General features: G+C 45.6%; 1 protein-coding gene across 2 annotated transcripts; it reads right to left on the reverse strand.

The window, feature by feature from the left end:
* Positions 1–4,959: 4,959 nt before the first annotated feature.
* On the reverse strand, positions 4,960–199,331 carry TOM1L1 (target of myb1 like 1 membrane trafficking protein). Of its 2 annotated transcripts, none has more exons than XM_040330746.1 (15): positions 198,877–199,331; positions 56,258–56,342; positions 52,169–52,247; positions 48,765–48,914; positions 47,183–47,317; positions 35,491–35,571; positions 32,172–32,288; positions 29,602–29,735; positions 27,597–27,657; positions 24,394–24,553; positions 14,221–14,317; positions 12,173–12,233; positions 10,224–10,467; positions 8,169–8,250; positions 4,960–5,430 (listed from the first exon to the last, which is right to left on the reverse strand). In XM_040330746.1, exons 2-15 carry the CDS (start codon positions 56,293–56,295, stop codon positions 5,370–5,372), a joined length of 1,500 nt encoding a protein of 499 aa, XP_040186680.1. In that variant the 5' UTR covers positions 56,296–56,342; positions 198,877–199,331; the 3' UTR covers positions 4,960–5,369. The 2 variants fall into 2 exon arrangements, with proteins under 2 accessions (XP_040186680.1, XP_040186679.1); XM_040330745.1 differs by lacking the exon at positions 198,877–199,331 and adding an exon at positions 82,265–82,549.
* Positions 199,332–288,358: the final 89,027 nt, after the last annotated feature.

Raw genomic sequence — 288,358 nt, forward strand, 5'->3', positions numbered from 1 at the left:
CCCCTCCTCCTGGTGATCGGAGCAAAGCTGGTGGATGACCCGTCTGTGTCTGTTCCGTTTATGCAGAGAGAGCCCTACTCTGTCCATTTACACCCGACTACCCTTCAGAGTCGATCCGCCTAGACAGAAGAGAATGGATCCTCTTTCATTTTTTTTTTATTAGTGGACTGGATTGGACCCAAAGGCCGGAATGTGTACAACAATTTAACCACTTAAGACCCGGACCTTTAGGCAGCTAAAGAACCTGGCCAGTTTTTGCGATTCGGCACTGCGTCGCTTTAACTGACAATTGCGCGGTCGTGCGACGTGGCTCCCAAACAAAATTGGCGTCCTTTTTTTTCCCCACAAATAGAGCTTTCTTTTGGTGGTATTTGATCACCTCTGCGGTTTTTATTTTCTGCGCTATAAACAAAAATAGAGCGACAGTTTTGAAAAAAATGCAATATTTTTTACTTTTTGCTATAATAAATATCCCCCAAAAATATATAAAAAAAAGTTTTTTACTCAGTTTAGGCCGATTCGTATTCTTCTATTTGTTAAAAAAAAAATCGCAATAAGCGTTTATCGATTGGTTTGCGCAAAATTTATAGCATTTACAAAATAGGGGATAGTTTTGTTGCATTTTTATATATATATATTTTTTTAACTACTAATGGCGGCGATCAGCGATTTTTTTTCATGACCGACATTATGGCGGACACTTCTGACACATTTTTGGGACCATTGTCATTTTCACAGCAAAAAATGCATTTAAAATGCATTGTTTACTGTGAAAATGACAATTGCAGTTTGGGCGTTAACCACAAGGGGGCGCTGAAGGGGTTAAGTGTGACCTCATCTCTGTTTCTAAATGTAGGGGGGTGTGGCTGTAGGTGTGACGTCATTGATTGTGTTTTCCTATAAAAGGGATGACACGATCAATGACGGCGCCACAGTGAAGAACGGGGAAGCCGTGTTTACACACAACTCTCTCCGTTCTTCAGCTCCGGGGACCGATCGATGGACTCCAGCGGCGATCGGGTCCGCGGGTCCCGCAGCCATGGAGCTTCAGACCGGGTCGCGTACATGCCCAGCCGTGCCATTCTACCAATGTATATCGGCGTGAAGGGGTCCTTAAGTGGTTAAAGTGCCAGGGGCCTCAAACTGGTGGCCCTCCAGCTGTTGCAAAGCTACAAGTCCCATCATGCCTCTGGGGAGTCATGCTTGTAACTGTCAGCCTTGCAATGCCTCATGGGACTTGTAGTTTCGCAACAGCTGGAGGGCCAACCAGTTTGAGACCCACCTGTCCATAGGAATGCATGGATTTTCCGATCAGGTTTGCCTGGAAAAACTGCCAGGTGGACCTGATCTGATCGGCCGTGGGAAAAGGGACCTTAGAAAGTCAACCAATTAAAATGAAACTGAATCCAAAAAGTGAAAATTGAGTAGTGGTAACATTGGCCAGCCCCCTACATCATTGCTGGACACAGTGTTAACGTAGGTGCTGCCTGATGGAACCACAGAACCCTGTATAGGACCAGGCATCCGAAATCCCTGGAAGTGTCGGATGCTGAGGACACTTATTGGGTCTCCAGCCTAATGCCGCGTACACACGATCATTTTTCGGCATGAAAAAAAAACGCTGTTTTAAAAAAATGTCATTTAAAATGATGGTGTGTGGGCTTCACATCATTTTTCGGCTTCTGAAAAACGTCAATTTTTTTTTCCGAACATGCTGCATTTTTTAACAACGTTTTAAACGATGTCGTTTTTCGGGTTGTAAAAAATGATCGTGTGTGGGCTAAAACGACGTTAAAAACCCGCGCATGCTCAGAAGCAAGTTATGGGACTACCGTTCATAATGGAGTTAGCACATTCATCACGCTGTAACAGACAGAAAAGCGCAAATCGTCTTTTACTAACACGGAATCGGCTAAAGCAGCCCAAAGGGTGGCGCCATCCGCATGGAACTTCCCCTTTATAGTGCCGTCGTACGTCACCGCGCTTTGCTAGAGCATTTTAAAAAAAACTATGGTGTGTAGGCAAGGTCGTTTTAATGATGTTGGAAAAACGTATTTTCTACATGCGGAAAAACGTCAGTCTTTTCCATGCCGAAAAACGATCGTGTGTACGCGGCATAAGATGCAAAAATTTGAAAGTGGCAATAAAATGTCTTTATTTATTACATGGAGGATCATAGCCATAACATAATTCCACACCACCACGTGTCACACGTGGGGGCTTACTAGAGAACAATGACCCCCCCCCCCCCCCCAAGTGAAGACAACACCTATCGAAGGCTCCACTGCTTTTCAGAAATATCCAACTTGTAAGTGTACACAGAGAAAATGTTGAATTTATTTATTACAGGTATTTATATAGTGCCAACAATTTACGCAGCGCTTTACATATATATTGTGAATTCACATCAGTCCCTGCCCTCAAGGAGCTTACAGTCTAAAGTCCCTAACTCACATTCATACATGCAATTTAGCTGGAGCAAATTACCCTGCAAGCTTGTCTTTGGAGTGTGGAAGGAAACCCATACAGTCACAGGGAAAGGTTGTCCCATGGTTGAGAGTCCAACTGACAACCCTAGTCCACCTAAGACCATTTTGAAAAAAAAAAGTTTAAGTTGCTCGTGTTTGTAAAGTAGAAATTTAGCTGAAACAGTCCTAATCCCAATCGGCAGTGTGCGTCGTCGTGATGTCAGCGTGTCTGGCTCCTGCCTACGCGTTTCGTCAGGATAGGATGTCATATTCTGCTCTATGCAATGATATTCCACAAAAACTTTGCTTTCCTCCTCTTCTTCTTCTTCTAATTACCTCCAGGATCTTAGGCTCTGCCTCTTCATGTGCTGAGCCGAGCTTGTGCGTACCTAGACGTACACAGCAGTGGTAAGCAACTCCAATGGCTCTGTTGCCTTCAGTTTCTCCTGTAAAAGCAGGAATGGAACGGTGCTGGAGACCGTGGTGGAGAGCTTGCCAAGTAAGTGTTTAGGGACAGAGGGAAGTAGGGCAGGTAGTGGGGCATTTGTTATGTTAATGCAGAGAATGCATTAACGTAAAAAAACATAGGGCTAGATTCAAGTACAATTGCGCTTTTTTTTTACGGAGGCGCAGGGCAACGTTTTTGCACTGCGCCCCTGCAAATTTACTGCGCTGCCCTTGATTCACGGAGCAGTAGCTCCGTAAATTGCGTGGGCGCGCTGGCAAAATGGCCGGCGTAAGCGCGCGCAATTTAAATGATCCCGTAAGGGGCGGGAATCATTTAAATTAGCCGATCGTAGAGCGCATGCTCCGTCGGGAAACTTTCCCGACGTGCATTGCGGCAAATGACGTCGCAAGGACGTCATTTGCTTCAAAGTGAACGTGAATGGCGTCCAGCGCCATTCACGAATCACTTACGCAAACTACGTAAATTTGAAATTTCGCGACACGGGAACGACGGGTATAAGTAACATTGGCTGCCCCTGCAGGGGCAGCCCTACGCGAAAATCGCCGTATGGAAACGACGTAAACTGCGTACGCAGGGCTCGCGTAACGGTGTGAATCGGCGTTCGTATGCAATTTGCATACTATACGCTGAGCACAACGGGAACGCCACCTAGCGGCCATCGGAAGAGTGCAGCCTAAGATATGCGGGCTTAAGAGCCTTAGGCCGCGCATATTTTAGGCTGCAGTTGGCGTAACGAGGTTCCTGAATCAGGAGCATTCGTTACGCCGGAGCAAGTAAGCAATTGCGCTGTGTAACTATGGTTACACAGGCGCAATTGCTTCTTGAATCCAGGCCACAGACTTTAGTGCTACTTTACATTCCCTCAACAACCTCGCCAGTGAGGCCCTATTCCATTCCAGGCCCTACAACAGCTGTGTGGGCTGCTATGGCCATAATTACCCTATTAAATTCGATGAATGTTCAACATTGCAAAAAAAAAATAAAAAATGTTTTATTGAAGGCAAAGATTTACCCTCACTTCCTCTACTGCTGACAGCTGGGACAGGAAATTGGGAAAAATCTAATTTAGGGGCCAGACCCCCTGAAGCTGTGGTCCATTGCATTGGCTGCCAATACACAGAAATGGACCTAAAAACTTACATGGCCCTGAAACGCATGGCTTGTAGGTCATTTTGCATTACAGCTTAGGTGTATTGGCCACTACTCTCATTACCCGCCATGGTTAAGTGTCTATTGCAGGGATATGCAATTAGCGGACCTCCAGCTGTTGCAGAACTATAAGTCCCATCAGGCATAGCAAGACTCTGACAGCCACGAGCATGACACCCAGAGGCAGAGGCATGATGGGACTTGTAGTTTTGCAACAGCTGGAGGTCCACTAATTGCATATCCCTGGTCTATTGTATTTTACCATGCATTACCACGGTACACAAGTCTGGACAGGCCTTCAGGAAGTCTAACCATTTCAGCTTCTTCTAAAATAAGCAAAAAAAAAAAAAGTTTTGGCTAGATATACCATACAACATAATAATTACAGTTGAACCTCGGATTACGAGCATAATCCGTTCCAGGAGTATGCTCGTAATCCAAAGTACTCGCATATCAAAGCGAGTTTTCCCATTGAAGTCAATGGAAATGAAAATAATTAGTTCCGCATTGACTTCAATGGGATGCAATACCAAATGTGGCCAGAGGTGGGGGGGGTGCCAGAGAGTGCCGAAAAGGCCCAAGGACACTTTGCTTGTTTCCTGCGCCCCCGTACCTCAGGCCAAATGCGGTACTGAAGGCCAATGTTCGGCTTTTCTCGGCTCCTGCTCCCGTACCTCAGGCCAAATGCGGTACTGCAGGCCTATTTTCAGCTTTGCTCAGCTTCTGTGCCCCCGTACCCCAGGCCAAATTAGGTACTGCAGGCCTATTTTCAGCTTTGTGCGGCTTCTGCGCCCCCATACCCCAGGCCAAATTAGGTACTGCAGGCCTATTTAGCTTGAATCCTGCGAGTCAAAACTCGCAAACCGAGTCAGAATTTTTTTTTAAAAGTTGCTTGCAAATCAAAACGCTCTCAAACCAAGTTTCTCTTAAACCGAGGTTCCACTGTACTGGAAGACAATTCCACAAATAGAAAGGTGTCGCCTCCTCTCATAAATAATGCTGAATCGGTCACCCCATAACCGAAATGTAGGACTGCTCTGGCGCCATATGCGGGGTAAACAGGTGTAAGAGCGTAACTGGTTATAAATTATCCGTGTTGACTGATGCCTCCTGAGATAAGGCTGAGATTACCCTATAGAAAGACACAACTGGCTGTCTAATGCAAGTCTGTGCATCAAACTATCAGACTGGGAATGCTGATCAGACATCTATATTCAGGGGCTCCTTCAGAGATCTCTCCCAGAAAACGAAGATTGGGTCCCCCAATATTGTTAGTAGAATTTCTAGCAGCTAGAGGCGTGTTTAGCCTTCCATAATGTCGTGTCGATTTCTTCATATACGACCCTGGAATAGAAAGGAAAGCTTTTTAGCTACTGGAAGTAGTGACATACCCAGTATCTTCGTGTATGGAGATGCTAGTAGCTTAGACATGTGCAGAACAGAAAAATGTCTTTTGTTTCGGATAGATTCATTATGTTACTAATTTAGTTTCATGGATTTAATTCGGAATTCATTTAGTTTCCTTTATTCGTTTTCTAACAAATTCCAAATTTTCGAAACAATTCGAGTTGTGTGTGAATAATAGCTGGTTGTTAAGGAGCGGGCTGGGAAGCCGGCCGCCATGTCTTTACCAACTGGTGACTCAGCTGTCAGCGGGCTTCCCCGCTGGCATGACATGTAAACAGAATTGAGGGACTGTCCAGCACGGAAGCTTGGGAGGAAGTGGAGAATCGTATAAGTTAAAGTGCAAAAACTCCTATCCTAGACTAAAGGAGCAATTAAGCCTTGCAATGCAGGTGCAGCCAACAGCAAGGGATCATTTAACATTTCCAATAGTTGGGATTTAAATAAAGGCTAGCAAAGGAAAAGGATTGGCCCCAGGGCTACCATCAGGAGGGACAGCTCATACACATGTAGGGGGCCGGGCAGACAGCTCATACACATGTAGGGGGCCGGGCAGACAGCTCATACACATGTAGGGGGCCAGGTGGAAGGCCCCAACCAACGAGTTGTTGCCTGGCGCTCCACTACCATTGATCCCATCCCCTCCCACCACCATCAATGCTGGCAGTGATCCCATCACCATCAATGCTGGCAGTGATCCCCTCCCATCACCATCAATGCTGGCAGTGATCCCCTCCCACCACCATCAATGCTGGCAGTGATCCCCTCCCACCACCATCAATGCTGGCAGTGATCCCCTCCCATCACCATCAATGCTGGCAGTGATCCCCTCCCATCACCATCAAGGCTGGCAGTGATCCCCTCCCACCACCATCAATGCTGGCAGTGATCCCCTCCCACCACCATCAATGCTGGCAGTGATCCCCTCCCACCACCATCAATGCTGGCAGTGATCCCCTCCCACCACCATCAATGTTGGCAGTGATCCCCTCCCACCACCATCAATGCTGGCAGTGATCCCCTCCCACCACCATCACCACTGCAACTGATCCCATCCCCTCCCACCACCATCAATGCTGGCAGTGATCCCATCCCCTTCCACCACCATCACCACTGGCAGTGATCCCCTCCCACCACCTTCAATACTGGCAGTGATCCCATCCCCTACCACCACCATCACCGCTGGCAGTGATCCCATCCCACCACCATCACCACTGGCAGTGATCCCATCCCACCACCATCACCACTGGCAGTGATCCCATCCCACCACCATCACTACTGGCAGTGATCCCATCCCACCACCATCACCGCTGGCAGTGATCCCATCCCACCACCATCACCGCTGGCAGTGATCCCATCCCATCACCATCAATGCTGGAAGTGATCCCCTCCCATCACCATCAATGCTGGCAGTGATCCCCTCCCACCACCATCAATGCTGGAAGTGATCCCCTCTCACCACCATCAATGCTGGCAGTGATCCCCTCCCACCACCATCAATGCTGGCAGTAATCCCCTCCCACCACCATCACCACTGCAACTGATCCCATCCCCTCCCACCACCATCAATGCTGGCAGTGATCCCATCCCCTCCATCACCACTGGCAGTGATCCCATCCCCTTCCACCACCATCACCACTGGCAGTGATCCCCTCCCACCACCTTCAATACTGGCAGTGATCCCATCCCCTACCACCACCATCACCGCTGGCAGTGATCCCATCCCCCCACCATCAATGCTGGCAGTGATCCCCTCCCATCACCATCAATGCTGGCAGTGATCCCCTCCCACCACCATCAATGCTGGCAGTGATCCCCTCCCACCACCATCAATGCTGGCAGTGATCCCCTCCCACCACCATCAATGCTGGCAGTGATCCCCTCCCACCACCATCAATGCTGGCAGTGATCCCCTCCCACCACCATCAATGCTGGCAGTGATCCCCTCCCACCACCATCAATGCTGGCAGTGATCCCATCCCCTTCCACCACCACTGGCAGTGATCCTGTGAGCATCATGAAGAACAAGGAACACACCAGGCAGGTCCGAGATACTGTTGTGGAGAAGTTTAAAGCCAGATTTGGATACAAAAAGATTTCCCAAGCTTTAAACATCCCAAGGAGCTCTGTGCAAGCGATAATATTGAAATGGAAGGAGTATCAGACCACTGCAAATCTACGAAGACCTGGCCGTCCCTCTAACCTTTCATCTCATACAAGGAGAAGACTGATCAGAGATGCAGCCAAGTGGCCCATGATCACTCTGGATGAACTGCAGAGATCTACAGCTGAGGTGGGAGACTCTGTCCATAGGACAACAATCAGTCCCTGTATACTGCACAAATCTGGCCTTTATGGAAGAGTGGCAAGAAGAAAGCCATTTCTTAAAGATATCCATAAAAAGTGTCGTTTAAAGTTGTTAATAAATTTGTAAACATTTCAAACAAACTTCTTTCACATTGTCATTATGAGGTATTGTATGTAGAATTTTGAGGAAAATAATGAATTTAATCCATTTTGGAATAAGGCTGTAACATAACAAATTGTGGAAAAAGTGAAGCGCTGTGAATACTTTCCGGATGCGCTCTATAAGGGATCCCAATCCCTGCCAAGGTTTATATTAATATCAGTATTCTCACAAAGTACAGAACATTCACACTGCTGGGTCTCCTACTTACTCAGTGCCGTTGGCGTTGCTCTCAGCAAGAGGATCAAACTCCAGGAGCTCATAGTAATTTGGCAGATTGTTATTGGAATCATCTAAAAATAAAGATATTACAAATGAATAATCATTATAATAAAACTCTTCCCCAATATTTTGAGTCGTGAGATGATTAGTTAAAGGGGTTGTAAAGGTACAATATTTTTTCCCCCTGAAGTCTGCACCGGGGGGGGGGGGGGGGGGGGGGGGGTGTATGCGTTCCGGGGTGGCATGTCATGGCATGTTTTTTGGGCTGGGCGGTGGGGTTGTGTGGTGGTGGTAAGCTCACTTGCTGCCCATCAATGACCACTAAATGTACCTACCTGACACACTGACCTACCTGACCTCACCTACCTGACATACACTGACTTCACCTACCTCACATACATAGACCTACCTGACATACACTGACCTCACCTTCCTGATATACATACACTCACCTACCTGACATACATGGACCTTCCTGACATACATACACTGACCTCACCTACCTGACATACATAGACCTACCTGACATACACTGACCTCACCTACCTGACATACATAGACCTACCTGACATACACAGACCTACCTGACATACACTGACCTCACCTACCTGACATACATGGACCTTCCTGACATACATACACTGACCTCACCTACCTGACATACATAGACCTACCTGACATACATACACTGACCTCACCTACCTGACATACATAGACCTACCTGACATACACTGACCTCACCTACCTGGCATACATAGACCTACCTGACATACACTGACCTCACCTACCTGACATACATGGACCTTCCTGACATACATACACTGACCTCACCTACCTGACATACATAGACCTACCTGACATACACTGACCTCACCTACCTGACATACATAGACCTACCTGACATACACAGACCTACCTGACATACACTGACCTCACCTACCTGACATACATAGACCTACCTGACATACACTGACCTCACCTACCTGACATACATGGACCTTCCTGACATACATACACTGACCTCACCTACCTGACATACATAGACCTACCTGACATACACTGACCTCACCTACCTGACATACATGGACCTTCCTGACATACATACACTGACCTCACCTACCTGACATACATAGACCTACCTGACATACACTGACCTCACCTACCTGGCATACATAGACCTACCTGACATACACTGACCTCACCTACCTGACATACATAGACCTACCTGACATACACTGACCTCACCTACCTGACATACATGGACCTTCCTGACATACATACACTGACCTCACCTACCTGACATACATAGACCTACCTGACATACATACACTGACCTCACCTACCTGACATACATGTGCAAGTGTACTGCTCGCCGGCGCCATCGTGTGCCTCTCATCCTGGCAGCGCACCCATCATGTGTCAAGGCATTACACCGCAGGCAGGCAGCCAGAAAGGAGGAGAGGAGAGCCGCCCGCCCGACCCGGGATCTTACAGTGATGTGGCTCGGCGCGGTGGCATTGCAATTGCCACCTTCTGGAGCCTGCGGCGCCTATGATGGACGTCACATGTCCCGTGGTCCCGGCATTGGACCTGTGGCACGTCCATCATAGGCGCTGCAGGCTCAGGAAAGGCGGGACTTGCAATATCACTCGGCGCCGTCCGTAATCATAGCGGTCCCCGTTCGGTGGCGGACGGCGGCGCTCGCGGCTGACAATTTGATGCTGCATTCCTGACACACTGGGCGTTTTTTAGGGACCCATTCGGGGCTCCAGCCCCCCTAGACACACCTTCCCGACGCCCCTGATCCTGACTCTCCTGTAGTCCAAGGGAGGGGGGCGAGCACGACACTCCACACCTGGGAGAAAGCCTTGCATTACTGTGTGGAGTTACAGACAGAGGAACAGGAAGTGAGGATTTCTCAGAAGAAATAAGGACATTTAAAAGCAAAAATGGAATAAATGAGGTAAGTGAAGGAGGACTGCACTAAGGTAAAGGAAGCTATTTAGGGAAAAAAATTGTACCTTTACAACCCCTATAAACCTACCTGGTGTGGATGTCGTCTTGTTTGAGGACTCCTTCGGTAGAGGAAGAACGGTGGGGCTCAGCGTTGGGACAGACGGGATCAGGGGGTGCTGTTGTGTCGGTAGGATGGGGGTTTGCATGGGAACTGTCGGCAGGAAAGGTGTTGAGAACTGTGCCGGTGGAAGGAAATATGTTGGAGGCGGGTATGGGGGGAGAAATGGAGTTGTATTTTGGGCTGCTGGGAAAGGAACTGTAGGTGGCAGAAACTGAAATAAAAAAAAAAAAAATTGAAAAAAAAATTGAATTAAAAATAAATAAATCTGTTTCTTTGGAAAAATAAACATAATTATAATAACAGCAAAGGAAATTCCAAAAGCCAATATAAAGGAATAGTGGTAAAAGAAAAACACTTGTGGGTTTAACCAATCTAGTTTTTTTTTTTGGACAATGCTCCTTTAAGGGGGCGTGGCAAGGGGTGTGTCCTATGCCTGCATACTTTTGCTGATAGGTGTCCCTCATTCCCATCTCAAAAAGTTGAGAGGTGTGTTACTACACCCCTAAGTGTTAGCTGTGGGTTACCATCAGTGCAGGAACTCCCCCTTTCTGAGTCACCCCATTTCTCCTCCCCCTACCCACCTCCGAGGACCATTCCTTGGCTCCACCCCTGCCCATCTTTCTGTACTGCCCTTTATAGAGAATACAGAACCAAGCATCATTTTTTGGTGCCAAGTAATTTGTATAAAAATATGTTAATAATAACAAGAAAAGCAGTAAAATAGATCCCTTGCAGCCAGCAACACCAATAGAACCTTCAACAACAATAGATCTCCCTACAACAATATGGCCCAGATTCTCGTAGATGGGCGTAAAACTGCGGCGGCATAACGTATTTCATTTATGTTACGCCGCCGCAAGTTTTACAGGCAAGTGCTTTATTCACAAAGCACTTGCCTGTAAAGTTGCGGCGGCGTAGCGTAAATCACCCGGCGCAAGCCCGCCTAATTCAAATGAGCCGGGTAGGGGGCGTATAGCATTTAAATTAAGCGCGTTCCCGCGCCGAACGTAATGCGCCTGCGCCATCCCTAAAATTTCTCGACGTGCATTGCGCTAAATGACGTCGCAAGGACGTCATTGGTTTCGACGTGAACGTAAATGGCGTCCAGTCCCATTCACGGACGACTTACGCAAACGACGTAAATTTTTAAATTTCGACGCGGGAACGACGGCCATACTTAACATTGGTTGCCCCTCATATAGCAGGGGCAACTTTACACGTCGCAAACCTAATGTAAACGTCTTAACTTCACTGCGTCGACCGCGCGTACGTTCGGGAATTCGCGTATTTTGCTAATTTGCATACTCGACGGGGAAAACGACGGAGGCGACACCTAGCGGCAAAAAAAAAAAACATTGCATTTAAGATCCGACAGCGTAAGAGCCTTACGCCTGTCGGATCTAATGGATATCTATGCGTAACTGATTCTAAGAATCAGTCGCATAGATACGAAAGCCCAGATTAGGATTTACGACGGCGTACATGGCGTTGCAAAAATAGCAAATCCCCCAGCAAAAATAGACCTCCAGTAACAATAGACTCCCCAGCAACAATTGACCCCCGGCAGTAACAACAGATATCCCCACAGCCAGCTTTAAGAGACCCCCCATCAGCCAGCAACTATAGACCCCTCCCTCAACAGTAGATCTCTCCCAGTAACAACTACCCCCCCCAGCAACATAAGACCCACCCCCACCAACAATAGATCTCCTACCAGTAACAACAGACTTCCTCAGCAACAATAGACCCTCCCAATGCTAAAAAAGACCCCCCCCGAAGATCCCCCAGCAGCCAGCATCAGCAGACCCTTCAGCACACCCCAGCACCCCTTGCACACATTTAGTCCTGGAGGTGCCGGAACTGCGTTCCCCCGCGTTCCTGCTGAAAAAAAAGCCCTGGTTATCATACTAACTTACATTGTCATATAGAGGCCTGGGAGGAAGCGCTGGCAACTGATTCTGTGCGCCAAATGAAAACCTGTTGAATAAAATAGACAAAAGGGCATTAATAATATATTTTGCCACAGATCTCTATATCTAACATCAGGCTGTATACAGTCACACGGCCTTTTAACCACTTCAATACCAGGCACTTACACCCCCTTCCTGCCCAAGCCAATTGTCAGCTTTCTGCGCTGTCGCTGTTTAAATGACAATTGCGCGGTCATTCTACACTGCACCCAAACAGAGCTTTCTTTTGGTGGTATTTGATCACCTCTGCAGTTTTTATTTTTTGCTATACAAATAAAAAAAGACTGAAAATCTGTACAAAAATAAAAGTTTTTATTTTTTTCTGTTATAAAATGTTGTAAATAAGTAAGTTTTCTCTAATGAAAATAGCGCCTATGGCAAGCACTGAAATTGCGCCCCTGTCAAAACATTTGAAACCCATCTTTCAGATAACCTTAACAAAACTACAAGTCAAGCTCTTTATTCTTTCAATTAACAAATTATGGATTGGCACTGATGAGCTGCACTAATGGGCACTGATATGCAGCACTGATGGGCACCGATTTGTGGAATTTATGGGCACTGATGAGGCAGCACTGATGAGCAGCACTGATGGGCACTGTTTTAAGGCACTTATGGGCACTGATAAGGCAGCACTGATGAGGCAACACTAACACTGATAGGCGGCACTAATAAGCTGCACTGATGGGCCCTAATAGGTGACACTGGCACTGACAGGCAGGGATGGACTGGCCATTGGGACTACAGGGAGTTTCCCGGTGGGCCTCTGGCTCAGTGGGCCGGCTTCAGTGACAGCGGACCGCTGCCCCCCCTCCGCTCCTTTGTCTCTCCCTTCCCGCAGCGCTCACCGTCTCTCCCTTCCCGCAGCGCTCACCGTCTCTCCCTTCCCGCAGCGCTCACCGTCTCTCCCTTCCCGCAGCGCTCACCGTCTCTCCCTCCCCGCAGCGCTCACCTGGGGGGAACAGAGAAGCAGGGGAAGGACCAGAGGAGCACAGGGGGAGGGGACAGACAGCTGACTCAACAGCTTTGGCCTGGGAGTTTCTCACTTCTTTCTAATCTTGTCCCATAAGGGGGGGGGGGGGGCACCGAACTGATTCTTTGCCCCGGGTGAAATAATGTCTATCTTCCCCACTGGTACTGCCTATAAGAGTACCAGTACCAGCCGTTCTACTCTAATAAAGTAGAATGACTAGTGAAGGGGGAGAGGGGGCTTGGGTGGCCAGGGGGGGTGCTGGAGTTGTCCGGCAGCCATGGGAGAGACCTGTCAAAGTGGGCCAGTCTGGATGAAGTCCAGGGCCAACTTTTTGTCCCAGTCCAGCCCTGCTGACAGGTGGCGCTGATGAGCTGATAATTGTGTGTAAAATCTCTGTATTGGGCCGATATTATGGTAGGGGCCTGGAGCTCCAATAGCCCCTACGTTAATCCGGCCCTGGGAAGAAGAGACCCTGGTAAGTCAGTGCCTTGCTGCCCAGCCATTCACGACCACCCCCTTCATATGGCGCCCATGGCACTTGCCATATGTGCCATACCCTGGATACGCCACCGATGATGGGCACGGATAAGGCAGCACTGACGGGCACTGATAAGGCGGCTCCGATGAGGGGGCGCCAATGAGGTGGCACTGACGGGACGAAATATATATATATCATAAATGAGGCCTAAAAAACACAGCACCAAAAAAGGCACTGCAAATGTGCCAAAAACGCGTTACCCATGCATCAGGTGAAAACAAAGATGAAAAGCCTAAAAAAAAAAAAAAAACTAATGCAGCCCCCACGTCTAATGGGTTCAATGACATGGTGATCACCCCTCCTCTCTTTCACATCCAATGATTGGTGAGTTGCAATATAACATATTTTTCATTTTGGGTTAAATTTTGCTTTAAATTGTTGGCGCTATATAAATCCCTGTAATAATAATAATCTGTGATGCAGCATGAGTCATATGTCAAAGTGACCAGTAGATGGGGGTATTGCTCTATACAGTTCACTTACGGAGTATTTACAGCCTCCCTCAGCTCCAACAGGTCCCCCTGTGGATAGAGGAAAATATTCTGGTTCTGCTGCTGAGGTTGCTGCGCGCTCCGCGAATCTGAAAAGTGAAAATGAACCAGCAATAAATACAATACATAAGGCCTATGTTCCAATATAAGAGAACCTGTCATTATGAAGACCAGTGTAGACTTATGTGCCATGCCCAATACACACAGGCCCGGATTCACGTAGAATGGCGTATCTTTGTGCGGGCGTAACGTATCCTATTTACGTTACGCCTCCGCAACTTTTACAGGCAAGTGCCGTATTCTCAAACGAAAGTTGTGGCGGCGTAAATAGGCCGGCGTAAGTCCGCCTAATTCAAATGTGGTAGATGTGGGCGTGTGTTATGTAAATTTTATGTGACCCTGCGTAAATGACGCTTTTTACGAACGGCGCATGCGCCGTCCGTGAAAGTATCCCAGTGCGCATGCTCCAAATTAACCCGCAAGAAGCCAATGCTTTTCGACGCGAACGTAAATGACGCCCAGCCCTATTCGCGAACAACTTACGCAAACGACGTAAAATTTTTAAAATTTGACGCGGGAACAACGTCCATACTTAACATTGGTACACCTCATATAGCAGGGGTAACTTTACGCCGGGAAAAGCCTAATGTAAACGGCGTATCTGTACTGCATCGGCTGGGCGTACGTTCGTGAATTTGCGTATCTAGCTGATTTACATATTTCTAGGCGTAAATCAGCGTACACGCCCCTAGCGGCCAGCGTAAATATGCAGTTAAGATACGACGGCGTAAGAGACTTACGCCGGTCGGATCTAATACAAATCTATGCGTAACTGATTCTTGGACTCAGACGGCTCGGACTCAGAGTTACGACGGCGTATCTGGAGATACGCCGGCGTAACTCGTTTGAGAATCCGGGCCACAATGCACATTTTGGGAACATTTTAGATCTGTTCTTATTGGTCACTAAGGGCCCGATTCACAAAAGAGATACGACGGCGTATCTCCTGATACGCCGTCGTATCTCTGAGATACGATTGTCGTATCTATACGCCTGATTCATAGAATCAGGTTACGCATAGATAGCCCTAAGATCCGACAGGTGTAAGTGACTTACACTGTCGGATCTTAGGCTGCAATTCTAGGCCGGCCGCTAGGTGGCGATTCCATTGCGGTCGGCGTAGAATATGCAAATGACTAGTTACGCCGATTCACGAACGTCCGCTTTGCCCGTCGCTGTAAATTTACGTTGTTTCCGTAGAGATACGCCGCGTAAAACTAAAGCTGCCCTCTAGGTGGTCTAGCCAATGTTAAGTATGGCCGTTGTTCCCGCGTCGAAATTTGAAATTTCACGTCGTTTGCGTAAGTCGTCCGTGAATGGCGCTGGACGCCATTTACGTTAACGTCGAAACCAATGACGTCCTTGCGACGTCATTAAGCGCAATGCACGTCGGGAAATTTTAGGGACGGAGCATGCGCAGTACGTTCGGCGCGGGAACGCGCCTAATTTAAATGGTCCCCGCCCCATTTGAATTAGGCGGGCTTGCGCCGGGCGGATTTACGCTACGCCGCCGCAAGTTTACAGGCAAGTGCTTTGTGAATCAAGCACTTACGCTGAAAACTTGCGGCGGTGTAACATAAATGTAATACGTTACGCCGCCGCAGCGTAGGGTGATTCTACGTGAATCTGGCCCTAAGATACTCTGCACTTCATGGATAAATGAACTTAAAAACAGTTAAAATCCATATGGGACTTTTTTTGTTCGTTCATTTGCTTATTTTATTTTAATTATGATTATATTAATCATTTTTTTTGTTTGTTTTTTTAAATAGTGTTTTACTTATTTTTTTTATTTAATTGTTTTTATTACATTTATGCCCCTTTAAACTTACATTTCCTTGTTCATTTTATTATTATTTTATTTTTATTTATTTATTTTTAACAAAGGAGTCTGTCTATTGACAGCAATCATTAATCTATGATCAGTAATGTACACAAGTTAATAAGCCCTGTTCACATATTGCATAGAGGAAATGGGGAAATTATATTTCCCTGTCTAATTATTATTATTATTTATTTTTATTTTACTTAAGAAGGAGTTACAAATTTATTTGACAGCAAACATTAGGGAAATTATATTTCCCTGTTTGTGTTATTATTATTATTATTATTATTATTCTTTTACTGAAGAAGGAGTCTGCCTATTGACCGCAATCATTAATTTATGATCAGTGATGTTCACATATTGCATAACAGAAATGGAAAAATTAAATTTCCCTGTTTAATTATTATTATTATTATTATTATTTTTTATTTTGCTTAGGAAGGAGTTACACATTTCATTGACCGTAAACATTAGAGAAATTACATTTCCCTGCTGGTTTAATTATTTTTTTATTTAATTAATTTTTTTTTTTTTTTTTTTACTGAAGAAGGAGTTGCAAATGTTATTGATAGTAAACATTAGAGAAATTACATTTCCCTGTTTGTTTAATTTTTTTATTTTATTTATATATATATATATATATATATTTTTTTTTACTGAAGGAGTTACATATTTTATTGACAGCAATTGTTAATGTATGATCAGTGATGTACACAAGTTAAGCCCTGTTCACATATTGCATAGCAGAAATGAGTGTTCCCGCTACGCAATTTTCAAAGTGTGATTCTCATGAGATTCTTCATGCCACATAGGGCAGATCATTCACTTGAATGGGCTGCCCTATGCGCGTTTGTTGCCCCGAAAAATAAGCTTCTGCTCCTTTTTTGGGTGACAAGCTTCACAAGATTTTTAATAGCGCAGTGCGTCACGATTGCCGTGCAACAATCGCGGCTGCTTCACATCACGTTTGGGGAGCCATTGAAGGATAATAGCAACATCCCATGACCACTAATGTAAGGAGCATTCTTCCCACTGACCACCAATGTAAGGGACATTCTTCCCACTGATCACCAATGTAAGGGACATTCTTCCCACTGATCACCAATGTAAGGGACATTCTTCCCACTGATCACCAATGTAAGGATCATTCTTCCCACTGACCACCAATGTAAGGGACATTCTTCTCACTGATCACCAATGTAAGGAACATTCTTCTCACTGATCACCAATGTAAGGATCATTCTTCCCACTGACCACCAATGTAAGGGACATTCTTCCCACTGATCACCAATGTAAGGGGCATTCTTCCCACTGATCACCAATGTAAGGAACATTCTTCCCACTGATCACCAATGTAAGGGACATTCTTCCCACTGATCACCAATGTAAGGGACATTCTTCCCACTGATCACCAATGTAAGGAACATTCTTCCCACTGATCACCAATGTAAGGAACATTCTTCCCACTGATCACCAATGTAAGGGACATTCTCCTCACTGATCACCAATGTAAGGGACATTCTTCCCACTGATCACCAATGTAAGGAACATTCTTCCCACTGATCACCAATGTAAGGAACATTCTTCCCACTGACCACCAATGTAAGGAACATTCTTCTCACTGATCACCAATGTAAGGAACATTCTTCTCACTGATCACCAATGTAAGGGACATTCTTCCCACTGATCACCAATGTAAGGAACATTCTTCTCACTGATCACCAATGTAAGGGACATTCTTCCCACTGACCACCAATGTAAGGGACATTCTTCCCTCTGATCACCAATGTAAGGGGCATTCTTCCCACTGACCACCAATGTAAGGGACATTCTTCTCACTGATCACCAATGTAAGGAACATTCTTCCCACTGATCACCAATGTAAGGGACATTCTTCCCACTGATCACCAATGTAAGGGACATTCTTCCCACTGATCACCAATGTAAGGGACATTCTTCCCACTGATCACCAATGTAAGGAACATTCTTCCCACTGATCACCAATGTAAGGGACATTCTTCCCACTGATCACCAATGTAAGGGACATTCTTCCCACTGATCACCAATGTAAGGGACATTCTTCCCACTGATCACCAATGTAAGGGACATTCTTCCCACTGATCACCAATGTAAGGAACATTCTTCCCACTGACCACCAATGTAAGGGACATTCTTCCCACTGATCACCAATGTAAGGGACATTCTTCCCACTGATCACCAATGTAAGGGACATTCTTCTCACTGATCACCAATGTAAGGAACATTCTTCTCACTGATCACCAATGTAAGGAACATTCTTCCCACTGATCACCAATGTAAGGGACATTCTTCCCACTGATCACCAATGTAAGGAACATTCTTCTCACTGATCACCAATGTAAGGAACATTCTTCCCACTGATCACCAATGTAAGGGACATTCTTCCCACTGATCACCAATGTAAGGGACATTCTTCCCACTGACCACCATATAGTTGCCATTCTTTCCTGAGAATTGAGAAAGTGAGAGCGGTACCTATCAAAAAAAGATACCTGCTCCCTGTACACGAAAAAAAAAAAAAAAGTATGAGAGTCCGGGGGGCGGGGACGAGGAATAATGTCATAGTGTGGTGGGTGGGATGTATGGAGAATGATGCTCATCTTATCGCGGACTTTCTTTCATGGTCATTCCCCACAATGAAATGATATGAGAACATGACAATAAGGACATGCATTCGGATCACATATATGTGTACAATGTGTAATTTAATGAACAAATGGACTTGTATAAAAAGAAAACAATTTGATTCCACGTGTTGCCCCGGTAACCAATTCCAGGGTCAGGCACGGAAAAACCCGGCGCTGACATGGACTAAATCGTGAAGTAGCTTGGTAATAATTAAACAGCTCATCGTGGTTGCCATACCAACGGCTATTAATCCACCTTGTCAATTTGGGCCTACCTGTGTACAGTAATAAAAGGTCTATTCAGTCTCTGTGTGTAATGGCCGAATATATTCCATAATATGTAGGGGGGTTTAACCCCTTGATGTATACCAGGAGCTACAAAGAAATCCTTCTATCTTTGGGACGTGACAATGAAGTGACACTAAATGATATCTGTATTCTCCAAAAATAATCCATACACATCCACTACTTAAAGGGTTGTAAAGCTTCGTGTTTTTCCACCTTAATACTTACCTGAGCCCTCAAAAGTCCTGCGTCGTGAACGCGCTGGCTACTCGCCCCTGTCTTCTCAGCTGTTCTTGGCTCTTCGTTGGAGATTGATAGCAGCGCAGCCATTGGCTCCCGCTGCTGTCAATCTAATCAATGACGCGGCGCACCGGGGGGGGGGGGGCGGAGCTGAGTGATACACTTGGTGGCTATAGCCGCCGACTGTATCAAGGGAGCACACCCGCAAGCTAACGTGTTGTACGTCACCGCGCTTTGCTCGAGCATTTTTTTTTCACGATAGTGTGTAGGCAAGGCAGGCTTGAGAAGAATCTCGTCGAGAAAAACGTTTTTTTTTCCATGACATGAAAAACGGTCATGTGTACGCGGCATAAGACTTGACAGGCTGTAAAGCGGCGACGGGCAGAGAGTCGCTGATTGCCGCCATTGCTAGTAAAAAAAAATATGTCCCCGGATTTCATTTAAAAAATCTGGTCACCTTTCTTTAACCACTTAACACCCGCCCGCCGTCAAATGCTCTATTGTTCTGACAGGACGCCATACGACGTCCTGTCATTTAAAGCCTCTAGGGCGCGCGAGCACGCACCCGTCGCGTCACTGGGAACACAGTGCGCGTGCCCGGCGGCCGCGATGGCCACCGGGCACCGGCGATTGCCCAGTAACTGAGCAGGGATGTGGAGCTCTGTGTGTAAACACAGAGCTCAACGTCCTGTTAGGGAGAGAGGAGACCGATCTGTGTCCCTTGTACATAGGGACACAGCATCGGTCACCTCCCCCTACAGTTAGAACACACAATAGGCTACACATTTAACCCCTTCCCCGCCCCCTAGTGGTTAACCCCTTCCCTGCCAGTCACATTTATACAGTCTACCATTGTCTACCATTTTATACCGCTGTTTTTAAGGTATTTTATATTTATGTGTCTCCTGTTTTTTTGATATTATGTTAAAAATAAACTGATTTATATATTTTACCCTTACTACAATTCCTTTCTAATTTTTCTCATCTAGTACCGATATAGTCCCTTTGCCCCTTATTTGTTCTTGGTCTTTTTGGGCCTCTGGGGTCCCATTAACTTGCTCTATTCAAAAATGTCTTAATGGGAGTTGGCTTTGTACAATGCTGGAACAATGAAGGGCCTTTCCCATACTGTGGCTACAAGGCTCAATGTTACCAACCAAAAAAGCACTAAACCAAATTAATCTGTCTAGCTGTATGCATTAAAAACAGAGGTTTAGTTGCATGTATTTGCAAATACCTGTAGTAAGCTGCAGGCCAACGTCAAGGCACGCTGTGTGCTGCAGTCCTAACTATGAATTTTAAAGTCTCCTAAAAAGGAGCACATGTGTGCTAATCAATAGATAGGGGGCAGGTGATCTCCATATGCCTCATCCAAAGTCCCAACCCTACCCCCCCTTTTTTACACTATCCAGGGATGGAGATGCATTTCAGGAGTGGAATAAAGTGCCTCCACAGATCTACCACCGACAGTTAATTATGCATTTTCATTTTTTGACTAGCTGACCCAGTTTGATGTGGTCAGCCTTTAGTTTGGTGGTATTTTGGTTTGGTAGGCATGTTTGGTTCCACTCCTGCATTTCTTTTGTTTTTCTAGTGCTTTTTTTTGCCAGACCAACTATAGGTAGGGGCGGGATTAGGAGATCACCTGCCTCCTATCTATTGATTAGCATGCCTGTGCTCCTTTTTAGGAGACTTTAAAATTCATAGTTAGGACTGCAGCACACAGAGTGCCTTGACGTTGGCCTGCAGCTTACTACAGGTATTTGCAAATGCATGCAACTAAACCTCTGTTTTTAATGCATACAGCTAGACAGATTAATTTGGTTTAGTGCTTTTTTGGTTGGTAACTTTGAGCCTGGCTATTATGGAAAAAAAATTAAATTCCATACAGGGCGGGATTCCAGACAAGGCCAACAAGGCCAGGCCTCGGGGCGGCAGTGGGTGCAGGGGCGGCACTGTGGCTGAGAGGAGAGGACACTTTCACTTTAATTTCGGGAGCTCTCCCCTGTCATGTCACGGATGGTGAGAGGGGAGAAAACTTGGGGAAGAGGAGGTGAGCACCCCCCCCCCCCGCTTCTCAATGCAATTTTTAGCAGCAGCACCCCCCCCCTCTCAATGTCAGCACCCCCCCCACGCTTCTCAGTGTCCTGCCAAAAAAGTCCCCCGGCAGATAATGTCCTCCCTGTACTGCTGGGGCGGCATTGAAGGACCCGGCCTTGGGGTGGCAAAGGGAGTAAATCCGGGCCAGATTCCATATATATATATATATATATATATATATATATATATATATATATATATATATATATATATATATATATTTAATCGCATACTGCCAAAAACGCATCTCATTTAAAGTCCCAAAACCTCCCCCCCTTTTATCCATTTACAGGGATGGAGGCCTGTGGTAGTTCCTATCGTATGCCTCATCTAAAGTCCCAACCCTATCCCCCCCTTTTTTGACCATAGAGTTCCTTGCCCCTGTCCGGAGCTTTGCGCCCTGGGGATTTATGGATTGAGACCCTTCCTCTTCAGAGGATGGACCATTTACTACTGTATATCCTTGTGCACTTTCTTCATGTTCTGTGATTTTTTTGGTTTACAGGCAAGAAATCTCGTCTTCCATATGCCTTTAAACCTCTGAAATGTCTTGTTTGCAAAAGTCTAAACCTTGTCCTCTTATCTAATTTACTTTTTGACCCTCCTTAGTCTTGCTTTTGCCATACACATTCAACAGAAACTCGCAGAAGTGACCAATGACTTAAAACAGAGCCTAATTACTGGATCCATGAACAGATATGACTTACAGTCCCATGACAATGACAACACCGGGCCTGCTTTTTTAATCCCCAAGCCCAAGTTCAAAATCCTTCCAGCTCACTGCCGAGGATCTGCACGCTCCTAAGAAGTGGGTGAAACTGAAATAAATGTCAGTATTGATTTTTCTTTCCAAAGTTTTACCCCTGGACTTTGTTTATCAAGTAGATACACGCACAGGAGAAGATGGAGAGCCAGTCAGCACGTTGCACAGTGAAAGATAGATGTGTGCATTTACATTAAGGTCATTCTGCTTCGGCGCTCATTCAGATAGATCGATAGCGGTGCGCGCGGCTAAGGGAATACACACACAGGACATCATGAAGAATTTCAACGGTCCTGATGCATTTTTCATTAAAGTGGAATACTAGCTTATATCAGCTTGATGCTAAACAATACCAAGGTGATGAAAGTGGCGTTTTGCATTGCGTAAGCTGTTAAGCATATGAAGCCGTTGACAGAGACTAGATGAATTACACACCAAGGACCCGTTTGTCATTGTTCCCTTCTGCCTTGAAGTCATCCACTTCTACCCCTCACCATAAGCTTTACGAATGATGTAAAAGTCACCATAGCGCCGACAGTACTGATATATTGCACATTTGTGAAAGATAAAATTGCAAGGTTTCTGCCCAAAAACTTTAAACAAAGGGTCCTTACTGCCTGCTCACCAACATACAGCTGTATCCTGCAGGGAGTGAAATCTTCAGCTATAAAAAAAGTTTAGAGCAGATTGGATATATCTACTGTATAGGTAAAAAGGTTCAAAATCGCCATGGGATTAGAATTTTAGCTAGAATACAAAAAAAGGCAATAGCATCAAATTTCGTATGCACATTAGGCCATGATGTACAAATTTAGGAACACAAGTCTTCCGATTCACGTTCTTTGATTGGCAGCTGGCTCTTGCTTAGATTATAGTCTATTAGGTAGATTCAGGTAGATTGGAATATCTTTAGGGCGGCGTAGACTAGCCTGTTTAGGCTACACCGCCGTAAATTAGCTAGGCTAGTAGTGATTTTCAATCTATTTACCTGCTAATCTATGGCGGCGTAGCCTCAAACGAGCGGGCGTAAGGGCGCCTAATTCAAATGACTTGGAGGGGGGCGTGTATCATGGTAATGAGGCTTGACTTCACGTTTTTTGTCACTGCGCATGCGCCAGGCGACTACATTTCCCAGTGCGCATTGCGGCTAAGTACGCCGTACGGGCCTATTGATTTCGACATGGACGTAAACAACGTAAATCCCGATTCGCAGACGACTTACGCAAACGACGTAAAAATTTCGAATTTCGCGGCGGGAACGGCGGCCATACTTAACATTACTATTCCACTAGAGCATAGCTCTAACTTTAGGCGGCCTATCTCTTTCGTAAACGGCGTAAAAGTACTGCGTCGGCCTGGCGTTCGTTCGTGAATCGGCGTATCCCCTCATTTACATAATCTACGCCGGCCGCAATGGAAGCGCCATTTAGCGGCCATCAGCAACATTGCAATCTAAGATAGGACGGCGCAAGCCGTCGTATCTTAGATATGTTTACGTGTATCTCTGTTAGAGAATACACTTAAACATAGGTCGGTGCAGATTCAGAGTTAGGTCGGCTTATCTGTAGATAAGCCGGCCTAACTCTTTCTGAACCTACCTATATGTCTAAGGGTAATTGAATAAACCTGCCTGTTACTGTACACCATCTATCTACTAAGGCAGAACTGTTCAGTAGATGTAGGAGTCAGGGACGTCGGGAGGGGGTGGCTAAAGCCCCGAATGTGCCCCCGAAAAGCCCAGAGTCTCATAATAGCAGGGCTCCATTGTTAGCCCCTAGTGAGCGACGAGCGCCGGGACCGATCTGATCCCGAGTGCTGCTGAATGTGGCCGAGTTAGGCCGAGGGAGGCAGAGTGAGGCCGAGTCCTGCTGACTCGCCGAGTGCCATATTAGGTCCCGCCTTCTAGAGGCAGCACAACGCCTATGATGGACGTCCCACTGGTCCAATGCCACATCCCGGCTCGACGCTCGGACGTGCGGCTCTCCTCCAGGCTCCAGAGCAGCTCCTCGGCTCTCATACCCTCCAGGCTCCTCGGCTCTCATACCCTCCAGGCTCCTTGGCTCTCCTACCCTCCAGGCTCCTCGGCTCTCCTCCCCTTTAGGCTACTCGGCTCTCCTCCTCTGACGGAATGACTGACTGCAACTTTAAGTGACCCTCAGCCTTCAAAAGGTTGGGCACCCTGATCTAATTCAACCATAAAATAATAATAAATAAACCATTATTTACCTAAATTGTGAACAGGTTGTGGAGCGATGGCTGGCACAGGAGCACTGGCAGTGGCAGTAGGTGGTGGATATCCATTCATAGAGTTGTGGGCACTGGGCAAGGGGTCAAGGTTCAGTTCAACCAACTCACTTGAAGGAGCTGACGGCTGATTGCTGTCGAACTGAAATGGAAAAAAAGTTTTGGTAAAATAACCTTTGAGAAATGTCTAGGTTTCCCCATTTCACTTAGTACAATTCAACATTGTATTTTGAAAAAACATAAAATAAAAAACAGTATACAGTGGATATAAAAAGTTTACACACCCCTGTTAAAATGTCAGGTTTCCGTGATGTACCTTTTCCACCTTTTTAATGTGACCTCTAAACTCTACAACTCAGTTGAGCAACAAACTGAAATCTTTCAGGTGGAGGGAAATAAAAATAAAAAATAAAAATAATCATTGGGCTAGATTCAGCATTGATTTACGCCGGCGTATCTAAAGATACGCCACAAAAATTCAAAGCTGCGCTGGCGTATCTTCTTTCTGTATTCAGAAAGCAAGATACGCCGACATTAGCCTAAGATCTGACTGGCATAAGTCTCTTACGCCGTCGTATATTAGGGTGCATATTTACGCTGGCCGCTAGGTGGCGCTTCCGCCGTTTTCGACGTAGAATATGCAAATGACCTAGATACGCCGATTCACTAATTTACGTACGCCCGGCGCTATTTTTTTACGTCGTTTACGTTCGGCTTTTTCGGCGTAAGGTTGCTCCTGCTATTATGGGGCGTACGCAATGTTAAGTATGGACGTCGTTCCCGCGCCGAATTTTGAATTTTTTACGTCGTTTGCGTAAGTCGTTCGCGAATAGGGCTGGATGTAATTTACGTTCACGTCGAAACCAATGACGTCCTTGCGGCGTACTTTGGAGCAATGCACACTGGGAAATTCCACGGACGGCGCATGCGCCGTTCGGGAAAAACGTCAATCACGTCGGGTCACCACCTATTTCCATAAAACACGCCCCCCTCATACTCATTTGAATTAGGTGCGCTTACGCCGGCCCCATTTACGCTACCCTGCCGGAACTTACAGAGCAAATGCTTTGTGAATACTGCACTTGCCCGTGTAAGTTGCGTAAATAACATACGCTACGCCCGCACAAACTTACGGCGGGCTACTTGAATCTAGCCCATTGTCTTTTTGACCCCAGATCTCATATTTAAGAGGATCGGTCATGCTTTGTTCTATTACAATGGATGTAATAGCAAAAAAAATAGCCCTAGACCTTCTCTGTAACTCAAAAACATGCAACCTGTAGAATTTTTTAAACGTCGCCTATGGAGATTTATAAAGGTAAAAGTTTGTCGCCATTCCACGAGCGGACGCAACTTTGAAGTGTGACATGTTGGGTATCAATTTACTCGGCGCAACATTATCTTTCACATTATAAAAAAAATTGGGCTGACTTTACTGTTGCCTTTTTAATTAAAAAACGTGAATTTTTTCCAAAAAAAAGTGCGCTTGTAAGACCGCTGCGCAAATACAGTGTGGCAGAAAGTATTGCAACAAATGCTATTTTATTCTCTAGGGTGTTAGAAAAAAATATATATAATGTTTGGGGTTCTAAGTGATTTCATTTTTAATATAATTTAGAATTTAATATATAATATAATTTAATATAATTTTCTAGCAAAAAAAAAAAAATGTAACTTGTTAACACCAAACCTCAGAAAGAGACTCGGTCCTTAAGTGGTTAACATAGTGTTGCCATGGCTACAAGAAAGAGATATGGCCCAGATTCACAAAGCACTTACGCTGACGTATAACAAGTTACGCCGACGTAAGTGCAAATGTGCGCCGTCATATGTGTGCGCCAGACATGCGCCTAAAAACAGGCTACACCCCACCGACGTAGCTTGCACATGCCGGCGTAGGGTGGGCGCACATTTAGGCTGGGCGCATGGTGCCGCTCCCATTGATTAGCCATTCAAACATGCAAATGAGGGAAATACGGCGATTCACGAACGTGCATGTGCCCGGCGCATGCTATGCGAGATGCGCGTAAGTTGTACGTCCGGCATAAAGTTATTCCCCATAAAGGAGGTGTAACCCGGCAACAGACATGCTCAGGTCTGCACCAGGGAACACAAGCCGGCGTAGTGTGCGTTGGACGCGTGTCTGGCTGGGCGTACGTTATGTTCACAGCGTACGCGGTGATCCGGCGTAGCTTGGGCAGTTTGTGCCGGCGTGGTTGTAAGCAGGCGTAGGGTAGTGTGCGGTGCATGCGTCCACATCACGGCGCATGCGCAGTTCGTGATACATACCTGTCTGGCGCTCGGCCCATCATTTGCATGGAGTCACGCCCACTTCCACCTACGCCGGCCTGCGCCTTAGAAACCCACGCCACGCTGGCGTAGCGTTGGGAGCACTGGCTTGCTGAATGCAATGCTTGCCTCTCCTCGCTACGCTGGTGTGGCGTACGGTGTTTGCGCTACGGCGGCGTAATGTGCGCCCACCTCTCTGTGAATGGGGGGCGTGTTTTATATTAATGTATGATGACCTGACGTGATTGACGTTTTTTACGAACGGCACATATCCCAGTGTGCATTGCTCCCAAGTACGCCGCAACGACGTATTGGTTTTCGACGTGAACGTAAATTACGTCCAGCCCTATTCGCGAACGACTTACGCAAACGACGTAAAAAATTCAAAAATCAAAGCGGGAACGACGTCCATACTTAACATTGCATGCGCCTCATAGAAGCAGGAGCAACGTTACGCCGAAAAAGCCTTACGCAAACGACGTAAAAAAATACCGCCAGGCGCACGTACATTTGTGAATCGGCGTATCTAGGTCATTCGCATATTCTACGCAGAAAACGACGGAAGCGCCACCTAGCGGCCAGCTTAAATGTACACCCTAAGATACGACGGCGTAAGAGACTTACGCCACTCGTATCTTAGCCTAATTTGAGCGTATCTGGTCCAGAATATGCTTAAATTTACGACGGCGTAAATTCAGAGTTACGACGGCGTATCGACTGATACGTCAGAGTAACTCTTACTGAATCTAGCCCTATATATTTATAGTTTTCTCTTTTTTTTTTGATTGAATGTTTTTCTCTAAATAATTGTGAGAATTAAGAAATCTGTCATTAGTTCTGAGCCAAACGCCCGTATTGTCTTGTCCTGAATGGATCTTTGTTATGCGTCATCTTACCGTCGCCGTACCGTCCTGTTTTATGTCATTTCTTGACTGGCTGGTTCTAGTGCGAGAAAATCTGAGAAGAGAACACCATCAAAGTGAATATTACTGAAGGAATACGACTCCTACGCCAAGCTAGAACGTGATGGATTTATCATAACAGAGTGTTGCCAGGGTATATATAATTAGAAAGGGCATCATGTTAAAAAAAGCCATAAGACCATAATACCTAGAAGCAGTTCTTCAACCACTTAAATACTGGGCACTTTGGGCCAGATTCACGTAGAATTGCGGCGGCGTAACGTATCGTATATACGTTACACCGCCGCAAGTTTTCATCGCAAGTGCCTGATTCACCAAGCACTTGCGTGAAAACTTACGCCGGCGGCCTCCGGCGCAAGCCCACGTAATTCAAAGGGGCGTGTGCCATTTAAATTAGGCGCGCTCCCGCGCCAGACCTACTGCGCATGCTCCGTTTTGAAATTCCCGCCGTGCTTTGCGCGAAGTGACGTCATTTTTTCGAACGGCAACGTGCATAGCGTACGTTCGTATTGCCGGACGTCTTACGCAAGAAATTTTTTTGAAATTCGACGCGGGAACGACGGCCATACTTTAACATGGGCTGTGTAAAGTTAGGGCAGGTAAAACGACGACTAACTTTGCGACGGGAAACTAGACTAGCAACGACGTAACGAACGCGAAAAACCATTGTGGATCGCCGTAAAACCTCATTTGCATACCCGACGCTGGAATACGACGCGAACTACACCCAGCGGCGGCCGTGGTACTGCATCCTAAGATCCGACGGTGTAAGACAATTACACCTGTCGGATCTAAGGGTTATCTATGCGTAACTGGTTCTATGAATCAGCCGCAAAGATATTCTGAGAGATACGACGGCGTTTCAGAGAAACGCCGTCGTATCTCTTCTGTGAATCTGGCCCTTTACCCCCTTCCTGCCTAGGCCAATTTTTCAGCTTTCAGCACTGTCATACTTTGACAATTGCGTGGTCATGCAATTACATTTTTATAATTTTTTTTTCACACAAATAAAGCTTTCTTTTGGTGGTATTTAAATCGCCACTGTTGCTAAAAAAGGAAAAATACCCCCCAAAAAAACAAAAAACAATGGCCCGGATTCAGATACAAGATACGACGGCGTATCTCTGAGTCCGCCCGTCGTATCTATGCGCCTGATTCAGAGAATCAGTTACGCATAGATTTCCCTAAGATCCGACTGGCGTAAGTGTCTTACACCCTCGTATCTTAGACTGCATATTTACGCTGGCCCGCTAGGTGGCGCTTCCGTATAGTTACGCGAGGAATATGCTAATTAGGTATTTACGCCGATTCAGAAACGTACGTCTGCCCGGGGCATTTTTTTACGTCGTTTACGTTAGGCTTTTTTCGGCGTATAGTTACCCCTGCTATATGAGGTGTAGGTAATGTAAGGTATGGACGTCGTTCCCGCGCCGAGTTTTGAAAATGTTATGTCGTTTGCGCAAGTCGTTCGCGAATAGGGCTGGACATCATTTACGTTCACGTCGAATCCAATACGTCCTTGTGGCGTACTTTGGAGCAATGCACACTGGGATATTTCACGGATGGCGCATGCGCCGTTCAGAAAAAACTTAAAATACGCGGGGTCAAGTGAAATTTAAATATAACACGCCCACAACATCCCCATTTAAATTAGGCGGGCTTACGCCGCCACACATACGTTACGCCGCCATAACTAAGGGCGCAAGTTCTTTCTGCATACGGAAACTTGCGCCCAAAGTTACTACCGTATCGCAGGCTTCCAGCGGACATGTTTCTTAGCATGCCAAGAAACATTTGTCCGCTGGAAACCTGTCCGGTCCGCCGGACAATTGTCCGGTCGGCCGTACACACGACCGAACATGTCCGCTGAAACTGGTCAACCGGTTTCAGCGGACATGTTCGGTCGTGTGTACGGGGCCTTAAACTTAAAATTTCCATAAAAAACATAATTTCAGAACTTTTCACATTTGCGAATTACCTGTTGTATCTCAGGAATAGATTGTTCAGGTCGTCGTTGACTTGCACCAGCTCAATGATGACATCATCGTTTTGTACGGTTTCCACAAGCTTTAGGATCCGGGCTTGCATTTCTTGGCACGCTTTCTGCAGCTCCTATCAAAAAAAGTCACAATAACAATCAGCCTTTTAATGAGCGACACGATACGCACTGGGGGTGCCTTTGTTGGAGAATGTCGCCGGTTACAGTGTTGATGTGAATTGACAATGGTGTGGGCCGGAGTCTCTGCTGACAAGGCAGGTAGTGTAAATAGGATCTCAGGGTATGAATTCTGTGCGGCATTGTCATCTGTAGGGCCTCCGGGTACAGCGAGGAAACGGCGTAAGAGCTGAGAAAGCAGTAAAATGAGCATTGATTTAAAAGGCCTCCCTGAGCAGGCAGGAGTTAGTGGAGGGTTCTGTTTTAATAAGACAGAATGAATTCGGTATTGTTACAGGGAAGTCGCTGGAGATAAGCAAAGCGTGTCACCGAAGGATAAAGAAAACAGAGAGGAATGAGGGAAAGAGACAGACTGAGAAGGAGAGAGGGACAGAAAAAAAGAGGAAAGTAGAACAAAAAAAAGAGGAAAATAGAACAAAAAAAAGAGGAAAATAAAACAAAAGAAAGAGGAAACTAGAACATAAAAAAATATATAAAAATAGAACATATAAAAAGCGGAAAATAGAACAAAAAAAAAGAGAAAGTAGAACAAAAAAAAAAAATAGAACAACACTACATATGGTCTACTGTGCCCAGATTGCACCCCCTAAAGAGTACCTGTCATCTAGTACCTGTCATCATGAGTACCTGCCACCAGAGTACCTGCCACCAGAGTACCCCCCACCTCACCAGAGTACCTGCCACCTCACCAGAGTACCCGCCACCTGCCACCAGAGTACCCACCACCAGTTTACCTGCCACCAGAGTACCCTTCACCAGAGTACCCGCCACCAGTCCAGCGGCAGTACCTGTCCATCAGGAGTATCTGCCACCAGAGTACCCACCACCAGAGTACCTGCCACCTCACCAGAGTACCCGCCACCAGAGTACCCACCACCAGTCCATTAGGAGTACCTGTCCATCAGGAGTACCTGCCACCAGAGTACCTGCCACCAGAGTACCCGCCACCAGAGTACCCGCCACCAGAGTACCCGCCACCTCACCAGAGTACACGCCACCTCACCAGAGTACCTGTCCATCAGGAGTACCTGCCACCAGAGTACCCGCCACCAGTCCATCAGGAGTACCTGTCCATCAGGAGTACCTGCCACCCAGAGTACCCGCCACCTCACCAGAGTACCCACCACCTCACCAGAGTATACGCCACCTCACCAGAGTATACGCCACCTCACCAGAGTATACGCCACCTCACCAGAGTATACGCCACCAGAGTACGTGCCACCAGAGTACGTGCCACCAGAGTACCCGCCACCTCACGAGAGTACCCGCCACCTCACGAGAGTACCCGCCACCAGAGTACCTGCCACCTCACCAGAGTACCCGCCACCAGAGTACCCGCCACCAGAGTACCTGCCACCTCATAAGAGTACCCGCCACCAGAGTACCCGCCACCAGACCATTAGGAGTACCTGTCTATCAGGAGTACTTGCCACCAGAGTACCTGCCACCTCACCAGAGTACCCGCCACCTCACCAGAGAACCCATGTGGTACACATGTGGTATCACTATACTCAGGAGGAGTAGCAGAATGTATTTTGGGGTGTCATTGCAAGTATGCATGTGCTGTGTGAGAGAAATCACTTGTTATTATGACAATTTTGTGCAAAAAAAAAAAAAAATTACAACTTCAAAAAACTCACCATGCCTCTTACTAAATACCTTGGAATGTCTGCTTTCCAAAAAGGGGTACTTTGGGGGGTATTTGTGCTTTCCTGGCTTGTTAGGGTCTCAAGAAATGAGATAGGCCTTCAGTACATCAGGTGTGATCATATGTGATAATTTTTCAATGATTTGCACCATAGCTTGTAGACACTATAACATCCACAGAGACCAAATAATATATACTTATTTTGGTTATTGGTTGACTTATTTGCAAAATTTTACAATAGAAACTGAAAAAAAAATTGAAAACCCAGCGGTGAATACCACCAAAAGAAAGCCCTGTTTGTGAGAAAAAAATTATAAAAATTTGGTTTGGGTACAGTGTAGCATGACTGAGTAATTGTCATTCAAGGTGTAAGAGCGCTGAAAGCTAACAATTGGTCTGGTAAGGAAGGGTGTATAAAAGCCCCGTATTGAAGTGGTTAATGCTGCAAAGGGTGGGCCAACTCAATTTTTTCGAACCCTATGGACTAAGACTGGGATGCCATTAAAGTTCATGTGCGTATAAAGGCAGGCGTCCCAATACCTTTGACAATATAGTGTATGTGCAACATGTGTGCTTTAAAGCCCACTCTCATTGCTGCCGCATATATATGTTGCCTGGGCAGCAAGTGGTTGGATGAAAGTTTTTTTTCTTGAGTTTAGCTTTAATCGATTAATTATATCACCATAGTATGAGATTCCCCAATACTGTATATAACAGTACTAACCTGTAAGAGCTCCATGTCTTCTTGTACTTCAGTTCCTGGGCTGTTCTCCAACAATATGGCGGACATGACCTTCATATTCATCCTCACCACGTCCAGCTCACTGTAGAGCTTTCCAATCTGGTAAACATATCATAACATCATGTACAGTTATATGTAAGGAGATAAGACAAAGAGGAGGGGTAGGGTTAAATGGAATGGATTTATTGTCATCTGTGTCCTCGCTGGGGAGATTCATTTTATTTCTTGGTGACCACCGTCACCACCACCAATTCTGGGGACCACTGTCACCACCACCATTTCTGGGGACCACTGTCACCACCACCATTTCTAGGGACCACTGTCACCACCACCATTTCTGGTGACCACTATCACCACCACCATTTCTGGTGACCACTGTCACCACCACCATTTCTGGTGACCACTGTCACCACCACCATTTCTGGTGACCACTGTCACCACCACCATTTCTGGTGACCACTGTCACCACCACCATTTCTTGGTGACCACTGTCACCACCACCATTTCTTGGTGACCACTGTCACCACCACCATTTCTTGGTGACCACTGTCACCACCACCATTTCTGGTGACCACTGTCACCACCACCATTTCTGGGGACCACTGTCACCACCACCATTTCTGGTGACCACTGTCACTAGTTTTATTTCTTGGTGACCACCACCATTTCTGGTGACCACTGTCACCACCACCATTTCTGGTGACCACTGTCACCACCACCATTTCTGGTGACCACTGTCACCACCACCATTTCTGGTGACCACTGTCACCACCACCATTTCTGGTGACCACTGTCACCACCACCATTTCTGGTGACCACTGTCACCACCACCATTTCTTGGTGACCACTGTCACCACCACCATTTCTTGGTGACCACTGTCACCACCACCATTTCTGGGGACCACTGTCACCACCACCATTTCTGGGGACCACTGTCACCACCACCATTTCTGGGGACCACTGTCACCACCACCATTTCTGGGGACCACTGTCACCACCACCATTTCTGGGGACCACTGTCACCACCACCATTTCTGGGGACCACTGTCACCACCACCATTTCTGGTGACCACTGTCACCACCACCATTTCTTGGGGACCACTGTCACCACCACTATTTCTGGTGACCAATGTCACCACCACCATTTCTGGGGACCACTGTCACCACCACCATTTCTGGGGACCACTGTCACCACCACCATTTCTGGGGATCACTGTCACCACCACCATTTCTGGGGACCACTGTCACCACCACCATTTCTTGGGGACCACTGTCACCACCACTATTTCTGGTGACCAATGTCACCACCACCATTTCTGGGGACCACTGTCACCACCACCATTTCTGGGGACCAATGTCACCACCACCATTTCTGGGGATCACTGTCACCACCACCATTTCTGGGGACCACTGTCACCATTGTAATGGATGGGCTGAAAATCCCACCACCCTGAATCACACAGGAAGGTGAATAGGGTTCCTGTAAGATTTGGGTGTTGACTGACCCTAAATGGGACAAGGCTACCTCCTTTTCCAATCATACAGATATGAACGGATGGAAACGAATGCCATCTGTTTACGTCTTTTCTGTTTATGTTCGTTTTGGGGAAAGAAACATTTTTCCAACAAAATAGTGGCTGTACACAGACACCGACTTCCAGTTGCATCAATGTGAACGAAATGAGTAAAAGATAGCTTCAGCTCCCATCCTCCTCGGACGCGTTTCGTCCTTTTTGGGGCTTAATCAATGATTGGTTTTTGTAACAACTAAGGCCTCATGCACACAGGACGTCAAAAACACCTGTGCTTACAGGATCTTAGATCACATGCTCTTCTGGAGAGAGCCTTTGTGGTGTTACACTTGTTGTGGGAATGTATGTAGTTAAGGAGGAACTGCAGTCTGCTCACATAATTTGTAATAAAAACATCTTTGCCATTCTGAAGCTTCCCTCCAACCACTTGTTATATTATTTTATATATACTGTGATTCTGTACTTGCCAAATATGCTGCAGAAATCTCCCTCCACTGAGTCTGGCTGCAGCCATTTTAACTGTGGGCAGCTGAAGCTGCTGCCTGTTCACTTCCTGGATTTACACAGACACACAGAGACACACCTCCAGATCTGCAGTTCTCATTGGCCCTCTTATAACTCACCCTCCTCCCTGGCCAACTCTCACGAGAGAGAGAGAGAGAGAGAGAGAGAGAGAGAGAGAGAGAGAGAGAGAGCTGTGCATGATGTCATAAGCCTAGGCTAATGACCAGACAAGAAACAGGAAGTGGACTGTATAAGGTATTTACTGGCAGAAAAAAATGTTTTACTATCCTAAGTTAAAACAACAACAAGGGCAGAAGATTTAATAGATGGAAAGATGAAAAAATTACTGAAGTTCCGCTTTTATTTCCTAGCCATTGATTATTTTGCTTCTGTATAATTAGCTAATATACTGCCATCTTGTGGTTATTTTTCTGTCTTATTATCTGTGTCGCCTCCCATTCTTGTGATGTATTTCCTGTTCCTTTACACTGTCTTGTGGGGGATAAAGATGGCCACTTGTCTCAAGGACACATGCTAATCTGCTCGCATTTGGGAACACATTACAGCAGGGATATGCAAGTCCCATCATGCCTCTGCCTCTGGGTGTCATGCTTGTGGCTGTCAGAGTCTTGCTATGCCTCATGGGACTTGTAGTTCTGCAACAGCTGGAGGTCCGCTAATTGCATATGCCTGCATTACAGTAAAACGCTGTTTATGAACGTTTCGCAATTCGAGCTGTTTTTTTAAATGACTCGATTTGCGAACGTTGTCTCACAAGATAAGCCGGATTCAAGCCTCTGGGGTGTGCAGTACCGCATTTGGCCAGAAGTGCAGGGGGCGCCAGTGATGCTCGGAGACACTCAAAAACACTCCATTACCGAGTGTCTCTGAGCGTTTATAAGTGTCTCAGAGTGTCTGAGCATTTCCAAGTGTCTCCGGCGCCCCCCCCACCTCTGGCCACATGCGGTATCGCATAAACTAGCAGTGACACTGGAACAAATTATCTGAGTTTCCATTGATTGCTATAGAGAAACTCGCTTTGATAAACGAGTGCTTTGGATTACAAGCATTCTTCTAGAACAAATTATACTCGGAATCCAAGGTACTACTGTATTATGTTTTGACCTAAAAATACCATATTTTCATTCATCTGCCACATCTTGTTGTCTGCTATATCTGCTTCAATAAAGATCTTCGCTGATGAGAAAAATGTTTTTGTGTGTGTTCAGTCTTGACTTTGTTTTATACCCCTTATTGTACTGTACCTGCTCTGGTGTTAGTTGTTGTGTTGATACATCTGGACAAGTTTTGCTGGTGGGGGTATCAGATGCCCGACTTGTATTAGTCTACAAAAATACAAAACACACACATAGTAAAACATTACGGGGCAGATCCTCAAAGAAATTACGCCGGCGTATCTCTTGATACGCCGGCGTAATTTCAAATTTTGCGTGTCGTATCTTTGTTTTGTTATCCACAAAACAAGATACGACGGCATCTGTGTTAGATCCGACAGGCGTACGCCTTAGTACACCGTCGGATCTTAAATGCAATTTTCCGGCGGCCGCTAGGTGGCGTTTCCGCGTCGAGTATGCAAATTAGCTATTTCAGACGATCCACGAACGTACACGCGGCCGTCGCATTTTTTTACGTCGTTTCCGTTCGGCTTTTTCCGGCGTATAGTTAAAGCTGCTATCTGGTGGCGTACTCAATGTTAAGTATGGCCGTCGTTCCCGCGTATAATTTTGAAAATTTTACGTCGTTTGCGTAAGTCGTCCGTAAATGGGGCTGGACGCCATTTACGTTCACATCGAAAACAATGACGTCCTTGCGACGTCATTTGGAGCAATGCACCATGGGAGTTTTGAAGGACGGGGCATGCGCAGTTCGTTCGGCTCGGGGACGTGCTTCATTTAAATGAAACACGCCCCCTACTCGCCGCATTTGAATTCCACGCCCTTACGCCGCAAGAGATACGCTACGCCGCCGTAACTTACGGCGCAAATTCTTTCAGGATTCAAAGGATAGCAAAGTAAGTTACAGCGGCGTAGCAGATCTCACATCTGCGCCGGGCGCAGTGTAGGTATGTGGATCTGCCCCTACAGCTTCACAATCTAGCCCAGGGGTCTCCAAACTTTTCTTACAAAGGGCCACTTTTTTTGTCCTTCAGACTTTAGGAGGGCCGGATTGTGGCCAAAAGGGGCAGAAAATTTCACAAACCCAGCATCGGTGAGAATAAATAGGGCCTCAGGGTTGGTGGTCAAATGGAGGAGGAGTATTCCCCCTAATAGTAGAAGGAATAGTATCCCATCATTGGTATCCGTGGAAGATATAGTGCCCCATTGTTGGTGTCAGTGGGAGGAATAGTGCTTCATATCAGTGGAAGGAATTGTGCCCCAAGGGCCGGATTAAGGCTGGCAAAGGGCCACATCTGGCCCTCGGGCCGCAGTTTGGAGACCCCTGATCTAGCCAAAACATGGAGGGGCGATCAGAGATAATGGACTTGTATTAGTTGTTAACTGAAAACTGGGCAAGCAAACCCCCACCCAAACCCAAAGACCAATTCATTAAAGTGAATGTACATCCAACACTTTTATGGGTTTTGGATAGAATGCAAAAGGGTCAAAACCCCCTGTCAGTTTATTTTTGCTGCCTGTTTCCCCATTGGGGATATTTTTTTTCATATTCTGTTCCAGAGACGCAACAGGAAATGTAATAGCTGGATCAGAAGATTGGAGTCCCATGCCGGAATGTTGAATTCCCCATACACGTAGTAAACCTAATATTCAACGCATTTCTACTGTAAAATTTTGAGCCATCTATGGCTGGCTTTAGACACCAGAGCAGAAGCGTAGCTTGAAGCTTGTGGGCCCCCGATGCAAAAGTTGACCTGGCCCCTGGGCTGTTCTCACCCTGTGCTCCTCTCCATTCAGGAAATGGCTCACAGTTTGTCCCCAGCCAATGAGAATGGAGGGGTGTGGACAGGGCTGGACTGGGACAAAAATTTGGTCCTGGACTTCATCCAGACAGGCCCACTTTGACAGGTCTCTCCCATGGTGGCCGGACAACTCCCGCACCCTCCCCGGCCACCCAAGCCCCCTCTCCCCCTTTCACTAGCCACTAGCTGTTCTACTTTATTAGAGTAGAACGGCTGGTACTGGTACTCTTATAGGCAGTACCAGTGGGGAAGCTAGACATTATTTCACCCGGGGCAAAGAATCAGTTCGGTGCCCCCCCTTATGGGACAAGATTAGGCAGAAGTGAGATACTCCCAGGCCATAGCTGTTGAGTCAGCTGTCCCCTCCCCCATGCTCATCTGTTGCCCCCCTGCTCCTCTGTCGCTCCCCCTGCTCCTCTGGTCCTCCCCCTGCTCCTCTGGTCCCCCCCAGGTGAGCGCTGCAGGGAGGGAGAGGAGGTGAGCGCTGCGGGAAGGGAGAGACAAAGGAGCGGAGGGGGGTGGCGGTCCTCTGTCACTGAAGCCGGCCCACTGAGCCATCGGCCCACCGGGAAATTCCCTGTAGTCCCAATGGCCAGTCCATCCCTGGGTGTGGACCGTGGAAGGCAAAGCGGAAGCCCAGTACTGGAGCGTGGCTGTGGGGCCCTTGGGCAGATAGGAGCTGGACTTTGTGGAGGATATGATAATATGACAAGGAGGCTGCGAGGGCCCCCTGGTGCTAGGGGTGGGGTTGCAATTGTGACCCCTGCAACCCCTTATGCTACGCCCATGCACCAGAGCAAGCTTTATCATTAGAAGACTTTTTCTCACTTCCTGTTCCATTGACAGCTGTAACTTTCTACCCAGGTCACAGTGGCCAATGGGACAAATACAGGTAGGGAATCTAGCCAGTGGGGTAACAGACAGCAAATAACAAAAAAGTTTTGGCTTTAGATAAACTTTACTTAGTTTGTAGTGTATTTAATCAGCATATGTACAACCGTGTGCAAGAGAAATAATATGATCAAGCTTGTCTGTTCATGTCGTTGTAAAATAAACACTCGTAAATGTAATGCGTCTGAGCTACTGTTTCAGTTCCTTGGATTAATTCCTGTAGTAATAAAAATATGATGCTATCAAATATCGAGAGCTCATAAAAAATGTTCTTATACCGGTTTTAGTACTCTACGTTCCATGCAGTGGGGGACAAAACATGCAGGGGCCACTCTGTGGGAAGCCAGTTTGAGTCCCTCTTTGGCCCCCGGTACTGTTGCCCAACAAAGGTCCTTGTTCTGTGGTCATGGAGACACTTTTCCAATGTGTGTCCTCTGACCTGGGAGAGTCAATAGCCACAGAGCAGAGTCCACTTCCTCTCCTGTTCTTCTCTAGTGGAGGGCAGCCCTCTATGATGCAAAGAATGGCCAGTTTGGGCCCCCTTTACCCCCTGTACTCTTGCCCATCAAGGTCCTTGTTCTGTGGCCATGGAGACACTTTTCCAGTGTGTGTCCTCTGACCTGGGAGAGTCAATAGCCACAGAGCAGAGTCCACTTCCTCTTCTGTTCTTCTCCAGTGGAGGGCAGCCCTCAATGATGCAAAGGATGGCTAGTTATGGCCCCCTTTTAACCCCCGGTACTGTTGCCCAACAAAGGTCCTTGTTCTGTGGTCATGGAGACACTTTTCCAGTGTGTGTCCTCTGAACTTGGAGAGTCAATAGCCACAGAGCAGAGTCCACTTCCTCTTCTGTTCTTCTCCAGTGGTGGGCAGCCCTCAATCCTCAATGATGCACAAGATGGCGCTTCATAGAGTGATGTCAGCACTGATCTCTGCATTATTTTTCAGTGAGCAAGCCACTTTCAAACACTTGGCACGCTGACTAACCCCCAGCCAGAACGGCTTGGATGATGGGGGGCAAGCTTACTGAGGAGGAACAGGAAGTGACAAAGAAAAAAAAACATTTAGAAGGGAAATGGAAGGAAAAGGTAAGTGAACCAACAATGCACTAGCTTAAAAGGAACCTATATAGAAAAGAAGAAACAAACCCCTTTAAATACTGCCGTGATCCATGTTTATACCAGGTCTGAAAATGAAGCACTTTCACCAGAGAAATGTTTATGGGGAAAGTTTTACATAAATATTTAAAAAAAAAAAAAAAAAAAAAAAAGTTATTTGTTCAGAAGCGTTTCGTTTTTTTTTTATTTTTTTATTTTTTATTCTATTCCCCGTAACTTCATAAAGTGACACAAGAGAAAAATCTTTTCATTCTGCTAAAGTATCCACTTTAAAGAATTTACTTCTTCAAATCGCAGAGCACCCAGGAAGGAAAGTGCTTTAAAACATTTTATTTGGCTGTAAATCAGGAACTGCATGCGCAGAGGTACTCTGGGACTCGTACTAAAACCGCACAAGGCAAAAAAAACGATTTATATGAGTAAAAAGTAATACAAACGTGCAATAAATAAAATTAGGGCAAACTACACATGAGTTGCAATTACTGTACAAATAGCATCACAATCAAAGGCAGAAGAAATTAAGAAAAAAAACCACAATGGTAAAAACTAAAGTTAAGAAGATTTTAAAGGGCCCTGATCTCAACATCGGGTCTGTCTGGGATGACAGAGGGACAGAGGGATTTGAGGCAGCCGACATTCACAGAAGATCCGTAGTTAGGGCCAGATCCACAGCCGCCGAGCGCAACTTAACTTTTCAGAGTTAAGTTACACTGCCGCAAGTTAGGTGCCGATCCACAAAGCACTTACCTGGAAATTTGCGGCGGTGTAACTTAACTCCGTCTGGCGCAAGGCGTTCCTAATACAAATGGGCGATTCCCATTTAAACTAGGCGCGCTCCCGCGCCGGACGTACTGCGCATGCTCCGTCGGGTAACTTACCCGACGTGCATTGCGCTAACTGACGTCGCTCCAACGTCATTTTCTTAGACGTTAACGTAAATGGCGTCCAGCGCCATTCACGAACGTCTTACGCAAACGACGTAGAGTTGAAAATGTCGACGCGGGAACGACGGCCATACTTAATAGGGCTTAGTCAAATAGGACTCAGCCCTATTTTTACGCTGCGTAACTCGACGTAAACGACGTAGATTTAGCGCGGCGGGCCCGTCGGAACGTTCGTGGATCGCCGTAAGTGTTCATTTGCATATTCTAGGTCGGCCGCAATGGCCTCGCCACCTAGCGGCCGGCCTAGAATTGCATCCTTAAGATCCGACAGTGTAATTCAATTACACATGTCGGATCTTCTGCCGATCTATGGTAAACTGATTCTGTGGATCAGTTCCATAGATAGAAACAGGGATACGACGGCGTATCAGTAGATACGCCGGCGTATCCCTTTTGTGGATTACCCCCTTAGTTCTTAAAGATGTTTGGAACAACCTACCTGCCGAGTTCCTTCAAAAACCGTGTGGAAGTGTATCTAGAAGAACTGATGGTATATATAAATACACACATATATATATATATATATAATCATATATATATATATATATATATATATATATATATATATATATACATACACACACACACACACAGACATATACACACACACACACACACACACATATATTATATATATATATATATATATATATATATATATATATATATATATATATATATATATATATATATATATATATATATATATATACACACATGGCCCAGATTCTCAAAGGAGATACGACGGCGTATCTCTGAGTCTGAGCCGTCGTATCTATGCGCCCGATTCTTAGAATCAGTTACGCATAGATTTGTATTAGATCCGACCGACGTAAGTCTCTTACACCGTCGGATCTTAACTGCATATTTACGCTGGCCGCTAGGGGCGTGTACGCTGATTTACGCCTAGAAATATGTAAATCAGCTAGATACGCAAATTCACGAACGTACGCCGGGCCGACGCAGTACAGATACGCCGTTTACGTTAGGCTTTTCCCGGTGTAAAGTTACCCCTGCTATATGAGGCGTACATGCGGCGTACCAATGTTAAGTATGGACGTCGTTCCCGCGTCAAATTTTGAAAATTTTACGTCGTTTGCGTAAGTCGCTCGCGAATAGGGCTGGGCGTCATTTACGTTCACGTCGAAAGCATTGGCTTCTTGCGGGTTAATTCAGAGCATGCGCACTGGGATACTTTCACGGACGGCGTAAAAAGCGTCATTTACGCGGGGTCACATAAAATTAACATAACACGCCCACATCTACCACATTTGAATTAGGCGGGCTTACGCTGGCCTTTTTACGCTACGCCGCCGCAACTTTCGTTTTGAGAATACGGCACTTGCCTGTAAAAGTTGCGGAGGCGTAACGTAAATAGGATACGTTACGCCCGCACAAAGATACGCCGCTGTATCTGGGCCACATATAATATATATATATATATATTATACACATATACATATACATACACACTCACACACACTGTGTAATTTTTTCCCCAAGTCTGCTTTGCCGTATAGATATTGGCAGACACACAGAGGAGAATGTTAAGTCTCAACTACGATAAATTACTTACTGATCTAATTTTCTGCAGAAGGCTTCTACCATAAATATAGGTCTAGAAAGGTGAAGGATTTAATCCAGGAATGATTGCTGTGTGAAGATTGGGTCCTCCCAGACCGTGTTATGAGGACAGTCAATGTGCCAACAGCTGGGATTTTATTACTTTGGTGCCGAGGGCCAGTAGCTGCAATGAGCTCCACTATACAATACACAACGAGGGATCTCTTTACCCGCCGCCCACTCACTGTGATATACAGTTTTGTGGGAAATTCGCATTTGATGGCCTTAAAGGGATGTTCATTCCGGGCAACCGATATGCAATATTAAACACGTTCTTATAAGAGGCAGGAACCCGTGTGCAACATTAGGTGACAATAGTGGACCAGTGCAGGGGTGGACTGACAACTCATGGGGCCCCCCGGGCAATAGAAGATTATGGGGCCCCCGGGCTTACAGATGGCCACCACGCCAGGAGGCAGTGCAGAGGCGGGGCAGCTAAAATCTCAGGATTTTCACATCAAAAGCATGTCGGTTTCAGACATATCCGGGACAGATGTAAAAAAAAACAACAAATTTTTACATACTGTCCCTGGTTTTATTGAGCCTGGCAACCCTGATGGGGCCCCCTAGTGGCATGGGGCCCTCGGGAGCATTGAACTTCATTTTTCTCGGGTCGTCGTAGTGTTGTACATTACTGCGTTTTTGGCGGTGGGAATTTTGTGTGACGTGTGTATGCAACACAAGTTTGAGCCAACATTCCGGTTTTCTTGTCGGAATTTCCGATCGTGTGTACGCAGCATTACAGATGCCTACAATGGTTAATATCAGCAAAATAGAAATAAGCTTCATAGATCACTTCACTGAGACTTGCTATAAAATCGCGCCCATAGCGATCACATTCCATTGTGTTTTTAGTGTAAAAATAAGAGAAAACATTTGAGCACTTGCTAGAAGCAACGCCATTACATTTCCTTTGCGATAGTATTAGGAAATGAGAAACAATTATTTACAGGCGGACTGAAAGCTAAAATCGAAACCCTGGGCAGACACCTAAATACTCAGCTAAAATACAAATACAGTATCTCACAAAAGTCAGTACACCCCTCACAATTTTTTAATATTTTATTCTATCTTTTCATGTGACAACACTGAAGAAATGACACTTTGCTACAATGTTGTGTAGTGAGTGTACAGCTTGTATAACAGTGTAAATTTGATGTCCCCTCAAAATAACTCAACTCCATTTATTGCAAGGATAAGCACCCCATGATTTAGGCAAGTTGGGGGTGATTTGAGGATGGGGGTTGGGGGGATGTGACCATGTATATGGGCCAGGACCGATCCTAGTGTCACAGGCGCCTGGGTGCAGAAATATTTCTGGGGCCCCCGCATGGGCGTGGTCATTTTTTTTTTTTTTTAGTGTATTTTGTGCGTGTACTCGAGAGAGGAGCCGGACTGCAGGAGTTGGGAGTAGGCAGGCCTCCCCCAGAGGCAATGTGCCACCTTTCTCCATGCCCCGGGTGGCAATGGCGGGTGTGTGAGGGGGTCCTCCCACACAGCCCGCCCTACCTGCTCCGCTTTGAAGCCCAACGGGGCAGAGGGACTCCCTATAAGGGAGTGAGAGGATCTAGCCCACTCAACCAGCGCCGTTAGTCCTTTGCCTCTCTTTTTTAGAGACCGCGTGGTCAAAGTGCGTGTGTTAACCCAATTTAGAGTGCGTGTGTGGTGGTTTTTGTGGGAGGGGGGTGGGCGTACTAAGCGCAAGCTTACCTTGCATAGCACACCCACCGGGAGCCGGGCTGAGACCACCAAACTCAATTCACATGAAGCCGAGACCGGGATCCGAACCTCTAGCTGCAGAGGTGAATGGCTTGTCAGCGCAGTGCCAATCGCGTTGAGCCACCGCAGCTCCGTGGGGCGTGGTCATTTGATCAACTCCTCCCCTTGTGGCAAATGTGGCAATGACTCAACCACAGAGATGCTCCCCCACAAAGTTTTCATTACCCTGGGATCCTTACATGGTCTCTTAACAATAAAAAAAATACAGGAAGAGAAGCAGAGTACTTTATTGGGACCTGGAGGGGGGCCTCTCTGATGGACACAGAGAGGGCTTCTGTTAGAGAGTCTGTTAGAAAGAGCTCCCTGACATACTACAGACATGATACAGTAGATGGTCAGAGACTGCAGACATGATACAGTAGATGGTCAGAGACTGCAGACATAGTACAGGAGATGGTCAGAGACTGCAGACATAGTACAGGAGATGGTCAGAGACTGCAGACTTGGTACAGGAGATGGTCAGAGACTGCAGACATGGTACAGAAGATGATCAGAGACTGCAGACATAGTACAGGAGATGGTCAGAGCCTGCCGACATAATACAGGAGACGGTCAGAGACTTCAGACTTCGTACAGGAGACGGTCAGAGACTGCAGACATAATACAGGAGATGGTCAGAGACTGCAAACTTGGTACAGGAGATGGTCAGAGACTGCAGACATAATTCAGGAGATGGTCAGAGACTGCAGACTTGGTACAGGAGATGGTCAGAGACTGCAGACACAGTACAGGAGATGGTTCATTAGACCCCTTTAACATGGAGGCATTTTTCAGGCGCTTTAGTGTTAAAAATAGTGCCTGAAAAAAGCCTCATCTGCATTTCCAGTGTGAGAGCCCGAGTGCTTTCACACTTTCAGTTCTGGACGGACACAAACAAGGAGAGAAGGAAGGAGGGGAGAACTCTGGCACTTTGGCGCCCCCACCTCTGCAGGCGCCTGGGTGCAAAGCACCCTGTGCACCCTGCCTAGGATCGGCCCTGATATGGGCGGAACATGAAAAATGGTTCCAAGGGTGGACTATACCTTTAACACTGACTAGATGCCTAAAATATAATTCACATTTATGAATGGCAGAAAGGAGAAGTAAGAGAGCGAGCGCGCACTGCAATGTCTTTACATGCTGATGAATTACATAACATAAACAAAGCAGCTGGGCAAACAAGATAAACAGGATCTAATTACATCCGAGTACATAGCTATAATTAAGTGCTTCAATGAGCCTGAATTCAAAGAAACTTTTCGATAACCCCTGAAGTGAGAAGAATGCTGAGAATAAAATGTACTTCATGGGAAAAACAGAGTTCAGCATCCAGAAAATACTCCGTTTAAGGTGCCCGCAGACTTGGTGGATCGTTGTGTTTGCACAATCCATTAATAAAAGGTCCTCAGTAGCTTAAAGCCAAACTCCAGGCACAGTAGTACACAGATGCAAAATATACACTCACCGGCCACTTGCTAGGTTCACCCTGCGAGTCTCGGGTTGGACCCCCGTTTGCCTTTATTCTTCATGGCATAGATTCAACAAGGTGTTGGAAACATTCCTCAGAGATTTTGGTCCATAGTGACATAACATCACACAGTTGCTGCAGATTTGTCAGCTGCACACCCATGATGTCAGTCTTCCATCACATCCCAAAGGTCCTCTATTGGATGAGATCTGGTGAGTGTGGAGGCCATTGGAGTACGGAGACCTCATTGTCCAGTAGGGTGACCACGTGTCCCGGATTGCCCGGGACAGTCCCACATTTTGCAGTTCTGTCCCGGGCACCTTCATTCCAGGACAATACAGTGTCCCGGAATGAAACTGACACAGCCACCCGATGAGAGAGCGGGACTGGGAAGCCGGCGTCCCTAACAACTGATGAGTCTTCAGCTGTCAATGGGCTTTCCTGCTGACAGCTAAATAAAAATAAAGCTGCCAGTAATAAAAAAAAAAAAACACGGCGTGGGGTCCCCCTCCCCTAGTCCATTCCAGGTCCTTTGGGGGTTTTCAGATTCTGATAACCCCCCTGCCCGCATGCCACCACAACCACCAGCCAGGGTAAGATGGGGACGTGATGCTTTGGGGTGGGGGGGTAGATCCCGTGGGGGGGGGTCACTAGTTTTTTTTGGCTTTTTATTTTTTTCAATAGCCCGGGGCCAGCAATTGCAACCGTGAGTCAATTTAAATGTGATTTGATTCTTTTTTTTTTTTTTAGAAATGTGATTTTTGCTGCAGCATGTTCTATACATGGTACACATGCCCCACTTTACAGGCAAACTAAGGGGACCCCCCAGGCACTATATTTAGAGGAATTGTTCATTTTTATTGTTGCACTTTAAGCATAATTAGAATCACTGCTCCTGAAAATTTTTAAAATTGGCAAAGGAGGGGGGTGTCCCTGAATGGCAGTTTGGAAATGTGGTCACCCTATTGTCCAGTGGTGAGATGATTGGATCTTTGTGACATGGTGACATGGTGACATTATCCTGCTGGGAGGAGCCATCAGAAGATGGGGACACTGTAGTCATAAAGGGATGGACATGGTCACCAACAATACTCAGGTAGCACGTGGTATTTAAACGATGCTCCGTTGATACTAAGGGGCCCAACGTGTGCCAAGAAAATATCCCCCACACCATTACACCACCACCAGCCTGATCCGGTGACACTAGGCAGGATGGATCCATGATTCCATGTTGTTTACACCAAGGTCTGACCTGACCATCTGAATGTTGCAGCTGAAATCGAGACTCATCAGACCAGGTAACGTTTTTCCAGTCTTCTATTGTCCAATTTTGGTGATCCTGTGCCAATTGTAGCTTCTGTACTGTACTCCTGACAGTTTTTGAAATACTCAGACCAGCCTGTTTGGCACCAACAACCATGCCACTTGGTTATCTGCCTGCCCCTCCTTTCACATCAAGAGTCCTATGCTACCCCCCTCCCAACCCTTCACAGTCAGTGTTGCCAACAGTCAACTGTATTTTTAGGGACAGTTCGGAAAAATGGGCACATTTTTCCCCCATTCGTAAATGTCCATGGTTGCGGAAATGTGCCAGTAAAAATAGCCGAGACCAGTTTGGCTTGGAACTGTGCATGGAGAATGGAGGCAGGGGGTGATGGTGGCTGCGGTGGCACCGCAGAGGGAGATGGAGGCAGGGGGTGTTAGTGGCAGGGGGTGATTTGAGGCAGGGGGTGTTGGTGGCACCTCAGAGGGTGGGGGATGGAGACGGGGGTTGTTGGTGGCACCGCAGAAGGGGATGGAGGCAGGGGACGAGAGAGGCAGGGGGTGATTGGAGGCAGGGGGCCTGGGGGAGATTGAAGGCAGAGGTTTCTAGGACATTAAAAATGGTTGTGTGTACTTGGCATTACATAGCTGTATATTTACTATACAGCTAGAGAACTGACCACGCTGTGTTCTAATGCCTCGTGTGGTCAGTTTTTAATAGGAAAGCAGAGGGACTGGCAGGAACATCAGAGATATCACAAAGGTTGGATTTACAAATTCTTTAACAATAAAAAAGATGTATTTAATTTTAAATGGTAATTTTTATTTTTAGCATGAGCACCAATTGGGCTATGACTGTATGGTAGCTTTAAATGTCTCTCCCGTCAAAGGAAACACTATATACCTGTATATACTTCACTATAGATGTAACTAGTGGAATTCTTCATCTCTTCTTACCTTTTGTGACTGTCTAATTTCATCTTCAGTAGGCTCAAGGGAAGAAGGAAACTGAATCCCTTTCTTAATCAATTCTAAGTATAATTCTTTGACTTCAGTCTGATCTACGTTTGCGCGTGAGCCAGTGGACCATGTCTAGTGAGGGAAAGAATTGCACAATTTGTTGTTTATTAAGCTATGAAATCAAACAAGGCAATTTCCAGACAACTTCAAAATGCCAAAGAAAATACAGAATTATCAGGTCAAAAACAATCCAGGGTGGACATTCATGCATGTACAACCCAACGGTGCTCAGTGCCCGCTGGACAGTGGAGTGCCCCATGAACTTGGTGGCACCAATGGTGCTTGGTATTACTCTAACCCAGCATTTCTTACCCTTTTTTATTTTGTTAATTTGCCTACTAAAGTGCCACCAGGTCCAAATAACAGAAATCTCAAGTTAAGTGTTGGAATCCACCCTTATGATCCCCCACAGGGACTTCACCTTTCATGGATGGACTCTGACCCACCCCCTCCTTCCTCTATACTTTTCAATTGGCCTCCAAGTGCTATAGATAGCTTCACTGGAGGTAAGGATCTCTGGGGCAGGTAACCAGAGCTGGATTATATAAGTTGTGGTCTATATCTGCGCAACAAATTGATTAGGTTTTGGGGATCCTGGGACAATCGGAAGACAACATCAAGATAAGAGCAGACATTAGCCTGCAGCCTCTTCAAACTCCTCGAATTCCCCAGATCTTTCTCTTTTTACACATGGATCTCAGCCTGTACTTTGGACCTAGAACCTATTAAAAATGCAGCCGGGCCCACAAGTTTACTTGCCTAGACCTTACAAGGGACAAAAATAAGTAGAAACCCAAATTTCTAGGTCAGTGGTCTCTAGTTTGTGGCCCCGAATTCGGCCCTTTGCTTGCCTTTTTTTGGCCCTTGGTGTACTATTTCTCCCACTGATGCCAATGATGGGGCACAATGACACCAATAATGGGGCACCGACCCCCCCCATTAAAACTAATAATGGGGTATTGATCAATCCCATTGACGGCATGGCATATTCTACTCCCACCAGCCACACCCCAGCCCCCCTAAAGCTTGAAGGACAGTAAACTGGACCTATGCTTAGAAAGTTTGGCGAATCCTGTAAATCTAGACAAATCGCAATGCCAGTTTAACAACAGTTTTTAGTGACTGCTTGTTATGTGACCCGAATGTCTGAGTATTTGGGCTTCCAGAGACCCCTGTAATTGTACTTTCTCATTTGTTTGTTCAAATAATATTATGTCCCACCAGTGAGGACTTAAAAAAAAGTGAACTCCAGCTGCCATTTTGAAGAGGACCACAGCACAGAGGCCTTTTTTTTGGAAGAGGATGCTATTAGGCAATATGCCCAGTTCTCATGGAACAGAAACCAGGGGCTAATCATAGTTTTCCCCAAGGATTAAAGGTTTGAATAATACATTACCTGACACCATCAACATACAAAATAATTATGGCATTTAGGTTCCACATTTTTTGGAGACAACCATTCGTGAAAGGTCAATGTTCAGACATAAAGCCAATAATAAACTAATTGCAGACAGCTTACCATGATGAAGCGGAGAATTCTGTTTTGCATTTGGATGGGCAAGTTGTACTTTGGATTCAACAGTTTGACCAACACATCCTTAAGGAAGTCTTTTCGAAGCACCAAATTCTGGAAATTCGGGTTACAGTTCTGCATACACATCTCCAGCAGCTGGAGGGCAAATAAATAAAGATGACATTAGAATTTGAAAAAAAACAATAAAAATAGCATATCTAGATATTATTTTTGAAAACAGCTTAATGAAAACTTTGAAGCGTTTAAAGAGTAAGCCAACCTAAAACTTATATAGATGAAAACTGGATCACCCACTTGCAGGGGTGGTCAGTGCAGGTAAGTTCAGGAGGCTTGGAGTCCAGGGTTAATTGGAGGAGTTTCTTAGGCCCCGTACACACGACCGAGTTTCTCGGCAGAATTCAGCCAGAAACTCGATCGGAGCTGAATTCTGCAGAGAAACCCGGCGTGTGTACACTTTCGGCCGAGGAAGCCGACGAGTTTCTCGTCGAGCCAAATAGAGAACATGTTCTCTATTTTCTCGTTGTTCAATGAGGAAAGTTGGCTCGCCGAGATCCTAGGCGGCTTCACACAGAACTCGACGAGCAAAACGATGAGTTTTGCCCGTCGAGTTCCTCGGACATGTGTACGGGGCCTCTTACATGTAAAGTCATCCTTTAGGCCCAGTTGTGGTTTTTCAAATACTTTACTCTTCCTGTTCCCCATAAAGACTTGTGACACATCCAGCCTGATACTGTGGAGGATATATGTGTTTCGACATGCTGGTTTGGAATGAATGACCTCATTTAAAGTTGGTATTTCCTTACTGCCAACTTAAATTCAGGGTATTGCCACTTGTAAAACTATTACAGAGCAGTATTACATAAAGCAGGCTCAAATAAACAATTGTAAAGATAACATATCTACTTTTGAAGAGCCTTAAAGGGGTTGTAAAGGTTAATTTTTTTTTTAAAATAACAAACATACCATACTTACCTCCACTGTGCAATTAGTTTTGCACAATGTGCCCCCGATCCTCGTCTTCTGGGGTCCTTTGGCGGCTGTCTCGGCTCCTCCGCGCAAGAGTTAACCCCCCTCTGGGAAGCGATCTCCCAAGAGGGTTAGCTTGCAGGCGCGCTTCCCGGGTGATACAGTTGGCGGCTATGGCCCCCTGGCGCGCCACTTTATTGATTTGATTGACAGCAGCGGGAGCCAATGGCTGCGCTGCTATCAACCATCCAATGAAGAGCCGACGGGAGCTGGGGGAAAGCATTGCAGGATCGAGCCCACGGAGATTCGGGGCTCAAGTAAGTAAAACGGGGGCTCGGGGGGGCCTGGAGAGTGCAAGGTGTTTTTTCACCTTAATGCATAGGATGCATTAAGGTGAAAATACACAAAGCTTTACAACCCCTTTAATAAAGACAGGGGAAACTACTTTCGGACTAGTGTCCAAAGGTGTTCTGAGGGCCGAGATTAGATTCTTCTTTATGATACTCCTCCTTACACGCAAGGCCTCGTACACAAGACCGTTTTCCTCTGCAAAATCCATCAAGAAAATTGCTGGCAGAGCATTTTTGCCAAGAAAAACAGTCGTGTGTATGTTTTTTGTCGAGAACACTGTCGTGGATCTCGACGAGAAAAAAAGAGAACATGCTCTCTTTTTTCTCGTCGGGAGTCTCAATTTCCTCGTTGTGTTTCTCGTCGGGCTGGTTTACGACGAGAAACACGTTTGTGTGTATGCTTAGAAACCTGCGCATGCTCAGAATAAAGTATGAGACGGGAGCGCACCTTCGATAAAAGTAGCGTTCGTAATGGAGATAGCACATTCGTCACGCTGTAACAGACTGAAAAGCGTGAATTGTCCCTCACCTAACTTTTACTAACACGCGGTAACACGAGATTAGCAAAAGCAGCCCCAAGGGTGGCGCCAGTGAAATCGAACTTCCCCTTTATAGTGCCGTCGTACGTGTTGTACGTCACTGCGTTTGAGAACAACGAGATTTTGTCTTGACAATGTGTATGCAAGAAAAGCTTCACAAGATTCTCGTCAAGCCTGACAAGAACCTTGTCGAGGAAAACAACGTTTCTTTTACGACGAGATTCTCGGTCGTGTGTGTACGAGGCCTCAGTGTTAATACATGGCAAATACAATTCACAACAAGATCTAACTTAATTTCTATAAATCCTGCTATGATATGTGATCCCCATGGGGAATAGACAACAGGGTTGTTGCTATAACCTGGCACCCAAGACACATACCCTGGGTCTTCCACTGAGTGCCTTGGATCTTCTTTACAGTAATTGTTACTACCATCCCAAGAATAGTTCTACAGACAAATACTTTAATCTTTGCTCAACTTAGGTTGTGGGATTTTTTTGGGATCAGTGTTAATACATGGCAAATGCATTTCACAAGATCTAACTTCATTTTTATAAATGTTGCTATGATATGTGATCTCCATGGGGCACACAACAGGGTCTTTGCTATAACCTGGCACCCAAGACACATGCTCTGGGTCTTCCACTGAGTGCCTTGGATCTTCTTTACAGTAACTGTTACTACCATCCCAAAAATTATCCTGCAGACAAATACTTTGATCTTTGCTAAACTTTGGTTGTGGGATGTTTTTTTTTTTATCTGGTGCATCTATTCTAATCTCCATTAGAAACCTTGATTTTCCCAACCGTTCCGTAAAATTCTGTTGGGTAGACTTTAAATTGTTTTTGTTCTTCTGATGTAGACATCAACCCCACCAAATCTAATGCCGCGTACACACGATAATTTTTCGGCTTGTAAAAAACAAAGTTTTTCAGCCTCTAGAAAAAAATGACGTTTTTCCAACTTCATCATTAAAACGACGTTGCCTACACAAAAACGTTTTAAAAAAATGCTCTAGCAAAGCGCGGTGACGTACAACACATACGACTGAAGTTCCATGCGGATGACGCCACCCTCGGGGCTGCTTTAGCTGATTCCGTGTTAGTAAAAGACGATTCGTGCTTTTCTGTCTGTTACAGCGTGATAAATGTGCTTACTCCATTATGAATGGTAGTTTTACCAGAACGAGCGCTCCCGTCTCATAACTTGCTTCTGAGCATGCGCAGGTTTTTAACGTCGTTTTAGCCCAAACACGATCATTTTTTACAACCCCCGAAAAACGACATTGATTAAAACGTCGTTAAAAAATGCAGCATGCCCGAAAAAAAATTGTTGTTTTTCAGAAGCTGAAAAATTATGTGAAGCCCACACACCATCATTTTAAATGCCGGAAAATGATGTGTGTACGCGGCATTAGTCTTATACTACATGAAGAGCATGGGGGTTCGGTTGTGATGCCATCATTTGATTTTGCAGCGGCAGCAGAAGTTTGGTGAAAACTGTGAATTCTGTTGGGCAGATCTTATCTACTTACAGAAAGACATAGCTTTACTTCCTTCTGGTTGTAGTTCTTGGCAATTCTTTTCTTGAAAGCTTTAACTGCATCTTTTGGCCTGGAAAGAGAGACATTATGTTTTAATAAAGTGTATGTCACGGCAAAGCATGGTATGTGTACAGACCTGTCAGGCTATAATGTTAGGATTTGGGTGGGTGGCCGGGGAGCGGGTGCTAAACCATGGCCTTCACTTCTTGTCCCAAAACCAAAACAAAAGTGAGAAGAAATCCATCCAAAGTAAAGGGGATCAATGGATGTTACAAGGGTCATCAGACCTAGTGTCCCCATTGGAAGATTTCCCCTTCTATTCCTGTACTAGTGACAAGCCAAAATGTTGGATTCTCTTCACTTTAACCTCCCTGGCGGTATGATTCTGTCTGGAATTACGTACCAAAAGCGGTACAATTATTTTGCAAGGAAATTTGGCGTTTTATACTGTAGGCCTGCAATTCTTAGGAACAACTCACTTAAATCTGACCAAACAAGAGTCTAGTAGGCATCCCGGGTATGAATTAAAAAAAAAAAAAAATTATAATATAATAAATAATTATAAATAATTATAACAAATAATAATATAATTCTAATAAAAAATATTCAATAATGTAATCAACTCAAAATCACTGAAATTTGCTCAGTTGCAGAATTGTTGCTGTCATTTTTTTTTTTTATGACGAATTTCCCCACAAATCGCTATCGCACAATTCTGCAAGTGATTATAATTTATTATCGCTGTTTTCTAGCTGCTCTAAAACCATTTTTGACATAAAGGGACACTTTTGGTTGCTATGGACAATCTACAGTTTCCAGGCAGAAAGAACAGTTTTTATTATATAAAAGTACATGCAGGACACTGGGCAGACCACTAGGGACAAAGGGGTGTGTATTTTTTACATACAGTACTATAATCTATAAGATAACAGTATACTGTATGTAATGTGTTTGTTAACTTTTTTGAATTTGACGCCGTTCTCCGCCCGCGTGCGTCGTAGGGAACGGAGATTGGCGGCACAGGAGGACACTGTGTGAATCGAGCGAGGTCCCGCTCGCTCACACAGCGCGGTGGCATCGCTGGATCCAGGAACAAGGTAAGCCAGCGCGTGCTGCAGGCTCTGCATAGCTACCCCGAGCGTGACTCGGGGATACCGATTTCAGCCTAAAAAATCCACCCCGAGTCACGCTCGGGGATACCGCCAGGAGGATTAAGCCAGTTCAATACAAGAGAGGAGCCTGTACAACTGTGCAAGACTGAAGGAAAGGCTAGAGTTCAGCTTTTAAAAGTCTACAGTTTGAAAGAGAAGAACAGCTCCTGGACGTTTTGGTCTGTGATTTCCCCCTAGATTCCCATTTTATTTTTCATGTATCGAAATTTCGGTATTTACGCAGGACTATTCCACCGGTATTATCGTTTTAGGAGGCAGTTAGAGATGAACTTGTTTTTCTGCAATGTCTCATCGGATGGAGTGCAACGGAGTAGTAAAATATTTATAAAAGAAATAACAGCCATATTCTCCCATGTATAGCCGTGCCTTTATGTATTCCAGATGGCGATCTGAGCCCCGATCCTTCTCAGAGTGATTGACATTTAGAAGGCTCACAAGCTTTGAAAAGGTCTTCCATTGGGCCCATATCCCTCTGTCCCCCTTTCCTGCACAATTTTTATTGTAGATCTGATATTTTTCGACTTGTATAAATGTATTGTACTTTTAATCAACTCATAGTTTTTATATTACCCTTAATCTCCCTGGCGGTATGATTATGTCAGATTTTAGGTGCTGAAAGCGGTACCATTATTTTGCATGGAAATTTGGCGTTTTATATTGTACGCCTGTAATTCTTAGGCCCCATACACACGGGAGAATTTATCCGCGAATACGGTCCAGCGGACCGTTTCCACGGATAAATCCTCTCAAAGATATCCGCTGATTTCGATGGGATGGAGTGTACACACCATCCCATTGAAATCCGCGCGGAAATCCTCTGGCGATGACGTGTCGCGCCGTCGCCGCGATTATGACGCGGCGACGGGCGCGACGCTGTCATATAAGGAATTCCACGCATGCGTCAAATCATTACGACGCGTGCGGGGAATCCCTTTGGACGGATGGATCCGGTAAGTCTGTACAGACGAGCGGATCCATCCGTTGGAATGGATTCCAGCAGATGGATTCGTTGTGCAGCACAACAAATATTCGATCTGCTGGAATCCATTCCAGAGGAGATTTCTCCGCGGAAAGAGATCCGCTGGCGTGTACACACCATAGAATCTATCCGCAGAAACCCATTTGCTGGGATTTATCTGCGGATGGATTCTATCGTGTGTATGGGGCCTTAGGAATAACTCACTTAAATCTGTCCAAACAAGAGTCTAGCAGACATCCCGGGTATGATAAAGTTTGAAACACAAAATCATAAATTATAATATAATAAATAACTATAAATAATTATAACAAATAATAATAATAATAAAAATGTATCACTAATGTAATCAAATCAAAAACACTGAAAGATTACAGTATACGGTTTGTATTGTGTGTTTTTACTTTTTTGAATTTGGCGCCGAACTCCTCCCCCGTGCCTCGCAACATGGGATGCCCAGATAACAAACACGTCTTAGTAGAATAAAAGTAGTTGCGTCTAGATCTGACAGTCTCTTCCTCTGCACATCTGCTACAGCACAATACTTGAGATCACTTGCTTCACTTCACTGTCCAAATCTAGATTTCTGTAACATTAGCACATGGCTAGGCCTCTCTCTGAATAAGTCCTGGTATTTTCCTGAAAGCCCATTACAGGCAGGGGTCTGCAGTCCCCTCTGAGGTAACGACCATTTTAGTAGAGTAGAATAAATGCGCTATTTTATACTTGACGGACTACCGATCCCAGCATGTCCGATGCAAACCCTGCCAGCCCTCCTGGCTGCAGCAACTTGACTTCACAACAACCCCACAGTCTCTCCCTCTGGCTCCACATCCAACTCCTGGCATGTCTCTTCCAGAGCTTTCCACTGTGCATTTCACTCACCGACCCCGGCATGGATCCCTCCTGAAATTACTTACTCTAGACGTGCTTCCCAACTGTCCGCTTTCATGTTCCAGGACACCTCTCTATGACCGTGTATTGAGAGGCTCCATCCCAGCTCCCAAGCTCCTGAGCTCCCGGCCTGAGGTACACCCCCCCCTTCCCCAGAAAAGGGGTTCCCTCAGACCACGACAGTCTAACACTCAATCATTCAGTTCATCCACCCAAAAACTTCTGCCACAGCAGGCTGACCATGGGTATATGTAGGAGGCCTGCCAATCCCAGTTGGGGATTAGTCAGGGCTCCCACATGCACCCTATGTCTCTCCAGCTATCTGCCCTGCCCCTTTTCCAGAACCTTCTCCCTGGAAACAGAGGAGGCGCCCAAGAGCTGAAACACGTATCAGTCACCTGCTGTCACACTAAAACCACTCCCCTGCCCCAGATCAAAACAAACAGGCCTAGCTCACAGCATAGGCCTGCCTAAATTTACCTGCTCTGGCAGCTTACACACAAAAACCTACACTAGCACCTACCTACTTAAGGTTGAGAGTGCTACACTTAGTATTAATGAGAAGACTAGCGCCCCATAATTGGTGTCAGTGGGGAGGAATAGTGCCCTATCATTGGTATCAGTGGGAGGAATAGTGTTTCATCCTTGGTGTCAGTGAAAGAACTAGTGCTCCATTGTCAGTGGCAGGATCTATGCCCATTGTTGCTAATGGTGGAGGGATTAATGCCCCAAGGACCGGATAAAAGAAAGCACAGGGCCCCTAGGCCGCAGTTTGGAGACTACAGGTCTATAATGACTGTAGTAGTCAGTGATCACTTTTACGGATAAATAAATAGATGGGATAGGATATCTGGGCTAACCCTATTGCTTCTTTCTTGTAAAAGCAACATTGTCATTTTTTCCAACCCGGCCCACCAACCACCCTATATTGACAAAACAGCCAATCACATTCAAAAATGACAGCCAAAATGTGATTGATAGTTGTGGCAAGCACACACACCTTCTCTTTTCCTCCTGTCCACATTACTGCGCACTCACCCATCAACCGTAACGTTAATCCCATCACAGATGTTCATAAACTGGCCCCAGTCTTCTTCTTTGGTTCTTCCGGTTGTGTGTGTCTCTGAAAAGGAAACCACAAAGTTCATGGTAAGCAGTACATGAGAAAACATCAGGTCATCAAAGCAAAAATGGCTTCCCAACAGAAGTCAATGGATGGTCCTTTGATCATTACCGACCACCCAACCCACATTTTTGGACTTGGTGATTGTTGAAACATAACAACCAGAAACAACTGCTTGGTACAATCAGTAACACTTCTGGGCAAACATGACTATGGGGACTGGGGAATCAAGGAGATATAAGCCCTGTACACACGGCTAGGAATCCCGTCTGTTTGAAAATCATCAGCTTGCCTTGAAAAGTCGTGTATACACACGGCCACACAAAAGACCCGCCATTCTTTTGAATGGCAAGAACGCGGTGACGTCAAAGACTACAACGAGCCGGCTTAATTACGTACTATGCTACTGCGCATGCGTCGAATTGATGGGGCTACATGTGTGGCAAGTTTTTACCTGGTCCCCAAAGTCCGGGGAGATCAGGCGCAAAAAAAAAGGTGACTCGAGTATAAGCCGAGTGGGGCATTTTCAGCACACAAAAAATGTGCTGAAAAACTCGGATTATACTTGAGTATATACAGTAATCACTTTTTACATTTTTAATTTTAATTTATTTTGCCTTCATTAAACTTTTTTCCGTCACTGTCATTTTTCTAAATTGCATTTATTTTATATTTTTAACCACTTGAGATCCCGCCTATTGTAAAAAGACGGCCTTAAGGTGGCTCTCAATTCCTGGGAGGACGTCTTTAGACGTCCTCGGCTCCTCCGGCCACTGGGGGCCGTGCGCACCCCAGACACATCACTGAGATGCCGTTGCGCGTGCCTGGTGGCCGCGATGTCCGCCAGGCACCCGCGATCGGCGGTTAAACAGACAAGGGCGTGGATCTGTGTGTGTAAACACGCAGATCCACGTCCTGTCAGGGAGAGGAGACTGATGCTGTGTCCCTTGTACATAGAGACACAGATCGGTCACCTCCCCCAGTCAGTCAACCCCCCCACCGTTAGAAACACCATGCAGGGTACACAATTAACCCCTTCATCACCCTCTAGTGTTAACCCCTTCCCTGCCAGTCACATTTATACAGTAATCCATACCTCCCAACTGTCCCGTTGGGGTCCCGCGGACTAGACTAGGATCCCGGAAAACAGGGCCCGGGCGCGACATTCCGTGCCTCCATGTTTGCGTTCCACCTTCATGTTTGCGTTCCACCGCCATGTTTGGTGTCTGGTTCCCTGTGATTTTGCATATGGGGGTCCTGTGCGGCGTGGGGCTGGCCTGTCATTGATCGTCTAGAAGTCCCGCCTCCGCACATGACCACTATACGCCCAATTACAGTGCGACAGGAAATAGGGAGCGCGCTACAGTCGAATGGCGCAGGCGGGGTGCCGGGACAGAGGAAATACGGAGCAGGCTACAGTCGATTGGTGCAGGCGGGGTGTCTGGACAGAGGAATACGCACAGGTAAGAGAACCCCCCCCGCTCAACAACTTTGATCCCAGGCACCCCCCCCCGCTCAACAAGATGTCCCGCATTGGATTTTCTAAATGTTGGGAGGTATGCAGTAATCAGTGCATATTTATAGCACTAATCGCTGTATAAATGTGAATGGTCCCAAAAATGTGTCAAAAGTGTCCGCCATAAGGTCGCAGTCCCAATAAAAAAAAAAAAAAAATCGCAAATCGCCGCCATTACTAGTAAAAAAATAAAATAAAAAAATAATTCTGTCCCCTATTTTGTAGGCGCTATAACTTTTGCGCAAACCAGTCGCTTATTGCGATTTTTTTTTATTATAGCAAAAAGTAAAAAATAGTTTTTTTTTTTTAAATTGTTGCTCTTTTTTTGTTTATAGCGCAAAAAATAAAAACCGCAGAGGTGATCAAATACCTCCAAAAGAAAGCTCTACTTGTGGGGAGAAAAGGACGTCAATTTTGTTTGGAAGCCACGTCGTACGACCGCGCAATTGTCAGTTAAATCGACGCAGTGCCGGAAGCTGAAATTTCACCTGGGCAGGAGGGGGGTATATGTGCCCAGTAAGCAAGGGGTTAAATGACTGTGTTGGATTTGGTGGGTAGTCCTCCCCTGCATGGCTCCTTCTAGCTGCATCAATCAGACCTGCCATCTTCCTCCGGGAACACTCTGTTCCCTAATATTAGTTCACTGTGTGCCCTTTAAGGTGGAATTTCCTTTTTCTCAGCAACTTCCTAAACCTCAGCCGCAGCCACAACAAAATGCGTTCAAGAAACTTCAGGCTTAATCCCAGAAGAGAGTTCATTATTGCTTATTCGGAGCAAGAAACCAAAGTCTCAATTCACCCCTCAGCGCTGGAAATTCTAATTCTGGTCAAACACGACAGACAAAATGAAAGAAAGGAAATTTCATATCGATGTCCCAAAAAAACAACAATATAAAACTGGTCTTTGGATATTTGATTTACTGAGAGACACAAGACCAATAAAATGTGTGTTATTCCTTGCCTTCTGGTTTATTATGTGCGAATGACAAAGTCCCAAAACATAACACTGAGGATGTTACGTAAATGCAATAGACTCAATTCACAAAGCTTTAACACAAGGATAAGGCTCCCTGATTTAGCTTTATGACTGTCATTTTCAAATCTCATTGGACTTAGCCGAAAATCACTGTCACTTTTTGAAATAAGTATACTTATCCTGATGTGTTAGCTTTGTGAATAGAGTTGAATGGGGAACTTGTGAGTGAAGACAGAGCCCCCTTCTGTTGTGGGTGATTTCTGCTTGATGGTTGCTATTTTCCGTTACCTCGGAGCATATCATCTACCCTGGTGGACTTAAGACTAACTTCCTTTGCAAGAAATATTATCACCATAAGGATCATTTATTGCCAGATGTTTCTGTGTAAGAATCCAGGACTTACTATGCATGCACCAAGAGGAAATCCGTGCAAACTAAGCACCCGCCAAAGACGCCTCAGTGCGCCAACTCGCACCTGTGCAGAAGACCTGATAGAAAAAGGCAGGAAAATGCCCAGGAGGCACACAGGAAGTGACCTCAACCTGATAGAAAGAAGGCAGAACAATACACCGGAAGTGACCTCAACCTGATGGAAAAAAGGCGGGAAAATGCCCAGAAGGCACACAGGAAGTGACCTCAAACTTCCCTATACAGGGGTCCCCTAGTTACAAACATCCGACTTACAAACGACTCCTACTTACAAACGGAGGGAGACAACAGGAAGTGAGAGGAAATCTTCCCCTAGGATGGGAAATGGTCTCCTGTAAGGCCCCGTACACATGAGGGGATCGATCCTCTGGAATTGATCCGCGGACCGGTTTCAGCGGATAGATCCCCTGGTGTGTACGATCCAGCGGATATTTTTCCGCAGATTTTTTTCCCCGGGGATGGATTTCCAGCGGATCAAGATTTCTTAGCATGCTAAGAAATCTATCCGCTGGAATCCAGTCCAGCGGATTGATCCGCTGGTCTGTACAGACTCAGCGGATCAATCCGTCCGATTCCATCCCTCGCATGCGTCGTAATGATTCGACGCATGCGTGGAAGTCCTTATATGACAGCGTCGCGCACGTCGCCGCGTCATCATCGTGGCGACGGCGCGACACGTCACCGCGGAGGGAATTCCGCGTGGATTTTGATCTCATGGTTACTACAACCATGAGATCAAAATCCGCCAGAGGATTTATCCGCGAAAACGGTCCTCCGGACCGTTTCCGCGGATCGATCCTCTCGTGTGTATTAGGCCTTAGAGTTATTTTGGGAAAAGGGTGTCTCTACTGATGCTTTATCACCAAGGCTTGTTTCCACAACAACCCAAAATTGTCAAAATCCATTTTTCATTGGGACAGAAAGTGAGGTGAAATCTTCTGAACAGGGGCACAGACAGCAAAACAAATGTTACAGGGGTGTTAACCCTCCCCTATGCTACCCAAAAAGCTTAAAAAAATTTTTTTGTGTCGGAGCTACACTTAAAAAATTTACCTGTTCCTGTACTTGTACCTGTACCTGTTACAAACAGATTCAACTTGAGAACAAACCTACAGACCCTATCTTGTTTGTAACCCAGGGACCCCCTGTATAAGCCCAGCCCAGACACTGTGAAATTGCTGGATTATCTTCAGTCCCCCCTTGTTCCTGTGCTAGTGTGTGATCTGTCTGAACTTGTTGTGACCTCGAAACCTATTTGACTACTCTTAATTGCTGCTTGCCATTGACCTCGGATTTGTACCTTGACAATTCTACTTGTTTGCCCCTTTTGGAACCAGATTTGCCAGATTGGAACCGACCCTGACTTGGATCTCGCTCATTCTTCTACTGATTAACCCTTCTGCACTTCGTTGCCAGAGGGGACTTGACCTTGGCTCGGGTCTCGGACTAAGGCTTGCACGGTGCTTCGCACCCTTGCCAGCCGTGCCACTCGGTGTCCACCAAGTCTCTGTCTCCATCTCCAGAGGCTTCAAGGACCTGAGGTGCAAGGGAGGCCTCCCCACGACCTCAGGTACGTGGCCCTCGAGTCGTGACATTCCGTTTATCAGCACTTTGTTTTGTATCACCATTGTGTGTTAAAACTGTAAACACAAAGTGGATCCTGAAGAAGCCCATCTTGGGTGAAACACATCAATTCTACCATCCTTTGAACAAGTATTATGCTGGCTGTACAATATATCTGGTAGCAAACTCTTCATGTTTTTAGATACCTCTATTTTAATGATGAATAATAAATATTGTTGATTTTACTACCTCTGTTATATATGACTGTATGTGTTGTCTCTTTAGTTCTTGCCATGCCTAAATCACCCTTTTTCTACACACCTCCTTTCTGGGAGATCTGGGGAGACCTCAGTTCGTGCCACTATCCTGGTGTGTTAGCTTTGTACACCTGGCACACCCTGTGCGCACACCTGTGCATATGTCTAAAGGCATCAGAGAAAGTAAAAGGTCTACAATGTTTTCATTTTTTTGAGAGGCAAAGTGCTTCTAATCCAGCTGTGTGATCGACCACAGTGATTTAATATTACCAGATCTCGGTTGGTGCAGGGGGGGAGGGGTAATTGTGTATATTTGGTCGTGTGCGGTAATATTTGATGTTCACCGTCGATGTAAGAGCGAGTTCAGCAGGATGCGAGCTGGGAGTCCATCTGTGTTTCAGCGCTGTACTCTGCAATCTGTTTTGACAGTGACCCAAGATGAGGCAGTCCCCCGTGCACAGAGGAGTATACATTTACATGCTGCTCGGGGCTACAGCTAGATCTCCAGAGATATGACTTAACATCTATTGACTGGAGAATAATAAAAGAGACTTACTCAAACTGAAAGCTGCACAGGCTGGAAAAGGAGAAGGTGAAATGCCAGTAGATGGTTTAGACGTTTAGAACTTTCCTGGCAATAATGGTGAAATGAGTAGATCAAAATGAGGAGGTTTTACAGCAGACCCATCGTTAACCACTTGCTTACTGGGCACATAAACCTCCTTCGTGCCCAGGCGAAATTTCAGCTTTCGGCACTGCGTCGCTTTAACTGACATTTGCGCGGTCATGCGACGTGGCTCCCAAACAAAATCGACGTCCTTTTTTCCCCACAAATAGAGCTTTATTTTGGTGGTATTTGATCACCTCTGCGGCTTTTATTTTTTGCGCTATAAACAAAAAAAGAGCGACAATTTTGAAAAACGTATCGGACACTTTTGACACAAATTTGGGACCACACACATTTATACAGCGATCAGTGCTATAAAAATGCACTAATTACTGTATAAATGTGACTGGCAGGGAAGGGGTTAACACTAGGGGGTGAGGAAGGGGTTAAATGTGTATCCTGGGTGTGTTCTTACGGTGTGGGGGGAGGGGACTGACTGGGGGAGGTGACCGATGCTGTGTCCCTATGTACAAGAGACACAGATCGGTCTCCTCTCCTCTGACAGCACGTGGAGCTCTGTGTTTACACACAGAGCTCCACGTCCCTGCTGTGTTACCGACGATCGCGTGTACCCGGCGGACATCGCGGCCGCCAGGTACACGCAGCGGCTCTTCGGCGATGCGCCGGGACAGTGTTTACCCGCTGCTCGCCCCCCAGTGGCGCGCGCGGGTAAAGCACATAAAAGGACGTCTAAAGACGTCCACTCGGCACTTGAGAGCCGCACTGTGGACGTCTTTTGTCTATAGCGCGGGTCTCAAGTGGTTAAAGAGACCCTGGCCAGTCATTTCAACCCCTATCTTCCAATAAGATTATATGTAGGGATGCACCGATACCGATACCAAGCATTAGACCGAGTATCGGTACTTGGCCAAATGCTCCCGATACCGAAAAAACAATAATTCGCGGTGAGATTTGCATCAATACAAAATGAATGGGTATACGCTACGCCCTGAGATACGCTACGCCCGCCTAATTCTACCTGAATCTAGCCCATTGTGCGCTTTGAGGAAAATACATAAGTGCTTTCTTACATGAACGAGCTCAAACCCTTACCCTTGCTATCCAATAGAAAACCCAACACACTTTTCACCTACTGAAGGTATTTCCACAGATCATTTACATAGCATGTGGTTCCTTGTGTTGAGTAACACTTTGAAGTTCTACACATGCCATTGTCAGTGACCTCATCTGTTTTGCCTAACACAATGACACAGACATTCTGCTAAATATAGCAAATGCACAAACTGAGGTCAGGTTTGCTTAAAGAAACTTAAAAAAAAACTTTATCGGTGTAAAACAAACTATTGAGAACAGTGTTCTATTGCAGGGATTTTATGTTATTTTGTCAAAGGATTCCTGTGTCCTGTGCAGGCCCAGGTGGTACTTAGGGCTTCGACTTATGCCCAAGTGGATATTAAGCCCCACCCTTGTGCTAATACCACACCCCTGCCTTTTAAGGGCCAGTATTTCAACACGTAACAGAGGGTCTGGCACTTGACAGTTGAGAGTAGGTGGTGGGGCTTAGCTCTATGAGGCTGAATTCATGGGGCTTTGACTTATGCCCAAGATGAGATTAAGTCCCACCCCTTGTGCTAATACCCCACCCCTGCCTTCAGAACTTCAACAGTAGGTCGTAGGGCTCAAGGGGCTTGGCTTTGACTTTTGACCAAGTCGAAATTAAACCCAACCCTTCCATGTGCTAATGCCCCACCCCTGCTTTTTAGGAACCAAAACATCAACAGGTAGCAGTAGTAGATGATCTGGCACTTTACAGCTGAAAGAATGTGGTAGGGCTTAGGAGGGGGAAGGTCTCATGGGGCATTCACTTACACCCAAATTTAGATTCAACCCAAACACTCCTTGTGCTAAAGCCCCACCCCTGCCTATTAGAGGCCAGAACTTCAACAGGTAGCCGAGGGTCTGGCACTTGATAGTTGATGGTAGGTGGTAGGGCTTAGCTCTAGGAGGGGGGAGGTCTCATGGGGCATTCACTTATACCCAAATTTAGATAAAACCCAAACACTCCCTGTACTAAAGCCCCATCCTTGCCTTTTAGAAGCCAGAACTTCAACAGGTAGCAGTGGTAGAGGATCTGGCACTTGATAGTCGATAGTAGGTGGTGGGGCTTAGTTCTAGGAGGCAGAGGAGCAGAGAGGTCATAACTTTAGGTCAATTACATCCTGCACCTGGACTCCAAGGCGCTTCCACAAAGGGTCAATGGCCCGTCCATGCAGGGCGCAGGGGCACCGCCTCCCTAATCCATGCGTCCAGCCCCTAATCTACATGCAGGGCACTGGACACATGGATTTCTATGTTTTTTTTTTAAGCACATGATTAGAGCGTGAGGCACTAATTGGCTTAAAAAAAGGGTGGGCTCGGGGCGCAGAGCACCCCTTAGTTTGCCGACCCCTCAAAATATTGAGCACCAGCCGCCACTGGTCAACGGGATTAATTTCAAGATTAATACAGGTACTGCAATACTTTTTTAGAAACATTTTAGGCTTTGTCCTGCTTATGGTAAAGGAACACTTTTATAAATGTAGATTTTATGGCCTAGATTCACGTACGGCCGATCTACGTTGCACGGGCGTAGCATACCGTATTTACGCTACGCCACCGCGACTTAGAGAGGCAAGTGCTGTGTTCACAAAGCACTTGCCTCCTAAGTTACGGCGGCGTAGCGTAAATGGGCCGGCGTAAGCGCGCATAATTCAAAGTAGGCTGTAGGGGGCGTGTTGTATTTAAATGAGTCTTGACACCATGTAGATGCATGGCCGAACGAACGGCGCATGCTCAGTATCACGTTGTATTTACACCCAAAGATACGTCGGCTCAATGCCTGTGATGTGAACGTAATTTACGTAATTTACGCACAGCCCTATTCGCCTACGACTTACGCAAACGACGTAAAAAGATACGCTTGTTCCAACGTCCATACTTTGCATGGGATGCTCCACCTAGAGACCAGCTTTATCTTTACGCCGGCGTATCTCTAACGTAAACGGCGTAACTAATTGCGACGAGCGCACGTACGTTCGTGAATCGGCGTATCTAGTCATTTGCATATTCTATGCCGAACTCAACGGAAGCGCCACCTAGCGGCCAGCGTAAATATGCACCCCGAGATACGACGGCGTAGGAGACTTACGCCGCTTGTATCTTAGCCTAATTTAAAGCGGGGGTTCACCCTATCGACGAAAAAAAAAAAATAAAATTTATTTTACCATAAAATCAGGCATTGTAGCGCGAGCTACAGTATGCCTGTCCCGAATTTTTTACCCCCGTACTCACCTTGTTCTCGTAGATTGAAGATACCGGGGAATGGGCGTGCCTATGGAGACGGAGGATGATTGACGGCCGGCTCTGGCGCGTCACGCTTCTCCGGAAATAGCCGAAATAGGCTTGGTCTTCACGACGCGTGCGCATAGCCTGTGCGCAGGCGCCGTGAAGAGCCGAGACCTACTCCGGCTGTCTTCGGGGAGAGTGACGTGCCAGGGCCGGCCGTCAATCATCCTCCCTCTCCATAGGCACGCCCATTCCCCGCGGGAGCCGAAAAATACGATCTCCGATTACAAGGTGAGTCCGGGGTTAAAAAAATCGGGACAGGCATACTGTAGCTCGCGCTACAATGCCTGTCTCGATGGTAAAATGTGTCGGGGGGGGGTGAACTACCGCTTTAAGCGTATCTGGTTTCCAGAATACGCTTAAATTTACGACGGCGTAGATTCAGAGTTACGACGGCGTATCTACTGATACGCCGGCGTAACTGTACCTGAATCCACCTATATAAATATAAAGTCTTATAATGGAAGGTGCTGGGTCTCTGGATGTCTTTGCAGACGCATAAATTAAGTCTTTTTTAAAAAAAAAAAAGGCTTGTTTACACCAGCAGCTCTGCCCAACACAGTCCCAATGCAAGAATGAATGAGACAATTTGCCTTATGTCCTATGGCTTCAGTTCACACCAATCCACTGTGTTTGTGTGTGCTAAAAAACAAAAACAAAGAAAAAAACAGGACATGTTGTTTTTTCTGCGCAGTGTGTTCCAATGTGCTGTAACGCACAGCGACACGCAGCAGGGCCTTGGATTGTATAGAGGTTTAAATATACAAAAAGTAGAAAACAAGAAGCTGCAATGCAGTTTTATCAACATCCTAATGCCTAATCCATATGTACACAGCATACCTGGCTGCCATATAGTGAAACCAAGCTAAGCAAACCTTTATATTTAACATTCAAAGTTCTTGCCAGTAATTTTCATTCTATGCAATTTTTACCAGTACATATTTTTTTATATTTATTTGTAGCGCCTGGCTACTTTTATAGCAGGTGCTATTGTAAATTTAGAAGGGGGGGGTCAGAGAGTTAATTGTCTCTGACCATGTTAATTTGGCTAAATGTAAGGCCTCTGTTCCAGCTAGGGTGACCACATTTCCAAACTGCCATTCAGGGACACACTCTCTCTCTCACGTTCCCCAAAAAAAGATGAGCGGGGGGACGGGGGGAAATGTAGTCTCGGGGTTAATGGGGAATTTGGTGGTGGGTTATTTGTCAGGTGAATGTGCCACTTGCCACCAGATGCAGTGCCTCTTGCCGCCCATAGCCTGCCACCAGATGCAGTGCTGCTGTCACTCCCTCTGCATGAGCCACGTGCGTAGAAGGAAAGTGGCATCACTATCTGGAGAGTGAAGATCACACCAGTCCCTGCCGCTTGCCACTGGGTGCCAGAAAAGGAGGAGGTGCCGAGGTGGGTGGGGACAGCAGTGCTGCACTAGGCGCAGGCCTCGCTCCCGGTCTCACTGTCTGAGAGTAAATTGTCACTGGTTGCAAGACGCCAGGCAGCGCTGTCCCTAGCAACCAGTTCCGGAAATGTCGTTATTAGTTAGTAGGGGGGCGGCTGTGTCCTCTATTTCATTCTGGGACATTGTATTGTACCGGAATGAAGGTGCCCGGGACCAGGGACAGACATGCCAATTGCGGGACAGTCCCGGGCAATCCGGGACACGTGGGCACCCTAGGGACACCCCCCTTCCTAAAAATCAGCTTGTGCTGTCACGAATGACAGCACAGTGATTGGACACAAGAGGCAGGATTTATGATTTCTCCAATCACAAGCAGGGGTCGGGATTGTGCTCCTCCAGGCATTCCCGGCCAGGACAAGTACTGTCAGTCAGTAAAGCGGTGATGTGGTGGCCTTTTTTGGGGGCATCAGTTTGGCCCGGGGGGAGGGGTGTCTGTGTCAGTTTCATTCTGGGACACTGTATTGTCCTGGAATGAATGTGCCCGGAACAGACCTGCAAAATGCGGGACTGTCCCAGGCAATCCGGGACACGTGGTCACCCTATTTCCAGCCCTGGCTGTGCTGTGTGCCTATCCTCCTGTCTGGGGACTTCAGTCGCCCCCGGACAGTAGGGGGCAGCAGTAGATTCAGGGTCGTGTGGATGCTTCTCCTCGGCAGCCAATCAGGAGGGTTGATCGCCTCGCTGTGCATGCTGGGGAGGGGTATTTAAGGGGCAGACACCATCGTTGCCGCCCCACTTTGTAGAAAGTAGTAAAGGTGGCACACCAAGGATCAAAGAGTCAGTCAAGTTTTTAATTCAATAATTGAAAATCCATAGTGTTTCGGGGGTTCAGACACTCCTCCTTCAACATATCTTTTGGTAAGCAGCGCCATAAATATCTCTAATCATTCACTATAGTAAAACTTTGAGATCAAAGGGACCGCACACAATCGCATGTATTGATATGGAAAAGCAAGAAAACCATTTAGCATGTATGCCGCAACCTTGAATAGATTGAAGGGATGAGTCAGCTGTAAAATTACTTCTATTTGTGCCAGAAACATGTTCTACGTTAGCTATTCAAGAGTGATGAATGAAAAGTTGAACCTTTGGCACCTTTGCCAGTTTCTACAGGACCAAACCAGGACTCAATCCACGCAGGATCAAGCGTGAACTTAGGTTGCATAGTCCTAGTTAATTTTCTTTGGAAACAGCAGCAGATTCAGTAGAAAAGCCTGTCCCCTGCCAGTATGTTGTAGAAAAGTGGTCTCTGTGCAGAGGTCCAACCCCCTTCCGAGGTAGAACCAGAGTTCTCCCATCAGTAAGGAGCATGAGCTTTTATGGTTGCCCTGAAAGAAAAAAAAAAAATGTAAATAACATTTTTTTTTTTTACTTACCAGAAATTGCGGTTCCTAGTCCACGTCTTCATCCTCGCGTTGTCTTCTGGGGAATGGTGCGCGCTGCCTTCTAGGAACTGTGTGTATCCCAGAGAGCAGCCGCCCATTCATACAGCGCCGCGAGACTCGCGCATGCGCAGTATGAAACGGGCAGTGAAGCCGCAAGGCTCCACTGCCTGATTCCCTTAGTGAGCATGGCGGCACCGGGAGCTGCAACCAGGGCTGTCTTTTCGCATGGGCACGCTGGGAAGTGGCCCAGGGGCCCCACTCGCCTGGGGGGCCCCACCTGCCCAGCGACCCCAGCCAAGCATGACTGTAACTGAATAATGGCCGCCGGCTGTCCGAGTGTCCGCCCGCTTGAATGGCTCACTATGTCAGTCTCTAAGCCAGTAAGCGGGGCTAGCTCAGGTGACGTTGCACGACCGCCGCTCCCAGCAGGACCCACAGGTCAGTGGCCAGCAGGACCCACAGGTACGCAGCCAGCTCCCAGCAGCACCCACGGGTCAGTGGCCAGCAGGACCCACAGGTCCACAGCTTGAGCGCTGGCCACTGACCTGTGGGTCCTGGCAAAAAACAAAAGAACAAAAGCTGGACAGCCGCACTCCAAAATTTTCTTTAAAAGAGATGTCTTTATTTTCAACTGTGCATACAGTCACTGCAAGCCCACAAAAATCAGTATGGCCAACGTTTCGCACTGGCGTCAGTGCTTAGTCATGGCGGAGGGTCCTGCTGGCCACTAGCCTAGGGTGACCAAAAGTCCCCAGCACCCCCGAATTACAAATATCTCCCGCTTACACGGCATGGCCACTGTGTGCAGTCTATCATAGGAGCCCATCCAGGAGGTGCTCTGTGTAATCCGGTGGCGCTCGCCCCCCCCCCTTCTCGTGTGTGATTGTGTAGACAGGACCCCAGTGCACTGTATTGCCCGGGGGCTCTTAGGATTGCACTGGCTGCAACGATCGAGGGATCGACTTTGGGGGCCGACATCGTGGGTGCCTAGGACAGGTAAGTGTCCTTGTTAAAGGGGTCATTTCATTTATATCTATATTCGTGTTACAGGTCGTTCCACCCGCGATTTTTTTTTTTTTTTAAGTCAGCAGCAACAGTGGGCTAGATTCAGGAAAGAATTACGCCGGCGTATCCATAGATACGCCGCGTAATTCCAAAGCTGCGCCGGCGTATCTACTTTCTGTATTCAGAAAGCTAGATACGCCGACATTAGCCCAAGATACGACTGGCATAAGTCTCTTACGCCGTCGTATCTTAGGGTGCATTCTGACGTTGGCCGCTAGGGGCGCTTCCGTTGTTGTCGGCGTAGATTATGCAAATTAACTAGATACGCCAATTCACAAACGTACGTATGCCCGGTGCAATTTATTTACGTCGTTTACGTTAGGCTTTTTCGGCGTAAGGTTGTTCCTGCTATTAGGAGGCGCACGCAATGTTAAGTATGGACAACGTTCCTGCGTCGAAATTAGATTTTTTTTACGTTGTTTGCGTAAGTCGTTCGCGAATAGGGCTGGATGTAATTTGAGTTCACGTCGAAACCAATACGTTGTTGCGCCGTACTTGGAAGCAATGCACACTGGGATATGTACACGGATGGCGCATGCGCCGTCCGTACAAAACGTCAATCACGTCGGGTCATCCATTATTTACATAGAACACGCCCCCCTTCCACATTTGAATTACGCGGGCTTACGCCGGCCCCATTTACGCTACGCCGCCACAACTTACGGAGCAAGTGCTTCGTGAATACAGCACTTGCTCCTGTAAGTTACGGCGGCGTAGCGTAAATACGATACGCTGCGCCGCCGTATCAGTGCGCGCCCCTACCTGAATCTACCCCAGTGTTTGTAGCTGCGGATTAAAAAAAAACCCGCTTTAAAGAAATAAATATGCGCCTATAACACTTCCACTAACTGCCACTCTTAGCACATGCGATTCACCCGACGACCTGTAACAGGAATATAGATATAAATGAAATGACCCCTTAAATTACAGATGACTGACTCAGCCAATACTCTATCCGGCTCTGTAACATAAGATGGATTTTTTGCTGGTGATTTGCACTCCTCTCAAATAAATACAGACCAATAAATATGTTTAATGTCATCCATAACGGCTGCTCTAGTTTTCCTTTCCAGCTAAACGTCAGAGTTTTTATGACATTTCCCGATGTCATTCAGGGAATGAATAATGGGCCCAGTCTGAGACACAATAACCTTGAGAAGATAAATAGATCTCCTCTTTGGTGTATTAGAGGGTAACTCCACCTATGAGTAACTGTTCAGTGACAAAGGCAGTTTTCTCTAATATAATTGTTCTCCTTGATGTCATTGTTACAATCTAATTGTTCTCCTTGGAGGTCTCTGATGGAGATCCTCCATTTGCACCCACGGTACATGTAAAACAATGAAATAAAAATTGGGGTGTTCCGTTGGGGTTCTATTTCAAAACCATAAAATAAAATGTTCATGGTTTTTTTTCTCTCTACGTGACGGAATCATTTTATATGTTCTTTTGCTCCCCCTTTTTTCTTCCAAAATGCATAAACTGTGCTCGGTTTCTCAGATAATATCCTCAATATTATATCACACAGCGGCACTCAAAAACTATAAATAATAAAGCAAGGTGAAAATTATCTAAAAAATTGGATTTTTATAACGGCTTACTTGTAAAATCCTTTTCTTGGAGTATATCACGGGACACAGAGCAGCCATAGTAATTACTATGTGGGTTTATACGCCACCTATAGGTGAATGTACACTGGTATAATCAAAAGACAGGATGTCCCCCCTATATAACTCCTCCCATGCAGGGAGTACCTCAGTTTTTGTAGCAAAGCAATATACACACTATACACACTATATATATATATATATATATATATATATATATATATATATATATATATATATATATATATATATATATATATATATATATATATATATATATATATATATATACACACACATACATATACACACACACACACACACACACACACACACATACAGTATACCACACATTATATATATATATATATATATATATATATATATTAGTGACAGGAAGTCAGGTAAATCTGTGGGTGTTGTCACCGACGGGACATACATTTCTGCCTTGTTTAGACAATACACAGATTGTTATCAGGCGTCGGCTACAAACGTAGCTAGAGGAAGGCTAAAGGCCATTGAAAAGCTTCAGCTGTTTAGAATGAAGCAATCAAGGCCTTTATAAGTAGCCAGAGGATTGCCACTTTGTTGCTGCATCACTCCTAAGGCTGTGTGAGTAGGAGAGCAGTGCCAGAAAGTCTCCTGATGAGGTGAGGAGACCATTGACTTTTTCCTGTGTTATAAATATCAAAAGACTACTGTTTGTGCTGTATGACCAGCATTGTCTGCCCAGCGCTAGGCTGAGCCAGACTCCTTAGATAGGTTCCTGTGTGGAAGGTAGACGCCCAAAGTGGGTAGGATTTATTTTATGTTTGATTTTGTTTATGCTGTTTGGATGCTTGCAATTATTTTCCAGCAAGATGGAAAAATAAACAAAAACCTTTATTTTTCAACTGTCTTCAACTGCCAGTCTGTATAAAATCAGTGTGTGGAGAACCCAAGCAAGGGATCACACACCCCGCTACCGAGCTAACCCCTCACAATATATATATATATATATATATATATATATATATATATATATATATATATATATATATATATATATATATATATATATATATATATATATATATATATATATATATATACACACACACACACACACACACATATATATCTCCCAATAAAAGGGGAGGCACCTCTGTGTCCCGTGATGTACTCCAAGAAAATTATTTTACAGGTAAGCTGTTATAAAAATCCTGTTTTCTTTATCATACATCACTGGACACAGAGCAGCCATAGTAATTTCTATGTGGGATGTCCCAAAGCAATGCCTCTGAGGGGAGGGCGACACAAATAAAGGCAGGCCGCCATCAGGCGCGAGGACCTATACTGCTGCCTGCAGCACACTGCGCCCAAAGGCGGCATCCTCTTGCCATTTTACATCCACCGATCACTGCGAACTTTGTCATGACGGACCTTCAAGGACTGGGTCCCCTTTGTATATGGGGTCCTCTCCATTGGACCTGTATAGCACGCTGCCAGAGCAACCTTTGGTATAGTATATGTGACCAAGGAGCTGGATCCCAGGGCAGGGGCGGACTGACAACTCATGGGGCCCCCGGGCATACAGATGGCCACCAAGCCAGGAAGCAGTACAGAGGCGGGGCAGCTAAAATCTCTGGATTTTCACATCAAAAGCATGTCGGTTTTGGACATATTAGGGACAGATGTAAAACACAGATTTTTACATACTGTCCCTGGTTTTACTGAGCCTGGCAACCCTGATGGGGCCCCCTAGTGGCAGTGCCCGAGTGCCTCAATGGTCAGTCCGCCCCTGTCCCAGGGTCCGGCTCTCAAAAGAGGAGCATTACAGGCAGCAACCTTGTTCTTCTTCCTCGAGGCTTGGGTACCATTCACTTTGGCCCTTTTCGTCACTTTGAACGGATCCGATAGCATAGCCCCTTGATCCTGTCAAGTATCTTTTTGCGGAGCTTACTCTTAGCACATCATTAACCCGTGACCAACTCCTTAGACACTGGCGAAAAAACTGAGGTACTCCCTGTATGGGAGGGGTTATATAGGGGGGACTTCCTGTCTTGATTGTACCAGTGTCCATTCACCTATAGGTGGCGTATAACCCACATAGTAATTACTATGAACATGTTCTCTATTTTTCTCGTCGAGATTCTGGGCAGTTTTCTTGTCGAGAAACCTGAACCTCTGCCAGCAGTTTTCTTGCTGGTTCTTGCCGAGTAAACCGAGCGTGTGTACGAGGCTTATAGATAGAAACTTGGCTGATTCAGCAGGGACCAGCCAAATTTCACTCTTTCTACGGCTCTTCTGATTGGAGAGGAGCGATCAATGATTGCAATCAATCGGCTATAGCACTGATCAGTATATTCTGACAGTGTAGGAGTTCCGCAGTCTGAATACAATAACACATCTTGAATGGCTGGTCAAAAAAAAAAATCCATTTATGACCAGATTTACTTTACAACTGTACACAACCTTTGATTCTATCATCGCAGTAGTGCAGCCCTCCCTCTTCATGAGTAGGTACATGAGTAGGTATAGCACAATCTCTTTAAAAGGTTCTATTCAAAAGGAAGTCAATATGTGATTTCATGTCCTTTTCATGCAATGGAACATTTTGAACTATTGATAATGATCCGGTCAATGGAGTTGGCGGTAGATGACACGGCCTCTCCTGTCTCGTAACATCATGTCAGAGGTTAATTATTACCTCTTTCTGCTGTGTCATAGCAAAGCCTTCATTTACTGTGACAGGCCAGGGACCACTCATTCCTGAATGACATCAATTTGTCACGGCTGTAAAACTTGTGTTTTCTTTTGTTGGAAAATGTTTTAAAGCCTTTATTATAGGCAATGTTTTCTAGTTTTGTACAATGTGGAGAAGAGTTAAAATTTCTGTTGGTTTTATCTATTTCAGTGACCCCCCCTTTGACAATAGGCAAGTTGGTAGAGTGCTAGACCCAAATGTAGATAGGACTTGGAATCCAAATATTAGAGACAGCTCTCTGTCAACCAGAGTAACCAGGGCCGATCCTAGGCAGGGTGTATGGGGTGCTTTGCACCCAGGCGCCTGCAGAAGTGGGGGCACCGAAGTTGCAGGCGTCTCCCCTCCCTCCTCCTCTCCTTGTTTGTGTCCGTCCAGAACTAGTGTTCTGAGCATAGGTGTGTGTCTGTCCAGAACTGATGCGTCTCTGACCATCTCCTGTACTTTGTCTGTAGTCTCTGATAATCTCCTGTACTATGTCTGTAGTCTCTGACCGTCTCCTTTACCATGTCTGCAGTCTCAGACCGTCTCCTGTACTGTGTCTGCAGTCTGACCGTCTCCTGTACTGTGTCTGCAGTCTGACCGTCTCCTGTACTGTGTCTGCAGTCTCTGACCGTCTCCTGTACTGTGTCTGCAGTCTCTGACCATCTCCTTTACCATGTCTGCAGTCTCAGACCGTCTCCTGTACTGTGTCTGCAGTCTCTAACCATCTCCTTTACTATGTCTGTAGTCTCTGACTGTCTCCTGTACTGTGTCTGTAGTCTCTGACCATCTCCTGTACTGTGTCTGCCGTCTCTGACCATCTCCTGTACTGTGTCTGCAGTCTCTGACCATCTCCTGTATCATGTCTGTAGTATGTCTGGGGGCTCTTTTTAACAGACTCTCTAACAGAAGCCCTCTCTGTGTCTATCAGAGAGGCCCCCCTCCAGGTCCCAATAAAGTACTCTGCTTCTCTTCCTGTACTTTGTTTATTGTTAAGAGATCAGGGTAATAAAGACTTTGTGGGGGAGCATCTCTGTGGTTGAGTCATTGCCATAGAAACATTTGTAAAGGGGAGGTGTTAGTAAAATGACCACGCCCATGTGGGGGCGGCAGAAATATTTCTGCACCCAGGCGCCTGTGACCCTAGGATCGGCCCTGAGAGTAACCTTGTAGGTTCACATCGATGCGGCTGCGCTTGATGCATTTTTCAGGCACGTTTGGCAGTGTGTTTTTAAACTCTTGTTTTTTAGGCTTTTTTGCATGCAGTTTTCATGCATTTTACATTTTTTTCACTTTAAACACACTGGTCGCTAAGGAGGGGGGCGGGAAGCCGGCCGCACCAAGCTCAACAACCGATGAGTCATTACTGGGGTTCACCGCTGACAGCTGAATGTAAAGAAGAAGAAAAAATAATGCCGGCAAAAAAGTCACGAGAAAAACGGCACCCCTTTGGGTCTAGTATGGATTCGGAGGGGACCCCCCCCCCACATCAAAATGATTTAAAAAAATGGTGTGGGGTGCCCCCCACAATCCGTACCAGACACTTATCCGAGCATGCAGCCCAGCACCATACCAAAGCACCTTGCCCCCATGTTGATGGGGACAAGTGCCCCTTCGCGACAACCCTGGGTGGTGGTTGTCAGGTCTGCAAGGGGGGGGGGCTTATCAGAATCTGAAATCCCTCTTTAACAAGGGGGCCCCCAGATCCCAGACCCCCCCCCCCATGTGAATGGGTATAGGGTACATCGTAGACAGCCTTAGAAGAAAAGTGTCCTTTTTTTGTTTTTAGCGGGTAACCGGCGGCAGGGAAGCTCGTCGGAGAAGACAGCATGGGGCTTCTTTTTTTAATAAAGGATTTGCCAAATAGCGTCTCTTATATTTTTAATTTCACTGCTTTTTGGGTTGAATGGGTAAGGGTACGATGTGAGGAAAAGATGATCCGCACTCCGGTCGTTGCTCTTAAACAATTGACGTATTTATTGACAAGCCACAGTAGACAAACGCAAATAGGAAAGTTGACGCGTTTCAGCCTATAAGGCCTTAGTCATAACCACCTGATACCAATTCACATAGCACCCATACCCCATGTTGAGGGCATGAGGTCTGGTATGGTTTAGGAGAAGGGGGAGTGCTCGCTCATCTCCCCCTTTTCCTGACCTGCCAGGCTGCATGCTCGGATAAGGAGATAACTGGAGAGTGCAAAACATGGTGCAGCTCTTCATAGGAACCAATCGGCTTCCAGGTTTTTTTTCCTCAACGCTTAATTGGACAAGCTGAAGTTAGAAGCCAATTGGCTACCAAGCACAGCTGCATCAGAATTTTCACTCTTCCGTTTTAGTAAATAAACCCCAATGTGTTTTGGGGGCTCAAAACTCCCCTATCAGTGCTGAGAAACAAAATGCCATAAAGAAACCTAAAAAAAAAGAGATCTAAAAAAAGACATTTTAAAATGTCCTAATGTAAAACCCACCATGAAAAACATTTTTTGGAGCTTCTTTGGGTTGTTTGTCATGCATAGGGCAGCCCATTCAAATGAATAGGCTGCCCTATGCGCGGCAAGTGGAAATGCTACAAAACATGCAGAAAAAGCGGGAAAGTGATTACTCCATAGAGATAGGACAGATAGTGTCTTGGCCAAGATTGGAACCAGGGGCCCCAGTGCTGCAAGGCAGACGTGCTAATTATTAAGCCAATGTGCTGCCCAGCTTTACAAGGTTCACATATAACCACAGCTGCCAAAAGCTCTGTTTACAGCCAGTCCTTCTCACACCCATGGTTCCCTTATCTAGGATCAAAGCTCAAAAGGAAAATAGAGTACAAGTGTCCCTAATATTGCATGGTTTAGTAATTCATTTATAAGTGGTTTAAATCAGTCAAAGCAATAGAAACCAGAAGGATTGAAATCAGTCACAGCAATAGAAACCAGAAGGATTGAAATCAGTCACAGCAATAGAAACCAGAAGGATTGAAATCAGTCACAGCAATAGAAACCAGAAGGATTGAAATCAGTCACAGCAATAGAAACCAGAAGGATTGAAAACAGTCACAGCAATAGAAACCAGAAGGATTGAAAACAGTCACAGCAATAGAAACCAGAAGGATTGAAATCAGTCACAGCAATAGAAACCAGAAGGATTGAAATCAGTCACAGCAATAGAAACCAGAAGGATTGAAATCAGTCACAGCAATAGAAACCAGAAGGATTGAAATCAGTCACAGCAATAGAAACCAGAAGGATTGAAAACAGTCACAGCAATAGAAACCAGAAGGATTGAAAACAGTCACAGCAATAGAAACCAGAAGGATTGAAATCAGTCACAGGAATAGAAACCAAAATGTTCATATACAGTAACAAACAGCAGCAGACATTATGGAAACCAACACTGCCAGATACAACAGGTTACATCAAGAATGCATTAGGGGCCAGACCAGTCCAATGGAGGGGCAGGAGAGGCTTCCGCCTTGGGCACCAAAGCGGGGGGGGGGGGGATGAAACCCTCGCCCAGCCGTCAATTTGCTATAGGCCTGGGCAGAAAGTGTTAATAAAACACTGCATGTGAGCATTTAAATCGCTTAGTTTTCTGTGACTTTAGGTGACAGGGGGCCATATTCTTAAACAACTTACGCCGGTGTATCTACTGATACACCGGCGTAATTCGAAATTCCCGCTGGCGTATCATTGTTTTGTATTCACAAAACAATATACACCGGATTTAGGCTAGGATCCGACTAGTGTAAGTCACTTACACTGTCGGATCCTAAATGTAATTCTCCGCCGGCCGCTAGGTGGCGTTTACGTTCAGGTCTCATTTGTTTATGCAAATGAGCCTGATACGTCGATTCACGAACGAAATCGCGTCACGTAACCGTCGCTTACGTCGTTTGCGTAGGCGTAAGGTTACCCCCGCTATATGAGGGGTAACCTTACTCCAGTCCCACGTAGGCCATGTTAAGTATGGCGTCGGGTCCGCGTCGTGTTTTCCCGTCGGGTACGTCGTTTTACTAAGTCGTTCTTGAATACGACTTTACGTCAATGACGCACACGTCGGCGTCATTGACGTTTTACGCCGAGAACTGGAGCATGCGCACTGGGCTATTTTAAGCCCGGCGCATGCGCAGTTCGTTCGAATCGGGGGCGCGCTTAATTTAAATACAAGCCGCCCCCTTGGATTTATGCGGGGATACGCCGGGCCAAATACACTCCGCCGCCCCAAACTACGGAGCAAGTGTTTGGGGAATACAGCACTTGCTCCTGTAGGTTGGGGCGGCGTAGTGTAAATGGCTTACGCGCCGCCCGCCCGAGAATATGGCCCAGGGTCTCTTTAAACTCTGCACAGCCTGACTACAGGTGATGATCTTAGGTCCCTGTTTCCGCGTAGCGTTAGCATTTTATGGCCTTTCTTTGTGCTCTTTGTGTACACTCTGCTCTCCTGCACATTATTTGGTTATGATACAGGATTCTTTTATGATCCTTTGTTTCCTAGGCAGGGAATGGACAGTGTACACATGAAAACACTGGCTCTGGCATGATAGATAGGAGAATACCCAGAATTCCTATCAGTTACCTAACCGGAGCAAATACGAAGAGGAGGCAGAAGAGGCACAACAAGAACTTAAACTTATAGGGCCAGATTCACGTAGATCGGCGCATCTTTGTTCTGGCGTAGCACATCTCATATGCGCTACGCCGACGTATCCCAGAGAGGCAAGCTTAGTATTCGCAAAGCACTCGCTCCCTACGTTGCGCCAGCGTAACGTAAATCTTTTGGCGTAAGCCCGCGTAATTCAAAGTAGGTGGACGGTGGGCGTGATTCATTTAAATGAACCGTGACCCCATGCAAACGATGGTTCCGAACGAACAGCGCATACGCCGTACCGTGGATGCATCCCAGTGCGCATGCTCAGAATCACGTCGAAACAGACTAAGATACGTCGAATCACTGCCTACGTGACGTAAGCTACGCCTAGCCCTATTCATGTAGTCCTGCGTAAACGACGTAAAATTTGACAGCTGTTCCGTCGTCCATACCTTACGTAAACGGCGTATATTACAGCGACGGCCGCAAGTACGTTCGTGAATCGGCGTATCTCGGTCATTTGCATATTCGACGCGTAAATCAATGGAAGCGCCCCTTGCGGCCAGCGTAAATATGCGCCCAGGCTCCGACGGCGTAGGAAACTTACGTCGGTCGGATGAAGCCAAATTTCAGGCGTATCTTATATTAAGAATCAGGCGCATAGATACGACGGCGCATCCGTGCACTTACGCGGCGTATCAGTAGATACGTCGGCGTAAGCGCTTTGTGAATCCGGGCCAAAGTGATTGTAAAGGTTCAAATAAAAATAAAATAACAAACATGTCATACTTACCTCCGCTGTGCAGCTTTTTTTGCACAGAGTGGCCCCGATCCACGTCTTCTGGGGTCCCTCGGCGGCTGTCTGGGCCGCTTCTGATAACACCCTCACCCTTTCCCAGAGGGGGTTACTGTACCTCGCGGGCCCGCTCCCGATTCCAGCATTTGTGTCCATAGACAGGAATGCCGGACTCGACCCCGCCCCTGCATCATTGGATTTGATTGACAGCAGCGGGAGCCAATGGCTGCGCTGCTATCAATCTATCCAATAAACAGACGAGAAGACCAAGCCGAGATCAAGCGCATTTTCGACGCGGGACTTTCGAGGGCTCAGGTAAGTAAACGGGGGGGGGGGGGGGGGGCGGGCGTCAATTATCGGATGTTTTTTCACCTTAATGCATAGGATGCACTAAAGCGGAGCTCCACCCTAAAGACAGGTATTTGCACCCACTTCCGGCCCCACAGTCTGCGGGTAGACTGCGGGCAGGACGTCAGATCCCGTCCCCCCTGTTGTGTTCTGGGAAACACTCGGCTCCCAGAACACAGCGGGAACCAGCACAGTGCAGCGAGACTCGCGCATGCGCCGTAGGGAGCTGGGCAGTGAAGCCGGAGCGCTTCACTTCCTGGTTCCCTCACCGAGGATGGCGGTGGGGGCAGCAGAGTGACGAGCGATCACTCGTCCTCTGCTGCCGACGGCGCTGGACTCCAGGACAGGCAAGTGTAGCTGCTGGCTTTTAATATTTTTTTTTTTTTCAGCGAACATCCGCTTTAAGGTGAAAAAACGGGAACATTTTTGGTCCCGTTGTACCTCCTGTGGTCACACAGAACTCCACTTTTTGACCCAGAGCTTATGAGCCGGTTTGTGGTTAACCACATGACTTCAGAAAAGGAGTGGGGGGTGGGAATTAAAACATAGGGCCAGATTCTCAGAGACTTACGTTGGCGTATCAGTAGATACGCCGTCTTAAGTCCGAATCTGCGCCGTCGTATATTTAAGCGTATTCTGGAAACCAGATACGCTTAAATTTGGCTAAGATACGAGCGGCGTAAGTCTCCTATGCTGTCGTATCTTAGGGTGCATATTTACGCTGGCCGCTAGGTGGCGCTTCCGTTGTTTTCCGCGTTGAATATGCAAATGAGCAAGATACACTGATTCACGAACGTACATACGCCTGTCGCAATTAGTTACGCCGTTTACGCAAGACATACGCCAGCGTAAAGATAAAGCTGCTCCCTAAGTGGCGTAGCCCATGCAAAGTATGGACAGCGGAACAGGCGTAACTATTTACGTTGTTTGCGTAAGTCGTTTGCGAATAGGGCTGTGCGTAAGTTACGTTCACGTCGTAGGCAGTGTTCGACGTATCTTAGGCATTCTATCCGACGCATGCGCACTGGGATACGTCCACGGACGGCGCATGCGCCGTACGTTCAAAACGTCATTTACGTGGGGTCATGCCTTATTTGCATAAAACACGCCCACCTCTTTCCAATTTGAATTAGGCGCGCTTACGCCGGCACATTAACGATACGCCGCCGTAACTTAGGACGCAAGTGCTTTGTGAATACAGTACTTGCCTCTCTAAGTTGCGGCGGCGTAGCGTAAATACGATACGCTACGCCCGCCCACACTTACGCCGGGGTACGTGAATCTAGGCCATAATGCCTGTCTCCAGGCTAGTGCATGAGATATGTAAATAACCTGTCACTCACAGCAAGGGGGCGGATTTGACAAAGTTTTTCTGTTTTTGTCAAGATTTATCTCACTGAACAATAAAAGAGGATTGCTCAGAGCTGGATTAACCATGTGTGGCAAGACTGGGCACAGATGATAGGAAATCTTATACTCTACATTGTGACATAAAGAAAAAAAAAATTGGGGTTTACATCCACTTTAAGTAAAAAAAAAAAAAAAAAAAAAAAATAGATGTGTCAGATGACCTCACATCGGCACGCAGAGATGTACGCTTACGTGAATTTATTAAACGAAGAGAAAAATCTGCAAAGAAAAGGGCAAAGCAAAAATCCATTGAAAAGCAGAAAACAAAACTTTTCATGTATTTGGAAGAACATCAAATCAACACGACATCTTCCAGGCTCTAGAGAGCTACATAATTACTCTCAGAAAATCTACAATATATCTGCCATGTGATTCACAAAGAAAATCTTGGCACTTTTAAAAGCAAGTTTTTGATCAGTAGCGTAACAATAGCCGGTCCAAAACCAATTTAAACTGAAAATCTGATAGCATAAAAACCTCATACACGCGATCGCATTTCCATCGGACAAACCCGTGGCTGTGAAATAGAGGACACAGCCGCCCCCTACTAACTAATAACTACATTTCCGGAAATGGTTGCTAGGGCCGGCGCTGCCTGGCGTCTTGCAACCAGTGACAATTTACTCTCAGACAGTGAGGCCAGGAGCGAGGCCTGTGCCTAGTGCAGCACTGCTGTCCCCACCCACCTCGGCACCTCCTCCAGGAACCAATGGCAAGCGGCAGGGACTGGTGTGATCTTCACTCTCCAGATAGTGACGCCACTCCTTTCCTTCTACGCACGTGGCTCATGCAGAGGGAGTGACAGCAGCACTGCATCTGGTGGCAGGCTATGGGTGGCAAGAGGCACTGCAACTGGTGGCAGGCTATGGGTGGCAAGAGGCACTGCATCTGGTGGCAGGCTATGGGTGGCATTGCATCTGGTGGCAGGCTATGGGTGGCAAGAGGCACTGCACCTGGTGGCAGGCAATGGGTGGCATTGCATCTGGTGGCAGGCTATGGGTGGCAAGAGGCACTGCATCTGGTGGCAGGCTATGGGTGGCAAGAGGCACTGCATCTGGTGGCAGGCTATGGGTGGCAAGAGGCACTGCATCTGGTGGCAGGCTATGGGTGGCAAGCGGCACTGCATCTGGTGGCAGGCTATGGGTGGCAAGAGGCACTGCACCTGGTGGCAGGATATGGGTGGCAAGAGGCACTGCATCTGGTGGCAGGCTATGGGTGGCAAGAGGCACTGCATCTGGTGGCAGGATATGGGTGGCAAGAGGCATTGCATCTGGTGGCAGGCTATGGGTGGCAAGCGGCACTGCATCTGGTGGCAAGTGGCCCATTCACCTGACAAATAACCCACCACCAAATTCTCCATTAACCCCGAGACTACATTTCCCCCCCGCTTATCTACAGTTAGGCCGCCCCACCCCCCCGCTCAGGTACAGTTACGCCGGCGTATCAGTAGATACGCCGTCGTAACTCTGAATCTACGCCGTCGTAAATTTAAGCGTATTCTAGGAAACCAGATAAGCTTAAATTAGGCTAAGATACGAGCGGCGCAAGTCTCCTACGCCGTCGTATCTTAGGGTGCATATTTACGCTGGCCGCTAGGTGGCGCTTCCGTTGAGTTCGGAGTAGAATATGCAAATGACGCGCAATTGTCAGTTAAAGCGACGTAGTGCCGAATCGCAAAAACTGCCCGGGTCCTTTAGCTGCCTAAAGGTCCGGGTCTTAAGTGGTTAAAGGGGTACACTTAGGCTTAGCATTTTAATCTAGGGTTGACAGTATGCCAAGCTAACTCCTAGTATTGCTTACCTATGAGATGCCCCACATGGGTACTGAAAGGATCTTTCGCAGTCTTGGTGAAGGCCATGGTGGGGCTCTTGAGGTCATGAAATCCTCATCAGTTAAAGCTCACAGTGAAACTTGTGAATCCAGTGATTTCAGCGCGGTGTTTGCAGTCTCCAGGTGTGCGAAGGGTTGTGTGCGGAGTAGAGTTACCTGGCCTGGGAGGGGCGGAGGAGGATCTGGGAAGAGTCAGGAAGCAGCTCCAGGTAACACGCAAGGTGGACGGTGACTGTCACGTGTGCTGGCAGCAGCTACAGGGACGTCTGTAATCTTCTGAATAGAGAAAGGAGGTGGGAATGAGACAAAAAGCAAACACCGTCTTTGCATATGTTTATACTGTACTGGGACATAGAAGGAGTCGTTGTGGGTGGCTTCTTCCACATATGTAGCAGGAAGGCTGAAATACAGAGATTGTAACGATTGTAAAGATTCCCAGCATTCCGTTCCCGTTATATAATCCCATCCAGCTTCTACATAGAATATAGACATATAGCTGGATTCAGGTAGGGCGGCTCACTTTTGCGGCGGCGTAGCGTATCGCATATACGCTACGCCGCCGTAAGTCAGAGAGGCAAGTGCTTTATTCACAAAGCACTTGCCTCCTAAGTTACGGCGGCGTAGCGTAAATGGTCCGGCGTAAGCGCGCCTAATTCAAAAGAGGATGAGGGGGGGCGTGTTTTATGTAAATTACTCGTGACCCGACGTGATTGACGTTTTTTACGAACGGCCCATGCGCCGTCCGTGTACATATCCCAGTGTGAATTGCTTCAAAGTACGCCGCAAGGACGTATTGGTTTCGACGTGAACGTAAATGACGTCCAGCCCCATTCACGGACGACTTACGCAAACAACGTAAAATTTTCCAAATTTGACGCGGGAACGACGTCCATACTAAACATTGGCTAGGCCAGCTTTTTGTTCGACTAACTTTACGCCGGAAAAAGCCTTACTTAAAAGACGTAAAAAAATGCGCCGGGCACACGTACGTTTCTGAATCGGCGTATCTAGCTCTTTTGCATATTCTACGCCGAAATCAACGGAAGCGCCACATAGCGGCCAGTGTAAATATGCACCCTAAGATACGACTGCGTAGGAGACTTACGCCGCTCGTATCTTAGCCTAATTTAAGCGTATCTGCTTTCCAGAATACGCTTAAACTTGCGACGGCGTAGATTCAGAGTTACGACGGCGTATCTACCGATACGCCGGCGTAACTGTCTCTGAATCTGGCCAATATGGCTTAGGTAGCACGCAGGGTGTAACAGTTATTTATGGGGCTCCGAAGCTGAATTTTAATGGGTCTCGCCTGCAACTAGACATGTGCATTCGTTTTTTCCGTCCGAATGCATTTTCGTTCTAATTTCAGGGATTTTTGCATTCGCTTTAACCACTTAAGACCCGGACAATTATGCAGGTAAAGGACCTAGCCCCTTTTTGTGCGACATGGCTACCAAACAAAATTGGGGTCCTTTTTTCCCCACAAATAGAGATTTATTTTGGTGGTATTTGATCTCCTCTGCGTTTTTTATTTTTTGCGCTATAAACAAAACTAGAGCGACAATTTTGAAAAAAATGCAACATTTTTTACTTTTTGCTATAATAAATATCCCCCAAAAAAGATATAAAAAAACGTTTTTTTCCCTCAGTTTAGGCCGATACGTATTCTTCTACCTATTTTTGGTAAAAAAAAAAAAAAAAAAAAAAAAAATTGCAATAAGCGTTTATTGATTGGTTTACACAAAATTTATAGCGTCTACCAAATAGGGGATAGTTTTATTGCATTTTTATTAATATTTTTTTTTCTAGTAATGGCAGCGATGAGTGATTTTTATCGTGACTGCGGCATTATGGCGGACACTTCACACACTTTTGACACTATTTTGGGACCATTGTCATTTTTACAGCGAACAGTGCTATAAAAATGCTCTGGTTACTGTAAAAATGACACTGGCAGTGAAGGGGTTAACCAGGAGGGGGCGCTGTAGGGGTTAAGTGTGCCCTAAGGGAGTGTTCTTACTGTGGGGGGGCGTGGCTGGGCGTGTGATGTCACTGATCGTCGTTCTCTATGACAGGGAACAGACGATCAGTGACAGTCTCACTCGGAAGCACGGGGAGAGGTTTGTTTACACTTACCTCTACCCGTTCTTCCTCTCTGTGACCCGATCGCGGGACACCGGCGGCGATCGGGTCCGCGGTTCCCGCGGGGGCGGTCACGGAGCTGAGGACCGGAGCTGCGCAACCCACGGCTGGGCTCTTAGAGGGGATGTACATGTACGCCCTTGTGCCCAGCCGTGCCATTCTGCAGACGTATATCTGCGCGAGGCGGTCCTCAAGTGGTTAAGGAGAACCATTTTAAAGTTATGTAAAGTTAAAGTGTAATGCAAAGACAAAACAGTTTTCTACATTTTGGTTAAAATATGGAACCTTCTGTTAAAGTAAAACTTCAGACATTTTTTTGATTCTGTCACTAATACTTACCTCTCTTGCAGTACAGCAGTGGCCCGTCTATAAAGAGCGAAGGGGTGCCGCCCCCCCCAAATCTTCATACAGGGCACCATATGCACAGAGTTATACAAGTTTTTTTATTTGTTTTTTTGTGAATCACATGATCAGAGTCGGAGGCTTTAATTGGGTTAAAAAAGGGTGGGCACGGGGCGCAGAGCACTGCGCCCCGAGCCCACCCACTTATGACATTAGCGAATGTTGATTCGCTATTGTCTTCCTGCTTCTCCTCCTGGCCAATCAGGACAGGAAGCGGGTCCCAAGACCGGATTGGCCTGGAGGAGAAATGTCCGGATTGGCCGGGAGTAGATGCGGCCGAAGCCACCCGCGACATGGATGGGGTAAGTGTGAAGATGGTGAGTCGGCGGGCGAGTGGAAGCGGCCGGGTGGGGAGAAAGGTTTGTTTGCCACCCCCCCCCCCCCCAAAAATAAAGCACCAGCCGCCACTTCTGCAGTCTATCCAATAGCCAGATCACAACTCTGTCTATTTTTAATAATTTATCATTTTATTTAAACAAAAAAAACAACTGTCAGACTTTAAAGCACAGAGACACACAATTGTATAATAAAATATCAAATGTATATCAACAGTAAAATCATTTTGTATCAAATTCAAGACACTTGGAATAACAATTTGCCATGATATTGGTAAGCAATCATGTTAAGCACAGCAAATATCAATTCCAGACACAACACCTCGCTTTTCCCACTGATCAATTACTATTCTCATAAAGTATTGCAATATAAATCTCAGCAGTTCTGACTGTTACACACATCCGAGGGGGACATGCAAGGAAAATAAAAAACAGCATTTTAGCTTGCACATGATTGGATTATAAAATCAGCAGAACTTCCCCTCATTTCACATCGACCCCCCCAAGTGCACTTTCAGTGCAATTTCAAGTGCACTTTGCACTTGTAGTTTGCACTTGTAGTGCAAAGTGCATTTGCCTTTCGTGAATGACCCCCCCCCCCCCAGGGCCGATCCTAGGGTCACAGATGCCTGGGTTCAGAAATATTTCTGGCGCCCCCACATAGGCGTGGTCATCTTACTAACTCCTCCCCTTTACAAATGTTTCTATGGCTACGATTGATACACAGAGATGCTCCCCTAAGAAGTCTTCATTAGTGTCCCCCATCAGAGCCCCCCACAGCAGGTGTTCCCCATCAGAGCCCCCCACATCAGGTGTCCCCCATCAGAGCCCCCCCCCCCCCCACAGCAGGTGTCCCCATCAGAGCCCCCCACATCAGGTGTCCCCCATCAGAGCCCCCCACAGAAGGTGTCCCCCATCAGAGCCCCCCACATCAGGTGTCCCCCATCAGAGCCCCCCACATCAGGTGTCCCCATCAGAGCCCCCCACATCAGGTGTCCCCATCAGAGCCCCCCACATCAGGTGTCCCCATCAGAGCCCCCCACATCAGGTGTCCCCATCAGAGCCCCCCCACATCAGGTGTCCCCATAGATCAGTACTTGTCCAATAGATCCCTGTAGCTCGGGTGCGCTGGGAGCAGAAGCATATCAAAGGGGGGCGGGGCATACGTGGCATCTTTGGTTACTTGGAGGGTGGCACTCGGAGAGCATTTCTGGGAGTGCACGGGATGATTGGCAGCAGCTCCGGCCAACCCCAGAAGCCTCTCATCACACCGCCTATGGGAAAAGAGCCGACACACGCAGAGGGGGCGGGGCAGACAGGAGACTGCTCCATGCACACCGGACAGAATTAATTAGTGGAGCCTAGTGCCGGAACGTGTTCCAGAACTAGGCTCTGCTGTGGTTTCCAACCCGGATTCCGGGGACAGTGGGAGGTATGCGCTCTTGTCAGTTGCCAGCGGAGAGAGCAAGGGGGACGGGGAACCGCAGCACCCGTTACATGCGCTCCGCCTCTGGACACAAGGAGGAGGGAGGGGAGCACTTTGGAGCTTCAGCGCCCCCCCACCTCTGCAGCGCCTGTGTAAGGGCTTACCTTGGCTGGAGTCCATATTGCAGAGTTGTATGCTCACCCTTACAAATACACACAGCCCACGGTAACAAAGTAAGAAGCTACCTAGGCTGTGAGTCTGTGCACGGGGGCTTGATCCCTGGATTTGCCAAAGGATGGTCAAAGTTAAGCCGTGGTCAGGGATTCCAGAATTCAGAATACACGATAAACATAGCCAGGGTCAGAAGCCGGAGTCAGTCTTGTAGCTGAAACAAAGCACAGGAATACAGGAACCTAGGACAATCACAATGAACTGACAAATCCCTCAGAGTGGGGCAGTGTTTTATACCCTAGTGGATTGGGTAACCTGTCTCAGCTGGACCAGGGGAAACAGGTGCAGATTGCAAGGAGATCCAGAGAAAGGTGATCAGCACATCATTCAGAACCACCTTAGCTGGAAAGCAAGCAGAATACCAAACTGAGGAGTGGCTCAGAAGTAAAGAACCGAAGCAGCAACAGAGAGGTCCCCGGTTCAATACCACCCAGAGCCACTTGGGGCATGACCACGCCTCGCCGTCTGCTTGGGACGGTAATAACCGTGACAGCCTGGGTGCGGAGCGGAGCACCCTGCCTAGGATCGGCCCTGACCCCCCCTTTGTATACATTTCTACAAATGCAGCAAGCAAATCCAATAGAACTAAACTTACCTGGATTTTTCTTACCTTTGTGAATAAGTCCTTTATGATTCTTTTATTATACAGGGCCATTTTTTTTTCTGTAGCGCTTTTTTGTGAGGTCAGATGGCTTGATGTTCAGAAATTAGGCTTCTTGCACGCTTCGTCTGTCTAAGACTGCATTCACACCTGAGCGTCGGTCGTTCTGCGTTTTTTTCCGGCGTTTTGTCGCGCGTATTCATGCTTATTTGCGCGTTTGCATACAGCGTTGTCCGACGTTTTTGTACTTTGACGTTTTTTATTTTAGCCAATAGGAAAAACTATCATCTTTTCATCACTTGTTGCTATGTTGGTAGATTTTTTTAATCTTCTGCCTGGGCGACAAGTTCTATTGATTAAAGCGACGAAACGCCCGTAGCAAACGCCCGTTGTCGCGCAAGTCGCTTGAATCGAGCGTTTCCATTACTTTCTATGGGAAATGGAAACGCTCAAATACGCCCAAACCGCCCGATACGCGCGACAAAAAAGGGTCCGGAACTTTTTTTGGCTACAGGCGATGGGCGTCAGGCGCATCAGCGTTCAGATGTGAACCATCCCCATAGACTTTCATGTATTTTGGTCCCTCTGGCGTTTGTGAGCGTCGCGCTACAGGCGACAAAACGCCTAGGTGTGAATGGGCTCTAAATCATCATTGACTTAGTGGCCCGGATTCAAATAGAATGGTCTATCTATGGGCGGGCGTAACGTATCGCAGATACGGTACGCCGCTGTAACTTAGGGCGCAAGTTCTGTATGCAGAAACAACTTGCGCCCTTAGTTACGGCGGTGTAACGTATTTGGCCTGGCGTAAGCCCGCCTAATTCAAATGTGGACGATGTGGGCATGTTTTATGTATATTTTTTTTCACAAGAAAATGTTTTATGTATATTAACTGTGACCCCGCGTATTTGAAGTTTTTTACGAACGGCGCATGCGCCGTTCGTGAAAAAATCCCAGTGCGCATGCTCGAAATTACGCCGCAAGTCGTCATTGCTTTAGACGTGAACGTAACTTACGTACAGCCCTATTCGTGAACGACTTACGCAAATTTTTCAAAACTCGACGTGGGAACGACGTCCATACTTAACATTAGCAACGCCTCATATAGCAGGGGTAACTTTACGCCGAAAAAAGCCTAACGTAAACGACTTAAAAAAATGCGCCGGCCGGACGTACGTTTCTGAATCGGCGTATCTACCTAATTAGCATATTCACAGTGTAACTATATGGAAGCGCCACCTAGCGGCCAGCGTAAATATACAGCCTAAGATACGACGGTGTAAGACACTTACGCCGGTCGGATCTTAGGGAAATCTATGCGTAACCTGATTCTATGAATCAGTCGCATAGATACGACCCCGCAACTCAGAGTTACGACGGCGTATCCGGAGATACGCCATCGTATCTCCTTTCTGAATCCGGGCCAATGTATTTTATGAGTGTTCTTCTACCAAGTCGATACACAAGCTGATGCTTTTAGGTATGAGCATCCAGTACACCATAGCCGACACCAGGGGGCACTGTGATACCATCACTGCAATCCTCAGTGCATGCTGCCTTGGATTTTCTTTGCATTTCACTGGGACAGCTCAATTCGTCATTAAGAGGGGGACAAAAAAAATATGTTATAATTTGGCCTGGAATGTTCACGTGTTTTTCTGTGTACTAATCGACTCCAACATGTTTCAAGGCAGGCATTGAACCTCTTCAGAATAAACTGCGGCGGGTGAAGGTTCGTGGAGAGCTTAGGTTCAAATAATGGGACGCCGTTCTTGCCGTGGATGCTGCACGATTGAAATTCAACCTTCGGCACACATGTTTTTTTAAAGAGATTTATTCTTCCAGGCCTCCGCACAAACACAAGACAGCAAAGCCTAAACATTACATACATTACAATAAGTTGCAAATAAAAATGTCATTGATTGCGACAGAACTGGCGGCTTTTACAGTCTGAGTGCTACATCTTTCACGCCGGGTTCGCTGCGCCGCTGTGATGATAAATCAGCTTGACGTACCCACGGTTAACTCCTTCTTGGCCACAGGAATGGAAGAAAGGACTGGATTGAGGGCCTGATCGGCAAAGTGGTCAAGTCACCTTTGAGCAAGGCTTTGGTCATCAAGCTCATTGAGTCCTCGATGGGTTTTGGCAATGGGTTGGGTTTTGGGCTGGTGGATGATATACACCATTCATAAGATATGATAAGAGAAACCCTCATTCTTGAGATAGAACTGAAATCCAAAGAATTCATTTAATTAGAGGCTGTGGCCCAGATTCTGAAAGGACTTACGGCGGCGCAGCGCCATGTACGCCGTCGTAAGTCCTAATCCGACCCGTCGTATCTATGCGTCTGATTCTTAGAATCAGTTACGCATAGATATCCATTAGATCCGACAGGCGTAAGTCTCTTACGCCGTCGGATCTTAACTGCATATTTTTTTTGACCGCTAGGTGGCGCTTCCGTCTAATTCCGCGTCGAGTATGCAAATTAGCTAGATACGCGAATTCCCAAACGTACGCGCGGCCGACGCAGTAAAGTTACGACGTTTACGTTAGGCTTTTCCCGGCGTATAGTTGCCCCTGCTATATGAGGCGCAGCCAATGTTAAGTATGGCCGTCGTTCCCGCGTCGAAATTTGAAAAAGTTACGTCGTTTGCGTAAGTCGTTCGTGAATGGGGCTGGACGTCATTTACGTTCACGACGAAACCAATGACGTCCTTGCGGCGTACTTTGGAGCAATGCACACTGGGAAATTCCACGGACGGCGCATGCGCCGTTCCGCAAAAACGTCAATCGCGTCGGGTGACAGTAGTTTTACATAAAAAACGCCCCCCTGATCCAAATTTGAATAAAGCAGGCTTACGCCGGACGATTTACGCTACGCCGCCGCAACTTACGTGGAGCAAGTGCTTTGAGAATACAGCACTTGCCCGTGTAAGTTGCGGAGGCGTAACGTAAAGCGGATAAGTTACGCCCGCACAAAATTACGCCGCTGGACGAGAATCTGGGCCTGTGTGTCTGCCAAATACCTGTATGATGGAGAGCCCGAGATGATGATGGTGGCCTCCTACACAAATCCCATATGAAAGTTGGGACAGGGATTTCTAGGAAAATGGAAGGGTGCAGGTGCGAGTCAACTGGAACCACACACTTGAACTTGGGAGCGCTGGTGTCTGGTAAGCAGAAGCACAGCAATGAGGGCACTCTGTCTTCATCAAGACCAGTAGAGTCAGGTTTCAAACTTAATTTGGTAACAGTTGAGCAGGAGGCCCCAAATCAAGAGCAGGGTCAAGGTCAAAGATGAGCAGAGGTTGACAGTGGTGTCGGGAGGGGGGAGCTGGGGGGGCCGGAGTCCCGAATGGGTCCCCGAAAACCCCAGAATCTCGGCCATTTATAAAACAATTATTAGCACCGAGTCCCCCAAGAGAGTGCGGCGCCACACTGCGCATGAGCGGGGATCGATCCGAGCAGCGAGCACAAAGTCCTAACTCCCAAGTCTATTGGACGTCACATGGTCCCGCCTGCGATCCTGGCATTGGACCAGTGAGACATCCATCATAGGTGCTGCCATGTCCAGGAGGCGCCTATAAAGGACATCACACTGGTCCAATGAATGCCAGGGCCGTGGGACGTGTGATGTGACATCCATCAGAGGCGCTGCAGGCTCCAGAAGGCGGGAATTATAATGCGGCCGCCTCGCCGCGTCACTGTGAAAAGTTCTCCGCTCAGGCGGGGGGCTCTCTTCTCCTGCCCACCTGTCCTGTGTCCTGTCCTGTCACGGGCATGGCTCTCCTGTCCTGTGTCCTGTCCTGTCCTGTCCGCCTCTCCTCTCCAGTCCTCCTGTCCTGTGTCCTGTCCTATCATGGCTCTAGGTCTGGCTGCGGCTGCCTGGAGTGCCTGCTGTCTACTCTACTGTGATGGGCGCGCCGCACACTATGGCTGAGCTGCAGGAGGAGGTCACATTACCTGAAGTCTGGTCAGGTAGGTCAGTGTGGGTCAGTGTATGTCAGGTAGGTTAGTAAGTGTCAGGTAGGTCAGTGTAGGTCAGGTAGGTCAGTGTGTGTCAGGTAGATCAGTGTATGTAACACCCCCCCCCCCCCATGCAGCTGGGGCCCTTGGGCAGTGCCCAGTTGTGCCCTCTTATTAAGACAGCCCTGACGTCATCTGTGACAAGACGCAAAGGGAGGAGCGACGTGCTGATGTCACCATGCTTGCGCAGGTCCCGGAAGGACAGCCTGGCTTATTGACTGGCTTATTTTTTAACAATAAATGCCTAAGATTGCACACTATGGAGGCCTTAACTCTTTTTGGGGGTTCATGTGTGATCGGGCCCTTCCAGGCGGTGTAGGCTTGACAGGCATTGCATTGGATGACTAAAGGCCCAGACTGGGTATATAGCCACAAGCAGGAAAGACCGCCTGTAATAGGTCACAAGGAACTGGTAAGCGGCTATTCTTATGAGGTGGAGGCTTTCGTTGAAATTCACATGTTAAAAATATGTTACCCCAACATTTCATATTCCTGATATATGCCTACTGTACCATGTACTTGTACAAAAACGTATTTTGTTCTCTTTGTATTGCTTCCCTTGTGTGAAATCCCTGCCAGTCCTCCCACTTTCCTATTCTAAACTGACCACACAAAGCATAGAAGCACATTCATCCCAGTGTGGTCAGTTTTCTGGTTGTGCTGAGAACATAACTTGCCTATCCTCCAATGGTCAGGTGTCTGCTCACACACACACCCTGCACAGCTATTTACTGGGAAGACTAGTGTACTGCTGTTTCTCCACCTCTAGCTCTCTAAGCCCCCCTATGCAGCTGAAAACAGAGATTACCTGATCACTTAAAAAAAAAAAAAAAAGGTATTTATAATGCGTTTTTATATATATGCAGAAATGTTTTGCTTTTCATTTCTGTGTTAAACTGAATGGCCCGGATTCACGAAGCACTTACGCCGACGTATAGCACGTTACGCCGACGTAAGTGCAAATGTGCGCCGGCGTATGTGTGCGGCAGACCCACGAACCAACATGCGCCTAAAGACAGGCTACACCCCGCCGACGTAGCTTGCACACGCCGGCGTAGGGTGGGCGCACATATGGGCTGGACGCATGGTGCTGCACCCATTGATTAGCCATTCAAACATGCAAATGAGGGGAATACGGCGATTCACAAACGTGCGTGCGCCCGGGGGCATGCTACGCGAGATGCGCGTAAGTTGTACGTCCGGCGTAAAGTTATTCCCCATACATGAGGCGCAACCCGGCAACAGACATGCAGATATCAGCTGGAGAGCAGCTGCAGCAGCACCGTTAAGGACGAGCAGAGCAACCACACTTGCAGAACAACACATCCGTATGCCAACATGCCAGGGGCAGCCATGGTCATAGCACTACTGCGTCATCAGGCACGGAGAAGTTCTTCTTTCGCTTCTCCTTCTCAATGTCACTGTATGACATGTCGTCTGCACCAGGGAACACAAGCTAGCGCACTTCGCGTTGGACGTGCGTCTGGCTGGGCGTACGTTATGTTCAAAGCGCTCAGCCCATCATTTGCATGGGGTCACGCCCACTTCCACCTATGCCGGCGTGCGCCTTCGAAACCCACGCCACGCTGGCGCAGCCTTGGGAGCACTGGCTTGATGAATGCAATGCATGCCTCTCCACGCTACGTTGGCGTGCCGTACGGTGTGTGCGCTACGGCGGCGTAATGTGCGCCCACCTCTCTGTGAATCTGGGCCAATGTGTTGTTTTACATAGTGGGGGTTCACATATACTTTATCACATTCCATTAATGAAGGTGCATTATTGCAACACATATTTTAAGGGGTGCCTAGGCTCGTCACTTTGAAAGGTATACCTGAAAAAAATAAAAAAAAATAAAAATATATATATATATATATATATATATATATATATATATATATATATATATATATATATATATATATATATATATATATATATATATATATATATATATATATATATATATATATATATATATATATATATATATATATATATATATATATATATATATATATATAATAGTGTATATACAAAGAAGGCACTAGTTGCGGGAAAAGAATGGGAAAAAAATCTGATTTTTGCTCTAGTCGCTTCAGCTGGGAACTGATACCATTATTACCGGAATGACAGCGTAATACCAGACACACTTGATGTGAGCAGTAAATATATGTGTTACCTCTAAACCATAGAAAATACCTACACAGGCTTAGTTTATAGTGTTAGCTCACTGACCCAAAAAGAAAATGTGCTCTTGTTTGGACATCCCTGTTTGACTTGGCGCCTTCCAATCAATAGCATTGCGCTTTACTGAACACAATAGCCTAACGGAGTCCAGAGGGACATCCGGTCTGGGTTCTAAAAGAACGGCACATACAAAAAAGATTAATTGGCAAAGGTCGTGATTTTTAGGCCGTGTGAAATGCTCAGGAAGCTCAGGATTTAAAGGTTGGACTTACCCGAAAGACGATCTAAAACCAATTACTACAAAAACATGTGAACTTTAACCACTTAAGTCCCACATGCTTGTAAATGGGGTGTGAGGACAATAATTCCCACATGGGGGGTGCAATAAAGAACTTGAATTGAAGAATGTAGTAACCAGTGGCGGTGCGTCCATAAAGGGCACACGGGCACCGCCCCCTTTCTCCTGCCACCTGTCTATCACCATAGATAGATTCATGCTATGCAATGCATGCATGAATCTATCTATGGTCGCCCCTGCTACCCCCTATTCAGGTGCCGGCCCCTTTTCGGGTGCGGGCAGCCTGAATTACAGCGGCAGGGTATTTTTTGGAAGCACCTGATTAGATCCATAGACTCTAATAGGTGTCCAAAAAGGTAAACAGCGGGCGCCATACTGGGCGCTCACAGTTCACTCAGCGTTGTGTTAGAAAAGCGAATGAATATTACCTGTTACCTGTCATCTGATTGGCTGAAACAACAAGCGCTGTGATTCGACACCTATCAGGCGTCCTATCATAGCAGAGGACGGGAAGAGAGGACGGGGGAAGACATTGAGGAGCATGGAGGATACCACCGCCGTGACCGGCTTCCTCACTAAGAAAGATAAGTGTCAGGCGGGGGATGCACACTGGCAGCATTTGATGGGCACAGTAGCGGCAATTGATGGGCACACTGGCAGCAATTGATGAGCACAGTAGCGGCAAATGATGAGCACACTGGTGGCAATTGATGGGCACAGCAGCGGCAATTGATGGGCACACTGGCAGCAATTGATGGGCACACTAGCAGAAATTGATGGGTACAGTGGCTGCATTTGATGGTCACAGTGGCAGCAATTGATGGCACAGTGGCTGCGTTTGATGGGCACAGTGGCTGCGTTTGATGGGCACAGTAGCTGCGTTTGATGGGCACAGTAGCTGCGCTTGATGGGCACAGTGACTGCAATTTAGTTTTTTTTTTTCAGTTTGTTTGCCCCCCCCCTCAAAAATGTTGAGCACCAGACGCCACTGGTAGTAACAGTTCACAACAGAGCCGGGGGGGGGGGGGTTACCCAGTTTGCATTCATGAGGAGGAGGTGATGCTCTGCTGGACAGGCAGCATCTGCAAAGAGAGCAGAATACGCCCTGGTCGTCTCGTACACAGGCGAGATGTCCAGAGGAATTACAGACCCTATGGTTTCCTTTCTCATAAATGTGTTTGGGTTATGTATCCTTCTTGCCTACTGGGAAACTCTTTGACATCTTATGGCCACCAGGAACACCCCCCCCCCCCCAAGTTATACTTCAGGCCATTGAGGGTATACTTACCCTTACACAGAAGACGTGTTACACATCCATGCTCATCCAACAATGGAAGGTCTGATTGGCACTAGATTTTCTGAATGCTTTATTTAAGAGTTTGTACGAGAGGCCCCGAGTAGTGGGTCAGTTCTTGCACCTGGGAGCCGCCTGTTGAACCATAAAGCATGGATGGTTTGGATTATGGATCCTTCTTACCAGCTGGGGAACTCCTCACCACCCTATGGCCACCAAAAACACATATCAGTCTCCTGTTCAAGTCATACTTCAGGCCCTGCAGGCAATATTAACCCTTGCTCAAATTAGGCATTTAACGTGTCTTTGCTCACCCAGTGATAAAATGCTCAATCAGAGCTGGCTTTTCTGAATGCTTTACATAAAAGTTTGTAAAAGGGCCCCCTAGCTGTGGGTTATTCAGCCAGTTCTTACACCTGGGAGCTTCTTGTAGAACCACGAAACACACGAAGTTTGGGTTACCAATCCTTCTTACCTGCTGGGGAACTCTTTGCTGCTTTACAACCAGTAACACATACTGGTCTCCTGCCCAAGTCATACTTCAGGCAATACTAACCCTTACACAGATTAGACATGCCTCCGCTCACCCAATAATGAAATGCTCAATTTTTCTTTTCTGAATGGTTTACATTGTAAGAGGGCCCCTTAGCAGTGAGTTACTCAGTTCCTACATCTTGAAGCCTCCCGTAGAACCAAGAAACACAAGAAGTTTGGGTTACCAATCCTTTTTATCTCCTGGGGCCACCAGGAACACATATTGGCCTCCTGCCCAAGTCATACTTCAGGCCCTTCAGGGTGTACTAACCTTTACACAGTTTCAACATGTTACACATCTCGGCTCACCCAACACTGGTATGTCCACTGCACCTCTAATTTCAGAAAATAAATAATGTTCTGGCGGCTTTTAGTTTTTTAGACCAAAAAAGCAGATTTTAACATGTGTGCAAAAATTAAAAAAAAGATGCCACATTTATTGGTAGTCGATGGTATTTTAAAGGGTTTGTAAACCTTGGTGTTTTTTCACCTTAATGCATCCTATGCATTAAAGTAAAAAAACACCTTGCTGTGTCCGGCCCCCCCGAGCCCCCGTTTTACTTACCTGAGCCCCGAATTTCCGAGGGCATGATCCCGTGTCATTCTCTCCATGGCTGATCGGCTCCTCATATGATAGATTGATAGCAGCGCAGCCATTGGCTCCCGCTGCGGTCAATCAAATCCAATGACATCTATGCACGATGAGTGTATAACATGGGAGTGCGCCCGCAAGGTAACCCCCTAGGGAGGGAGCTTCCCACAGGGGGTTAGCTCTTGTGGGGAGGAGCCGAGACAGCCGCCGTGGGACCCCAGAAGAGGATGTTTGGGGCCACTCTGTGCAAAATGAACTGCATAGTGGAGGTAAGTATATGTTTGTTGTTTAAAAAAAAAAAATACATAGTTTCGCTTTTTAACCCTTCTTCCTTTAAAAAAAATACCACATTTATTGGTTTTCAATGGCACTTTCAAATCACCAACCTTTTAAAAAAAAGTAATGTAGTCACTGACTATTTTCCAACGCATTTTGTCACATCCAGACTCCTTCAGGAGAGATTTTGAAGTCTAGCTGTGACAAAACGCGTTGGGTGGGGTCAGTTACGTCACTAGACCAGCCTGAAGGTGGCAGGAAAAAAGTATGTATATATTTTTTGTAAACAAATTGGATCCAAAAGAGATGGCAGATTTGTTCCTTTTAAGCGTCCACAAGGACATATTGTATTCTGTAATATTGTATGCACTTGTATGTATAGCAATTAAGCTTTTATATGGCTTTGTCCTCAGTTTCCCTCATAGCAAGTAATCTTTATCCCGTTGCTAGTGGTCTTCGGATAATGCACACAAATAATTCAGCTGATCTAACTTTATGTTACAATAATAACCCAAGGATACCAAATGCTTCGGCAGCTGCACCCGCTTTACATAATTCGGCAATGGTACTTGTTCAAGTAGCGGATAAATTGTCCATCGATGCATTCAGTCCCTGCATTTAAAACCACTGTGATGGCTTCTACTCTGATATATATTTACTTGCTGTTATGTATCTAATGGAACCATTTTTTTCCCCCTAATGTGACATGAAACCAGAAGCTGTCACATTTTTCTTTCCAATTTATTATTTCCATAAATAACATTAAGTGCCAGTTTGTGTTAACATGTCTGTAATCAATAACGTGGACTAAAAGTATTGTATTCTCATACTGACAACTTGGGCAGACTTTCAGTAACTTTACAAGTCTGTGGGCCAGATTCACATAGAATTGCACTTGCGCCGCGTATCAGAGATACGCTACGCTGCCGTACCTTACCTGGCGGAATTTCGAATCCTCAGCGATTTCGCGCCGTAAGTTACGGCGGCGTAGTGTATTTCTAGCTGCTGAATTCAAATCGGCGGGTAGGGGGCGTTATTCATTTAAATGAAGCGCGTCCCCGCGCCGATTGAACTGCGCATGCTCCGTTTCGAAAATTCCCGCCGCGCTTTGCGCGAAATGACGTCGCAACAATGTCATTTTTTTAACTTAGACGTGAGTTACGTCCTTTCCTATTCACGGACGACTTACGCCAAAAAAAAAACAATTGGAAATTTCGACGCGGGAACGACTGCCATACTTTAACATGGCAAGTCTATCTATACGCCGCAAAATACCAGCTTTAACTATACGCCGGAAAAAGCCAACTAGCGACGACGTAAGAGAATGCGACGGCCGCGCGTACCTTGGTGGATCGACGGAAAAAGCAAATTTGCATACCCGACGCGGAAAACGACGCGAACGCCACACAGCGGGCGCCGAAGTATTGCACCTTAGATCCGAAGGCGTACGAAGCCGTACGCCTGTCGGATAGAAGCCAGAAGCCATCGTATCTTGGTTTGAGGATTCAAACTAAAGATGCGACACAGCAAATTTGAAAGTACGCCGGCGTATCAGTAGATACGCCGGCGTACTCTCTTTCTGAATCTGGCCCTGTGTGAATATTTTCATGATGTCACAATACATAGCAACGGTGCATTTTATTTTTTATTTTAAAGCTCCACCTGTTGGTAAAATGCCATCATTTGAGCGCCAATCAATGACTCAACCAAGTCTGAGATGGTGCCATCAGTCTGCTGCAGGTAGAAGGAAGCATTTTTTCAGTCTCCTCTTCCCCAGGGATAAGCTGACTGTGCAGTCTGAATTTAGGCTTGGACTGAAATAAAGATTAAGGCAGAAACATCAAACAGAACACCACATCCCAAATAGTCTATAGTAGAAAAGGGGAGGGGGGGTAACAAACCTCCAGGACTTTGACGGTATTCAGAATAGATATGGTATAGACACAATGAGCTAGATTTAGGTAGCTCGGCGTATCGTTGAGCGGGCATAGCGCATCTCATATGCGCTACGCCGACGTAACTCTGAGAGGCAAGAGCAGTATTCACAAAGTACTTGCTCCCTAAGTTACGGTGGCGTAGCGTAAATGGGCCGGCGTAAGCCCGCCTAATTCAAATTTGGAAGGTAGTGGGCGTGTTGTATTAAAATGAACCGTGACCCCATGTAAATGAACGGCGCATGCGCGCACATGCTCGCGCATTCTCAGAATCATATACTCCCTAAGATACGACGTCTCAATGCGTACGATGTGAACGTAACCTACGCCCAGCCCCATTCAGGTACGACTTACGTAAAAGACGTAAAATACGACGGCTGTTCCGACGTCCATACCCTAACATGACTTACCCCTGCTTTAGGCCTCTTTCACACTGGGCGGATCAGTAATGATCTGCCCGGTGCACCTCCGCTTGCTCAGCGGGGATCGCTCCGTTGATCCCCGCTGAGCCGGCGGATTACAGGGCGGTCCCCGCACACTGTGCAGGGACCGGCCTGTCTTTTCTCCGCTCCCCCCTATGGGGGGGATCGGATGAACACGGACCGTATGTCCGTGTTCACCCGATCCGATAGACGGAAGGAAAATAGGTTTTTCCTCCGTCACACTTTGGCGGATCAGAGCGGGTCGGATGTCACCGCTGACATCCGCGGTTCCATAGAGGAGCACGGAGTGCCCGTACAGGTCCGCAAAAAAAAACTGACAGACGGACCTGTACGGGCGCTCAGTGTGAAAGAGCCCTTAGGTGGGATAACTTTACGTCAGACGTACGCCTTACGTAAACGGCGTAGCTTACTGCGACGGGCGCAAGTACGTTCGTGAATCGGCGTATCTAGGTCATTTACATATTCAACGGATAAATCAATAGAAGTGCCCCTAGCGACCAGCGTAAATATGCACCCAAGATACAAATTCAGGCGTATCTGGTTTCAAGAATACGGCGCATAGATACGACGGCGCAACCGTGGACTTACGAGGCGTATAAGAAGATACGTCGACGCAAGTCCTACGCGAATCTAGCTCAATGATAGCATCGATAAGTTTCAATATTTTATTATAAAAGTAGAAAACATGAAAAGGTAAAAATCATCCACATTAAAGGGGTTGTAAAGGTACAAATTTTTTTCCCTAAATAGCTTCCTTTCCCTTAGTACAGTCCTCCTTCACTTACCTCATCCTTCCATTTTGCTTTTAAATATCCTTATTTCTTCTGAGAAATCCTCACTTCCTGTTCTTCTGTCTGTAACTCCACCCAGTAATGCAAGGCTTTCTCCCTGGTGTGGAGTGTCGTGCTCGCCCCCTCCCTTGGACTACAGGAGAGTCAGGACGCTCTCTACGTTGCAGATAGAGAAAGGAGCTGTGTGTTAGTGAGCGTCCTGACTCTCCTGTAGTCCAAGGGAGGGGGCGAGCACGACACGGCATTACTGTGTGGAGTTACAGACAGAAGAACAGGAAGTGAGGATTTCTCAAAAGAAATAAGGACATTTAAAAGCAAAATTGAAGGAGGACTGCACTAAGGTAAAGGAAGCTATTTAGGGAAAAAAAATTGTACCTTTACAACCCCTTTAAGTTTTGTAAGTTCCACCACAAGCATGTATACAAAAGATACCGCTCAACATGTTTCGCTCTTTGAGCTTCTTCAGGAGTTTCTGGTAAAGTGCATATTATGCTGGGAATAACAAGAAGGACACGGATGAAATCTTGTGTTAATTGTTTGAGATAAACAGACACCAAAAAAAAAATCTCAGTCTAGGCAGGTGTGTATTCTTCTACATATTTTTGGTAAAAAATAAATAAAAAAATCGCAATAAGCGCGAAAGTAATAGCGCCTACAAAATAATGGACAAAATTATTATTATTATTTTTTTTACTAGTAATGGCGGTGATCTGCGATTTTTATTGGGACTGCGACATTATGGCGGACACATCGGACACTTTTGACACATTTTTGGCACCATTCACATTTATACTGCGATCAGTGCTATAAATATGCACTGATTACTGTATAAATGTGACTGGCAGGGAAGGTGTTAACACTAGGGGGTGAGGAAGGGGTTAAATGTGTACCCTGCATAGTGTTTCTAACTGTGGGGGGGGGAGGGGACTGACTGGGGGAGGTGACCGATCTGTGTACAAGGGACACAGATCGGTCTCCTCTCTCCCTGACAGGACGTGGAGCTCTGTTTGTTTACACACACAGATCCACGTCCTTGTCTGTGTAACCGCCGATCGCGGGTGCCTGGCGGACATCACGGCCGCCAGGCACGCGCATCGGCATCTCAGTGATGCATAGATTTCCCTAATGCCCCGTACACACCATCACTTTATGTGATGAAAAAAAATGAAGTTTTTAAAAACGTCACTTTAATTGACCGTGTGTGGGGGAAAACGCCGTTTTATGTCTTCTAAAAAACGACCAAAAAAAAATTGAAGCATGCTTCAATTTTATGTGTCGTTTTTCAAAACGTCAACTTTTACTTCACAGAAATTGACCGTGTGTAGCAAAAAACGTCGTTTAAAACGACGTTTTTTCATCCGCGCATGCCCAGAAGCTACTTATGAAGCGAGCTTCAATGGAAAAACGTGGTGGAACGTAACCTCGCTTTGCTAGAACATTGTGAGAAAAACGATGGTGTGTAGGCAACTTCGTCTTTGAAAATTGAAGTTTCAAAAACGTCATTTTTTACTTCACAGAAAATGTAGTTTTTTTTCATCACATGGTGATGGTGTGTACGGGGCATAAGATCCGACCGGCGTAAGTCTCTTAAGCCGTCGTATCTTCGTTGCATATTTACGCTGGCCGCTAGGTGGCGCTTCCGTTGATTTACGCGAATTAGGTAGATACGCCGATTCAGAAACGTACGTCCGCCCGGCGCATTTTTTACGTCGTTTACGTCAGACTTTTTCCTGGCGTAAAGTTACCCCTGCTATATGAGGGGCATCCTATGTTAAGTATGGACGTTGTTCCCGCGTCAAATTTTTAAAATTTTACGTTGTTTGCGTAAGTCGTTCGCGAATAGGGCTGTACGTAAGTTACGTTCACGTCTAAAGCAATGACGATTTGCGGCGTAATTTCGAGCATGCGCACTGGGATTCTTTCACGCAGTTCGTAAAAAACGTCAAATACGTGGGGTCACAATTAATTTGAATAAAACACACCCACATCATCCACATTTGAATTCCGCGGGCTTACGCCGGACCACATACGTTACGCCGCATTAACTTAGGGCGCAAGTTCTGAGTACGGAACTTGCGCCCTAATTTACGGCGGCGTAATGTATCTGAGATACGTTACGCCAGCCGATAGATACACTAGGGCAGTGGTCTCCAAACTGCGGCCCGGGGGCCAGATGCGGCCCTTTGCTAGCCTTTATCCGGCCCTTGGTTGGGGTACTATGTCTCCCACTGACACCAACAAGGAGGCACTATTTCTTTCACTGATAGCAATGATGGGATGTTATTCCTCACACTAATAGGGGCACTACTCCTCCTCCTGACCACGAACCTTGAGGCCCTCATTCATTCTCACTGACGCTGGGCCTGGGACATTTTCTGCCCATGCTGACCAAAATCCGGCCCTCCTAAAGTCTGAAGGACAATAAACTGGCCCTTTGTTTGAAAAGTTTGGAGACCCCTGCACTAGGGTATCGGAATCCGGGCCGTAATGATGTAATCATGTATACAGCGCTGTTTTAATGTGTGATTTTATATCTGCTTTAAATAAATCCCATAAATAAATGAAATTACAATCGCATTATGCAATAATTGTGGATGCAAACAGCGCTTTGTTTAATTCTTCTTTAACTGGGAGTTATTTGATATTTTTCTTTTGCTCGCTCACAAACATCCCTCTACCTCAACAACCTGCAGCTCCCTCCAGCAATTTAATTAAACTGAGTTTTCATTTTCATTATTGATACTCAGCAACCACCAGCTAAATCAGGATTTGGATGCTCCGAGATGTACAGCCAGGTTTGGAAGAGAAGAAGGAAAAAAAAAACGTGTATTTCCCTCGTCAGGTTTGTACTCGTTTTGCCATGAATAATTTAGAATACAACAGGGCCTCGCTCGCCCAAGGTAATATGTTTCTGGCTTGGCACCCGGCATCCAACCTTGCAAAATATAGGCCAGATAGTTCTCTCAAGCTGGGACGTCAATCAGCGTTCCAAGGCACATGATTCCCAGCTGCTGAGCGAGTTCTGCGTCCTGCTGCCATATCCGCCAATGCTTGTTTAAAGGGATTCAATTGTCTTTTTAACATTTCTATTACCATTTTCACTTTTTTCTTTCGTTCTACAAATTGTTATTGGATTTTGGAGAATATTGAACATGGACATATGGGAAGAACATACTGTAACAGAGTAAATTTGGGATTTTGAAGGTGCAAATTACACAAACCGATATCAAAAAAAGATTTTATTCATAAAAGTTAAATAATTGACAGAAGTTTTTATTTATAAAAGTTCAAAATTGACAGAATAAAATCCATCCAAAAGGTCTACAGTACAGTTTTGCGAAATGAGAACATTCTCTACATGTTTCACCACCGTTAGTAGTTTCCTCAGGAGAATTACATTTATCAGGCACTATCTACTTTTTCTTTTATTCTATAAATTGTTATTGAATTTTGGAGAATGTTGAACATGGACATATGGGAAGAACATACTGTAACAGAGTAAATTTGGACTTTTGAAGGTGCAAATTACACAAACCGATATCAAAAAAGATTTTATTCATAAAAGTTAATAATTGACAGAATAAATCAACGGACGCGCCACCTAGCGGCCAGCATAAATATGCACCTTAGATCCGACGGCGTACTAAGACGTACGTCAGTCGCAGCTAGCCCAGCTTCAGGCGTATCTTGTTTTGTGGATACAAAACAAAGATACGCCGGAGCATCCTAGAAGTTACGCGGCGTATCAATAGATACGCCGACGTAACTTCTTCGTGAATCTGGGCCACTATTCATAAAAGTTAAAAATTGACAGAATAAAATCCATCCAAAGGTATACAGCACAGTTTCAGAGTGTGCGAAATGACAAAATTCTCTACATGTTTCACCACTGTTAGTAGTTTCCTCAGGAGAATTACATTTATCAGGCACTAACAGTGGTGAAACATGTAGAGAATTTTGTCATTTCGCACACTCTGAAACTGTGCTGTATACCTTTGGATTGATTTTATTCTGTCAATTATTAACTTTTATGAATAAAATCTTTTTTGATATCGGTTTGTGTAATTTGCACCTTCAAAATCCCAAATTTACTCTGTTAAAGTATGTTCTTCCCATATGTCCATGTTCAACATTCTCCAAAATTCAATAACAATTTATAGAATAAGAGAAAAAGTAGATGGTGCCTGATAAATGTAATTCTCCTGAGGAAACTACTATCTACTTTTTCTTTTATTCTATAAATTGTTATTGAATTTTGGAGAATGTTGAACATGGACATATGGGAAGAACATACTGTAACAGAGTAAATTTGGGATTTTGAAGGTGCAAATTACGTAAACCGATATTAAAAAAGATTTTATTCATAAAAGTTAATAATTGACAGAATAAAATCCATCCAAAAAGGTATACAGTACAATTTCAGAGTGTGCAAAATGACAAAATTCTCTACATGTTTCACCACTGTTAGTAGTTTCCTCAGGAGAATTACATTTATCAGGCACTATCTGCTTTTTCTTTTATTCTATAAATTGTTATTGAATTTTGGAGAATGCTGAACATGGACATATGGGAAGAACATACTGTAACAGAGTAAATTTGGGATTTTGAAGGTGCAAATTACACAAACAGAAATCAAAAAAGATTTTGGGCCAGATCCACGTAGCGCGTCGTAATTTTAGGCAGACGTAGCGTATCGTAGTTACGCTACGCCGCCGCTACTTTGAGAGGCAAGTGCTGTATTCACAAAGCACTTGCCTCTAAAGTTACGGCGGCGTAGCGTAAATCTCCCGACGTAAGGGCGCGGAATTCAAATGATGAACAGGGGGGCGTGTTTTATGTAAAATAAGCTTGACCCCACGTAAATGACACTTTTTTTGTACTGCGCATGCGCGCGCATGCTCAGTATCACGTCAAATTTTCAAATTAAATTCCGCCCGCTCAATGCCTAGACGACGTGAACGTAATTTATGCAAAGCCCTATTCGCGAACGTTTTAGGCAAACGACGGAAAATTTGACGCTGGCCCGACGTCCATACTTAACATTGCGTACGCCTCATAGAGCAGGGGTAACGTTACGCCGAAAAAAGCCTTACATAAACGACGTAAAAAAAATGCGCCGCGCGGACGTACGTTTGTGGATTGGCGTATCTAGCTAATCTGCATACTCGACGCAGAAATCAACGGAAGCGCCACCTAGCGGCCAGCGTAAATATGCACCTTAGATCCAACGGCGTACTAAGACATACGTCAGTCGGATCTAGCCCAGCTTCAGGCGTATCTTGTTTTGTGGATACAAAACAAAGATACGCCGGAGCATCCTAGAAGTTACGCCGACGTAACTTCTTCGTGGATCTGGGCCACTATACATAAAAGTTAAAAATTGACAGAATAAAATCCTTCCAAAGGTATACAGTACAGTTTCAGAGTGTACGAAATGACAAAATTCTCTACATGTTTCACCACTGTTAGTAGTTTCCTCAGGAGAATTACATTTATCAGGCAATATCTACTGCAGGGATCCTCAAACTACGGCCCTCCAGCTGTTGCCAAACTACACGTCCCATGAGGCATTGTAAAACTCTGATATTCACAGACATGACTAGGCATGATGGGAATTGTAGTTCCTGAACAACTGGAGGGCCGTAGTTTGAAGACCCATGATCTACTGTATAGAGATGGACTGATGAAGATAAAAATGTGTAAATGAGGCCGAGAGGAAATCCAAAAAAAAAATAAAAAATTGTGGTGAACCTCCGCTTTAAGCCGTTTGCCTGGAGTTCAGCCATAAAAGAACAGGCTTCCATGTGTTGTCATTGGCCCAGATTCACAGAGAGCGGGCGCACATTACGCCGCCGGAGCGCAAACAATGTACGCTACGCCAACGCAGCGCAGAGAGGCAAGCATGGAATTCACCAAGCCAGTGCTCCCAACGCTGCGCTGGGTTTCGAAGGCGTACGTGGAAGTGGGCGTGAGCCATGCAAATGAGGCGTGACCCCATGCAAATGATGGGCCGAGCGCCAGACAGATACGTATCACGAACTGCACATGCGCCGAGACGTGGACGCATTCCCCTGCGCATGCTCACAACCACGTCGGAACAAATGCCTAAACTGCGCCGGATCACTGCGTACGGCGTGAACGTAACCTACGCCCAGCCAGACACACGTCCAACGTAAAATACGCCGGCTTGTGTTCCCTGGTGCAGACCTTTGCATGTCTGTTGCTGGGTTGCACCTCCTTTATGGGGCTTAACTTTACGCCGGACGTACAACTTACGCGCACCTCGCGTAGCCTGCGCCGGGGGCACGTCCGTTTGTGAATCGCTGTATTTCCCTAATTTGCATATTTGAATAGCTAATCAATGGTAGCGCCACCATGTGTCCAGCCCAAATGTGCGCCAATCCTACGCCGGCGTAGGCAAGTTACGTTGGCGGGGTGAAGCCTATTTTTAGGCGTATCTTAGTTTGTGGGTCTGGCGCACAGATACGACAGCGCACATTTGCACTTACGTCGGCGTAACTTGTTATACGTCGGCGTAAGTGCTTTTTGAATCCGGGCCATAGTGTTTATAACATCCAGTGCATGCGTCTGCTCATAATCTGATGTGATGTAGTAGAACTGGGAGTATGCCTTTAAATCTCCCGATTCATCCTTATGCTGATAGACCGGAGATTTCTTATCATTCAGCCCCTGCAGAGTTAAAGTATCCGACCGATCTCTGCGGCAGTGTCACATTTCTTTCTTTTATTCATCTCCGCCATCTGCTCTCTATGGCTGTCACATTCTGTCGAGGGTCTGCAAACATTCCGGAGTATGATGTAGTTCACGCATTCGCCGGCGACCGAACAAACTAACCTTCTCTGCATTATTAAATGGGGGGGGGGGGGGGGAGGTTGCCGGTAGCATAGAGGAAAACGCAGCGCTACTGACCCATCCGCAGAAAAAAAAAAAAAAAAAAAGTACAGATGTCAAACACCCGCCGCGATGCAGAGGGGGGCCGAGAGCCACCGCCATTACCCAGAAGCAATTTCGGAGAAATTGCTGGAGGGAAAGACATAAACCTTTCATAAATGTATATGTAAACATAAGGACTAGGAGCTGCTGGTTTTTCCATTCCCCAACAGCGCCACGGCACAGTCATCACCGCACAAAGCGGGTCACCGATGAATATCATCGCTCGGATTCTAGTACTAGAGACCTCATGAATCCATAGGTAACGAGAGCAATTATTAAAGGGAACATTTCTTGTATTTGGGTCATTTTTTTTTCTTCTCAATTAATTGAAACATATTTAAAATAATTCATTTACAATTTAAAGTGGCTGTAAACTTGAAAAATAAAAAAAAAACGAAAAACAAACCCTGTAAGACAAAGGCATAATGAGCTAATATGCATGGCATACTAGCTCATTATGAAATACTAACCTGAGATTGAAGCTGTTGCAGCGGCCCCGTACACCTCTGTGACCGGCGACATATCTACCGGAGTTATTTCTGGGTTCGTGGCCTCCGAAGCTGTGATTGGCTGGAGCCATGATGACGTCACTCCTGCGAATGCATGGGGGAGCACGGCTGCTGAAGAAACGGCACGAGTGGCCCGTTTATCCAGTGCGCATGCGCCAGTGACGTCAGTGCAAGCGTATGTGGTAAGTATCTCCTAAACCAGTGGTCTCCAAACTGCGGCCCGGGGGCCGGATGCGGCCCATTGCTTGCTTTTATCCGGCCCTTGGAACTATTTTGTTCACGGACACCAACAAAGGGGCACAGTTACTCATAATGACACCAACAATTGTACCCAATGACACCAAAGATGGGGCACAATTCCACCCAATGTTATCAACAATACGGCCCAATGATGGGGCTCAATTCCTCCTAATGACATCAACAATGGGGCCCAATGACGGGGCACAATTCCTACCAAAGACACCAACGTTTGGGGCATAATTCCTCAGAAATTACACAAGTGATGGGGCACAATTCCTCTCACTAACACTGAAGATGGGGCATGGTTTACTCCAACTGATGCTGGGACCTTTTTTTACTCCCGATAGCCGCAGTCTGGACCCCTTAAAGCCTGATGAACAGTAAAGTGGCCCTTTGCTTATAAAGTTTGGAGACCCTTGTCCTAAACCATGTAGGAGATATTTACAGTACCTACAGGTAAGCCTATAGTCTTACCTATAGCATAGCTCAGTGGCGTAACTAGAGACTTCAGGGCCCCGGTGCAAGATATCATGAAGGGGGCCCCCCCACACCCGAAAGCCTGATTTTAATACTTAATTTTTCTACACTGTACAACAAACTAGTAAAAGGGCTGGCTGCAGCGGCAGTGATGGTGCTATCCTCTCCCACCACCACCTGTGCCTCTTACTGATCCCATGCCCCCACCACTGATCACATCCCTACCCCCCCCCCCCATCACCTCTGTTGTAGAAGTAATAGGGGGATAGGGATGAGATCAGTGGTGGGGCCGTTGGGGGGGATGGGATCAGTAAGAGGCACAGGTGGTGGTGGGAGAGGATGGCACCACCACGGCCATCCCCCTCAAGTACCACCTCTGCCACCTCCCTCAAGTATCACCGCTACCACCCCCCTCAAGTACCACCGGCTCCTCCCCCGTCCTTTGCTCATTTGGTGAGCCTGAGTCCTCCCCGCCTCCTTACATGTCTGCGTCTCTGGATAGGTGGAGAGGCGGGGGAGTCCAATCTCAGTCAGTCAGTGAGTGCTGTCTCAGCTGCCCTGCCCTCTGCAATGTCATTGTGTGTGTCCCACGGCCGAACGAAAAGCACGCCAGGCAGTGCGCACCGCACACAGTAGTGACGACAAGTATCAGGTGGGCCATTCACAGCTCCTCATACACGGACAGGTGAGGGGCCCCCCGGACTGCCAGGGCCCAGTCGCAACTGCGACTGTTGCGACCATGAAAATTCCGCCACTGGCATAGCTCCTAACTGTCCCTGATTTCAAGGGACTGTCCCTGATTTGGAGCAATGTCCCTCTGTCCCTCATTCCTCCTCATTTGTCCCTCATTTTGGTCTGATCTATATAGTTGTATATAAAATGCACTTTTTATCTTTCTCTAGTGGTGAGGATGGCCTTCGCTGCAACTGGATCCAGGTCACGGCCCCTGGAGTCCCCTAGGTCACGTTCCATAGGGAGAGAGGAGAAGCAGCCACTCAGGACACAAGGGATAGTGAAGGGTAAGCCGAGGTCGGGGCAACAAGCAGACGAGGGTAACCAAGGGACAGGCCAAGGGTCACAGGCAAACAGGAGTAGTCGGAGACAAGCCAAAGTCGGTACACAGAAATTACGTAGCACACGGCAAGCAGGAACACAATACTAACAAACAACGTTGATCAGCAATGCAGACCTGCAGTGCAGTGGTTAATATAGAGTTCCTGGGATGGCCTGGGGTGGAGCCATACAGGGAGGAGAGATGATAAAGGCAGACAAATAAAAGAGTCTGGCCTCTAATGAACACATGGAGAGAAAGGTAAGCTGCCAGACATACTACATATCCATGACAAGGAGTCTGCGAGCCAGGCCTTCTTGTCCAACATCAGTGCCTGACCTCACAACTGTGCTTCTGGAAGAATGGTCAAACATTCCCATTGACACACTCCTAAACCTTGTGGACAGCCTTCCCAGGAGAGGTGAAGCTGTTATAGCTGCAAAGGGTGGGCCAACTCTATATTGAACCCTATGGACTAAGACTGGGATGCCATTAAAGTGCATGCGTGTGTAAAGGAGGCTTACACAGCACTGAAGAAAGCTGGACCTGGCAGCATATTGTTAGGGGGAAGGCTGCCTAACCAGGAAGAGACAGCCGGCACCCAATGATGGGGATATGGATATACATATATATGGGTCATTCTTGCCTAGGTCAGAATGAAGAAAGGGGGGTCAAGAATAAAAAATTAAATAAAAAAAAAAAAAAAACTTTACAAAATAAAATAAATAATTTTAATTAAAAAACATTGTGGATGGTGCAAGTATGAAGGTCCACTTTGTATTGATCTTATTTGCCTGCGTAAAAAAAAAAAATAGATTGAAAATGTCTACAGTTTCCCTTTAGGGAAAGACAAATATGGGTCATTTTACATTCCTGCTCACACAAAGCATCAGTCAGCGCCGGTAAATGCCAATGCAGATTCCTTTCCCAGATAGCAAGGTCCCCGACCGGACGGTAACGGCCTCATTTATCTTCGGAGACTCCCGGCAGAGAGATGGAGATATGTGTCAACATGTGTTTGGCCTTCGTTGGAACAATATGCGGAGTTTCCTCTTGGACCGCCGCCTAAATCCCCAATACCGGCTGACGCTCTTCGGCGTCTACGCCTGTGATACAAGTCTGGGTATGGCCAGAACTTAGCAATCCACCTCCATTCGGCTGGCACGTGTTCTGCCTGACAACCCCACCAGCTGTGCCCGCTGCCGCCTTTTTAATAAACAGACTTAGCCGGGAAAGCTCACAAATGTCTGACTGATTATATGAGCAAGCTGTTTGAGCTCAGGCATCTCACTTCCATATATTGCAAAAATTGGTTTCTTACAAGCGTGCGTTCTGCTTGGTATTGGCGGAAATGTTGGTTCTCTTAGCTCAAGTTTTACGTCTGCAAGGGCCTCATGCTTTATGCACAAGACCACCTTTGTGTGTAATCTGTAGGGGCAAATTTGCTTTAACCACTTCAGCCCCGGACCATTTGGCTGGGCCAAAGACCAGAGCACTTTTTGCGATTCGGCACTGCGTCGCTTTAACTGACTAACTTTAACTGCGCGGTCGTGCACCCAAACAAAATTTACGTCCTTTTTTTCCCACAAAGAGCTTTCTTTTGGTATTTGATCACCTCTGCGGTTTTTATTTTTTGCGCTATAAACAAAAATAGAGCGACAATTTAAAAAAAAAAAAAAGCGAATTTTTCCTCAGTTTAGGCCGATATGTATTCTTCTACAAATTTTTGGTAAAAAAAATCACAATAAGCATATATTGATTGGTTTGCGCAAAAGTTATAGGGCTAGATTCAGAAAGAATTTACGTTGACGTATCTATTGATACGCCGCGTAAATTCAAAGCTGCGCCGGCATATCTTCTTTCTGTATTCAGAAAGCAAGATACGCCGAAATTACGCTAAGATCCGACTGGCGTAAGTCTCTTACGCCGTCGTATCTCAGTTGCATATTTACGCTGGCCGCTAGGTGGCGCTTGCGTCGATTTACACAAGGAATATGCTAATTAGGTAGATACGCCGATTCAGAAACGTACGTCTGCCCGGCGCATTTTTTTACGTCGTTTACGTTAGGCTTTTTTGGTGTAAAGTTACCCCCGCTATATGAGGCGTATCCTATGTTAAGTATGGACATCGGGCCAGCGTCTAATTTTCCGTCGATTACGTCGTTTGCGCAAGTCGTTCGCGAATAGGGCTGTATGTAAATTACGTTCACATCTAAAGCATTGACGATTTGCGGCGTAATTTCGAGCATGCGCACTGGGATTCTTTCACGGATGGCGCATGCGCCGTTCGTAAAAAACGTCAAATACGTGGGGTCATAAGTAATTTAAATAAAACGCACCCACATCATCCACATTTGAATTAGGCGGGCTTACGCCAGACCACATACACTACGCCGCCGTAACTTAGGGCGCAAGTTCTTTATGAATACGGAACTTGCGCCCTAAGTTACGGCGGCGTAATGTATCTGAGATTGGTAGCAGCTAGCTATCTCTTCAGCTGGCGGTCCAGTTTCCGATAATGGTGGTCTCTGCAGCAAATTCACCGCGAGATCACCGTTATCGGCGGCGGGAAGGGGGCCCCCTCTCCCGCCGCCGATAACGGTGATCTCGCGGTGTCCTCCATCGGTAGCAGCGGAGGCGATTGGGTCCTTCTCGTTGCTGGGTATGGAGACGAGTGAGGGGAAGATGGCCTCCACCCGTCTCCATACCATAGCAGTGTGGAAGCAATGTCAAAATGTAATTTCCGCCCATAAAGGGACATTTTTTTTCTTTTAAAATTACAATAAAAAAAATTATTGCATTTTAGTGTAAGTATGAGATGTCTTTTTGACCCCAGATCTCATATTTAAGAGGACCTGTCATGCTTTTTTCTATTACAAGGGATGTTTACATTCCTTGTAATAGGAGTAAAAGTGACACAATTTTTTTAAAGAACAGTGTAAAACATAAAAATAAAAAAGGTAAAATAAATATTTTTTTTTTACTGCGCCCCGTCTTGCCGAGCTCGCACGCAGAAGCGAACGTATACGTGAGCAGCGCCCGCATATGAAAACGGTGTTCAAACCACACATGTGAGGTATCGCCGCGATCGTTAGAGCGAGAGCAATAATTCTAGCCCTAGACCACAAAACATGCAACCTGTAGAATTTTTTAAACATTGTCTATGGAGATTTTTAAGGGTAAAAGTTTGTCGCCATTCCACGAGCGGGCGCAAGTTTGAAGCGTTGCATGTTGGGTATCAATTTATTATCTTTCACAATATAAAAAAAAAAAAATGGGCTAACTTTACTGTTGTCTTATTTTTTTATTCAAAAAAGTGTATTTTTTCCAAAAATGTGCGCTTGTGAAGCCTTGTACACACGCTCGGTTTACTCGGCAAGAACCAGCAAGAAAACTGCTGGTAGAGCTTTCTTGCTGAGTAAACTGAGTGTGTACGAGGCTTTCAGGTTTCTCGTCAAGAAAACTTCCTAAAATCTCGACGAGAAAAATAAAGAACCGGCTCTATTTTCTCGTTGTGATTCTCGGCAGTGTTTTCCTGACGAGAAACCCGATAGTGTGTATACTTATCTGAGGAAAGAAAGATTACCGCTCCAGGTGGGTATGCTGGACAATCAGTAGCTGCTCAGGAGGTCAAGAGTGCCGGCAATGCACGAGGCAAAATGTAGAAGCTGAAAGGATGGACAGCCGCACCTCCAAAAAAAACCTTTGGTTGTCTTTATTTTTAAAAAAAACAGTGGGTGGAAAATGCTCGTCGTACGTGATGACGTCACCGCATTCTTGCCATTCAAAAGAACCGCAGTTCTTTTAAATGGAGTGTCTGTACACTCGGGCAGGAAGAGATTCTTGCCAAAAATCTCATCAGGAAAAAAAACGTTTTTTTCCTGACGAGATTCTGGCCCATGTGTACAGGGCTTAAGACCGCTGCGCAAATATGGTGTAACATAAAGTATTGCAACAACCGCCATTTTATTCTCTAGGGCAGGGATCCTCAAACTACGGCCCTCCAGCTGTTGCGGAACTACAAATCCCATGAGGCATTGCAAAACTCTGACATTTACAGACATGACTAGGCATGATGGGAATTGTAGTTCCTGAACACCTGGAGGGCCGTAGTTTGAAGACCCATGCTCTAGGGTGTTAGAAAATGTATAATGTTTGGGGGTTCTAAGTAATTTTCTAGCTAAAAAACGTGTTTTTAACTTGTAAACAACAAAGCTCCTTAAGTGGTAAAAGAAAAGGAGGAGACCAGATGGACCACTTGGTCTTCTTCTCCCATCACTCTTATTATTTTGTGAATCTAACGTCATCTGAATTTTGGGAATCTAACGATAAGATCTTCTATTCTAAAACTGTTTTTGTTTAAATACAATGACAGGTTCTCTTTATGAAGGAGCTGGTGTATTTCTTCCTCTTTTAGTGAACGGCTCTTTTGGTCCCCCTTGTACCATCTCACCACGGCTTCCACGTGCCAAGAAATATTATCAGCAGTTTTTCAAAACTTCCGGAGCTAGGAATCACTGTATTTTATTATACAAGAAATAAAAAAAAGCTTAAGAAAAATGTCGTGACACCTGAATAATATTATTTTATGTGACTATATGAATAATGAGGTGTGTTATGGGAAGCAACAATGCATAAATATCTCTTAACAACCGCACTTCAGGCTGTAAAGTATACGCCTTCACCAATACAAACAACTATTGGCAGCGCTGTAGCTAGATGCAAAGGGGGATTTGCCGCTAGTTATGGTAATTTCCACTTGTGGCTCTGCAGGCAGGTTAGGAATAAATCTTCAGAATTCTGTTTTAAAAGTGTGCAGAATTTATTCAGGAAATAATCCAACGACTTAAAGTGGAAGGGAAAGGGTTTCCGCCTCCCTGGAGCTTTTACAATAATATAGAAAGAGACTAAATGCGATTTTAAAGGTGCAAATTACACAAACAGATATTACAAAATATTTTATTTATAAAAGTAAAAAATTGACAGAATAAAATCCATCAAAATATGCAAAACTGTTTCAGAGTGTGCAGAATGACAGAATTCTCAACATGTTTCACCACTGTTAGTAGTTTCCTCAGGAGATTTACATTTGTCAGGCACTATCTACTGAAAAATAAAATAAAAACAATGGGCCAGATCCACAAACGAATTACGCCGGCGTATCTATGGATACGCCGCGTAATTTTTTAAATGCCCCGTCGTATCTTTGTTTTGTATCCACAAAACAAGATACGCCCGAAGCTGGGCTAGATCCGACTGACGTACGTCTTAGTACGCCGTCGGATCGTAGGTGCATATTTACGCTGGCCGCTAGGTGGCGTTTCCGTCGAATTCCGCGTTGAGTATGCAAATTAGCTAGATACGGTGATCCACGAACGTACGTCCGGCGCATTTGTTTACGTCGTTTCCGTAAGGCTTTTTTCTGCGAATAGTTACCCCTGCTATATGAGGCGTACTCAATGTTAAGTATGGCCGTCGTTCCCGCGTTGAATTTTGAATTTTTTACGTCGTTTGTGTAAGTTGTTCGCGAATAGGGCTTTGCGTAGAATGAAGTTCATGTCGTAACGTCACGGCTTGTTGCGGGTTAATTTTAAGCATGCGCACTAGTATACCCCCACGGACGGCGCATGCGCCGTTAAAAAAAACGTCATTTACGTCGGGTCAAGACGTATTTACATCACATCCATTTGAATTGCGCGCCCTTACGCCGCCAAAGTTACACTACGTCGCCGTAACTTACGGCGCAAATTCTTTCAGGATCAGGAATTTATGCTGTAAGTTACGGCGGCGTAGTGTATCAGAGATACGCTACGCCGGACGCAACGATGCGCTCGGGTATGTGGATCTGGCCCTATACATATAATCACATAATGATACAGAAATACACATATCATAAAACAAAAACACAATTTATATTTAATCACAAAAATGGCTGAGAGCATAAAAGTCATCTTATAGTAGGAGCGGCAATTACCCGTATAATGATTGATTGATTGATTGAGAATAAAAATATTTATATATATAAGGCCAAAAGGTCAAGAGGAAACCAAAAAAGTGGATCATATGGTGTAACCATAGAGGGTGGTATATGAAAGAGACACACTCAAAGACTAGGGGATAGTAAGGAATCCACCCATGCACAAAATGAAAGGGAATGGCTTAGTTAACGATCAATAGATAAAGGTATTCCGCAACTCTCCATGTATACATAAAAAAAAAAAAAAATAAATAAACAAAACAAATAATATATATAGTATTTGTTAACTGTAGTAATTGAATTGAATACTTTTGCTATACAAATGGGAAAAAAGACCAAAAATTTAAAAAAAAAAACTTTTTTTTTTTTATAGATGGAGTGTCAGGTCACCTGTGGCCAGGTGACAAGTGCACCCCATTAGGGTCAGGGATGCACCACAGGGTAGTGAACCCTATGGCCGACTGCTGCGATTAGAGAGGAAGCGTAAACCCAAGATCGCCCAGGGGGCGGAGTCTAGGACCCAGCTTTGTGTTCACACGAGCCTCTAGTGGTGAGGATGAACTTCGCCGCAGCTGGATCCAGGTCGCGACCCTTGGGAGATCAGGTAAGCTGCCGGACTTTATTGCATATCCATGACATGGAGCTGAGAGTTATTTGTTAACTTTAGGAATTGAATTTAATAATTTTACATATGAAAAAAATAAATAAAAATAATGTCAGTTATAAAATGTATCAAAAATGTATGTAAAAATGGCAGAAACACCCCCTAAAGTAGACATGACAATGTGATTCCAATTTTTTTGCCTCAATGTTTTGGAGAATGAAGAGACGGTGAAATGGTTAAAGAGACTGTCACTTTTCCCATTGCTAAGTACGTTGAGAAACTCACTACCACTATTCAACACTTGAGAATAATGACTAGAGAGCCACTTTAAAACATGAAAGTTGTTTGAGTATTGAGAACGGCATAGAGTTTCACATTGACACAAGTTTGGTTCCAGGCCCCCACGCTGTTCTGTATTCCAACAGCATCCATAGTTAAATTAGAAAGCCTCCGCTGGATGTCTCCTTTGGATAAATGGTTTCCCTTTTGCTTTATTTGTCTCTCTATCATGGTGGATCTACTTACCACATAACAGATGAGAACGGGGAAGGAGGTTATCCTAGGGCCATTGAATTGTTAATGGCACTCCCAGCAGACACCATGCTCCTTCCTCTATATTTATGAAATGTCATTTGCCAACGCTGCAGCTCTGATGATCAAATGCTCAAAAAATAAATCAATAGCAGCCTTTCTGCACACAAACCTGAAGTGAGGACGGCCAACGAGAAGTATGAACCGCTCCCAGGGCAGGTAGAGAATTGATGACATCTTAAAAGAGGACCAAGTGCATTCGCGTCTAATTAATAATCTATTTTATACTGGAGATATAATTCAGATGGTATAACATGTTGATTGCAATGCGTACGTTTTATTAAACCTTTTGCTAGAGACTTGTAGCGGCCCTTTTGAACCATGAGTGGGGATTACAAGGGTGTATCAGCATGGGAAGGAACGGGACAGTTTATCAGAAATTGTGGGCTCTTTGATTTTTTGGTTTAGCCCAGACTAATGCTGGCCATACACGGGTCGAATTTCGAAAGTTCTTTCTTTCGAAAAACTTATCTTAGAATATTTATTCGTATTTCGCACCGTTAAGCCTCATACACATGATAGGTTAACCAGAGGACAACGGTCTGAAGGACAGTTGTCCTAGGTTAACCGATGAAGCTGACTGATGGTCCGTCACGCCTACACACCATCGGTTAAATAACCAATTGTGTCAGAACGCGGTGACGTAAAACACAACGACGTGCTGAAAAAAAAACGAAGTTCAATGCTTCCAAGCATGCGTCGACTTGATTCTGAGCATGCGTGGGTTTTTAACCGATGGTCGTGCCTACTAACGATCGGTTACCAATCCATAGGTTAATTTTAAAGCAAGTTGGCTTTTTTTTAACCGATGGCTAAATAACCTATGGGGCCCACACACGATCGGTTTTGACCGATGAAAACGGTCCTTCAGACTCTCCTCTGGTTAGCCTATCGTGTGTACGAGGCTTTAGTGGGCTGCAGCAACAGCCAATTTTCATGCGGCCAACGAATTTTAATAATCCAACATGTTGGATATTTTTTTTAAAAAACAAATGATTTTCTAATCAATGATGGGAGAATTGTTCGAGAAATGTGATCGAAAAAGAAATGTGCAAGAAAATACAATTTCTCTAAAAGAAACGAAGGTTCCCGGAAAGAAAAAAAGGTTCCCAGGCACGAAAATTTGTTTCTGTAGGAACATGAGGTGGAATTGAAGGCTTGGTCGGTTGAATTTCAAAATCAATGGTGACACCATCGGATCACAAAACGCACAATCTTTCTGATTTTCAAAAGAAAGTGCTTTCGAAATTCGACCCGTGTATGGCCAGCATTACTTAACTTTTTTTTAACCCCAAAGGAGTTGTTGAAATAAGTTTTAGGTCTAAAAAAAAAAAAACCACTAAATTAGTCCATTGGATTTTATTGGGAAAATGCCCCTTACTGGTGGTTAGTGGGAGGAATGTCTCTTACATTGGTGATCAGTGGGAAGAATGATCCTTACATTGGTGATCAGTGGGAAGACTGCCCCTTATATTGACGATTAGTGGGAGGAATGTCTCTTACATTGGTGATCAGTGGGAAGAATGTTCCTTACATTGGTGATCAGTGGGAAGAATGTCCCTTACATTGGTGATCAGTGGGAAGAATGCTACTTACATTGGTGATCAGTGGGAAGAATGTCCCTTACATTGGTGATCAGTGGGAAGAATGCCCCTTACATTGACGATCAGTGGGAAGAATGATCCTTACATTGGTGATCAGTGGGAAGAATGATCCTTACATTGGTGATCAGTGGAAAGAATGCTCCTTACATTGGTGATCAGTGGGAAGAATGTTCCTTATATTGGTGGTCAGTGGAAAGACTGCTCCCTTACAGGGGTATTCAGTTGGAAGAATGCCCTTTATAGTGGGTGATCAGTGGAAAAAAATGTCCTTTACATTGGTGGTCTGTGGCAAGAATGCCCCTTGCAGTGGTGGTCATCGAGAAGAGTGCTTTTTACTTTGGAGGATGTGGGAAGAATGCCTCTTACATTGGAGGTCAGTGTTAAAATATCTCTTTCATTGATGGTCACTATGAAGAATGCCCCTTCCATTGGTGGTCAGTGGAAAAAAAGACCTTTACAGTGGTTGTCAATGGGAAGAATTCCCTCTTACATTATGGGTTGGTGGTAGGAATCCTCCTTACACTGACGTTTAATGGGAAGAATGCCCCCTTACAGTTGGCTAAAATGATCATCTTCTTTCTATTGTTCTAATGAAGGGCTATTAAGTGTTGCCAACCTAGCACAGAAAGCGGGAATAAACACTACTGTAGCCACCACTGTCATGTTACATGATATTTTTATTATGTACTGTCTCTTTAATGTCTATCTAGTTTGTCTCTTGTGGCATTCCTTGGTTTCCATGCTGCTCAGTCTCCTCCCCCTCTTTGCTGTATCAGTCATTTTAATGCTGTAATTCATCTGACCTGTGTCTATCCTCTATACCTGCATGGAAGAATCATTCTTTTACCTGTTGTAACTTGCATTCTACGGATCATACGACGAATAAACATCGCCAGATCTTCTTTCATGTGAGTTGTGACTGAGTAAGCTATCTGGAAAGGTGATTTGGTATGGATAATCTCTTCAGGGCAATGAGCTCCATGTGCTACTGAAAACCACATTCATAGCCTTTGCAGCCGATTCAGAATAACCACATCTAAGGATGGGTAAACTGCAATATATACAATTTTTGTTTTTGGGATTGGATATACTTTAAATGTGTAAGATGCCCCTAAAAATAAAATTCCGTTATCAAAGTGAGATTCTTACTTCATACGCTTGCTTTACTAACCACAATCACTTTCTTTAAGCCACTTGCTAGTCAGTCTTTGACAATTAAACACCAAAATGGTCTATAAGGTTCTAGTTTCCAGCAGCCCCAAAGTGAGGTTGTGTTGAAGAGAACAAAAGAGCAAAATGCTCTGGTGGCCAAAGTAAAGTAAAGTAAAGCAAAGTAAAGTAAAGGCTCTCATAGCTAGACCCTTCTGATAAATATACCAGTAAAGCCAACTATGTTCTAAAATAGAAATGACAAAATTCATGAACTAGTAACGTCCATGGGGGAGATCTGAGAAATAACTAAAGCAAACAGGAATTTCATGACTGCGTTCAACAAAAATATTAGATGATAAAGGGAATGTATTATATAAAACCCCATTTCCAAAAAAAACTTTTCCGCCATTTTGTTGTCCTGTCCCAACTTTCTTGAGATTTATTGCTGTCATCAAATTCTAAATTACTTTATTTTTTTCCTAAAATGCTCAATTTTCTCAGTTTAAACATAGAAAACATATTGTATGTTCTATTATGAATAAAATATGGATTTATGAGATTTGCATTCTGTTTTTAAGTAGATTTTACACAGCATTCCAACTTTTTGGGAATTGGGGTTGTATCTCTGACACCCTTACCAGATCCGTATGGAAGGAACTGGAATATTGGGATAGTTATTGGTTAGAATATCACAATTCTTAGCAACAGGGATGCTTTTAAAGGGAACTGGTGAAGCTGCACATGCCATGAAAACGTGGAATTAATCTTACTCTATTCCCTGGGCCGATTTTTCTTATACTACAGATGATCTCTTCCTTCTCAATGTGATTGTATTGTGACATGATTTGTTACCCTTGGTGCACATATATATTTATATGTGTACTTCAATTTATAGCTCTTATTTTATACTTTTGGGTTCAGTACTAATTCACAATAATTCTCCTTTTGTGTTCTGGCTCATGTGTATCTGCTGTATATAGCATTTTTTTCTCAGAAAATAGGTGCAGGAACTCAACCACGACCAGACAAAAATCTCACCCAGGGGTCAGAGGAACCCCAGCCAGGAGTCCGGAGACAGAAGGTCTCACCCAGGGGTCAGAGGAGCCCCAGCCAGGAGTCAGGAGACAGAAGGTCTCACCCAGGGGTCAGAGGAGCCCCAGCCAGGAGTCAGGAGACAGAAGGTCTCACCCAGGGGTCAGAGGAGCCCCAGCCAGGAGTCAGGAGACAGAAGGTCTCACCCAGGGGTCAGAGGAGCCCCAGCCAGGAGTTTGGGGACAGGAGTTCTTACCTAGGGGTCGGAGGTAGCCCCAGCCAGGAGTCCGGAGACAGGAGGTCTCACCTAGTTGTCAGAGAAGCCCCAGCCATGAGTCAAGAGACAGAAGGTCTCACCTAGTGGTCAGAGAAGCCCCAGCCATGAGTCAAGAGACAGAAGGTCTCACCCAGGGATCAGAGGAGCCCCAGCCAGGAGACAGTAGGTCTTGTTTCAGGAGTCAGATGGGCTCCTATCTGGGTGTTAGGAGAAGAGGCCAGGAGTGAGCTGTGCAGCAGGGCACTGCAACTAGAGGCTAGGAGCCAAGTGAACAGCTGGGACAACACAGTCAGAGGGACTAGTACGAAGAGCAGCGTTGCTGCTTACAAGGGAGCCAAGTGGCTTGGCATTTTTAATTGTCTGTTCATGTTGATGTGAAAGAATCCCTCTGTCGTCAATTGATGTTAAGTGAACTTTCTATTCTGTGGTCTGCCATGCCCTACAATACAGTTTGGACTGGCCAACTCATTCGGGAAAAAAATGAGTATAAACTTCCCAATGCCACATACAACTATATACTGCGTGCGTGCGTGTGTGTGTGTGTGTGTGTGTGTGTGTGTGTGTGTGTGTGTGTGTGTGTGTGTGTGTGTGTGTGTGTGTGTGTGTGTGTGTGTGTGTGTGTGTGTGTGTGTGTGTGTGTGTGTGTGTGTGTGTGTGTGTATGTATGTATATATATATGTATGTGTATATATATATATATATATATATATATATATATATATATATATATATATATATATATATATATATATATATATATATATATATATATATATATTAGGGCTTTTACTGATTAAAATTTTCGTGTTCGATTAATCGATTTTGTTTTTAATCGCTAATCGACCAATTTCGATTAATTATAACGCACATACAGATCCAACTACTTTTAGCTGATCTCCAGTGCAGCTACCAACCACTGGAAAAATGGATAGCAGGATAAAACAAAAAAAAAACAAAGAACCCCACACAAAGGCAGCGCTCGATGGGAATAGCATTAAAACTTGTATAGTCTTCAAGTAGGTAACAAAATAAATATTGCACTGGAGATAAAAAGCGTTGTAGCTACATAAACTGTAAACCTAGTGCGAGTAATACCAAACGGTAGCAAAAGCAGTCATAAAAACATGTAGCCAAGTATGATACTGGTATAAAAATGTGTACAACGATACCACTGCTGAATCCAGATGGGGAGGGGTTAACATCAGTCCATCGGCATGTAGATGTCCCGTGAAGGGAACTATCACAACTCCCAGTGGATGGTTGTAGAATCCCAGGTTGATAGAGGGAAGTGTAACAGCCCTTGCGTGTGGCAGATAGTAAGGTCCCGCCGGCATGCAGATATGAAGGCACAGCAAAGGAAACCTTCAGATGGACACGGCAAGCCCCGCCGGTGTCCGTGACGTCACCGGACCTCCGATGGAACTCCCTGATGACCCAGGGGGCCGGCGGAGAGGCGAGTACCGATCAAAATAATTTTGATCGATCACAAAAATTAACGATTAATCGAGGAATTAATAGTTAATTTCCACAGCCCTAATATATATATATATATATATTTATTTTTACTGCCAAGTTGAATCATATTCTGGCTTTTCATATTGCTAGGAGACTACTCGAGTGGTGAGATATCCTCATGAGAACTCGCAAATCTGTTTTACAACAAAACCAGAAAATATGTGTCATACTCCTTAGTGGATTCTCTATAATGTAAATAATTGTGCTTTAAATCTGAATTCTGAGAAACGAGGCCTCATGCACACTAGGACATCTAGTCCCAGTGCGTTCAATCCCGGTGTTTTAGTACGTCTGGAAGGCCCCCTGAATGCGGACATTCGTCCCAGAACCCATAGGGCCCTAAACCCAAGTACCACTTGATACAGTGTTCAGTCCCATTCAGCCACAGAGTATAACAGCCTGTCATAGACCTTGCATGCTGCATTTGTGTCTCCCAGGCGAACTATCAAGGTATTCAGCTCAGCCAGTCTTATGATCTAGGCATCTCTACGAGACAGCTTAGCTGGGTAAGGGATGCAACTCTTCACCAGCCTACTTCCACCCTGAAAACTGGACAAAGAAAGACTATCACCACCCTAAAATAAGCTTTTTATAGACTGTCAGTGCCGTGGAACAAGGCAGGACCCCCTACCCCGACCTTCTTGGTCCAAGTTCTGCTATATAGGGGAACACAGAACACTAGCAAGGACATATTTTGCATTTCAGATTTAGGAAAATTTTAATAAATGTGTATTTGGATTCAATTGTTATCTCCCTGGAGCTCAGCTGTCATTCGGTTGAACATTTCATTTAATTTTGCAAGTAATCTCTTTCTTTTATGGTTGGGATTTAAAAAATAAAATCTCTCCAAATATTTTTCATTATTGTATTAAGGTAAATATGGAATGCACAGCATTTCATATTTAACTATATCCAGTGAGCTAAAGAAATTCCAGCCTAATCTAACCCATTAAACCCTGCTTACAGGGCTCAATAGCTAAAGCGCAGTCATCACACATGATCCTTAGCAGGGCCTGACCTGCAGTCATCTCATCATACAGGCTGTTGAGCTTTAGTTAAAAAAAATTCCAAAAGCTCCTAAACTCAGCTAAGTGAATATAGTGGTCTCTCGCTCGGGGGAGTATTACCTGTCCCGGGCACCCCTAATGGGATCATTCTGTGCCCTGGCCAGGCCCCCCCAATCCGCACCCTTCAACAAAAGTATTCGTAAGAAAATTAGTGGGTTCGAATTTGACTTCAGTGCACCTCTAGCACGTAGTCACGAAATAGATTAGGCCTATAGTGTTGCCAAATTGTCTTTATGAAAAACCGAATATAGAACATTACCCTCTAGTCCTACAACTATCTTAAAAGAATAAAAGGTAGGAAAGAGAAAGAGGTGGGGGAAAGAAAAAAAAAGAAAGGAAAAGAGCATGTGCCTAACTAGAACTGGAGGATGCAGATTGCACAGGGTGTACCCCCGTCACCAAAGATACATCACAGTGGGACGCCCATGGTTCCCACACGGCTTCAAATTTTTCGGCCAGATTCACAAAGAGATACGACGGTGTATCTCCTGATACACCATCGTATCTCTGACTTAAACTGGTCCTATCTATGCGTCTGATTCATAGAATCAGTTACGCATAGATATGGCTAAGATCCGACAGTGTTACACTGTATTACACTGTCGGATCTTATTTTCAATTTGAAAATGGCGCCGGGGGCGTTCCCGCTGATTTACGTTGAATAATATGTAAATCAGCGAGATACGCGAATTCACGAACGTACGCAGACCCGACGCAGTGTTCTTACGACGTTTCCGTAGCGGCTTTCCCGGCGTATACTTACCCCTGCTTCTATGAGGCGCAGCCAATGTTAAGTATAGCCATCGTTCCCACGTCAAATTTACATTTTTTACGTCGTTTGCGTAAGTCGTTCTCCAATACGGATGGACGTCGTTTACGTAAGCGTCCTAGCGACGTCAGTGGGAGCAATGCACGCCGGGAAATTCTGCGGACGGCGCATGCTCATTTAAATCGGCGCGGGAACGCGCCTGATTTAAATAGTACACTCCCCCTAGCCGCGGAATTTGAATTCCGCTGGGGGATTTACGATCCGCCGCCGCAAGTTTGGAGGTAAGTGGTTTGTGAATTACCCACTTGCCTCTCAAACTTGCGGGAGCGGATCTTAAATCAGGTAGATCGAGCGGATCTAAAGATCCGCTGATCTACGTGAATCTGGCCCTCAGTTTCGTATTTGATAGGATGCTGGCCAGCTTCTCCTGCGTCATGATCCACGAAATCTTGCGGTTTACCGCTTCAATGGAAACCCTGGGTTGTTTCCAAGCCCTAGCGATGGTAATTTTAGCCCCGAGGAGCATACATCGGATCAGCTTCTGATTGGGCTTGGATGTACCCAGAACCCGGGCATTTAGGAGAGCAACAGATGCTGACCTGGGGACCGAGCATTCAGTGACTGTATAGATGAGGTTAAAAATCCTCCTCCAGACTGGTCTAATTCTAGGACATTCCCACCAGACATGCACCATCGAACCCAGGAGTTGGCATCCTCTAAAGCAACTGGTATCTGATGATGGGTAGATGGCCGCAAGTCTGGTGGGAGTCATGTACCACCTCATGAGAATCTAAGTTTGCTTCCATTAAGGAAATATTTAAGATACCCTGAAATGAATCAGAGCAAGCTGCTTGCCAGGTCTCCGGGTCCCATTCAAGTTGGAGGTTGGCCTCCCATGCCATCATGTAAGAAGACTTCTCGGTCGGGCGGGTGAGTGAAGAGTAGATGACAGATATCCCTCCCCTTTGTCCCATGGACTGCCCCGCACCAGAGCTCGTAATCGGTGAATTTGGGAGGTAGAGGCCTCTCCGTCCAAAGAGTGTGTAGGAATTGTGATATCTGTCTAAATCTGAATTTTTCAGTGTCAGGGAGATCCAATTTGGTTAAGCAGTGGTCTAGGGTAAGGGGGCCCTTGGGCTTTAGGACTTTTAATGACCTTTAATGGACAGTCACTGATTTGGTATCCTTGAGCAAAATCAAACCAACGATAAAAAAATAAATAGGATAAAAAATACAAACAACATAAAAGAGGCTTTTAGAACATTTAAAAGCAATGAAATGCTCCCTACCTGTCCAGTATGATGCATTCACAATCTCCTTGTCAGTTGATAAGTATGCACGTCTACCGCTATAACACCGTTTCGATTGTTAAAGAGACCTTGGATGGAAGCGCGAGTGAGGCTACAAAGCCACCATTCATTTTTAACTATAGTGGAAACTGTGCCCTTGCCTCTCCAGTGATTCACTGCCTATTGTCAAGCTCATGAGCTTCGCATTCATCACAATTCAGTCGGCGAGCGAGCTTCCCTGACAAGTTATCCAGCTGTATACTGCAACATATTCACTAAATGGGCTTAATTTGACAGGTTCACAAGTACTTGACTAAGTGTATTAGTAATCAGTCTGTCTTGCTTCAAATGCAGCAGCTTCGGGCAGGCAGATAAAGCACAGTTCTGGCCTAATGAAAAAGCCATGGACCTGCCTGCACTCTGATATGGGGAAAACCATTGCCACCCGCCTGTAGTAAAGGCTGGCTGTTATTTGAAGGCCAGGAGCCCAAGTCAGATGCTACACAGAGAATGGACAACTAAGTGCCAAGCAATAGGTTAACCCATCGTGCAATTTGAACTGTCTTTATTAATGACAAACAGGTGCCACCAGTGACAAAAAATTTGGTCAGCTGCCATCGCCGACCTCTACTCTAAATGCAATTTGTTTGCATGATTGCTGATCCTAGGGCTTCAGTGGTTTGAGTCCTTGATGAGGAGCTCAGAAAGTCATAGTGGAGCTGGGGATTGGTCAGGGCCCTCGGAATACTCCAGGGCAGATAGATCTACTACTTAACTGACCTCAAGTCCATTCTTAGGTGGGCGAATTGTGTGGATCATACCTAACTCTACATGGACAGGGTCAGGCAAAACCAGGTGGCTTGGAAGTGGCATACAATAGAAGCTCTTGCAATTACATTTTCCGATACTAAAATGTAATCTTATTTGAGTAATCATCAATATAGTTTAATAACATTTTGATAATTTGCCTTGGCAACATATTTTTTATTTTTTTAAGCTCATTAAAGGTATTCTGGATCACTTTCTTTGGCCCTTTGGTCCTCCGGACCTCTTTCTCTAAGACTCTTGCTTTTGATCCTCTTCTTCTTTGGTCCTCTTCCTCTGGATCCTGTTCCTCTGGGTCTTCTGCCTCTGGGTTCTTTGGACTTCTTTTTCTTGATCCTCTTCCTCTGGATCTTCTGGACCTCTTCCTTTGGGTGCTCTTCTCCTTTTACCATCCCTGACCCATTGCAGAGATTTCCCTTCACATCCTGCCCCATAGCCAAACAGGAAGTGATAGGAAATCTATGCAAATTAAGGGAATTCATTGCCCCCTCCCCCCAGGCCCTTAGAACTAGTGTCCCCACTCGAAAATTTCAGGGTGGGTCTTAAACAGAAAGGGGTGTGGCATTGACAGGAAGGGGTGGGTCATATTTAAATTAGAGGGTGCACAAGTTTAGTCAGGCCTAGGGCAGCACAAAACCTAAATACACCACTGCTTAGATCTCAGGTAAGTAATTCATAATGAGCTAGTATGCATAGCATACTAGCTCATTATGCCTTTGTCTTGCAGGTTGTTTTTTTTGTAGAGGGTTTACTTCCTCTTTAAGTGTCCAATCAGCAGGCTGAGGGACACCACTTCAGATCTCAAGCGGTGTCATCCCCCTAGCTGGGCTTCAAAAACCATAGAACTCAGAAATACAAATCCTTTGGCAGGTAACACATCCTGAAAACTAAAGGCAAGATTTTACGACACATGGGCCCGGATTCAGATACATTGGTGTATCTTTTGGCGGGCGTAACGTAGCTCAGATACGTTACGCCGCTGGAAAATAGGGCGCAAGTTCCGTATGCAGAAAGAACTTGCGCCCTAAGCTCGCCTAATTCAAACGGGGATGATGTGGGCGTGTTTTATTTAAATGAATGGTGACCCCGCGCATGCGCCGTTCGTGAAAGAATCCCAGTGCGCATGCTCGAAATTACGCCGCAAATCGTCATTGCTTTAGACGTGAACGTAACTTACGTACAGCCCTATTTGCGAACGACTTACGCAAACGACGCCAAATTTTCAAAACTCGACGCGGGAACGACGTCCATACTTAACATAGGATACCCCTCATATAGCAGGGGTAACTTTAAGCCGGAAAAAGCCTAACGTAAACGACGTAAAAAAATGCGCCGGGCGGACGTACGTTTCTGAATCGGCGTATCTACCTAATTAGCATATTCATTGCGTAACTATACGGAAGCGCCACCTAGCGGCCAGCGTAAATATGCAGCCTAAGATACGATGGTGTAAGACACTTACGCCGGTCGGATCTTAGGGAAATCTATGCGTAACTGATTCTATGAATCAGTCGCATAGTTACGACAACACAACTCAGAGTTACGACGGCGTATCCGGAGATACGCCGTCGTAGCTCCTTTCTGAATCCGGCCCTTGGATATTATTTAGCCTAAGTTGACCACATATACATACATAAAGAATTTATAAAAAGGGGTGGATTCACTTTAAAGGTTGTCCTCTCGATAAAATTGAGGTAACAGATGTCATTTCCACAGGATCATATACCCTTGTATTGGACGCAATAAAATAATATCTGTCCAAAATGCAATTCCCTCAACTGCAGCCTTCTAAATCATTGCAATAAATCGCACCAGAGCCAAAGGTCCTATTACATTCTCCTTCCACGTGCTGTCTTATTGTGTCTGTAATGAGTATGTTCAGATCCCCGCAGAATAGGCATCTTATGTGAGCCTTAGTTCATGCTGTGGTCCCTTGTGAAAATAAATACCTCCATTCATTTCCCAGGGGGGCCACCAACATGTAGGATCGGGCCGCGACCTCTTGTGATAGCATCATATTTTTCTCCCCTGAAAAACGATCCTGGGCAGCCCCTGCCGCTTATTTGTGAACGTTTCTATAATATTCTCTCGCTCGGTGCATGGGGCTGTCATCCTTCAAGGGGCACTGAGGGGACAGAGAGCGCCGACAAAAGATTTCACAACTCCTTTAAGCCGATATGCTGACTTCAGAGAGAACAAAGAAAGAAAATAAATATTTCATATGCCAAAACTCTGTCTGCAGTATGTATGCAGAGCCAAGAACATTGGGGAAGTAAAATCCATCCTTCTTTCTTTTTTTCTTAAAGAGTTTGACAGGCAGCACCAATCATAGACGATTATGCCCTGAAATAGGCGAAACGCGTCTGAAGGGCTTCTCTACAGGTGGAGGCCAGGAGCTGAAGCCACCTTTCACCCATTTAACCACTTAAGCCCTGGACCATTTTGTAGCTAAAAGGACCAGGCCACTATTTGCCATTTCGGCACTGCGTAGCTTTAACTGACAATTGCGTGGTCGTGCGACGTGGCTTCCAAACAACATTTTTACAGTGATCAGTGCTATAAAAATGCACTGGTTACTGTGAAAATGACACTGGCAGTGAAGGGGTTAACCACTAGGTGGTGCTGTAGGGGTTAAGTGTTCACTAAGGAGTGATTCTTACTTAAGGGGGGCGTGGCTTGCTGTGACACGTCACTGATCGTGTTCCCGATGACAGGGAACACGATCAGTGACAGTGTCACTAGGCAGAACGGGGAGATGTTAAATCACATTCATGCAATTGGGAGTCAATGTCTTTGTGCAAATGGCCACAATGTTCTTCTCGATGATGATAAAACTGTTCTGATGATGGCCAATTTCTATCAAACCTTTAGCACATCAGGGAACATATCACCACAGGGCACATAGCACATTAGGGCACGGGGCACATAGCACATCAGGTAACATAGCACATCAGGGCACGGGGCACATAGCACCACAGGGCACATAGCACATCAGGGCACGGGGCACATATCACCACAGGGCACATAGCACATTAGGGCACGGGGCACATAGCACATCAGGTAACATAGCACATCAGGGTACGGGGCACATAGCACCACAGGGCACACAGAACATCAGGGCACGGGGGACATAGAACATCAGGGCACGGGGGACATGGCACCACAGGGCACATAGCACATCAGGGCACGGGGCACATAGCACATGAGGGCACGGGGCACATCAGGGCACGGAGCACATCAGGGCACGGAGCACATCAGGGCACGGAGCACATCAGGGCACATAGCATATCAGGGCACAGGGCACATAGCACACGGGCACGGGGCGCACATCAGGGCACATTGTTTACCAGCCAGCATGCAGAGTAGCGCAGGCAGGAAGCGTGTGTAATAAGTTCTCTCTCATCATATGTCTTGCTGCGGCTGCTCCCCGCCCCCGGTGGCCCCTCCTCTCTTCTCGTCCATCCCAGATGATGTCACAAGCAAATGGGGATAGACAAGAAGAGAAGAGGGGCCGCCGGGGGGCGGGGTGCAGCCGCAGCGAGACATATGATGAGAGAACTTATTACACACGCTTCCTGTCTGCGCTACTCTGCATGCTGGCTAAGTGGCTAAATCTCGATCTACCCATCAAGCACCAGCTGTCAGCGATTGACGGGTAGATCGCTGTGGACCCCTGACCAGCCCACTGAGCCATCGGCCCACCAGGGATCTCGGTAGTCCTGATGGCCAGTCCATCCCTGCCTCCCACCCACTATTTGGGCACACCTGCCCAGGGATTGGCTTGAGCAAGATAAGAGCCCAGCCTGGACATTTGAATGTCCCCTCCCTAAGCTCTGGAAAGTTATCAACAGGATCAGGGGGATCAATCAAATGTCCAGACTATGGAGCCAGAACAGACCAAAACAGCAGATCAGAGCCCCTCTGGCTACAGAGCAAGGAAAACCAATTTACCTAGCATCCTTAGCCTAGGAGGGTGCTACAATTATTATTGTTGCTGTATCTTATTACACTTTTGGAATGTATTCATGCAGATTTGTAAATTTACCGGAAGGTCCACTTCTATTGCCTCAAATTAATTCAATATTTTTTTTCTTCGTTTTTTGCCTTGGATGTATGTTGTTAGACATCCTGCTGGGTAAATAAATAACCGAACAGATAAGTATCCTCAGTTTATACTACGTTAAGAGATAACTGCTAATCGGCAATGCTGATTTTGGCAAGCTGTCATTTGGGTTTATTAAGCAGGTTTTATTTTAAGAGGAGACAAGGCCTCATTAAGGCGGAACGGCATGCCAAAACATGCATTAGGAACTCGGAGAGTCTCGAGCTTGTGTTAGCAATGTGAAATGTCGATCTCGAGGAGCGCAAAACCGACACAAAGCACAGAAGATTTCTCCCGCTTTCTCTTTTTTTTAAGGTTCACAGAATGCAAACGAATAGCCTAACAGTCCGTCCAGGTTTTAAATAATTCAGTCGGCTTCAACAGAAACAGCTCTGCTTAACTCTGGAAGAAGGGGGGGTTGGGGGGGGGTGAAAAATCGTATACCGATGAAACAAATGGAGACATGTTTTCTCTCTGTGAATTCTCATCAATGAAGTTCGATGCACGGGTAAGCTGCGTAATGAGCAAAACCGGGAAGCGAGGACACCGGCGTTATTGGATGGGGGAAAAAAAAAAAAAAAAAAAAAACACTGAAAGCCCAGCAAAGCAAATTACTAACACGGCAGAGACAGTCTGCAATTAGCGGTCTGCTCACGTATATCTGACAGTCATGAAAATAGTATAAGGAGAGGTAGGAAGGGAGAGGCGTTGGCCATAGCGGACAGTTAGATTCCAGCTGACGGTTTTATATCGCAAGTGAGCAAATTAAACAGAGCGGTTGATTGGTTGTCGTGGCTAATACAAACGCATTTTATTTTTTCCAGCATTGATTAACCTAAAAGCTGGATTAGGTCCTTTGCATTGTAATAATGAATGTTTTACCATACGTTACCGCAGCACATGGTCATGCTTGAGCCACTCTTCTGTTCCATCTGAAGACACCCTAATATCTTCCCTAACGCACGACAAAAATAAAGTACTTTATACAATGCGCCACAATGCTAGATCTCATCAGCAGTTGGTGCAGGTAAAATCTGTAATCGTAGTTCCTGATCAAAGAGAAGATCAGAAGAAGCAAGGGTGACTTATTTTTGTGCAAAGAAGAAAAAATTGGAAGCACCAAGGTAATAAAAAAGTGAGTTTAAGTACCCTTTGGGACTTTAACACATTTCAAAGGATTTAGAAGACTAAGATGTATTGTATGGGCTGCAGTTGTAGCTCCCTCCCCCATGTCTTCTTTACTTCCCTCTTAGTCTTCCTTGCCTCCCTACCTCTTATTTCTCTCCTTTCTCTTGTTTTTGTAAGTTTCTACTCTCCACTCTGCCTCCACCCCCCCCCCCATTTCATCCCTCTGCTTCATCTCTCCCTTTCTTACATTTGTTCTTTCCTCCCATACCTCCCCTCCTTCGTTATGTGCCTGGTTCCTTCCCTCCACTCCCCCCCCTCCTTCCCTATTTGGCTGGTTCCTACCCTTCACGCCCTCCCTTCCTTGTGTGCCCGGTTCCTGCCCTTCACTCCCTCCCTTTCTTCCCTATGTGCCTGGTTCCTTCCCTCCACTCCCTCCCTCATTTCCCTATGTGCCTGGTTCCTTCCTTCCACTCCCACCTTCCTTTTGTGCCTGGTTCCTTTCCTTCACTTCCTCCTTTGCTTATGTGCCTGGTTCCTGCCCTTTACTCCCTCCCTTTCTTCCCTATTTGCCTGGTTCCTACCCTTCACTCCCTCCCTTCCTTGTGTGCCTGGTTCCTGCCCTTCACTCCCTCCCTTTCTTCCCCATGTGCCTGGTTCCTTCCCTCCACTCCCTCCCTTCCTTGTGTGCCTGGTTCCTTCCCTCCACTACTTCCTTTGCTTATGTGCCTGGTTCCCGCCCTTTACTCCCTCCATTCCTTGTGTGCCTGTTTCCTACCCTTCACTCCCTCCATTCCTTATGTGCCTAGTTCCTTCCCTCCACTCCTCCCATTCCTTCAATATGTGTCTGAGTTCTGCCCTTTACTCCCTTCCTTCCATTTCTATGTGCCTGGTTCCTGCCCCCCCCTTCTTTCCATATGTGCCCGGTTCCTTTCCTTCACTCTCTTCCTTTCCTATGTGTCTGGTTCCTTCCCTCCACTCCTCCCATTCCTTCAATATGTGTCTGATTTCTGCCCTTTACTCCCTTCCTTCCATTTCTATGTGCCTGGTTCCTGCCCCCCCCCCTTCTTTCCATATGTGCCCGGTTCCTGCCCTCCACTCCCTTTTTTCCTTCTGTTTCCTTATTTGTTCTCCTTGCTTCCTGTCTTCCTTCAATCTATTTCCCCCTCTCTTCCTTCTTCTTTCCCTCCAGTACTGGAGCGCCTTTCATTTCCACCGTTCCTCCGTTTCCTTCCTCTGTATCTTCCATATTATCCTTTCCAGGGCTTTTTTTCAGGTGGAACTCAATCATTCATGTGCAAACAGTTTCACTGAAGGTTAGGACCGTTATGTGTAATATTTTATGTGTAGCCCCCTCTAGTAGTGCTAGGTTGTTAGTGTAGCTGATAGTGCAGGAAAATGTAAGTTTAACTCGGGGCAAAGCCTGAGCTATGAATCTGGGTCAGGGTTTAGTGACTCAGGGCTGGGTGACTCATCCTAGCAGCTTCTCTGGTACCGCCCCCTGTTTTCTGGGACATTGGAGAATCTTCCAGACATAGTGGGTGGAGGTTAGGAGGAGCTGCTTGGAATATATATGAGGGCCTCAGCCAATCTCCGGTAAAGGCCTGGCAAGGGCAGGCCACCTCATAAATAGGTATGAGTAATGTTGGGGGGGGGGGGGGGTAGGCAGCCGGGTGGAAGATAAAGATGGAGTGCTAGTCCCCCCTAGTCTGGGGGGGGACACCTAGGGCCAGGGCTTGAGTGCTGGAAGGGTCCTACCAAAAAACATGGAGGAGGCCCTTCCTGGAGGCACAGGAGCTAGGAGAGAGGACAGCAGGAACAGGTCAGCAAGTCTGGGAGACATCTTGTTCACCCAGCACTTACTGACACACCTCAAGTTATTTCAAAGAATTTATAAGGCCAAGCATAGCCTAAATAAAGAGAGGATTAGCAAGTGTGCTTATAGAAACAATCAATAAGACAATAACATGACTCTGAGAGATATGGTTAAACACCTGCAGCATTCGATATAACAGTAAGGTCGGCCATAGAGGGTGCACATTTATTTTCTGCTACCACGGGTTGCAATTCCCCCATCAGCACAGGGAAATCCCTCTTGCTGAGACGTATTCTCACGATTATCGCTAGCAGCTGGCTTGCTGTAGCTGCGCTAGCAATTTCTGTAGCTGTAGCTGCTAGCTCCGGGAGAAGACAGTGATTATTGCTAGCAGCTACAGCAGCCACTAGCGATAATCACAAGTAAAATCCGTCAGGCTGGTTGTACCCAAGTTGATCGATCAACTTGGTACATTCAGCCTGGCCATACACAGTTCGAATCTCGGCCGGTTCAGCAGATTCGACATTCGAACTGCCTATGGCCAACTTTATTAACAAAACTGAACTGGACTTACCTAGCAACAGTATATAAAGGCAGTCAAAACTTGCTTTAACAGCCTCCATCACAACGGCCAGTGAATGATTAAAAAAAATAAGTTGGCCGGCAAAGTTGGGGCCCTTGAAGAAAGCACAACAGTTCCCAGCAGACAACAGATTGCTGTGTATGATGTTTGGCTCAGACCAGACCCAGGGGGCCCTTTACTGGGTCTCTGGACACGTTCTCTGATTCAGTAAAAGACCATATTAAGTCAGACAGGGATAGAAGTTTCTGATGATCTCTCCCATACAACCCTGCTGAGACAGTCCCTCTTTCCTTTCTTATACATGGTGTGAATGCTCTCTTGTACAGTCTGCTCTCACCATGCATCTAAATCCCCCTCCCAGGGAGAAGGTCTGAATTCTCACCCGAATGTGGTCAGCTATGGCAGGTATCCATTCATCCAGCAGCAACAGCAGCTCAGTCTCTTTCCCATACACCTGCTTGTTTTAATGTTTCAAGATTGCCCTGCCCCCCCCCCCTCCATCCCCCCATCCTCATCAACCTGCAGACCAGGGCCCGAATTCAGATAGCAGTTACGACGGCGTATCTCCGCATACGCCGTCGTAACTGAGTTGCGGGGTCGTATCTATGCGACTGATTCATAGAATCAGTTACGCATAGATTTCCCTAAGATCCGACCGGCGTAAGTCTCTTACGCCGTCGTATCTTAGTTGCATATTTACGCTGGCCGCTAGGTGGCGCTTCCGTCGATTTACGCAAGGAATATGCAAATTAGGTAGATACGCCGATTGAGAAACGTACGTCCGCCGCATTTTTTTTATGTTGTTTACGTTAGGCTTTTTCCGGCGTAAAGTTACCCCTGCTATATGAGGGGTATCCTATGTTAAGTATGGACGTCGGGCCAGCGTCAAATTTTACGTTGATTACGTCGTTTGCGCAAGTCCTTCGCGAATAGGGCTGTACGTAAGTTACGTTCACGTCTAAAGCGATGACGATTTGCGGCGTAATTTAGAGCATGCGCACTGGGATTCTTTCACGAACGGCGCATACGCGTAAAAAACGTCAAATACGTGGGGGTCACAATTAATTTAAATAAAACACGCCCACAGCATCCACATTTGAATTCCGCGGGCTTACGCCGTACCTCATACGTTGCGCTGCCTTAACTTAGGGCGCAAGTTCTTCCTGAATACGGAACTTGCGCCCTAATTTACGGCAGCGTAACGTATCTGAGATACGTTACGCCCGCCGATAGATACACTGGGGTAGATTCAGGTAGCAATTACGCCTGCGTATCCATAGATACGCAGCGTAATTGCTAAGTAGCGCCGGCGTATCGACTTTCTGTATTCAGAAAGCTAGATACGCCGACTGTAGCCTAAGATATGACTGGCATAAGGCTCTTATGCCGTCGTATCTTAGGCTGCATTCTGACGCTGGCCGCTAGGTGGCGTTCCCGTAGTGGTCAGCGTAGAGTATGCAAATTGCATACTCACGCCGATTCACAAAACGTACGCACGCCTGGCGTTCGAGTTTTACGTCGTTTGCGTACGGCGCTTCCGTCGTAAGGCTGCTCCTGCTATTAGGAGGTGCAGCCAATGCCAAGTATGGACGTCGTTCCCGCGTCGCGTTTTTTGAAATTTGCGTTGTTTGCGTAAGTGGATCGTGAATGGCGCTGGACGCCATTTACGTTCCCGTCTAAGCAAATGACGTCCTTGCGACGTCATTTACCGCAATGCACGTCGGGAAAGTTTCCCGACGGAGTATGCGCACTACGTTCGGCGCAGGAACACGCCTAATTTAAATGATCCACGCCCCCTACGGGATCATTTAAATTACGCGCGCTTACGCCGGCCACTTTTACGCAACGCCCCCGCGAATTACGGAGCAAATGCTTCGTGAATGAAGCGTAGCTCAAGTAATTTACGGAGGCGTAGCGTAAAAACGGTACGCTGCGCCTTCGTAGTAGTGCGCGCCCCTACCTGAATCCACCCCACTATTGTATCTGAATCCGGGCCCAGAATTTTCTTTACTCTTTTGCATCAGCCAAACACCGTCCTCCAGGCTACTCCGTACCCATTCAAGATGGCTGCCCCCGGCACTGGAGACACCCCATAGATGAGCATTACAAAGTGGTCTCCTTAAAGATGGCTGCTGCACTTCAGCATAAATGAATATCCCGTTTAACCCTGTCCACAGTGTAGAAGGATAATACAGAAGTAACACACAGAGAAGTTCTAATGCAGTTATCAGCTACAGTCAAGGTTACAGCTAAAGTATCCCTTTTGTGTGGACTGACCCCCCCCCCCCCCCCCCCCCGAAGAGTTGAATATCTCCCGCTTTCCTTTTATTCCGTAGAATTGAGCCTATGCTTCACCAGTCAGAGCTTGCCATAAATCTTCTCCTTATCTTTCACTGTCTTGTTTTTTCAGCCATTACATTATCTTTTAAAGACCAATTCCAGGAAACAAGCGAATCGATCAGCGAGCTGTTAAAGCTGGACTCCGGACAAACACCGAAAACACAATTGAATTACATACATGTTTATTGTCTCGCTTGCCGGAGGATCTGCAATATTCAACCTCTGCCAACTCCTGCCACAATGTACAGCCAGGAAGGCGACTTGGATGCAAATGTAATGCAGGCAGATCGTGGTCTTGGAGAGGGGCTGCACATGGCACTTTTTCTTTTTTTTATTGTGACATTGCCCTCCTGTCTTTCCACCTCATCCAATCAGAAAATGCTTTGCATTGGTGTCAATGGGAGGTATAGTAACCCATTACTGGTGTCAATGGGAGAAATAGTGCCCCATCATTGGTGTCAATGAGAGGAATAGTTCCCCATCCTTGGTGTCATTAGAAGGAATAGTGCCCAGTCGTTGATGTCAGTGGGGAAATAGTTCCCCATTGTTGGTGTCAGTGGGAGGAATAGTGCTCCATCATTAGTGAGAGCAATAGTGCCCCTTCTTTGGTGTCAGTGTGAGAAACAGTGCCCCATCGTTTGTGTCAGTGGGAGGAATAGTGCCCCATCATTGGTGTCAGTAGGAGGAATAGTGCCCATCATTGGTGTCAGTGGGAAGAATGGAGTCCCATCATTGGTGTCAGTGGAAGAATAGTGCCCAATCATTGGTGTCAGTGGAGAGAAGAGTGCCCCATCTTTGGCATCATTGGGAGGAAAAGTGCCTGACTGTTGGTGTCAGTGACGGGAATAGTGCACCATCATTGGTGTCAGTGAAAGGAATAGTGCCCCATCATTGGTGTCAGTGGGAGGAATAGTGCCCCGTCACTGGTATCTGTGGGAGGAATAGTGCCCCATCATTTGTATCAGTGGAAGGAATAGTGCCCCGTCACTGGTATCTGTGGGAGGAATAGTGTCCCATCATTGGTGTCAGTGGAGGAATAGTTCCCCGTCATTGGTGTCAGTGGAGGAATAGTGTCCCATCATTGGTGTCAGTGGAGGAATAGTGTCCCATCACTGGTGTCAGTGGAGGAATAGTGTCCCATCACTGGTGTCAGTGGAGGAATAGTGTCCCATCATTGGTGTCAGTGGAGGAATAGTGTCCCATCATTGGTGTCAGTGGAGGAATAGTGTCCCATCATTGGTGTCAGTGGAGGAATAGTGCCCCATCATTGGTGTCAGTAGAGGAATAGTGCCCCATCACTGGTATCTGTGGGAGGAATAGTGCCCCATCATTGGTGTCAGTGGAGGAATAGTGCCCCATCACTGGTGTCAGTGGAAGGAATGGTGCCCCGTCATTGGTGTCAGTGGAGGAATGGTGCCCCGTCATTGGTGTCAGTGGAGGAAAAGTGTCCCATCATTGGTGTCAGTGGAGGAAAAGTGTCCCATCACTGGTGTCAGTGGAGGAAAAGTGTCCCATCACTGGTGTCAGTGGAGAAATAGTGCCCCGTCATTGGTGTCAGTGGAGGAATGGTGCCCCGTCACTGGTGTCAGTGGAAGGAATAGTGCCCCATCATTGGTGTCAGTAGAGGAATAGTGCCCCATCACTGGTATCTGTGGGAGGAATAGTGCCCCATCATTGGTGTCAGTGGAGGAATAGTGCCCCATCACTGGTGTCAGTGGAAGGAATAGTGCCCCGTCATTGGTGTCAGTGGAGGAATGGTGCCCCGTCATTGGTGTCAGTGGAGGAATGGTGCCCCGTCATTGGTGTCAGTGGAGGAAAAGTGCCCCATCACTGGTGTCAGTGGAGGAAAAGTGTCCCATCATTGGTGTCAGTGGAGGAATGGTGCCCCGTCACTGGTGTCAGTGGAGGAATGGTGCCCCGTCACTGGTGTCAGTGGAGGAATAGTGTCCCATCATTGGTGTCAGTGGAGGAATAGTGTCCCATCATTGGTGTCAGTGGAGGAAAAGTGCCCCATGGGTCACATTTTGGAGATCTCTGAATTACGCAGAGCACACAGCTGCAGCGTTTTCTGGTTTCACGTCCAGACGGGGAATATTCTTCGGACCCCGTATCTCCCCCGATTGGCCAAACGTACATTTTCCTTTGTAGAATTTTCAGGAAGGTTAATAAATTCTTCTGTATATGATAAGAAAAAAGTGACGCATGCGATTTCCTTCCGACCACCAGATGTCAGTCTTGCGCAGAAGATGAAAAGCGGCGAATCCCGATTCATTTTTCCTGGTGGGGCTCTGAGATTATGCAGCTCATTTTAATTTACTGAAGTGAGGACGGCGTTCAGCGAGGAAACAAATGATCGCACTTTCTTGTCGTTTTACTAACTTTATTGGGCTATTGGAGTGAGCAGTATTCCCCCTTCCCCCTACCCACCAGAGGGAGGGAAGGAGATTTGCTTGTAACTGTTCTTCTGTAAACAGGAATCATTTTTTTCTCCCCCCCCCCCCCCTCTGTGTACTTCAGGTTCCAATATATCAAAAGGAATAATAAGAAAAATATAACAGAATGGAGTCTCCGGTCTTGCTTTGGCTGAAAAGGGTGAAGCAATTACGGACTGTCGACGGCGTGTATCCCGGACTCCGGAGGCCGACACCCTCCGCTGGAGATCGGGCCCCGCCCCCTGTCACAGCCTTCACTGTCTCGTTCCACGTTCGGTAACTGAACGATAAATCCGCTTGGGACGGGAAATCTTGCTTTCTGAATTTTAGTAAGGTATAAGAAGCCAGGGAGGAATTCAATTCGCTGCTATGCACCCAATGTACAGTTCTTGCTTTGGTGGACTCAACCTTTAAATGTAAAATGTTGTGTATAGTAAGGGGGAAAAAAAGGTTAGCTGTCCAGAAAGGTTATAAGATGATGGTGCATTTGGTTTAATCACTGGGAGTTGGGGGAGAACAGGGGTGGAGAGCACTAGAGGGCTGGAAAGCGATGGGTGGAGTTTGAGAGCTCTGGGGGGCAGAAAGAACAGGGTGGGAGCACTGGGGGGAACAGGGGTGGAGAGCACTGGGGGGGGAAGGGGTGGAGACCACAGGGGGGCAGGGAACAGGGTTGGGGAGCACTGGGGGGGACAGGGGTGGAGAGCACTGGGGGGAAACAGGGATGGAGAGCATTGGGGGGGGCAGGGGAAGAGAGCACTGGGGGGCGGGAACAGGGTTGGAGAGCACTGGGGGGGACAGGGGTGGAGAGCACTTGGGGGGGACAGGGGTGGAGAGCACTTGGGGGGGACAGGGGTGGAGAGCACTTGGGGGGGACAGGGGTGGAGAGCACTGGGGGGGGGCAGGGGTGGAGAGCACTGGGGGGGGGCAGGGGTGGAGAGCACTGGGGGGGGGCAGGGGTGGAGAGCACTGGGGGGGCAGGGGTGGAGAGCACTGTGGGGGAGAGAACAGGGGTGGAGAGCACTGGGGGGGGGGACAGGGGTGGAGAGCACTGGGGGGGAGAACAGGGGTGGAGAGCACTGGGGGGGAGCAATGGGAGGGGGCAGAAAAAACAGGGGTGGAGAGCACTGGGGAGCGGGAACAGGGTTGGAGAGCACTGGGGGGGCAGGGGTGGAGAGCACTGGGGGGAGAACAGTGGTGGAGAGCACTGGAGGGGGGGGAGAAATGGGAGGGGGCAGAAAAAACAGGGGTGGAGAGCACTGGGGGGCGGGAACAGGGTTGGAGAGCACTGGGGGGGGCAGGGGTGGAGAGCACTTGGGGGGGACAGGGGTGGAGTGCACTGGGGGGGGACAGGGGTGGAGAGCACTGGGGGAAGCAATGGGAGGGGGGCAGAAAAAACAGGGGTGGAGAGAACTGTGTGGGGGGGGGGGCTGGAGAGTGTGGTGGGGAGGAGAACACTGGGGGGAGGGGGCTTTCAAGGAGAACTGGCTAGGAGGAGAGGCAGGGTGGCTGCATATAGAGGAAATTAGCTTTCTATATTCCTCCATACAGCCGCGGAATGCTTGATTCTTCTCCTCTCCCTCCTGCAAGCATTCAGCGACTGTATAGAGGAATATAAACAGCTAATTTCCTCTGTATGCAGCCCCCTGCCGAATCCGATCCTCCTATTCAGGCACATAGGGCGGATTGTACGGCGGGCATGATCTCCTGTGTATCTGACTGGCTGCCTGGGTCTGTGTTTGGCGGTGATGCTGTAACACGGTCCTGCCCCCCTAGACCGGCTCGTGTGATAGGCTGAACTGATTCTATCTACTATCACATGAGCCGGTCTAGGGGGGTGGGACCGTGTTACAGCGTCACCACCATACACAGATCCAGGCAGCCAGCTTCGTGATGATACATAGGAGAGAGGGGACAGGGAGCACTGCAGCGCAGCCCCGCAGCTGAAACCGACTGCAGGACAGGCAGCCTACCGGGAAATCTCCCGATATCCCTGTAGGCCAATCTGGCCCTGGCTCTGGCAGTGCTCATCCTGTTCCTCCTTGCACAAAGGAGCAGATACCGGTCCTGCTGATGGGTTAAGGACCTTCTACGACCCTGTCCAGCTCTCCTAGAGTAACTGCCTGTCTCCTGGAATCTCCTCCATGCTCTTGAGACTGTGCTGGCAGACACGGCAAACCTTCTGGCAATGACACGTATTGATGTGCCATCCTGGAGGATTTGGACTGCCTGTGCAACTTTTATAGGGTCCATGTATCGCATCGTGCTACCAGTAGTGACACTGACCCTAGCCTTCAACGCGGCCAACCCTATTCATATGTCTATGCTCCTGAGGAAGCGTTTCAACAATGCGTAACATGTAGAGAGATATACATTCTACAGTTATACTTTTTATTGTACTCTTTTGAGTTTTCTATAACCAAAGTGTATCATGTTACCAATACTGTGATAACCTGTGTGGACCAGTTATAATATTGATTACATTTCTTTTATTTTATATATGTAACGGTCACCACCGTTCACGATACTCCCATTCCATCGCCCACGTCAGCTTATCCGACACTCCACAATCCGACAGGCACGATCCATTCCATTTCCCAGAATAACGAGACTGACAAGCTCTGTTACTGGTTTCAAAATGTATGAACAAACTTTAATGGTATCTTAGCTCTCTTATATACAGTACAGGCATGTTTACAGTTAATCACAGGGACAAAGAACTCTCCACCCACACATCACACAATGGGGCTTCAATCACATTATTTTAGATAATGACATCCAGTTGAGCTAATCATTAGTCATCCCCAAGACGTCCCATCTCCGCAATTAGAGGAGGTAATTACTACAGCTTGACAAGTCACATTCCTTTACTAAACATAATTGACATGCTAATTCCCTACCCCTGAAAGGAGACATCTGACCCTTCAGACTTAGTTAGCATCACACAATGGACAATGGAATGTCTAGGAGCAGCCCCAATTAACACCTCAAAAGCATGTGTCCTCACATTGAATGAAAACACTCCACTGACCTGGTGGGGTCAGAATAACCACTTGTAATATCTCAAGATATCCTGCAATATGAATTATCAGTTATTAGTCACATCTCATGTAATTTATAATTAATATTTCTCAGTCACCCTATGCCCAAAAGGGGCACAGGATGACCCTAGACCCAAGAGTTATTAGTGACGCTGGCACAGGAGTACCCCTCATCCTTCAAAAGTCTCTGGGTGTCATGGGTCATTCTGTTACAATATATATATAACTGTTTTTTATGATATCTCTACAAATAAAATATCTCTAGTTTTTTACTATATTTACTGTTTGCCTTTAAAAGTCCAAATCCACTAGTTTCTAGTTAAAAGCCGCCACGATAGAGCTTTTTGGAAAAGTTTCACAATGGAGGACGCATCAATATTTATCTATATTGGCTATTTTCACGTAGGTTGACACACCACTAAGTGATGACAGAGCCCAATTCATTTTTTATTTTTTTGGTTTGCAATAGAAGCAATACAGTACAGAAGTTTACAAGTCGCCGAGCAAGACAAGGAAGAAAAGACGGAGACAGCTCTTCAGCTTTGTTAACATCACCGATTGGGATTGTGAGCGCCCCGGTGTCATGGAAGGATAAACATAACACCGGGAGGCCAATGCCTAAACAGTTAATTATTGCAGTAGATGTCCCAGGAACATATGGTTACATCTCATTAAACAGCGGTTTGTAAACTTCACATGTCAAGACGGATCCTGGTGCTCCCTCCGGAGAGGAGTAAAAACCTTCTCAGGATAAAGTCGATCAGCGGGATTCCGACTTCTGAAGACTTCTCAAAGTGGAGACAAAGAACTGCCACTGCCCAGGAGCAGATGTACAAATATTTAATGTCGGTGTTATTATCAGGCTGTGCAGGGAACATACAATATATTGTGAATGTGTGAAATGTCATTATCCTAATATGCTATTTTGGTGGGGGATACCTTTGGATGTATTTCTTTTTCTTTTCTTTTATACTTTATTTAAATATGCTGGATAGGTTTGACATTTTGTAATTGCTGCTACCATGGGCTCACAAATGGGGAACTTCTTACCCAAAACTTTGCAGGTCTCCAGAAAAAAAAAAGAACAACTTATGATGCAGTGTGTAGGCAGCTTCAGTCTGTACTCCCCACTGTAGGAGGTGCTTGGCTAAAGCTGCAATGCAAAAGGGGAAGTCAGTCCTGAGCAACTTGATGACTTCCTACAGTCACTAGTGGAACAGCTGTCTGATTGGATACTGGTGCCCCTTTTGACCTTTGAAGCCATCTTGGGTGACGGTAGAGCCTATTTAATGCCCTGATTTCCTGATCTGACACCTACTGTGTGAATGGTTAGTATTGGGACAGGTTCCCCATCTGTCGAGACAGTGCATAGCGGCAGGGAGAGGTTCCAGAGGAGGAGGGAAAGGGCAGGGACTACGCTATATTCTCTCAGGAAGGATCCCATTTGGGTGTGGACTGGCCAGGCAGCATTCCCGCTTCTCGCTGCAAAACCTGTCAGCATAATTTCAAGATAATTTTCCTCTGCTTCTGTTTGTAAGTGGCTCCGGTTGGCTGTGCCTACTCACCGGGCTTAATTGTGCCTTGTGGGACTTTCTTAATGCACTTCCATTTCCATTCACCTAGGCCTCTGTGTATTCTTCCCCACTCTCATGAGGGCCAGTAATTTGAAGGAATGAGGATGGGCTCACAGCTGTCAGTGTTAGAGAGAGCCAACAATTCAGAGAAGGTAGATACTTTTTTTTAATTACTTTTTTTGTAATGTTTACATTGGTGCATATCACCAAAAGCAGTGCCCAGCTTCCTGTACCTTTTATTTGACAAATAGCTTGCTTATTAGTAAGTGTAGCACCCTCTAGGCTAGAGCGCTAGGATTTTTAGGATGACTCACAGGCAGCATCTCGGATACCTCCACCTACTTCTAAAAACTGGTAGAATATTCTTGAAGAATAGGAGTGGAGGTTAGGAGGAGCTGCCTGGGGTATTCTGAGGGCCCTGACCAATCCCCAACAAATGGGTTTGCCGGGGCAGGCCCCCTCAAATACTCTGGGTCAGCCCAGCTGGGGCAGTGGAGTTTGGGTGGAAAATGGAGATGTAGTGTTAGGCTGTCAGTGGTGCTTGAGGGTAGCCCCCTAGTCTGGTGACCTTGGGCCTGGGTTCGGGTGTGGAAGGGACCTTCTTCCCGACACACAGAGGAGTCCTGACTAGAGGCACAGGAGCAAGTGGAGGACAGCAGAAAAACACTGCAAAGCAAATCTCCAGAGAGGAAGACAGCCAGGTTGGCTGGTGAGTGTTCCAGTCAAGAAGAATGAGAGGCATGCATGAGAGGCCCTTTTTTAAATATTGGAGATACATTGGCTGTAACGGAATGGCCCGTGACACCCAGAGACCTTTGACGGATGTGGGGTACTCCTGTGCCAGCGTCACTAATGACTCTTGGGTCTAGGGTCATCCTATGCCCCTTTTGGGCATAGGATGGCTGAGAAATGATAATTTATGTTTTGCAGGATATCTTAGAATATTACAAGTTGTTCCTTATGAACAGGTCAATAGACTCCCAAGATATTCCATTGTCCATTGTGTGATGCTAATACTGTTTTGTGTCTATTGTACTAATTAAGTCAGTAAAGGTCAGATGTCTAACTTTGAGGTGTTAATTGAGTCTGGCTTCTGAAAGACCTTTCATTGTGGATGCTAATGACACTGTATGGTGTGAAAAGCCTATTGATGATCAGGTGTGAATAGCTTATTGTCGGAGACAGAACGTCTGACATAGGAATGTGTATTATGCAGGTGAATCGCTTTTTGTCAGAGTCAGGACGTCTGGGGGATAATTAACTCATCTGAATGTCATTATCTAAAAGAATGTGTATGAAGCCCCATTGTGTGATGTTTTGGGGGTGGAGAGTTTCATTGTCCCTGTAACATGCTTTTTGGTTGTGAACTGTATAAAAACCTGAGTTTTACCATTAAAAGATTCATTCATTCATTTTGGAACCAGAAAGAACAGAGCTTGTGTCTCGTCTTAATTCTGGGGGAATGGATCGTGTCTGTTGGATGGTTGGAGTGTCGGATAAGCTGTCGTGGTTGATGGAATGGAAATCGTAAACGGTGGTAACCGTTACATTGGCTTTTCTTCAAACTGCCAGTACCATTCCAGTCAGTTGACCGTTTGTAAAAATTAGGAACAATGGTCTGGCAATTACTTGACTGAGTTCCTTAAGGACCCTCGGGTGCAAGCCATCTGGTCCCCGATGACTTATTAATTTATTTCAAGTTTTTTAAGTCTATTTATAATTCTATCCTCTGTTAGCCACCGACTTGGATGTGCGGCATTGGGGATTTCCACCTCTCTCTCCCTATGCAATCAATCACAGGTACGTTAGTAGATGAACAATAAGAAGTGCTTGAAATGTCCGCGACAGCAGCTTCTGCTCAGCTCTCTAGGACACTCTTCAGAACAGAAGTCTCCTCCTAAGATGGGGCCCCCTAGTGGCATGGGCCCTCGGGCAGTGCCCGAGTGACTCAATGGTCAGTCCGCCCCTGTCTATACAGGCATCCATCTTCTTGTTCTGCTTCCTTTGGATGTACATTCTATAAGTACAGCAAAAACCCTCAAGGTTACCAAGAAACAGGCCAAATTCTGTTCCTCATGGTCAGCTTAGGCCCCTCTTTAAGCAAAGACCTCCCCGCCTCGACAGTAGGTCTGGGAGGTTAAGATCTCTACCACAACCTCCTCTCCAGGCAAAGTGTGAAAGGCAGAACTCCCTTTCAGAAGTCACCCCAAATATTTGTAATCGCCTGCATGCACCTCTGGCAATAATCCCACTAAGAATCTGCCAGGGAGAAATTATTATTCATAACATAGTAATATTTCCCCCAGCTCTCCATCCTGAAACATCCATCTGTGTGCCTGCAGAAGCCTGCGGCGTGAGAGGAGAGGAAGGAAGCCGGAGGTGCTGTGGGGGAAAGGGGGGCCTGGACAGATGGAAGCAACACTTGTGCTAGAACCAATCCCCCTGCAGTGCAGCAAGAGGGAGGAGAAGCTGGCAGCGCTGCAGGGGGAGACAGAAGAGAATTGGTGTATACAATAAGATAGTACAGATGGTCCTCTTGCACAGCAGGTGCCTGGGCCCCCCTTTTAAACTGATGGGGCCTAGGCAACTGATGTACTGCCTTATCAGCAGCCCTGCCAGTGCACATACTATAGTGTCCATGTAACGGAATGGCCCGTTATACCCAGAGCAAGCTTCACTAATGACTCTTGGGTCTAGGGTCATCCTATGTCCAATAGGGGCATAGGATGACTGAGAAATGATATCTCGGATTACACGGATGGGACAGTAATGATAATTCATGTATTGCAGGAAATAAGGGACATATGTTGGATTGTTTTAGCATGGAACAGTAATCCACAATATATTCCTTCTGTCTAGAAGAACTAATTACAACCGGTCAATAGAATGACTCATTCAATGTGGGGACACATACTGTTGGTGTTAATTGAGTCTGGCTCCTAAGATATTTCATTGTGCTATGCTAACTAACCCTGTATTGTGTGAAAGTTCTATTGATGCGAATATGTGTTGTGAGTTAAAGCGTAGTTCCGGACACAATTTCACTTTTTAAATATAAAAATACCCCTGTAATACACAAGCTTAATGTATTCTAGTAAAGTTAGTCTGTAAACTAAGGTCCGTTTGGTTAGGTTGTTACAGCATTTAGACACTTTATAAAATAGAAATTGACTGGGGCCATCTTAAGTGTGGGCATCATGAAGCCAGACTGTATGACTTCCTGGATTTCAGCCTTGCAGATCTCGCACATGCTCAGTGCTGCACAAGCAGTGTAATAGGTTTCAGATCAGGTTTCAGCACCTGTACTGTCCAAGTCACATGATTCTTCGAGACTGGGGAGTTACACCCACTACATTCCCAGGAGTCTGTGCGGTGTAGGTTAGGAAGCTTAAGCACCTAGGTGCAGGAAGAGGGAAGATTAACTATTCTGCCTAGCAACAACACTTTGAAGGCATCTAAAAAAAATTCTTAAAAGGACTAATGACATTTTTTTAAAACTACTGATGTAATGTTATATTTATGGGTGGAACTCCACTTTAACACACTCTAAAAGTCATAATGTCTGCCATGTCAGCTATAGTAACTGACTCATGTAGATTCGGTGCCAGAAAGTCTGACTTACATCTAAAGGAATGTGTATTGAAGTTCCTTGTGTCATGTTGTGGGTGAAGTTGAGTCATTGTCCATATTTGGTTGCTAACTGTATAAGAAGAGCTGAGTTTACCATTAAAGTATTCAATCGTTTGGAACCAGAGAACAGAACTTGTGTCTTGTTATTCTGGAAAAATCCATATGGATCGTGTCTGCTGGATTGTGGAGTGTCGGATAAGCTGTCTTGGGTTGGTGGAATGGAATATCGTAAACGGTGTTAACCCCTGACCGTTACAGTCCATATACCAGAAAAAGATATATAATAATTCAAATATTTTTATCCAATGTGAAGAATCCAGTGAATCAACAGTCCAACTGTTATAAATAAGCCATAACAAGCCGCCCACAAGACCTCCACTTTTTATGAAGAATGCACTCTCACAAGAAAATATTGCTGATTGTGAAATAGAACAGCAATCAGCGTCGTAGTACCTCTCCAAGAATATATCTCTCAGTTCTGGTCAACCGCAATTGTAAACTGCCAGATATTGCTCTCTCCACAGGGGTATATTTTAGATCAGCACTCACATCACAAATGAACCACCAGCAACAAGAGAAGTACCCATAATGTAGTATTTATCGGTGACTCACAAAAGGTAAAAACATGCATCTAAAAAAATCCATATGAAATGTACATGCTGCTTGTCACACTTACATGAAGGGCCGCCAAACCAACAAGGGAAGGCGGCGCGACCTCAAGCAGATATGCTAGCCCAACGCTGTTTTTTATTATTATTATTATTATTATAATACAGGATTTATATAACGCCAACAGTTTGCACAGCGCTTTACAATGTAGAGAGGGGGCAGCACAATGACGATACGGTTCAATACAGAAGGGACAGGAGGACCCTGCTCATAGAGCTTACATTCTAAATGCGGCCCGCCAAGGTGATCTACCCAGCCCACTGCACGGACGGCCCCTTTCATAAGATCGCAGCACTTCCCCTCCCCTCTGCTACATTATTCACACAAGACGTGATGCATGACAGGTCCAAAGGGCGGGACTTTTAGAGTTATAAGGCGGGTAATTGGTTACCAGGCAGCGGGGCGGTCCCAGCAATCATCTGCCTTAAACTTGAAATGTCCCGCTCTTTGTCCGAACCTGCCGTGCTTTGCGTCTTGTGTGAATAAGTTAGGGGAGGGGGGAGTGCTGCGGAGGGAAAGTGCTGCGATCTTATGGAAGGGACAGTGTAATATCCCTGGAGGAATCTGTGATGGGGATCTGTGATTGGGGGGGATATATGATAAGGCTTTATAATTGGGGGGGATCTGTGATGGGGGGCTTTGTAATGGGGGAGTCTGTGGTGGGAGGGATCTGTGATGGAGGCTCTGTGATGGGGGGGCTCTGTGATGGAGAAGAGTCTGATGGAGGGAGTCTGTGATGGGGGGGGGGATCTGTGATGGGGAGAGTCTGTGATGGAAAGGAGTCTGTGCATGCGTGTGTGTCTATAAATGGCCCTGGCACATTGATCTCCATGCTGGCACAGTGAAAGAGGAGTGCGTAAACACTTCTCTTATGCCGCGTACACACGACCGTTTTTCATGACGAGAAAAATGACGAGAAAAATGCAATTTTTAATTGGTCGTGAAAAACGGTCATGTGTAGGCTCCAGAGCATTTTTTCTCGACGAGAAAAATTACCATTAAAAATTTAGAACCTGCTTTTTTTGTCGTTTTTCACATCGTCGTTTTTCTCGTCGTGAAAAACGGTCGTGTGTAGGCTTTAACGAGGGGGGAAAAAACGTGCATGCTCAGAAACAAAGTTATGAGACGGAAAATTAGCATAATCAGCCCAAAGGGTGGTGCCATTCACATGGAACTTCCCAGGGCCGATCCTAGGGTCACAGGCGCCTGGGTGGCGAAATATTTCTGGCGCCCCCACATGGGTGTCGTAATTTTACTAACTCCTCCCCTTTACAAATCTTTCTATAAATCAACCACAGAGATGCCCCCCCACAAAGTCTTCATTACCCTGGGATCCTTACATGGTCTCTTAACAATAAACAAAATACAGGAAGAGAAGCAGAGTACTTTATTGGGACCTGGAGGGGGGCCTCTTTGATGGACACAGAGAGGGCTTCTGTTAGAGAGTCTGTTAGATGTTCGGCGCCCCCACCTCTGCAGGAGCCTGGGTGCAATGCACCCTGTGCACCCTGGCTAGGATCGGCCCTGGAACTTACCCTTTATAGTGCTGTCGTACGTGTTGTACGTCACCACGCTTTGCTCAAGCATTCTTTATCACAATCGTGTGTATGCAAGGCAGGCTTGAGAGGAATCACGTCGAGAAAAACGTTTTTTTTCCCATGACATGAATAACGGTCGTGTGTACGCAGCATTATGGCAGAAAAATATATTTCCCATCCCCCCGCTGCTACACAGAGTGATACTGCTAATGCCCTTTAGGTGATTAGGGTGTGCCCAGGCACAGCCGGCACACGCTTATGACCACAGTTATCTTTGCTGCAGACCTACCCGACGTCTGATTCCAATAGGAAGTTGTTTGGTATTTTATAGCCAGATTCAGAGAGACTTAGGCTGGCGTATCAGTAGATACGCCAGCCTAAGTCTGAATGTGCGCCCACGCTAATTTAAGCGTATTCTGGTAACCAGATACGCTTAAATTAGGCTCAGATACGAGCGGCGTAAGTGTCTTACACCCTCGTATCCTAAAGTGTAATTTTTTAGGCTGACTGCTAGGTGGCGCTTCCATTGCGGTCGGCGTAGAATATGTAAATCAGTAGATACGCCTATTCACGAACGTACGCCCGGCCGACGCAGTACAGATACGCCGTTTACGTAACGCATTATCAGGCCTAAAGTTATTCCATCAAATAGCTGGAATAGTAATGTTAAGTATGGCCGTCGTTCCCGCGTCGAAATTCGAAAATTTTACGTTGTTTCCATAAGTCGTCCGTGAATGAGGATTTACGTTGTTTACGTCCACGTCAAAATCAATAGGCCCGTGCGGCGGACTTAGCCGCAATGCACACTGGGAAATGTAGGCGCATGCGCAGTTGCAAAAAAACGTCAATCACGTCGGGTCAAGCCTAATTATCATAAAACACGCCCCCTCAGCCAAATTTGAATTAGGCGCCCTTACGCCCGCCCGCTTTAGGCTACGCCGCCGTAACTTAGCAGGCAAGTACATTGTGAATCATGTACTTGCCTCGCTAACTTACGGCGGCGTAGCCTAAATGCCTTAAGCTACGCCGCCGCAAGTATGCGCTCGCCATCCTGAATCTAGCTATTAGACTTTACTTACAAGAAATAATGCAAAGCTAATGAATCATCCAAGGTAAGTGGGATTCTCAGCAAACAAAAAGTCACTCGCCTTCCAGCTAAGGCAAATAAATATCACCCAGCAGAAGTCGGCCGTGTTCGCAAAGCGGGGACTGCGAAGCGACGGAAGTCTGTTTATCCCCGAGCTTCAAAAAACTGTTCCTTTTGATTCCCTAAATCTGCAAAAGAAAATCAGAACATCTGGTGTTTTTGTTCTTTCCACAAACAGTGCCCCTGTTACATTCAGAGATGAAGCCGTTTTAACTCAATATATATTTATGACCTTCTGCACGCACGCATTTTCTCCCCGCATTAATCAGCCATCTTCCCATGCCTGTCAGAAGATAAAATAATGGAGCAACTTTCACAGCACTTTTGGAAATATAAAAAAAAAAAAAAAAAAAAAAAAAAACCTAATCGTTCATTTTTAGTTTTTAGGTAGCGGGTGCAAGGCTGTCGGCAATCATTAGAAGTTACTTATAATATAGCAAAGATGCAATACTATGCAACGTCTCAACGTACAATAATGTTACATAGTTACAGTGTAACATGCAGCGCTGTATCCTGGCCCAGGCCTAGGGCAGCACTTTGCAGGGGGGCAGCACGAAAAGAGTCCCAGCCGGCTTGTGCTACACTGTTTGTGTAACGCAAGCTGCTTCTAATTTTGACTGTCCTATCTGCCTGGACCACAAACCTTCCTCACTGTGCTATATGTTTTCTGCTGCACCATTGGCATGGTTATATCTTCTTAGTCCTCTCCATAAAATTATCAGAAATTTGTGCCTAAAGTAGAACTATAGGCAACACTTTTTTTTCCCCATTTTGGATAGAGTAAGGGAGGGTTATAGCCCCTGTTAGTTTCTTTTTTTACCTTTACCATCCCTGTCCCATTGCATAGATTTTCCTTCACTTCCTGTCCCATATCCAAACAGGAAGTGAGAGGAAATCTATGCAAAATAAGAGAATACAATAGTGTCCCCAATTTCAGGGCGGGTCTTAAACAGAAAGGGGTGGGTCAATAATTAAATTAGGGGTGCACAAGTTTAGTCAGGCCTAGGGCAGCACAAAACCTAAATATACCACTGGTAACATGAGTGCACCCCTCACATTTGTGTAAATATTTTATTTCATCTTTTCATGTGACAACACTGAAGAAATGACACTTTGTTATACAAGCTGCACACTCACTACACAACATTGTAGCAGTGTAAATTTGCTGTCCCCTCAAAATAACTCACACAGTCATTAATGTCTAAACCGCTGGCAACAAAGTGAGTACACCCCTAAGTGAAAATGTCCCAATTAGCCATTTTCCCTCCCTGGTGTCATGTGACTCGTTAGTGTTACAAGGTCTCAGGTCTAAATAGGGAGCAGGTGTGTTAAATTTGGTGTTATCGCTCTCACTCTCTCATACTGGTCACTGGAATTCAACACGGCACCTCATGGCAAAGAACTCTCTGAGGATGTGAAAAAAAGAATTGTTTCTCTACATAAAGATGGCCTAGGCTATAAGAAGATTGTCAAGACCCTGAAACTTTGGTAAATAGACGTACGAGTGCTGCCAGCATTGCTGCCGAGGTTGAAGGGGTGGATGCTCAGACCATACGCCGCACACTGCATCAAATTGACTGTCATCCCTGTCATGTTGGGAGGTAATATTGCATCCACTGATACCAATGTTGGGAGGTATTATTGTGTCCACTGACAACAATGCTGGATGTTATTATTGCATCCACTGACACCAACTTTGGGAGTTATTATTAAGTCAATTGAAAGCAATGTTTTGGATTATTATTATTGCATCCATGACACCAATGCTGGACGTTATTATTTCCTCCATTGACACCAATGTTGGGAGTTTACCATTGTGTCCACTCACACCAATGTAGAGGGTTAATACTGCATCCACTGACACTAATGTTGGGAGTTTATTTCTGCGTCCACTGGCACCAATGTTGGGGGTTATAACTGCATCTGGAAAAAATATAAATCGCGCTACCTCTAAACCATGTGAAACAAATGTTTGAATCACAAAAACACACAAAACTATGTGATATATGTTGATATAAATCATAAACTATGTGATATATGATGGTATATATAAATCACTAATATACCAAAAAACAAGAGAGGTTGATAGCCACTAGAGGACACTATATAGCACTCTCAAGTCCCACAATAACAGTGATAAATGAACATCAAACACATTTTTTTTTTAGATCATATCATTAGATCAAAAAATATTAACCAAATAAAAAAAATATGTAGACATATACATAAAACAAATATTGTAGCAATAAAGTTAATACATTTTTAACACATGAAATAAAAAACACCCGTGCTCTGTGCCAAGTTCCAAAATCAGTTGAAAACGTGTCCAAAGAAAAGTGATGTATCCTCCACCGAACTATAGATTGGCTCCTTTACCAAATCGCCATTGGGTCTCATCCACAAGTGATTAAACTTCACCAACATCAATGCCCACCATGTAAAAAACAATAACAGCACCGCATAGCGCATTAAATGAGTAAAAAAGATTTATTAAAAGTTGTATTGCACTTACAAACATGCAGTCAAAAAAATGCCTCGAATCTGATGTGCTGGCCGGTACACAAATTACCAGACATCCGTCCACTGGGGGAACGTTTGGAGCTCTTGGGTGACGACAGCGCGCCACTCCGCCCTACTGCATCTACTGATTCCAATGTTGGGACTTATTATTGTGCCCACTGATTTCAATGTTGAGGGTTAATATTACGTCCATTGACACCAATGGTGGGGGGTTTGTTGTGTCCACTGACACCAATGTTTGGGGTTATAAATGCATCCACTGACAACAATGCCAGGGGTTATTAATGCATTCAATGACACTAATGAGGGTTACTTTTGCATCCACTGACACCAAAGTTGGGGGTTATTATTGCGTCCATTTACACCAAAGTTGGGGGTTATTATTGCATCCTCTGACACCAATGGTGGAGGTTATTATTACTGCCACTGACACCAAAGCTAGAATTATTGTGCTCCAGCTTCTTCAGTGAGCATTGCAAAACAGTGAAAAAAGCAGCAGGGCCAACATTTCTGGGTGTTGCGCCAGGGGCGGACTGACCATTGAGTCACTTGGGCACTGCCCGAGGGCCCCATGCCACTAGGGGGCCCCATCAGGGTAGCCAGGCTCAGTAAAACCAGGGACAGTATGTAAAAATCAATGTTTTTTTTACATCTGTCCCTGATATGTACGAAACTGACATGCTTTTGATGTGAAAATCCAGAGATTTTAGCTGCCCCGCCTCTGCACTGCCTCCTGGCTTGGTGGCCATCTGTAAGCCCGGGGGGCCCCATAATCTTCTATTGCCCGGGGGCCCCATGAGTTGTCAGTCCGCCCCTGTGTTGCGCTATAGCTCACTCATTTTAAATGGAATACCTAACGGGAAGCAATACACCTCAATATACAGAAATGCGCTGCAATTGTGCAAACCTTTGGAAGTGTCAGGTGTTGGGTTTGACACCCTCTATAGTTTTAAATTTTTGACCATCACCGTGCTAGATGGCAGGGCTGGACTGGGACAAAAATTTGGCCCTGGACTTCATCCAGACTGGCCCACTTTGACAGGTCTCTCCCATGGCGACCGGACAACTCCCGCCCCCCCTCCCGGCCACCCAAGCCCCCTCTTCCCCTTCACTAGCCCTTCTACTTTATTAGAGTAGAACGGCTGGTACTGGTACTCTTATAGGCAGTACCAGTGGGGAAGATAGACATTATTTCACCCGGGGCAAAGAATCAGTTTGGTGTCCCCCCACCTTATGGGACAAGATTAGGCAGAAGTGAGAAACTCCCAGGCCATAGCTGTTGAGTCAGCCGTCTGTCCCCTCCCCCATGCTCCTCTGTCGCCCCCCCTGCTCCTCTGGTCCTCCCCCTGCTTCTCTGCTCCCCCCCAGGTGAGAGCTGCGGGGAGGGAGAGGAGGTGAGTGCTGCGGGAAGGGAGAGACAGAGGAGCGAAAGGGGGCGGCGGTCCGCTGTCACTGAAGCCGGCCCACTGAGTCATCTGCCCACCGGGAAACTCCCTGTAGTCCCAATGGCCAGTCCATCCTTGCTAGATGGAGAGGATGATCATAGGACATCACAGTATTAGAGAAACATGGGGAACATGTGTGCAGCCGGAATGAATGCTTGTGACATTCGACAAACGAATGCTTTCTTAATGAACCCCTTTGTTTCTTTTTTTTTTTTTAAATAACTCGGCAAATAAAAAATGTCCAGCAAATATATTACAATGCAAAACAATTTGTGTTCTTAGCCCTTCTTCAATGTTCTTTATGTATGGAGGTTCTAAAATTCCATTTGTCTAGTAATGACCACCCTGTAGACTTATCGCGCTCTATCCACATAGCTAAGAATTTTATTTTCTCCTTTTGTGTTCATGTTTCAAGTGAAAGCCGAGGCTGCGATTCAGCAGGGAGAGCTGGTGTGTGCATGTGTCATTCAGACTCACTTTTCATGTATGACGAGTCAACAGATGCAGAACACCTTCTGTATTATTGATTCTGCTGGGAAACAGGGGGCCACGAGCTGGATCTGTACTATTTACGCAGAAACACAGGCCGGGGAGAGAGACGAGCGCAGAACGGCAGATATAAAACATTTGATATTTCATCACTTTATCCATCCCTCTCTGTACAATCAACATAGAAAATCAACACATACCATTGTGCATTAACGCACCGCTGCCAGCAAGTCAGTAAAAAGGCACAAAAAGCTAATAGGGAATGGACCGAGGGTAATGCGGTCTAGGCTTTAGGCTATGTGTGCACTTGTGCATTGTGGCAACGCACAAAAATCCTAATCTTAATTCTTAACCACTTCAAGACCACCCCATAACAGATTGCTATAGGGCGCCTCTCCTGTGAAGAATGATGTATATACAAGATATTGTCAAAAGTAGGGTTGTCCCGATACCGATACTAGTATCGGTATCGATACCAAGCATTTCCCTGAGTACTTGTACTCGGGGAAAATGCTCCGATACTTTACCGATACCTGACTCTCCTTCCATGCTCCTGTGTCCCCCCCTCCGTGCCGCTGCCGTCCTCTTTCCCCCCCCTCCGTGCCGCTGCCGTCCTCTGTTCCCCCCCCCTCCGTGCCGCTGCCGTCCTCTGTTCCCCCCCCCCTCCGTGCCGCTGCCGTCCTCTGTTCCCCCCCCTCCGTGCCGCTGCCGTCCTCTGTTCCCCCCCCTCCGTGCCGCTGCCGTCCTCTGTTCCCCCCCCTCCGTGCCGCTGCCGTCCTCTGTTCCCCCCCCCTCCGTGCCGCTGCCGTCCTCTGTTCCCCCCCCTCCGTGCCGCTGCCGTCCTCGTTCCCCCCCTCCGTGCCGCTGCCGTCCTCTGTTCCCCCCCCTCCGTGTCGCTGCCGTCCTCTGTTCCCCCCCCTCCGTGTCGCTGCCGTCCTCTGTTCCCCCCCCTCCGTGCCGCTGCCGTCCTCTGTTCCCCTCCCTCCGTGCCGCTGCCGTCCTCTGTTCCCCCCCCTCCGTGCCGCTGCCGTCCTCTGTTCTCCCCCTCCGTGCCGCTGCCGTCCTCTGTTCTCCCCCTCCGTGCCGCTGCCGTCCTCTGTTCTCCCCCTCCGTGCCGCTGCCGTCCTCTGTTCTCCCCCTCCGTGCCGCTGCCGATCTCTGTTTTGCTTCCCCCCTCCGTGATCTATGTCCCCCCTCCGTGCCGCTGCTTCCCCCCTCTGCGATCTGTGTCCCCCCTCCATGTCCTTCTCCGCCCCCTCTGTCAGGATGGAGACCAGCGGTAGGAGCCGGCTCCTACCTTTTCTGAATGAACAGAGTCAGTGATCATTGACTCTGTCCATTCATATGACTGAGCATTGTAAACTGTGTTTACGGTGCTTCAGTTTATGAATGGAGAGGAGCCTCTGTCTCCTGTCCATTCATTTCCAGTGCAGCTGAGAAAGGGACTGGGGAACATGTGTCCCTAGTCCCTTTCTCTGTCTTAAAGGAGAGATGTCAGAGGTCTGTTAAGACCCCTGATATCTCACCAAAGCCCCCCAACAGGGCTAATTAAAAAAAAGTTTTTTTTTTTTTACAATAAATAATTTAAAAAATAAAATGTAAAATAATAATAATAATAATAATAATAATAATAATAATAATAGAAAAAAAAAAAACACACACACACACTGACAATCCACTACCCCCCCCCCCCCAAAAAAAAAATCACTGTAAAAAAGTAAAAAAAAAAAAAAAAAAAAACACACTGTCACATGACATTAAAAAGAAAGTATCGGTATTGGCGAGTACTTAAAAAAAAGTATCGGTACTTGTACTCGGTCTCAAAAAAGTGGTATCGGGGAAACCCTAGTCAAAAGTATTGGGACGTCTGCATTAATGATTTTTAATGGCATCCCAGTCTTAGTCCGTAGGGTTCAATATTGAGTTGGCCCACCCTCTGCAGCTATAACAGCTTCAACTCTTCTGGGAAGGCTGTCCACAAGATTTAAGAGTGTGGAAGGAAGGGACACACACCCCTTTATACAACACACAGATAACACAGCTGAGGCTGTCAATCACAGGCTGTGTGCTAGAACTCCCTTCCCTGTCACCTTTTTTCTCTTGTCAGGAAAACTTGTCAGAAGTGACTTATGCTGATAGCAGAGAAATGAAGCAGCAGACATAAATGACACAGTGCTCCTAATTGAAAACAAATACTCACTATAGAGCAGTGTGACAGTTTCAAGTTGCATAGCAAGTCGCACCCTATTGTCTGCATTGGAAGTGTGACCGGGGTGTCAGGGATATTCACCATCTCCATTTGTCCTGTTTACCGTTATCACCGAGATAGAATGTGAAAGAACAGAAATAGAGGGGAAATCTTCCAATGGGGACACTAGTTCTGATGACAACCAGAGATTCCCTCAATTTGGAGGGATTTCCTCTCACTTCCTGATTTGGCAATGAAACAGGAAGTGAAGGGAAATCTCCCTGGTGGGATACAAGAAAAAAAAAGGGAAATCTCCCCAATGGGACACAGATAGAAAAAAAAAGAAAAAAAAATAGCCCTTATTCTAGCCTTTAATTCTACTTCATATTAAAAAAAAAATAAGAATTTTGTAATATTATAAAAAAAAAAAAAAAAAAAAAAAAAAAAAAGAAGGTTTTACTGCGTGTCACCTGCATAATGCTCATTATTGGGATCTGTTTAGTACCCACAGCATTGCTCAGAAATACAGTGTGTGATATTGATTCATAATAATAGGAGAGATATCAGTAACCAATAGAGTGACATTGGTCAATAAGCTGTTATTTCTTGTGTAATAGTCTGCCTGATATTTCCAGACTCCGATTATTAAGAACAAATCAATTCTTTCCAAGGTGACATTTCTGAAGGATCGGTCTGCAATAAGGAATGGAAGTTGAAAAGATAATAAGTACTCGGTTTAATTAAAATGGAAAGTTTTAATGATTGTTATAGTTATTACAAATTGCACTTTCTTATTAAATAGAACAACCAGTTAAGGACCAGGCCTATTTCTGACATTTGTTGTAGGGATGGGCCGAACGACCCCCTGTTCGGTTCCCACCAGAACTTTCTAACATCGCAAAAGTTCGGAACCAAATAACGAACCCCGTTGAAGTCCATGAGACCCAAACACGAAGAATAAAAAGTGCCCATTTTGAAGGCCCATATGCAATTAATTGGGCATACAATGGTTATGGGGGTCTGGGTACTGCCCTGGAGGACATGTATCAATGAAAAAAGTTTAAAAAACATAGGCCCAGATTCAAAGAGATCTGCGCTATATTTGCGGAGGCGCAGGGCAACGATTTTGCCCTGCGCCCACGCAAATATTTTGCGCTGCCCTCGATTCACGGGGGGCAGTAGCTCCGTAAATTGCGAGGGCGCGCCGGCAAAATTGCCCGGCGTAAGCGCGCGCAATGTAAATGATCCCGCCGGGGGCGGGAATCATTTAAATTAGGCGCGCTCCCGCGCCGAGCGTAGAGCGCATGCTCCGTCGGGAAACTTTCCCGACGTGCATTGCGGCAAATGACGTCGCAAGGACGTCATTTGCTTCAAAGTGAACGTGAATGGCGTCCAGCGCCATTCACGAATCACTTACACAAACGAAGTGAAATTCAAATTTCACGTCGCGGGAACGGCGGCTATACTTTAGCATTGGCTGTCCCTACTATTAGAAGGGGCAGCCTTACGCTAAAGATGCCGTACGGAAACTCCGTACCTTGCGTACGCAGGGCCCGCGCAACACTGTGAATCGGCGTACGTATGCAATTTGCATACTGTACGCTGACCACAATGGGAGCGCCCCCCTAGCGGTCAACGCAAGAATGCAGCCTAAAATCTGCGTGGCATAAGAGCCTTATGCCACGCAGATTTTAGGGTGCAGTCGGCGTAACGAGTTCTCTGAATCAGGAGAACTCGTTACGCCGGCGCAAGTCAGCAATTGCGCTGCGTAACCTATGGTTACGCAGGCGCAATTGCTTACTGAATCTGGGCCATCATTTTTAAATGAGCAGAGATTTATTGATGCCTAAAGTGAAACATAGGCATTAAAAATTCCTTTCAATATAGTCCCCTTAGTCTACCTGTAAAGTGGCACATCTGTACTGCGTATAGAAGCTGCTGCAGCAATGATTGCATTTATAAAGACAATCAAATGACATTCTGCAAGCTTTCTTTATTTTGTAAGCAATGGCTTGGGGAGCCAGTCTGTATGATGAGGCTACAATGTAGTGCACTGGGAACAAGTTTAGAGATTTTTGGGATAAATTCTGGCGTATCTTCCACAGACTTTGGATAGACGTAACAGGTGTGGAAAATTGGTCTTTGGGTGTCGGTGGTGCCTTTACACTTTAACCTTATAGAGGTACTCTTGATGAAAGCAAGAACTGGCCTTGCTGTCAAAAATTTCAATGATATGCACCTGTCAAACAGGTGCAGAAAAATTGGTCTTTGGGTGTCGGTGGCGCCTTCACACCATAACCATATTGGGGTACATTTGATGAAAGCAAGTATTGGCCTTGCTGTCATAAATTGCAAGGATATGCACCTGTCAAACTGGTGTGGAAAAGGAGCAACGCACTGAACTATACTGCGTTAAATGGTAGATAACACACTGAAAAATATGGCATTAAACTTGCAGTAACCCACAGAACTATACTGCGTTAATCGTGTAGTAATGCACTGAAATATACTGCATTAAACGGCACATAATGCACTGAAATATATGGCATTAAACTTGCAGTAATGCACTTAACTGTACTACATTAAACAGGAGGGTAACACTACAATATACGGCGTTAAACTTGCAGTAACACACTTAACTATACTGTGTTAAATGGAAGATAACGCACTGAATTAAAAAAAAAAAAAAAAAAACATTTTGCACATGTGACCAGCAACAGAGGACTAGAAGCTCCTCCTGCTTATACTTCCCTGCACACAGGCTGGGAAAGAGCTGGGTCATGTGACAGCTGTATATCGATTAGGAAAAATGTACTTCAATTTTTTTGTTATTAAGATAATAACAGAGGGCCGTATTCTCAGAAGAGTTACGACGGAGTATCTCAGGATACTCCGTCGTATCTCTATTTTTTTGACCCGCGTATCTATGCGAGTGATTCCTAGAATCATTTTCGCATAGATACGCTGAAGATCCGACATGTGTAAGTCACTTACACTGTCGGATCTTAAATGTAATTCGCCGCTAGGTGGCGTTTACGTTCAGGTCTCATTTGATTATGCAAATGAGCCTGATACGCCGATTCCTGAACGAATTTGCGTCGCGTAGCCGTCGTTTGCGTAAGCATAAACTTACCCCTGCTATATGAGGAGTAAGTTTACGCAAGTCCGCCGTATCCATGTTAAGTATGGCGTCAGGTCCGCGTCGTCTTTTCCCCTCGGGTACGTCGTTTTCCCAAGTCGTTCTTGAATACGACTTTACGTCAATGACGCACACGTCGGGGTCATTGACGTTTTCCGCCGAGAACTGGAGCATGCGCACTGGGCTATTTTTAGCCCGGCGCATGCGCAGTTCGATCGAAACGGGGGCGCGCTTAATTTAAATATAAGCCGCCCCCTTTGAAATACGCCGGGCCTTTTGCACTACGCCTCCGCAAACTACGGAGCAAGTGCTTGAGGAACACGGCACTTGCTCCAGTAAGTTGCGGCGGCGTAGTGCAAATGGCTTACGCTACGGCCGCCGCAAATGTAGGAGAATATGGCCCAATGCCATCATCTATATACAGAAATAGAAGGAACAATGTAAATTATACAGTGTGTGTTTAGTATCACTTTAAAGCAGGGAGGGAGGGTAGAGGAAAATACCAAATCCCTAAGTAACCAAGTTGTAATCGCCCTAAATCACCACTAGATGTTAGCATATATGAAAACAATAGTAACTTAATGCTGTTCAACGCAACACAAAAAAAATACAAATGGAACAGGTAATGAGTTTGAAAAAGAAATTGAGAAACCTCTATCCAGAGACTGAATACTGAATATTCAGAAACCATATATTGTAAGCTCCTGAATAGTGTCTCTCACATATTGGTAGATTCATGGATAGTAGATTGTCTCCAATAGCAAATGTCAATGTACTTGTAACTGATTATTCTCAATAACAAAGAGTGTTTGTTGCTCATTCACTCTATATGATAAAAAAAAGAGCATATATTTACAGTGTGATCGTCATTGACAATCAGGTTGACATACATATGATGCATGCTATTTTTCGTCATTTGAAGTGAATATCTGGATGAGCAACAAACATTCTTTGTTATTGGAAATTATCAACCACAAATACTTTGACGTTTGCCATTGGAGGCAATCTACTATTCAGGAGTCTAACAATACACAAGACAATTACTATCCAGGAGCATACAATATACGGTCTCTGATCATTCGGTCTCTGGGGAGATGTTGCTCAAATATTTTTTTATTACACATTACCTGCATGGTCCAATTTACAGATAAAAGCATGCTAAAAGCACAGATCATTGTGCTCTGAAGTGGTGCTTTATATTCGGACTTGCGTGTCTAGCTTGTGATCTTTACCATCATATCATCTATCTGGAGATATCTTGGCCATACTGTTGAATAACACTTTACATACAATTGCATTGTAATTTACAGTTTAAATATTTGAGGGATTGCATACCTATGAAGATGGTATAAATATACAGTATGCAGTTGCAATAAAAAGTATGTGAACCCATTTGGAATGATATGGATTTCTGCACAAATTGGTCATAAAATGTGATCTGATCTTTATCCAAATCACAACAATAGACAATCACAGTCTTCTTAAACTAATAACACACAAAGAATTAAATGTTACCATGTTTTTATTGAACACACCATGTAAACATTCACAGTGCAGGTGGAAGAAGTATCTGAACCCCTAGACTAATGACATCTTCAAGAGCTAAATGGAGTGAGGTGTCAGCCAACTGGAGTCCAATCAATGAGATGAGATTGGAGGTGTTGGTTACAGCTGCCCTGCCCTATAAAAAAAAAAACACACACACACACACACACACACACACACACACACACACACACCAGTTCTGGGTTTGCTTTTGACAAGAAGCATTGCCTGATGTGAATGATGCCTCGCACAAAAAAGCTCTCAGAAGACCTACGATTAAGAATTGTTGACTTGTATAACGCTGGAAAGGGTTATAAAAGTATCTCCAAAAGCCTTGCTGTTCATCAGTCTACGGTTAGACAAATTGTCTATAAATGGAGAAAGTTCAGCACTGCTTCTACTCTCCCTATGAGTGGCCGTCCTGTAAAGATGACTGCAAGAGCACTGCGCAGACTGCTCAATGAGGTGAAGAAGAATCCTATAGTGTCAGCTAAAGACTTACAAAAGTCTCTGGCATATGCCAACATCCCTGTTAGTGAATCTACGATATGTAAAACACTAAACAAGAATGGATTTCATGGGAGGATACCACAGAGGAAACCACTGCTGTCCAAAAAAAACATTGATGCACGTTTACACTTTGCACAAGAGCACCTGGATGTTCCACAGAAGTACTGGCAAAATATTCTGTGGACAGATGAAACCAAAGTTGGGTTGTTTGGAAGAAACACACAACACTATGTGTGGAGAGAAAGAGGCACAGCACACCAACATCCCAACTGTGAAGTATGGTGGTGGGGGCATCATGGTTTGGGGCTGCTTTGCTACGTCAGGGCCTGGATGGATTGCTATTATCGAAGGAAAATGAATTCCCAAGTTTATCAAGACATTTTGCAGGAGAACTTAAGGCCATCTGTCCACCAGCTGAAGCTCAACAGAAGATGGGTGTTGCAACAGGACAACGACCCAAAGCATAGAAGTAAATCAACAACATCATGGCTTAAACAGAAGAATATATGCCTTCTGGAGTGGCCCAGTCAAAGTCCTGACCTCAACCCAATTGAGATGCTGTGGCATGACCTCAAGAAAGCGATTCACACCAGACATCCCAAGAATATTGCTGAACTGAAACAATTCTGTAAATAGGAATGGTCAAGAATTACTCCTTGTGCACGTCTGATCTGGCTTCCCAAACAATGCATAGGTCACCAGTCACCCAAACAGTCCATTCACATCAGCTCCAATAAGCAGTCTAGGGGTTGTCTTTTTAAGTGGTTATTGCTTGTAGAAACATGTAACAGGAGAGGGGAGTTGAGATACGCCAAAATGTGTAACACAGCAATTGGAGGACAATCTTCTCCTTGAATGTGCACCAATGCTGAAAAGTCAAAAATCCCCACAGTTGAAGACCATTAGGTGACTTTCTAAAGACCCTGTAGAAAAGTTTTTTGGTATGCAAAGATGAATATCAGACTGTCGAGACCTGGACTTGGGCCCGGGACCTCTTCTGTGTCCAACGTTGACTTCTTGCTACTGAGCTAACTGGGATGCTGGACAGCTCCCTGCCTGATCTATTGGACAATCCTATCTTTTCCATTGAACAACCCTGCCTTGTGTCTTGATTGCTGTTGAATCTTGGACTCCTTGTTCCTCCTATAAAAGCCTTGTCTCAGCACTTCCTCTTTGCCAATTTATTGTGCCTTCTCAGCCAGTGCCTTGCTCTTGACTTCCCTGCTGCCACTTGTATTTTGCTACCACTCGTGACTAACCCTTGGCTTGTTCCTTGCTTCCTCTACTGCCTGATCCCAAACTGCAACTACTTGTTACCGACCTTTTGGCTTGTTTACTGACCACGCTGCTGTTTAATCCTTATCTGCTTATCCGCTACTGGACCCCGGCTTGCTCAAACCATGGTGGAGCTAACCTGAGGACCGTGACCTGGTACTAGCATGCAGCTAAATCCATCTCCACCATCAGGAGCTCTGGTTAACACCGACTATTACTTAGAATCTGCACCTCAGGTGAGCCTGTGTCATCTGCCAGGGTGACTGCCTGTATACCTATCCTGCTGGTCGGTGGTAGTCCTGCAACTGCTATAGCTACTGGTCTTCAAGCCCTATGCCCGATTGTGACACAGACAGTCTAAGCCAGTTGTCTTCAAACTGTGGCCCGAGTGCCAGAAACGGCCTTTCGCTTGCATTTATCTAGCCCTTGGGGCGACTATTTTTCCCACTGATACAAGGCACTCTTCCTTCCACTGACACCAATGATGGGGCACCATTCCTTCCACTGACACCAATGATGGGGCACTACTGATGCCAACGAAGGGATACTATTCCTCCCAATAATACCAACGATGAGCCATTGATTACTTCCACTGACACTGGGCATTTTCTACTCCCACTGAGTGAGTTTAAGGGGGGGAGGAACTTTACTGGCCCACACAGAGTCCTGACCTCAACCCAATAGAACACCTTTGGGATGAATTTGAGCCGAGACTGCGAGCCAGTCCTTCTCGTCCAACATCAGTGCCTGACCTCACAAATGCGCTCCTGGAAGAAGGGTCAAACATTCCCATAGACACACTCCTAAACCTTGGGGACAGCCTTCCCAGAAGAGTTGAAGCTGTTATAGCTGCAAAGGTTAGGCCAAGTCAACATTGAACCCTACGGACTAAGGCCGCGTACACACGGTCGAACATGTCCGCTGAAACTGGTCCGCAGACCAGTTTCCACGGACATGTCCGATCGTGTGTAGGGCCTAGCGAATAGTTTTCCACGGACATGTTTCCAGCGGACAAAAGTTTCTTAGCAAGCTAAGAAACTTGTCCGCTGGAAACATGTCCGTCGGACATGTCCGATGGTTAGTACGACTCATCGGACATGTCCGCTGGTTATGACGTATAACCAGCGGCCCGAAATCCCGCGCATGCGTCAAATTGATTTGACGCATGCGTGGAAGCAATGAACTTCCGTGTTAGAGAACGTCGGTGTCTTCTACGTCACCGCGTTCTCTGTCCGCGGGGATTTTGGTCTGATGGTGTGTACACATATCAGACCATAAGCTCCCAGCAGACATGTCCAACGAAAACGGTACGCGGACCGTTTTCATCGGACATGTCTCCTCGTGTGTACGGGGCCTAAGACTGGGAAGCCATTAAAGGTCATGTGCGTGTAAAGGCAGGTGTCCCAATACTTTTGACAATATAGGGCCAGATTCAGAGAAGAGATACGACGGCGTATCTCCTGATACGCCATTGTATCTCTGAGATACGATTGTCGTATCTATGCGACCGATTCATAGAATCAGTTACGCATAGATAGCCCTAAGATCCGACAGGTGTAACTTGTGTTACACCGTCGGATCTTAGGCTGCAATTCTAGGCCGGCCGCTAGGTGGCGAGGCCATTGCGGTCGGCGTAGAATATGCAAATGACTAGTTATGGCGATTCACAAATGTCCGCGATGCCCGTCGATCTAAATTTACGTCGTTTCCGTAGCGATGCGCATCGTAAAGTTAAGGCTGCCTCCTAGGTGGTCTAACAATGTTAAGTATGGCCGTCGTTCCCGCGTCGAAATTTTAAATATCACGTCGTTTGCGTAAGTCGTCCGTGAATGGCGCTGGACGCCATTTACGTTAACGTCAAACCAATGACGTCCTTGCGACGTCATTTAGCGCAATGCACGTCGGGTAATTTGACGGACGGAGCATGCGCGGAACGCGCCTAATTTAAATGGTGCCCGCCCCATTTGAATTAGGCGGGCTTGCGCCAAGCGGATTTACGTTACACCGCCGCAAGTTTACAGGTAAGTGCTTTGTGAATCAGGCACTTACGCTGTAAACCTGCGGCGGTGTAACGTAAATGGTATACGTTACGCCGCCGCTGCGCAACGCAATTCTTTCTGAATCTGGCCCACAGTGTAGATCTCTATATGTTATGAATGCCTTTTGTTTTATATATTCAGTGATCTAAACTAGATTGGTTCATAGACAAACTTTTTTTAATTTTTATTTTTTAAATAAGAAAAAAAAAAAATTGTCAATCTGAAGCCACAGCAGGATCCTCAGTCTCAAAGCAGAGAATTTGTAAATCAATCTCCAAAATCCTTTCCATAAAAGTCTATTTTAATCACAGTCGGTGGAAAGTGAGGTATGATTTTTCTGTGCACAATGTCAATCAATGACACAACCGCTGGAGTCGGCATCCTGCAAATTCCCTTAATCCTTTCATGTCGCTCTGTCTCCAAGCTGACTATTTTAATGTCATTTGAATTTTAAATGAGTTAAAATAGAAGACTAGTTAAAATGAGAAGAGTTCTGTTACTATAATATGGTGGAGGGCCTGCACCTCGGGGGACGGCAGTAGGTAGGGTACAATATCACAGTATTAGGGAATCCTGGAATAATGCAGAGCTAAAAGCTACGATCATTTAACTAAAAGATGGATAGCATTTTCCAGATGTTACTCTGTGCCGTGGCTACACCTTTGTTGGAGGTAGTCTTTAACCCCTTCCTGCACAGCCCTGATATCCCTTCAACAATTGTTTTTTTTTTTTTTGCCTAGGGCTCGTGACAGCTTGGTTACTGTGCTGGGAGTGTGCGGTGATCTTGTCCCCGATGTGATAGCACTGGATGCCTGAGTGCCCAATCACCAAGCACCACTTTAGTCATGTTTAACCACTTCAATACCGGCCTATCGTCATATGACGTCCACAGATGGGATCTCCCATCCTGGGTGGACGTCATATGACGTCCTGGGCTTTGCCGGGGGGATATCTGAATAATGCCTGCAGCTAGAGGCATCATTCAGATATCCATGTCTTCAGCCGGCGATCCTGCGCACCATAAGAAATATCATAGCGGCGGTTCCGACGCTTGATCGTTCTTATAGGCGGCGGGAGGGGACATCCCCCCCCCCCCTCCCGCCGCCATCCGGTGCTTCTCCGGGCTCTCCCGTGCCATCGGGGGCCCGGAGAAGGAATCGTCCGGCGCAGGCAGGAAGCATAGAGATGACTGGTGACCAGATGGTCACCAGTCATCTCTATGACCGTCGCAGGATGTCACTCCCGGGTACCGGTAAGTAAACAAAGCCGCGATTGCGGCTAGTGACAAACACTGATCATGAGATCGGTGAAAAAAATTCACCAATCTCATGCTTTCCAGCCTGGAGGAGAGATGCAGGGTCTTATTGACTGGTCACCAGTCATCTCTATGACTGTCGCAGGACCCGGGCGCGATGTGATGACGTCACGCCCGGGTACCCGTAAGTAAACAAAGCCGCGATTGCGGCTAGTGAGCAACACTGATCATGAGATCGGTGAATTTTTTTTCACCGATCTCATGCTTTCCAGCCTGGAGGAGAGATGTGTGGTCTTATTGACCCTGCATCTCTCCATAAAGAGGACCTGTCACACACATTTCCTATTTCAAGGGATGTTTACATTCCTTGTAATAGGAATAAAAATGTTTTTTTTTTTAAAAAAAAGTGTTAAAACATAAATAAATAAGTAAACAATTAAAAAAAAAATTAAAACGCACCTGCCCACAGTAGCTCGCGTGCAGAAGCGAACGCACACGTAAGTCCCGCCGACATATGTAAACGCCGTTTAAACCACATATGTGAGGTATCGCCACGTGCGTTAGCGTGCCAGCAACAATTCTAGCACTAGATCTCCTCTGTAAATCTAAACTGGTAACCGGTAAAAAATTTCAGAGCGTTGCCTATGGAGATTTAAGTTCCGAAGTTTGGCACCATTCCATGAGTGTGCGCAATTTTAAAGCATGACATGTTCGGTATCTTTTTACTCGGTGTAACATAATCTTTCTCATTTTACAAAAAAATTGGGCTAACTTTACTGTTTTGTTATTTTTTTAATTCATGAAACAATTTATGACATTGATATTATAACTTCTGAAGGAATAAATACAGGAGCTAAAGGATGTTTTTATACATTTGAATTAAGCTGCTCTCCTATGGGGGAATATGAGAAATAATGCAGGTACCGTGGTTCAGCAACTTTATCCTTTTGCATGAAAGATTGTATTGAAATTTGTAAAATGCTTATTGCAGCTGAAATGCCATTTATCCCCTTTGGGCACAGCCGTCAATATTTAAAAAGTCCCTAGACACTTTCTAAGAACTCTAGTGAATCCCCAGTGTGATTGGTTGGTAACTGAGTGCCAGTCACGTTGATTCTTGTTCTGCACTTTTATTAGACAGTAACTTGGAAAGATGCGAGTAAGAATGAGGGGCTACATGTCTAAAAAAAAGGTTGTAGCACAAATCAAGACCCAGAGAAATGGGCAAATCCAACCTGGGATCAGGACCATCAACCCATGGTTGCAGGACATAAATTTGCTCCGTGTATGGCCTGCCTCAAAGTTGTAGCAAACTGCGAAAAAACAAAACAAAAAAAAACCCCTGCAAGACAATAGCATAATGTGCTAGTAGGCATCGCCTACTAGCACATTTTGAAAGACCTTAGAACGAAGCTCCCGCAGCGTGTTAGGTCACTTCTGATGGAGCCAACATGTTCCCTCAACCTTTATTCCAGGATCGCTGTCTCCGGCACTGTGAGTGGCCGGAGCCGCGATGACAGAGCATGCGCGCAAAAGCCCTCCGTTCCAGCAAATTCCGGCAGGATACGCTGGACCTGCAGAGCGCAAGCACCGCTGACGTCAGTGGCTGCATGCAGGGTCAATGGGCCAGATTCACAGAAAAAGTACGCCGGAGTATCTGCTGATACTCCGGTGTACTTTCAAATTTGCCGCGTCGTATCTTTATTTGTAATTCACAAACAAAGATACGACGGCTTTTGGCTAAGATTCGACAGGCGTACGGCTTTGTACGCCTTCGGGTCTTAGGTGTAATTTTCCGGCGGCCGCTGGGTGGAGTTCGCGTCATTTTCCAGCATCGGGTATGCAAATTAGCTGATTCCGGCGATCCACAAAGATACGGGCGTTCATCGCGATCTCTTACGTCGTCGCTAGTCAGTTTTTCCCGTCGCAAACATAAGCCTGCTTTTTCATGGCTTACACTTAGAACAGCCATGTTAAAGTATGGCCGTCGTTCCCGCGTCGAATTTAAATTTTTATATTTTTTTGCGCAAGACGTCCGGGAATACGAAACGACGCAACGCTCGTCGCCGTTCAAAAACTACGTTGGGGCGCCGTAATTTCGCGCAAAGCACGTCGGGAAATTTTCACACGGAGCATGCGCAGAACATTCGGCGCGGGAACGTGCCTAATTTAAATGGTACACGCCCCATTTGAATTAGGCGGGCTTGCGCCGGACGGCTTTACGTTACACCGCCGTAAGTTTACACGCAAGTGCTTGGTGAATCAGGCACTTGCGCTGAAAACTTGCGGCGGTGTAACGTAAAGACGATACGTTACGCCGCCGCAGATATCTGTGAATCTGGCCCAATATCTCCTAAATGGTGCAGGTTTAGGAGATATTCTTTTTACCTACAGGTAATGGTATGCCTTATAGGCTTACCGGTAGGTAAAAATCACCTAGCGGGCAATACAACCTCTTTAACCACTTAAGGACCGCCTCCTGCACATATACATCGGCAGAATGGCACGGCTGGGCACAAGCACGTACCTGTATGTCCTCTTTAAGTGCCCAGCCGTGGCTCGCGGGCACGCGCCCGCGACCCAGTCTGAAGCTCCGCGGCCGCGGGACCCGCGGACCCAATCGCCGCTGGAGTCCCGCGATCGGTCCCCGGAGCGGAAGAACGGGGAGAGGTGAGTGTCACTGTGGCGCTGTCATTGATTGTGTGTTCCCTGATATAGGGAAGCACGATCAATAACGTTACACGTCCAGCCCCACCCCCTACAGTTAGAAACACATATGAGGTCACACTTAACCCCTTCAGCGCCCCCTAGTGGTTAACTCCCAAACTGCAATTGTCATTTTCACAGTAAACAATGCATTTTTATATAATTTTTTGCTGTGAAAATTACAATTGTCCCAAAAATGTGTCAAAATTGTCCCATGTGTCCGCCATAATGTCGCGGTCACGGAAAAAAAAAAAAAAAAAAAAAAAATGATCGCCGCCATTAGTAGTAAAAAATAAAATTATTAATAAAAATGCAATAAAACTATCCCCTATTTTGTAAACGCTATAAATTTTGCGCAAACCAACCGATAAGCGCTTATTGCGATTTTTTTTACCAAAAATAGGTAGAAAAATACGTATCAGCCTAAACTGAGAAAAACTTTTTTATATATTTTTGGGGGATATTTATTACAGCAAAAAGGAAAAAATATAGCATTTTTTTCAAAAGCCCTTTTACTTTTAATGGCATGAGAAAATTGCCTGTTTTTTTACTGGCTGCAAGTAAAAATACTGACGGTTGCCAACACGGGCGTCCGCTCCATAGGGCAAGGGGGGGCAATTGACCCCCCTGGGAAAATTGAGAAGGGCCGGATCCCAGGCCGGATGTCACACAGGCACAGCGAGCAGAGTTAAGCCGCCTCCCCCACCTGCTGTGCCTGTGCCGCACTGATGGCTGATCTGAGGTACTGAATGGGATGGGGGGGGGTCTGTCTGTGCTCAAGGGGGGGTTTGTGCTGAATGGGGGGTCCATCTGTGCTGAAGGGGGGGTCTGTACTGAAGGGGGGTCCATCTGTGCTGAAGGGGGGGTCTATCTGTGCTGAAGGGGGGGGTCTATCTGTGCTGAAGGGGGGGGGTCTATCTGTGCTGAAGGGGGGGGTCTGTGCTTAAAGGGGGTCTGTGTGGAATGGGGGAGTCTGTGCAGAATGGAGGGGTCCATTTGTGCTGAATGGAGGGGTCCATCTGAGCTGAATGGAGGGGTCCATCTGAGCTGAATGGAGGGGTCCATCTGAGCTGAATGGAGGGGTCCATCTGAGCTGAATGGAGGGGTCCATCTGAGCTGAATGGAGGGGTCCATCTGAGCTGAATGGAGGGGTCCATCTGAGCTGAATGGAGGGGTCCATCTGAGCTGAATGGAGGGGTCCGTACATTCTCTAGGCCAGGGGTGCCCAACCTTTTGAAGAGCGAGGGCCACTTAAGGGACTTGGTAAAAGGTTGCGGGCCACAATGAGCGGAGCGGTCGGATGACAGGTCCGTATCCACTCTGTATATGCAGAGCAGACACAGCCCACTCTACGGGGCCACAGATCCTCCCAGATGGAAGGGGATGGATCCCTTGCTAAAGGAAGCATCGACTTATGCAGCTCTGCAGCCGCTTGCTTCTTCTACCACTGGCTTCATTCACAAAACTGATGCTCTGGGATGGGGGGGGGGGGGTCAGCGTCCGTAAATCTGGGCTGGGATCAGCCATCCCAGATCAGGAGGCCGCGGGCCACATCAGAGGGCTCCGCGGGCCACGTGTGGCCACTGGTTGGGCACGCCTGCTCTAGGCTATAGTTATACGGGCATGGAGTGAAGCTCAATTATCTCAAGAGCTATTTCACACTGCCAGCTGGCCGCGTTATCGGTAAAGCGCCGCTAAAAAATGGAGCTTTACCATCGTTTTAGCTGCGCTATTCGGCCGCTAGCGGGGCACTTTTAACCCCCGCTAGCATTTGAAGAAAGAGTTTAATGCGACTGTATCGCCGCTGCTGAAGAGCCCCCCCTGAAAAAATTTCAGCGGATGCCAATGGTTGCCAACACTGGCTGCACGCTAACAGCATAAATCCTTAGGGGAGTTTGCGGTGGCTGTCAATCTTTCACATTTCAGACGCTTCTCACCAAAAAGAAAAAAAAAAAAACCATCCTATGTCTTTCTATAAAATGTAAAACAAATGATAATCCCCCATTTAACAAAGTCTTATTTCCGCCCTCCTCCGCGTGCTGTCCTGACATTTAAATTCAAATTATGTATTCGCTTTCTGCAAGGTATTAAACAGCGGAAGCCCCATCATGTATAGACTCTGTCACTTATTTTCATAGGAGGCTTGATAAACATTTCAGCAAATCCTATTACGCCCGTGAATAAGAATTTCCACAGCATGTTCCACTAATAGGAATTGTGAATGCAAGCGTTCCGGTCTTCTCCCTTCAGTTTAATTCTGGCAATTACCCAGGTGGCTTAATTCAACGCACGCAGCCTCTGCGGCTTTATGTACAATACAGTCTATTAGCAGTTTTTACGTCTGCCCCATTGTAATGTATCAGATGCAAAAAAAAAAAAAAAAGAAAATTGCTCTGTCCAGGCCCTGATTGAATAAAGCCATCCGTGGTACCACTAATTGCATCTGACCGCAATATTTTTGAGGTAAGGGATTGTAAAGTAAACACTAAATTAAGCTTGTGAATAATAATGGAAGAAAAGTAAATTCCAGGCGTAAAAGTAATAGGTCCTCTTTAGTTGTGGTCATGCAGGAATAGATCTGCAGTGTGTTGCAGGAATCCGTCTGGATAATTGGGGCTTCAAGGGTTAATCCGAGGGTTGGATCTTACCGTCTATGCAGGAGGGTCAAGGAACTTAGGGGGGCAAAGGCACAAGCGTCACATTGGATAGGAACCACAAGGTATCCTGTTCCATAGGTTATAGTTAGGGTCAGGGCTGGCCTTAGGTGTCCAGGCGCCCTGTGCGAGCTAATCCTGTGGCACCCCCCCCCATCTTCACCCCTCGCCCCCTGGTCACCTAAACATACACAAAGAGGTCCCTTATATCCTCCTCCCCTTCTGTATATAGGCTGGCTATAAAAAGTAAATATTTTCTTTTTTATTTTTATATGAAAAAGTAGATGCATGCAGGGCCAGGGGCTCGGTGTGACTTACCTTTCGGTGGACGGTGCGGCTTTGCATTTAAAAATGGCGCCGCCCGGCGCTTAGACGCCACTGCGCATGCGCCGTCTGCCCGAGAATAGCCAAGCGTTTTCGGGCTTTCCCGAGCAGCGGCGGCGCATGCGCAGTGTGCCTGTCGGGGCCGGCAGCAGCCATTTTTTTTTCAGGTGACGCAGCCGATGCGTTGCTCTTCACCCAGTCCCAGGGCTGGGGGACCTGGCAGCGCCTGCTGCTGTGACTTGTAGGAGTCGGACTCCTGTGATGATCATGTGAGTAACTGACTGTGACTCACATTCTGCGAACTGTGATGGCCGCACGGCGCCCCTGTTGCCCATGGCGCCCTGTGCGGCCGCACAGCTCGCACACCCCACACACCCCAAAGGCCGGCACTGGTTAGGGTTGTCCCGATACCACGTTTTTCAGACCGAGTACAAGTACCGATACTTTATTCAAGTACTCGCCGATACCGATGACTGATACTTTTTTGAAATGTCATGTGGCAGTTTCTCAAAGCACAATACAGATTAGGTGGCTCTGATCTGCAGCACTGATAGGATTAGGTGGCAGTGGCACTGATATACAGCACTGATAGATGGCTGACTGGCACTAACAGATGGCACTGACGGCTGTCTGGCACTGGCAGAAGGCATTGACGGCTGGCACTGGCAGAAGGCATTGACGGCTGGCACTGGCAGAAGGCACTGACGGCTGGCACACGACACTGACAGCTGGCACTGGCAGATGGCGCTGGCACTGGCAGATGGCGCTGACGGCTGACACTGGCAGATGGCGCTGACGGCTGACACTGGCAGATGGCGCTGACGGCTGACACTGGCAGATGGTGCTGACGGCTGACACTGGCAGATGGTGCTGACGGCTGGCACTGGCAGATGGTGCTGACGGCTGGCACTGGCAGATGGTGCTGACGGCTGGCACTGGCAGATGGTGCTGACGGCTGGCACTGGCAGATGGTGCTGACGGCTGGCACTGGCAGATGGTGCTGACGGCTGGCACTGGCAGATGGTGCTGACGGCTGGCACTGGCATTGACCGCTGGCACTGGCAGATGGTGCTGACAGCTGGCACCGGCAGATGGCACTGACGGCTGGCTGGCACTGGCAGTTCCTGCCAGTCCCCTGCTTTCCTATGTCAGTCAGGAGCGCACATCCATCCCAGCGTGGTCAGTTTTCTGGTTGTGCTAAGAGAACAGCTTTTCTGTCCTCCAATGATCGAACCTGTGCTGAAACGCCGCCCCGTACAACTATTCACTGGAAAGATCAGTGTATTGCCGTTTCTCCCCTCCCAGCTCTCCAAGCCTATTTGTCGTTTTGAAGTTTGGGACTACATTTCTGCAAATGGAGTTGGGGATTTGGTCTGGCTCCCCCTCACCTCTGGCAAAATGCGGTACTGCACACCGCAGAGGCTTGAATCCTGCTCGTTTTGCGAGACAACACTCGCAATCCGAGACAGAACTAAAAACAAAAAATTGCTCGTATTGCGAAACGCTCGTTAACCGCAATCCGAGGTTCCACTGTACTTAATGTATATGCTGCCATATACCATGGGTGCCCTGCATCACACCCTCATCTTTTATTTTATATATCCACAGGTTTCCAACACAATCCCACCGTCTTTTTCAAGTATTGAACTTGGTGCTGCGGTATTATATACTGTATAAAGTGCATATTGGAGTCAATGGAGATTCTCTCAGCTATGAGGCACCCACATGGTAGGGTACATATACTGTATATATATACCCCAACACATTGCAGGGTTATCTATATTAACCACTTCCCACCCGGCCTATGGCCGATTTACGTCCGGGAAGTGGTTGTGAAATCCTGACAGGACGTCCATGGACGTCCTGCAGGATTTCATGCCGGGAGCGCGGTAATCGGTGATGCGGGGTGTCAGTCTGCCACCCTGCATCTCCGATCTCGGTAAAGAGCCTCCGGCGGAGACTCTTTACCACGTGAGTAGCCGTGTCCAATCACGGCTGATCACGATCTAAACAGGAAGAGCCGTTGATGGCTCTTCCTCACTCGCGTCTGACAGACGCGAGTATAGGAGAGCCGATCGGCGGCTCTCCTGACAGGGGGGGTTGGCGCTGATTGTTTATCAGCGCAGTCCCCCTCGGATCGCCACACTGGACCACCAGGGAAGCCCACCCTGGACCACCAGGGTGGGCCAAACAAAAAAAAAAAAGCCTGAAAAAAAAAAACATAAAAAAAAAAGATGCCAATCAGTGCCCACAAATGGGCACTGACTGGCAACCTGGGAAAATCAGTGCTGCCCCACAGTGTCCATCAGTGCCACCCCACAGTGTCCATCAGTGCCACCCCACAGTGTCCATCCATGCCCAGTGCCCACCTATCAGTGACCATCTGTGCCACCCTCAAGTATCCTTCAGTGCCACCCATGAGTGCCCATCTGTGCCGCCTATGAGTGCCCAGTGCCGCCTATGTGTGCCCATCAGTGCCGCCTATGTGTGCCCATCAGTGCCGCATACCAGCGCGGCCAATCAGTGCCACCTCATCGATGTCCATCAGTGCCATCTCATCGGTGCCCATCAGTGCCGCCATATCAGTGCCGCCATATCAGTGCCTGTAATTGAAAGAGAAAAACGTATTTACAAAAAAATTAAACAGAAAAAAATAAAAACTTATTTTTTCCCCCAAATTTTCAGTCTTTTTTTAGTTGCGCAAAAAAAAAAAAAAAAAAAAAAAAAAAAAAAAAAAAAAAAAATTCGCAGAGGTGATCAAATAACACCAAAAGAAAGCTCTATTTGTGGGGAAAAAAGGACGCCAATTTTGTTTGGGTACAGTGTAGCATGACCGCGCAATTGCCATTCAAAGTGCGACAGTGCTGAAAGCTGAAAATTGGCTTGGGCGGGAAGGTGCGTAAGTGTCTGGTATGGAAGTGGTTAAATAAGAATTTTCTTGCTGGCAGATGTCTTTTTGTGGCTTATTTATGCCTCATCAAGCCACGAAGTCTGGAGCCCTTCCATCGATCACTTTATTATTGAAAGGACTAAGTCATTCAGCTAAACATTACGTTTTATTATTACTTTTTGTGAGTCCATGTCCTATCCTCTGCTGAAGATTAATATAACACGTAGCTGTATCCCGAGGCCCCGCTGCAGCCAAGAACGAATGAACCAGTGTGTTTCAATCTTCACCAAAGCCTCTGGTACTATCGTTTAGTTATTAATTCACAGTGGGGTCCATATTATTGCCCATTTTGCATTAGGAAAACCCTTGGTGCCAATGAATGCCAATTGATTTCCAGAGAAAATAAGGTTTACTTGTACCCATGTGGTTTTTGGGAAAATATACTACTTATATCCTTTTAATATAAAACAGAATGGTTTATCATAGCGCTGGATTCAGAAATGGGATATTGTGTACCGGAAATGTGATGCAGTTAAACGCCGTTTACAAATTTCTCCTTAAGGGAAACCATTTGTTGAAGAATACATATATTTACAGAAATGGCAAAATAAATTCTGCAATTTAATGGTAATAAAAAGCCACTCTCTCTATTTCAGCCTGGAGTCAGTAACGATATTGAATTGATAGCAGCGAGTTCAGCATCACACTTTGCAAAAAACGGCGCATGATATGTATTCTGCTGAAGGTGAAAGTCAGGTTATGACCCCTCCAATGACAGCATGCTGCTGGAGGTGGAGGGACCTCATAGGAGGGTAGGTTATGCCCTCCTCCTTCCAGCGGGTTTTGGAAGCAGAGAGACCTGGGAGGGGCCTAGGTTATGTTCTCCTTCCTCCAGTGGTAGCAAGCTACTGATAGAGAAGAGAACTTGGAGGACAAGTCATGTCCCCCCCCCCAATAGTAGCATGCTACTGATAGAGAAGAGAACTTGGAGGAGGACAAGTCATGTTCTCATCCCTCCAATGGTAGCAAGCTACTGATAGAGAAGAGAACTTGGAGGACAAGTCATGTCCCCCCCCCCCCCCAATGGTAGCAAGCTGCTAATAGAGAAGAGAATTTAAAGGAGGACAAGTCATGTTCTCCTTTCCCCCAATGGTAGCATGCTACTGATAGAGAAGAGAACTTGGAGGAGGACAAGTCATGTCACCCCCCCCCCCCCCCAATGGTAGCAAGCCACTGATAGAGAAGAAAACTTGGAGGGTAGGTCATTTTCTCATCCCTCCAATGGTAGCAAGCTACTGATAGAGACGAGAACGTAGCGGAGGACAAGTCATGTTCTCCCCCCCCCCCCCATTGGTAGCAAGCTACTGATAAAGAAGAGAACTTGGAGGAGGACAAGTCATGTTCTCATCCCTCCAATGGTAGAAAGCTACTGATAGAGAAGAGAACGAGGAGGACAAGTCATGTCCCCCCCCCCCCAATGGTAGCAAGCTACTGATAGAGAAGAGATCAAGTCATGTTCTCCCCCCCCCCCAATGGTAGCAAGCTGCTAATAGAGAAGAGAACTTAGAGGAGGACAAGTCATGTTCTCCTCCCTCCCCAATGTTAGCAAGCTACTGATAGAGGATAGAACTTGGAGGAGGGTACGTCATGTTTTCATCCCCCAATGGTAGCAAATTACTGATAGAGAAGAGAACTTGTAGGAGGGTTGGTCATCTTCTCCTCCCTCCAACGGTAGCAGCTACTGATAGAGTAGGGAACTTGGAGGAGGGTGGGTCCTAGTAGACGATAGGCTCAACAATGGTATGCAAAGCCAAGCTGCTGCTAACAAAGCAATCAGAATATTGGCATGCATTACAAAGGGGATCAACTCCAGAGATAAAATGAGAATTCTCCCACTCTACAAGACTCTAGTCCGGCCGCACCTAGAGTATGCTGTCCAGTTCTAGGCACCAGTCCTCAGGAAGAATGTACTGGAAAGGGAGCGAGTACAAAGAAGGACAACAAAGCAATAAAGTGTCTGGAGGAAGTTATTAATGAGGAAAGGTTGAACTTATTCTCTCTGGAGAAGAGACTCTTGCCTTGTAGTATATATGCCCCTGCCGCTGGGGGTTCCTGGCTTCTTTTCTTCTCAGTTTGCCACCATAGGAAGCCACTTGGCTATGGCTCCTGCTGCCATAGCCAAGTGAGCCTGTGAGAGCAGGGAAAGCCGTTACAGATGGGCACATCGCTGGATCGAGTAAGGACTAAGGCTGGGTTCACCCTAATGCCAATTGGATGCGGATTTCTTCGCATCCAATTTGCATAGCAGGAGATTGTGACCGGCTCTCTATGGAGCCGGTTCACACATCTCCTTAGCCTCTTTTAGTCCATTTCAGGTCCAAACTGAGGCCAAAATTTGGGCTGAAATCAGACCTGAAATGGTGAATGAGATGCATCGGACTGCTGCTGTGAGCCGAAGCGTTCTCCAGTGTAAACCCATCCTAAAGCCTCGTACACACGATCCAATTGTTGGCAGGGGATTGTCTGTTGACAGACTGTTGCCCTAAAATCTTACCGTTAGTACGCTCCTTTTCACAATAGTTGTCCAACTTTCGGCCAACAAATGTTGGATGACAGGCTAGTAAATTTTCGACGGACAACTGTAGTCCAAGAAAGGGGGCGAGCACGACACTCCACACCAGGGAGAAAGCCTTGCATTACTGTGTGGAGTTACAGACAGAAGAACAGGAAGTGAGGATTTCTCAGAAGAAATAAGGACATTTAAAAGCAAAATGGAAGGATGAGGTAAGTGAAGGAGGACTGCACTAAGGTAAAGGAAGATATTTAGGAAAAAAAATTGTACCTTTACAACCACTTTAAGCTTACATTTTTATTTTTTTTAAATAACAAACATGTCATACTTACCTCCACTGTGCAGCTCGTTTTGCACAGAGTGGCCCTGATCCTCGTCTTCTGGGGTCCCTTGGTGGCTGTCTTGGCTCCTCCCCGCTTCTGGTAACCCCCCTCGGAAGCTCTCTCCCAAGGGGGTTACGTTGGGATGCATTAAGGTGGAAAAACACGAACCTTTAGATTACAACCCGTTTAATGCAAGAAATGCATTAAGGTAAAACAATGTATAGGCTTTAGAACTACTTCAATACATTCTATGTGCTCATAGTTGTACTGCTAAAGCCAAGTAAATTCATGAATTATATACTGCCTTTATAAGAGCAACTATGAGTGCACAATCGCATTTTTCACTTACACGTTGGTTGTCTAATGCTTGTGAACAAGACGCCTAATGTGGAAAAGGTTGCTGACCCCTGATATAGAGATATGCATTAAAAATAAGCAAACAGAACATAAATACTGGATGCGTGACATTTCAGGGCACTGTAAATGCAGCATGGAAGAAATGTTTTGACAAGAAGCTTTCTCCCACTCAACAAATGAAATCCATGAATTTAAGCCACCTAGAGAGTAACAATTCCGACGAATCACACAAGATCCAGCTGTCAGTCAACCTCTTACAAAAAAATTGCAGCAGAAATGTTAATGTCTGCTAATATGCAGAGGATGTGCTTAGAAATCTCTTCCCCCGGGGGGGGGAACATTATAAATAGGAGTTTTGTTTAGATATACACACTATAGCTGGGATTCACAAAGCACTTGCGCCGACGTATCTCGAGATACGCCGCGCAAGTGCAAATATGCGCCGTCGTATCTATGCGCCTGACTCAGAAACTAAGATACGCCTGAAAATAGGCTTCATCCGACCGACGTAACTTGCCTACGCCGGCGTAGAGTGGGCGCATATTTACGCTGGACGTATTTGGCGCTCCCATTGATTTTCTATTCAGATATGCAAATGAGGGAGATACGCCGATTCACGAACGTACGTACGTACGTCCGACGCAGTGCGCGTAAAGTCATACGTCCGGCGTAAAGTTATGCCCCATAAAGGAGGTGTAACTTAGCAGCATCCATGCAAAGGGCTGCACCAGGGAACACAAGCCAACGTAGTTTACGTAGGACGTGAATATGACTAGGCGTAGGTTACATTCACGCCGTAGGCAGTGATCCGACGTATCTTAGCCAGTTGTTCCGACGTTATTGTGAGCATGCGCACTGAGATGCGCCCACTAGACAGTGCATGCGCAGTTGTCGATACGCATCTGTCTGGCGCTCGGCCCATCATTTGCATGGGGTCACGCCTCATTAGCATGGCTCACGCCCACTTACGCCGACTTACGCCTGAGAAACCCAGCACAGATTTGGGAGGAAGTGCTTTGTGAATTCAGTGCTTGCCTCTCTGCGCTGCGTCGGCGTAGAGTAAAGGAGATGCGCTACGGCGGCATTAAATATGCGCCAGTGTCTGTGAATCCAGGCCTATATTACCAAAAGTATTGGGACGCCTGCCTTTACACACACACCTGAACTTTAATGGCATCCCGGTCTTAGTCCGTAGGGTTCAATATTGAGTTGGCCCTGCCCTTTGCAGCTATAACAGCTTCAATTCTTCTGGGAAGGCCATCCACAAGGTTTAGGAGTGCGTCTATGGGAATGTTTGACCATTCTTCCAGAAGTGCCTTTGTGAGGTAGGGATTGCCACATCATTCCTTTAATCTAGGACACACATTAATTAATTGTGGCTGATTAAGGTGGTAATTAAACTCACTTGGTGCCTTCCCTGCATGAAATGTGTAATTAATATGTGTCCTGGATTAAAGGGATGATGTGGCAACCCTATTGTGAGGTCAAACACTGATGTTGGACCAGAAGACCTGGCTCCCAGTCTCTGCTCTAATTCACCCCCAAGGTGTTCTATCAGGTTGAAGTCAGGACTCTATGCAGGCCAGTCAAGTTCCTCCACCCCAAACTCGCTCATCCATGTCCCTTCAGCACAGATGGACCCCCCTTCAGCACAGACCACTCTATTCAGCACAGATGGACCCCTCCTTCAGCACAGACCCCTCCATTCTGCACAGATGGACCTCCCCTCAGCACAGACCCCCCCATTCTGCACAGACCCCTCCATTCAGCACAGATGGACCCCCCTTCAGCACAGACCCCCTTAAGCACAGATGGACCCCCCATTCAGCACAAACCCCCCCTTCAGCACAGACAGACCCCCCCCTTTCCCATTCAGCACCTCAGATCAGCCATCAGCACGGCACAGGCAGCAGGTTCCCTCCCTCTGTGTACACATAAACACTGGAGGGGGAGGCAGCTTCACTCTGCTCACTGTGCCTGTGTGACATCCAGCCCAGGACTGCTCAGACAGCCTGCGGCCGCGAGACTCTTCAACACCTCGATTTACCAGGGGGGTCAATTGCCCCCTCTTGCCCTATGGAGCGGACGCCTATGCCCCCACCCTCCCTTTTTTTCTATACCTGCACCACAAGTATAGGGCACTGAAGAATTTTAATGTTTCTGGCCTGGATTACGTTGTATAAGTCCCTGAAGAACTCATCATTCCATTCACCTACTGAGGTTTTAAGGTGGGTTTCTGGCTCCTCTGGGGTTATTATTGGAGCTGCCTTTACTTGTGGTGCAGGTGTATAACAGGGACTCCATTCTAAATGGACAGAGGTAGACCAAGATGGCGGCATGAGACCCAGGCTGTGGCACCTGATCAAGGGATTTCATCAGGATTATACTTGATTCTTTTAGGCAGGTAAGTATCTGAACTGAGGACAACCTGTGCAACAAGTGCCCTCCACTTGTTGCGTAGGTTGTGCTCAGTTCAGATACTTACCTGTATCAAAGAATCAAATATAATCTTGCTGCAATCCCTTGATCAGGTGCCACAGCCTGTAAGAAAAATAGAGGCGAAATTGTTGTCCCTGTTTATCCCTAGTGTAGTGGATCACCCTGTACACTGTAAGGTTAAATCATTTGTTTTGTTGTGGGGTAGAAAAGCTGAACTCATGTCTTGGTACCATGAGGCTGGCACTTTGCTTGGCTCCTAGACTCTCAGGCCAGGTTCCCAGCATGGGGTCTGGTTAATTTCTGTTCATCCTCACCTAAAATGTAAGATTATTGATCCTGGATTGTATGCAGGGCTCAAGTCCTGCGGGAACGCGTGGGAACGGAGTTCCTGCACTTTTTTCACAGCAGGAACGCAGTTCCCTTTGCAGGACTAGAGCAGCCGAGTCGCCAGAGCCAATCGTTCACTAAGCGGCGATGCTCAGCTCGAATCACTGTCAGGGGCAGGCGAACCTTAGTAATCCTTTAAGTTACTGGCCGCTTCCTGTAAATGGATTCATCGGGTAGTGTGTGGGTATTCCGTCACTTCCTCGATGCCGCAATGTCTCCTGGGAGCTTTTGTAATTGTTCCCAGGAGACATTGCGGCATCGAGGAAGTGACGGAATACCCACACACTACCCGATGAATCCATTTACAGGAAGCGGCCAGTAACATAAAGAATTACTAAGGTACAGTGGATCGAAAAAAAAAGAATGCGGTTTAGTAATCATGCATATGAGCGTATCTTTTTTTTTTTTGGTGGGGGGAGTGGACCTTGGGTGGGAGTTCCCACACTTTTTTCCCCAGGACTTGACCCCTGATTGTATGTGATGCTAGTCCCGTGGTTGCAGCATAGTATTCCCATTCAAAAATCACCACAGATCACTCTTCACACAGCAAAACAAAAGTGAACGAGCCCCAAGGGTTAACTTTTGTTTTCTCCAGAATTTGACTTTAATTATAGGCACCCTTTTCCCTCTTACACACAAGTTTGTTTGCATAACTAGGTACAAAATGAATTCCCAGACAGATTTAAAATCGGGTGCTTGCATTAAAGTATTGTGCACCCATCTGTCTCTACGATTACACAGATGCCAGAAAAGCAAAAGTTGGGTTTGAGATTTCTCTGAGATGTAATCCATGCTGCAAACAGCGGCAGCTGAAAGGGGATTGATTAGGAGCCCATCTGTAACCCCTTCCTCTCTGGGGCTTTTAAATGACAAGGTTTCAAATTTTGTGCAGAGGCTACGCTGGAGATTTTGCCAACTCACAATTGAAACCATGTGATTAATCACTAAAATAAGCAACCGATCATTGACTGATGGAACAAATCACTCCCAGAGGTGTAGTGATAGCTGTACACTTGAGGACAAGCAATCAATTAATCACAGATTTCACCAATTAAGCAATGGAAAGGGATGTGTTAACGTAAAACTCAATTTTTTAAAATGTATTTATTGTCAATCTCCATTTACCCTCTATACACTTCAGTGCTCTCCCCAACTTTCTCCTCAGTCTGGTGCCATCCCTCCAACTTTCTCTTTTCACCAGTGCCACACCCAACTTTCTCCTAGATCCAGTGCCATACCCAGCTATCTCCTAGATCCAGTGCTATCCCCAGCTTTCTCCTAGATCCAGTGCCATCCCTGACTTACTGATTGGTCCAGCAACATCCCAGAATTTTTCTTCGGTCCAGTGCCATGCCCAACATTCTCCTCTGTCCTGTCGCATTACCAACTTTCTGCTTGGCCCAGTACCACACCCAACATTCTCCTCAGTCAAGTGCCATCCCAGAACTTTCTCTTTAGTCCAGCACCATCTCCAGGTTTCTGCTTGGACAAGCACCATCTCTGACCAGCTCTGACTTTCTCGTCTTTCCAGTGCAATCCATGACTTTCCTCAATCCAGCGCCATCACTGACTTCCTCTTTGATCCAGCATCATCTCCAACTTTCTGCTTGGCCCAGTAAAATCCCCAACTTCCTCCCCGGTCCAGTGATATCCATGACTTTCTGCTTGGTACAGCACCATCTCGGACCTTCTCATTGGTCCAGCACCATCCCTGGCTTCCCCTGGTCCAACACAATTGTCAACTTTCTCCTCGATCCAGCTTTACTCCTGACTTTCTTCTCCGTCTGGCACCATTCCCAGCTTTTCCTCGGTCCTGCCCCATCCCTGACTTTCACCTCAGTCCAGACCTATCCTGGACTTTCTCCTCTGTCCTTTGCCATCCCCATCTTTCCTCTCAGTCCAGCACAATCATCTGTCCATGACCACCCCTAACTTTCTCTTTGATCCAGCACCGCACCCAACTTTCTCCTTGTTCCAGCACCAACTCCAACTTTTTCCTCAGTCCAGAACCATCCCAGACTTTCTCCTCAGTGCAGCACCATCCCTGGCTTTCTTCTCTGTCCAGCCCCATCTACAACTTTCTTCTCTGTCCAGTGCCATCCCCAACATTCTCCTCAGCTCAGCACCATCTCCAAATTTCTTCTCTATTCTGCTTCATCCCCATCTTTCACCTTGGTCCAGCACCATTTCTGAGTTGCATTAAAAAATATCTGTGTTCCCCCTAAAGGTCCTTATTTAGACACTTCCTGTTATGAGGTGTAGGGCTACCCCCGCAGGAGCCATTTGGGTAGATTGGTTTCTCTGTTCTTCTGCCTTAACTCTGAGAACAACCTCAGTCCTACTGCCACACCAGGTTAAGCAAATAGGATACTGCACTGCTACTGGGAGAAATATAGATACCCTGCACACAACTAAGGTTTAGTATCAAAAATCAAACATCAGACTAGTTAGTGGTAAATGATCCCAACATATTTTCATGGGTTGCAGTAAACAGCAGTATGAACATAACTTACCAAGTTACAGGATAAGGTCAATTACGGTTCACTTGACAATTTGTTTACTCAGGCTTACTATGGGCAACAGTCGAAGTTCTTGTGAAACAGCCATTTGAGTAAAGCAGTCTTCAGCCGGCTAATTATGGGGTCCAGACTTTATGGTGGTGCACAGGAGTACAGTCCCACTAAAGTCTGCATGCAGAAAATAATGCTGCTAGTTAGATGGCCGGTCCCTTTGTGCTTAGTTTCTGCTAAGCAGCAACAGGTACTGGCAGCAGTGTCCTCTCACCAGTCCATGCAATACAGGAACAAGGGTCTCACTGTTCAGATGTCAGCTCTTCTGGATCTGTATGGAGCAACTCTGGCCATTAGCACACAGCCACAGGCTTATGGAAGGTTGATGTACACACAGGAGCAGCAATGTGCACACTTCGGTTTCCTCGTAGCAAATAGGAAATTCTTTGGTATACCTGTCTTGCATTTGGAATTGTAGCTTCATTGTCCATTGACTTCCATAGCATTAATCTTCCCTTGCACTACATCTCCCATGATTCATTCCTGCCCACCATTTTCTAGTCTCTTACATCTCTCATCGCTGCCCAAGACTCTTGAGCTCCCCTGGTGGAGGTAGTGTTAACCCAATTAGCTGAAGTCCATTGACAGCACAGAAAGCACTAAATGACTCAACTGTCTCCCAAGTGAGCTCAGGAATCCCCCCGCCCTGCAGCTCCATGACACAGTCGCGGAACACCGGCGGACATCGTGTCTGCGGGTCCCGTTGCTCTGCCTAGCCATGCCATTCTGCCGATGTATAAATGTGTGAAGCGGTCGGCAAGTGGTTAAGGGAACAGGATCTGTATTTTTTTTTTGGGGTTAACAAACGCTTTAAGGGCTCCTTATACATGTGGCAAGGACTTCCATGCATAGGCGTGTGCACAGGGTGTGCCAGGTGTGCCCAGGCACACCCTAATCACCCTTTACAGCACAGATTCCCCCTACTTCCCTGGGTCCCTCCTTCCCCCTGCAGTGCTACCAGCTTCCCTCCTCTCCCGCCAGCTGTTGCAAGGATGTTTTAGGATGAGTGGAGGAAGGGGCCAGTAAATATGTAATTGACTATCCCCTTCCCTTTCTGAATGAACATTACGAGTGATCAGTAGTGTGTGTTTGAGCTTTGGGGTGCACACCCTAATGCAATAGACTGCGCACACCTGTGCTTCCATGCCTCTGAAAAGTGAGCTTTTTAGAGGTATTGGATATTTTTTATGGAAAAAAAGAACCTGGCAATCAATGCTTTAGCAAATGAAACGTGGTCTAGTTGAGTTTAGATGTACTTATAAATAATTATCTTGTAGTAGTGATCAATCATACATTGCTGCATTGTGGGATCATGTTTGATTAATCTACATGTAATACAAGTAGGTTACACTATAGGGAGCTAGTTGTCCCATCTGCTAGCAATCAATCAATCACTAAAATAAAATACCGGTGATTTTAGTAACACCGTTGAGCGATTACAAACCTGTTGGATTCTTCGGGCCTAAAAAAGCTGAATTATTTTTTTTTTTTTTTTTTTTATATCCTAATTGGTATTGGAAAGCCAAATTTTGTCACTTTTATATTACAGCTTTTTATGATTTTTTTTTATTTTAAAAGATTAATAATTTCCTAGGGAGCTTGTCATCTTAAAACACAGATTATGTTCTGTTTATTAATAGTGTTGCTCACGAATATTCGCATTGCGAATATTCGACTCGAATATAGCATATTCGAGAAATCGCGCTATATTTCGAATTTCGCGGTGAATATTCGCAATTCCGAATATTCGCATTTTTTCAATTTGATTTTTAAAACAGATCACATCCTATCGACGTCTAAAAGCATTGCTGGTATGATTAGAGACCCTGGGCCGAGTAGCTAAGCTGAGGCGATCCTTTTATGTTGCCAAATTGAAAAAAAAAAAATTGCGATTTTTCGCTATTGCGAATGCGAAAATGATTGCGAATTTTCGATAACTGTGGTAGGAGAACTCTGATTGTCTCTGATGCAAAAGGGGGGGGCTTTGTGTATGTGTATGTTATGAATATTTGTATGTTTGATATTATTATTTTTTGTAAGAAGGAAAAAATTGCACATACCTTAAAAAAGGGGAGAATACAGCAGCAACTAAAAAATGTTATACAACATAAATTAATACAAGACAGAAAATGGAGTCGCTCTACAAGAATAAAAAATATGTCTAGTGACAAGACATGTGGGCAAATAACTTGTGAAATACACAGTGAAACAAATATATAAAGAAATATAGTCCCAATAATAGAAAAATAATCTTTCATAAAAATGTCTTTGATATGTGAAGTGAAAAAAAGTCCAAAGCATGCAGCATGAACGTGTTCAATCTTCAAGGTGTTTGATTGACAAATGGCTGTGACAGATGGATAGAGTAAAGAATCACCACCAAACTTTTTATTTTCTATTGTAAAATATCAAGAATATTCTGAGCCAATCAGAGTGCTCCTTCCGCATTTCCCGAATATTCGCAATTATTTTGTATTGTAAAATATCAAGAATATTCTGAGCCAATCAGAGTGCTCCTTCCGCATTTGCCGAATATTCGCAATTATTTTGTATTGTAAAATATCACGAATATTCTGAGCCAATCAGAGTGCTCCTTCCGCATTTGCCGAATATTCGCAATTATTTTGTATTGTAAAATATCACGAATATTCTGAGCCAATCAGAGTGCTCCTACAGCATTTGTCGAAATTGCGCAATAAATATCGCATTCGCATGTTGCGATATTTCGATAAAATATCACGAATATTCTGAGCCAATCAGAGCGCTCCTCCAGCATTTCTCGAAATTGCGCAATAAATATCGCATTCGCATGTTGCGATATTTCGATAAAATATCACGAATATTCTGAGCCAATCAGAGTGCTCCTACCGCAGTTATCAAAAAATCGCAATTATTTTCGCATTCGCAATAGCGAAAAATCGCAATCATTTAATTTCGATAAAATATCACGAATATTCGAATTTAGCGAATATATCTCGAATATTCGAATATATATTCGAGATATATCGCGAAATCGAATATGGCATATTCTGCTCAACACTATTTATTAAAACAAATCCATCCGACAACAAATTCTGCAAAATTAAAGTGAATGTTAGGCTAGGTTCACACTGCTGCCAATTCAAAATCGCGGTAAAATCGCGATTTTACCGCGATTTCGCGGCTGCGTTTTTTCCACGATTTTGCCGCGATTGCCACTGAGCTCCAGACAACAGATCCACCCACAGAGTCTGCAGTTTTTCAGTTCTTATAACAAACAGAGGGGAGACATTTGACAGGTAAGGATACATGCAGAAGGCATCTACTATATATCCTTATAGATCAAAACTATGACAGTAGTTTAGAAAGGATGAGAGTGGGTTTACATCCACTTTAATGTGTAGCACTCTTTCAGTGGCACTGCGCGACTTCCTTCGCGAATGCAGCATTTTGAGGGGACACTGTGGAGCCTGTGTTCTGCTCCACCAGTTCAGCCATGATTTGCCACCTCATTCCCTGTGACAATGTAGAAAAGCCTTAAAGCGGAGGTTCACCCTAAAAACAATGGTCTAACATTACATTGTGCTCACTCTCTACATTGACAGTACGCTGATGTTTTTTAATTTGTTTGCCGTACATACCGTTGTATCGCTATTTTCCCCGCCGGCTTCCGGGTAGTGGCTCCCACGGGAGTGGGCGTTCCTACAGTATCTACAGGCTAAGTGATTGACGTGATGACAAAAGCTTCCCCCCCGGCGCATAAGGCGCATCACGTGTTGCCGAAAGAAGCCGAACTTCGGTGCGCAGGCGCCGTATAGCGCCGACTTGCAGTTCGGCTTTTTTCGGCAACTCGTGACGCGCCTTATGCGCCGGGGGGAAGCTTTTGTCATCACGTCAATCACTTAGCCTGTGCATAGGAACACCCACTCCCACGGGAGCCACTGCCGGGGAAAATAGCGATACAACAGTATGTACGGCAAAAAAAACAAACAACATCAGCGTACTGTCAATGTCGAGAGTGAGCACAATGTAATGTTAGACAATTGTTTTAAGGGTGAACCTCCGCATTAACTCAAACGCCTCGTACAGACGAAGGGACAGTCCGCTGAAAATGGTCCGCTGGACCGTTTTCAGCGGACATGTCCCCTCGGAGATTTCTGTCTGATGGTTGTACACACCATTAGACAGAAATCCGCGCGGACAGACAGCACGGTGACGTGTCAGCGGCGTCGCCACGACGATGATACAGCGACGTGCGCGACGCTGGAAGGTCAATGCTTCCACGCATACGTCAAAGTGATTTGACGCATGCGAGGGATGGCGGCCGGTCGGACATGTACGGTGAGTCTGTACAGACGACCGAACATGTCCTACAGACAATTCCAGCGGACATGTTTCTTAGCATGCTAAGAAACATGTCCGCTGCAAAACGGTCGGCTGGACAAATGTCCGCTGGAAACCTGTCCGGTCCACAGACCAGTTTCAGCAGACATGTTCGGTCGTCTGTACGAGGCCTAAAGGATTAGTATGCATTGTATAGGAATCGCCGGTTAACGCTCCACCTGCATTCCAGCTGACCGGAAATTACGTATCTCAAACACCACTAAATGCTGTTTTGTCAGCCAACGTTTGACGTCTTCAGCCTACGTCTGAACCCCTGAAGACATGAGACGTAGGTTGACGAAACGGCGTTGGGTGGTATTTAAGATATGTAATTTCCAGTCAGCTGGACATGGTTGAACTAGATGGAATTGTGTCTTTTTTCAACCTAACTATGTAAACGCCACGATATACCTGTGTATTGTTACTTATCCTGTCTATCCCTTTATGACTAAAGTGTCCCCATCTTCTGATGCACCATGTCACAAAGATCCAATCATCTCACCACTGGTCACTGTACTCCAATGGCCTCCACAGTCACCACATCTCATCCAATTGAGCACCCTTGGGTGTGTGATGCCATCATGTCACTATGGACCAAAATCTCTGAGGAATGTTTCCAACACCTTGTTGAAACTATGCCACCAAGAATGAAGGCAGTTTTGAAGGCAAAGTGGGGTCTAGCAAGGTGTACCCAATAAAGTGGCTGGTGAGTTTAGATGTGATACCTACCTATAGTAGACATTCCCTTTAATGTTGCCTACATACCAAATAACGTCCAGCCTGTCAGAATATAAATAGCACAATATACTTGTATATTTATTGTTCATTTAAAGCAGAGAGACTTTGCACTGCAGAATACAGAACACCAATAAAAAATCTGTGCCGTTCCAACATGAAAGAATCAGCAGAATCAAAGTCACGGACAAGAGTAAAATAACAAAGACCCGGGTCATGGCTTTGTGAACAATCATGTAGACAGTAACTCAGCAGCTTGTTCACAGCTCAGTAAGCGCTTAAGATTATACTGCATCCAGTTCGGAGAAAGTACATACACTATACACTTTGAAAAATAAAAGCAATATGGATGACAGAGCAAACCTTTCACAGACAAGAGAGATTTTTAAAAAGAGGATGCCATCAAAATCCAGAATCTGTCAGCATGCATAGGGCCAGATCCACGTAGGAGAGCGCATCTTTGTGCGGGCGTAACGTATCCTATTTACATTACGCCTCCGCAACTTTGACAGGCAAGTGCAGTATTCACGAAGCAAAGTTGCGGCGGCGTAGCGTAAATAGGCCGGCGTAAGCCCGCCTAATTCAAATGTGGAAGATGTGGGCGTGTGTTATGTAAATTTATTGTGACCCCACGTAAATTACGCTTTTTATGCGCCGTCCGTGAAAGTATCCCAGTGCGCATGCTCCAAATTAACCCGCAAAAAGCCAATGCTTTCGACGTGAACGTAAATGACAAAAGGGGGGGGGGGGGAAATCAAAAAAATGAACCTAAAACGTACTAATTACAGAGAGTTTATTCAGCTTAGGCAGTATATAACAAATTGAAAATACTACACTAAACCTTCTATTCAGCCTCTAAAATATTATATACCGTATATACTCGAGTATAAGCCGACCCAAATATAAGCCGAGGCACCTAATTTTACCACAAAAAACTGGGAAAACGTATTGACTCGAGTATAAGCCTAGGGTGTCCATATGCATGCCTCACTTTGCCTCACTGTATCCATGTGCATGCCTCACTGTGCCCATGCCTCACTGTGCCCATGCCTCACTGTGCCCATGCCTCACTGTGCCCATGACTAGACTGACGTTTAACATGGGAGTCTATGGAAGGGGTGCCCGGCTTTGAATAATCGGTGCTCCCCAGCAGTATGTCCCTCAGACAACAAACTTTGCACACTTGTAGAGGAGAAATTAAGCTACATGTGTTTCAAGTTTTGGATCCAGGGGACCTACAACCGGCCAGTACGGGGTCCCCAATGTCACCAGAGAAATTACCGTTTAACATGGGAGTCTATGGAAGGGGTGCCCGGTTTTCAAAAGTTAGTGCTCCCTGGCTGTAGGTCCCCCGGACATCAAACTTTGCACACTTGTAGAGGAGTGGGGCTACATGTGTGCCAAGTTTGGGGTCCTACGGTCAGTCGGTACTGGGCCCCCAAAGTCCAGGAGATCAGGCGCAAAAAGGTGACTCAAGTATGAGCCGAGGGGTGCTGAAAAACTCGGCTTATACTCGAGTATATACGGTATGCTGTTTTGAAAAATCAATATAAAGTAAAAATACTGCTGAAAAAGTACTTGTGGGTTTATTAACCAATCATGTTTTGCATATTATTTTTTTTATTTGTGTATATGGGGCCACCATGACTAGAGGTGTATCATTTGTGTTAAAAGGTGTCCTTTCTGATATATAAATATTGGGAGGTATGGAGAAGTATTAAGGAACTTCCGGAGGAGACCAGAATTATAGGGCCAGATCCACAAACGAGATACGACGGCGTATCTACTGATACGCCGTCGTATCTCTGTTTCTAACTATGCGACTGATTCATAGAATCAGTTACGCATAGCTAGCCCTAAGATCCGACAGGTGTAATTGAATTACACTGTCGGATCTTAAGGAAGCAATTCTAGGCCGGCCGCTAGGTGGCGAGGCCATTGCGGCCGGCGTAGAATATGCAAATTAAGACTTACGGCGATCCCCGAACGGCCCGTCGATCTAAATCTACGTAGTTTCCGTCGGGTTACGCAGCGTAAAACTAGGGCTGAGCCCTAATTCTCCTAAGCCATGTTAAGTATGGCCGTCGTTCCCGCGTCGAAATTTAAACATCAACGTCGTTTGCGTAAGACGTCCGTGACTGGCGCTGGACGACATTTAGGTTAACGTCTAAGCAAATGACGTTGGTGCGACGTCAGTTAGCGCAATGCACGTCGGGTAATTTTACAGACGGAGCATGCGCAGTACGTCCGGCGCGGGAGCGCGCCTAATTTAAATGGGACTCGCCCCATTCGATTGGGCCCGACTTGCACCGGACGGATTTAAGTTACACCGCTGCAAATTTCCAGGTAAGTGCTTTGTGGATCGGGCACTAACTTGGAAAAATTGCGGCGGTGTAACTTAAATCGGGAAAGTTAAGTTGCGCCCGGGCTACGTGGATCTGGCCCATAGACCCTCCTGGGGTGGGCAGAATCCATTTTTTGTTGAAGGACAGAAGCCCCCCCTTACCAAGAGTAGAGTTACAAGTGGCACAATTTGGCTAGGTTACAATAACACCTATGCAAAGAAATGCTAAATATTTGGGTACCTATTCTTTGAGGAGCTGAATATCCTGATTATACCTACACCTGCACATGAAAGCAAATATAGCAAATGGTATACCCCCCCATGAATTAGTCATGACTAAAACCATTACCTTTCTCAGGAAAAAAGCTACCAAGTGATACTTTGCTTCGTCCCCCCAAAGTGTCACAATTTACATATTTGTTGGCGCAGCGTGACACTTTCCGCGTGAATTTAAAATGTGTTTCCACACATAACACTTTAATAAAACATAATTTTAATGTAATTTTCACAAGAAAATGTTTTATTAATGTCAACATGACCAGTAAAATGATTAATGGTCACAATGTAGCAGCAAGATTACGGCACCTTTATAAACTTTAAAATTAAGTTTGTAGTCATTTATTTTAATGGGCGCTGTACGAAAGATGGAATTCCAAATGGACGATTTCTTGCCTTAAAGTGGACCTGTCCTTATATAAAATGAAACCAAGTGTATTTTGTGCGTGTACTCGAGAGAGGAGCCGGACTTCAGGAGTTGGGAGTAGGCAGGCCTCCCCCAGAGGCAATCTGCCACCTTTCTCCATGCCCCGGCTGGCAATGGTGGGTGTGTGAGGGGGTCCTTCCACACAGCCCGCCCTACCTGCTCCGCTTTGAAGCCCAATGGGGCAGAGGGACTCCCTATAAGAGAGTGAGAGGATCTAGCCCGCTCAACCAGCCCCGTTAGTCCTTCCCCTCTCTTTTTAGAGACCGCGTGGTCAAAGTGCGTGCATGTTAACACAATTTCGAGTGCGTGTAAGTGTGGTGGTTTTTGTGGGAGGGGGGTGGGCGTACTAAGCGCAGGCTTACCTCGCATAGCACACCCACCGGGAGCCGTGCTGAGACCACCAAACTCAATTCACTAAATGAAACCAAGTGTATGCTGGAATGGCGGAACAGCCAGTGCTGGGTTTGGCAGATCACAGGCCAGGCAGCCCTCCGCAGAATCACACAAGTTGGTGTGTTAAAGGCAATGGCAGTCGCCAATCTATACTATAATGTGTGTTTGGTAATAGCATGGATGTCACACCACTTCTCAAAACCGAGCTGGTAATATTCCCCCCTACCCTTGATACCTGTGCCCCCCCCCCCCCCATGCTAGCCGTGCCCCCCTCCATGACTTTTCTATCAAAATCAATAATGCAACCATCAATCCCTTCCCTCACTCCAGGGTACTAGGTGTAATCTACACCTACACCTAATCTACACCCACACCTACCTACATCTACACTCTGACCTGTCCTTTCAGCCCCAAATCCAATCGTTGTCAAAAGCTTGTAGACTTCACCTCTGTAACATCTCTAAGGCTGCATTCACACCTAGGCGTTTTCACGCCCGCCGCTATTGCAGCCTGCAATACGCTGGAGGGGTGATTGTACATTGTCGGCTATGGAGATGGTTCACATCTCCACGCTGAACGCCGAAACGCCTGAAGCTCAAAACAAGTCCCGGACCCTTTTTTTCGGGCGGCTTCGGCGTTCGGGCATAGCCGACAATGTTAAAATCACCCCTCCAGCAAAAAACAAGGCTAAAAACGACACGTTTTGTCGCCGCAAATCGCAGGACAAAACGCCTATTTTATGTCGCCGCATATCGCCTACCCAAAGGTGTGAATGCAGCCTAAAATTCGCCCCTTTTTAACAAATAAAAACCACAAAGCTCCTCATTCACTCCTTTGTTATCTCTCGCCTTGACTATTGCAACTCCCTTCTCATTGGCCTCCCTCTCCGTAGGCTATCCCCTCTTCAGTCTATTATGGATGCTGTTGCCAGACTTATCTATCTTACCAAACGCTCAGTGTCTTCCACGCCTCTCCACCAATCCCTATACTGGCTTTCCGATCAACAAACTAAATTCAAAATACTAACAATTCACAACTCTGCCCGGAGCTACATCACCAAACTTGTCTCCAAGTATCACCCAAACCGCCCTCTCCACCCCTTGTAGGACCTCCTACTCAAGTTCCCTTGTCTCCTCCTCCCATGCTTGTCTCCATGATTTCTCCAGAGCCTCTGAGTTTGCAGCTGCGAACCCCCATAGCCTAGTGTTGCCAACTTTCCGGATTGAAATTTACCGACACGACACCCAAGATTTACCGGCATTTCCAAAAGTTACAATTTTAAGTGCAAATTTCAGTATTTAGGCTACAAATACAATATGTAATTAGCAATGTGATTAAGGCCTCGTTCACATCAAACGTGGCTTTAACCACTTAAGCCCCGGACCAAAATGCAGGTAAAGGACCAGGCTCCTTTTTGCGATTCGGGACTGCGTCGCTTTAACTGATAATTGCGCGGTCGTGCGACGTGGCTCCCAAACAAAATTAGCGTCCTTTTTTCCCCACAAATAGAGCTTTCTTTTGGTGGTATTTGATCACCCCTGCGGTTTTTATTTTTTGTTATAAACAAAAATAGAGCGACAAATTTGAAAAAAATTCAATATTTTTTACTTTTTGCTATAATAAATATCCCCCCCCCCCCCCCCAAAAAAAAAAAATATTTTTCCTCAGTTTAGGCCGATACGTATTCTTCTACCTATTTTTGGTAAAAAAATAAAAATAAAAAAAAAAATTTGCAAAAAGCATTTATCGGTTGTTTGCGCAAAATTTATAGCGTTTACAAAATAGTTTTATTGCATTTTTATAAAAAAAAAATTTTTTTTTTTACTACTAATGGCGGCGATCAGCAATTTTTTTCGTGACTGACATTATGGCGGACACTTCGCACTATTTTGACACATTTTTGGGACCATTGTCATTTTCACAGCAAAAAATGCATTCTTTATTATGGAAATGACAGTTGCAGTTTGGGAGTTAACCACAGGGGGCGCTGAAGGGGTTAGGTTTCACCTAGTGTGTGTTTACAACTGTAGGGGGGTGTGGCTGTAGGAGTGACGTCATTGATTGTGTCTCCCTATAAAGGGGATGACACAATCGATGCAGCCGCCACAGTGAAGCACGGGAAAGCCGTGTTTACAAGCGCCTAGCTCTCCCCGTTCTTCAGTTCCGGGGAGCGATCGTGGGGTCCCAGCGGCGATGGGGTCCGCGGGTCACGGAGCTTTGGACCGGGTCGCGGGTGCGCCCGCGACCCACGGCTGGGTAGATGGACAGGACGTGCCGGTACGTCCATCTGCCCAGCCGTGCCAATCTGCCGACGTATATGTACAGGCGGCAGTCCTTAAAATCATTCAACTTCATCTAAACACGATTTCAAAGCTGCATTTCTTCACCGGCACGTAGGAGCTCATTAACTTTGAGCCAATAAGGTGTAGTAGCAAGCAGTAGGTTTTCTGGTAATGAGGAAAACTAAAGGTGTCTATACACAGTGTTTAAAGTAAGTTCAGTAAAGATTTCCTAAGGTAGAGATGTCTGTGTACAGTGTTCCAGTGAAATTGTGGTAAAGGACTTGTAAAGGTTGGGCAATTGCCCTCTCACTAACGACCAGGCTGATACAAAGTCTTCCGGACAGTAGCTTAGGTAGCGACACTCATGCAGCGGATCCGTTGTATCGATCTCCCGATGTGAAGCTCAGTACACAGGTTGGCAGGCGACCAGAGTGGTGCTCGATGGATATCAGATGAACAGCAAACCAAGCTAGGCCCTTCTCATCTGGGTTGGAATGTGGTATAACCGCGTGGTAAGCGACCACTCTCTCTATGCACGAAGAGGTCCCCCCCAGGAGGAAGAGAGCTCCCCACAGACTTGCTTCTTTTATAGCTACTCCAAGGAATCTCCCAGGAATCTCCCTGATGGTAGCAAAGATCCCTGGAATATGTAGTCCAATCGCATAATCATGCAACGCCATTTTTAATCTGAGGAACTACTTATCCCACAATCCCTTTTGTCTGGCTCACAAATATGATGTCAATTGATAACACTGAGCACTAGGACATGCGATGCATTGAAATCACTATACTTTACGGTTGTAGTACATATTGCTACACTTGCATCGGGGCCCTGAAGGTTCTAGTTATGTCTCTCCCTTCAGTTAATCTTTTACCACTTCCATCAGCTCATTCCCCACAGTTACGACCTTTTGTATTATATTAGATTGTAAGCTCTTCTGAGCAGGGCTTAATCCTCTTGTTTTGTATTCTAACTGTATTGTCTCCCTTTTATATTGTAAAGTGCTATGTAAACTGTTGGCGCTATATAAATCAGGAATAATAATAATAATAATAATAATAATAAAAAAGTTTAAAGCAGAGTTCCACCCAAAAGTGGAACTTCCACTTTAATAAAAAGGGGGAGAGAGTATGGGATTCCCGCCTGATATTAAATAGTGTAGTACTCACCGATATTGTCGGGGGGTGCAATCCAAATAACAATTAGTGTTGAGCAGAATACGCCATATTTCGATATATCACGAATATATAGCCGAATATTCGAGAAATATTTGCTAAATTCGAATATTCGTGATATTTTATCGAAATGAAATGTTTGTGAAATTTCGCTATTGCGAATGCGAAAATAATTGCGAAATTTCGACAACTGCGGTAGGAGCACTCTGATTGGCTCTGATGCAAAAGAAGGGCGGAGAAAATAATCGCGCAATATTCCTATTGCCGAATATTCGCATTGCGAATATTCGGCAATATAAAATGATCGCTTCAGCTACTCGGCCCAAGGTCTCTAATCATACCAGCAATGCTTTTAGACGTCGATGGAGATCTCTAGGATGTGATCTGTTATAAAAATAAAATTGAAAAAATCCGAATATTCGGAATAGCGAATATTGACCGCGAAATTCGAAATATTCGCGAATACTCGAACATGCCATATTCGAGCCGAATATTCGCAATACGAATATTCGTGAGCAACACTAATAACAATGTAACACAATAGTAAAAAATAAAACAGACTGCTGCACACCCTTAAGAGTTAGCTACAAAAATTATTTTATTCGAATAGATATCAAAAAAGACACATGTATGTCAGGTATAAATACACAGGTCCCCTAAATATGGTGGACCTACCCAGAAATGGTCCCACTGGATACCCACTCAAAGAACGGTGTGAAGCATATGCTTCAGTGTAATTCTCCCTGCTTGTTTTAGTTATATTGTGTGTATTAGAGGTAAAAAGGGTTCATGTGTTACAGGCTGATTGAGATGTTAATGACCCTTCTTCAGCCAGCTCCCTAGTTCAAATGGTAATTGATTTATTGTGTGTGTGAAGGAGACCGGCCTTAGAGCCGGTTCACACTAGGGCAACACGACTTCCAGCACGACTTTCAGAGGCGACTCCGACACGACTTGAACATGAACCACAGGGCGATCTGGGGCGATTTACAACACAACTTGAAGTCGTCTCCAGGACAGGAGACTTTCCAGTGGCCAATAAAACAACAATCAGCTCTGGGAGAGGGAGGGGGAGGGAGGGGGGCAGGAGAGATTTGCCTGAGAAATGTATGTTATCTTCCTGGAAAGTAGCTTCAGATAAGACAGTGATCAGACTTCTGAGGCGACTTCCATTGAAATCAATGGGTACAAATCGCCTACAAGTCGGATTGAAGTAGTACAGGAACCTTTTCTGAAGTCGGATCGCCTTGAGTCGTGTGTATTAACACAGCTCCCATTCACTTCCATTGTTTTTCTCTACAGCGCGACTTGGGACGACTTGAGGCGACATGAAGTCGGATCGCAAGTCGCCCCAGTGTGAACCGGCTCTAACTGTTTACAATGATTAGATAAGTGGTATGTTAATTATTCTGATTGCTTCATTGTGGTCAGGCTGTTACAACTAGTATTTAACTCCACTGATGTCATTATCTAAAGAAAATGTGTTTTCAGACTCGGCTCCATCGTGTCTGCCTAATCATCTGTATGGAAACCCCAGTGTGAGGGGGGGTCGGAGATTTGTCATTGTAACAGTTTTGGAAATGACATATAAGCTGTGTGTTATAACATTAAAGTCTGTCTTGTTCTAGCAGTAAGCCTGGACTAATGTGTGGCTTAATGGGCGATCTCAGGAATATTCCTCCTAGTGGAATATTGGGGTGATGTTTGTATGGAAGAAGGGAATCTTTGACGGGGATATCATACCGATACCGTCACAAACGGCAAATACCAGTAACTAATACTAGATCATCCAAAAGGAGACCAGAGTCTACAATCAACGCCTCCACACAACAAGCAGAGAAACCCCCCCCCCCCCCCCAACAAAGAAGCACACAGGAGCCCCAAATGTTAGCAATTTCCTGATAATTCCTCACAAATAGCAGTGGTTCCCTGTAAATCACAGGTGAAGAAATCCACTAGCTAGATGATGGGATATCACATGGATGGATACCTGAATGAGACATGAAAAAAATCCACTAACTAGTGGTAAAAGGTAGCACTGTTCCAATGGAAACAAATGATGGAAAAAAAAAAAAAAAAAAAAAAAGGGGGTTCTGAGCCTAATAGCTCACTGAAGGAAGTCCTCCCGTGGAATTCGCCGTTTCGGGCTTAATATTATTTCCTTATAGATATAATTTCATTGATGAATAGATGTAAAGAAAACATTCAGATAATAAACCAACAGAGACACTGTGATGATGATCTCCACCATCGGATTCACTTAACCACTTGAATACCGGCCGCATGTAAAATGACGGCTTCACAGTGGCTCTGGAAACTCAACAGGACGTCAATTGACGTCCTGGATTCCTCTGGCCACTGGGGGGCGCCCCCCCCCCCCCCGAGATGCCGATGCGCGTGCCTGGCGGTCGCGATGTCCGCCAGGCACCCACGATCAGCAGGGACGTGGAGCTCTGTGTGTAAACACAGAGCTCCACGTCCTGTCAGGGAGAGAGGAGACCGATCTGTGTCTCTTGTACATAGGGACACAGATTGGTTACCTCCCCCAGTCACCCCCCTCCCCCCACAGTTAGAACACACCCAGGCTACACATTTAACCCCTTCCTCACCCCCTAGTGTTAACCCCTTCAATGCCAGTCACATTTATACAGTAATTAGTGCATATTTATAGCACTGATCGCAGTATAAATGTGAATGGCGCCAAAAATGTGTCAAAAGTGTCCGCCATAATGTCGCAGTCCCAAAAAAAAAAAAAAATAAAAAATAAAAAAAAAAAAAAAAAAACGCAGTAAAAAAATTAAAATATATTAATATTAATAATAATAATAATAATAATAATAATAATAATAATAATAATAATAATAATAATAATATTATTATTAATTCTGTCCCATATTTTGTAAGCGCTTATTGCGATTTTTTTTTTATATTTTTTTTTTTTTTTACCAAAAATATGTAGAAGAATACGTATCGACCTAAACGGAGAAAAAAAATTTGGGAAAAAAAAAAAAAATTTGGCTATTTATTATAGCAACAAGTAAAAAATATTGATTTTTTTTTCAAAATTGTTGCTTTTTTTGTTTTATAGCGCAAAAAATAAAAACCGCAGAGGTGATCAAATACCACCAAAAGAAAGCTCTATTTGTGGGGGAAAAAAGGACGCCAATTTTGTTTGGGAGCCACGTCGCACGACCGCGCAATTGTCAGTTAAAGCGACGCAGTGTCGGAAGCTGAAATTTCACCTGGTCAGGAGGGGGGGGGGGGGGTATATGTGCCCGGTATGGAAGTGGTTAACATATATATTGCCGTGGACAGGTTCCCATAGTAGGTGGGTAAAGTCCATTCAGAGCATCAGAGCAAGTATGTCCATATAGCGCTTATTTATCCTATTGGCAGCTCATATTCCATGAGATTGTGTCTGCAAGTATGGATGGATAATTGGTGCTCAGCCCTGCAATATGGTAGGTGACAGTCTTGTAGCAAAAATTCCTCAGCAGTATTAGTGCTGGGTTTACTCACGATTCTGCTGTCATTCGTAGCTCAAAGTAGTAGCTATTCCATCCAATCACGCACTGCTCAAAAGGGATTGCAGCCGAGCCATCCATGTGAGCACTTAGACAGAAGCTGAAGCGCTGCTCCTCAAAAGCGGCAATATCCGGTGAATCAGTATGATAATATCCAAGTATAGGACAATAGTAGTGCCGTATCTTCTGATAGTGAATAGTTGGTTACAATGTCCAGAAAAATTAAAGATTATTCGGTCTCCAGAAGCAATGGCTGAAAACCAAGCATTGTAATTGTCCTCATAGTGTGCTGTTCAAGTCTCCATAGGATATCCTATAGATAGTGATGTAGCGGCTCCAGGTGTAAATTACCGAGCTAGGAAAACAAAACCTTGAGGCTGAAGTGTACATGGGGGGGGTCCCTGTTCCCCAAGAGTTTACATGTTTCGTGGGCATCGGAACTTCTTCAGAACTGGGGAGCTATGGATCAATGCTTCCTATAAAAAAGGGAGCCAGAGCTATCTGTAATCAACCAAAATGTCATTCAGGTGTATCCAACCCATTGTCTGCTTAACCATTTCATAAAATACCTGAAGCTCAACAAATTCAATTTAGCCTAGGTTCACACTGCTGCGAATTAAAAATCGCGGTAAAATGCGCGATTTTACCGCGATTTCACGGCCACGATTTTGCCGCGATTTCGGCCGCAATTTAATGTAAATCGCGGCCCGAAATCGCAAAAAGTAGTACAGGAACTACTTTTTGAAATCGCAGATGCGGCGTCGCACTGATTAGGAGAGTGCCATTTCCGACAATTGCTGCCGATTTGAGATGCGATTTGACATGTCAAATCGCATCTCAAATCGTTCCAAATCGTACCCAGTGTGAACCAGGGCTAAAGACTAACATTTAAAAACCCATAACCAAAATAAACAGTGTTTGTGTGCGCTGCCCCATACAATACATAGAAACTTTCTCCTTATAGGAGTACATTCATATGGTGCATCCACATATCTATATGACATGTGCTCATTAACCACTAGCCGACCGCGCACCGTCATTATACGGCGGCAGGTCGGCTCTCCTGGGCGAGAGCCCGTAGCTATACGGCCCGCCGGCGACTCCCGTGCGTGTGCCCGGTGGGCTCGATCGCCGCCGGGCACACGCGATCGCTCGTTACAGAGCGGGGACAGGGAGCTGTGTGTGTAAACACACAGCTCTCGGTCCTGTCGGGGGGGAAATGCTGATATTCTGTTCATACAATGTATGAACAGAGGATCAGTGTTTCCCCTAGTGAGGCCACCCCCCCCCCCCCCCCCACAGTAAGAACACACCCAGGGAACAGGGGCGGACTGACCATTGAGTCACTCGGGCATTGCCCGAGGGCCCCATGCCACTAGGGGGCCCCATCAGGGTTGTCAGGCTCAGTAAAACCAGGGACAGTGCGTAAAAATCTGTGTTTTTTTACATCTGTCCCTGATATGTCCGAAACTGACATGCTTTTGATGTGAAAATACAGAGATTTTGCTGCCCCGCCTCTGCACTGGCGTGGTGGCCATCTCGAAGCCCGGGGGCCCCATAATCTTCTATTGCCCGGGGGCCCCATGAGTTGTCAGTCCGCCCCTGCCAGGGAACATACTTAACCCCTTCCCCGCCCCCTAGTGTTAACACCTTCACTGCCAGTGGCATTATTATAGTAATCCAATGCATTTTTATAGCACGGATCGCTATAAAAATGCCAATGGTCCCAAAAATGTGTCAAAAGTGTCCGAAGTGTCTGCCATAATGTCGCAGTACCGAAAAAAAATCGCTGATCGCCGCCATTACTAGTAAAAAAAAAAATATTAATAAAAATGCCATAAAAATACCCCCTATTTTGTAAACGCTATAACTTTTGCGCAAACCAATCAATAAACGTGTATTGCGATTTTTTTTTTACGAAAAATATGTAGACGAATACGTATCGGCCTAAACTGAGGAAAAAAAATGTTTTTTTATATATTTTTGGGGGATATTTATTATAGCAAAAAGTAAAAAATATTCATTTTTTTCAAAATTGTCGCTCTATTTTTGTTTATAGCGCAAAAAATAAAAACCGCAGAGGTGATGAAATACCACCAAAAGAAAGCTCTATTTGTGGGGAAAAAAGGACGGCAATTTTGTTTGGGAGCCACGTCGCACGACCGCGCAATTGTCAGTTAAAGTGGCGCAGTCCCGAATCGCAAAAAGTGCTCTGGTCTTTGGGCAGCAATATGGTCCGGGGGTTAAGTGGTTAATTATATCCAGAACAATCACTGTTTTTAACCGATGATAGTTGTGAGCTTATCCATATCAGATAGCTTCTCCACACACCATACAATCCGCATTGCATGGTCCAATCAAAACGGCAGTATAGTTGCAATGTCCAATTGCAACTAATACTGCCCGCTGTATAGGACAGAGGGGGATGGAGGCAGGGGGAGATTGGAGACAGGGGGAGATTAGAGGCAGGGGGAGATTGTGGCACCGCAAAGGGGGATGGCGGCAGGGGGCCCTTATTATATCGAAAATAACAAAAATATGTTTTTTTACCTTAATATCTACCTTAAATCACATTGCTATTTGCCTAACATACTTGTTTGTAGCCTAATAGGTAGATTCAGGTAGAGTTAGGCCGACTTATCCCTAGATAATTTGGCCTAACTCAGAATCTACGCCGACGTATGTTTAAGCGTATGCTCAAACAGAGATACGCTTAAACATATCTAAGATAGGACGGCTTGCGCCGTTCTAACTTAGGCCCCGTACACACGGGAGGATTTATCCGCGGATACGGTCCAGCGGACCGTTTCCACGGATAAATCCTCTCGAGGATTTGCGCGGATTTTGATGCGATGGAGTGTACTCACCATCGAATCGAAATCCGCGCCGAAATCCTCTGGCGATGATGTGTCGCGCCGCCGCCGCGATGATGCGGCGACGTGTGCGACGCAGTCATATAAGGAATTCCACGCATGCGTCGAATCATTACGACGCATGCGGGGGATCCCTTTGGACGGATTGATCCGGTGAGTCTGTACAGACCAGTGGATCAATCCGTTGGGATGGATTCCAGCGGATAGATTTGAAGACATGTCTTCAAATACTTATCTGCTGGAAATCCATCGCATGGGAGAAAAATCCGCGGAAACAGATCCGCTGGATTGTACACACAATAGAATCTATCCGATGAAACCCATTCGCTGGGATTTTTCAGCGGATGGATTCTATCGTGTGTATGGGGCCTTAGGTTGCAATATTTTGGATGGCCGCTAGGTGGCGCTTCCATTGCGGCCGGCGTAGAATATGTAAATGAGTTTATACGCCGATTCACGAGCGTACGCCTGGCCGCCGTAGTCGATTTACGCCGTTTCCGTAAGGCCTTAGGAGGCCTAAAGTTATTCCACCTATTAGGTGGAATAACAATGTTAAAGTATGGCCGCTGTTCCCGCCGCAAGGTTCACATTTTTAACGTCGTTTGCGTAAGTCGTCCGCGAATCGGGATTTACGTCGTTTACGTCCACGTCAAAATCAATAGTCCCGTGCGGCGTACGTGACCGCAATGCACACTGGGAAATGTAGCCGCCCGGCGCATGCGCAGTGAGAAAAAAAACGTCAAAAACTTGAGGTCAAGCCTCATTACCATGAAACACGCCCCCCTCCAAGTCATTTGAATTCGGCGCCCTTACGCCCGCCCGCTTTAGGCTACGCCGCCGTATATTAGCAGGCAAGTATATTGAGAATCATTACTAGCCTAGCTAATTTACGGCGGCGTAGCCTAAACAGGCTAAGCTACGCCGCCGTATCTTTAAGCACTCGTACCTGAATCTACCTATAAATATTGAAACTTGCACCTAAAAATGTAATTTAGTAACTTTTGTGAAATGCCAGTAAAAACGTGGCTGCGCCAGTAAATTTCGGGTGTCGTGCCAGTAAATTTCAATCTGGTAGGTTGGCAACACTGATTTGAACGGGGCTTCTTGGGTAAGTTTGATTTCTTATTTTCAAAAGTACTGATCCAAAGTTCATTTTTTATGCCCGGCTGCTACTGCTGTGGCAAAGGGACAGCCAGAGAAGAATTATGGCCTTGTGTCTGTGAAATACACATTCAGATCTTACTTTTTAACCTCGGTTTGCATAATTCTCTCCTATAAAACTTCAAATAAGTTTAATGTATAAGATTCCAGCCGTTTTCAATGCCTCCTCTTTTCTCACACGTGTCAAAAGGCCGTGCTGCTTTTACCTTGTTCTAATTCTCCATGTCTGACATGGTGCTTCACGACTTCATTAACAGTCAGGTGTGCACATGCTCAGTGACAGTTCAGCGACAGTTCAGCGACATGCTGTGTTATACAAGAGAGTGGAAAGATACAGTGAGTGAATGTCATTGCATGGATTACAGATCACAAGGGAAAGCCATTATTGTTAAATCAGAACGACAGACACAAATTACAAGATAAAAATGAATTAAAAGAAAGAAAAAAAATTCACCCCAATATTGACCTTCAGTCTAGAGATGACTTTTTTTCTGCTCCCAGATGTCCTTACTTGGTAACAGCATTACACCACTTCCTCTGAGCCCAGGTCATCCTGGACTTACTTAAAGCGGGAGTTCACCCAATTAATTTTTTTTTCTCTTTTGCCCTTAGATTCCTGCTCGTTTTGTCTAGGGGAATCGGCTAGTTGTTTTAAAATATGATCCGTATTTACCATGTTCGAGATGCATCTTCTCCGTCGCTTCCGGGTATGGGTCTTCGGGAGCGGGCATTCCTTCTTGATTGACAGTCTTCCGAGAGGCTTCCGACGGTCGCATCCATCGCGTCACTAGTAGCCGAAAGAAGCCGAACGTCGGTGCGTCTCTATACTGCGCCTGCGCACCGACGTTCGGCTTCTTTCGGAAAATCGTGACGCGATGGATGCGACCGTCGGAAGCCTCTCGGAAGACTGTCAATCAAGAAGGAACGCCCAGTCCCGCAGCCCATACCCGGAAGCGGCGGAGAAGATGCATCTCGTAAACGGTAAGTACGGCTCATATTTTAAAACAACTAGCCGATTCCCCTAGACAAAATGAGCATCCATCTAAAGGGAAAAAAGTGTCCTGTGCGGGTGAACCTCCGCTTTAAGTCTTTGAATGGACAGTGAAATAGGAGCAGCACAGTGATTGGGTCATCTTTGTCACTCTGCTCTTTTCTCCAATCAGCATATGAACCGATTGGCTCTTTGTGCTGCTTCTTCCTCTCAAACTCCTACTCTACTTGTACAGGGACTGTAAGAGGATGATACCAGGTCAGATCCAGGTATCAGGGGGGGACGAGAGCGCCCCCCCCCTGAACCGTACCAGGCCACATGCCCTCAATATTGGGAGGATGCTTTGGGGGTCTGTGACCCTTCAAAGCACCATGTGCCCATGTTGATGGGGACAAGGGCCTCATCCCCATAACCCTTGCCCGGTAGTTGTGGGGGTCTGCGGGTGGGGGGCTTATTGGAATCTGGAGGACCCCTTTTACAAAGAGGACCCCCAGATCCCGCCCCCCCTATGTGAATTGGTAATGGGGTACATTGTACCCCTACCATTTCACAAAGAAAGTGTAACAAATTGTAAAAAAACACACAAACACCGTTGGGAAAGTCCTTTATTAAAAATAAAAAAATAAAAAAAAGATTCCAGCGGTGGTAATCCACTCTCGTACCTAGATTCAGAGACGCCACCGCAACTTTAAGGCGGCGTAGGGTATCGTATTTACGCTACGCCGCCTTAAAAAATTGCACCCTAACATACGACTGCGTAGGAGACTTACGCCGCTCGTATCTTAGCCTAATTTAAGCGTATCTGGTTTCCAGAATACACTTAAAATTTACGACGGCGCAATTTCAGAGTTGCGACAGCGTATCTACTGATACACCGGCGTAACTCGCTCTGAATCTGCCTATCGGTCTCCGTTACAACTCTGTCGGTATCCTGCGATGGGTAATCTCCTCTTCGGGGTCCAGCGATGAGATGATCTCCTCTTCATCCAGGTCCAGGATCCAACGATCCAAGCGCAGCTCATCCTGTCTCCACCGGAGACACCGCGGGAATGATGCGGTGGGAGCCAGTGTCAGCTCTTATGTAGGTGAGGACAGGGCCACCCGTCAAGTGACCCCGTCCCCCTCTGACACAAGGGGAAATCTGCGTTACATCAGAGGGGGGCGAGGTCACCCGCACATCAAATTACTTTTTTTCCTTCAGAAATTATACTTTGTGCAGGGACAGTTCTAAGCACGGGAAACAAGCGCTGCTTTACAGGCATACTTTACACACCCACTAGGTACAAAATTTAAAGGAATATTTCACTTTTATTGTTTCACTTTAAGTATTATTAAAATCACTGCTCCTGAAAAACTGCCATTTTTAAAACGTTTTTTTTTGCATTGATACATGTCCCCTGGGGCAGGACCCGGGTCCCCAAAACACCTTTTATGACAATAACTTGCATACAAAATTTAAAGGAATATTTCACTTTTATTGTTTCACTTTAAGCATTATTAAAATCACTGCTCCTGAAAAACGGCCATTTTTAAAACTTTTTTTTTTTGCATTGATACATGTCCCCTGGGGCAGGACCCAGGTCCCCAAACACTTTTTATGACAATAACTTGCATATAAGCCATTAAAATTAGCACTTTAGATTTCTCCCATAGACTTTTACAGGGTGTTCCGGGGCTTTTCGAATTTGCCGCGGACACCCCAAATTGTTCGCTGTTCGGCGAACAGGCAATGTTCGAGTCGAACTCGAAGCTCATCCCTAATTGGGACACATCGAGCCTCGCCACCTGTGAGTGGACCTGGCGTATGGATTGGGTTGTCCCTGTAGAGAGTGCTGTTGTCTTTTTCTTTTCCGCTTTAAGGAGGACTTAAGTTTTACGTGAATTAAAACATACTTCGGCCAAACATAGATCTATACAAAAAGGTTAAAAAAAAATGAAATCAAAGAAGAGGCGGACTTGATGAACTACTTGGTCGTTTTCTGGCGCCTTCTCTTTTTCTTCAACTTTTGGTTTACAGACAGAAGGGCACAACCCATCAGGCATTAGTACAAGCGGGGGAAAGAAAGAAAAACATCATATAAATGAAGCTTTCAAAGTATTTATACCGCAGTTCTTGCTCAAATACGCCATTGTGTCTTGGATACAGGGTCGCTTTCACCGCATTATTTTTCTGTAACTAAGTAAATAGGCTTTTTTTGGTTTGAGCAGGGCGATCGTAGCGGCTCTGCGTGACTTTGTGCGTGTGCGCTCGGTGAGAGCTGTTTTTTCCCTGTACAGTTCAAGCAATTAAGGAATAGAAAAGTGTTCACATGCTGAGACTGCAGAAAGAAGCTTTGCTCCTAGCTGGAGTTCGACTTTGCTACTAATTGACACATAAAGGCGAGAAGGGCATTGTGTGTATGTAGGGAGACCGAAGGCGGCCCGGGTGGAAACGGCTGGAACAAACAGTGCACATATTACTGCTGAGAAGCCATAGGCGATACGGAGACACAAGAAAAACTTATGTAATAAGAAAGGGCCTAACCTAATAATAACAAACAAACGTCTCGGTCATGACTTTACTGAACTTAAAGCGGTGGTTCACCCTAAATAACAAGTTTCTACCATGAAATCCAGCATACTAGCGTGAGCTACAATATGCCTTTATTTATTTTTTGCGCCGTACTCACAGTTTAATCCCGTAGTTACTTTTCATACTCCCCGCGGGGAATGGGCGTTCCTATGCAGAGGGGAACATGATTGACGGCCGGCTATGGCGCGTCACGCTTCCCGAAAATAGCCGGAGTAGGACTCGGCTCTTCACGGCGCTATACGGCGCCTGCGCACAGACTAGGAGCTGACTGCGCCAAGTCCTATTTCGGCTATTTACGGGAAGCGTGACGCTCCATAGCAGGCCGTCAATCATGTTCCCCTCTGCATAGGAACGCCTACTCCTCGCGGGGAGTCTGAACCGTAACTACGGGATTAAACTGTGAGTACGGCGCAAAAAAATAAAATAAAGGCATACTGTAGCTCGCGCTGGTAGGAAACATTTTTTTTTTTAGGGTGAACCCCCGCTTTAAAGGAGTTGTAAAGGAAAAACATTTTTCATGTTAATGCAATCTATGCATTGAGGTGAAAAAACATCTGATGACGTTGTAAGTCCCACGCTCGGTCCCAAGATCCTCTTCGCCGCTCAGCCTGGCCACTGATTGGCTAGAGCAGATGGATTGAGAGCAGTGCAGCTATTGGCTGGCGCTGCTGTCAATCACATCCAGTGACGCGGCGCGCCGAGGGGCAGGGCCGAGTGATACAGTGAGCTGCTATGGCAAAAATATGTAGAAGAATGTATATTGGCCTAAACTGATGAAGAAATCTCCTACAGGTGTGGTTGGAGACTGGAGACCTGCTACAGATATGGTTGGAGACTGGAGACCTGCTACTGATATAGTTGGAGACTATAGACCTGCTACTGATATAGTTGGAGACTGGAGACCTGCTACTGATATGGTTGGAGACCTGCTACAGTTGTGGTTGGAGACTGGAGACCTGCTACTGATAGAGTTGGAGACTGGAGACCTGCTACTGATATAGTTGGAGACTGGAGACCTGCTACTGATATGGTTGGAGACTGGAGACCTGCTACAGTTGTGGCTGGAGACTGGAGACCTGCTACAGATTTTGTTGGAGACTGGAGACCTGCTACAGGTGTGGTTGGAGAGTGGAGACCTGCTACAGTTTTGGCTGGAGACTGGAGACCTGCTACAGATTTGGTTGGAGACTGGAGACCTGCTACAGGTGTGGTTGGAGACTGGAGACCTGCTACAGGTGTGGTTGGAGACTGGAGACCTGCTACTGATAGAGTTGGAGACTGGAGACCTGCTACAGTTGTGGCTGGAGACTGGAGACCTGCTACAGATTTGGTTGGAAACTGGAGACCTGCTAGAGGTGTGGTTGGAGACTGGAGACCTGCTACAGTTGTGGCTGGAGACTGGAGACCTGCTACAGATTTGGTTGGAGACTGGAGACCTGCTACAGGTGTGGTTGGAGACTGGAGACCTGCTACCGATAGAGTTGGAGACTGGAGACCTGCTACTGATAGAGTTGGAGACTGGAGACCTGCTACTGATATGGTTGGAGACTGGAGACCTGCTACAGTTGTGGCTGGAGACTGTAGACCTGCTACTGATTTTGTTGGAGACTGGAGACCTGCTACAGGTGTGGTTGGAGACTGGAGACCTGCTACTGATAGAGTTGGAGACTGGAGACCTGCTACTGATAGAGTTGGAGACTGGAGACCTGCTACTGATAGAGTTGGAGACTGGAGACCTGCTACTGATAGAGTTGGAGACTGGAGACCTGCTACTGATATAGTTGGAGACTGGAGACCTGCTACTGATATGGTTGGAGACTGGAGACCTGCTACAGTTGTGGCTAGAGATTTGCTACATATTTGGTTGGAGACTGGAGACCTGCTACAGGTGTGGTTGAAAACAGGGGACCTGCAGGTGTGATTAGAGACTTCAGACATGCTACTGGTGAGGTGGTTGAAGATTGGAGGCATGCTACAAGGAACTGTTAAGGACTGGAAACATGTTAGAAAAAACTGCTAGAGACCACTTCCAATACAGTCCTTCCCCTACAAACTACCATGTTTCCCCAAAAATAAGCCCGGGTCTTATATTAATTTTGTCAACAAAAGACACAGTAGGGCTTATTTTTGGGGTAGGTCTTACCATGTAATCTGCTGTCTTTTATCCCCCTCTGCCTCCCTGCCTGTTAGGAATCCTCAGTGTAAACTGAGTTAAAATGCTTGTAAAATCCTATAATCCACTCTATTACAGTATTATATGATGTACAATGTGTGTGTTTCTATAATATAATTGTGCCAAATACCTTTGTTATAGGGCAGCTCTGCGCTTCTGTGACCCACCGGAGCTCTCTTCCCTGCAATTATATTGCAGAAACACACACATTGTACATTATATACTACTGTAATAGAGCAGATTATAGGATTTTACAAGCATTTTAAACTAGGGCTTATTTTTGGGGTTGGGCTTTTTTTGCAGCCCAACTGGAAAATAACACTAGGTCTTATTTTCGGGTCAGGTCTTATTTTCGGGGAAACGCGGTACAGAGATCTGAGTGCCGCACAGCAAATACTACGTTGCACGTTGGACACCAGGGGCCTAACGCCACACACGACCCCCTTGTATTTCTCTTATGTCATGTCTCTTTTATGTATAAAAAAAAATCTGTACCGTAGTCATCTGTGCTAATTAAATCACAGACAACTCTTGATCCATGAAGCAAAGTATACACAATAATGCAGAAAAATGAAATAGCAGAGCCAGTGTAGGGTCCTCCCATATCTCCCAGCATGGATAGTAATTGGTGACAGCGGGTAAGTTAACATCTATAAATGCATGTTGAAGTAAAACTGTTTTGGAAAGCTTTATGTACTGTATCCAATTGTGTTCCATGCGGTTTCATTGCCCAGGGTTCTGGGAATTCCAGCATTACATCTGCGTTTTGGCTACAGCAATAGAAAAAAAAAGGGAAAAAAAATGCAACTAATGTTTTTTGTTATGACCTATGTGACTCAAAGCTATGTAGCCAAGCAAGAAAATGCAGAGCTGATTGTTTTACATACAAAACAAAAACTTTTGGTTAGCGCTTACTAATCAATCCGGTTTTCCTCTAATAATTGCACAACACGAAGGGCTCTCCCTGTCACCTCTCTTGTTAGTAATCACAAAATAGTCCAAACTTCATCTTAGAAAAGATCTTCAGTTTATTTTCTTCGAGAAATAAAAGAAACAAAACAATATAAGAAAGGAAAGCAAAATTTGAGTAGTTAAGGGGGAAAAAAATAACATAAACACAAAATAATCATTTTATTAACTCCATCACAATGGTGAGGGGGGGCTTGCAATGATGGTGATGGGGGCTTTCAATGATGGTGAGGGGAATTTGTTCATAGATTTTTTTTTTACTATAGTCCGGCCCTCTAACGGTCAGAGGGACAGTGAACTGGCCCCCTGTTTAAAAAGTTTGAGGACCCCTGCTTTAAAGGGTACATTGGTTCCCCACCACTAACACTGGCTCTGGTGATTAGGAACAGCATTAGAACTAGGCAGGCACCATCGGGCAGGAGATTCATCCAAGACATTTAGGTGTTCAGAATCAACCTGTATAGCCGCCGGACATTGCCGACCTTGGAGCAGGACACAAGGGTGTGTGATTTGTGTTGCAAGGCCTGACAATAGGGTGACCACATTTCCAAACTACCATTCAGGGACATCCTCCCTTCCCAAAAATCAGCTTGTGGTGTAACGAATCACAGCACAGTGATTGGACACAAGAAGCGGGATTTATGATTTCTCCAATCACAAGCAGAGGGCGGGGACTGTGCCAGGACAAGTACTATCAGTGAGTAAAGCGGTTATGTTGCGGCCTTTTTTGGGGGCCTTAGTTTGGCTTGGGGGGTGGCTGTGCCAGTTTCAATTCCGGCACAATGTATTGTCCTGGAATGAAGGTGCCCGGGACAGACCTGCAAAATGTGGGACTTTCCCGGGCAATCCGGGAAACGTGGTCACCCTACCTGACAATGAGCCTGTTTTATAATATACAGAAGACCATCAGAGGGTGGTTTACAAATTCTTATTCTTATAAAATAAGCAAAATAGGAAACAGCAAGCTAGTAAAATTGCGAGTTTTGTATAAAATTACCTTCATGTAAATGTTTGAGTAATAACGCAACACACTTACCATGGAAAGACAACAGTCTCTCTTTAAATACAACACCAAAAGTATCCAAAACACTTTCGGCTCAGATCCCTTCTGTTTTTACTATTCCATTGAAGTAAATGTATTTCTTTCTCTGAACAAGCTTGACGAGATTAAGTGTATAGTTCGTTATGTATTTTGCCTTAACCTTCATGACCAGTTAAACTTTCACTTGCTTTTTTTCCCCCCCTCTTCCTACAGCCTGATCTAGCCACTGGCATCTTAACAAGTGTTTCATTAAATTGGTGCCGACTCTAGCTGTCAGTCTGGGAAAATCCTCTGTAGATTGTGGGGATTAGAGAAATACAAACCTTGTTTGCAATTTCATCTAGGGGCTCAATTATTTTGTTCTTAGTCTTTGGCATCGCTGCAGAGCAAACCTTGTGTAATATGGATCGGTCTTCTGCTGCACTTTAACCACTTCTGCTGCAGTGCTTATCAGGAGCATGCAAATAGGTCCTGTGCTGGTTCAACAATAATTATGTTATCAAAGATGACATGGGGCAACTGCACACGGCACTGGGCCCTTCTAAAAAGTCTAGGCCCTTATTGATGGACATCCTGCTGCGACATGTACTGTATATCGTCATTCCATGGGGCAGCTGCAGATAGGGTGACCACGTGTTCTGGATTGTCCGGGATAGTCCCGCATTTTGTAGGTCTGTCCCGAGCACCTTCATTCCAGGACAATACAGTGTCCCGGAATGAAACTGACACAGCAACCGCCCCCCCCCCCCCTGGGCCAATCTGATGCCCCCAAAAAAGGCCGCCACATCACTACTACTCACTGACATTACTTGCCCTGGCCGGGAATGCCTGGAGGAGCACAATCCCCGCCCCCTGCTTGTGATTGGAGAAATCATAAATCCTGCCTCTTGTGTCCAATCACTGTGCTGTGATTCGTTACAGAACAAGCAGATTTTTGGGAAGGGGTGGTGTCCCTGAATGGTAGTTTGGAAATGTGGTCATCCTAGCTGCAGACCAATGAAGGATCCTTCTAAAAACTTCTAGGCCCCTGTTGATGGGCATCTTGTTACAACACATATGCCCTCCTTTTATATGGCAGCTGTAGTCCCACACAGTGCCCCTTCTAAATAGTCATGGGAAATGTTGTTTTTAAAACATCTGGAGTGCCAAGGTTCGCCATCACTGGCCTAGACCAGGGGTGTCAAACTAAATTTTATCGTGGGCCGCATCAGTATTATGATGGCCCTTAAAAAGACTGATTGTATCAGTAAGATTAGATGTTCAGCGCATCCCCTCCCCTTACATTAGATGTCAAGAGCCACCCCACCATAAGAAGTTGAGTCCCCACTCTCCCTTACATCACAGTGCACCCCCCTTTCCTTATGCCCCTGCTGGGAAGAGGCTATTGTTGGCGGAAATTCCGACAGCAAAAGTCCGATGGAGCATACACACGGTCGGAATTTCCGACCAAAAGCTCACATCGGACTTTTCTTGTTGGAATTTCCAATCGTGTGTACGTGGCATTAGGAAAGCTATGTAGTAGAAAAAAGGTACCGTGTCATGTGGAGTCCCTCAAGGGTCACCCCTGTCGCCCGTACTATTCAATATTTATCTCAGCCCTCTCCTCAAAATCATCAGTAATCAGAATTTACTCTACCATTCCTACGCTGATGACACCCAACTTTACTTCAGTATCAGCAGCAAAAAGGATCATTATCTCGGACTAGAGAAATGCCTCACTCTGATAGAGAACTGATAGAGTTACCTTAAACTCAATGGATCAAAAACAGAACTTCTTCTGTTCCACGCAAACCTAAAGAGACTTCCTACGACAACATGGACGCCCCGCCCATCTTGGGACAAACCATCACCCCTAGCACCAAAGTCAAAAGCCTCGGAGTCACATTTGACTCCAACATGGCAATGGATGCACAAATAGGTTCAGTAGTCAGCGGACCTCACCATCTGCTGCGCCTGCTACGTAGACTTGTTCCCTTCATTCCAAAAGAAGACACAGCAGTAGTGATGGGAACAATAATCAACTCCAGGCTCAACTATGCAAATGCACTTTACCTCGGACTCCCAAAATACCAGGTTGTTCGTCTACAAGTTGTCCAGAATACGGCTGCAGGAACAAAACCCCGGGAACCAATCACCCCTTCCCTCAGGTCCCTCCACTGGTTGCCCGTAAAAGACCAGATCACATTTAACGCGCTCTGCCTGACGCACAAATGTGTTCAGGGAAGTGCGCCCCAATATTTATGTGATAAATTAAAATGCCACAACCCCAATCGCGTTCTTCATTCTACCAACCAAAATCTACTCCAAATACCCAAGGCCCGCTACAAGTCCAAAGGAGAACGTAGATTTGCAGTGCAAGAACCTTGACTGTGGAACGCATTACCAACCAATATCCTGGCCTTCAGAAAAAAACTCAAAACCCACCTGTAACAGGAGTCACTTTTGGGCACAGATGGAGCCAGGAGATAAGGGACATATGTTGGATTGTTTTAGCATGGACAGTAATCCACCATACATTCCTTAATGTCTGCAAAGAATATTCTGATCCTACCAGTCAATAATGACTCATTCAATGCTTAGCCCAGGCTAGTGAGTTGTTAAATGAGGCTGGCTCCTGAAAGGCCTTTCATTGTGTGATAACACTGTTTAAAGCCTATTGATGCTCAGGTGTGAATACCTTTCTGTCGGAGACAGACCGTCTGTCTAAAGATGTGGATTGAGGGGAAATCATTGTGTGATGGTGTTTTGTTTGAATTCTGTTAATGAAGGAATGTGACTTCTCAGGTGGAGTGATTAGGTCATGTTAATTATAGACCGGCACCGAAATGTCTGGAATGTTTAGCAATTAGCCATCTGAAGGTGTATTGAAGCCCCCCAGTGTGTGATGGCGGAGAGTTTGATTGTTCCTTACATGCCTTGAAAACTGTATATAAACTTGAGAGCTAACCATTAAAGATGTCTTTCATTTGAAACCAGAACCCAGAGCTGTGTGTCTCGGTTATTCTGGGAAATGGGATGGATCGGGTTCTGTTGGTTGGAGTGTCAGATAAGCTGTCGTGGGTTGATGGAAGGTCGTAAACGATGGTGACCGTTACACCACCTATTCTGAAGGCAAAAAATCGAAGGAAATGGATACCAAGCGCCTTGAGGCGATTCAGTTTGCATGTGTAGCGCTATACAAGTTATTGACTCACTCACTCAGTATTCACCAGGACAGGAAATGTTGTAAAATCTCCCAAACTAGCAACGATATAAACCCTAAAGAGGTTAGAATCTTTGCTTTCTCAATCCACAAATGTTCAAAAATTACATAGAAGCTTTAAAAAAAATTCAGTGGGCAAAATGTCTACTCGAGAATATTATTTTTTTTCGTATGTATTCTGCTGTATGGAGAAGCCATGAATTACTGTGAGTGTCAGTAAACTACACAGATGTCAGCTTTCACCGTACCATTCAAAGCCCACATCCTTCTCTCCATCATCATCTGTGTATATACACTTTCATGTGGAAAGATCAGAATCCATCATTACCAGATGACCAGGAGAAAATGATTGATTTAGGGATATTGATCTAAAGATGCCCATGATGAGCTTCAAGATTGCTGTAGGGTAGGACTTCAGACTAAGCTTTGATATCTCCAGCCTTAGACTGGAAGTGCCTCTGGGCAGCATCAACAATACAGTATATTGTTATTCCCAGTTTCATAAAATAATTTACAATAACTGTTTTATTTAGTTCCCTTCACTTACAGAATGTTGGGTTTAGGAATTGCACTGGCAGAGAAGAAGATAAATATTTCACGAGGGTTCTTCATGACAGCCTGACGTTTGGCCCCAAGGTTCAAGAATGCCGGTCAAAGGAAAATTAGCCCTAACGGAAATGTTAACGTGGAAGGATTGGAGGCTAAGAACTAGGCATTGCCGGTGAAAGGGAGTAGCAGACATACATAATTAAGGCTCATCCACCTATCGATGAAGAGCGTTCTGTCTTTATTGCCAACAGCAAAACTTAAAATTGAGCTCACAGTAAACAGCTAAATTTGCAGTTGGAATGCATACAGTATATGGAAGCTTTTTTACCTGCTAAAGGATTTACATTTTGGTCAGTGGCGGCTGGTGCTCGAAATTTTTGGGGGGCGCAAACTAACTGAAAAAAAACCCCCCATCAATTGCAGCTACTGTGCTCATCAATTGCCGCGAATGTGCCCATCAATTGCTGCGACTGTGCCCATCAAACGCAGCCACTGTGCCCATCAAACGCAGCTACTGTGCCCATCAAACGTAGTCACTGTGCCAATCAAACACAGCCACTGTGCCATAAATTGCCGCCACTGTGTCCATCAAGCGCAGCCACTGTACCCAGCAAATGCAGCCACTATACCCATGAAGTACAGCCACTGTGCCCATCAAATGCAGCCACTGTGCCAATCAAACGCAGCCACTGTGCCATAAATTGCCGCCACTGTGCCCATCAAGCGCAACCACTGTACCCATCAAGCGCAGCCACTGTACCCATGAAGTGCAGCCACTGTGCCCATCAAACACAGCCACTGTGCCCATCATTTGCTGCCACTGTGCCAAATGCTGCCAGTGTGCCCATCAAATGCTGCCAGGGTGCCCATTAAATGCTGCCAGAGTGCCCATCAAATGCTTCCAGTGTGCCCATCATATGCTGCCACTGTGCCAAATGCTGTCAGTGTCCCCATCAAATGCTGCCAGTGTGCCCATTAAGCTGCCAATGTGAAACCCCGCCCGCTCCAGGCACTTACCCTGTCTTGGTGGGGCAGCGGGTGATGGCGACGAGCGGGGTCCTTCATGTCCCGTCAGGCGTCCAATAGTGGCGCCGGTTGTTTCAGCCAATCCGGTGACAGGGTAACCAGACCCGGTGCACCTGATTGGCTGAGAGGCGGGTCAGTGTTAGGGAAGCAATGTATTCTGTTCCCTAACACAAGACTGACTAATCAGCGAACGCACAGCAGATCGCCCACTGTTTACCCTTTTGACAGCCTATTAGAGCCCACAGGAAGAAAATGTTGGAGCACTTGCAGAGTGCTAGAGCGGGTGAGAACTTCCACATGCAGTGTTACAGGAGCACAGGAGGGCCGCCGATAAGTCTCTATTGAGGGATCTACGAGCACCGTGTGTTAACCGCAGCTGGAGCTTTGATAAGCCTCATGGAGGTGTCGGCTGTGTGTCTCTGGGTGGGAGTGGCGCAGGGCTGAAAACTGGGGAGCCGCCGCTTACACGCTGTCTGGCCAATCAGAACGCGTTTCGAAGGCATGGCCTCGTCTTATTCATCAGTTGATGAAGAGGGCGAGGCCGTGCCTTCAAAAAATGATACATTTGTCATTTGACCACAGAATAAATTAAGCCGTTATTTTTTTGATAGTTGTCTTACATGGGGTTTCCTCTTCCAAGAGAGGTCGACCTAAGGAGAAGGGGAATGGGTGGATGTCGTCTCCCTTAAATCCAGATTTTCTTTTTAAAGCGGAGTTCCACCCAAAAATAAAACTTCCGCATTTCGGAACCCTCCCCCCCTCCGGTGTCACATTTGGCTCCTTTCAGGGGACCGGGGTGCAGATACCTATCTAAGACAGGTATTTGCACCCACTTCCGGGAATACACTCCTGCGGCAGTCACACCCCTACCCACACCCCACGCTGTCTTCTGGAAAACTCACTGTTCCCAGGAGAGAGCGGGAACCAGTGACGGCGTGCCGCGCTACTCGTGTATGCGCAGTAGGAAACCGGGAAGTGAAGCCACATCCCCAGTTTCAGGGGACAGTCCCCTGATTGAGGACACTGTCCCCGGACCAAGTCTGTCCCTGGTTTTGTCCCCAGATTGGATTTAATAGGGGGCAGGGGCAATTTCAAAGACAGTCAGTGCAGAATTAAAATAAAAACATTTGAATTACACCCCCCCGCTCCGCCGTGCCTACTAGCATAGGGGGGTTGTATTTTTCCCATTATCTGTGCGCCTTTCTGATGATCATGTGCTGGTCGGAGCGAAGGGATTATTTCTTCAGTTTCGGGCGCATGCCCATTCAGCTCCACTCGCATGTTCTTCTGCCTTGGCTCAAATCCTGGCCAGCCACCTGCCAATCTCCTTGCCTTCCCTGGCGGAGTGATCTTCCTCCACTCCCCATCCAGTAGTAGCCGGGGCCCGAAGAGTAAGACTTGAGAGGCTGTGAGGCGGGCGGCGACGGGCAATGCCAATCGGATTGGTACTGCCCTCTCTCGGCCCGGCAAGGGAAATGATGCAGTGGCTCCGGTGCTGCAAATAAATGGATTACTCGGGGTGTGTAGTGTGTGACAGGGCACAGTCGGTCCTCCTATCCTCGTACTTGTGTGACTCTCACACTTCTGTACACTGGGTGTGCTAGTGCAAGGGATGATTAGGGTGTGCCCAGGCACATCCGGCACACCCCCTACACATGCCTATCACACCCAGAATTGTCAGCAGAAACTGGGTCTTTTAAGTTTGGGGACAGAGTCACTTTAACGATGGAATTCACAAGCTGACTTCTCAGTTACTGGCACAACCCGAGCACTTGAGAAAAATGAGTAGAACCAACAACAGAATTTGCAACAAAGCCCTCAAATCCACGGCTCACAGTCACTAAGAGGCTTTGGGATTTTCATGCAGCTTTAACAAATGATAATGTGCATGCTAATTAATGTTTTATTCATCAAAGCAAATAACTCTGCATTAACCTGTTTCCCCAACAAGAAAATAGCAGACGTTACTTCTAATTACTATGTAGAGCATAGGAGACCCAATGAGAAATGAGTCTTCGTGGCGCCGCTATGATATTTATTAAGAGGAGTTTCTCTAACTTCCAAGGGAAAATTTAAAAGAAATGTTATTTTAAGGACAGCTAGTTGTGACTTTTATTTTTATTTTTTTGATTCTCCTTCTGTGCTGTATGATAAGAGATTTGTAAAAAAAAAGTGCTCCATACTCAAAACGATAAGCTTCAAAAAGGTTTGGTTATCTATGCAATATGGATTATAGAGATCATTAACCAAAGATCCATGAAATGTTTACATGATTTTCAGCAAAAACCAAGGAATGGTATTATAACAAGTTTCATGTAAAAAAAAAAAAACACAAAAAAAAGCATTACAGCAGCCATACATTTACAGTGCATCCGGAAAGTATTCTGAGGGGGCAGAGAGCAGGAGCTTAGTGAGTATAAGGCAACAGTGTGATCCAGGGGGAGAGGGGGCAGCGAGCTGGAGCATTGTGTGTATAAGGCAGCAGTGTGATCCAGGGGGAGAGGGGGCAGCGAGCCGGAGCATTGTGTGTATAAGGCAGCAGTGCGATCCAGGGGTAGGGGGGCAGAGAGCCAAAGCATTGTGTCTATAAGGCAGCAGTGCGATCCAGGGAGAGGGAGGCAGAGAGCCGAAGCGTTGTGTGTATAAGGCAGCAGTGTGATCCAGGGGAGGGGGATAGAGAGTTGCAGCATTGTGTGTATAAGGCAGCAGTGTGATCTGGGGGGGCAGAGAGCAGGAGCTTAGTACGTACAAGGCAACAGTGTGATCTGGGGGGGGGGCAGCGAGCCGGAGCATTGTGTGTATAAGGCAGCAGGGCGATCCAGGGGGAGGGGGGCAGAGAGCCAAAGCATTGTGTCTATAAGGCAGCAGTGCGATCCAGGGAGAGGGAGGCAGAGAGCCGAAGCATTGTGTGTATAAGGCAGCAGTGTGATCCAGGGGGAGGGGGATAGAGAGTTGCAGCATTGTGTGTATAAGGCAGCAATGTGATCTGGGGGGCAGAGAGCCGGAGCATTGTGTGTATAAGGCAGCAGTGTGATCCAACGGTTGGGTGTCAGAGAGCAAGAGCATTGTGTGTATAAGGCAGCAGTGTGATCCAATGGTTTGGTGTCAGAGAGCCGAAGCATTGTGTGTATAAGGTAGCAGTGTGATCCAGGGGGAGGGTTATAGAGATTTGCAGCATTGTGTGTATAAGGCAGCAGTGTGATCTGGGGGGGGGCAGAGAGCCGGAGCATTGTGTGTATAAGGCAGCAGTGTGATCCAACGGTTGGGTGTCAGAGAGCAAGAGCATTGTGTGTAAATAAGGGTTCTATATAAATAAGTAAACAAAACTGATCATTGTAAGCCCCCCCTGCCAGTGTTGAATGGTTTGTTTCATCCCTGTAACTGATACATCTGCAAGAGGGCTTGTTCTTTTGAAAAAGAACAAACTTACTGGCCAGATCATCAGATGAAAATAGAAGAAAGAAAGCTTAAAAAAGAAAATGAATGCAGCCAACGCATCTCAGGCCACGTACACACGATCAGTCCATCCGATGAGAACGGTCCGAAGGACCATTGTCATCGGTTAACCGATGAAGCTGACTCATGGTCTGATGTGCCTACACACCATCGGTTAATGAACCGATCATGTCAGAACGCGGTGACTTAAAACACAACGATGTGCTGAAAAAAACGAAGTTCAATGCTTCCAAGCACGCGTCGACTTGATTCTGAGCACGCGTGGATTTTTAACCGATGCTTTTGCATACTAACGATCGGTTTTGACCTATCGGTTAGGCGTCCATCGGTTCAATTTTAAAGCAAGTTCTCATTTTTTTGACCGAAGGATAACTGACCGATGGGGCCCACACACGATCGGTTTGGACCAATGAAAAGGGACCTTCAGTCCGTTTTCATCGGTTTTGACCAATCGTGTGTACGCGGCCTAAGAATTGGTAAGCTGCAAAAGCAGTAAAGCGCCATTTCCAATGTTTTCAGTCTGCTGAAAATGTCATAGATGCCGTGTCCAGATTCCCGCCATATATCTCCCCCATAAAGTTTTATTATCCTAAACATACTTCCAAATAGGTTTTGACGACAGACAATATTTTTTCTCGGTTGATGTTAATATTAGACACACGCAATGCAAATGTTCCATCCAAGCTGTTTGGATACACTAATTAAGCAGGAATCAAAGGCGGCTAATGAGAGGACAGGTAACTTGTGGCGGATATCTCAGAGTGGTCATAACAAATTACGCAGAGAAGAGGACAGGCGTCAAGATGTGCGTGGACTGCCAACAGGCGCACTTTCTTTTTATTACTTTGCAAAGTGCGGTAACTCAGGGCTAGAAGAGCGATCGGCGCGTCACCCCGGCAGAATGTAATTATGCATGTCTTTTCCCTGAATAATGGACATTTGAAAAATTAACAGGTTGCTAACTATTTTATTCTTTGCGCTCCTCACAGTAGGCATTAATAAAGGATTCCTCCAAAATTAAACATTAATTTAACAATAAATTAGATACTTATAACATGAATTGTTAATCTCTAGCCGTGTAGGTTTTGCACAGTTTTTTTTTTTTTCATCCCGGATGACATGAAAAAAGTTCGGGGAATTTAAGGGAGTTTATTATCCTATTGTTTTCATTATTGCTTTATTGCTATTTTAAAATGGTTTATTATTTTAGGTTTTACATTCTTTATATTTGTTTTTTTGTATTTTTAGTATGAAGTCCTAGAAATGTAAAAATTATATTTGACCCTTTTACTGCCAGGGCTGTTTATGCACACGTTAACCTCTTCCTACCCAGTCCTGCAACTCCACTATTGTTGAGAAAAAAAAACATTCGCCTCTGGGTGATCTATGTACATTGCAAGTGTAACGGAATGACCCGGAACAAACAGAGACTTTGGAAGGATGAGGGGTACTCCTGTGCCAGCGTCATTAATAACTCTTATGACTAGGGTCACCTTATGTCCGATAGGGCCATAGGGTGACTGAGAAATTATATCCTAAATTACAGGACAGGGGACATTACTGATAGCTCATATTGCAGGAGAGATTGCAAAGTGTTGGTTTATTCTATGACTCATCTCTCTGTGTAGACTGTTGACATGCTAATTGAGTCTGGTCCAGGATCTCTCATTATGCATACTAAATACTAGGGATGCACCGATATATCGGTGGCCGATACATATCGGCCGAAAACAGAAGTTTTGGGGACATGCCGAAACAGCTTTAAAATTGCCGATAATGAATAGTGGCTGCAGAGCGGTAAAACACATACTGAAATTGTCTCGGCTCTGCTCGCACACAGCCCCGCCTGCTCCTAACCAGGCTATGATAAACAGAATGCCGGTCTAATGCTGAGATGTGTGGGGTTAGGAGGAGGCGGGGGTGTGTGCGAGCAGAGCGGAGACAGTTTCAGCATACGGGCGGCGGTGAGTTGCTTTCTTTTGTAGCAGCCATCCATCCTCCCCGCCCCCCCCCCACATCACATACCTCCCTCCGGCTGGCTATATCTTTGGGACTCTGTCCCCCGCCCCCCCTCCTCCTCCCCCCGGCTGCCTAGTTTGGCTACTGTCCCTGACACCACTCCTGGGGTGACAGGGTTAATAAAGAGAACCTGTCACCTCCAATTGCTATCACACACTGAATTTTATTCTCTCGTGTGTGATAGCAATTAAGTTAAGTGTAAAAAAATAAATAAGAAATAATAATTCAATTAATAAAATAAGTAATTAAAATTAAAGAATAAGAAAAATAATATAAAAAATAAGAAAATTATACAAAAATCAAAAAAGTAAAACGACAAGCTACAAAAAAAAAGTGATAAAGTAATAAAAAAAAAAAAGAAACAAGAGGCGGCAATTGGGGGCACAGTGAGGCAGCAATTGGGGGCACAGTGAGGCGGCAATTGGGGGCACAGTGAGGTGGCGATTGGGGGCACAGGGAGTGTATGTTTTAACATACAATTATTAAAAAAAAAGAAGAAAAGTCATTTTCGGTTTCGGCCTGACATTTGTTTTTATTTCAGTTTCGTTTCGGTTCTGAAATTTCCATTTCGGTGCACCTCTACTAAATACTGTTGTGTGTGTGGAATGGAACTTGTCAAGCTGTATGCGGAGACAGAACGTCTGTCTAAAGATGTGGATTGAGGGGGATTTATTGTGTGATGGTGTTTTGTTTGAATTCTGTTAATGAAGGAATGTGACTTCTCAGGTGGAGTGATTAGATCATGATAATTATAGGCCGGCGCCGACATGTCTGGAATGTTTAGCAATTAGCCATCTGAAGGTGAATTGAAGCCCCCCAGGGTGTGATGGGTGGGTGGAGAGTTTGATTGTTCCTTTCATGCTTGAAATGTACTGTATATAAACTTGAGAGCTAACCATTAAAGTTGTCTTGCATTTGAAACCAGAACACAGAGCAAGTCTCGTTATTCTGGGAAATGGGATGTCTGATGTCTGTTGGACGGTTGGAGTGTCAGATGAGCTGTCGTGGGTTGATGGAAGGTTGTAAACGGTGGTGACCGTTACAGCAAGGATTTAAAATTTTGGCGTGGGGTTTCCGCTTAGAATCCACACAAGCCCTGAAAGGCCTGGTATGGATTGGGGGACCCCACATTGACTTTTCTTAAATTTTGGTGTGGGGTTCCCCTTAAACTCCACACCAGGCCCATATGCCCCGTACACACAACCGTTTTTTCCAACGGGAAAACTGCCAAACCCGCCGGACAAAAAAAGAGAACCAGTTCTCTTTTTTCCCGCCGGGATTCCCAACCGACTTTTTCCCGTCAGAAAACCCGGCCGTGTGTAGCAGAAACCGCCATTTTTGGCAGTTTTCCTGTGGGAAAAATCTCAGATGGAGCATAAACACAGTCGGGATTCCCGAGGAAAAGCTCTCATCTGAGTTTTCCCCACAGGAAAACCAATGGTCTGTACGGGGTAAAAGTAGAGAGCAGGTTTTCCTCTCGGGATTTCAGACGTACCTTTTCCCGTCGGGAATACCGGTCGCATTTACTAGGCATTAGGCACTGCACTGTATCCACCTAATCTATATTTTTTAACAATATTTTGATGAAGATCTTCAATAAAGTTTATCAGGTTTATATTTCTTTTATATTGGCAAGTTTTTGAAGATAGGACATGAAATTTGCTGTTGTGTGTTTTTATAACATAAAAAAAAAAACTCAACTCCTTTCAGTTCAGCTTTGTAACGCTTCAGCCATTTAGTGCTGTGTAATTATATAGCTCTTCCCTAACAGAGAAAAAAATCTGAAAATATGCTATTTTTATTGTCATAAATATTATGTAAAAACACAGAAAAATTACACTTCTAAGACACTTCTAACTGGTGAAGCCCCTGAAAATGAGGTTTATTTTTCTTAACGTCGGAAAGCTATCCTTCTAAATGTTTTTCCATAGAATTTGAAGCCATACTGCTGAAAGCATATTTCCCATGTTTTATTCATGCCGATAGTTCTGCTTCAGTGAGAACACAACTAATTATATCAATGTCAAAGTGAAGAAATTTGTTAAACAAATCTGTAAAATTAGATGCTCATTGCTTTTTTGTCAGTTCAGAAATGGGCAGATTTCCCTGCATTTCTTGAAAGGACCGCATTCCTCTGCTGATAGATATAGATGATATGCCTGGAGGGGTCCACAGATCAACAAAAGTTTCCAAATAAGTAAACGGAAAAATGCTACTACTTCTTAAAACAGGGCTTCTTTATCAGGCGTATTTACCACCCTTGGGGGGGGGGGGGGGGGGGCTGCCGCGAATTGAGAAGCGGGGGGGGGCCTTTACAAGAAGAAATAGAGAAAATTATATATAATATGTAATTAAAGGCACTTTAATAAAAAAAGGGGGTTGCCATGCAGGGCCCTGGGAACCTCTGGGCCCTTTATAATAATAATAATAATAATAATTATATATATATATAATAATAAAAAAAAGTAAAAAAAAAAAAAGGGGGGGTTGCCATCTGGGGCCCTATGGGCCTCCGGGCCCCTTACAGGTGTACTGCCTGTACCCCCCTGATGGCGGCCCTGCCCTTGGTGGTATGGGAACCAAATGATGGCGGTATGGAACTGAACTTCTGAATAAGGGTTAGTTCGTAGCAGTGTGTTGCAGTAACGCTTGGTAATTGCTTTACTATTGTGGTGGTTCTCCCATGCAGAGGCGTAACTACAACCTTCAGGGGCCCGGTGTAAGAAACCATGAAGGGCCCTCCAGGCCCCTGATTGAGACCCTTCCCACTGATCTTGAGGCCCTTTACTCAAATCGTAGGACCCTCTGTAGGACCCTTTATTACGGTCAAGCAGCAGGCCAACTTCCTGTCATCTGGGGGCCCCCCTAATGCCAGAGCCTAGCCGCAAGTATGACCTTTGCAACCCCGGCAGTCCATTGGTGTTTTTGTTTTATTTATTACCATTTTTTTATTTTTTATAGAGGGAGATCTTGCAGATTGGATCCCTCAGGTGAAGATCCCTGAGATAACTTACACAAGCCTCCCAGCTCTGCCACATATGGGACCTTGATGAACAGCAACTGGACATAGCAGAACCTTCTACAGGGGAGGGGGTAACCACCCCCCACCCAGGAAGGTTGAATCCCTATTAGCCACCCCAGCCACCTACTGGTGTCATGTACTGGGGTGTATTTGAACTGGGATCTTCCTGGCCTCACAACTGCAGCCTTACTTGTTGTGCTACGGAGGAGATCTGGACTTTTGGAAATGTCCTTGCTTGTGATCTTGATTGTCGTCTTGAACTTCTGCCTGAATCCCTGACTACTCTCTAGCCTACTGATTTTGTACTTCACCGCCAGCTCGTGTATGACCTTTGCCTGCCTGACCACTCTCTGGATTTCAATTGTGTAACGCTTTGCCTGATTTGTTGCCAAATTCGTAATTTTGTTAGATAATAATTTTCGTTTAATGGATCCGTAATTTTGAACTTTCGTAAATACATAGCAACATGCGGCTAATCCATATTAAGATATTCTTTCTCTTAAGCCCCGTCAGACTTTTTGCCAACAAACGTCAAAATTAGGACAAACTTTTTCGGTTTCAAAAGTCCGGCCAACTCCCTTTGTTTGAAGTCCGATCGTGTGTACGAGGCTTTACACTGTACAATGTGACTCTGCACAAAAGAGATAAGCTGATTGGCTAAGATATTAAGTAATCACTCACTAACTACACTGCCCAGTGCCCATTCGAAAGAACGATACAAGTACACAAATTTACGAACAGACAAAGAAAAGGATTTACAAAACACACAAATGAAAATACGAACAGACAAATGATTTAAAATACGGAATGCAAATAGTTTGTTATAGATGTCATTTTCGTTCTTTTGCTTTTTCGGTGTTTCGTATTTTAGTAAGATTGTCCAATCATACGTTCGTATTTTCGCTTGTTCGTTATTTTGCTTATTCGTAATTCCGTAATTTTCGTATTTTGGTTCTTTCAGCTTTTCGAATGTTCGAATTGATCCGAATGTACGAAAACTAACAAATTTGTACGAAAATCCATTCGTTACGAACGGGAACACACGTGTCTAATTGAAACCTTTAAATACATTAAGGGTGAGAATAAGGTTCAAGAGGGCTGTATTTTCAATATGAAGCTATCAAGAACAAGAACACGGACATGATCTCAAACTAGCAGGATGAAAGTTCAATTCATTGCAAAAACATAAAAAAGTGTGACAGACTCAATGGACGTCTTGGTCTTTTTCTGACATCATCCTTCTAGTATGTTTCCCTTTTTAAAGACAGCATGGGACCAGTGTTTTAGCATTTTAAAATGTTCTTCTTACCTTTGTTATACTGATTTAGTTATTAATCCAGGAGAAAGGCATAGACAATTTGGTTGTGCTGCACTCCGGAGACTTGTCAGGTTCTTTGGACTTGGGATGTATATTTCTCTGCTACATAACCATTGATTTTATGTTCTATTGATGACTTTTGACTTGTAACACATGTTATTCTGTTATTAATGAACCTTTGGTCTTCATGTTGGCTCAGTTACTGCAGCTGTATGTTTCTCCTCCTGAAACCTATAAAAAAATGATGTGAAAAAATAAATTCTAATAGCAAGATTCAGGTAGGGGCGCGTATCTTTAAGGCGGCGCAGCTTATCGTATTTACGCTACGCCGCCATAAGTCAGCGAGGCAAGTACTGTATTCACAAAGCACTTGCCTCCTAACTTACGGCGGCGTAGCGTAAATGGGGCCGGCGTAAGCGAGCCTAATTCAAATGAGGATGGGGTGGGGGGCGTGTTTTATGTTAATGTTTGGTGACCCGACGTGATTGACGTTTTTTACGAACGGCGCATGCGCCGTCCGTGTACATATCCCAGTGTGCATTGCTCCAAAGTACGCCGCAAGGACGTATTGGTTTCGACGTGGACGTAAATTACGTCCAGCCCCATTCACGGACGACTTACGCAAACGACGTAAACATTTCAAATTTCGATGCGGGAACGACGGCCATACTTAACATTGACTAGGCCAGCTATTTGTTGGAATAACTTTACGCCGGAAAACGCCTTACGTAAACGGCGTATCGTTACTGCGACGGGCACGTACGTTCGTGAATCGGCGTATCTAGGCTTTTACATATTCTATGCCGCACTCAACGGAAGCGCCACCTAGCGGCCAGCGTAAATATTGCACCCTAAGATACGACGGCGCAGGCCGTCGTATCTTAGATAGGTTTAAGTGTATCTCAGTTTGAGCATACACTTAAACTTACGACGGCTTAGATTCCGAGTTACGTCGGCGTATCTACTGATACGCCGGCGTAACTCTCTCTGAATCTGGCCATAAAAGTCTGGTTTGAGTGTGTTTATCTCTTTGGTAGCTCCTTCAAAATGATTAGCCATCCTAATGCAATTTATGTTAAACTCGTGATACCCCATGTTCAATATATGTGCGTTGCCGTTATTATAATGCATTGGTGTGAAATGGCCCTAATATAAAAGAAAATGAAACATGATTCTCTGCATTAGAGGTAATAAATAACTTATTTGTGCTCTTTAGCTCTCGAGTCTCTGGAAGCTGTGACATTGTATGTAATTGGGCTAGGATTGTCTGTATTATTGAACCTGAAATCAATGTGAAGAAATAGACTTGATTGGTCAGATTACACACGAATAGCACTGTCAGTAACTGGACCTCCATTCCATGTTCAGATTGCAGAAAAACTAATTGCAAAAAATATTGTTGTAGCAAAACAAGAAGAAAACCCTTGGTTTTTCTGTTCATAGTGTAGCAGTATTTTGAGAGGGGTTATGAGAAATAGCCCTCCCTGAACAGGATATTGCACTACACCTGTATGTAATCAAAGAGATTGTAAAGGATCATTTAAAAAAAAAAAAAACGAACAAACACATCATACTTTTCTCCACTGTGCAGCTCGTTTTGCACAGAGTGGCCCCGAACACCAACTTCTGGGGTCCCCCGGCAGCTCTCGTGGCTCCTCCTCACTTCAGATAAGCCCCTAGGAGAAGCACTCTCCGGGGGGGTTACCTTACGGGCGCGCTCCTGAGTCCAGCATTCTGCGTCTATAGACACGAATGCTGGACTTGGCCCCGCCCCCGGCACCCGCGTCATTGGATTTGATTGACAGCAGCGGGAGTCAATGGCTGCGGTGCTATCAATCTATCCAATCAGTACACGAGACACCAGCAACAGATGGTGTGCTCATTTCCGAACAGAGGATGACAGCTTCCAGGTTAAGTAAAATGGGGGGGGGGGGGCCTGGGGGGACTGCAGCACTATAAAAGGTTTTTCAGCTTAAAGCGGAGGATCACCCAAATAACACTTATATAAGACCAAATTCTTTATACTTCCAGCATGTACAGTCGGCACTTTTTTTTTTTTTTTTTTTAGGCTGTACATACCTTATAGTCTATATTTGCAATCCGGCTTCCGGGTAATTCTCCCACGGGAGTAGGTGGTTCCAAGCTGAGCCGCACTGTAATCTGGTCGTTCGCCCAGATGATTGATGTCTATCAGAAAATGTTCCCCCCGGCGGATAAGGCCCCGCCCCCCATATTGCGTAGGCGCGTCACAGAGTTTCCGAAAGGAATCGAACATGTAAAGGGGCGAGTCGACTCTACATGGCGCCTGCGCACCGACTAGGAGCCATGTAGAGCTGACTGCGCAGGCGCCGTGTAGAGCCGACTCGCAGCTTTACCTGTTCGGCTTCTTTCGGAAACTCTGTGACGCGCCTACGCATTACGGGGGGCGGGGCCTTATCCGCCGGGGGGAACATTTCACAATTCACAATTAGTCAAGTCCATGAAGTCACGATCACATGGCCGGACAAGTAATTTTTTATCATTTCTCATCCGAGCGTTCAAACAAAAACTAGTACACCCAATTCTAACCCAAATAAACTCCTTTAAGGTAAGAAAAATTGCTGAAGCCCAAAAAGGACCACCGTCTTCTTATATTCAAGCCTGACAAGAAATACAGCCTACACGACCGTTTTTCGGGTTGTAAAAAATTACGTTTTTCAGGCTCTCGAAAAAACGAAGTTTTTTTTCAACCCGATCATTAAAACGGCGTTGCCCACTACACGATTGTGAAAAAAGAATGCTCTAGAAAAGCGCGGTGACGTACAACACGTACGACGGCACTATAAAGGGGAAGTTCCATTCGGATGGCGCCACCCTTTGGGCTGCTTTAGCTGATTTCGTGTTAGTTAAAGACGATTCACGCTTTTCTGTCTGTTACAGCGTGATGAATGTGCTTACTCCATTACGAATGGTAGTTTTACCAGAACGAGCCTCCTGTCTCATAACTTGCGTCTGAGCTTGCATGGATTTTTCACGTCGTTAAAGCCCACACATGACCATTTTTTACAACAACAATGTTAAAAATGTTGTTAAAAAATAGAGCATGTTCGAATTTTTTTTGGGCTGTTTTTCAGAACCCGAAAAATGCTCTGAAGCCCACACACGATCGTTTTTAACCACTTAAAGGGGTTGTAAAGACAAAAATATTTTCCTCTTAAATTAAAGTCTGACAGTAGCTGATAAAGTAAAAAGTAATGTTTTGTATTATAACTAGTTTGATACCTGTTGAAATCGAGCTGTTTTATTTACCTCCGTCACTCCTGAATCATTATTCTCACTGACTTCCTGGTTTGCGGTGCGCATTCATTCTAGCTACATCACGGCCTAATGGGAACTACAGTTCCCATTAGGCTTAGCCTCCATGCCTGTGAGGGATAAGAGAGCATCTTCACACAGGGCTGTAGTCATAGGGAGGGGGTGAGCACATTCTGCTTTCCACCATGCAAAACGGCTCAGATGCTGGTGGAAAGCAAGAAGAGGAGAGACAGAAAATGGCATTTTCAAACCTGGATTACTGTATTTTGGAGGTCAAAAGGAAAAAAGACGTAAGTGATATCTAAATGCTCTAGCTTACAGCAATCAATTGATCTAATAAAAAACGAACCTTTAGTGTTCCTTTAAGGACCGCCTCCTGCACATATATACGTTGGCAGAATGGCACGGCTGGGCACAAGCACGTACCTGTACGTCCTCTTTAAGTGCCCAGCCGTGGGTCGACCCGCGGTCCGAAGCTCCGTGACCGAGGGACCCGCGGACCTGATCGCCGCTGGAGTTCCGCGATCGGTCCCCGGAGCTGAAGAACGAGGAGAGCTGTGTGAAAACACAGCTTCCTTGTTTTTCACTGTGGCGCTGATATAGGGAAGCACGATCAATGACGTCACGCGTCCAGCCCCGCCCCCCTACAGTTAGAAACACATATGAGGTCACACTTAACCCCTTCAGCGCCCCCCTAGTGGTTAACTCCCAGACTGCAATTGTAATTTTCACAGTAAACAATGCATTTTTATAGCATTTTTTGCTGTGAAAATGTCAATTGTCCCAAAAATGTGTCAAAATTGTCCGAAGTGTCCGCTATAATGTCGCAGTCACGAAAAAAATTGCTGATCGCCGCCATTAGTTTTTGCGCAAACCAATCGATAAACGCTTATTGCGATTTTTTTTACCCAAAATAGATAGAGGAATACGTATCTACCTAAACTGAGGAAAAAAAACGTTTTTTTTAATATATTTTTGGGGGATATTTATTATAGCAAAAAGGAAAAAATATTGGTTTTTTTTTTCAAAATTGTCGCTCTATTTTTGTTTATAGCGCAAAAAATAAAAACCGCAGAGGTGATCAAATACCACCAAAAGAAAGCTCTATTTGTGGGAAAAAAAGGACGCCAATTTTGTTTGGGAGCCACGTCGCACCACCGCGCAATTGTCAGTTAAAGCGACGCAGTGCCGAAACGCAAAAACTGGCCAGGTCCTTTACCTGCATTTTGGTCCGGGGCTTAAGTGGTTAATGACATAAAAAAAAAATGTAATTTTTTACAACCCGAAAAACGGTCGTGTGTACACGCCATGAAACCTAAAAAAAAAAATGTTCAGTGATATAAAATCTGTCTGCTTGTTTCTTTGATCTTTTCTCTGAAATGCGTTAGTCCTTGCTCTTCTATAGACACTCTGAGATTTCCTCTAGACTTCATGCAAGGAGCATTTTCTGTCTCCCGTTCACGTTCAAAGTGCAAAGTGCCACTGTCACACACTGTGACATGGAAAATGGTGCTAAATCAATCCCCTGGGTGTTAACAGAATCTATTTTTTGTAGCGAGTAGGCAATGACAGAAAGAGACGTATCAAAGTTTTTTTTTGAAGAAGGCATGTCAGAAAAATATTTCTGAAAACTGTAAAGGGAAAGAAGGGAGTGTCCTCCGTGAGCGCATATTTTCGGTTATCACTGCTGTGGTTTTCTTACATTAAAGTACACTTACCGGACACTTTATTAGGTATACCTGTTTAACCACTTAAGACCCGGACCTTTAGGGAGCTAAAGGACCCGGCCAGTTTTTGCGATTCGGCACTGCGTCGCTTTAACTGACAATTGCGCGGTCGTGCGACGTTGCTCCCAAACAAAATTGGCGTCCCTTTTTTCCCACAAATAGAGCTTTATTTTGGTGGTATTTGATCACCTCTGCGGTTTTTATTTTTTGCGCTATAAACCAAAATAGAGCGACAATTTTGAAAAAAATTCAATATTTTTTACTTTTTGCTATAATAAATATCCCCCAAATATATATATATATAAAAAAAAATGTTTTCCTCAGTTTAGGCCGATACGTACTCTTCTACCTATTTTTGGTAAAAAAAATCGCAATAAGCGTTTATCGGTTGGTTTGCGCAAAATTTATAGCGTTTACAAAATAGGGGATAGATTTATTGCATTTTTATTAATAATTTTTTTTTTACTACTAATGGCGGCGATCAGCGATTTTTTTTCGTGACTGCGACATTATGGCGGACACTTCGGACAATTTTGACACATTTTTGGGACCATTGTCATTTTCACAGCAAAAAATGCATTTAAAATGCATTGTTTATTGTGAAAATTACAATTGCAGTTTGGGAGTTAACCACAAGAGGGCGCTGAAGGGGTTAAGTGTGACCCGAAGTGTGTTTACAACTGTAGGGGGGTGTGGCTGTAGGTGTGACTATAAAAGGGAACACACGATCAATGCTGCCACCACAGTGAAGAACGGGGAAGCCGTGTTTACACACGGCTCTCCCCGTTCTTCAGCTCCGGGGAGCAATCGCGGAACTCCAGCGGCGATCGGGTCCGCGAGCTTCGGACTGGGTCGTGGGGGCGCGCGCCCGCGACCCACGGCTGGGTACTAGAACAGGACGTACCTGTACGTACATGTGCCCAGCCGTGCCATTCTGCCGACGTATATGTGCAGGAGGCGGTCCTTAAGTGGTTAAAGGGACTTTATTTTTTCAAATGACAATTTCTTTTTTTTTTTAATTAGTTTATTTGTTTTTTCATTAGTTACTCCTCTGTAACTCAAAACATGCAACCTGTAGATTTTTTTAAACGTTGTCTATGGAGATTTTTAAGGGTAAAAGTTTTTCAGCATTAAATGAGCGGGCGCAATTTTCAAGCGTGACATGTTGAGAATCAATTTTCTCGGCTTAACATTATCTTTCACAATCTAAAAAAAAATTGGGCTAACTTTACCGTTTTTTAATGCAAAGAAGTGTATTTTTTCCCCAAAAAAGTGCGCTTGTAAGACCGCTGCGCAAAAACGGTGTGACAGAATTGCAACGGCCGCCATTTTATTCTCTAGGGTGTTAGAAAAAAAATATATATAATGTTTGGGGGGGTCTAAGTAATTTTTTAGCAAAAAAATAATAATTATAACTTGTAAACACCAAATCTCAGAAAGAGGCTTGGTCCTGAAAGCTGAGTTCCGCCAAATTTTTTATTTTTTCTAAGTCAGCAGCTACAAATACTGCAGCTGCTGACTTTTAAAATGAGGACACTTACCTGTCCAGGGTGCCTGCGATGTCCACACCCGAAGCAGACCCCACCCCCCGGCTCTCGGGTGGAGGCGCCGCCATCTTCGGTAAGGGAATCAGGAAGTGAAGCCTTGCGGATTCATTTCCTGGTTCCCTACTGCATATGAGCGACTCGCACTGCGCGATCCCACCGGTCCCTGGTGTCTTCTGGGACCTGTGTGTCTCCCAGAAGACAGCGAGGGGGGGGGGGGCACGGAGAAGGCGCTGGAAGTGGCGCAGATACCCACGGGTGGCTCGGGTTTCTATGCCCGAAAGTGGGAAAATACCTGTATTAGACAGGTATCTGCTCCTCTTCCCCCTGTAAGGTGCCAAATGTGACACTGGAGGGGGGAGGATTCCGAAAAGCGAAAGTGGTTAAAAAAAATTGCTAGACAATGTCACATGCATTTGTCCAGCCCTCGTGAATAATCACTGTAATTTGACTCGTTATATTGCAATTTGATCATAATTTCTTATGATTGTCAGCCCCATCTAGTGGTCATAATGCAGTATTCTCCTGATTGATTTATTTTAGGAAAAGTCAGCATTATGGCCACTAGATGGAGCTGTCAATTATAAGAAAAAAAAAATCATATTAGACAAAATACAGGATAATTCATGCTTCCAGCATTTGACCAGCGATTTCTTATTATGACTAGACCCCTATGCATTTCAACTGTGTTTGGAGTTCTTCCTTACCGATCTATTCAGGAAATCAGAATTTTCTTTATTTTCTTATTTTGCGCTTCTCTTACAAAACAATTAAAACAAGGTGTCAAATGTGTTAATGCGGCTATTTATTTTTAGCTCAGTTACCTATTTTTTTCTTATTACATTGCCATAGGGGTCAGCGTGATTCTTTCACAGGTTTTGCTGAAAGACTAATGAAAGTGACATTAATAGAGACGTCGAAATGTGTCACGGTGACATGCTAAGCTTATGCTCTGAGACAGCTGCACAAAGGAAGCGCCGATCACCTGCCAGGTGGTGATGCTTTAAAAGTCACAAAGACACCAATGTGAGCCAAGAGTTCGGATACTTTCATCCATTCATTGTCGCCTGGACGTGATTGTGTCCACTCACCACCAGTGACGCGCTCCAGATACCACCTGACAAAGATGAGGCGTCCAGAGAAAATTGCGGCATATATTTAATGGAAATGCTAAGCGCAGAAGTCTTCATTCCAAACATTCTTCTTTATTCAACGACAGAAAAAGGAAGCGGGGATAAAAATGTTGGACTGCTGAGTCTTAAGGCTGCATTCACACCTGAGCGTTTTGTCGCCTGAAGCATGAAGCTCCAAAACGCAAGAAGGAAAAAAATACATTATTCTCAATTCGCGCGAATCAGGCTGATTTGGGCATTTTTGAGCGTTTGTATCCCCATAGAAACTAATGGAAACGCTCGATTCAAGCGCCTAGTGCGACAACATGCGTTTCTACCGGCGTTTTGTCGCTTTTATCTGTTCTGTGAAATAGAACATTCACCCAGGAAGAAGATAAAAAAAATCTACAAACATAGCAACAAGTGATGAAAGAGATGATCATTTTTCCTATTGGCTAAAATAAATAAAAAATGTCGGACAGCGCTGTATGCAAACGCGCGAATACGTGTGAATACGCGCTACAAAACTCCTGGAAAAAAATACCGAAAACGCTACGCTCAGGTGTGAATGCGGCTTTATTATACTTTAATATTTTAGATGCCCCACCTCTGCACTGCCTCCTGGCTTGGTGGCCATCTGTAAGCCCGGGGGCCCCATAATCTTCTATTGCCCGGGGGCCCCATGAGTTGTCAGTCCTCCCCTGGTCTCTGTCTAACCTGTTCTGTTGTATAGCATGGCCAAAAAAAACTTTTCTGTAAAGGGCAATACCTACAACAACAGGGAGTTTTATAATTGTTCTACCAAATTCGTAGTTTATTGTCTAACCTGCCCTTGTGGACTGTTCTACATCGGTAGAACATATACTGTAGAACCCTTAAGAAAATGCTTTGGAGACCAACATAGTGTTCCGAGGCATTTTCTGCAACATCATGACAAATCCATCGTTGGCCTAAAAGTCTGGATCATTGAGGCTATCCATAATTTTACCTCTGGTTGAAACGTTTTAAACGTTTATGCCAGCTGGGAAACTTTTTGGATTCATTCCTTGGGTACCCTTACGCCTGGAGGCTTAAATGAGGAAATTGTGGTGTACTATCTATTTTAATTCTGCAAACAATTTAGTTTGGGGCATTTACACATGTTACTGACCTGTGTTCTTTTTGATTATGGTTCTCTATCAAATTAATTCCACTTCATCTCTTTCCTCTTTTCCAGCGGAACCTTAAGGTTCATCACATATTGAAAAAGTACTGTATATCGTGTGGGGGTCAGTCCTTTCCAACCATAGTAAGTACTATAGTGTCCCTTATACAGTTTATATACAGAATATATATATATATATATATATATATATATATATATATATATATATATATATATATATATATATATATATATATATATATTCATACATATACTGTATACACATAAATGTTTTTTGTATTACATGTTGTCTTACTGGCCATGTGTATGAAAATACTGGTAAACATATCAAATTAATACTTTTAAATATACATTTATTTTTATACTTTTTTTTATATCTCTTTATAAATATCCTTATATGCAGGTGCGACCTAAGTGTTCATTCGCTTCTACACTTCTACATCAAAGCCCTGTACACACGATCGGTTTGTCCGATGAAAACAGACCGACGGACTGTTTTCATCGGACAAACCGATCGTCTGTGGGCCCCATCGGTTTGTTTTCCATCGGTGAAAAAAAATAGAACATGTTTTAAATTTTTCCTATGGATAAAAAACAGATAGAAAAAAACGATCGTCTGTATGAAAGTCCATCGGTCAAAAATCTACGCATGCTCAGAATCAAGTCAAAGCATGCGCAGAAGCATTGAACTTTATTTTTCTCAGCACGTTGTAGTGTTGTACGTCACCGCGTTTTGGCACGGTCGGATTTTTGACTGATGGTGTGTAGGCAAGACTGATGAAAGTCAGCTTCATCGGATATCCGATGAAAAAATCCATCGCATTAGATTCCATCAGATATCCGATCGTGTGTACGAGGCTTGACCCTTTATTTTTAATTGATCACTTTTATTCCTATTACAAGGAATGTAAACATCCCTTGTAATAGGAATAGGGCATGTCAGATCCTCTTTACAGAGAGATCTGGGGTATATAAGTCCCCAGATCTCTCCTCTATCCTGGAAAGCCTCGGGCTTCCCAGAAAAACAAACGGCAGTGTTTACATTTCCTGGCGTCGGAAGTGACGTCATAACCACCATAGGGCGGCAACCCTTCCTGCCACCTGTAAAAGCGATCAAGCGGCTAAACAGCCGTTATGATGGCTTTTACATTGCAGGGAATCGCCTGCTGAAAAAAAAATCTGGATGATGCCTTTAGCTGCAGGCATCATCCAAACATCTTCATTTCAAGTCGCTGGCTGTCATGCTGATCCATTGACTTCAATGCTTTTTGACTTGTTGACCTGCAATGCGTACAGGGCCGTTTGAAGGAATTTGGGGGCCCCAAGCAAAATTGGGCCCCCAAGCCCCCCCCCCCCGCGCATGCAAAGCCCATGTTAACGCTACACTCATTTTTTTTTCTATTCTTTCCTCCCGTTCTTCCCTGTAGGCTGCTTCTGTAGCGTGGCCGAGTTCCTCTTCCCCAGTCCCCTATCAGAAAGAGCCGGGTACCGCGCATGGAACAGGAGATTCAGTTTCCTGTCTTCCCGGCCGGACTGAAAGAAAGTGAGCACTCAGTGTGCACTTCTTGTGAGTCCGGTCGGGAACAGGAAACTAGACATGTGCACAGAATTTTTTTTTTTTTTTTTTTGTTCCGTTTCGTATCGTTCCGTAGGTTTGTTTCCGTTCGTTTTTCGTAAGACGCCCGTTTTCCTGTTCGTTCCCGTTCGTTTTTCGTACGACGCGATTTTTTCGTATTCCGATCGTTTCGTATTTTGGTTACCGTTTTATTTTCGTACATGCGGGATGGTTCGTTATTCCGTTTAATTCATGTTCGTTACTTGTTACACAATAATTTTCGTGAATTTTCGTCGTTTTGTACTTTCGTAAATATATCGCGGGATTCGCGGCACTTTCAACATGCGGCTCATCCATATTAACTATTGTTAAGCCCCATACACTTGGTCAGACTTTTTTAACAACAAACATAAAAACGATCGTTTTACCGAACGTTCGTTCGTTTTTAAACTCCATCAGAAAACCATTTTCTAGCCAACTGATCTCCCTTCAGACGAAAATCCACAGAAAAGTTTATTTGGCTTTACTGTACTACTCAGCACAAAAGAGAAGCTGCTTCACTAACTAACTAACTAACTAACTAACTAACTAACTAACACTCACTGCCCATTCAAAAAAACGAAAATTACATCTATAACAAAAGATTTGTATTCTGTATTTTGAAACCAAATTACGAACAGAAAAAAGGAATTCAGAATACAGAATACAAATCTTTTGTTATAAGATGTCATATGAACATACAAACAGAAAAAGGATTCAAACAAAATACAGAATGAAAATCTTTTGTTAGATGTCATATGAACATACGACTGAAAATCAAAATACGAACAGAACAAGGATTCAAACAAAATATAATTTTCGTTCTTTTGCTGTTTTCGTTTTGTCATATTTTCGTCGGATCGTTCGCTCGTATTTGCGGTTGTTCGTTATGTGGCTCATTCGTAATCCCGTCGTTTTCGTATTTTGGTGCTTTAATTTTTTCATATGTACACATTATTCTGCGGGTACGAAAATGAACATTTTCGTACGAAAATAACATTCGTACGAACGGGAATGCACAAATCTACAGGAAACTGAATCTCCTGTACCACGTGCGGTACCCAGTCAGACTGACAGGACTCCAGGTGGAAGGAAGAGGAGCTCGGCCACGCTACAGCCTGGGAAGGGGAAGTTGGGGGCCCCAGGCCAGCTCGGGGCCCCAAGCAATTGTTTGTTTTGCCTGTCCTGTAGCGACGGGCCTGAATGAGTATACAGATGAGGTGCAACTGTTTTATTTCAAGCTTCAGTAACTACAAAAGTCAAAGAGCCAGGCAACTAGCATTTCCAACAGAAGGGTAGAAAACCCATCCTGTAAATTTCCCTCAGCATGGAAAATGTCAGCATGCTTCTAAATGTAAGCACCAGGCTGCCTAAAAGTATATTACGCTAAAACTATCATTTATACTTCTCCACCAAAGAGAAAAAAAACCTCTTTAATCCTAAATGAATCTTGGGGAAGTGTAAGCAACGTTCGCTATTTCAATAAATCCAATCTGCTTATGTTAATGCATGGTGGGCTTCTTTTTTTTTGAGGGACTGAATCTGCACCTAAGCCGATATGTATAAATCGACACGTTTTTTTTTTTTTCAATCACATCACGCTGTAATAAAACCCTCTCCTGGCAAGAGCCCTTGCCTCAGTCCCCATTCCCACGCATGCAAATAAGGCTTCAGGATGCCTTCCCTAAATTCGGCACGTCACGGCCGCTGAAGGAGTCGGCTAATGACATTTCCACGACAGTATTTGTCCAAATTGCACCGTCTGCTAGTAGTGTATCCGGCGTCCCTATCTCCACAATGCAAGCCAGGCTTGAAACATTTGCTTTAATTAATTAGCATATTTATAAGCAGAGGCAGTCTGGGAAGAGCAGATAGGAATATATAGCGAACGAGACAGCGTACTATTAATATATAACCCGGCCAGGTTCAAGTCTCTAGTGGTAATGAATTCCTTTTTTTTTTTTTTGCTTTTTTGCTTCTCCTGTAAATTCTCAATTTGTTTGGAGGGACTTGCATTATATATTGTTTTGTGTATGCAGGTGGGTGTATATACAAAAATATATAAATATATATATATTTTGTGTGTGTGTATATATATATACACACATAGGGACAGATCCAGGTAGATCGGCGCATTCTTCCGTCCGGTGTAGCGTATCTATGATACGCTATGCCGCCGTAACTTACAGTTTTTTTTTGGTATCCTGAAAGAATTTCCGCCGTAAGTTACGGCGGCGTATCGTAACTAAGGCGGCGTAAGGGCGCACAATTCAAATGTATGTGATGGGGGCGTGTTTTATGTAAATACGTCTTGACCCGACGTAAATTAAGTTTTTTTTTCAACTGCGCATGCGCCGTCCGTGGGGGGTATCCCAGTGCGCATGCTCGAAATTAAACCGGAACAAGCCAATGCTTACGACGGTGACGTCATTCTACGCAAAGCCCTATTCGCGAACGACTTACGCAAATGACATAACATTTTCAAAATTCGACGCGGGAACGACGGCCATATTTAACATAGGATACGCCTCATATAGCAGGGGTAACTATACGCCGAAAAAAGCCTTACGGAAACAACGTAAAAAAAAAAATGCGCCGGCCAGACGTACGTTCTTGGATCGCTGTATCTAGCTAATTTGCATACTCAACGCGGAATTCGACGGAAACGCCACCTAGCGGCCAGCGTAAATATGCATCTATGATCCGACGGCGTACTAAGACGTATGCCTGTCAGATCAATCCCTCATTCAGTCGTATATTGTTTTGTGGATACAAAACAAAGACACGACGGGAGAACTTTGAAATTACGCGGCGTATCCATAGATACGCCGGCGTAATTCGTTTGTGGATCTGGACCATAGTATCTCACAAAGTGAGTACACCCCTCACATTTTTGTAAATATTTTCTTCTATCTTTTCATGTGACAACACTGAAGAAATGACACTTTGCTACAATGTTGTGTAGTGAATGTGCAGCTTGTATAACGGTGTAAATTTCATGTCCCCTCAAAATACCTCAACACACAGTCATTAATGTCTAAACCGCTGGCAACAAAAGTGGGTACACCCCTAAGTGAAAATGTCCAAATTTGGGCCAAAATTTCAATATTTTGTGTGGCCACCATTATATGCCTTAACCTTCTTGGGCATGGAGGTCACCAGAGCTTCACAGGTTGCCACTGGAGTCCTCTTCCCCTCCTCCATGATGACATCACAGAGTTGGTGGATGTTGGAGACCTTGCGCTCCTCCACCTTCCGTTTGAGGATGTCCCACAGATGATCAATAGGGTTTAGGTCTGGAGACATGCTTGGCCAGTCCATCACCTTTACCATCAGCTTCTTTAGCAAGGCAATGGTCGTCTTGGAGGTGTGTTTGGGGTCCTTATCATGTTGGAATACTGCCCTGCGGCCCAGTCTCTGAAGGGAGGGGATCATGCTCTGATACAGTCTGGCACAGTACATGTTGGCATTCATGGTTCCCTCAGTGATCTGTAGCTCCCCAGTGCTGGCAACATTCATGCAGCCCCAGACTATGACACTCCCACCACCATGCTTGACACATTTGTCTTTGTACTCCTCATCTGGTTGCCGCCACACACTTGACACCATCTGACACCAAATAAGTTTATCTTGGTCTCATCAGACCACAGGACATGGTTCCAGTAATCCATGTCCTTAGTCTGCTTGTCTTCAGCAAACATTTTGTGGTCTTTCCTGTGCATCATCTTTGGAAGAGGCTTCCTTCTTGGACGACAGCCATGCAGACCAATTTGATGCAGTGTGCGGCGTATGGTCTGAGTACTGACAGGCTGACCCCGAACACCTTCTACCTCTGCAGCAATGCTGGCAGCACTCATTCGTCTATTTCCCAAAAGACAAACTCTGGATATGACGCTGAGCACGTGTACTCAACTTCTTTGGTCGACCATGGTGAGGCCTGTTCTGAGGGGAGCCTGTCCTGTTAGACCGCTGTATGGTCTTGGCCCCCTGTGCTGCAGCTCAGTTTCAGGGTCTTGGCAATCTTCTTATAGCCTAGGCCATCTTTATGTAGAGCAACAATTCTTTTTTTTCAAATCCTCAGAGAGTTATTTGCCATGAGGTGCCATGTTGAACTTCTAGTGACCAGTATGAGAGAGTGAGAGCGATAACACCAAATTTAACACACCTGTTTCCCTATCACACCTGAGACCTTGTAACACTACCGAGTCACATGACATCGGGGAGGGAAAATGGCTAATTGGTCCCAATTTGGACAATTTCACTTAGGGGTGTACTCACTTTTTTTGCCAGCGGTTTAGACATTAATGGCTGTGTGTTGAGTTATTTTGAGGGGACAGAAAATTTACACTGTTATACAAGCTGTACACTCACTACACAACATTGTAGCAAAGTGTCATTTCTTTAGTGTTATTTACAAAAATATGGGGTGTACTCACTTTTGTGAGATACTGATACAGACTGATTTTAATGTTGTGGGTTTAGTAACACTTTAATACTGAGTTAGGGTAAATAGACTGAGGGCCAGATTCTCGTACAGCGGCGTATCTTTGTGCGGGCGTAACGTATCCGATTTACGTTACGCCTCCGCAACTTAGACGGGCAAGTGCCGTATTCTCAAAGCACTTGCTCCGTAAGTTGCGGAGGCGTAGCGTAAATCGGCCGGCGTAAGCCCGCCTAATTCAAATTTGGAACAGGGGGGCGTGTTTTATGTAAATGTTCTGTGACCCGACGTGATTGAGGTTTTTCACGAACGGCGCATGCGGCGTCCGTGGAATATCCCAGTGTGCATTGCTCCTAATACGCCGCAAGAACGTATTGGTTTCGACGTGAACGTAAATGTGGTCCAGCCCCATTCACGGACGACTTACGCAAACGACGTAAAATATTAAAGATTTTACGCGCCAACGACGGCCATACTTAACATTGGTACGCCGCATGTACGCCTCATATAGCAGGGGTAACTTTACGCCGGGAAAAGCCTAACGTAAACGGCGTATCTGTACTGCGTCGGCTGGGCGTACGTTCGTGAATTCGCGTATCTAGCTGATTTACATATTTCGACGCGTAAATCAGCGTACACGCCCCTAGCGGCCAGCGTAAATATGCAGTTACGATCCGACGGCGTAAGAGACTTACGCCCGACGGATCGAATAGAAATCTATGCGTAACTGATTCTAAGAATCAGGCGCATAGATACGACCGCCCAGACTCAGAGATACGACGGCGCATCTCGTTAATTTTGGGCCTGAGCTGACTTTAGCACAGTTGCAGTATTTGCCGGATAGGATTAGCAGCTCACTGACCGCTTTCATTTGTCGCATGTCTAATACGGGATCCAATAGCGCCAGGGACGTGCAGGGTCAGCCGCTCAGGTGCCCGCCCCTCCCCTCCCCCTCCCTGGCACAGACTGCAACCTACTTTTGTGTTCTGAGCCCATTATGACAGCCACTCTGTGCTCCACATTCAAAAGGCAGCAGATTTAAACGTTCTCTGAACAAAACACATCCCATCTGGAAGCAAACAGGCAAAAAATGATATTAATGCTCTCCTCTGTGTATCGGCCTCATACTGAGAATACCGAACAGCTGCCACTGGGATAAATAAAAGGTGTATTACATCAAAAAAGGGGGGTTTTGTTGGAGAAATCTGCCTGCTTTACAAACAACACAATGCCGACTTCAAAATGCGAACTGAAAAAGAAAAGCTTTTCTCTATTCAAGATAAGTAAACTTTTCAGAAACATTTTTTTTAAGCACCGAATTGAACAATGAGATCACAATAGCCGACTGCCATAAACGGTTTGGAAGAGACGGGATTTGGCGTTTCACCAAAATATCTGCATGAGAATCGGAATGGGCTTCTGTTCCTTTTTATTTATGTTTTTGGTGACAAGTTTATAAACTGATCTTTTTTTATAATATTTAAAAATGTTTGTATAAAATCTTTATCTCACAATTTTTTTTTTTTTAACTACTTCCCTCCCAGGCTAATTCTGACATTTCTCTCCTACATGTAAAAAAAAAAAAATTATTTTTGCTAGAAAACGACTAAGACCGGGTACTCACGAGCAAACATGTACGATGAAAGCGGTCCGTCGGACCGTTTTCACCGTACATGCCTGCCAGAGGGCTTCTGTACGATGGTTGTACTAACCATCGTACAGAAGTCCGCGCGTAAACATTACGCGGGGCGTGTCCGCGTCGTCGCCGCGATGATGACGCGGCGATGACGCGGCGACGTGGGCGGGCCTGCCATTTAAAGGCTTCCACGCATGCGTCGAAGTCATTCGACGCATGCGAGGGACGGCGGGCGCTCGGACATGTACGGTAGGTCTGTACTGACGACCGTACATGTCCGAGCGGGCAGGATTCCAGCGGACGGTTTTAAAACACGTCCAGGAATATTTGTCTGCTGGGAAAAGGCCCGGCGGGCAAATGTTTGCTGGAATTCGGCCCGCTCGCGCCTACACACGACCGAACATGTATGCTGAAACTGGCCCGCGGACCAGTTTCAGCATACATGTTTGGTCGTGTGTACGGGGCCTTAGAACAACCAAACATGGGCCCGGATTCAGATAGGAGCTACGACAGCGTATCTCCGGATACGCCGTCGTAACTCTGAGTGTGCGGGGTCGTATCTATGCGCCTGATTCGTAGAATCAGTTACGCATAGATTTCCCTAAGATCCGACCGGCGTAAGTCTCTTACACCGTCGTATCTTAGGCTGCATATTTACGCTGGCCGCTAGGTGGCGCTTCCGTAGATTTACGCGAGGAATATGCAAATAAGGTAGATACGCCAATCCAGAAATTTACATCCGCCCGGCGCATTTTTTTACGTCGTTTACCTTAGGCTTTTTCCGGCGTAAAGTTACCCCTGCTATATGAGGCGTATCCTATGTTAAGTATGGACGTCGGGCCAGCGTCGAATTTTCCGTCGATTACGTCGTTTGCGTAAGTTGTTCGCGAATAGGGCTGGGTGTAATTTACGTTCACGTCGAAAGCATTGGCTTTTTGCGGGTTAATTTGGAGCATGCGCACTGGGATACGTTCACGGACGGCGCATGCGCCGTTAGCCAAAAAACGTCATTTACGTGGGGTCAGCCTTTATTACCATACAACACGCCCAATGCATGGAGAATTTGAATTCCGCGGGCTTACGCCGGACCACATACGCTACGCCGCCTTAACTTAGGGCGCAAGTTCTTTCTGAATACGGAACTTGCGCCCTAAGTTACGGCGGCATAACGTATCTGAGATACGTTACGCCTGCCGATAGATACGCAATTGTATCTGAATCCGGGCCATTATTTATATCTTTTGTCAGAGACCCTAGAGAATAAAATGGGGGGGGGGGGGTTTGCAATTTTCATGGTATGTACGCAGCGGTTGAAATGCAATTTTTTTGGGAAAAAATACACTTTAAAGGAACACTAAAGATATATATATTTTTTTTAAAATAACAAACATGTTATACTTATGTCCCCCCCCCCCCCCGGCACGCCGAGACATTGGATGTGATTGACAGCAGCACGAGCCAATGGCTGCACTGCTTTCAATCAACCAATGAATGAGCCAAGAAGCCGGCCGAAAAGCCTGCACGTTCACGGCGCGGGACTTTCGTCGAGTCAGGTAAGTAAACGGGGGGCTCAAGGGGCCGCAAATGTACAGATGTTTTTTCACCTTAATGCATAGAATGCATTAAGGTGAAAAAACTTTTACCTTTACAACCCCTTTAACTAACTTGACCAACGGAAAATACTGCACCTGCTGACTTTTATAAAAAATTTACATTTGCCCAACAAAAAGAAATATTAACTCCGGAGGCCCAGAGGCATGGCTTTTCCCATAAACGGAATTTTGTGTTTTATCATACAATAACTGCTCCTCCACCTCTAAAGAATAGATAAAGGCACACGGCTGCCTTTCCAGGTGAAGACAGTAAACAGATAAGCCTGTCTTTCTGTAGAGAAGTGACCATCAACGCAAAGCAATCGGCAGAGGACTACTAGATTTCTGCATGAGTGAGATGCATTCGCAGAGCTGGCATCAATCTTCCCTGACACTGCTGTAAACAGACAGCCACATTACATGAAATCCCAGGAAACCGCCATGCTAGACGTGTCTCCCTCGATGCCCTCAGCTCTGCATGCTAGCTGTGTTTTTCCATCTGAAACATGTGAAGATGGGTAGGCATAAGCCCTGTGCAGAGATATACACAGGGGGAGGACAAAATAACAGAAGGGCAAAAAAGGAATTTCATTTTAACTAAATCCCATGCAGTGCTGGAACAAGATCCTCCAGTGCCCAGGGCAAAGATGCCAAACTCTGCCCCCCCCCCCAAGTGGTCTTCTGCAGCTGGCATCCCACTCCCAACTGCCACTGCGCTGATATCAGCGGGGTAAGAAAGGATTACAGCAGTGGTGGCTGGTACTCAAATTTTTTGGGGGGCGCAAACAAACTGAAAAAAAAAAAAAATAGAAACAAAACATCAACCAGCCATCAAACGCAGCCACTGTGCCATAAAATGCAGCCACTGTGCCCATCAAACACAGCCACTGTGCCATCAAACGCAGTCACTGTGCCATCAAACGCAGCCACGGTGTCCATCAAACGCAGCCACGGTGTCCATCAAACTCAGCCACTGTGCCATCAATTGCAGCCACTGTGCCCATCAAACGCAGCCACTGTGCCCATCAAACACAGCCACTGTGCCATCAAACGCAGCCACTGTACCATCAAAAGCAGCCACTGTGCCATCAAAGGCAGCCACTGTGCCATCAAATGCAGCCACTGTGTCCATCAAACACAGCCACTGTGCAATCAAACGCAGCCACTGTGCCATCAAACGCAGCCACTGTGCCATCAAACGCAGCCTCTGTGCCATCAAACGCAGCCACTGTGCCATCAAACGCAGCCTCTGTACCATCAAACGCAGCCTCTGTGCCATCAAACGCAGCCACTGCGCCATCAAACGCAGCCACTGTTTTATCAAACGCAGCCACTGTGCCCATCAAACGCAGCCACTGTGCCATCAATTGCAGCCACTGTGCCCATCAAATGCAGCCACTGTGCCAAGAAATGCCGCCACTGTGCCCATCAAACGCATCCACTGTGCCATCAAATGCTGCCACTGTGCCCATCAAACGCTGACAGTGTGCCCATCATATGCTGCCACTGTGCCAAATGCTGCCAGTGGGCCCATCAAATGCTGCCAGTGTGCCCATTAAATTATTGCAGGGTGCCCATCAAATGCTGCCAGTGTGCCCATCATATGCTGCCACTGTGCCCATCAAATGCTGCCACTGTACCCAAACGCTGCCAGTGTGCCCTTCAAATGCTGCATTGTGCCCATCATATGCTGCCACTGTGCCAAATGCTGCCAGTGTGCCCATAAAAACCCACCTTTTGACCTACACTATAGCCCTTTTTTGTCTACATACCTTTCTGGATGCAAGTCTTTTTGGCTATCCATTTTGGTCACCAGTTCTCTGGCCTTGCTGTTATTTACAAGATCCCTCCGAGGTGCCTCCAGAGTTCCTGGGCCTTGCTGTTCGTTTGGCTGACTTGCCGATTCGGATTTCCATGCCTTATTGACTAATTGTCGCTGACATTTGGGTCCACCAACTCCGGTAAGAGTATATAGTCTTATCAATGATTGGATGACATATCACTCTGGATGTTTCATTTACCTGCCTACTTATTTTTATATGCATATTATTAGGAAACACAAAAGAGACGTGGCTACATTTTACAGGTAGGAAGATACCCCCCCCCCCTCCCTGGTTACTGAACCATAACTATTGACAGCTGTTTCAGCCACCAATAACTTTCTGCATGCTTCCAATCTCAATGTTTCTGTACCCTACAATAATTTTTCTCTCTGTAATTGGTGTGTCCTGCACCTCATTGATCATTTTGATGCATGGCTAACATTGGGAATTGATATAGACCTTTATCTTTACCTTCACAGGCAACATCATTTCTTTCCCAGCAAGTTTAACCCTCCCACCCCTGCAAGCTGTAATCTAGCCTCTCCATGTGCGGAGCTCCATCCATCTTTCATTCATCCCCCCCCGTGACATTGTTAGAGTAATTTTCCAGTTTTCATACCCATTAAATATTTCTACTGTCACATGGATCTTACACCGGTGAATCAGAAACTATATTGGATTTCAAGCCGCCGACTTCATAAATTATTAATATTGCGGCTGACAAACACAGATTGCTGTAGTAAAGCTTATGTCCAAGACTATTTCTCAGCTATGCCTGAAACGCCTCCCAATAGTTTGAGGAGAATTGCAGGAAAGGTTTATTATAGAAGCCAAATACAGACAGCAATCACCTTTAATATATAACTCAGCATTTATACATAAATCACCCTTAATAAAAGAGCCCTAACAAGAAAAAAAATGGCCTCTAATGTGCCCTAGTGTCCCGAGTCTATTGGATATGCCCATGTTCACTGGGCTATCTGGCTCACCCTCAAATCTCAGAATTTCCCTTTAATGCCTTGATCATACACTGGTTGAAAGAGGGGATATGGTCTAATTGTTCCCCTAATACAGGCTGTAGAACAGTGGTTCTCAACCTGGGGGTCGGGACCCCCTCGGGGGTCAAATGACAATATGACAGGGGTCACCGAATCCTGGGCTGTTACTGAAGCCCGCACCGCTCTCCTATCCTTTTTGCAGCCGCCCAGCAGGGCTGTCCCTGGAGCCTGCGGCCACCCACTCAGTCTCTTCACAGCCACCCACTCAGTTCACGGCATGGCTGGGGGGCAGAGACTAGAGGTCAGTTGACTGCCTGGTAAAGAATGAAGTGGGAGGGGCCGGAGGAGACCCTATCTCCTGATTTCGGCATAGGTGTCACTGCTGCGAGACACCACAAAGATGGAGACACAGTGAGTAACACTACCTGTGATTAGAGTTGCCATTAAACAACAAGAAAGTCGGAGAGAGAGAGAGAGAGAGAGCGAGAGAGAGAGATGGGCAAAAAAAAATAAAAAATTAGGATAGAGAGATGAAAGGGAAAAGAAAGGAGAACAAAGAGAAAGAGTGGTACATCCTAAAATATAGCATAATGGGATTTAATACTGTATGAGTGGAAGGGACTCAGGCAGGGCTCAAGTCCTGCGGGAACGCGTGGGAACGGAGTTCCTGCACTTTTTTCACAGCAGGAACGCGGTTCCCTTTGCAGGACTAGAGCTGCCGATAGCAGCCGAGCTGCCCTTGCCAATCCTTCACTAAGCGGCGATGCCCAGCCCGAGTCACTGTCAGGGGGAGGCGAACCTTAGTAATCCTTTATGTTACTGGCTGCTTCCTGTATATGGATTCATCGGGTAGTGTGTGGGTATTCCGTCACTTCCTCGATGCCGCAATGTCTCCTGCGAGCTTTTGTCATTGTTCCCAGGAGACATTGCGGAGGTTATCGCAGGATTTAGAAAGAACATGCGGTTTAGTAATTATGCATATGAGCGTATCATTTTTTTTTTTTTGGTGGGGGAGTGGATCTTGGGTGGGAGTTCCCACACTTTTTTCCCCAGGACTTGACCCCTGGACTCAGGGAGCGCTAAACGTCCGTGGGTTAGGGGCACAAATTACTTGTCTTGCCTTGGGTGCCGACGACCCACGCTACAAAATAATTTTACTGTTGGGGTCCCCACAACTTGGGAAACCTTATCAAGGGGTCACGGCACTATAAGGTTGAGAACCACTGCTGCAGAAGTTAATATGAAGCCAAATAGCTCAGTGCATACCAATGGCAAGGTGTGTATTGGGGGCGCTATGGTGGGCAAAGGTCTTTGCAAGGGATTATGGGGGAGCCTCTGCAGCAGATGTGGAAGGCTGAAAAATGTAAAGTCGGTGCTTCGCAGAAAGAGTAAAGAAAACAGCAGCTAGCACTAAAAGATCAATAATCCAAACCTTCCCTGTAAAATAGTAAAAACAGTGCTGCGCTCCAACACAACAATAGATAAAATCAACAAAAACTATGTCAAGGAAGTGCTCCCTCACTCTTCCTGGCCAGAAAGCACACCCTCTTGCCCCGAAAAAACACGACCGGGTTTTCCGATGGGAAAACTGCGAGGAGAGCTTTTGGCCGGGAATCCCGGCCACGTGTATGGTTCCTCGCAATTTTTCAGACGGGAAAACTGCCAAACTGCAAAAAAAAAGAGAACCAGCTCTCTTTTTTCCCGCCGGGATTCCCGACTGACTTTTTCCCATCGGAAATCCAGAGCGTGTGTACCGGCCATCACTCTTTGTGGCCAGGAACCCACCCTCACGTTTCCTGGAAGTGCATCCTCATTCTCCCTAGCCAGAAAGCGCACCCTCACTCTTCCTGGCCAGGAAGCTCCCCCACACTGTTCCTTGCAAGGAAGTGCTCCTTCACTCTTCGTGGCCTGGAATTGCAACCTCACTATTCCTGTCCAGTAAGCATACCCTTATTCTTCCTGTCCAGGAAGCTCACCCTCACTCTTCCTAGCGAGGAAGCGCACCCTCGCTTTTCATGTCAGGTAGGCTGTATGGGGCCCTGTGATTTCTACCAGCAGCCCTGCAGTCAAGAAACCAACATTTTTCGGAAGGTCGACAATAAAGCAACCCACGCATTCCTCTATCAGGTTCCTATCAGGCTAACCTAGTGTTGGTCAGAGTTTATACCAAATACGATGGCTCTGCCTGCATACAAAGTGATTTAGGAAATTCAATAGTAATCCTTTGCACAGAACATTGATACAATTCCAGCATAGAAAAATCAGTGGTATCTATAAATCCTTAGCGTTTTATTTCCACATGGCTGTTTCCCAAGCTGTCTTCATTCACACGTAAATTACATTGTTCAACAATGCGCTAAACCATTCCGCAAGCTATTCAAATCAACTGTGACAACATTATTAGTGGGCTCTAAACATACTCGCCTCACAGTTTAATGGAATTGATATGGTAGGGATTGTAAAGCATACAATACATATATGTTCCACAAAAAGAAACTTCTAAGAACAAAAAATGATTATATGCCAAGTGACGGTGATCCTGCAGGACAGTCCCAGGGTTGTGGACCATGTCCTATGCATCCTACAGGATCAAAGACACTTTGCAGAATGGCAGGGTTCCAGCATTAGGCACTGTAATGATTCTAATTACGTAGGATAAGAATCAACAGTGCTTCCTAGGGCCCAAACCGTGACCAAAATAAATTAAAACTTTGGACATATACTGTAAGTATAAATAATATGTGCAAATTCAATAGCAGGTCTCCCAAAAAAAGTTCCAGTGCTCCAATATTAATGTCCATAAACACAATCTTGTGCTTCAAAAGTCCACAAAGTGCCAAACTGTAAGCAATTCGTTCTCTTGTTGGTGGCGCTGTGACTCACAGACCTATTGGCTGCAGTTCTGGTGTCCATCAGCGGGTGTTTCTCAGCAGCCAGAGGCTCATACTAATCAGTCCTCGCCTGATGCTCATTGCTGAAAGAGTATTTAGTCTTTCTCGTGCTACTTCCCCTTGCCTTGGTGTTTTGCCCATGTGCCCCTGATCTGCAAACTGTGTACCTGTACCTGATCCTGATCTTGGTCCTGCTCATGTCTCCGTTCCTGATCCTCCGCCTGCCTCATTGTTCCTGTTCCTGTGTACCCTCTCCCTGTTCTTGCTCCTTGTTCCTTCTGCCCGATCTTCTGTGCATGACCCTGGCTCTGACGTTGACAATGTTTTTCAGGCCATATCCTACTGTCCAGTGGCGGCCCGTCCATACAGGGCAGAGGGGCGCTGCCCTCCTAATTCATGTGCTCCTAATCCACATGCAGGGCGCTGGACGCATAGATTTTTTTTTTAGATGCACATGATTAGAACCTGAGGCTCTAATTGGCTTAAAAAAGTGTGGACTCGGGGCACAGAGCACTGTGTCCTTAGCCCACCCAGTTGTGCCAATTCTCCTCCCGGCCAATCAGAAAGCAGCTCCTGAGAGCCTATTGGCCATGAGGAGAACGGTAGCAGCGGGGAATCCTAACTCTTGCAGCTCCTACATGGGGTGTGCTACAAATTGAAACAGCTTCCAGCATCCCCAGAGTTCCATCACGTCCCTCCTGCATTCCATCCAATTTAATGAGCTTCAAGCATTCCCAGAGCTCAATTGCACACACACCCCTCCTGAACTCCACCTACTTCATTAGGCTTCCAGGATTCCCTAGAGCTTTTATGTACAGACCTACCGCCCCTTTCAATAAGCTTGTAGCATCCATTCCACCCCTTCAATGAGCTTCAAACATTCCCTGAGCTCCAAAGTACACACGTGGCTACTGATCCAAGTACTACCTCTTCGGGCCCTGCCAGCCCTCCTGGCTGCAGCTGCTTCTTTCCACTGCTCAAGTCACCACTGTCCTCCTTACTGGCTCTGCACCCAGTCCTCTCAGGCATGCCTCCCAGTCCTCCTGACTGTGTGTCACTGACCAGCCCTCTTGGCTATTCCTTTTGCTCCTACTGGAGACTTGCCTGGCAGTTTTCTCCCGCTGTCCTCCTTGCTCCCAGTGCCTATTGGCCGGGAAACCTCTGTGGTTTTAGGAAGGCCCTATACGCGCCCTATACATGAGCCGAGGCCCAAGGTCACCCCCCCCCCCAGACTGGGGAGCTCCCTCAACGGCCATGACAGCCTAACCCTCTATCGCCCGCTTTCATCCAAACTCTCCCTAGCTGGGCTGACCCTGAGTATTTGAGGAGGCCTGCCCCCTGCCAATCCAAATTGAAGATTGGTCAGGGCCCTCAGAATACTCCAGGCAGCTCCACCTCACCTCTCCTCCTATCTTTCCAGAAGGTTCCAGAACATTCTGGAAATCAGTGGGAGGTCTCAGTGATGCTGCCTGTGAGTCATTTAGCTCTCCCTGAGTCACTCAAACCCCGACCCAGAAAAAAATCACACAATTTACCTACACTACCAAAGGACTCTTTATACTTCTAGCACACTAGAGGTTGCTACAGTTGGATGATTGCACACCAATGTCATAAAAAAGCATCTTCTTTATTCGGACTGTTAATAGCATTATAATGTTGGACTACATCACAAAAAACTAAAGCCTATTGATGCATTTTATGCCTCCAGGGCCCTCAACCATAACTTTTATTTACATGTTTTGGCACCCACTGATGAAAAGCTGAAGAGTTTTCGCAAGCTCCGGGCTTAGGGTGACCACGTGTCCCGGATTGCCCGGGACAGTCCCGCATTTTGGAGTTCTGTTCCGGGCACATTCATTCCAGGACAATACAGGGGTAGATCCACAAAGAAATTACGCCGGCGTATCTATTGATACGCCGGCGTAATTTCAAAATTCCCGCGTCGTATCTTTGTTTTGAATCCTCAAAACAAGATACAACGGCATCTCGGCTAGATCCGACAGGCGTACGCCTTCGGATCTAAGATGAAATTTTTCGGCGGCCGCTAGGTGGCGTTCCCGTCAAAATCCGCGTCGAGTATGCAAATGAGCTATTTACGGCGATCCATGAACCTATGTCGGCCCGTCGCTTTTTTTTTCGTCGTTTGCGTTCGGCTTTTTCCGGCGTATAGTTAAAGCTGCTATACTGAGGCGTACTCAATGTTAAGTATGGCCGTCCTTCCCGCGTACAATTTTGAATTTTTTACGTCGTTTGCGTAAGTCGTTCGCGAATAGGAATTTGCGTAGAATGACGTCACCGTCGTAAGCATTGGCGGGTTCCAGTTTAATTTCGAGCATGCGCACTGGGATACCCCCAGGGACGGCGCATGCGCAGTTAAAAAAAAACATCGTTTACGTCGGGTCACGACGTATTAACATAAAACACGCCCCCATCACAGCCATTTGAATTAGGCGCCCTTACGCCGCGAGAGATACACTACGCCGCCGTAACTTATGGAGCGGATTCGTTGTGGATTCAAACCAAAGCAAAGCAAGTTACAGCGGCGTAGTGTATCTTAGATACGCTGCGCCTGGCGCAGATCTTTGTGGATCTGCCCCACAGTGTCCCGGAATGAAACTGACACAGCCACCCGCCGGGCCAATCTGATGCCCCCAAAAAAGGCCGCCACATCACGGCTTTACACACTGACAGTACTTGTCCTGGTCGGGAATGGCTGGAGGAGCACAATCCCGCCCCCTGCTTGTGATTGGAGAAATCATAAATCCCGCCTCTTGTGTCCAATCACTGTGCTGTGATTCGATTTTTGGGAAGGGAGGGTGTCCCTGAATGGTAGTTTGGAAATGTGGCACCCTACCTGGGCTATGAATCAATGTTTTGGGTACAGGTGGCGATCACCATGCTTTCAATGTAGTAAAAGAAACCTAAAAATCAAAGAAGCCTAGCGAGGCCTCAGAAGCCATATTAGTCAGATCAACAGCTTCCATGCTAAGGAACCATTCCAGGCCTTGGTGTATTTGTGAATATAACAGAATGCGGGTTCTTTGAGACTCCATTATTTTTTTTAAGGAGATGCAGCAATCCAACAGCTCATCAAATAGAGTTAGTGCACCTATTACAGCAGCCGTGAGTTCTAATACCTCAGGATCTGACACGGCTCTGCAGGGAGGGAGCCGCGATTATGGCGCCTGGTCTACCCTGATAACACCTCCGGGATTCTGTTCAGGCAAGCAGATGTATAAGTAGCCGCAGAAATGCCGATAAAATATGGCCGGCTCGTTTCCTTGCCTTGGTCTGGGGACTGCTGTTTAGCAAAAGGCAAATATTGGTGTTTTCTCATCTGACACATAAGCGGGAAACGAGTGGCTCTCCAAATGCCGCTTTATGTTTTATTAAAACTGTGTCTTTACGGCGAGCATAAAAAGCCGACTGCCATATCCCACGGACGATATCCTAGGAGAGCTGCTACTTTAAGGCATAGAATTTTATGCTTGGAAAAATAAAAGATGCTGGCGAAGGGCCCCAACCAAAGCAAGAAGAGCTGTTTAGAAATCGTCATGTTATCGGTTTGTTTCTGAAAACCAGGAGGGGGCGCTGATATGAAAGTAATATGCAATTGATATGATCTCGGGTGCCCAGATTATTTGTGGCCTCTGCCGGCCCGGATTTAGGCAGAGAGCCTAACACCAAATGCAGCATGCTTTACAGCAGGGGTCACTACAAGGGCCACATTATATATTGTACAATATCTGGGGTCCAGAAAAACAGTTCTGTAAATGAATAGCTAAAATTTAAATACATCAATAAAAAAACAATCTCCAAAAAATAACTTTATATCAGAAGTCCCACCATTCACATCAGAAACCCCCCATCATATGAGAGCCCCCTTCCATTAGAGCTCCCCTTTCCCATCAGATACCCCCCCTTTCACATCCCAGTCCCTTCTTTCACATCAGAAACCCCTCATCATATGAGAGCCCCCTTCCATTAGAGCTCCCCTTTCCCATCAGATACCCTCCTTTCACATCCCAGTCTCCTCTTTCACATCAGAGCCCCCCTTTCACATCCCAGTCCCCTCTTTCACATCAGAGCCCCCCTTTCACACCAGGGCTTCCCTCTTTCACATCAGAGCCCTTCCCTTGTATATCAGAGCTCTCTCTTTTTATATGAGTTTCCCCTCTTGCATCAGAAACCCCCTATAGCTTTAGAGTCCCCCTTTCACATCAAGGCCCCCTCCCTTTCAAATCAGATCCTCCCTTTCACATCAAAAGCCCCCATAACATCAAAAGCACCCCTTTCACATCAGAGCCCCCCATTTTCACATCAGAGCCCCCCTTTTACACCAGGGCTCCCCTCTTTCACATCAGAGCCCTTCCCTTGTATATCAGAGCTCTCTCTTTTTATACGAGTTTCCCCTCTTGCATCAGAAACCCCCTATAGCTTTAGATTCCCCCTTTCACATCAAGGCCCCCTCCCTTCCAAATCAGATCCTCCCTTTCACATCAAAAGCCCCCATAACATCAGAAGCACCCCTTTCACATCAGAAGCCCCCCCATTTTCACATCAGAGTCCCCCCTTTCACACCAGGGCTCCCCTCTTTCACATCAGAGCCCTTGCCTTGTATATCAGAGCTCTCTCTTTTTATATGAGTTTCCCTTGCATCAGAAACCCCCTATAGCTTTAGAGTCCCCCTTTCACATCAAGGCCCCCTCCCTTCCAAATCAGATCCTCCCTTTCACATCAAAAGCCCCCATAACATCAGAAGCACCCCTTTCACATCAGAAGCCCCCCAATTTTCACATCAGAGTCCCCCTTTCACACCAGGGCTCCCCTCTTTCACATCAGAGCCCTTCCCTTGTATATCAGAGCTCTCTCTTTTTATATGAGTTTCCCTTGCATCAGAAACCCCCTATAGCTTTAGAGTCCCCCTTTCACATCAAAAGCCCCCCTCTCTTTCACATCAGATCCTCCCTTTCACATCAAAAGCCCCCATAACATCAGAGCCCCCTTTCACATCAGAAGCCCCCTTTTTACATTAGAGTTTCCCCTTTCACATCATTGCCTTCACCTTTTATCCAAAGCCCCCATAGCATTAATAATAATAATAATAATAATAATAATAATAATAATGCTTACACTTATATAGCGCCAATTACACCGTTGCCGATGTGTCTAAGCGCTGATAATGGTTGTCATTATTACCCAACTCAATGGTACTCATTTTACCGACCTCAGAAGGATGAAAGGCTGAGTGGACCCCGCCGGGATTGAACCTGCAACCCTTGGGACACAGGCAATCACAGACTGCTGCAAAGGAGCTTTAGCCCCCTGCGCTATCTTACCAGCTCATTAGAGTCCTCTTTTCACATCAGAAGCCCTTTCCTTTTTCATTGGACTCTCTCTGTCACATCAGAAGCCCCCAAGCACATCAGATTTGCTACAGGCTGGGTAAAAACATGTAGGGACCCGATTTGGCCCCTGGCCCTTAGTTTGGAGACCCCTGCTCTTTAGTAAAGAGATAACTCAAAATGCATATTTTAAACAGTAGATAGACAGGGAACTTATTATCGGCTCTTCAGGGGTGGAGCTTCTGGCAGTACAGGAAGTATATTTACCCTTCTCTGGCACCTTGAAAAATAATTTAAAGTTATTTTCCAAAGATCGAAGAAGACTGTGAAGTAGGGGACTTTTCTATGATCTTCTAATAAGGGTCTTTCCTTACTTGGATTGCTTTTGGGCCACAAAGGGGGCAAGAAATGTGTCTTAAAAAATTAACAGATAATGTTATAGAACAGAAAAACAAACAAGGCGCCTCTAAGTGCAGAAATATAAAACTTTTAATATCCCCTAAAGGGGTTAAAAACACTTACAAGATGGTGGATGAAGCAGGCACGTAGCAGGTAAGTGTATCCAGAAGATGTTCCAGTGGCAGGGCAGTCCCAGTCTGATGATAAAGCTTCCAGGGAAGTCCACAGAATAACAGCCAATTTGTGCAAATTGGCTGTTATTCTGTGGACTTCCCTGGAAGCTTTATCATCAGACTGGGACTGCCCTGCCACTGGAACATCTTCTGGACATACTTACCTGCTACATGCCTGCTTCATCCACCATCTTGTGAGTGTTTTTAACCCCTTTAGGGAATATTAAAAGTTTTATATTTCTGCACTTAGAGGCGCCTTGTTTGTTTTTCTGTTCCCATTAGAGATTGCTTGTCTCCCTGAGTGCTGCCTAAAGTGTGTGAAGATCTGCTACCCTCTCCAACACAGACTTTATCTGCCAGGATTCAAATTCTTGGAGCGCCCTGGATATACACATTTTTACAGATAATGTTATACATACCGTATTTATCGGCGTATACCGCGCATTTTTTTCCCCTTAAAATGAGGGGAAAATCGTGGGTGCGCGATATACGCCGATACCCGCTTCCCACGCTCAGTTTGAATGCCTGCGCCGACGTATACCGAGTGCAGTACACTCGGCTACATTCGGCCAGGCTCGGCTTCGCTCGTGCTCGCGCATAAACGTCACAGAGCGTGAGCACGAGCGAAGCCGAGCCTGGCTGAATGTAGCCGAGTGTACTGCACTCGGTATACGTCGGCGGAGGCGTTCAAACTGAGCGCAGGAAGCGGCGATTCGACGGGGAGACAGCGCGGGAGAAGCCGGGAGGACACCACCGAAGACGGACGCCGGACCTGACAAGGCCGCCGATGGACGCCGCGCAAGACACCAAAACTGTAAGTACTAAAATGTTTTTTTTTACAGGAATTGCAGGTACACATTAGGGGTGCGCGCTATATGCCGGAGCGCGCAATACCCCGATAAATACGGTAAGTATTATTCATAATACCCATTCATCCAAGATAAATTAAATATGCTGTAAATCTACTTTGCATGCATGAATAATATTTTCCTCACTTCAAGATGCATGTAAATGCGTACTTGTGCCAGGCCACTATGGGATGGAGATGACTGACCTTAGCCAATCACCGGTGGAACAATCCGCCTCTTGTTGTGCAGATCTGCTAAAAAGAAAATGGGTTTCATATCCTGACCTTAACTTGGAAAGAAAAAAAAATATCTCTCACCTCTCCTTGGTCTTTTTGAAAAGTTTGAAAAGAGCAGTCATTAATCTGCAGCAATGACTTTCCGTGACTCAGCAGAATGTCAAACTGTCAGTCTGGATGGGTAACTTGTCTTGTTGGCTTTTCAGCTTGTAAAGGATTCGGAGATTTGTGACACAGAAAGATCCGACTTTAAATTGCACTGTATGTCTAAAGGTAAAATTTCATTACCTGGGGATGTTTTAGTGAGCGTGAAGTGTGCACACATCTATTTCCAGAATAAAGCCGTGAGGGTGAAACTTATTTTACAAAATAAACAAAAAAAGAAGAAGGGAATTAGCTGTACCGTGATTCTGCTTACTCCAGTGCCAAGACCATTTGGAATAGTGCTGCTCTAAAACACTTACTTGCCTTAAGTATGCTTTTTTAAGAGCAAATGTTAACTCTTCAAAGCATTTACATTAATACAGAAAATAAAAAAAGATAAACCAACCAAAAGCACCATAATAAAAAATAACAAAAATAACCCAAAGAACTGTTTCATTTACATGGTAAAAGGGGGGGTACTAATGCGCAAACCAATCAATAACTATAATCTAAATGAGTAGCTGCAGACAAGAAAGGGTGTTCTCACACTAAAGATACTGTATATACTCGAGTATAAGCCGAGGCACTTAATTTTACCACAAAAAAATGGGAAAACGTATTGACTCGAGTATAAGCCTAGGGTGTTCTTCTGCATGCCTCACTGTGCCTCACTTTGCCTCACTGTGTACATGTGCATGCCTCACCGTGTCCATGCCTCACTGTGTCCATGCCTCACTGTGCCCATGCCTCACTGTGTCCATGCCTCACTGTGCCCATGCCTCACTGTGTCCATGCCTCACTGTGCCCATGCCTCACTGTGCCCATGCCTCACTGTGTCCATGCCTCACTGTGCCCATGCCTCACTGTGCCCATGCCTCACTGTGCCTCACTTTGCCTCACTGTGTCCATGTGCATGCCTCACTGTGTCCGATATGTCCGCCGCAATATCGCAGTCACGATAAAAATCACAGATCATTAAATTACACTAAGAAAGTGGACTTTAAACGGCACATGGGTAGTTCATGTAAAAATCTAAAGGTTTTTTATTATTATAGAATTCTATAAAATGCAATAATATAATCAAAAAATATTTTGTATAATAATAGTCAGTACACAGCCCAAGATAATGCTCTAATATCACATACAAAAACTAAAAAAAATAATAATATTGAAACACTCAAATAAGAGAAATACACAACCAGCATGGTTGGAGAGTATAAATATGGAGTGAATAGCCTTAAATATGGGTCCGATATGCAGAAGAATTTTTTTGCTCTGCTCTACATGTTTCGCGTATCGTAACGCTTCTTCAGGAGCACAGGAGCATGGTGATACACAGGTCGTATTGAATAGTATAACACGAACCTGGATACCAACACACTGTCAATATAACTAAACCAGGTAGCCAGTTAGGGTTGTGGAAATCATGGTAAATACAGCAAAGTAGTAAGCGGACCACAGTCTGCTGGTAAGCCGAGAAGGAGGTTCTATACAGGTGTGGTTGACAAAAACGCCAGGGTATACACACCAAATGCAAAGCTAGTGTATAATTTAGGCAGGAAACAAACTGTCCACAATGGTGCCCAGTAATAATGACGTAGTCAGATTCTTGACACTAAGCTGATAGGCGTGATGACGAACCTGTAGGGAACCTCTCCAGTGAACAGATCGCCGCCAATACTAGTAAAAAATATGTAAATAATAAAAATGCAATATCCCCTATTTTATAGACAATATAACTTTTGCGCAAACCAATCAATATATGCTTATTGTGATTTTTTTTTACCAAAAAGATGTAGAAGAATACATATCAGCCTAAACTGAGGAAAAAAATTGTTTTAGAAAAAAAAAAATATTGGGATATTTATTATAGCAAAAAGTAAAAAATATTGTGTTTTTTTTTCAAACTTGTCCCTCTTCTTTTGTTTATAGCGCACAAAATAAAAACCGCAGAGGTGATCAAATACCACCAAAAGAAAGCTCTATTTATGGGGGGAAAAAAACATAAATTTTAATTTGGGTACAGTGTTGCATGACCGAGCAATTGGCATTCAAAGTGCAACAGCACCGAAAGCAGAAAAATGGCTTGGGCAGGAAGGTGGTTTAAGTGCCCTGTATTGAGGTGGTTAAACATGCATTTATTAGTACTTTTAATAAAATTGATTTTAAACAATAGAAAAACATGCCATAAATCAAAGACTAATCAACACAAAGGGCACTGTATAAGGAGGGCAAAATGGCACAGTATAAAGGGGGGGGGGGTCAGGAGGGCATAAAACTGGGATCAGGAGGGCACAGTACAGTTTCCAGGACACTGCCCAAAACGCAGCCATCCCAGGGCAGCTTAGTAAAAAATGGGACAAGTATGATGTAATGCAAGATTATCATGGGGTACCCATGCACCTAAGGCCCCTGGGCAGTGCCCATGCATTAAGACAGCCCTGATTAGCGGCATTTCCTTAAAGACCCCTTAAAATCGTTTTAGGGCAATTATAGGACACTTCCTTTCAGGTTCTTTGGTTGACATCAGGCTTTTGTTGATGCTTTAATCCATGAACCACCACTAGTTAAGTTTACAAATAAGCACAGATAGCACAGGATTACATTGTTACATATGTATGCTGTTGTTCAAAGACATCATGGGAGCTCTATGGGGAATTAGTCCGGAGTGGTTTGCAGGATGGAAAGGGCAACTGTCAATAATAAGTATGTCTGAATTATCGCAAGAAGAACAAGACCCCCAGATATATTGTATTCATACACATAACAATACATTTGTTTATTATAATGAATGTTTGATTGCATTTTTTTTAGAAATACTCTGCTGTAAAAGGAGGTTTCAGTCAATAAATGTTCCCAAGAGTAGTAGTTAATCACATTTAACTGGATTTGTTTCATAGTGCTGAACGGTACAGAACACATGGAATTGAATGTAACTATCTACTACTAGCATTACCATGACCTGGATAAATGAAAATCTTCACAGTCAATAAATGGCCATTAAAATGAATGATTGGTCTTGGTGAAAAGCCAGTGGAAGTCAATACAATTGATGAAAATAAAGACCTGTAAAAGACAAGAACCTCTGAGGTGGAGAACTCAGAAGAAGAGCCATCAATGGTGTGGATGGAATGTCTCTGCATCGTACTTTCGGAATACAACCCCAGGGTTATCTTACTGATAGGCCTCGTACACACGATAGGTTAAACAGAGGACAACGGTCTGATGGACCGTTTTCATTGGTCAAAACCGATCGTGTGTGGGCCCCATAGGTTATTTAACCATCGGGTTAAAAAAAAGCCAACTTGCTTTAAATTTAACCGATGGATTCCTAACCGATAGGTCAAAACCGATCATTAGTAGGCACGACCATCGGTTAAAAATCCATGCATGCTCAGAATCAAGTCGACGCATGCTTGGAAGCATTGAACTCCATTTTTTTCAGCACGTCGTTGTGTTTTACGTCACCGCGTTCTGACACGATCGGTTATTTAACCAATGGTGTGTGGGCGCGACGGACCATCAGTCAGCTTCATCGGTTAACCGATGACAACGGTCCTTCAGACCGTTCTCATCGGATGGACTGATCTTGTGTACGAGGCCCCTTTATAGTGCCGTCGTACGTGTTGTACGTCACCACGCTTTGCTCAAGCATTTTTTATCACGATCGTGTGTATGCAAGGCAGGCTTAAGAGGAATCACGTTGAGAAAAAGGTTCCATGACATGAAAAACGATCGTGTGTACGCTGCATCAGATTTTTTTTGGGAGGGGTTTATGTACACTTTAAGGCCCAGATTCTCAAAGGACTTACGACGGCGCAGCGCCATGTACGCCGTCGTAAGTCCTAATCTGGCCCGTCGTATCTATGCGACTGATTCTTAGAATCAGTTACGCATAGATATCCATTAGATCCGACAGGCATAAGTCTCTTACGCCGTCGGATCTAAACTGCAATTTTTTTTTTGCCCGCTAGGTGGCGCTTCCGTCGATTTCCGCGTCGAGTATGCAAATTAGATATGCGAATTCCCGAACGTACCCGACGCAGTAAAGTTACGACGTTTACGTTAGGCTTTTCCCGGCGTAAAGTTGCCCCTGCTATATGAGGCGCAGCCAATGTTAAGTATAGACGTTGTTCCCGCGTCGAAAATTTAAAAAGTTACATCGTTTGCGTAAGTCGTCCGTGAATGGGGACGTCGAAACCAATGACGTCCTTGAGACGTCATTTAGAGCAATGCACACTGGGATATTTTTTACGGACAGCGCATGCGCAGTTCGTTCGGCGCAGGGGACGCGCTTAATTTAAATGCTACACGCCCCCTACGCGCCGAATTTGAATTCCGCCGGGTGATCTACTTTAGGCCGCCGCAACTTACGGAGCAAGTGCTTTGAGAATACAGTACTTGCCCATGTAAGTTGCGGTGGCGTAACGTAATTTGGATACGTTACGCCGCTGCCGGAGATACGCCGATCTACGAGAATCTGGGCCTAAGTGCGCTAACCTATAGCAACCAATCAAAATTCACTCTGCTGAAGTCTAATCAGCGCAGGATGGAGGCTGACTGGCTTATTTGCGTTACTGGAGAATTAGCACTTGGGGACAAGATCTTCTTAATTGTATAAGTCAAACCGTCTTTGGTTAATGGATATAATTCTATTTGAATCTGTGTGCTTATTAACAAACAGTTAAATCATTTTATTTGTTTAGCTACAATGGAGAAAATTCACAGGCCAGCTTATTATCGAACGTTTCAGGCAGCAATACTCTCTTGTGAATGGAGCCGCAGGCATTATTTGCCCATTTCCAATGAAATGAAGGGAAATCGAGGACACATATTGACAAAAATGTAGGTAAGAAAAATGTTGGATATCGGGAGCTGCGCTTGAAGCCACTATTGTGTATGAAATCACTAAGCTGGTAAAGGAGACTATTAACAGACCACTGGGTGGTTAGAGAATGTTAAATTGGAAGAAAGGTTGGGGGTATTTGTGTTCAAAGGAACCCTTATGTCAAACTGAACAAAGCATCTGGAGTAAGTTGAATATATATACAAAAAAAAACCTTTTGCCTGAAACAGTTTTTCTGTGAAACATGTATATTCATATACTTAACAAAGCACTCTGTAATGTAGACCAGAGTGTTCCTGATCTCCCCAGTAAGGATAAGCGGGCTTCTAAAGTATACTCTGTTCACAGTTCACATGAACTTCCCTTTAAAGCGGTAGTTCCCCCTCAAAATTTTTTTTACCCTTAGATTGATGCTCATTTTGTGAAGGGGAATCGGCTAGTTGTTTTAAAATCGAAGCTGTACTTACCGTTGTAGAGAGCGATTTTCTCCGCCACTTCCGGGTATGGTCTTCGGGTCTGGGCGTTTCTTCTTGATTGACAGGCTTCCGACAGGCTTCCGACTGTCGCATCTATCGTGACACGATTTTCCGAAAAGTAGCCGAACGTCGGTGCGCAGGCGCCGTATAGAGCCGCGCCGACGTTCGGCTTCTTTCGGCTACTTGTGACGCAATGGATGCGACCGTCGGAAGCCTGTCGGAAGACTGTCAATCAAAATAGGAACGCCCACTCCCGAAGACCCATACCCGGAAGCGGCGGAGAAGATCGCTCTATACAACGGTAAGTACAGCTTCGATTTTAAAACAACTAGCCGATTCCCCTAGACAAAATGAGCATCAATCTAAGGCCGAGTACTCACAAGCAGACATGTCCGATGAAACCGGTCCGCGGACCGTTTTCATCGGACATGCCTGCCCGGGGACTTCTGTTCGATGGCTGTACACACCATCGAACAGAGGTCCGCGCGTAAACAATACGCGGGGCGTGTCCGCTGTGTCGCCGCGTCGATGACGCGGTGTCGCCGCGACAATGACGCGGCGACGTGGGCGGCCTGCCTTTAAAATGCTTCCACGCATGCGTCGAAGTCATTCGACGCATGCGAGGGATGGCGGGCGGCCGGACATGTACGGTAGGTCTGTACAGACGACCGTACATGTCGGGGGGACAGGTTTCCAGCGGACTGTTTTAAAGCAAGTCCAGGAAACAGTTGTCCGCTGGAAACCTGTCCGATCCGCCCGAAAATGGTCCGATCGGGCCTACACACGGCCAAACATGTCTGCTGAAACTGGTCTGCGGACCAGTTTCAGCAGACATGTTTGGTCGTGAGTACGGGGCCTAAGGGTAACATTTTTTTTGAGGGGGAACTACCGCTTTAACTTAGTTCTGGATATTTTGGATATGAGCAATTTTTTTTTTTTGGAGTGGAAAGGACTGCATCTCAACATGGATCTCAAAAATGGCTGCTGGGAGTAGCTCCCCCAAAACACCCTCTAGCAACCTGCTTGATCCTGATCTGTTCTGATCCTCTAGGGCACAGATGTCAAACACAAAAGCTGCGGGCCGAATCTGGCCCTCCAGGCAATTTTATGTGGCCCTTGCACCTCTCCTGCAGCTGCAAGAGAGCTCCAGCCCTCCTCTGGTCCTCCTCCAGGCCCTCACAGGTTTGGAGGGACTTACTTTTGAGCGCTCCAACACTGGATTTGGGCCCCAACATACTGGTTGATGTTGTTGATTTCTAGTCATTTCTAGGGCTAATAGGTAAACTCCTGTAAACAGAAGGCACGGGAAGCCGGATGTTGCCATGGGAGACATACTGTAGACCACTGGTCTCCAAACTGTGGCCCGGGGGCCTGATGCGGCTCTTTGCATGCTTTTATCTGGCCCTTGGGGCACTATTTCATGCACTGATACCAACAATCAGGCTTAATTCCCCATCAACTAATGCCCATGTAGGAGTACAATTCTTCCCAATGACACTAATGATGGGGCACAATTCCTCCCAACGATGCCAACAATGGAGCCTAAAAACACCAATGATGGGGTACAGTTCCTCCCACTGGCACCAATAATGGGGCACAATTACTCCCACTGCATCAAATGATGGGGCATTATTTTTCCCCACTGATGCTGTGACATTTTCTACTCCCAATGACCACCGTCCGGCCCCCCTAAAGTCTGAAGGACAGTAAACTGGTCCTTTGCTTAGAAAGTTGGGAGACCCCTGCTGTAGACTAATGCAAAAACACCAAAAAAATGATCCAGCGGACGTAGAGTTTTTTATGTGGTTTCAGGACAAAATTGAAAATGTACAAACATGTTTAGATGTGTTAAAGTTATTTCTGGTGTTATGGAACAGCATTTCACAGAGAGTCTCAATATACACTGCCAGCGTATATTTGGCTGTAGAATTATTTCTTTTTTTTTTTTATACCTAGTTTGGCTTACCTACAACAGCAGCCTAATCTGACTCATTTTAGTTTGAAAAAATATGTTTTTGATAGATTTAGCAGTTACACATGCTTTTTCATCAAATAGTATTGAGCCCACTTTGACTGTCAAATAGAAAGTGGGCAGTTTTTCATTGTGGCTGCCCTTCTATCAAGATCTGATTAAAGGGTTAGTCAAGAAAAACATTTTTTACCTTTAAAATAACAAACATGTCATACTTACCTCCACTGTGCAGTTCGTTTTGCACAGAGTGGCCCCGATCCACGTCTTCTGGGGTCCCTCGGCGGCTGTCTCTGGTCCTCCCCGCAAGTACTGACCACAGTCATGCAAAGCTTGCATGCTGGTGAGTAATTGTGGGCTCGCTCCCGTGATTCAGCGAGCGGCCATAGCCGCTCACTGTATCACTCGGCCCCGCCCCTTGGCGCGCCACGTCACTGGATGTGATTGACAGCAGCGCCAGCCAATGGCTGCGCTGCTCTCAATCCATACGCTCTAGCCAATCAGTGGCCAGGCTGAGCGGTGAAGAGGATCTCGGGACCGCGCGCGGGACTTTCGAGGGGTAAGGTAAGTATAACGGGGGCTCGGCATCAGATGTTTTTTCACCTTAATGCATAGATTGCATTAAGGTGAAAAAAAATAACTTTACAACTCCTTTAAGTATTTTAAAAACTCAGATGATACAGCAATGCAAAACTGGCCAAGGACATTTTTAATGAGGGAAAATTGGCTGAAATGTACTAGAGAAAAGGAGTACAAGCAGGTGTCTTACTATGTAAATCAAGAGACCGTGTAAAATTGGCCAGCAGCAAGACAAGTTTAATCAGGGATAATAAGCCTAATTGGTATATGCCTAACTTTTATTTGTATCTGTTGCGATAGTGGGCGCATGAAATGTGAGTGACATAATGGTTTAGGTGCACACTGTTAATAATTTTTTTCCTTTCAAATATCACAGCAGCGTGTTGCCAACAAAAGGCATCTACAAAGAGCAGGTGGTCAGTAACAAGTGAAGACTCCACTTCAAGCACCCCAAATGGAAAAAATTAAGTTCGAATCAACATAAAACAAAGATAACAAAAAGGGAAATAAAAAATATTTTCCTAGACGAATCTGCACAAAAATTCACCAGGATCGCAAATCCTGAACTCACAGGATTTGTTTCGAGCTCACGGTAGTGGTGAACCTGAACCTTGTCCTTCTTCTGGCTTGTAATATGGAAGTGGTGTTGGTCAGTAAGCACCTTCTTTGCTTTTTGCCTGACCAGAACTGAAACATGCCAAACATTTCCCACATTTCCTGTTGGACCATGTAGACTGGAATTGAAGGAGGTATTTACTATTTGACCTGAGTTTCATATTTTGAACTATTATGCCTCGCACACATGGTCGGACTTTTGACCGTGCAATAGTCCACCGTGAGTCCCTCGGAAGTCCGACGAAAGGAAGGTCCTTTATCTTAGGTCCGTCGGACTTCCAAGAAAAAAAGTCCGGTGGAGACAAACGCGGCCGGACTTTCCAAGAAAAAAAGCCTGTCGGACTTTCTTTCCTCTGAAAGTCTGACCGTGTGTACGAGGCATAACAGAGTTCAGGGTATTGCAAAAGTTATTCTTCATCTCATATCTATCTATCTATCTATCTATCTATCTATCTATCTATCTATCTATCTATCTATCTATCTATCTATCTAAATTTTACACATTTTGTCATGCTACAACCAAAAACGTAAATGTATTTTAATGGGATTTTATGTGTTAGACCAAAGTGACACATAATTGTAAAGTGGAAGGAAAAGGATGAATGATTTTCAAGATTTTTTCAAATAAATATGAGAAAAGTGTGGGGTGTATTTGTATTCAGCCCCCCCCCCCCCAGAATCAATACTTTGTAGAACCTCCTTTTGCTGCAATTACAGCTGCAAGTCTTTTTGGGGATGTCTCTACCAGCTTCGCACATCTAGAGAGTGAAATTTTTGCCCATTCTTCATAGCAAAATATCTCAAGTTCTGTCAGATTGGATGGAGAGCGTCTGTGAACAGCAATTTTCAAGCCTTGCCACAGATTCTCAATTGGATTTAGGTCTGGACTGTGACTGGGCCATTCTAACACATGAATATGCTTTGATCTAAACCATTCCATTGTAGCTCTGGCTGTATGTTTAGGGTCGTTGTCCTGCTGGAAGTTGTCCAGGTCTTCCCCACAGGCTTTGCCCTGCAACAAGGCAAATGAGCTCATTCACATGTTTCTTCAATAAAGAATTATGTGGTTTTCATTTTTGGAGAACTTGGATAGTGTTGAGGGTAGTGGTGGGATATTCCAAAAACAAGAACTATTTCCAGCTAAGGGCTTATGTATTCTTCAGCACAAGCTATAATGAAGTCTGGGCTTGAATCAAACAGTAGACTTCTGCTTAGTAGTAGTGGTAAGAGCCACAAGAGAAGAGTCCCTTTAAGTACAAGAGTAGGTTGACAAAGCTCTTCAGGACACCAGGCGGTGTTCCCTTTAAAGCGGGAGTTCACCCGAATTTTTTTTTAACATTAGATTCATGCTCATTTAGTCTAGGGGAATCGGCTAGTTTTTTTAAAAACGAAGCAGTACTTACCGTTTTAGAGAGCGATCTTCTCCGCCGCTTCCGGGTATGTTCTTCGGGACTGGGCGTTCCTATTTGATTGACAGGCTTCCGTCGGTCGCATACATCGTATCATGAGTAGCCGAAAGAAGCCGAACGTCGGTGCGGCTCTATACGGCGCCTGCGCACCGACGTTCAGCTACTTTCGGAAAATCGTGACGCGATAGATGCGACCGTCGGAAGCCTGTCGGAAGACTGTCAATCAAATAGGAACGCCCAGTCCCGCAGCCCATACCCGGAAGCGGCGGATTAGATCGCTCTCTAAAACGGTAAGTACTGCTTTGTTTTTAAAAAAAACTAGCAGATTCCCCTAGACAAAATGAGCATGAATCTAATGTTAAAAATTTACATTTCCGGGTGAACCTCCACTTTAACTAGACTTCTGACTATATAGTACCAGAGGGGTAGATAAAGCACAAAGGTCGCCAAGATCTCTCAAATGTTTGTACTCACAAGGACCAAGGACAGCTGGTAGCCGCCATACAACTTCCAAGCAAAACGTTCCCATGTTACCAGACAGATCTTTAGTAAACAGCTCCCCTCGGTCAGCTCTCTATAGCTCCTGGGTCTCAACATTCAAGCCCCTTAGATCTCCCACATGAGGCAGAATTCCCCCCCAGAGTGGACTAATCTACTCTGGGAAAAGACCCCAAGATCAGTGTGTATATATACCGTTACCCAGCATGCCAACAGAGCCTGCCTCTCTGGGATAAGCCAGGGCTGTATCAATATTAATGCTTCTATCTGCATAGTTTCACACCTATCATCCAGAAACTTCTCCAGTCCCCTGAAAATAGAGAAAGCCATAGACCAGACTGGCAGCAGCTGAACACACTGAGTAGACCTGACTTGAATATTGTAGCTTCACTACTGTAAGCAGAATATGCTTTTGCCTACCAAACAAAATACAGACATACTGACTGCAGTGTGGCCAGGGCTGTCTTTAATGTTTATTGAACCCTGGGCAAAAAAAATCTTGTGGCACCCCACCTGCTCTGAGACATACAATAACTATCAGGTAGACTTAAAATCAGTTTACTGTATCAGATCAGGCAGTGATTTCGATTGGTTGCCAGAGGTTACAGCATATAATTACCACTTACTGACTGATTGCTAGAGGTTACAGCACACATTACGGCTCACTGATTAGTTGCTAGAGGTTACAACACATGATTTCTTCTTGTTGATTGGTTGCTAGAGATTACCGTACAGTAATACTGCTCACTGATTGGTTGCTAGAGGTTACACCACATCATTTCTTCACTGCAGAGGGGCATGATATACATATGAATGCCAACTTTATTTACATTTGAATGCTGCCGGTCCCAGCTATTTACATTGGAATGCTCCCATTATTTACATATGAATGGTGGCTATTTACATGTAAACACAGGGTCTGCAGGTGAGTCATCTGTACACAGCAATAGGGCAGAGCTGGGCAGCATTCGTTGCAGCACTTCACACTGAGATATCAGGACACAGCACATGACTAAAACTTCAAGGGACATGGGAATTTAAACTGGGATAGTTGGCAAGTATGAGGCAGCTACTTTGGGCCCCACAACAATGACATGGCCCAGGGCAGCTGTCCCTTTTGCCCCTGCCTTATAGACAGCCCTGAGTGTGGCAACTCAATTTAGGTACCAAAACCCCATATTAATTATTTCTATCTAATTCCTAGCATCTATCTAGTAGGGTGCTACATAAGTAATGTGGACCTTCAGTACAGATGAGGGCCAAGAAAATGTTCAAGGCCCACAAAGGTTTTAAACCAGCCTTGATTCCATCACACTCCAGCAATGATTGTGTTTTACAGAGGTTCTATCCCTTCCCCACACTTCTCCATCCCCACCGGAGAGATTCTTCTCCTTTTCATGGGAACATTTCCATGATGGAAACACCTTAGATATTCTATCCATTTTCAATTCTAATGAAAACTATAGTACTGCATTTGTCAATCCATGGAAGTGGGCTCGAAAAACAAAATAAAAAAAAAATAATAAAAAATAAAAATTCAGATTATACATTTTACTGTAACATCTCTGTGGACAATTCTCCAGCTGGTCAGAAATTCCACTCTTCAAATCGTTCACTCATGCACAGCAAATGGCTTCAATATATTGATGCACCTGAAAATTGCCGTTCTTCATTGCAGCCTCATAAGGCACATCAGTTTTTTTTTTTTAGAGATTCATCCCCCTGACTGTTTTCAATACAAGTTCAATTCATTTCTGGCAATTGCTGTCGATAAATGTGTCGTTCCTTCGTGTACTACAGGGTTGTTTATCCTGACTTTATGTTAAAAGTGAAATGTTACATAGATACATGGTGTACTGCAATGTTACTCTGGGAGGCCTGAGATGAATATGGATTGAATTTGTCTGGCAGTAGACTTGGATGTCTAGATGATCAACCCCCAAGCATTCTTGAATTGTGGTAGAACTTAAGAACGTGTTTCATAAGTAGATGGTGCTCATTAGTTACAGAGATTTTCTAGGAAAGAGTTAAAGTGTAACAATAGGAAATCTTATAAAATAGGAAGTTTTATGTTATTATTCATCCCCATCAAAGTTGGATTGCACTCCACCAAGACAGAAATAGGGATGAGCTTCGTGTTCGAGTCGAACGTATGTTCGACTCAAACATCGTATGTTCGATCGTTCGTCGAAATACGAACAAAACGGGTCGCCACGGCCCATAATTCACTGCGGTATTGCGCGCTGATGATTGGCCAAGCATGCACTATGACCCATAATAATTGGTAGAAGCTGCGCTGCAATGTGAAAAGATCAATATAACAGTCAAATTATAATGTGTGTGATGCACACAAATCACTATTGCAATCTAAAATAAACAAGTGAAAGGTGCAAAGTCCATATGAATGGATGTATCTCAGGGAAAATCAAGATGACAGAAAGTTCTCCGAATGTGTGAAAGGTATCCAAATAGTATCCAGTGAATCTGTATAGAAGATGAAAGTATCCTCCACCGTTAAATCCTAACTGCTTACCAAAATGATAAGTTAATCAAGCATGTAACCGTAACTGCCAGATCCAGGATTCCAGGGTATATTTTCACCTTATCTCAGTTTCACATATTAGACTATTCCTTCTCCATAGTATGACCCAAAAGAGAAAAGGCTGACATAGCGTGATACCGTAATAAAATTTGTTTAATGATAAAAGTAATGCACTTACAGTTATGCAGTTAAAACAGTGCGTGTATAGTAATAGCCAGCCGGCTTAACTGTCCGCTCGTCCTTCCGGGTAGACAGCGTGGTACGATTCGTGGTGACGTCAGCACGCCGCTCCTCCCTACGCCGTTTCGTCACAACAATGACTTCTTCCAGGGGCACATGGCCCTGGAAGAAGTCATTGTTGTGACGAAATGGTGTAGGGAGGAGCGGCGTGCTGACGTCACCACGAATCGTACCTTTCACTTGTTTATTTTAGATTGCACTAGTGATTTGTGTGCATCACACACATTATAATTTGACTGTTATATTGATCTTTTCACATTGCAGCGCAGCTTCTACCAATTATTATTTGTATTTTATGTTTATCTGACATTTTGAGCTGCAGCAGCCTTTTATAAAAAAAAATTTTTTTATATATTTTTTTATATTTTTATTTTATATTTTATTTTTTATTTTCACTGTTTTTTCACCCAATGTAAGTGGTCTCACACTATTTACGATTGTTTAGACCTGCGCAGTATTTATTTTCACATACACTATGCACTATGATCCGCATGCTTGGCCAATCACAGCGCCGTCAGTACAGAGAGACGTAATTGGCCAAAGCCAGGGTGGCTTTGGCCAATTATGGCTCAGGGCTTTAGTACATGTCCCACACTATAAAAGGCCGCCTGCAGGGCGGCCTCGTGTAGTGTGTTGCAGCGCTGGTTAGATATCAGTCACAGAGAGAGAGAGCAGACTCAGCATTTCCTTTTAACACTGCTGTCTCGACAAGTGAATGGGAGAGCTAAGGGATCATGAAAAGTGCGGGGGTCCATGACACCACCCAATGGGGAGGGGGGGGGTCCGGTGGTTTGTTTGCCCCCCCCCCCCAGCTGGAGCACCAGCCACCACTGGTAGGTAGGAAATGTCTGGAAGAGATTAGCAGTACTGAGATGCAAAAAAACATTTGAAGACAGAATTTGATGGAAAAAATTATAATTGCTTGGTATACAGAGGACTTTATAAAAAAAAAATAAACATCATCCAGTTAAGGATTAGGAAGACATAGCACGTTGGCCCAAGTTGGGCTTGACTGTAGGGCTTGGCCAAAGTTCTCAGCAATCTTTAGTATAGCCTAGTCAACCTTTCGGCTACTAATCAGGATCCAGGGCGCTGCATTACGGTACGTTTCGGTACAGCCACACCTACAGGCTAAAGAATGAAATGTTAATTTCCCACGGAGTCCAGACACATCCGAGGAATTACCAAATGACGGCTACAGTCTGACCTTTGCAATTGTGCACTCTGGGAATGATTCGTTGCATGCAATAATCAATCATGCTCTCCCTCCTTAGGCGAGCTCCATGTCTCTAGATAGACCAGCTTCTACATGTGCTTGCAGTGGTGTAATACATCTGCTCTTCAAGCAGAGGAGCTGCTAACTATGAAGCCTCCGGTATGGATAGAGTATGTGTACAGTGCTACATTTTAATGAACGGTGTCTGTGCTGGTTTAAAAATCTGCTTAAAGGGAAACTTTAGTCTTTTTATGTTTTTCCTTCCTCAGATGCATATTTAAAGCGGGGGTTCACCCTAAAAAAAAATTCTAACATTGCATGGAGCCGACCTATAAGACCGACAGTATGCTGTTTTTTTTTTTTTTTTTGCGTACATACCATTTTAGGGCTATTTTCACCTCCGGCTTCCCCGCGGGAGTGGGCGTTCCTAATCACAGGCTGTGATTGACGTGCTTCCGACCGGCGCATACTGCGCGTCACGAGTTGCCGAAAGAAGCCGAACGTCGGTGCGGCTCTATACGGCGCCTGCGCACCAACGTTCGGCGCCTGCCGGGGGTGAAAATAGCCCTAAAATGGTATGTACGCAAGAAAAAAAAAACAAAACAACAGCATACTGTCGGTCTCATAGGTAGGCTCCATGTAATGTTAGAATTTTTTTTTAGGGTGAACCCCAGCTTTAATGTGATCAGCCGGATTTAAACGGAGGTCCAGCCTAAAGGCTCCACTGCCGGTTTCCCTAAGGCCCCTTTCACACTGGGGCGGGAGGCGTGGTGGCGGTATAGCGCCGCTAAAAATAGCGGCGCTATGCAGTCGGAATTGACGCAGGATTCGGCCGCTAGCGGTGCGGTATTAACCCCCGCTAGCGGCCGATAAGGGGTTAATACCACCCGCAATGCGCCTCTGCAGAGGCGCATTGCAGGCGGTATTACCGCGGTTTCCCATTGTTTTAAATGGGAAGAAGCGGTGAAGGAGCGGTATACATATCGCTCCTCTCACCACTCCAAAGATGCTGCTTGCAGGAGATTTTTTTCTCTCCTGCCAGCGCATCGCCTCAGTGTGAAAGCCCTGGGCTTTCACATTGAGAAGGCTGGGCAGGAGTTTTTTAGGCGGTATTTAGGCGCTATTTTTAGCGCTGTACCGCCTGAAAAACTCCTCAGTGTGAAACGGGTCTTAGTTAGAATGGCGGCGCCGGCACACGATCCGATGGACGGATCGGCTTTGGGGGATATCGCGGGCTCCCTGGACAGGTAGGTGTCCTTATTAAAAATCAGCAGCTACTTTTAAAGAAAAAAAATTGTGGGTGGAACACCGCTTTAAAGGGACACTAAAGGCAGAATTTTTTTTTTTTTAAATAACAAACATGTTATACTTACCTCCGCTGTGCAGTTAGTTTTGCACAGAGTGACCCGGATCCGTGTCTTCTGGGGTCCCTCGGCGGCTGTCTCGGCTCCTCCTCGCAAAAGCTTTCCACGTTCATGCGAGCTCCATCGCATGGTGGAAAGCTTTTGCGAGCGCGCTCCCGTGATACATCGGCGGCCATAGCTGCCGACTGTATCACTCGGCCTCGCCCCCCGGCGCGCCGCGTCATCCGCTGTGATTGACAGCAGCGCCAGCCAATGGCTGTGCTGCTATCAATCCACCCAGCCTAGCCAATCAACGGCCAGGCTGGGACCCGAACAAGATGACAAGCACACGCCCGGGACTTTCAAACGGTTCACAGCGGGATTGTGTTACCACAGACCTAGAAGTGTAGAATCATGTACTCTGTGCATGGGTGTCAGGGCTGGGCTCAGCCCTTCCTTTTCTGAGCTGGCCGCTCAGCTGTTGGCTAATTGCCATCTCCCATCTCTCCACAATGACTCACCTGTTGATGATCCTGACTACTTAAGCTGTCCAGCTCAGATGATCTCTGCATTCGCCTTGGTCAACATCACAGAGACTATCTCCTGCGTTCCTGTTGAAGACTTGCTTGGCTGACGTTCCTACTGGCTCCAGATTCTGCTTGCTGTTCTACTATGTTTATCTCTAGCTCTCTGACATTTGGCTTAGCTGACTATCCGATCCGGTTCCTGAAACTCTGGCTATGTTTTGACTACGCTTACTGGGCCAGATTCAGAAACGAGATACAACGGCATATCTCCGGATACGCCGTTGTATCTCTGAGTGTGCGCGGTCGTAACTATGCGACTGATTCAGAGAAACAGTTACGCATAGATTTCCCTAAGATCCGACCGGCGTAAGTGTCTTACACCGTCGTATCTTAGGCTGCATATTTACGCTGGCCGCTAGGTGGCGCTTCCATATAGTTACGCGATGGATATGCTAATTAGGTAGATACGCCGATTCAGAAACGTACGTCCGACCGGCGCATTTTTTTACGCCGTTTACGTTAGGCTTTTTTCGACGTAAAGTTACCCCTGTTATAAGAGGCGTAGCTAATGTTAAGTATGGACGTGGTTCCCGCGTCGAGTTTTGAAAATTTTACGTTGTTTGCGTAAGTCGTTCCCGAATAGGGCTGTACGTAAGTTACGTTCACGTCTAAAGCAATGACGACTTGCGGCGTAATTTCGAGCATGCGCACTGGGATTTTTTCACGAACGGCGCATGCGCCGTTTGTAAAATACGTAAAATACGTGGGGTCACAGTGAATTTACATAAAACACGCCCACATCATCCCCATTTGAATTAGGCGGGCTTACGCTGACACACATACGTTACGCCGCCGTAACTAAGGGCGCAAGTTCTTTCTGCATACGGAACTTGCGCCCTAAGTTACGGCGGCGTACCGTATATGTGATACGTTACGCCGCGCCGACAGATACTGCAATGTATCTGAATCCGTCCCACTCTGATTATCTTTTTATTTTTATTATTAAACAAGTGTTATTAAACGGTCTGATTCATGGTTTCTGACAATAGGAGCCGCCGCCCCGCAGTACATGTACGTGGGGCGGTCAGAAAAAGTTTAAAAGTAACACAGTGCCAAAAAGCAAAAAATGGCTTGGTCATGAAGGCGGGAGGGTAAATCTTCTGAAGGTCAAGTGGTTAAACGTGTGCAAAAAAACTGCTCTAGCAGTGAAAGGGTTAACAAGCTATTTTACTGCAATAAAGTTGTTAATAAGTTATTAGAAGTTTTTTCTGTTCTTGTAAAGCCAACATTTTGACTTTGTTCAGCGTTTTTTTTATGTATTTTTTATTTTGTGGTGCATAACCATGTGCGCCTAATAACAAAATACATCATGTCACTCGAAATCAGTAAATGGCGCTATGTACGGAGAAATAAGCCGCCGCTTCAACAGTTTGAAACATCAAATAAGGACACGGCATTTAACAATTTACGCTCCGGCCTCTTTCTCTCTCGGTGCACCAGTGGCGTCGAAAATTAAAAAACGGTCAGAAAACATAAGGCGTAAATGATGTCACTTAGAGAGAAAAAAAAAAGATCATTTGAAACGAGCGTTAAAGTCATCAATCCTGCGTGCGCTGACAAGGAGCATCAATCCTGGTTTCTAGATGAAGAGGCGAGCGTCAAGCTTAAATGATCATCCTACTTAGGCCGGCCTAGCTCTGCGTATTCGCACAGCATGGGGCTGAATAAAGTCCTTTTCAAGCTTAGTTAACAATCTGCGTATTATTTCTTTCTGAATTCTATTGAATGTGTCAACTTAAGCCCCGCGAAGAACATTATATTTCACACTGTGATACATATGACAGGTCCCCCCCTCCTCCTCCTCCCTACACGTTTTGTCATTTAAAGGGCATGTACAATCTGTTCAATACTTCTTTTAGATGAATATGTTAAATAGAACAACGTGATATCAACAATCTTACCATGGACCTCATATCAGATATAATGGCCCAGATTCTCAAAGGGCTTACGACGGCGCAACGCAATGTACGCCGTTGTAAGTCCTAATCTGGGCTGTCGTATCTATGCGACTGATTCTTAGAATCAGTTACGCATAGATATCCATTAGATCCGACAGGTGTAAGGCTCTTACGCTGTCGGATCTTCAATGCAATTTTTTTTTGCCGCTAGGTGTCGCCTCCGTCGTTTTCCCTATCGAGTATGCAAATTAGCAAAATACGCAAATTCCCTAACGTACGCGCGGTCGACGCAGTGAAGTTACGAAGTTTACGTTAGATTTGCGACGCGTAAAGTTGCCCCTGCTATATGACGGGCAACCAATGTTAAGTATGGCCGTCGTTCCCGCGTCAAAATTTTAAAATTTACGTCGTTCACATAAGTCATCCGTGAATGGGGCTGGACGCCATTTACGTTCACGTCGAAACCAATGACGTCCTTGGCGCAATGCACGTCGGGAAATTTTAGGGACGGCGCAATGGCATTACGTTCGGCGCGGGAACGCGCCTAATTTAAATGCTCCACGCCCCCTACCCGGCTTATTTGAATTAGGCGGGCTTGCGCCGGGGGATTTACGATACGCCGTCGCAACTTTACAGGCAAGTTCTTTGTGAATACAGGAGTGGGAGAGAGTAATTGCACTTAGACTGATTACTCCCTCTAGTGGCTAATGTATAGTGATAGGCCCGAATTCACAAAGCACTTACGCCGGCGTATCTCGAGATACGCCACGTAAGTGTAAATATGCGCTGTCGTATCTATTGCCCAGTTCAATTGTGTGGACTACAGAACACTTCTCACCTGTGTTATAAGGGGAAGGGGATGAGGGAGTGTTTTGTAGTACTAAATACTTTCTGTCCTTGGATGACAACTCCTCCAGCACCTCCAGAGAGACGGTACAATGAGTGAGCATTGTCACGTTAGACATGAAGGCCCCAAATACGCCGTTGAAATGGGTACTGGAATTTAAATATTTAGGCATTAGAATATCTAGACAGGTTGAAGATTTTCGGAAATTAAATTTAGATCCGGAGGTACAGGAGCTTGGGAGGAAAATAAAGATCTGGGCGACACTGCCTCTGTCTTTACTGGGACGTATAAACCTAGTGAAGATGAAGGTATTGCCTAAATTTTTATATGTCTTCAGAAACTCTCCACAATGGCTCCCAAAAAGTTTTTTTGTAAAACTACATGGAATGCTCTCCGCATTTATATGGGCCAATAAACCAGCTAGAATTAAATTAAGCACACTTATGAGACCGGAAGTGCAGGGGGGATTAGCATTCCCAGACTTCCATAAATATTATACAGCGGCACAGTTAGTGACAGCAGGGAGATGGTTAGACCCGGATGGATACGATTCGGCCACTATGTTGGAAGCAACAGTGGTCCAATCGGTAGAAGCACTACAGGGACTGCTGTATAGGGGTATTAAAACAAGGAGAGATTTGACACCAGCGATGAGAACAACAGTCAAAATATGGAAAGCCGTCATAGGAAGAGAAGGGGGAAAAAATTTTTTTTATCTCCAAATACCCCTCTGTGGAGGAACCCTGAATTACCACATATAGATTTGGTCCAAGACCCGGGAGCATGGACTAAATATGGGGTGAAGAAATTATCACAGTTGATACAGGGAGGAAAGTTTTTATCATATGTGGAAATGAGACAGCTTTGGAATATCCCCGAGAGTTATGAGTTCAGATATAGGCAGCTCAGCCATGCCTTAATAGCCCAGTTCCCAGAGGGGACCCCGCAACTGATGGAATCAGATGTAGAACAAATGGTAAAAAGCGGGAAGAGGACAATCTCAAATTTTTATGGATACTTGATAAACACTACACCTTATGATATAAGCAAACTAAGAGAAAATTGGAAGAGAGAAGCCCCGGGTTTGGAGAACTGGGAGGAAGTATGGAGGTTCCCATTGCAGATACTGGTATCACTCCGAGATAAACTGATACAATATAAAATTATACATAGAAGCCATTATACACCATACAAGTTGTATAGGATTTCACCGACCAACTCGCAGAATTGCTGGAGGTGTGTGGTTGCTCCAGGAGACTTTATGCATATATTCTGGCTTTGTCCAAAAATAGCAGTGTTCTGGAGTGAGATTCTGAGAATGATAGCAAGAGTGACATCTGTAAGGTTGGAACAAGAAGTGGAGATTTGTCTCTTAGGATTAATAGGGGGTAATGTTATTTCAAAAGAAAGGAAAACGCAGATAGGCCTGTTGCTGTTCTATGCCAGGAAAGTAATAGTCCTAAATTGGAAAAAAACAGAGGCTCCTTCAATAGCACAGTGGAAAAATCTAGTAAACAGCAATCTGATATTATACAGAGAAACATATTGTAATAGAGGATATGGGGAGAAATATAGTAGAGTATGGGCAAATTGGATAGAGAACCCTATAACAACATCAGGATAAAGGGGGAAATTGGGAAATCAATCACACCTTTGGGGGAGGAGGGGGAGGGAGAAAGAGAAATGTATGGTATTGGATGGAAGGATATTGTATGGATGCTTTGAAGAAATAGAGGAAGGTCAATGTCAATGCCATTGGAATCTAAGTGAAATATGAATGTAATGTATGTGTACGATTTTATTTTTTGTATGGAAAAAAAAAGAGAAAATTTAAATAAAGAGATTTATAAAAAAAAAAGACATGAAGGCCCAGATCCACAAAGAAATTACGCCGGCGTATCTATTGATACGCCGCGTAATTTCTACGATCCCCCGTCGTATCTTTGTTTTGTATCCACAAAACAAGATACGACTGAATGTGGGCTCGATCCGACTGGCGTACGTCTTAGTACGCCGTCGGATCTTAGGTGCATATTTACGCTGGCCGCTAGGTGGCACTTCCGTTGATTTCCGCGTAGAATATGCAAATGAGCTAGATACGGCGATCCACAAACGTACGTGCGGCCAGCGCATTTTTTTACGTCGCTTCCATAAGGCTTTTTTCGGCGTATAGTTACCCCTGCTCTATGAGGCGTAAGCAATGTTAAGTATGGACGTCGGGCCAGCGTCAAATTTTCCGTTGTTTACATCGTTTGCGTAAAACGTTTGCGAATAGGGCTTTGCGTAGAATTACGTTCACGTCAAAAGCATTGGCTTGCTGCCGGTTAATTTGGAGCATGAGCATGCGCATGCGCCGTTCAAAAAAAACGTAATTTACGTGGGGTCAAGTAGAATTAACATAAAACACGCCCACATCTTTGTCATTTGAATTCCGCGCCCTTACGCCGACACATTTACACTATGCCGCCGTAACTTACGGCGCAAATTCTTTCAGGATACGGAAAATACGCTGTAAGTTACGGCGGCGTAGTCTATCTGAGATACGCTACGCCGGCCGTAAAAATGCGCGGAGGTACGTGGATCTGGCCCAAAGTGTGTTACTGGCTGAATCACCGGGTGAAAATAACGGGAAAGAAGTCTGAAAAAAGAAAGCGAATGCAGCCACTACATCTAAAGTCCTGTAAGCTGTAATATGTAATTTTTTTGTTTTTGGGTCTAGATACACTTTAAAGCGGTGGTTCCCCCTAAAACAAATTTCTAACAATAGATTCGTAAGACCCGTTACACTGCGGGTAGGCTGGCTTTTGTTTTTGTTTTTTCGTACATACCGAGATCTCGCCGTTTCGTCCCTTGGCGGTGGGCGTTCCTAGTTGATTGACGTTTCTCCGACGGGCACATACGTGACGTCACGACTTTCCGAAAGAAGACTCTATACGGCGCCTGCGCAATGACGTTCGGCTTCTGTCGGAAAGTCGTGACGCGCAGTATGCGCCCGTCGGAGAAACGTCAATCAACTAGGAACGCCCACCGCCAAGGGACGAAACCGCGAGATCTCGGTATGTACGAAAAAACAAAAGCCAGCCTACCCGCAGTGTAACGGGTCTTACGAATCTATTGTTAGAAATTTGTTTTAGGGGGAACCACCGCTTTAATAACCCATGCTGTCTGGTCATCCCTATTTCATCTGAGACTTTAATGACAAAAATATTACCGGTGCAGGTTGGTAACGGAGGGTTATCTGTTCTTGGCAGGTTTTTTTTTCAGGGGGAACTCAGTTCCACCACCTCTGGCTCAGGCCCTTTGGTGCATGCTCACCACAATCACTTGTAAACACAGAAGTCTGGTTTCTGTGTTTACAAGTGACAGCTCTGCATTCTGTGTGCAACCCTCCTGAACTCTGCACTCTGTATGTAATGCAATCCTGGTATTTAATGCCCCTTTAAGACCCTTTTACTGTTTTTGAAATCTGAACGGGGTCGTGGTTGAGTTCCTGCACCTATTTTCTGAGAAAAAAAGCTCTGGTTCTTGCAATCAGCAAACACCATTTTTATTTTTCACGGTTCAGGCCCCTCTATGGATCAATGCAGACAGTTTTGCGTTAAAAGTACATTCACTTATATCGCCATATGCTAAGACATATGTTGGTTCCCATAAACTATTCATATAGTTTAATTAGTCAAGCCTCTTCATTTGAACGCACAGTCCCACACAAAGGATAGGATGACGGAGATGTGATGAGTAAGCTCGGCCTAATAACAATATAATGCAGATCAGACAGGAATAAATAATTGCTTTTATTAAACGTCTGGATTTTCTGCAGCGTTATCCGCGCAGAACTGGGGCACACATCCATAACGCCATACGAGAGTTTATTGAGTCCTCAGGATGGCTCTGCTTTCTTTCTGGGAGTTTGACAGCTTAGCACAGCAAAACAGAGAAGTGAAATTGGTTTTATTCGGAGATGTTCTCTGCTTCTGCCATCTTTAAAGGGAAACTATAATGCAGTTTGGAATATTATTGTAAAGTCTGTCTTAAAGTAAATCTGTGTCTGGAGGAACATATTCAATATGATCTACAAAATAACAGGATACAGGATTCCTAGGACTCCCAATGTTGCCTTATTAAATGCTAACATCCCTCTGCTTCCAAGATCCTCACAAAAGCTGGTCCACTTCATTTTACTAGGCTCCAAGATAGCCATTGCCAAATCTTGGAAACAGCCAAGGCCGCTCATCTCAGTGGTTAAACACAAAATCTCTTGGATCATGATTCAAGAAAAATTGTCCAGCATACTAGCGAATTCATCCGAGGTTTTCCTTGAAACATGGGCTCCCTGGGCTGATTTTGTTGGCATTCACCTTTCACCTGATCCTGAATAGTTAATACTATGCTCTTATTTAGAGTTAGGCATTACTTTTACCATCCTAACCTTATCCTTCCCCCCTTCTTCTTCTTTTTCACTTTTCCTTCTTTCTTTACTTCTTCTACTATCCCTGTTTAATGTTTTCTTAAATTCTTGAGTCAGCATTTAATGTGGGGTTATGGTTCTCAGATGTCTATGGATGTCCCGTATTTATTTTCTGTTATATTATTCTCCTTTTGGGGGGGGGGGGGGGTATTCCTCAAGTTACCCGCAGGGAATTTTCTGTCTTTACCGCATTAGTGAGAGTGATGCGAGTCTGGGGGGGGGGCTGGGGGGATTGGGGGCCTACACTTTGGCACAGCAGGATCCCAAGTGGGGTGCTGGGGAAGTGGGTTCCGGATTTCCCTTAGACCCGATCCCCTTTTTTCAGGGTTCTATTACCAAACGCCTGCTTGATCATTACTGTATGGCTCATGAAATGATACACAAGCAGCCCTATACGAGATCTACCCTTTTTTTTTTTTAGATTATTAAGCTTTATATAGTAACTTTCTGTTATACTCTCGAATTGAAATGATTGGCCTCTTGGGGCATTTGTTGCATATGATGCTTATCTAGATATTGTAACCCTACATGAAATCTCAATAAAAATGTATTGAAAGTAAAAATAAAGTAAATCTGTGAAAAGACGATGCAAATTCAAGGGTGTAGATAAGAGGGGGGATATGGGGGTCGGAAAAACCCCACTAGAAAGAATGTCACTCTACAGCCCTGTCTGACTTAGGGTGTCCACGTGTCCCGGATTGCCCGGGACACGCATTTTGCAGGTCTCTCCCGGGCACCTTCATTCCAGGACAATACAGTGTCCCGGAATGAAACTGACACAGCCACCCCCCCCCCCCCGGGGACAATCTGATGACCCCCAAAAAAGGCTGCCACATTACTGCTTTACTCACTCACAGTACTTGTCCTGTCCGGGAATGCTTGGAGGAGCACAATCCCTGCCCCTTGCTTGTGATTGAAGAAATCACAAATCCCGCCTCTTGTGTCCAATCACTGTTCTGTGATTCGTTACAGCACAAGCTGATTTTTGGGAAGGGAGGGTGTCCCTGAATGGTAGTTTGGAAATGTTATCACCCTAGTCTGGCTGCATCTTTAAGCCATGGGAGCCACACAGCCCAGCCATTCTAAACACAGCAGCCTGTATTTCCTCCCCACTGCTGATAGGACAGTGCAGTAGGGAGAGGAGATCTCTGATTGGCTACATAGGCAGACAAGAAAAACAAACAAGGCGCCTCTAAGTGCAGAAGTATAAAACTTTTAATATCCCCTAAAGGGGTTAACAACAATTACAAGATAGTGGATGAAACAGGTATGTAGCAGGTAAGTGCGTCCAGGAGATGTTCCAGTGGCAGGGCAGTCCCAGTCTGTGATGGTAAAGCTTCCGGAGAAGTCCACGAGATAACAGCCGACTTGTGCTGTGAATGTTCAGAGGACACAATAACGCTGGAGCCTGGGGATGACGTCAGAGGAAGCGAGACAGAAACCAGCATGGAACACAAACAGGAAGTGGACAGGAAGTGTGTCATAGAGACGGGACGCGTTTCGGAACAGCTCAATGGTTCCTTCTTCAGTCTGTTTCCATTAGAGATTGCTTGTCTCCCTGAGTGCTGCCTAAAGTGTGTGAAGATTTTCTACCCTCTCCAACACAGACTTTATCTGTCAGGATTCAAATGCCATTGGCGACATTGGAGGCACTGTTTTTGCAGGCAGCACATGCGTTATGGGCCATAACGCATGTGCTACCTGCAGACATATTGCCGTATTGTGCTGCAGACAGTGCCACCCATGCCGCCAATGGCATAATGCCATTGGCAGCATGGGTGGCACTGTCTGCAGCACATTACGGCATTGGCGGCATGGGTGGCACTGTCTGCAGCACATTACGGCATTGGCGGCATGGGTGGCACTGTCTGCAGCACATTACGGCATTGGCGGCATGGGTGACACTGTCTTTGCAGGCAGCACATGCGTTATGGGCCATAACGAATGTGCTACCCGCAGACAGAGCTAATTGATAGTCTGCAGATAGATGTCAGAAAGAAAAAAAAACGTAAAAAGTAAAGGGGGGGTGGGGGGGGCTTGGGGTGTGATGGGACAATGTTCGGATGTTCAGTCATGGCTGGATGATTTTTTATAATTTTTTTCTACATTAGTTATCTGTTCAGGTTGCACGGGCCCCCCTGCTGCCCGGGCCCGGTACAACAGGGCCAGTTGTACTGGCCTATCAGCGGCCCTGTCTGCCCTACAGCTTGGGTGAAGAATAGATGTTTAGGACCATACACTTTGCATAAAGGTTCCACAAGTATGACTATAATGCACTATTTTCTCCATTCACACATTCAATCTGCAGAGAATTTAGCTTGAGAACATTCGATTTTGCCCCATTCGCAAAGAACAAAATTACATCCAGTGTCGATGGGTAAACAGCTATGCAATTTTTTTTTTTTTTTTTATAAATTTACCCTTAAGTATCATCTTTCAGCCTGCTGCATATCCTGCCTATGATAAATCAAAAATATATCAAAATCCAAAAGCCTCTGAGCAGCGCAGCAGCTTATGAGAACTCCCGTCTCTCCCTCGGCTGGTTTTTCACCGCTCCTTGTCTTGTGACATGTTTGACTTTCCCAAGGATGTTAAGTTAAATGAGAAAAACCAGCCAACCATTTATTTTTCCGTATTGCCGGACTAATCTTGTTCTCATTTCATCCCTCTTTTGAAAAGAAACAAAGTATAAAAGACCTGTTTAAATTTCTGAAATTAAACGCTCCCAGGAAACTCGGAGAAAGTATTTTATAGAAGGACTCTGATCTGGTTGGAGATCAGGACATTTCTTTTTTTTAAATTTGTATTTAAATGAGGAGACGTCAAATTTAGCACAAGGGGTACACAAAAGAATGAGATCTGGGATCGTAGCAAAAATAGAATCTTTTTTTAAATGTTACTTGTAGTGCTATAGACAAATTACGGTAAATAAAAATCTTTTCCCTTTCAAATAATTTATTGAGAATAATACAGTACATATTATCAATACAGGTTTTAAATTTATATTAGATAAACAGATTTGAATAAAAATCTTTTATGAGAAAATAATTACCGTATTTATTGGGGTATAGCGCGCTCCAGCGTATAGCGCGCACCCCTAAAGTTGCCCCGAATTCCTGTGGAAAAAAGATTTTTTGTACTTACAGTTTTGGTGTCTTGCGCGGCGTCCATCGGCAGCCTCGTCGGGTCCGGCGTCCGTCTGCGGCTTCGGGTGTCCTCTTCGTCGGGTCCGGCGTCCGTCTGCGGCTTCGGGTGTCCTCTTCGTCGGGTCCGGCGTCCTTCTGCGGCGTCCTCGCGTCCTCCCCGCTCATTTCCCGTGCCGAGTTTGAATACTGCGCCGACATATATCTAGCTCAGTACACTCGTGTATCGTCGGCCAGGCTCGGCTACTCTCGCGCTGACGTCCTGTACGTCCAGGACATCAGCGCGAGAGGAGCCGAGACTGCCCGACGATACACGAGTGTACTGCGCTCGGTATATGCCGGCGCAGTATTCAAACTTGGCGCGGGAAAGCGGGTATCGGCGTATACCGCGCACCCACGATTTTGCCCTGATTTTCAGGGCAAAATAGTGCGTGGTATACGCCGATAAATACGGTAATAAATATCTCCTGTAACGGAATGGCCCGTGGGACCCAGAGGCTCTTGAAGGATACGGGGTACTCCTGGTTCAGCTTCACCAATGACTCTTGGGTTTAGGGTCATCCTATGTCCACTAGGGGCATAGGATGACTAAGAAATTATATCTTGAATTACATGAGATGGCACAGTAAGGATAATTCACCATGTATTGCAGGATATCTTGAAATATTACAGGTGGTTAATTGTGAACCCAACAGGTCAATAAGACAATGATTCGTTCAATGTGGGGACATATACTGTTAAGATGTTAATCACCTCCAGCTACCTGGCTGTAGTGATACAAGCTTGCTGTGATTGCATTCTATTGTCTATTGTGTTAATTAAGTCTGGCTCCTAAGATATTTCATTGTGCTATGCTAATTGACACTGTATTGTGTGAAAGTCTATTGATGATAATATGTGATGTGAATTAGCACCCTCTAAAGGTCAGACGTCTGACTTATGTTTACTACGGGAATGTGTATTGTGTAGCAGGTGAGAATAGCTTATCGCGGAGTCACAATGTCTGGGTAAATGATAGTAATTAACTCATGTAAATTCGGTGCCAGAAAGTCTGACTAAGAAGTGTATTGGAGACTCGTTAGCACCCATTGTGTGATGTTGTGGGTGGAGTGTGTCATTGTCCCTTTGATTACTGCAGCATGTTTTTTACTGTATAAAAAGAGCATGAGTTTACCAATAAAGTGTCATTCTGTTTGTAACCAGAGAACAGAGCTGTGTGTGTCTCGTTTCTGGGGGAAATCCAATGGGTCCTGTCTGCTGGATTGTGGAGTGTCGGAAGCTGTCTTGGGTTGGTGGAATGGAATATCGTAACAGCGTTAACCCCTGACCGTTACATCTCCCCAATAATTATTTTACCTAATTTCTTTGCAGTGGAGAAGATGAAAACATTTGTGTCCTCACCGAGGAGAATAACTGTAGAGGATGAATGGTGGCCATTATACATTTACCATCGCTTGTGATTCTTTTAAACGTTTGTAAGTACAGCGGAACCTCGGATTGCGAGTAACGCGTTTAACGAGCGTTTCGCAATACAAGCACTGCATTTAAAACTAACTCGGTTTGCGAGTGTTGTCTCGCAAAATGAGCAGGATTCAAGCCAAAGTGATGTGCAGTACCACGTTTGGCCTGAGATGGGGGGGGGGGCGCCGGAGCCGAGCAGAGCCAAACCACGCCGTTCGGAACCATTCGGAAAGGCTCAGAAAATCTCGAAAATACTACGTTCCAGAGCCTTTCCAAGGTTTGCCGAGGTCAGTCGAGGTGTCCTCTGCCATTTCCGAGTGTTTACGAGGCTCTCCGGCACCCCCGCCTCTGGCCACCTACAGTATTGCATGCCATTAAAGTCAATGCGGAACAAATTATTCTCGTTTCCATTGACAATGGGGAAACTCGATGGGGAAACTCGCTTTGATATGCGAGTACTTTGAATTACAAGCATTCTCCTGGAACGGATTGTTCTCGTAATTCAAGGTTCCACTGTACCAATAAACTAGTATAGGTACAATATCACACTATTGGAGCTTTCTTCTATATCTCATGCCCTTTGGTCATGGCCGATCGAGATTTCCTGATGCGAGTTGGATATCTTGGAGGAACTTCTTGATCATCAGTGGGCTCCAGAGGCTTTCTTGCTTACTTTACCCTGCAGAGGTTTACCTCTAGGCCTATTTGATCTTTCTAGAAACAGAAGGTCCACCCCATCCGGTAAGAGTCGCCATCAATATAGGGTGTCACAGGAGGATCTGCATATTCTTTGAAGGTGGAACCCCCCTGATGGAATTTTCTGCTTGGAGGAGTCCATGTGTATATCACGTAGACTCACTTTTTCCATATTTTTCAGAACTGTATCTTTTCTTTTCCTTTTCCTCACTCATATTGCATTTCACTTGATTGTGTTTTTTTTTTTTTTGCATATATGAGGATTATTACAATTTTTATACCCTTTCATTGGGTCATTTTGTCTTGATGTGGTTTATATTATCACTTCGCATAGCGCAGCTTTTTATTTATTTATATTATACATTTACCTACTGAATTTTTGAGGTTCTTTTTGACACTTTAACCCCTTTGTGACAGACGGTAAAGCAGATGTTAATGCTTGAACACAATTTTGCAACTTTGACATGTGTTACTAAATCTGCACATATCATCACAACTACTTAGTTTATCTATCTTTATCTGTATTTTTCAGGACGAATTGGGCTTTCACTTGATGGTAAATGATAATGGATATCTCTTGATTTTTTTTCTATTATTAACCACTTAATGACCGCCTAATGCCGATATATGTCGGCAGAGTGGCACGGCTGGGCATAGGCACGTACCTGTACGTCGCCGTTAAGAGCCCAGCCATGGGTCGCGCGCCCCGGTCCGAAGCTTCGTGACTGCGCCCGCGGCGTTTTTTTTGAATGGCCGTCTGTATACACGGCTTGGCAAGAAAAGATTCCCAGGAATCCCGTCAGGAAAACCAATGTTTTTTTCCTGACGGGATTCCTGGCCGTGTGTACAGGCCCTGAGTCAGGCCTTCTCGGCCACATCAGTGCCTGACCTCACAAATGTACTTCTGCAAATTTTCTCTACTCAGAAAGTTGCCAGACAACCATCGTAATAGTCAGACAATTAGCATTATAAGAAGCCTGCCAGACACTTCTAATATGTCAGGCCCACTTCAATGGAACAAACCATTATTTACACTTTTTATTTTAGTTTTAAACGGTGCGCCTTCGGTATAAACACTGGCGGCTCGTGGAACAAGAAAGGGAGCAAAGCCGTTTGAAAAATAAATATATATATTTTTTTATTATTTGACATCTAAAGGATTAGCTTTAGTTTTGACATATTTCAATTTTCAGACGCGGCGCTGTGTAATGGAAATTACAGACATATCTAGCAGAAAAACGCAGAAGATCATTGATAGCATTTAAGCCTTTCAAGATATTTCACAGCAATAATGCTGATTTTTTTTTTTGTTTGTCGGTGTACACGAGGAGAATGGCATACCTGCTGGCTCCTTAATACCTCCGAGCTGTGAATCTTTTCCCGCTATGTTGTTAACATAATTTGATTACCGCTCTACCGGCTATAATTTATCACATACAAATAGCAGGGTTGCCAGTGACCTGCCAGGTGCTGCCGGATGCCGTTAGTGAGCCTGGTATTCAGTGTGATTGGCAGCTGACAGTCGGATCCTTGAAGAAAGAAATATATTTGAAACTTGGAAATATTTGTCTCTAGTTGGCTTTGTGGATGTCCTAGGCTGGTGTCGGAGAGGCGATTTTGTAGCAGCGATTAATCATAAAGAATGTTTTAGTTCAAATGCTGCTTGTTGCATTGACATACCTCCTTAGACCCATTCTATCTAGACCAGGGGTGGCCAACCAGTGGCCCGGGGGCCACACGTGGCCCGCGGAGCCCTCTGATGTGGCCGCGACCTACTGCTCTGGAATGGTGGGTTGACAGACCACAGCATCAGTGTTATGAATGAAGCTGGTGGTAGAGGAAGAAAGCAGCTGCGGAGCAGAGCCCCATAAACTGATGCTCCTTTCTACAGCGTCGGCTTTTGCCACAGGTTGAGTCTATGGCAAAGTTCAGCTAACCTGCAGGATAGACACAGGTGCACTACAGTGCAACCGCAGTGTGGGTAAACCACAGCACATCTTAGGCCCTTTTCACATGTCAACCAAATGGGACCCTCAATTCACCTCTATAGAGCGACAGATGTCTGTTTACCCCGCCTACCCCCAATCTGAAAAACAGAAGGGAATTTGTCCCCTCCCATCTGGGCGGATCGGAGGGCCTATAGAGCAGCCGTTACCTGTCATCCACCCGCTCCGCTCATTGTAGCCCTTGACTGATTACCAAGTTGCTTAAGAGGCCCTCGCTCTTCAAAAGGTTGGGCACCCCTGATCTAGACAGTATGATCACCTTCTGACTTGGCACCATCCATAGGCAGCTTAACTCTTGAATAACCATATATTGACCACCCTATAGCAGTTTTACTGCTACAGGGCGGCCGCGCTGCGCAGGATTATGTATATAAAGTATACGTGATTCTATACTTCCAGGTATTGAGTGCATGCTGTGAGCAGCGCAGTCCCTGCTGTGATTCTACACATCAGGTCTCATGGACCCGAAGTCCGCCAGAACCCACTAATTATTTGGTAAACAGGCAAAACGGCGATCTGCCTATGTAAACAAGGCAGATCGCCATTCTGTGAGTAAGGAAGGCATGGATCCTGTGTTCCTGTAAAAATGTGGGGGCTCCCTGGACAGGTAAGTGTCCTTAATTTAATAAGTCAGCAGCTACAGTGTTTGTAGCTGCTGACTTTAAAAAAAAAAAAATTGTGCCTGTCCGAATTTCCGAGTTCAGCTGAGCTGTCCCCGAGTATTTCCGAGGCTCTCCGGTGCCCCCCCATCTCTGGCCACTTGCGGTATTGCATGCCATAGAAGTCAATGCGGAACACATTTTTTTCACTTCCATTGACTCCTATGGGAAAACTTGCTTTGATATGCGAGTGCTTTGGATTACGAGAATTCTCCTGGAACGGATTATGGTCATAATCCGAGGTTCCACTGTACAGCTAAAGGCAAAACTGTTTTGGGGGGGTTATAACCCCTGTCTGTAATAGTCAGACAATTAGCATTTTTTTTTGCTATCTGTGCCCCCCTTGATTAGACTTCACTTCCCATCCCATAGCCAAAATACCAGTTGCTTGGCTACGTTATGTTAATTCTCTGCTTTCTGTATCTATTCTATATCTATTGAACAGGCATTTAGCTGGTGAAACCATAATGGATTTGTAAAATGGATTTGATTGCAACTGGTCTGATGCCGATGGACCTTCTGGTTGGTATCTGTAGAGCAGAGTTTCATGTGTCTGCCAATGCCTGTAAGTATTTTGATGAAGGAGAGATGTATAATTTTTCAATTAAAGACAAAAAAAGTCATAAAAGCAACAGAAAATAAAC

This window comes from Rana temporaria, chromosome 12, assembly GCF_905171775.1.
Source record: "Rana temporaria chromosome 12, aRanTem1.1, whole genome shotgun sequence".
Classification (NCBI taxonomy): domain Eukaryota; kingdom Metazoa; phylum Chordata; class Amphibia; order Anura; family Ranidae; genus Rana; species Rana temporaria.

Bases quoted from the DNA above. Each gene is read 5' to 3' on its own strand.
- TOM1L1 (XM_040330745.1), bottom strand. From the start codon at position 82,322: ATGGCCTTCACCAAGACTGCGAAAGATCCTTTCAGTACCCATGTGGGG. The intron at 27,658-29,601 runs GTAATTCGCAAA...TTCTCTTCTCAG, and splicing joins CTATTCCTGAGATACAACAG to ATTTTCTCGCACTAGAACCA. The intron at 12,234-14,220 runs GTAAGTGAACTG...TTTATTCAACAG, and splicing joins AGGGAGGCTGTAAATACTCC to GTTTTCATTTGGCGCACAGA.